This window comes from Taudactylus pleione, unplaced genomic scaffold (genome assembly GCF_031769625.1).
Source record: "Taudactylus pleione unplaced genomic scaffold, aTauple2 ptg000573l, whole genome shotgun sequence".
NCBI lineage: Eukaryota > Metazoa > Chordata > Amphibia > Anura > Myobatrachidae > Taudactylus > Taudactylus pleione.
Genome location: NW_028284975.1, coordinates 4239345 through 4527702, shown reverse-complemented (window position 1 = coordinate 4527702; position 288358 = coordinate 4239345). Strand labels below are relative to the sequence as shown.

Below are 288358 nucleotides of genomic sequence, written 5' to 3'. Positions count from 1 at the left end.
TATATCAGCATGGTCGTGGCCGCAGCGCCCTTCACTATGTGGCACTCTACGCGGCCGCGTAACATGCGTAATTGTAGAACCGGCCCTGGTACACATGGGATGATTTCCTCCCCAAACAAAATCGGCCTGTGTGTCACCGGCAGGGGTGTCGTCAGTGTTGTTAACGACACTGAGCACAAATACTGAACGAAATCAAGAACGATTTCATTCAGTGCCGGGCTCCCTCCCTCATCCCCGAACATGTTCAATCTGACAATTTCGTCAGGTTGGACAGGAGGTTTGGGCGATGAAAGGCAACTGCCAACTACAAACGGGAGCGCGCATTGGTAGTTATCGTTCATCGATTTGGGGCTAAGACTGGATGATTTTTTGGACGGGGGTGCCTAAATGTAACCCTCCCCCCATGGCTAACAGCTCACGACGCCCGGCTTACCTACCTTTGGTATGCCGGGCGTCGGGACTTCAGCATGGGGCTGATAGGCATCAGTATTTAGACACCTATCTTTAGTCCCATGCCGGGCTTTCAGTGTCGGGATTCTGCCATGCCGGGCTTTCTGTTTTGGGATTCTGGCGGTCGGCATTTCGATCACTGGCATCCTGACTACATCCCCTTTACACATGTCTGTTCCACCTCTATTCATAGACTATAACTGCCAAGAAATGCGAGTGCACAAATACAGTGTGGATTGGCATTCCATGGGACGGTGCAGCAAAGGCTGAACATGGAGATTGTATGAGTGGAATGTTACACCTTTATGAAACATTCCGTACCACTGTGAAATTCACTTAACTTTCACTCACCTATATTTTGAAGCGAGTCACTCTCTATGCGGCTGAAATTGTTTTTGTAAAAATGTGTTCTTTATTCAGGACTTCCCCCATCTCTATTTTCTCTTTTCTCTTTAAATTTCAACATTAATGAGAAGTTAAAGGGGGATGTGGGTTAAGAGGGGGTAGATTCTTAGGTTTTGCTCTTTAGGATAATTTTTTACCATGCGTTCTGTGATCTATTTACAGATCTAAAGCACTGCTAGTTCTCCATTTAGAGACTTTCATAATGAGTCATTAGGTATCACATCTTATCTCTGCAATGTGTGATTTTTTGTTTTATTTTTATAGAAACAAGTTTAATTTGTAAATAACATCAGATTATTTGAGAAATTCACATTTTCATAGGGGAGCTTTGAAAATTAGATTTTTTTCAATTAATCTGATGTTATTTACAAATTAAACTTGTTTCTATAAAAATAAAACAAAAAATCAGAGATTCATATACCTTAGTGCAAGTGATGAACAAGTGATTTTAGAGTAAATAATATTTCTAATCAAAAATGTTTGACAATTTGACTTTCCTTTTGTAGTTCGATTTAGCTCACCTCAAACCAGGGACGAAACTAGGATATCTGTCACCCGGTTCAAGGTAGCAATTTTGCGCCCCCTCCCTTCCTTTACCTGGATTTTGTTCTTGCTCCTCCATAAGGCAGTGCACTAGTCAAACGTCCCTGGTATAGTGACTTACATTATTCCACACACAATAATGCTCATTACACATAATGCCACACACTATAATGCCTATTACCAAAGTGCCACTTACATATTTGCCCAACACCATTTTATGCCCCACAGTAAGGCTTCTAATTACTTTAAAATTACCTGCTCGTTGTCAGGGCTTTTATGCTCGTTGCCAGGGGGTTCCATGCTCGTTGCCAGGGGATTTCATGCTCGTTGCCAGGAGGTTTCATGCTCGTTGCCAGGGGGATTCATGCTCGTTGCTATGGGGTTTATGCTCGTTGCTATGGGGTTTATGCTCGTTTCCAGTTGTTACATGCTCATTGCCATGGGGTTTATGCTCATTGCCATGGGGTTTCCATACCTCCCAACATGACCCTCTCCAGGAGGGACACAATGCTCTGGTCCTGGACTTCCCTGGTAAGAGGAGGGGCTGCAGCGCAGTTCAAAATTCAAATAGGGGAGTCACACCAACTGTCATTCCACACACTGCCAAACATCACTGGCTGGGACTCACTGGCTGTTGGTGTGACTCCTCTATTTGAATTTTGGACTGTGCTGCAGCCCCACCTCTGGAGCCGCCACCAATCATAAATTACCAGGGAAGTCCTGGAGCAGAGCATTGTGTCCCACCTGGAGAGGGTCATGTTGGGAGGTATGGGTTTCATGCTCATTGCTAGGGGGATTCATGCTCGTTGCTATGGGGTTTATGCTCGTTGCAATGGGGTTTATGCTCATTGCCAGGGGGGTTTCATGGGAGAACATGCAGCTTTCAGCATCTGCATCCCGGCACTTGCGCTGGCCTAACAGACACTAGAGGTCCCTTTTTCACCCCCTGCATTCCGACACCCGGTGCACGTGCACCTCTAGCCCCCCCCTAGTTGCGGCCCTGCCTCAAACCAACTCAAATCGAAAGTTGAAATCCCTCTTCATTCCCTCATTTACTAATATTCGATTTGAGAAGCATTTCCCAAATCGAATTCGATTTGGTTCAGTTTGGAACAGTGATTTGCTGTGCGATTTGACATGTTCATGTACAAATCGAGCAGCAAATCCCGCTTCAAACCAAACTGCAAATCCCCGTCTGATTTGAACTGCTACATGCTTTCACTTTTAGCATAAGCAGTTGGTTTTCACACAGATACATGCATACATCAGTGAGATGCATGCATGTATTCATGCGCGCACGCAGGGAGGGGGGGTTTCTGAGTACTCAGAAACCCCCCTGACGGACTAAATTTGTTTCATGGAGACGGAGACAGCCTTGTCTCCATCTCTGAATGCTGCCATGTATTGGCTGGGGGTCACCCGCGGCCCTGGGTGCGACGGAGCTATCGCTCCTTAGATAGAGAGCTTTGATTGGCAGAGCTCTCTGCAGAGGATTTGGCCGAGGCGGGAGCAGCTACACTTGCTGAGTAGCAGCAGCAGCTCCGCTGGACCTCGGCAGCGGCCCTCCTCCTGCCTCCTCAGCCCTCGGTTTTGTAAGTATGCTTGCTTTCGTGTGTGCTTGTGTGTATATATGCTGTGTGTAATCATGTTTGTGTTTATTTGTGTATGTATGTAAGTATGCTGTAAGTGTGCTCATCTGTGTGTATGTGTGCTGTGGGTAAATATGCTGACATGTGTATGTGTGCATGCTTGTGTGTGTGTAATATATATATAGCAAGCACAAATGATCCGGCAGTCACTGTACGAAAATCCTGAATATATGCTCTGGTGTCCTCCTTAAGGGGAACGGCGTCCCCAAATCCAACATCACACAGAGGCGGCACTCAGAGAACTTTGTAGATGCAAAAAAGATGGCGAAGATTTAATGCAGAAGCATCAACGTTTCGGGACTACACGTCCGTTCCTCAGGATGCACAATAAATTATTCTTATTCTGTATTGTGCATCCTGAGGAAGGGACGTGTAGTCTCTGAGCGCCGAATCTGTGTGATGTATATATACATATATATATATATATATATATATATATATATTTATATTATGTATGGAAACCCCCTCTTAAAAATCCTGCATTTGCCCCTGGTATCTTACTGTAAAAAGCTAATAAAGAGTTAAATGTAAAAAAAAAATTACGTGGGGTCCCCCTCTAAAACAGAACCAGCCCCGGACTTTTCATAGCCAGCCCTGGTTGTCTAAGTAAAGGGAGAAAAATACGTAGGTTTCCTCTGTGCTCTGGGAACCAGTCCTGGTTCTGGACTTACAGGGAAAAAATTGCATAGGGTTCCCCTGTAAGCTCCAGATCCAGCACCAGACCCTTTCTAGCGGGGGACTGTTGCCACAGCTAGGGGAGCCCTATCACTGGGCCCCCATGCCACAGCATCAGTCCTGACCACTAGAAAGCCCAGGCCTTGGAAGTTGGGGACCGTCCCAATGAAGGGGTCCCCCTCTGCAGGGCAGCCCTAGCCTAAGCTGATAGCCCTGGGCTATTGCCGCCATCCCTGGGTGGTGGATGGTGGGTTGATAGTGTAAGTGTAGTGCATTTTATATAGTTTTAAATATTGTCTTTTGCTGTGGAACTGCAGGTCCCAGCAAGCCTCCCCTGCATGCTGGTACTTAGAGAACCACAAGTACCAGCATTTGGGGCATTATGGGCCAGCTGGTACTTGTAGTTCCACTGCAAAAGCAATATTAAAAAAACACTGGACACACACACCGCACACAGTATAATTTTATTAAACATACATGCACTCACATACTCATCTATGTATCCCTGTAGCATCGGTCCCCTTGTCCAGTAGAATTTCCATACGGTACCTGTGGAAAAAAAACATACCTTCTCCTATACATGGTTCTGTCCTCTTCATTCCAAAGTAGGCATCCATGGTCTTCTTAAAATAAAAAAATGATTAAACGCAAACCACGCAACAGATAACAACCAGGATGGTTGTTATGTCCCAAATGAAGTGCTCAGAGATGGCTGTAGCCTTTGTAGAGCCGTATTTGAGTATTCATTGTCTGAGAGAGTTCAGCCCCGCCTCTCTCAGCCAATGAATGGCTCCTCCATTGAAGTCAATGGTGGGAACCACAAACTAAACTTTAGTTACCCTGCGGCTCTCCATTGACTACGATGGAGGAGCCATTCATTGGCCCAGTGATAGGGCTCCCCTGGCTATGGCATCAGTTCTCCACTAGAAAGGGTCCGGTGCTGGTTCTGGAGCTTAAAGTGGAACCCTACGCAATTTTTTCCTTGTAAGTCCAGAACCAGGACTGGTTCCCAGAGCCCAGTGCTGGTTGACTAAGTACAGTGGAACCCTACATATTTTTTTCCCTGTACTTAGACAACAAGGACTGGCTATGAAAAGTCTGGGGCTAGTTCTGTTTTAGGGGGGATATTTTTTTATATTTAACTAATTATGAGCTATTTATATTAAGATACATGCATGCATCTCACTGATGTATGCATGCATCTGTGTCAATCCGACCTGCTCAAGCTCAAATCGAAAGCATGAAGCAGGTCTATTCATTTGGGGATTTGAAGTTTGATTTGAAGTTCAATTTGGTGTTCGATTTCAAATTGAATGACAGTAATTAAGGGATTTGTGCGTTGGTCTGTGTAAAAGTACCAATGTTTTTCCGATGTTTGATTTGAATTCGATTTGGCCTTTAGTAAATACCCAAATGCAAAATCTAATGCAATGCAAAATCTAATGCAATGCAAATCGAATGCAAGTCGAATGCCAAATCTCTCAAAATGGAAAATCGAATGTTAGTAAATATACCCCTAATATTGGATTTTTTTTGCCACGAAAGATAGAAATGTTTTAATTAACTAATAATCGTAATGCATTTATATGATCACTGAACTTCTTGGGGACTGACTTTTTACTTTTTATTCTACAGTAATGTTAGAGTATTTTATGCAATATATAATTATTAGTATTATTTTTGCTAGTGTAATGCCCCCAGAGACATAGTAGTGTGTCACAACCCTTATATTCTGTAAGCAATGTGTACCATAATACAGGAAAATACCACAGTTCTATTTATAAGATGACCTTTCACCCATTTTTTGTCACTCACAAGTACTGTACTACTTTTTCACCATACCACTTTGAAGTTTATGTACATTGTCATAGCCTAGGTGTCCCAGCCTGCTGTACCATAATTCCATTGATTGGTTGGATTCAGCAGCATGACATTCCACTGTGTCTAGGGTATATAGTTGTTGGTACCGGGTTGCTGCAGAGTTCCTTATTGGTTATATACAGTACACCAGTGGTTCCCAAACTGTGCACTGTGTCACCCTGGTGTGACTCGGGACACTTGCAGGGGTGCCTCAGGTTGGTGGTCCAGCACCAAATCAAATTATTTATGGTCAATGTAATGTAAATAAGTGTACAAACAGAAGCTCAAACCTGTCCACCACTAAATTACTGAACCGAAAGATGACAGATAAGCACAATTTTCTTCACTTTACTACTTTACTACATTTTTTTCTGAATTTCTCAATAACAAAGTTTGGCTTACGCGTGCCATGAAAACAATGCTGGTACTCTAGGGCACCATGATTCAAAAAAGTTTGGGAACCTCTGCAGTACACCAACCATTTGCAAATTGGACTCTGTCTCCTCTCCTTTCATGAACACTTATGGGAATTACATTAGTTCCTAGGTAAGGTACAAATTATACATCTTCAATATCTGTGACAATTTTCTTGCCTTTCATATTAAGCATAGAGTAATTGTCCCAACTTTAGTGGCATTTAGTACCTTGCCCTCTAGCCCTATGACTTTAATTGACTCACATGCTTTAATGATTTGAACCATCTTTCATTACAGCTGAAATGCCTTATGGCTTCTGAGGCCATGTACCAGCAGTCCTTATGGTGGCTATTTGCTACATTTAAGGCTGACTCATTCCTGCTGTCACATGTAGGTGACAAGGTGCCACTTGATACATTTGATCTGCATTCTGAGGCCTTATGCTTGAACTTGTGACATTTGAAACATCTGTTGTTTATGCTTTGAACCCCTAGACAGTAGGACAAAATTTTCAGCTTTTATTTCTGTAGTTATGTGCTCTTGAAACTGTAATAATTTAGCACATACAGTATCTATGGCTAGCTTCATAGTACTTATCTTTAATGCTACTTCCAAGAAGTCATACTCTTGCGTAAAGTTTTGCAGCATAGCCATTGCAACCTCCTCATCATCTATTATGATGCCCACTGAAGTCAATTGCTGAGAGAAGGATAAAATGTTGTCTATGTATTCATTAACTCTCTTACATGCACTAAGCTTTGTTGCACATAATGTGCACCTCAAATTAATTCTCATTTTATCTTCATGAGACATTGGCAGAGTTACCCACAGATAATGGAATAAATATGTGATTCCACTGCTAGAGCCTATAGCTCTATCTACAGTACTTCTCAGAGTTTGGATTATAACTAGTAGTGCTAGTAACCTTTCATAACTTCTCCCACTTCAACTGCATCTCCATGGAACATTTCCAGAGAGTATAATAATAATAATAATAATAATAATTTTATTTATATAGCGCTTTTCTCCTAAAGGACTCAAAGTGCTTTACATTTACAGTACAAAATACAAAATAAGCTTAAGCAACGGACATTAGTGAAATGCTTGGGTGAATAGGTGAGTCTTGAGTCTATTTTTGAAGGATTCTAGAGTGGAGGCCTCTCGAACTGTGCGGGGAGTGAGTTCCAAAAGGTTGGGTATAGTTTTCTACACCTGTCAGCTTCTCAAAACTCATGCTGATCCCTGCACTTTACATTTGTCTCAAGGTGGATGAGTCTGTCTTTAGTCACTCAGATGCTCTACATGTCATTTGAGGCAGTTAGCAGCTTCCAAATGAAGGAACTTATAGCGGAGTAAGGCACATAACGCCTGCTTTGTAAATAATCAGCTTGTATCTGCTGGTGGATTCAGGTTAATCTGTAGAATCTCTAATGCATTTCTTCCCAATAGGGATTGCTTCAGATGGGTGTGACAAGGAGATCTTACCTCCTTATATACCTCTGAGGAAATCCCTATTGGGAAGAAACGCGTTAAGGATTACTCTGCTATAAGTGCCTTCATTTGGATTCTGTTCACCTGCTGCCCCCTGTGTGGTTGAAAGGAGAAATAGAGGACAGCACAATTGATGGTTACTACACTCCAGCTTTCACATCGGAAATTACTCTTGTCTGCCATGAAGCAGTGAGCAGTGGTGGAGAATTGCTAAGTCGGCAACATAAGCAGGTCCAATGTCCACATAGGATATGTTGCACTTCATCAATAAGGCAGAGAGCAGCAGTGGAGGATTGAAAAGCGGTGGCAGAGGTTTGTAAACAGCTGATCCATTGCATTATAAAAGCTGGATGGTACATGATCTTTCGGCTTTAGTGGTTATTTATAACGTTTAGTCACCATTGGGTTTATAGAATAAAAATGTTTTCACAAGTGATAATTTATAGGTGACTACAAACCTACAGCTAGACGTGGCTGTAAGGTAACTCAATATTTAGCGTTCATCTCTGCTACCCATACAAACTTACAGCTGGAGCTTAGGCTGCAGAATATTGCACATATGTTTTTATGGTTCATTCTTACATATATATCTATCTATTGACACCTTATATCATCTGCATTGGTGCATCAAATTGATATTGATTATAGCTGATATGTCACAGCTATAGTTACATTTTTATGTATTTATTATTATATATGTTATACTGTTTAACTTAAATATTGGCTGTACAGTACTGTGTAAAAGTTTTAGGCACTTGTGGAAAAAATGCTGCAAAGTAAGAATGCTTTCAAAAATAGAAGTGTTAATAGTTTATTTGTATCAATTAACAAAATGCAAAGTGAATGAACAGAAATCTAAATCAAATAAATATTTGGTGTGACCACCCTTTGCCTTCAAAACAACATCAATTCCAAGACTCCTTGTTCTTCTTTACGCTAAAGATAGTTCTTAATGACATTGGCTATGTTTGGGGTCGTTGTCCTGCAGCAGAATAAATTTGGAGCCAATCAGAGACGCTTCCCTGATGGTATTGCATGATGGATATGTACCTTCATGTGTTTCTCAGCATTGAGGACACAATTAATCCTGACCAAATCCCAACTCCATTTGCTGAAATGCAGCCCCAAACACAGAGCCGGCCCTAGCCAATTTGGTGCCCTAGGCAACATTTTGACTGGTGCCCCCTAGCAGATAATCCCACCACCATTGTTATGGCCAGTACACACTAGACGATGACTAGAGTGTACCGACCATGTTAGTGACTGGACCTGGTGGGGTGCTCGCATCGGCAAGCACATACACACTGGCCGATGCTGGCAGCGATGTAGTGATGGTGGGGTAGTGTTCACTCTAGCTCCAGTGGCAGGCAGGGCGCCGGAGCTAGAGAGGGTGGGGCCATGCTGCATTCAGCAGCAAAGCCCTCGCTAAGAATGTCACCATTCAGACCTGCATGTAGGTCCGAGGAGCAACGTCGCTGACCACGAGCAGGTTATTGCGTATAATGCACTCCCATCATCAATCTTCACAGAAGTGGTGTGCACAGCAGCTAGAAAATACTCATACATATCTATATAAATATACATATATAAACATGTACATTGCACTGGCCGCCAGAGTAAGTATAGGAGTGGTGGGGTGAAAAGGGGTGTTAAGATGGAGTCACTATGGGGTGGAGGTCAAGAGGTGGCTGTTATGGGTGTTGGGGTGGAGGAGGAGGACAGCAGAGAGGGGGTGGGATCAGCCATAGAGAAGGTAGAGCAGAGCAGGAAAGGGGTGGTGTGTAATATGTATAATAACCCCCAGGAAGAGTCCGTTTTACAAACAGATCTGATGTCGGCTTTAGGTAAAAGCCGGAGGTTGGGGCCTGGGGGTGTGGATGTGAGAGAGAAGGGAGGGATCCATCCAAAGGCCCATTTCAGGTGTTTGACCTTCCAGCCTGTGAGCAGGATAATTAAGGGATACACCTGGAAGTGGCTCAATATAGCTGTGTAAGAGTTTTCATGCAGTGTCTCACACCTGCGGAAGCAGGCCTGAAGGCTAGCATGTCCAGAGACACTGTGTGATATTGCTGTGAGTACTGTGCACGTGATGTTTTTGATGGTGAGGGCAGTAGGCCCTACCGTTCTGGTAGTGAGGTTACCTAATGTTTAGTTAGTGCCCAGATGGACTAGAACTTTTGTTTATGTTTTGTTATATTTATCTGGCACAATAAAGACTGTCGCCGACCAGTTTGTACGAGAACCCCAGACTTGTGTCCTGTTTCTACGGCTGCTGTGTGTATAAAGAGGGAGTCCATCTACCCCAGGAGAGGGACCCTTATCCCGACTGTGCCACAATATATATATATATATATATATATATACATATATATATATATACATATATATATAATATATATATATATTCCACAGACAAAAAAAATTACGGTTTCACATGTCCCTTTGGGGTTGCTTAGACATGATCTGAAAATTCACAAAACCTATTGATTTTCTGCCACTCAAACTTCAAAAAGTAATGAAATTATGATCATTAAGGCTGACACCTTAATGGATGTGTTCCTTACACAATACAGATATGGTATGCCATCACACCCTGTGGGTAGCGGCAGATTCGGCACTCTCACAGAATGAGATTGCTGTTACTCACAAAATGGTGGAGCTGCTAATTCACAGAATTGTGTGCTCATTGGAATACACACATGCAGTCTATGCAACTGAGGTTTGAGCAGTTATGTGGCTCCCACATCCCACTCATTGCCCACAATCTTCCCATTTGACCACCAAAACAATCTCACTGGCTTCCAACATTCTTCTCACTGCATACATTTATCTCATTTAGAATACACGTTCAGCTCCCTTATTTTTAACCTGCCAGGGCTTCGGAGTCTTCACTTGGCGGGTGCCAACCCACCAGGGCTTTGACGTCTTTACCTAGTGTGTGGCAGCTTGTGTCAGCTCTTTTTCGTGGCTGCCTCCCTTTAGGACTTCAAGCGTCTTCGCCTGGCAGGCGCCAACCCACCAGGGCTTAAGTGTCTTCGCCTGGTGGGCACCAACCCGCTAGGGCTTCGGCATCTTTGCCTGGAGGGTGCTAACCCGCCAGGGTTTTGATGTCTTCACCTAGTGGGCAGCAGCCTGTGTCAGCTCTTTTTCATGGCGGCCTCCCACTAGGACTTCCGGCATTTTCGCCTGGCAGATGCCAACCTGCCAGGGCTTCGGCATATTCGCCTGGTGGGTGCCAACCCGCCAGGGCTTTGGCATCTTCACCTAGTGGGTGGCAGCCTGTGTCAGCTCTCTTACTTGGTTGCTGCCTTCTAGGACTTCTGCGTCTGTGCCTGGTGGACGCCAACCCGCCAGGGCTTTGGCATCTTTGCCTGGCAGGCATCAACCCACTAGGGCTTCAGCATCTTCGCCTGGTGGGTGCCAACCTGCCAGGGCTTCGACATCTTCACCTAATGGGCGGCACCCTGTTTCAGCTCTTTTTCGTGGCTGCTGCCCACTAGGGCTTCCGGCATCTTCACCTGGCGGGCGCCAACCCACCAGGGCTTCGGTGTCTTCACCTAGTGGGTGGCAGCCTGTGTTAGCTCTTTTTCATGGCTGCCTCCAACTAAGATTTCTGGTGTCTTCGCCTGGTGGGCGCCAACCCACCAGGGCTTCGGTGTCTTCACCTGGCGGGTGCCGACCCACCAAGGTTTCGATGTCTTCACCTAGTGGGTGACAGCCTGTGTCAGCTCTTTTTCATGGCTGCCGCCCCTAAGACTTATGGAATCTTCGCCCTGGCGAGCGCCAAACCTCCTGGGCTTCGGTGTCTTCGCCTGGCAGGCACCCACCAGGGCTTCTGGCATCTTCACCTGGGGGGGTGGCTGCCACCTCCCCAGGGCTTCTGTGGTCCTCTTCAGGTGCCACCACCTCCAATGACATCACAAGTCATGTTTGGCTTGCGCGGCCATCTTTGAAAATCAAAGATGGCCACCGTGAGCCAATCACGGCTCGTAATGTTATCATCGGTGGCACCCAGCAGCTGTGGGACTGGCGCGTGTTCAGGTGTCGGGCATGGATCCGAGAGATCCTGCCAGCAATTCTGCCGAGTACAGCAGCGGTGCCCATTTCAAAAACGGTGCCTTAGCGCTATTTTTGAAATTCAAAGATGGCCGCCATGAGCCGTGATTGGCTCGCGGCGGCCGTATTTGAATTTCAAAAATGGCGCTGTGGCGCCATTTTTTAAATGGGCGCCGCTGCCGTTTTCAGCAGAATGGCTGGCGGGGACTGGATCCTCTCGAACTCAGGCCTGCTGCCAATGCTCTCTGCTGCCGCCGGACCCTCCGCCACCTATGCCGACACCCGCGCGCCACCGACACCTGCAACTTGCCGCCTGCCGCCGACACTGCCGCCGCTGGTATCCCCACCACCGCATCCGTGTCCCCGCCGCTGCTACCATTGCCCGCTTTTCCAGCGCCCGCTATCACCCGCAAACGATGGCCATCTTGCTGCACCCAAGCGCTGCCACTATGACTACACCTGGTGGAGACTCCTATTGAGGCTGCGCAACAAGTTGAAAAGTCCTATCTTTATAATGGTGCATTCTTGAGGTAATAGTTTAAAAACTGTAACTTTCTAATTTACCTGAACCCCAAAACACGTACCCTGGCACAATAGCTACCTAATAAAACAAACCTCAAGTCTAAATTCCACCCCTACCCTGAGTTTTGCCTTCCCAAAAATCCCCCTTAGACTATAGCAGAAAAGGGTTCTTAATTGAGAATGTCAGAAAAATGACAGTTGGAGCATTTAGATTACTCCCATGTCCTAATTTTTTTGCCCTGAAATTTGGCATGCAGCACCCAGTGATAGTTCTACCTGGCCATGCCAAATTTCAGATCAGTACCTCCTATAGCTTTCGAGGTGTAGCCCCTTAAACACCGTTTCCCCCCCTTCGGAATTCTCTATGAAGAAATCTGTTTCTTTAGATACAGCTTTAATATAAGGGCACAACTGTGCCCTTATAATAAAAACACACATACACACACATTTCCTGCACAATACAGCAATCGGCAATACCAGAAGTGGGGTGCACAGCAGCTATAGCACACGCTAAGTAAGGAGCAAAGTAAGCCTTGGGGCCGGTGGTCATTCATACTGATTCCCTTCCCTGAGCGCATGGCCGGCGGTTCAAATCCGGGCAGCGGAAGCCCGACAGAGGTGAAGATCCTGAACGTCTAAAGGTAAGTATTAACTAACCTAATTCCTCCCCCCCTAACACTCCCTTAGGGGTGCATAACCCTAACATCCCCCCCAAGTGCCTAACCCTAAGTCTAACCTCCCCCCGAGGGTGCCTAACCCTAACCCACCCCTTACCCTAGCCTAACCCTAACCTCCTGGGTGGGTGCCTAACCCTAAATCCCCATGGGAGCCCCTAACCTAACCCTCCTCCCACTGGAGCTGTCCGTGCCCTGCTTACCTTCGATCGGTAAGCTGGGTGTCAGGCTCCCAGCACAGGTCTAATGACAGGCGTCAGGATTTCAACACCTGTCATTAGTGCCTTGCCGGGATTAGACACTTGGGATTACATCCGTCGGCTTGCCGACTGCTTCCCTACAGGAAGAAGACAAGGGGAACAACATGGAAAGATATAAGGTACACAGGTGGAGATGGGAGGATCATGGGGGGGGCAGAACACATATACAGTATATATATATATATATATATACACAAACACAAAATACATACATATATACACACATAAATATCTATACCGACATGTATATACACACACACATCTATATATACTGTAGATGCACCTGATTTAATTAGTCCTGGAATCTGGATCTCTCCTTTACTGAAGATCATTGTGTAGAAGTAAGAAGGGAGGGAGTCAGGAGTTGAAATCTCCCGCATTGCCCATGTTCATCCACCATTAGTTAGTTGCATGCTGTGCACACTACTATAGTGCACATTCAACATGGGGGAGGGGCAGAGTGGAATAGAGCGAGGAGCTCCTGGAAGTGGAGTTGTGCTGACGCTGCTGTGACTGGTCCCCTCCAGCCAGTAATACTGTAAAATACTGGCTGTCACTAGTTGCTGGGGTCCATTCAGTTAAGTCCCTGATGGGGAAGGGAGTGGGGGTCATGGGCGGTGAAAGGGAGTGGGGCCTTGACAAGGGGGTGGGACCTAGGCGGTCACTGGAAGGCTGCTGTAGCAGGAAAAAAAAATCCTGTCTGCAGCAACAGTGGAGGGAAGGTGACAGGAAGGCGTCGCTTTTTTTAAAGTGGGCGGGGCTTTGGGTGGCGGATCATCGGAAGCAGGCTGTGATGTGTAGCAGGAAAAAAACATATTCCTAACTACAGCAGCACAGGCAGCTTTAACGGAAGGGGGATAGCGACAGAGCCCTGGAATGCCCCTAGGAATTCCAGTCGCCCTACTATTATTATTATTATTATCCTTTATTTATATGGCGCCACAAGTGTTCCGCAGCACCTTACATAGTACATAGCATAGAACTAATAAGTGAACAAGAAACAAGTAACTTACAGTACATTACAGTGCAGGACAAGGACACAACTTATATACATTGCTGAAATAGTGATTAAAGCACTCACAATAAGCTGCCGGGAGTTGGCGGTCCCGTGTTAGGTGCCCTAATGGGGAGTAGAGAGTAGAAGAAAATGTAAAGAGAAGCACATGAGGGAAGAGGTCCCTGCTCATGAGAGCTTACATTCTAAGGGGAGGGGCAGACAGACAGGCGTGACACAGAAGGGGAAGATAGGAAGGAAAGAGCATGAGGTGGGTTAGGATGAGTGCTGGAAGGCCTTGATGAAGTAGTGGGTCTTGAGAGCCCGTTTGAAGATTTGTAGAGAGGTGGAGAGTCTGATAGGGAGAGGTAGGGAGCAGCACGGGCAAAATCTCGGATGCGGGAGTGGGAGGAAGTAATCAGTTGGCAAGAGAGGCGGCATGCATTAGTTGAGCGAAGTGGGCGGGCGGGAGTGTGAAGGGAGAGAAGGTCAGAAATGTATGCGGGAGAGGATTTGGTGAGGGCTTTGTAGGTGAATGTAAGAACCTTGAATTGGCATCTGAATGGGAAGGGGAGCCAGTGTAGGGCTTGAAGGAGAGGGGAAGCAGATATAGAACGTCTGGAGAGGAAGATGAGCCGAGCAGCAGCATTGAGAACAGATTGTAGTGGAGAGAGGTGAGAGACTGGGAGGCCAGCTAGGAGAAGGTTACAGTAGTCCAATCTGGATATGACCAGTGAGTGGATGAGGGTTTTAGTGGCATCCTGGGTGAGGAAGGGTCTAATCCTGGAGATATTTTTTAGGTGAAAACGGCAGGACTGCGAGAGGTACTGAATGTGCGGTTTAAAGGAGAGGGAGGAGCCTAGGATAACTCCAAGACAGCGCACTTTGGGGCTAGAGGAGATAGTTGTGCCATCAATAGATAACGAAATTGTGGAAAGTGATGTAGTGGAAGAGGGTGGGAAGATGATCAGCTCAGTCTTAGACATGTTAAGTTTAAGAAAGCGCTGGGACATCCACGAAGAGACAGCAGAGAATAGTTGGAGATACGGGTAAGGAGCTCAGGGGTGAGCTCAGGGGTGGAAAGGTAAATTTGAGTATCATCTGCATAGAGATGATATTGGAGGTCAAAGGAGTTAATGAGTTCACCTAAAGAGGATGTATATAGGGAGAAAAGGAGAGGTCCAAGAACAGAACCTTGGGGAACTCCTACCTTTAGTGGAAGTGGAGGGGAAGAGGAGTCATGAGAGGACACAGCGAAGGAACGATCAGAGAGGTAGGAGGAAAGCCAGGAGAGGGCAGTGTCACGTAAACCAAGAGAGTAAAGGATTTGCAGGAGGAGAGGGTGGTCTACAGTGTCAAATGCAGCAGAGAGGTCAAGGAGAATGAGCAGAGAGTAGTGGCCCTTGGATTTGGCAGCAAGGAGGTCGTTGCTGACTTTCGTGAGGGCAGTTTCCGTGGAGTGGAGAGATCGGAAGCCAGATTGAAATGAGTCAAGGAGGGAGTGGGAGGAAAGAAAGGTGGTAAGGCGGTTGTAGACAATACGCTCAAGGAGTTTGGAAGCAAAAGGGAGAAGAGAGATGGGTCGATAGTTTGAAAGTATGTTAGGATCAAGGGTAGGTTTTTTAAGAATGGGGGAGACAAGAGCATGTTTGAATGCAGAAGGGACAGTGCCAGATGATAGGGAAAGATTAAGGAGGTGAGCCAGATGGGAACAGGCAGAAGGAGACAGGTGGGAGAGGAGACGGGAAGGGATAGGGTCAAGAGGGGAGGTGGAAGGAGGGGAGGACCGGATGAGGGCCAAGACTTCCTCTCCAGAAGCAGGGGAGAAGGATGTCAGAGTTGGTGAGACAGAAGGGGAGGGGTGGTAAGGGCAAGGAGGGAGAGGAGTGCTGAGGGTCTGATGGGATATGATGTCCTCACGTATGGAGTCAATTTTAGATGTAAAGTAGGTGGCAAAGTCGAGGGCAGAGAGCGAGGAGGGAAGGCGAGGAGGGGAAGGGCAGAGTAGGGAGTTGAAAGTGGCAAAGAGACGCCGGGGGTTTGAGGACTGGGAGGAGATGAGGTTCTTGAAATATGTTTGTTTGGAGAGAGACAGGGCAGCACTGTAGGAAGAGAGAATAAATTTGAAATGGAGGAAGTCAGCCTTAGAGCGTGACTTTCTCCACTGACGCTCTGCAATTCTTGAACACTTTTGTAGGTATCTGGTGCATTTGGAATGCCAGGGTTGTGGTGTGGATCTGCGAGGGTGAGTGGTTATTGCTGGAGCAACAGAATCAAGAGCAGAAGCAAGGGAGGAATTGTACAGGGAAGTGGCTTGTTCAGGACAGGAGAGAGAAATGATAGGGGAGAGAAGAGAGTCCAGCAGGGAGGAAAAAGCAACAGTGTCAATAGCCTCAATATTACGCTTAGTAATGGTAGCCTTAGGAGTTAGAGGAGGGGAAGGAGAGAGGGATAGGTTAAAAGAGAGAAGGTGATGGTCAGAGAGGGGGAATGGGCAATTGGAGTAATCAGAAATATCACAACGGTGCGTAAAGACCAGGACAAGTGAGTGCCCACTCACATGGGAGGGTGAGGAGGTCCATTGGGCGAGACCAAATGAAGAGGTGAGGGTAAGGAGTTTAGCTGCAGAGGATTCTGTGGGAATGTCAATAGGAATATTAAAATCACCTAGGATAATGGAGGGAAGATCTGAGGAGAGAAAGTGAGGGAGTCAGGAAGCGAAGTTGTCAAGGAATTTGGAGGGAGAGCCAGGGGGACGGTAAATGACAGCTACTCTGAGGTTTACTGGTTGGAAGAGGTGTATAGCATGAACCTCAAATGTGGGGAATGTAAGGGATGGTTCAGAGGGTATTAGCTGGTATGAGTAACTGGTGGATAGAAGGACCCCAACACCACCACCATGGCGACCCCCAGGCCGGGGGGTGTGGGAGAAGGCGAAGCCCCCAGAGGATAGAGCAGCAGGAGAAGTGGTGTCAGAGGGTGAGATCCAAATTTCAGTGATGGCTAGGAGATTCAGAGAGTTGGAGATAAAATGGTCATGGGTGGGGACCAGTTTATTACAGACTGACCTGGCATTCCAGAGGGCACAGGATAGAGAGATAGCATTTGTGGGGGAGATGTGAATAAGATTGTCCGGGTTGCTGTAATGTGGAGGTGAGATTAATTTGGGGGACCGATATGAATAGAGTTTAGTGATGGTGCGGGCACCTGAGCTAGAAAGGGAACCAATAGGAGGTGGTCAGGGAGGGCGATGTGGATGGCAGTGGGGTGAAGTGACAGGGAGAGGAGTGTAGGAGGAGGGTTTGGTGGTGGGGTAGTAGGACAGAGGGGGGGTAGAACAGGAAGAAAGTGGAGTAATGGGTGAGGAGTGAAGAGTAGGCAGACAGAGGAGGGGGGAGAAGGGGAGGAGGAGGAAAGGATAAAGGTGGAAGCAGGGGGCAGAACAGAGGATTAGGTAGAGACTGAGTGAAGGAGGGAGTTAACGAAAACCTTGTCATGGTGTTTATAAGTAAACAAGAGGAATGAAATTTGGAAATGTAAATGAGATATGAGTGCAAGAGATTTGTAGGAATGCTAGTGAGAAAACAGTGACGTATCAAAGAACAGTGTATCAATATGTATGCAGATTAACAAGATTGTTATAGGGAGGAATAAAAGTGGGGTTCTAATGTGTGCAGAATGTGAAAAATAACGCAGATTGTAAGCAGATAGAGGATGTGAGGCTAGGCAAGAGAGCTGAGATAAAGGACAGTGTTTCAAAGTTGATAGATGTAAGCTGACATGGGAAAAAGTACGATAAGCATTGAATTGTATGCGAGAATCAGAAGGCCAGCATTATTAATAGCAATAGAAGTGTTCTTGCCGTGATTGTACAGGGAGTCCAGTTGTAGTCTGAGTCTTTAGATTTTTGAGGTTTGTTGCGTGATGGACCTTTTTCTCCTTCTGTTTTTCCTCGGTTTAACGCAGGTCTAACGCTAGTTATGCACTTAAAAACACTGCACTTAGAAAAAATGCTGCACCCAGCCAAGGCTTCCCCAGCCACACTACTGACACTTATACAGGGATGCAGGCAAGTGTGGACACTAATTAATGAAAACCCCCAATTGGCCAGCCAGAGAAAGCTAGCAATAAAAATGGCATAAGTCAACAATGACCACATACCATACATCTCAGGCTACAAATAAATCAAGCATTCACTTTAGTCAATAAACTGAGAGAATCCTTAAAACAATGTAACTATTACATATCATAAGGCATTAGAAACAAAAGCATAAGGATTCAGTAAAGAATAAGCTAGTTACCTATGATTATAATTAATAAAGGAGGCACAGGAGGTGAAACACTTTGCAGTCACAGTCAACTTCAGTTACCTATGATTATAATTAATAAAGGAGGCACAGGAGGTGAAACACTTTGCAGTCACAGTCAACTTCAGTTACCTATGGCATTTGCCCTAGGCATTTGCTTAGAATGCCTATGGCTAGGGTCGCCTCTGCCCAAACATGCAAAGAACTCCCACCATGTTTCACTGTTCCCTGCAGATACTCATTATTGTACTACTCTCCAGCCCTTCGGTGAACAAACTGCCTTCTGTTACAGCCAAATATTTCTGCCAGTTCTGAGCTGATGGCACTGCTGGACATCTTCCGATTTTGAAGGGAAGTAAGCATGATGTGTTGTCGTCTGATGCACTATGTTTCCTTGGCCGACCACTATGTCAACAGACTTCAATGTTGCCCGTTTCTTTGAGCTTCTTCAAAAGAGCTTGAATCTTTGCCTAGGAGAGACCTTGCTGATGCAGTATAACTACCTTGTGTCTTGTTGCTGTGCTCAGTCTTGCCATGGTGTATGACCTGTGACATGAAACTGTCTTCCACAACCTTACCTTTGTAGCAGAGTTTGGCTATTCCTCACCCAGTTTTAAGCCTCCTACACAGCTGTTTCAGTTAATGACTGTGTTTCAACGGAATCAGTATGTAATGCCAGCTGTCGGGATGCCTCCTGTCAAAATACCGACAGCGGCATCTCGATAGTTGGTATCCTGACAGGGATTGGGTAATTATAATTACCCTCCCCCTTTCTCCCCCTAACCCTCCCTTTTTGTAGCCTAACCCTAACCATCCCGCACCCTAACCCTCCACATTAGTACCTAAACCTTAGTTTCCTCCCTTCGTGCATAAACCTAACCCTCCCCCTTAGTGCCTAACCCTACCCCCCAGTGATGCCTGACCCTAACCCTCCCCCCTAGGGCTGCCTAACCCTAACTTCCCCCAAAAAACCTAATGCTAACCCCACTATGCTACCTTGATAAAGCTGCAAGGCGGCAGTGAAATGCATTAGGTGGCTATTCCTAGACACTGGGTTACTATATGGGAAGCTTCCCCTACTTCACTTGGAACATTATCCGGATTTGGAATACCAGCACCTTTTTCAATGGGACTGCAGGCCAAGGATTCCACTACTTGCGTTAGACTCTTAAGCAGACCAGAACCATCGCTAATTAGGATCCTCATCATTGTTGCCATAAGCCGGTAATGACATTTTAATTAGCAGGAAATTCATATTCCACCGGACCCCATTGATTTCCCAGAACTGTACAGATTATTCTAGTACCCAAGTGTCCATTCAGACATACCAATACTAGCTTTATATATTCATATAGCTATGTCCATTATTGCTTGTTTTGCACATGCCAGCTGCTTTTTTATCTTTTAATTTATACTTTGTTTCTCATATGATATTAAATGACGTTTAATACTTTTTACTATTATCACTGTTTCTAATGCTATTTCTATTATATTGTTCCTCTATATCCAGGAGACTGACCATCTCCTAATAACAGCAGCTTGGAGAAACAGCCTTAGCATCGCCCTATTTACTACCTTTAGTAATTTCCTTCTAACCCCACTATGCTACCTAAACCTAACCCTCCCCCACCGCGGCTAACACAAAGGGCGTCCCAGTTTACCTTCGTTCGGGCTGTCGTCCTCCTGGATTCCGGTTCAGGATTAAGATAGGCATCGGTATTTTGACGCCTATCTAAAATCCCTTGTCGGGGCTTCCAGTGTCGGGATTGAGACCGGCGGCATCGCGGACGCCGGCCTCATAAATACATCCTGTTTCAGCCTAAATATAAAAATGATGGTCATTATCACCTGTTTGGTATGATTGGTTAATCATACACCTGCCTATAATCCTATAAAATCCCTGACTTTGTGCAAGTAGTGATGCTGTTTTGAAGGCAAAGGGTGGGCACACCAAATATTTGCATTTTGTTAATTGATAAAAATAAACTATTAATACTTCTTACTTTGCAGCATTTTTTCCACACCTGCCTAAAACTTTTGCACAGTCATGTGTATATGTATGTGTACAATACATTGCATGAATTTATTTTTACATGGGCACATTTGTAGTCTTTAATTGGTTTTACATATCCACAGCGCTGTTCATTTACTTATTTTCTTCTTTTTGGTTAGCAACCATTCAAAACAGCAGTGTGGAGCTGTAAACCTATAAGGAGATATCTTGTGTTTTATTTATTTTCCATCAAGCTCCCGGGGCTATTTATATTCTTATTTTTTTTAAATGTGTTCATGCAGTTATTTTGTGCTGGTGGGTGGTCCACACAAGGTACAGCTGAGTCAGTCAAATTTATTGATCTAGGTAGAACAATAAGAAGTATAAGTCAAAGGAATATAACAGGTATAGCAGCAGTGTACAAGCAGATTGGAGCTTATGGGTATTGCTGGGCATTGTAGTGCACTTGGTATCTGGGTGGTCAAAGCACTGGTGGATGTTTAGCACTATGCTATATCATGAAAGGGCTAGTGGTGTAGTATACTTGCAGCAGCTTTACAGGCTCTGCACACAGCAAACAGATTGAGGGTCTCCGGGTTGTGTCAATCCATGAGGAACGACAGGGTGATAGATGTGAGGAGAGTTTGGACCTCTTGCTGAGCTCTGGCTGACCTTAGAGACCCGGGCTCTGTTATCTGTCTGCAGCATGGATGGAGGCAACACCAAAGTGCTCCTGCTCCAACAATGCCAACTTTCAGCATCTCTGCACGCTGTAATACTGCTGGTGATTCTTGACACGTCACCATCGGTGCATCATCACATGCACCATCAACACTGGCATCAGCCCTATTGCAGGTCCAATTTCTCCAACTGGACATGGCCTCTAAGGCTGTGCACCTGGGAAGGCAGCCGCTTTCACTGACACGCCAGTGACATTCCTATAACACACTCATGAGACAGATATTTATGAGTTCACTTCAGTCCATCTCCCTGTCATCACCCAGGAATGCCCAGCACTTTGCCATTTCTGACACCATCTGTCCCGATTGCTACTGCTTCTTTGAGCATACACTCAGGGTAACGCATGCATTGTAGGGGTACCCAGAGCTTTTTGCGCATGTGCAGTTGCTACGTGAACATTCAAATTGGATGCACCACTGAATCAGGCCCAAAGGCTCATAAGTATAGGAGTGCTGCTGTACAATACAGAGAGCCACCCATGCATAGAAACAAGTGCCCATACAAATGCTTAATGAGACAACAAGGTATTATTGTGTGGGAGTACTTTTTAAATGCCCAGATTTAATCCATTCTACCTCTGACAAAGCAGAATGATACAGTGAAATGTGTTCTCTGGGCCATTTTATTGAGAGCTACATCCTTCTCCTGGTGGATAATACTTGTCACAATTCCCAACCTTTGAGAGATGTGTTTTTCTGGCTAAAATGCTAATTCACAAGTTCTAACCAGTACTTACACGGAGGTCCTAAAGATGGCCATACCAATACGGGCTCTGGACAGAGGACCTCATTCAGAGTTGGTCGTTGTGGCCGCACGGTCGTACGCCACCGATGTTCGCTAAACTGCGCATGCGTAAAATTCGCAATGCGCGTGCGCAAACTAGCTATTACGATCAGAAATTGCTCTCTCCTTCAACTTGGCCAGGTCGTTAGTTTGAGTGACAGGATGAGGCGTTTGTGGGTGGTAACAGAGGAAGGTGCTTGTGAACGGGGGAGTGGAGATCCGAATGCAGGCGTGCCTGACTATGCAAACGGCGTTTTATGGGAGTGCATAATTAACTAAGTAGTGTCATGGCACATGTGACATGGGAGGTTTTTACACTGACTTTATCGTGGCGCTTAAGAGAGGGTATGGTCAACCTTAAGGTCTACGACCAGCTCCGATGGTTCCCGATGGTCTCGATTAATCCTTATATGCCCGGAGATGACGTGTTATGGGAACGAGAAGGGGGTGTATTTTTAGTCTTACGGCCGCATCCTCCCCTCGCTCGTCCAGCTAACGATCCCATCTTAACAACGCAACTTGCCAGCGCTTCATTTGCATATCTGGCCCCTTTTACCTTACGACCGTGCGGCCGCAATGACCGACTCTGAATGAGGTCCAGAGTTCCTACATATCCCAAACGGAACTGCACAGAGCTGCAGGATTAGCCTACATTTCAATTATTATTAGCACAAGTGTCCATTCTATTGCTTTCTATTGGACCACTATTGATGAATCTGACACCACCCATGAACTAGTAACATCACCAGCCCATTCTAAACAGGAACAGTTTATTTTATAATTTAATGAAAGTCTCTTAACTAAATTGCAGCCTAGTGAAGTAGCCCAGTGAACCCCTTGTGTGCTCCTGTCACAGCATTTCACCCCTGTGGTGAAATAATATTGACTGACCCACATCACTTCCTAGTCAATTGTCAGATTGTGTAGTACATGAGAAAATGTCAATTATGTGTACTCAAGGGCCTTTATAATTAGAAATGAGCCTTTTATTGGTTTAATAAATCTGAGCATTTTTAAATTGTCCCCGCACAATATTTGGATTGCTATGCTTTATTCTAAAGTACTGCCACATCCACTGTAGCAACATTTTGTGTTCATTGGTAACATTATTATTACTGTCTTATTATGTATGGATGGATTGACTCTTTGTATTGCACATTGAGAATGTTCTTATGTTGGGTACAGGGGCATTGCCAGAACTTTGTGGGTCCCATAACAACATTTTGAAGGGGCTTCTCCCCCATGCTTCTAGAGAGACACCTCTCTCCAAAGTGGTTGTTCATTTTATGCCCCGTAATATTGTCCTAGTTCATTTCATGCACCATATAATAATAGATCCCTAATTAATTTTATGCTCCATCAAAGTGCCCTAGTTCACTTTACACCACACAGTGCCACCAGTTCATATTATGCCACATTGTATTCCCCCAGTTCACAATATGCCACCTATTTTATTACATATTTTATGCCACATAGAAGTTCTCTAGTTCACATTATACCACACAGTGCCACCAATTCATATTATGCAACATTGTATACCCTCAGTTCACAATATACTACATTGTAGTGTTACTAGTACACATTATGCCACATAGTGCTTCCAGTTCACCGTATGCCACACAGAGGGAGGAGATCAACCTGCTCCTACTTGAGGTGGATACTTCCTATTGCATGACATTCCATTTTGAGTAGAGAGCTTCTTAATGCAGACACACTGTCCATTTCTGGGACAGTCCTAACCTCAAACCTCAATCTCCATCCTCCCAGCTTCACATATGCTGTAAAAAAGTGAAGCCTACTCTCTAACAGAGCTGGGCTTACTGATTAGCTCGGCTGTGTCTGTGAGTGTGAGACAAGAATGTGGGAGATGGATCATATCAGTGTGGAGCTTTACTGAGAGGGGGAGACAGAGATTGCCACTGACGAGTCCCTATTTTCAGTGCCGGAATATGGACCAGACTCAATTACTTTATAGGCAACTATATGAGCTGGATCCATGGCACCCCCTGCACCCACTGTAGCTATGCCCATTGTTGGGTAAATGTATTATGTACATGTATTGTGTACTGTCCCTAAACCACTGATTTCATTAGCTTAATTAGCAGAAATTCATCAAATGTATGTTCAATGAAATGTTCAATGAAACAAGAAAATTTAAACTATGTAAATTTTCTATAAGTGGTACTTATTTTTCAAACTTTAAAAAAATGTAGAATTTACTTACATTATTAATTAAATTGATTGATTTACCTATTTATTTAAGACTTTAAGCTACATAATACAAAATACCAACAGTACAAGTAAAGGAGTTTACTTACAAGGTCTCAAATATTTAGGTAACATCATAGTGATAAGGCAAATAATTCTCTTCAATCGCTGAAGTGAAATAGACTTCTTTATCTTTCACATTGATGTTTGCTTTTCTACTTACAAGAAAGTAAAAACACATAGACATTTTTACTGAATATATATTTCTGCAAGTCATTCTTACATATTTACTGTAGTTAATAACCTTTGCTCTACATTCTAACATTGTTCAAATCTTTCTATATATTGTTATATCAGTTACACCATGTTTTTTTCTGAATAGGTCATTTTAAGATAAGACCTGGCGGTATATGATCATAATGTCAATATTAGAATATCAACATTTACAGAAAATTGATAGTCAACATATCTACATTCAAAATCTGACAATAATATGATGTAAACATGACATAGTGTCGACACTGTGCAAGTTGACAATAGAATGTCAACAGCCATTTTTTTCACGATTTTAGGGTTAGGGATAGGCTGTGGTTAGAATTATGGTTAGGGATACTCACTGTTGACATTCATTCTGGCTATGTCAACATTATGTCCGTGTCGAAATTGTAAATGTTGACATTTGACATGTTGCCCTCCCGTCCATGTCGACATTCTACGGGGCATATTTAATTCCAGGCAAAAGTCCCTTACTTTTCACATGCAGGACTTTTTGCAGACATCGCTGGTTTTCAATGTGAAAAAGTATCGCGTGCGTGCCCGCTTTTCCCCGTATTCATTTACAAATCGGTGAAAACAGGACCCGGCGAAACTCTAACATGCGAAAAGTGCTGTCAGATTTGGGGAAATCAGCCTGACACCCCCCAAAAGATGCACTGATATTGGGGATGACTATAATTGGGATGCAATCGGGAAACCGGCTGTCTTAATCCCGACAGCCAGCTTCCCGACTGCATTATCCCGGCGGGGGTTAAATAACAGGCGTCTATTTGTAGACGCCTGTCATTTTCCCGATGCCGGGACACCGGCACCCGGCATCCCAATCGAAGGGATGCCGGGCGCTACGAGCGGACAGCCGTGGGGGGGGAGGGTTAGGTTTAGGGCACCCGGGGGGGAGTTAGGGTAGGCACCCACCCGGGAGGGTTAGGGTTAAGCTAGGGGGAAGGAGGGTTAGGGTTAGGCACTCCCGGGGGGACTTAGGCTTAGGCAGCGGGGAAGGGGGAGTTTAGGGTTAGGCACTTACAGGGGGGATTAGGTTTAAGCACTTGGGGGGGAGGTTAGGGTTAGGCAGCCTAAGGAGGGTTCGGTTAGTTTGTACTTACATTAACGACGATCTGGATTTCCAGCACTGTCGGGCTTCCGCTGCCGGGAACTCTGCTTTTGTCGGCCAGGCGCTGCCGGGAATCGAACTACCGGCCAGAGGGCCGGCAGTATTTCATACCGATCCCCTATAATTACCCCCGAATATGCCTGCTGAAGGTAATTGGCTTTAATTAAATGCTCTCAATAGCTGCTATTTAGCATATTTGCTTAAGTGGTGAAGAATAGCATTTAGGAGCTTTTTAAGCATAAAATAACTAGTCCCAGCAATTTGGGTTACCTGAAAATGGGTGCTAACATATTTTAAAGTTGCTAAAGTGAAGTTTTAAAAATCATAAAAAATCCACCTGCTGCAAGCACCTGCAAACTTCACACCCAAATCAAAAGTACTATTAGTGATCTAAAGTGTTTTTTAAACTGTTTTTGATGCAGTTTACCTTTGTGGGACTGTCCAAGGGTGTAGGGGGGTTCCTGCAGCTTTGCACCCCAAACCCGAATTCTGCACTTTTTTCGACTGCTATTCATAGGCGAATCTTTTTCGCAAATTCCAATGCATTGAGTTTCCGCACCAGCGTGAATACGGAGGAAATTTTTCACATGACGAAATTGAATACGGGCCTAAGTGTTGAAATTCAGACCATGTTGACATTCTGGTTTCAGCATTCTGAGTGTCAACATCTTGAACATTGATATTTTGTACCACACCTGGACTGACACATACATACTGTATAACTTAAATATTAGTGTGTTGTGAATTGTATATTGCGAACACTCTGTAGGCAATGACTAATGCTGGGCATACACGGCCAGATAAAATATCTGTCAGACCGACAGACATTTTATCTGGCAGCCTGCCAGCCGCAGATGTCGCCGGCATACACTGTGAGATTTCTCTCACAGTGTATCAGCCCGACATCCGCGCTCCGCCCCCGGGGGAGGAGACATTTCCCTGTTCCTTCCATAGGAAGGAACACAGGATATGTCTGTCTTTCGGCCACGGCTGGGCATACACTGCCCGATGCGGCCGACAGTTTACCGGTAAATATAGCATCGGACGGGCATGTTGGACAATCCAGCATGCCCGACCAAGCAATATTTAACCCTCGGTCGCCCTCCCAGATGCTACAATTATCGGGGCAATCCGCCGATATCAGGCGGATCGCCCCGATAATTGTAGCGTGTATGGCCAGCTTAAGAAATCTGTTGAGGTCTATTCAGTTATCACAAAACAAATTACTTTATAATAATAATAATTATTATTTTATTTATATAGCGCTTTTCTCCTGTAGGACTCGAAGTTGTTTTACAGACATCAGAAAACATGGTACATTGTACAAGGGTTTAATATTGCAGAAAATAGAAAACCACACAGAGATAATTAAAAACAACCGAAACCTAGAGAGCACAATAAGCATATTGCAGGGTTGGTGCAGATATTTTTGGAAATAAATTGCACATGTTATATATTCCACCCACAAAAAGTACCAGATTGTCACGACCACGGTTTCTCGGCATGGTGGTCGGCGGGTGTTACCTGTGAGGATGCTGTGGCGTGGGGCATCTGGCGGTGGTGCCTGGCGGGGACAATATGCCCAAACAGTGGACCTGTTTGGGCATATTGTCACTCTGTGCTTGGTGGGCCTGGTGGTGCTTCTGTTCCACTCCGGCATGGGCGCCGCCATCTTACTTTTAGCCATGTGACCTAGTCGGCCAATCCTGGCGTGTTACATGCTCACTCTCTGACCAGTCACGGCTTAGCATTGGGTATTTAGGGGAGTTCAGAGCTCCCTTGCATTGCCAGTGCAACGTGTTTCTCAGCGCAAGCTGAGAGTTCCTGAGCTTGTCCGCCTGCCTGTTGAATCTACGCCTAAGCCTGCTTTACCTGACCTGCTCCACACCCTGCTGGAATCCTCTACCTCCTCCTATTGCCTCTCCCTTGCCTGAGTACCTGTGTCAGCTGTACTCTGCACCCTGCCTCCTCTTACATTTCCTCTGGACATTATTCACTTCAGCCTGCAATAAAACCTCAGCCTTCAATTCACCTCAGCCTGCAATTCACTTCAGCCTCACAAAACCTGGAATACAGGACTGCCTTCTGTTATCACTACCTGAACTTTTTCCCATTGCATCACTACAGTTCCCAAGTGCACTTTAGAGCTAAACCCGGACTTTCTGTTTTGCCACATTCATGTCTGTTAAGGCACTCATTAAAAGCTCCATGTTTATTTTTAAATCTGCTTCAGTGTCTGCTCCTATTACCACCCCGGGTCCACAACAAAACCAGAACCTCACACAGATGAGGCAGCCATCTTGGGCACACTACGTAGGATTACCCTGGGTGGCACAGGTTACACCTGACACAAAATGGGTGGTTGCAGAATCCTAATGATAGCAGTAGGGTCTGCCATAATCATCAGGTCCATGTATTTTTCATTCCATCACTCAAGTGTGTGGTCTTGTCGCATCCAGCAGTTTGTTGAGTGCGATTTGGCTTCAGCATGAGACAGTCCCTGAACCCAGTCTCAGGGGAGTAGAATTGAAGGTGGAGTGGTAGCATTCCCGAGCTGTAGTGTTTGAGAAATTGTTTCATTTTGAAAGTAGTCCAAATCCAGTTCAAACTCCAGTTCTAACTCCAGGCTTCAGATGACATGCTTACGATGCAGGCTATTGTGGCCATTTCATCTTTTACTTTAAGCAGACAGTATGAAACATGCTTTTCTTTCTACATCATAAGCATAATGTACTGCTCAATAAATTATTATCTTTTACTTATAAAGTGTCAAACAATAGATCAAACAGGACAGTTACAGCTGTGGTAGATTCACAACCTTACACAACATTAAAGATATACAGGTCTATTTACTAAGATGGCACTTTTCACTGAGAAACAGCCCTTCCTGCTTCGCATGCTACCGCTGCGAAGCAGGAGGCGGCTACCACAATAGTTACTATTGCAGCCCCTGCCGTAGAGGGTGATCGTAAAGTCACCCTCTCTCAGGTGAGAGCTAAAGCACACAGCACATTCCTGAACAGTTACTTGTCTTGTGTGAAGAGAGATAAGATGCCCTGGTCAGCTGGGAGCCAACTCCACTGCATGGAGAAGTCACACACTGACCACCTGATCAGCTTCAACAGAGGTTTTTTTTGAAACAACAGAATAACTTTATTTATAATGAACAAAATTAACATCATGGAACCGACCTCGGCTCTGCAGTCTGCACTGCAGAAAGGGCAGATAACGGCAGCTCTCAGAGGCGAAGCCGTCGCTGGAGGTAAGTGCTAGCAGTGACTCATATCACACTTTAGTAACAGCTGAGGGACATATCGCCTCCATAGAAGCCTGCATGTCAGAACTTAGTGCAGGCAGAGAAAAATAAGTGAAAATCTTTTAGTACATGTTGAGAAGTGATATGTACAGGGATTTTCACTGTCTTTTTTGGTTTTTACCCTTTTCACCTGTTAGTAAATAGACCCCGTAGAAATATACATAATAACATAATTTTAGTTTGCAGATTTCATAATTAAAAATGGGGGATGGGCTGCACATCCTAATTTCAACATAATAGGAGGTGCTACCATGCTGAGACCTGTAGTTCTCCTGGGCTAGCACTCCTCCTACCTGCCCCAGGTGATTTTTGTTAGTATTGGTCTTGTGCACTGCAGTACACACATGTAATGGGCACTATTACAGGTAAGTCCTAGATAAATGTATACAATGTGTCAGTATTAGGGATGTTAGGGACCCACCTGATGAGGTCACCGTGACGTGGTAGGTGGGCAAACATCTTTGGCCAAACATGTACTAAGAACCTCTATAGAAGACCATGTTGATAGTTTATTATATATATTTTTGATATTTATTATTCTTAGTACTTTGAGTGTGCATCTGCTTCTCTCCTTCTTTCTGCATTAGATTTCATAATTACGTAGGAACCACAGAGAGAGAGAGCCATGCTTACAAGAGTTTACCTTCTAAAGGAACTATGGGTAGGCATACAAGGAATTGGAGCAGAGTTGGGGACTGCTGAGGCATCATAAGAAAGGGGGGCATGCTCAAGTGAAGAGATTCATTTTGAGGGTATACATTTAAGAGGGGTATTCAATATGAAACGTAAACTTCGCTGTCGAAGGTTACGTTTCATATCGGAGCTTTTACCTGGGATAAAGTATCGGGCGCGCGCCCGCTTATTCCCGTATTCAATATGAAACTAACGAAAACGGGACCTGGCGAAGTGGGATTTGCGTAAAGTTTCAAAATTTTCCTTAAAAAAATTGTAGGACCCCCCTAAAGTTGTAAAAACATGGGGGATCACTATGGGTACCCCCGTTTTAGCCTGTAAATGAAAGTTGGGGATTTAAATAGCCGCAGCAGGTGTTTTTTCCCGACATTGAAGAAGTGTTGCAGAAGAGCACTTAGGTTATTTTTTTTGTTTTTTTAAGTGGTCCCATCAAATTTGGGGTACATGAAAATGGGTACTAGCATATTTTGATGTCCCTAAAGTAGGTTTTTAAAAATTCTGCATTTGTGCACCTGCCGCTATAAATCTATTCTAGAAAACACCTGCCGCATCCTTGCAGAATAGCCCTGAACCTATTTCCCTATTGTTAAACAATTTTTTCCCAATTTTTTTTTTTCACCCCAATTTTTAAAATAATTTTTTGGGGTGTCCCTATTTTTTGTTTGAACTTTTTTTGACACAGTTGTCTTTTAAATGTCATTCCCAGGGGTGCAGGCTATTTTTTTTAAGCCTGCACCCCTAAACCCCAATTCTGCACTTTTTTTCGCCACCTATCCAGTGGTGAAAAGTTATCCCCGTTTTTTTTCAAAGACTTTTCGAACCTGCGAAAAGTCTTTGAAATTGAATACAGTGTAAAAGGAAAACCTGCGATAATGACATCATAGGTGCGAAAACATCGCAAAAACAATGTTTTCGCTCCCATATTGAATTCCCCTATAAATCTTGAAAGCTAGTATTTGTTAGAGTGTGGGAGGGTATTCCAGAAGATAGAATCAGCACAGGAGAAGTTCTGGAGTATGAGAGGAGGTGATCAGGGAGTAAAGGTGTCAACCATTGGCAGAGCAAAGTGGGTGTGAGGGAGTGTGTGTCGGAATGAGGCTGGTGATGAAGGGAGAAGAAGAGTGATTGAGGCTTTGTATGATAGAAGAGTTTGTTTGTAAGTGGGACAGTGGATGTTAAAGGAGAGAAGGTGGTAGTCAGAGAGAGGGAGGAGAAAGTTGTTAAAGTCAGAGACAGTACAAAGGAGAGAGAAGACCAAATCGAGGGAATGATTACTGTTGTGGGAAGGATAAAAAGCCACTGAAAGGCAGCTGGGATTGTTAGTTCAGACATTAAAGTTACCCAAGATAAGGTATAGGAGGTTAGAATAGAGGTGGTGGAGCATGGACGTGGACGAGGTGGCAGAGGATGGCAGAGGGGTATATATTATTGTGGGCTGCATGTAAAAGCAGCCAGTATTTACCCTGCATGCAAATATAAATATGGATCTGATTCAGAGACTGATGCAATATCATTGTTGCATGCAGTGGAGCGATTTTTTTTGCCACTGCGCATGCGTTGATGGACTAGTGACGGCAGTAGCAGAGAGGATTTATTAAGTGAGTGACGGGTAGTCAGTGTTTGGGGGAGGTAACTAATGGGGGGGGTGATGATAAAATGCAGGTGTGTCGGCACTCTTTTCTGGGTGTGCCACTCTAGTGAGCCTCTATGATTTCAGGTGCAGATGGAGAAGCCCCGGTGTCTTAGGTGAGCCGCTCTGTCTGAGACAGCATAGGCTTTCTCAGAAGTTCCATGTGCGACTGATGTTCCCGTTATTTTATGTAATTGGCGGATGTGAGACATCGGAGGTGGGCGTCTCAGTGCACAAGACATCAGCTAAGTCATTAGCATATTTTCGCAAGTCCGCTGTAGAATCACAGTCATGATGGGATTTGCGTCCATCTAAGAATTAGGCCCTATATTTGTATCCCTTGCATTGCAACATGATTTGTTCTAGATTCAATATCAGCTCCAAAGTTTGATATCGCTTTTCAAGATTTTTTTTTGATACAGTCCAATATAATGATTCTACTCTACATTTCTTTTGCAAACCCCTCCCTCCTTAACCACTCTTAAGACTAGCAGGGTCTAATAATGAAGGAAGAATTTTCTTCTGTATAAAATCCTCCATATACTCACAATCTAACAAAAATGGGAAACAGAATTACAAATTTGATTAACAGAAGAGGATTTGGAGCCGACATTTCAAAATATTTTAAACATGTATTACTCATTCTGAAATGCTAATTAAGATCGTCCATAGATTGCATAAGATATGGTTGGACAGCTGGATGCTTGTTGAAGAAACTGTGGCTAGGATGGAGGTCTCATCTATATATTTTGGAGTTGTATGAAATAAGTACCTTTGGAGGGAGGACTTTAAACTCACTTACCAAGAAGTGCAATCTCCTGTCCCACTGTCTACAAAGCCAGCCTTCTTACATCATTATTCCCCACACTTCCAGTCCTGTAATACATACATGCTGTACACTTATAGCTATACTTGCCAACTCACCCTCATTGTCAGGGAGACTGCCTGAAATAGTAACAATCTCCTTATTTATTTATTATATATTACCAGTTATTTATATAGCGCACACATATTCCACAGCACTGTACAGGGAATATTCGGCCATTCACATCAAACCCTGCCCCAGTAGACCTTACAATCTATATTGTAGGATTTTGCTTGGGCCAGTGCTCACTACTATACCAGGGTGTAAGATATAGCTGCAGGACCCTATATAGAGAGTAACCAGTCCCTATAGAGGTTTGATCAAAATATGAGGACAGGGTCCGCGCTACTAGTGTTGTTTAACTGTAGTAATAGATAGCTTATACCTTGTACGTTTAACCAGTAGATATATTTATTCCAAATATCAAATATAGATAGAATATATATATGTATGTATGAGTTCACAGTACTCCTGTAGATGTAATATACCTCGCAGGAGGTTAGCGTTCTTATAATAGTTCACACTACTGGAGTGTTAAGCAGAGTTTGTGTGGATGATTGGGATTGCGCTGATAGTGCGCGGATGTGAGGGGGGTGGTAGGGGGGGAATGGGGGTTATGATACTTGATGTTGTATGGATACAGTCTCGATTGTCCTGTGCAGGGCCAGATTAACAATGGGCCGGATGGAGCTACAGCTCCAGGCCTCCACATAAAAATAGGCCCATTGTAATGACAAAATGATGTTGACTGGCCATCTGCTGTCCACGCGGTCAGCCATAAATCATAAGTAGTAAAATTGTTAAAATTGTATTTCTATTTACCTCACAAAATAAAGAATTTTTTTTCTTTTACATATTAAGGAGACATTTGGGCTGAGAGTATAGGGGGTACACGCCCATATGGCACTGGCCACACCCACACAGCACTGGTCACACCTCCTCTGCTTTTCATAAAAGGCCCTTGATCATTTTCAGCTCCAGGCCCATGTGGCCCTCAATCCGGCCCTGGTCCTGTGTTAAGTTGGGGTGTATCGTTGTGTCTGGTGGGGCGGCGTCCCAGATCCCCCAGGTGCACAACTTACCCTTGCTGACTTTCTTCACTCTCCTCCAGGAGAGTGTTCCACTTTGGTCCTCCTCTTCTTACTCGCTTCCGTCTGCTGTGCCTCTAGATAGCAGCGCGTGTACGGCAACACATGCTGTGGGAACAGCTGGTCGCCGACTGCCGCGAGACTTCCGGGATGCCCGCGATCACGTGAGGTCACGCGGTCCCCGGGTGTCAGGCTCATCAGGCTGCTCACTCGGCTCCAGCCAAGGAGACTTAGATAATAAGCGCTGTGGTAGTAAGCGCTGTGTGTGATGGGATATGTACTTCCAACGCGTATCGACCTCTGGCCTTCCTCAAGGAATAAAGTGATTACATATGTTGGTGCAGTGACTTATTTATAGGCTGAGTGTAGTGGGCGCCATCTTGGTTGTGATACAGTTCACATAGGGCTGTGGGCAATGTTATAGTCGCTATCTTTGATATGGTATCAAATGTGCTCTTGAGGTATCTGCGGCCCTCTTGATTAAGGGATCCACTAAAAATACTAAAATGTCTTACTTGTGTCCATATTCGCTGGTGATTGTACCTCATCTGCCAGCTGATAATGGTCTTGATATAATATTAGGGGGAAGTGGATACTGGCTTCTTAGTATTGTGGGGTGGGTTATTCATATTGAATACGTTAATCAATATGTGAAATGGTCATTCATTCAATATTACTGCCTTGATTTCGTTATCTAGATTCAGTCCATATGGTTTAAGGGTTTTCATATTAAAAATCCATTTCAATTCTTCCCTATTCAGTCTTTTTTCAAAATCTCCTCCTCTCCAATTCCTCTCTATCCTGGATATTCCTAAAAATTTAAAACCTAATGGATTTTGGTTGTGTTTCTTTTTGTAGTGGAGTGACAGATTGTGTGTTTCCAACCCTTTCTTTATGTTTCGGCTATGTTCCGATATTCTTACACTTAGTTTGCATTTGGTCCTCCCTATGTATTGTAGGCCACATGGGCACTCAATCAGGTAGATCACCCCTGTGCTGTGGCAGCTGATATGTTGTTTAATCTTATAAGTAGTATTTGTATAATTGGACTTGAACTCCCCTACCCGTTTCGTAGTAATTTGCGCATTTCTGCAGTTAAGGCAGGTCCCACACTGGTAAAAACCCTCCCTAATCGCAGTCTGGTGTAAAGTTGTTTGTATTGTTTTGATGTGTTTAATGTGATTCCGGATCAGTTTATTTTTGATGTCTTGGGCCTTTCTGTAGATAATCCTTGGTTTCTTTGGTAACACATCTGATAGAATCTCATCTTCTAACAGTACATGCCAGTGTCTGTCTAGAATTTGTTTGAGTTTCCTTGTGTCCTGATTGTATTGTGTGATGAATGCAGTTTTATATGGGTTAATCTCTCCTTCTTTTTCCTTCTCCTTGTATACCAGCAATGAGTCCCTATCCATCCCTGCAACCCTTTTGCGTGCTTTGTCTACCATATGTTCATCATATTCTTTCTCAAATAGTTGTTCCTTAAGTCCCTGACTCTGAACATTATAACTCTCTATCTTGGTACAGTTCCTCCTAATCCTTGTGAATTGGCTAGTCGGTATACTTGTAAGCCAGTTTTATGGTGGCCGCTACTCGACAAGATGTAGCTGTTGACATCTATAGGCTTCATATATGTCTTAGTATGTAATTCATTGTTTTCAATGTACAATGTAATGTCCAGGAAGTTCACATTAGTTCTGCTGTATTCTGTGGTGAATACCAAGTTACGTCCATTGTTATTGATGTGACCCATAAACTCCAGAAGTGTCTGTTCACTACCCTTCCAGATAAAGAACACATCATCAATAAATCTGCACCAGAGGACATTCCCGGACCAGATGTTCTCGTCCTCCCATTGGCTCATAAAGAGATTAGCATAGCCCAGCGCAAATCTAGTCCCCATCGCAGTACCTGTGGTTTGTCAATAGAACTTGTCCCCATACCAAAAATAATTGTGATTCAGGATGTAATGTATGGCTTGCAAAATAAATTGAATCTGTTCCTCCTTTAGGGTGTTATCACTGTTTAAATAGTGATTGATGGCCTCCAGGCCTTGATCATGACCTATGATTGTGTACAGGGATGTGACATCACTCGTACACAGCCATAGGTCCTCCTCCCAATTAATATTAGCAATGGTTCGTAATATGTCCATCGTGTCTCTTATATAGGACCTCTGTTTTTTAACATAGGGCTGCAAAAATGTGTCAATATATCTGGATAAATTAGATGAAATCGAGTCAATGCCTGATATGATTGGGCATCCTGGTGGTTGCGTGATGTTCTTATGTACCTTCGGTAAATGATAAAATACCGGGATCACCGGGTGTTGTATGTTAAGATAGTCATGTTCTTTCTGTGTCAAAATTCCTTGTGTTAGTCCTTCTAGAAGTAGTTGTACTAAAGTTTTTCTATATTTGTCTGTAGGATCTGAGATTAGTTGTTCATAGGTGGTAGTATCTTTCAAAATTCTCTCAACCTCTGAGTTGTAATTTGTGGTGTTCTGCACAACAATGCTTCCCCCTTTATCGGCCGGTTTGATTGTTATTTCTTTGTTATTACTGAGTTCCCTTAATGCTTGTTGCTCTGCTCTGGTGATATTCATGGTTTTACCCTTATTATTGTTTCTCATCTTATCTACGTCCCTTGTAACTAGTTTCTCAAAAGTGTCCACTAGGTGTCCTCTGAAGTGCTGGGGGTAGAATTTGGATCTGGGTTTCAAATTTGTATGTTGATATTCAGAACTATTCATTTGTTTTACACTTGGTTGATTATGATAATATTTTGCTAATGTCAAACTTATGTACATCTAGATAGGTTTAAAATGTATCTATTTTGACTGTGGGTGCAAACTTCAAACCTTTGTTAAGCAATTGTTCTTGTGTTTTGGTCAATATTACATAACTTATATTGATTATGCCACTGTTAATGTTGTTATATTTGTTTTTTTCTTTGGTTTTTCTAATGTGCTTTCTTCCTCCTCTCATTCCCCTTCTCAAGTATCCAGCTTTCTTTTTTGTGTACTGTTTGTTGTGCAGGGGACCTGCCTCCTGTTCTAAAAAAATGTTTCCCCATTTTCGGTCACAGTTTTTGGGTACTTCTGTGATCTGAGAACCTCTCCCTAGGGATTGTCGAGCTAATATTTCATAAGTGTCTTCTTCTTCCTCTAAACTATAAGTGGAGAATGAGGTGTTGGTAGAAATATCTCCTTCCGTTTCTAGTGGGGATCTATCTAAATATACCTCTGTTCTTGTATTTATGGGGAATTTGGTAGGTGTTTTCACTACCTGTGTGTGTAGTTTCCTCATGTACTCCTGGTAAGTCAGTTTGAGTCTTTTGTATACCGGAGTTCTCTTATTCGTTAATTGGTATGTGTTGGTTGTTCCACTACTAGTTCTTACAATCTATATTCCCTACCACATGCACACAAACTAGGGGTAATTTTGTGAGGAGCCAATTAACCTACCAGTATATTTTTGGAGTGTGGGAAGAAACCAGAGCACCCGGAGGAAACCATCAAAGCACAGGGAGAATATACAAACTCCACACAGTTAGAGCCGTAGTGGGTATTGAACCAACGACCTCAGTGCTGTGAGGCAGTAATGCTAACCATTATACCATCTGTGCTGCCCTGATGAGTCTAGCAATCTCCCTGATTTCACCTTACCCCCATGATGAAGCTGTTATATTTAAAGACGAAAAATATATACATCATTCGTATCATTTCCCTTCATTGGTTATAAGGCACAATGATCCCTATGCATTTTCTGAAAAGTATCAGTGTGTTTTCATCAATAGATCTTACTAACTGCTTTGGGGCTCATTTACATTTGGATGTAAGTAATTTTATGACACGCTTCTCAGATGTAGCAGTACACACCCACATTACCACCATGCTCATAGGTGTTGCTTTAACAATCTCCCTGAAATGTTTTTACAAAAGCATGCAAGTATGCTTATAGCTACAAGAGCAGTTATTGCTCAATACTGAAAATCCACCCTCTCCTGTCACTATAATGATAGCGCTATTTTAAAGAAGACATGGTCTTTATGCTAATGTCCCAGCCAATAGGATGTGCCGCAGAGCAACTGCTTATTTATGCTAATGTTGCAGGCAATAGGATTTGTACAGAGACACACACCAGCTGCTGTTCTAATCTGCCACTGTGCGTATTAAGATGCATCATTGGCCGCACATCAGTCGCACCATCAAAGATTGCACCAGCCCTATGGAGGTGCAGAATCTCCATCTGAACATGGCTGGTATAATCAGTGCAACTGCGGCAAAGGACAGTCGCTGACTGTGACACACCTACATCTGGCTAGCCAGGCCCCTGTTACCATCCAGAAACACCCATTGAAATTGTCTCTCTGTATCCAAAAACATTCTGCATGCGCAGTATGACTCAGATGCATGAGCAAACTGAAATCATCGGCCGCTAGTATGAGGCATCGACTCTGCATCCACCTCTGAATCAGGCCCATGATATTGACACCATTGGTTACTAGAATACATCCCCTCCCACTCTGATATAATGGTTCATATGGAGCTCCTATTATATGGAACATCTAGCCTCGCCATAGTTCCTTTCATTACCAAATTGGTACAATTTGTGCAATAATCCTACATTTCCTCTTTTTATAGTTATATATTCTCTGTGTAGGCTGAGGTTTGGATCTTTGCTATTATTTGTTTGTTGAGTACCCTTCCGGGGCTATTCAGCTTCGCTTTCAATTGAATTGTGGCCTATATTTATTAAAATATACAGATATATATTTATAATATACACACACATAGCACACAGCATCACTTTGAATTGAATAGTGGCCATATAGAGGATATGTATGATTTTTAATATATTTTTCTCTCCCTCTCTATCACCCCTCTTCTTTCTCTCCCTCTCTCTCCTCCGTATGACAGAAAATCCAAAGATTGCAGGTGCACTTCAGAGCTGACAACCAAACTCGGAGGTCAATGTATAGTATAAAGGGGCCTATCCATTAGGCGACCTGAAAAACGGAACGTCTAGTGTTCAGTCCTTCAGGTCGCCGGGTGGGGTGCCTGCACTGAACAGCGGTCACTGAACGTCATTCAGTGCAGGAGACCAACCTCCTATCTGCGAACATGTGGAACCTGATGATTGTCGTCAGATTGACAAGCATGTTACACAGATAGTCGGAGTCGGCAAGGACCCAGTGCACACGCATCACTGGTCTTTGCTGGCTATCCATTAGACAACTTTCTGAACGTCGGTTTTGGTAGGCTCATTCAAAAAGTTGTCTAATGGATGGGCCCCTTGAGCGTTAATGGCGGCACTCAATGTAGAAAAATCAAGCTGTGGCTTTTGTGAACCAATGTTTCAATGTGTATAAAACATAATCTTGAGGTTGATTACAAACATAAGTTACCAAGCTAAATACCCACACCAGACCATCCATGGTGCCGCTTCAACCACAAGATCCCAATCACAATCTTTGTTTACAGCTCATTTGTGGTGTGGGTGACGCCGAATCTTGTGAGACCTGTGATGTAATCAAGCCGCATGGGATCCTGCAGTGAAGCAGCGCCATGGACGGTCTGGTGTGGGTATTTTGCTTGGTAAAGTATTATGTTAGCCTTTTTTTTTGCGTTGAGTGCTGCTGTGATTGCCCATACTCTCTCACACACACACTCACACTCTCTCTCTCTCTGTCTCTCTCTGTCTCTGTCTCTCTCATTTCACGGGTGGTATGTTTTCTGATTTACTTCCCAGAATTTAAGTATGTGGCTCCATGTTTATTTGCTATTATAGATGTAAGTTGTAAATTATCGCAGGCAATGGCTCTGTTCACGTAGTTAAATTATTTTTTTGCTCTGTGTGCACGAAATTCCCTATAAATTTGTACGTTGTATGTGTTACATTCTGTGTATGCACAAAAGCGTTGTGTGATTGAGAAACACACTATCAGAAATGACATGAATAAGTCATTAGCATCATAGGCAGAGAAAGAGAGATGGTTATTAATGCGTGCAAAAATGGCCCATTTCATGGGCGTGTTATGGGGCTGTCACTGGTGTTGCTAAAGTGTTTTTGTACTCAGATGTTGCAGCATTCATGCTTCAACTTGCACATATACTGTATGTATATATATATATATATGTGTGTGTGTGTATATATATATATACATATATATATATTTTTTTATTCAGTGGTCAATAATATAACAAGTGGTATATGTTACCTATAAGCAAAGATGGAGGTTGAAGTTGTCAAAGGTAGGCGGTAGCTATGCCCTCCAAGTTGCTATCCACACCATAGTTGCCTACCTTTAATACTCTCTTCCCGGGAGAAGCCCGGGTAAGAGAAGCAGCAGGGGGCCGACGGGGGCGGGGCTTGATGATTAACGTCATTAAGCCCCGCCCCCTCACGGTAAAATTGCCGCAATTGGGTACAATTTACATAGGGGGCGGGGCCAAATGCTGTGATTCATGCAGAATCACGGTTTAAGCCCCCCCTTCACGGAGACCCGTGATCGCCGCGGGTATTCTCCTCATTCTGCCCACTTCACTAGGAAGTGGGCAGAATGCGGGAGAAATGCCTACCCTGCGGGGGTGCGGGGGGTTACCCGAAAAATCGGGAGCCTCCCGCGAAAACCGGGAGGGTAGGCATGTATGATCCACACCCACTGTACAGACCACACCCCCACAGCATTGGCCCCCACATTTATTTATTTATTAACAGTTTCTTATATAGCGCAGCAAATTCCGTTGCGCTTTACAATTACTAGTCACACCCCCGCCGTGCTGGTAACCCCTCCTATGGCAGCACACATTAGGCCCTCCTTAAATGTCAGCTCCAGGCCCATGTGGATCTTAATGTTGTACAGCCTGGGGGTAGGGGGACACTACCCGGCAAGGTGCTGCCAGCGTGCAACTAGAGGGGGAGAGAGGCTGGGGCACCAAGGTGAGTCCTCTATTCATTCTACTTGTGTTGCACGACTACTTGCACTTGCAATGGGTGCTGGGAGGGTGGGGTGCAGACCCTGGCTGCTGGCAGAGCTGCAAATAGTATTGGGACCGCAGGCTGACTGTGTGAGGGGAGGAGGGCTGTCTGTGGCCATTACCATGGGCACTTTGTTTTTTTAAGGAGTTTGGGGATTATCTGGTTTTGTTACTGTATATTGGTTAGCTGATCAGAAAAACATATGTGGCTCTAAGAAGAATTGTGTGTGTGTGTGTATTTCTGTGTGTGTATAACATATTAATGATGTTGTATTTGCTTGTAAAGGCCTCCCTTTTGTAGTTGTTAGAGTTTGCTTACTCTCGGGCAAAAGTCAGAGGGGGAATTCAATTCTGAGCAGTATGCCGTGCCCAACTGGGCACATAAGCTAGTTAAGGTAGTACCGACATGGCAAGTTTTCGCTCACACCTCTATGGGGGGGCAAGGAGAAACTTGCAATGCCAGCAGATGCAATGCACCAGATAAGACCCGATAACTATAATTTCTCATTGCTATTTGCGGCAATAAGAAATTAAGATCTGCCGGGATTTACTAATATACAGATGCAAGGACGGCGGTTCAGAAAGGAGCTCATCCCTGCGAAATGTAAAAGTAAAGTGATTGCTAATGCGATCACTTCACTTCTAGGTTTGGGACCCAGTGGTGTTACATCAGACTGTGCGTGTGGCTGTTTTCGGTGAGGGATCCTATGGATCTCTCTCCAGGTAAGTTTTTCAAAGTGTAGCCCATAGGTTGCAATGGCTTACAACATCTGATGTTGGCATTAGCTGCCAGTGTCAATCTCTGGAATGCTTTGCATTCTGGAGCTTGGTAACATCAGCATTTCATAAGCCCCATAGAAACCTATGGGAGTTAGTTTTGCAGTAGAAAACGGGGCACATACTGTTTGTCTGATGTTGCTAATCCCCCCCTCCTCTGAAAAGGATATCCTACATATATTTTTTGATACATATGTTCCATAATGTGGAGGTATACAAAGATGCTTTCAGAATATTTAACGGGGACACTCTAAATTCCCAATCCTCTTCTGTACGTTGATCACTTGAATGGTGCCTGTATTTTATTTTGGTGTTTTTCGATGCTTACTGTGCATCAGTAACTAGAATCCTTTCTGTATTGTATACAGTTCAAGGAATGCTCTGTTTTAGTAGTGGTCACTACAATAGTCTGTTTGTCAGATGAGAATCCTAGGTATTATATTTGTTTATAGCTTTTTGACAGAACAATATGTCATTGCCTACTTAACCACAACCACATTAGATAAACCATACCTAGAGGGTTTTTGCCACACCCATTTTTTATATTGCAATGCGCCAGGGCCACTTACTTGTGTTTGCCCCCCAGACTGAAAGTTGCCAGCCAGCCCCTGGCACCGGGCCCGCAAATGATGTTATATATATATATCAAAATGGCCCTTGGCAGAAAAAAGGTTCCCCACCCTTGTTCTAGGGAATAAAATTTCCCATCAATATTTTAAATAAACTTTGAATAAAGGTATAATGATTAATTAAATTCACATAACACCTTACATTTCCATACATACATATAAAAGTGTGCCCTCAATAAGAGTGCTTACTGTTTTTTTGCCCCTTACAAAAATCCCACTTTATATACTATACTGTAGGTCTTATACCAAAGCAGCTAATAAACTGTATTGGAAGGTGCAATTATTGCTAATGAGCAAGTACATGTACGCAATTAAAACTACTGACAGATGAAGTGAATAATATTGATTATTTGTTTATAATGGCCCTATCAAGGGGTGTGATATATGTTATTCAGCAAATAAACAGTTTCTGAAGTTGATGTATTGGATGCAGGAAAAATGGCAAACATAAGGATCTGAGCAAGTTTGACAGTGACCAAATTGTGATGACTAGATGACTGGGTCAGAGCATCTCCAAAACAGCATGTCTTGTGGGGTGTTCTTGGTATGCAGTGATTAGTACTTACCAAAAATGGTCCAAGGAAGGACAACTAGTGAAATGGTAACAGGGTCATGGGCACCCAAGGCTCCTTAATATGCTTGGGGAGTAAAGGCTAGCCCGTTTGGTCTGAGCCCACAGAAGAGCTACTGTAGCACTGTAGCTACTGTAGCACAAATTGCTAATAAGTTAATACTGGCTATGATAAAAGGGTGTCAGAATACACAGTGCATCGCAGCTTCCTGCTGTGTATGCGCTGCGTAACTGCAGACTGGTCAGATGCCCATGCTAACCCCTGCCCACCGCCAAAAGCACCTACAATGGGCGAGCGAGTCTCAGAACTGGACAACAGAGCAATGGAAGAAGGTGGCCTGTCCTGATGAATCTATTACATCATGTGGCCAGACAGGTGCATGTGCATCATTTACCTGCACTAAAGATGGCACCAGAATGCAGTATGGGAAGACAAGCTGGCAGAGGAAGAGTGATGCTCTGGGCAATGTTCTGCTGGGAAACCTTGGGTCCCGGCATTCATGTGGATGTCATGGTGCATACACGCTTAGTGAACAGCCATCAATGCGATATCGCTGGCTGATCGTCCTGCACCCTACCCGGTGCACACCACCTACTGTACTCACCGATGACTATAGCGACCCATGATCAACGATCACAGGTCCCTATAGTAACTTGCTTGATATCGAGCAAGTTAACTTGCATGCACGGCCGATGAACGATATCGCTATTGTCCATACGTGGCCGTGCATCGCTGGTCGTTGGTGAGTTTGTAGGGACCTAAAAATTAACAATTTAAACAATAACGATATTATCGTTGAAATCGCTAATTTATATCACTACGTGTGTACGCACCTTTACACGTACCACCTACATAAACATTGTTGCAGGAATGGTTTAAGGAACATGATAAAGAGTTAAAAGTTTTGAGTTGGATTCCAAATTCCCCATATCTCAGTCTGATCGAGCATCTGTGAGATGTGCTGGAAAAATAAGTCTCAGCCATGGAGGCCACTTACAAAACTTAATATCTGCTGCTAGCGTCTTAAGCTGGCTACATACCTGAAAGATATATCGGCAGATCGACTGATCTGCAGATGATGGCTGTTCACACACTGAACAACCATCATCTGTCATCTGGCCCCGGGTCCCGCTGGCTGAAGATCGCTTAGCGCCCCCCTCCCTGCGGCCTCTGTAGCAAGTGTACAGGCGGTCTGTTGTGGATGACGTAGTTCACAGACATATCGCTGGTACACACTGGCCGATCAATTGGTCGGCCAATATATCTGCCAGTGTGTACCCAGCATTAGTGCCAGATACCACTGGACACCTTCTGAGGTCTTATGCAGTCCATGCCTCGACGGTTCAGAGCTATTTTGGGGGCACGAGGGGAACCTGCACAATACTATTTAAATCACCTGGGGCAAATAGGAGGCGTGCTAGCCCAAGAGAAGGGGTCTCGCACTTTTAAGTGTACCCTAAATGTGTATTTAAGATACACTTGAAGGTGCGAGACCCCTTCTCTTGGGCTAGCACACCTCCTACATGCCCCAGGTGAGTTTAATTAGTATTGGTCCTTGCATTGCAGTACACACATGTAATGGGCACTATTACAGGTAAGGCCAGGGTTGCCTACCTTTAATATTCTCTTCCCGGGAGAAGCCCGGGTAAGAGAAGCAGCAGGGGGCCGACGGGGGCGGGGCTTGACGATTCGCGTCATTAAGACCTGCCCCCTCACGGTAAAATTGCCGCGATTGGGCACAATTTACATAGGGGGGCGGGGCCAAATGCTGTGATTCATGCAGAATCACAGCTTAAGCCCCGCCCCCTTCACGGAGACCCGCGATTGCCGCGGGTATTCTCCTAATTCTGCCCACTTCACTAGGAAGTGGGCAGAATGCGGGAGAAATGCCCACCCTTCCGGGGGTGCGGGGGGTTACCCGAAAAATCGTGAGCCTCCCGCGAAAACCGGGAGGGTAGGCATGTATGGGTAAGGTCTAGATAAATTTATACAATGTGTCAGTATTAGGGATGTTAGGGACGCACCTGATGAGGTCCTCTCTGACGTGGTAGGTGGGCAAACATCTTTTGCCAAACATGTACTAAGAACCTCTATATAACACCATGTTAATTGATAGTTTATTATATATTTTTTATATTTATTATTCTTAGTACTTAAGAGTGTGCATCAGCTTCCCCCCTTTTTTCATACCAATACAGTACTTACCCCACCGGCGAGGTCCCGTGAAGTCTTCATCCTCAGCGAGGACCTTCGCTGGGCTGCTGGCAGCCTAATGCTGCCAGCGACGGGGCTGCGGTGTTATGCCAATGCACAATGGTCCATCTGTGAATGTGCATGACACGGGGACCCAGCAGGGCCTGGAAGCAGGGTCGGTGCAACCCGCTCAGCAAGTCCTGCACTGCAGGGAGGCGCCAGCCTGGAGAGGTGCTCTCCCTGCAGCAGCTGCTGAGACACTTCTTGCTTCTGCTGGCTGCTGCTGCGCCTGTCACACTGAGACAGGCAGCAGCAGCTTACTGTCGAGAAGAGTGCCGCTGAGCTCTTCATATGGGGGGGTGAGCGCTAGAGGCAGGGGGCTGATTAACAAGACGATCAGCCACTGAACTGAAGGCAAAGCCATCGGGGTGGATGGCAACTGGGCTTCTGCTCCTCCTCTCTTCAGTGAGTAGTTCGCTCCCTCTCTGAAAGATCGTCACGCTGGGAGCAAGCAGGGGCAGTCTGCAAAACATTTGCCAGTTTACAAGTGTATTCAATTTCAAACACTGTTGATTGCACTTGAATAGTGACATGTAGTTTGTACACTGTCCCTGCTTGTTCCCAGCGTGACTACTGACCAGGGCCAGTTCTATGATTACGCATGGTACGCGGCCGCATAAGGCGCCACATAGTGAAGGGCGCCGCGGCCGCAACCATGCAGATTTATTAATTTACTGAGCCAGCAGTGGAGAGGCTTACCACGGTGCAGACTGTGTCTCTGTGACACAGCTGCACCGCGTGTGTAGCACTAAGCGGACGGAGTTCGGTCAGCGCTACACAGTGCCAACCACACAGCCGCCGGTGCCGGCAGCTGTGTGTTTGTTTCAGCAGCTGATGAGAGTCTGTCAGACTCTCATCGGCTGCTGCTGCTCCCACTGCAGGAGCCATCTACCGGCTCCCGCAGTGAGTAATGGGAGAGAAATCGTGACGTCTCTCCCATAATGCAAAGCGGCTTCGGGAGGACGGACAGAGGAGCTGATAGCGGCAGCGGGAGCAGGAGCGGGGATTCAGGTGTTTTTTTTTTTTATTACGTGTGTCTCTACTGGGGGGGGGGGGCTACAAGGGGGGGCTACTACTGGGGACACTAGAAGGGGGGATTACTACTGGGGGCACTACAAGGGGGGCTTACTACTGGGAGCACTACAAGAGGGGGCTACTACTGGGGGCACTACAAGGGGAGACTACTACTGGGGGCACTACAGGGGGGGTTTACTAATGGGGCACTACAAGAGGGGATTACTACTGGGGCACTACAAGGGGGTACTACTACTGGGGGCACTACAAGGGGGATTACTACTGAGGCACTACAAGGGGGATTACTACTGGGGCACTACAAGGGGGGACTACTACTGGGGGCACTACAAGAGGGGATTACTACTGGGGGCATTACAAGGGGGCATTACTACTGGGGCACTACAAGGGGGGACTACTACTGGGGGAACTACAAGGGGGTAAACCTCCACTGGTGGCACAACAATGGGGGGACTACTACAAGGGGGGACTACTAGGGGCACTACAAGAGGGGGGACTACTACTAGGGGGGACCACTACTGGGGGCACTATATGAAGGGCAAAACTGGGGGTACTGCATAGGGGGGGAACTACAACTGGGGCCACTGTTTAAAGGGCACTGCATAAGGGGTACCACTATTAGGGGCACTGCATAGGGGGACTACTACTAGGGGCACTATATAAGGGGCATACTACTGGGGGCACAAGGGGCACTGCACAGGGGGGACCACTACCGGGGGCACTGCATAGGGGGGTGCCAAAAAATATACTCACTTACCAAAGAATTTGGGCTAGGGCCGGCCCTGCTCCTGACCTCCCAGTCAGAGAGGATGTAGAGAAGGGACTGGGAGACAGCACTGCAGCAGCCAGCACAGTAACTATATTCTATTATGAATGTACAATATGGGTGTAATGGTAAGTAAATAGTTCAGTGAGGAGGAGGGGGGAGTATTACCTGTCATCTTGTGTGTGTGTCCATTATACCTGTGGCCGCAGGGGCCAGGGGCAGAACTAGCGGCGGTGAAGCCAGTGCCTTGCACCGGGGCCCGCTGTGGTGCAGGGGCCCATGGCCGCCTGCATCCGACAGCACCGCTGCCCACCGATCTGGTCCCCATTACCTAAATGTTTGGAGCTGGAGCGGCCCGCTTCGGCCGCTCCGGCTCCAACATGAGAGATACCCACCACGGCCCCGCCCCTTGATCCAGCAGCCCGGCCTGTGGTTATGACACGGCACGCGTGACATCATGAAGTCACATGCGCCGTGTCATAATAAGGGGCCGGGCTACTGGAGTAAGAAGATCGAGAGGAGCCGCGGATCAAGAGGAGCAGAAGAGGAAGAAATAAGGTAAGTGGCGGTGGTATGGAGGGGGGGAGGGTGAAAGAGGCTGACACGCTGGCACTGGGGGGGGACAGGCTGACACACACGCTGGCGCTGGGGGGGGGGATGAAGAGGCTGACACACATGCTGGTGCTGGGGGGGGGACAGGCTGACACACACACTGGGGCTGGGGGGGGTGAAGAGGCTGACACATGCTGTCGCTGGGGGGGGGACAGGCTGGTGCTGGGGGGGATGAAGAGGCTGACACGCGCTGGGAGGGACAGGCTGACACACACACTGGGGCTGGGGGGGATGAAGAGGCTGACACATGCTGGCGCTGGGGGGGGGACAGGCTGGCGCTGGGGGGGATGAAGAGGCTGACACACGCTGGGGGGGGACAGGCTGACACACACGCTGGTGCTGGGGGGGCAGGCTGACACAGACACTGGGGCTGGGGGGGATGAAGAGGCTGACACATGCTTGCGCTGGCGGGGGGACAGGCTGACACACACACGGGCTGTGGGGTTAAAAGGCTGACACACACACTGGGGCTGGAGGGGGGCTGACACATATGCTGGGGCTGGGGGGAGGCTGACACACACGCTGGGGCTGGGGAAGAGGCTGACACACAGACTGAGGCTGGGGGGAAAGAGGCTGACACATGCTGGGGCTGGGGAGGAAAGAGGCTGACACATGCTGGGGCTGGGGGGGAAAGAGGCTGACACATGCTGGGGGGAAAGAGGCTGACACATGCTGGGGGTGAAAGAGGCTGACATGCTGGGGCTGGGGGGGAAAGAGGCTGACATACATTGGGGCTGGGGGGGAAAGAGGCTGACACATGCTGGGGCTGGGGGGAAAGAGGCTGACACACATGCTGGGGGGAAGAGGCTTACACACACACACTGGGGCTGGGGGGGAAAGAGGCTGGCATGCTGGGGCTGGGGGGAAAGAGGCTGACACACGCTGGGGCTGGGGGGGAAAGAGGCTGACACATGCTGGGGCTGGGGTGGAAAGAGGCTGACACACGCTGGGGGTGAAAGAGGCTGACACACGCTGGGGCTGGGGGGGGGACAGACTGACACACACACTGGCACTGGGGGGGGATGAAGAGGCTGACACACACGCTGGCGCTGGGGGGGGACAGGCTGACACACACACTGGGGCTGGGGGGGGATGAAGAGGCTGACACATGCTGGCGCTGGGGGGGATGAAGAGGCTGACACACGCTGGGGGGGACAGGCTGACACACACTGGCGCTGGGGGGGATGAAGAGGCTGACACATGCTGGCACTGGGGGGGGGACAGGCTGACACACACACTGGGGCTGGGGGATTAAAAGGCTGACACACACACTGGAGCTGGGGGGTTAAAAGGCTGACACACACACTGGGGCTGGATGGGGGGAAGGCTGACACATATGCTGGGGCTGGGGGGGGAGGCTGACACACACGCTGGGGCTGGGGAAGAGGCTGACACACACACTGAGGCTGGGGGGGAAAGAGGCTCACACACACGCTGGGGCTGGGGGGGAAGAGACTGACACATGCTGGGGCTGGGGTGGAAAAAGGCTGACACATGCTGGGGCTGGGGGGGAAAGAGGCTGACACGCTGGGGGTTAAAGAGGCAGACACATGCTGGGGCTGGGGGGGAAAGAGGCTGACACAATCTGAGGCTGGGGGGAAAGAGGCTGACAGACGCTGGGGCTGGGGGGGAAAGAGGCTGACACACGCTTTGGGCTGGGGGGAAAGAGGCTGACACACGCTGGGGGGGAAAGAGGCTGACACACACACACTGGGGCTGGACAGACTGAATTTACTGACTGGGGGGCAGTGAGGGGTGGTGAGAAAACAAGGCTGGGCAGCAGGACAGACACTATATTTAATTACTGGGGAGGGGTGAGGGGTGGTGAAAAAATGTTGGGGTGCCAGAAATGGGTGGGGTGGGAGTGAGATGGGGGGGGCAAAGCATATTCTTGCACCTGGGCCCACCACTCTCTAGTTCCGCCACTGGCAGGGGCTGTGTTCTCCCTATGCTTTATCTCGCGGGTGGCTATAAAATTTCAGTCACAGGGTCGCCCTATTTAGTGGTGCAATGTTTGACCAAATTAACTAAACAAACTCTTTAATTGCTTCTGGAGGAGAAATATTGTTAGTTTTTTTTTTATATAAACTTCGTTGCTTATTCACATTGACTTTACTGCCTGGTCTGTGCGGAGTTCTGTTTTCATTCCCTTTCCCCATTACTAAGTCTTGCTTACCTAACCTAGCATTTCCTTTGGGATGGGTACGGGACGCTCTACATTATCTGGCGGTCACTGCGACACTCTCTGCATTATCTGGCGGTCACTGCGACGCTCTGCATTATCTGGAAATCACTGCAACTCTCTACATTATCTGGTGGTCACTGCAATGCTCTCTGCATTATCTGTCGGTCACTATTACACTCTAAGCATTATTTGGCAGTCACTGTTACGCTCTAAGCATTATTTGGCAGTCACTGTTACGCTCTAAGCATTATTTGGCAGTCACTGTTACGCTCTAAGCATTATCTGCTGGTCACTGTTACGCTCTAAGCTTTATTTGGCGGTCACTGTTACGCTGTAAGCATTATCTGGCGGTCACTGTTACGCTCTAAGCATTATCTGGCTGTCACTGTTACCCTCTAAGCATTATCTGGCGGTCACTGTTACGCTGTAAGCATTAGCTGGCGGTCACTGTTACGCTGTAAGCATTAGCTGGCGGTCACTGTTACGCTGTAAGCATTATCTGGCGGTCACTGTTACGCTGTAAGCATTATCTGGCTGTCACTGTTACGCTCTAAGCATTATCTGGCGGTCACTGTTACGCTCTAAGCATTATCTGGCGGTCACTGTTACGCTCTAAGCATTATCTGGCGGTCACTGTTGTGCTTTAAGCATTATCTGGCGGTCACTGTTACAAGCATTATCTGGCGGTCACTGTTACACTCTAAGCATTATCTGGCGGTCACTGTTACACTCTAAGCATTATGTGGCTGTCACTGTTACGCTCTAAGCATTATCTGGCGGTCAGTGTTACGCTCTAAGCATTATCTGGCGGTCACTGTTGCGCTCTAAACATTATTTGGCGGTCACTGTTACGCTCTAAGCATTATGTGGCTGTCACTGTTACGCTGTAAGCATTATCTGGCAGTCACTGTTACACTCTAAGCATTATCTGGCTGTCAGTGTTACGCTCTAAGCATTATCTATCAGTCACTGTTACGCTCTAAGCATTACTTGGCAGTCACTGTTATGCCCTATGCATTATTTGACAGTCACTGTAACGCTCTAAGCATTATGTGGCTGTCACTGTTATGCTCTAAGCATTATCTAGCAGTCACTGTTATGCTGTATGCTTTATCTGGTGGTCACTGTTGCTGTCTACTTTATCTGGAGGCCACTGCGATGTTCCCTGCATTATATGGTGGTCACTGGGATGTTCCCTCTATTATCTGACGATCACTTCACTCAAAAATGCTACTTTATTTGCTGCAAAATGCTAAATGGTTTCTGCCATGTTGGTAGATGGCATAATAATGCAGCTATATTATGTTATATTTTTTGCATGTGTTACTGATACAAATGTTCCTGGTAGTTTGTGTTACTCTAGGTACAGTAGCAGCCATCCCACCAGGCGCAGAGTAAGTGGAGGTCATGTTCTTATAGAAGATCCAAATGGAGACTATCCCCCCCATTACCAATTCGCAACCTATTTTACTGATAACACTGTACAACAAATTAATACTTTTAATTTGTTTCCTTTCTACAAATAGTCATACATTACTAATTTGAGGTCAAGAAAAACTAAAATGATTACAGAATGTTTTTACTAGCTCTATTTTTTGAGCTACACTACTTGCACTATACTGTATGTACATTAGTAATATAGTCATAGTGAAAAGCTATTTTAAAATAATCTAATATTTTCTTGATTGAAAATAAATAACAGTTGTTTTAATTCAATCAATCAGAAATAAGAACACAAAACGAAACAAACATACAGCATACGAAACAAACATACAGCATACGAAAGTACTATCTAATATAGTGGCCTATTCATGGGGGTGCTTTCTCTTTGCTTGTCGCTTGTACTCCTCTTCTGGGGCATCTCTTCTCACTGTCCAACAGTAGTGATTCACCTACCCTGATATCTTTGTTCCATTGCTGAAATGTCTTGGTGGAATCGCTCTCTATGCTTGTCACTCAGTGCACCACAGTTATCTTGTGTGGGTAATCCCGTGAATCGCATATATTTGAATAGGAGAGGGGACAAATAACTGATTAATTTAATTGGGTCACTAGGCCCCGCCCCTTCTGCGCGGAACGCAGATTGCTGGTAAGATTCTCACCATTCTGCCCACTTCACTAGGAATACCCCTACATCGTCATAAATGGGCTATATCTCGGAACTCAGAGCTGAGAGTTTTAAATGTCATATTCATTCTTTGCATGCTGAAATCAATTAGAAGTAACTATTTTCATTGCTGTGCAGTGTAATGGAAGAAGCTTCCTAGGGGTGTAAGTGGAGCTCTATGAGCCCCAGTAAAATTCTACTAGACAGACCACCAAACACCCTGATCCCTCTACAATTACTTGGATGCAGATGGGGGTCTGGTTTCCTATCAGTACTACTGTGACGTGTATAAGGGGCATTGCTACTGTGAAATTATGTGTATAAGGGGCACTACTGTGTAGCGTAACGTGAATAAGGGACACTACTAGGTGTCATAACATGAATAAGGGACACTACTATGTGTCATAACGTGAATAAGGGAAACTACTATGTGGCGTAATGTGAATCAGGCACTACGTGGAGTAATGTGAATAAGATTGTGCTGCGTGTGGCGTAATTTAAATTGGGGATTGGAATGCATTGTCAAGCTCCTTGCTTGTGAGACCACAGCTCTTTGGGACACGCTGTGCATTTATAGAATATGGGTGGGAGGGCGCAAATAGCACCGACCCTAGCCTGGTAGGCTTCGCTGAAGTCGGAAAGGCACCGCTGGGTCTCCATTGCCGGTAATAGGGACAGCATCGCTCTTGCCATCTTTTAGATGGCGAAAGTGATACTGTGACAAACAGCTGTAAATTTAGATTACCGCTGTTTGTTAAATGCAGTAACAAGGACATATCCCCTTTAGCGAGCGCTAAAGGGGTTATGCTTCATTGGTAAATGGGGGCCTCTGTAGCCAGGCTCGGACTGGGCTGCCGGGGATTCGGGGGATTCCCCGGTGGGCCCCGATGTTTAATATCCATGCCCTCTACTGAGGGAGGGCGGGGTCTAGCTAATGCACCTGCGACATACTGTCTGCATATACTTGCGGGGCTGGACATTTATTAGCTGTTGAGTGACCCGGCAGCTGAAGATGTGCAGCAAGGAACTGGTTAAAACTACAAGTCCCAGCAGCCCCTGCTGTCCGGGACCATACTGTACTGTAGTATGAAGGAGAAGGACCCATGCTGTAGCTCTCACGAGACCAGGTGATCTGGGCGGGAGAAGAAGAGCTCTGCTGGGAGGTGACACGTTGCCTGTGAGGAGAGGAGAAGGAGGGCAGGCCCTGCAAGTGGAACTCTGGGAGTTAAGAATGGATACAGGGAGAACAGAAAACAGTGCTGCTGCTTGCGATCAGTCAGTCTACACTCCTTCCAGCAAACAGTGCAATGGGGACCACCCTCTCAGCTCCTCAAAAGGTATCATTCTACTGTATTCTGGTATTTCTAAATAAATAGAGCAATTGAATGCTGTCACTTGCCCCTCTCTGTCTGTGCCCTCCCTGCTGTATGTAACTGCCGCAGTGCCTGGTGTCCATTGCTGCTTCTTACAGTTTGTTTGTTGCTATGTACTTATACTTTGTTGTTTATAATTATCAGTAGCCCACTAATATATAATTAACAGGTCACTGACTGATGGGTGCAATAATAAATATAAGGGATCAGGAACCTGCTACAATCACTGGCGGGGGAGGGGGGACCGGGGGGGGCTACTGCCACTGACATTCATAAAAAAATGTACTATATGAAAATGTATGTACTATATGAAAATAAATGTATGTACTACAGTATATGAAAATAAATGTATTTACTATATGAAAAAAATGCACTGCTGAACGCAGATTCACAATTATCGGGAATCTGCGCATGTGCAGGACCCATTCTGTGAGTGTGCAGAATGGGTCCTGCTTAATCGCACGCAGACCCTTGAATGCTGCTGTTCCCGGAAACAGGGTGTGTCCGCCTCGTTTTCTGGGAGTGGGCAGCCCAGAGACTGCATGGATGTATGCAGTTTTCGGGACTCGCATGCCGGCCAAGCAGAATAAGCTGAGGCTTACTCAGCTGACTGGCCGCCCAGCGCCATTCACTATCGCAACCATTGACCACCGATGGTCGCGATGGTGATCCGAGCCTGCGACCTCGGTCACAGTGCTGGGATTGCAAATGCAGCAGGGGGTGTCATACAGGGGGTGTCATATACCTCCTGCTGCATTTGCATTATTGCAAGGATCGCCTGCGTTCAGCTTTGCAATTGAGATCCTTGGTAAATCAGGCCCTCTGTGACCAATTTAGGATTTTAAAATATGTTTTATTTTCAGATGTAACATGTCCCCACATGTTGGCCACGCCCCCAATTCAGTACAGGGGATGGGGGGGCGCCGAAACATACCCTTGCTCCGGGCACCATGGCACCTAGCTACTCCTCTGTATCTATCTATCTAATATCTATCTATCTATCTCATATCTATCTATCTATCATATATATGTAAAATTTCTTGCATCAATTTTATTTTTGCTTAGAAGAACCAGCTCCCCGTCTCCAGGCCACTTTTGGCAATACAGCGGCAGCCTCAGGCTGAAAAAAAGCCTCAGCAAAACAGAGGACGCAGGTGGCAAGAGCAACAGGTGTCATAGGGAGGTAGGGTAATTTAATTTAAGAAATAAAAACGTTATGCATTTTTTGTGGGTGTGATCTTTTTTTGTTAGATTTTGGAAAGGGTATTTTTGCAGGCGAGCTATGGTGCCTGGGAATGGTGGTGGGTGAGGAGTAATTATATGGATGGGATATATGTGTATATTTACAAAGCACCAATGGTTTTCAGCAGGGTAAAGCTCATAATTAAAAGCAGCACTAATATTAAAATTAAATGAAAAATGCAATAGGTTTTTCACTTACTATTAATACTGTTTTAATTTTTGGGCTCACTGAGAAATATCTGCTTGCTTCATAAAAATGCCTCATGGTGTCAAGGAGTGTTGGTAAAGGGAATTACAGTGAGTAAAGTATGGAGTTAAGGAGAACTGGTAAGTGAGGGGTATGTCAATGGGTAAGGTATTATGCTAGAGATTGGTAGTGGGTGAGGGAGAGATTGTAAGTGATGGGAATGTAGTGTGTGTGTGCTATGGTGCCAGGGAGTGATGGTGAGTGTGGAGTACGGCTGTAAGTGATGGGAATATAGTGTGTGTGTGCTATGGTTCCAGGGAGTGGTGGTGAGTGTGGAGTATGGCTGTAAGTGATGGGAATTTAGTGTGTGTGTGTGCTATGGTGCCAGGAAATGGTGGTGAGTGTGGAGTACGGCTGTAAGTGATGGGAATGTAGTGTGTGTGTGTGCTATGGTGCCAGGGAGTGGTGGTGAGTGTGGAGTATGGCTGTAAGTGATGGGAATGTAGTGGGTGTGTGTGCTATGGTGCCAGGAGATGGTGGTGAGTGTGGAGTACGGCTGTAAGTGATGGGATTGTAGTGTGTGTTTGTGCTATGGTGCCAGGGAGTGGTGGTGAGTGTGGAGTACGGCTGTAAGTGATGGGAATTTAGTGTGTGTGCTATGGTGCCAGGAAATGGTGGTGAGTGTGGAGTACGGCTGTAAGTGATGGGAATATAGTGTGTGTGTGCTATGGTGCCAGGAAATGGTGGTGAGTGTGGAGTACGGCTGTAAGTGAAGTATGTTTTTGTCCAATGCTCTTCAAAACCTGGGGCTGCCTCTGCAACCACCCCACTCCACTGTCCCTATAGAGCATTCTAGGTAACAGTGTGTTTAATATATATGTACTTCACTTTATTTATTTTCATTCTTTATATGCAGCTGCAGCTGCTCTTAACTATCTCTTTACACTACACTTTTCTTACTATGGTGGTGCCCTGGGGCAGCTTGGCTGGGACAGTTTTGGGGGGTCCTGTGCTCTGGATTTGAACCCTAGTATGTTAGGGACCTACCCTAAAGAGGTTACCTGGATATGGTGGGTAGGCCCATAACCCTGGCCATGATTATGCTAAAAACCTCTATTGATTGAAATTTTTTATTGCATTTATATATTATCAGTAATTTGGAGTTGTGCACCAGAGATTTGTCTGTTTCTGTGCCTGCAATTAGTCTCATCAGGTAGCACCTCCCATTATATAGTCAGGTTGTGCAGTCCAGAAATCTTTCCCATACAGACAGAGGAGCCTGGAAAACAACAAGGAGCACCCAGCATACTGAATGGCCTTAAGATAACCCAACAAGGTTAGTAGTTGTTGCAATAAAGAGTGGTCTAATGAGGAAATGTTTAATTTTAAATTTACTGTACATGGCAGGTTAGGTTACTGTCCGATAAAGATACATTAGATCACACTGTGCTTGTCTACATAAACTATTTAATTAAATTGCTGTTTTGTTAATTCTGTCAGTGTATCTCCCCAAAATAAATGGATTAACAAAACAATTTAATAGTTTGTGTCAGCCAGCATAGTAAATGGTCCCTAACCTGAACCATTTTTAACGTGTATTTGATTTTCTTGCACTCCCCAGAGTACCAGTTTTATTAATAGTACTTTTGCTACTGTTAGACAGGTACCCTCTACCAGGGCTGTATTAAAGGCACACATCCACTAGACGATTAAATTGAGCGATTGAACGATATCGGTATCATTCAATAATCGTTTGAAAATCATTTGCAGATTGTTAACAAAAATGTCTAAAATGACCAGTGATGCGCGCTCCCGTTGGTCATTTAGACATCATCGTACAAATATGTTGTACAACCTGACAATAACGTCAGGTTCAACATGTTTGCAGATGATTGATGTGCCTACACTGAATGACTGCTCGTCACATCACACACTGACAAACGACTGCACGATTACAATGTCGTAATTGTGCAGTTGTTTTCATGTCTTTTTGTGGATGTGTGGTTAAGGCTTGTGGGTGCCCCAGACCAACTAGGTTATGTCGCTCCTCTAATGGCTGGTCACTCCTCTCTGGTCAGGTGGCCACACCCCTTTTAGCAACTGGCCATGCCCCTTAGTGGGCCTCTGTGGTAGCATTCCCCTGGTGGGCCCTTCATGCCCCAGTCCGTCCCGGTCTGTTGCTTTTGTTCTGGACTGGTGGTGCCATTGTTACTCTCTCAGTAGCTGTAGCTGCAGGCAGCCACACAGGGAATTCCCCAGACAGTGCGTCACCCAGCCTGACATGTATGCTGCAACAAAGTCACTATCAGGCTCATACAGCAACAGACGGAAACAACACAGCGAGTCACAGGCGGTCACATGTCCCTGTCCCACAAAAAGAAAGTTTTCTTCCATCCTGTGTAACTTTAGGAAACAAACACAGAAGAGCTGAGGGGAAAACATGCCGTATGTGTGTGACAGAGCCAGCAGCACATGTATGCAACACACACTCTCACAGGGTGACACCAGCCATTAGGGAAACTAACTGCGCATGTACCCCGTGCCCGGCAGTGACGGCTTATTATACCGGTGGGACGCAGCATAAACATCACTCGTTGAAATTCGGTTAGCAGGTGACACCCGGATTCACGAAGACAGGTGCCCCTGCCTGCCGCCCAGCACTCCCATTGTCTGCCTGGCAGTACCTCCCTGCAGCAGCAGAGGGAGGTGGCGCTGGGGGTGTCCGGGGACAGTCACCGGGAAATGTCAGCCCTGGTAACTTGCAAACTCCCGCGGTGAGCCGGGAAACCGAGATGAAGAGCCAGCACCGGGGAGACACGACACGGCGATGAGTAGCTCCCGCACTACCGCACACTACATGGCCGGGGAGCCAGGGGCGGCTGCTGTGCTGGACAGCTGGCAGGATAAGAGGTAGGCGGCACAGAGAGCGCAGGATGTATGCGTGTATGATCAGATTTATATGTCACTAAAGTTGTATTTTGCAGAGTGTATAACTATATACAGAAAATATGCCATCCTGGCTGCATTTGCTGGGTTGGTTACGTGATATATATATATATATATATATATATATATATATATATATATATATATATATATATGGTGTATTGCTCTGTTTTCTGTATGTACAGGCTGCTGCTTTTGTTACCAGATTTCACAAAGAAAGTTAAAGGCTATGATCTGCAATACATTTTTGGAGATTAGAGATTGCAGGCACTACAGTGGATTTTGATAGCGGAGCAAACGCAGGAACACACACACACACACACACCCACACCCACCCATAATGCCCCTAGTAGTAGTCTCCCCTTTGCAGTGCCCACCAGCAGTGCCAGAGCTCCCAGTAGTGGTGCCCCTTATATTGTGCTCCCAGTAGTAGTCCCCCTATGCAGTGCCCCTTATATAGTGCCCCTAGTAGTAGTCCCCCCTATGCAGTGCCAGTTCCCCCAGTAGTGGCCCCCCTTGCAGTGCCCCTTATATAGTGCCCCAGTAGTGCCTCCCCTCAGTAGTGCCACCCCCCAGCAGTGCCAGTGCCCCCAGTAGTGGTCCCCCCTTGCAGTGCCCCCAATATAGTGCTCCCCAGTAGTGCCTCCCCCCAGCAGTGCCACTTACATATACAACGAAAAATACACGCAAAAAACAAAAAAATCCCACACTTACCTGAATCCCCGCTCTTGTGCCCACCGCGTTCGCGAGGCAGTGCCTTCCTCTGTCTAGCTCCCTCTGGAAGGGATGTGAGCATGGCGCACTGCCCGTCCACTGCCGATTCAGCTGCCAGCGCTTCCTCGTCAGTTGGTATGAAAGCCACCTGACGTGGAAGCGCTGACATCTGAACTGGCTGGGGCCTGGCCGGGCAGCGCAGATCGTGGGTGGTCCAGGGATGGTGCAGAGATGGAGACAAGGCTGTCTCAATCTCTGAAGAAAAAAAAAATTGGTTGGTCAGAGGGGGGTTTCTGACCAACCACTAATGCATGTGTAGGCCGACGGCCGCACATGTGCTGTACACTGAACCCAGAAGCACAGTGATAGCGTAAGCTATAACTCTACTTACAGCGTTTCTGCGGGATGGGATTTTATGGGAGGTGTGTCCCGGCAAGAGTATTATACTAAATTAGCATGAAAATGTGAATTTTGGTTGTTATTAAAATATACCATTCGCAATTAATTAATGTGAGAGATATGATAGATGGGCCCCATACAGATAAATTGAATGGGAAAGCTATATATACCTAGTGGCTAGCACTAGGTATATGTGTATATATATATATATATATAAAACAGAAGATACGGGATGGCACTCAATGAGACTTCAATAAAGTGTAGAATAATCACAGCACTACTTTGCTCACTTGTCAATGTTTCAGTGTATTAACACTTTTATCAAGACATACAGAACATAACAAAACACATACCTTAAATACACTTCACCCTGTGCTCCATCACCATGTTGCTGCATACCAGCGGGGGTCCGATGAAGTCACAGATGGCGCCATAGCGCCCGTGCCACCGTCATCCCAGGGGGCGTGCTCACCCTGTGGTTTATCCATCACCATGGCAACCCGTTGTAAGGAGAAGCTAGAACTGAGAAGACAAACTGTATCATGAAATGTTGCCAACACAAAATCTAATGACTAGAAATACGTAGTTCTAACATACTGTAGTATGACTAAACCAAAATGATATCAAAACAAAAACTAGTATATCTCAGAGCTCATATATTAGAAAAAATATAACGCTGAACAGTACATACTGATGTACATATTGATGTACATATTATAAGTAAAAATGTACTGAAATCCAAAAATATCACATTCAATCTATAAGAAGCCCTCTGGAATGCCAGGTCAGTCTGTAATAAACTGGTCCCCACCCACGACCTTTTTATCTCCAACTCTCTGAATCTCCTAGCCATCACTGAAACTTGGATCTCACCCTCTGACACCACTTCTCCTGCTGCTCTATCCTCTGGGGGCTTTGCCTTCTCCCACACCCCCCGGCCTGGGGGTCGCCATGGTGGTGGAGTTGGGGTCCTTCTATCCACCAGTTACTCATACCAGCTAATACCCTCTGAACCATCCCTTACATTCCCCACATTTGAGGTTCATGCTATACGACTCTTCCAACCAGTAAACCTCAGAGTAGCTGTCATTTACCGTCCCCCTGGCTCTCCCTCCAAATTCCTTGACAACTTCGCTTCCTGGCTCCCTCACTTTCTCTCCTCAGATCTTCCCTCCATTATCCTAGGTGATTTTAATATTCCTATTGACATTCCCACAGAATCCTCTGCAGCTAAACTCCTTACCCTCACCTCTTCATTTGGTCTCGCCCAATGGACCTCCTCACCCTCCCATGTGAGTGGGCACTCACTTGACCTGGTCTTTACGCACCGTTGTGATATTTCTGATTACTCCAATTGCCCATTCCCCCTCTCTGACCATCACCTTCTCTCTTTTAACCTATCCCTCTCTCCTTGCCCTCCTCTAACTCCTAAGGCTACCATTACTAAGCGTAATATTGAGGCTATTGACACTGTTGCTTTTTCCTCCCTGCTGGACTCTCTTCTCTCCCCTATCATTTCTCTCTCCTGTCCTGAACAAGCTACTTCCCTGTACAATTCCTCCCTTGCTTCTGCTCTTGATTCTGTTGCTCCAGCAATAACCACTCACCCTCGCAGATCCACACCACAACCCTGGCATTCCAAATGCACCAGATACCTACAAAAGTGTTCAAGAATTGCGGAGCGTCAGTGGAGAAAGTCACGCTCTAAGGCTGACTTCCTCCATTTCAAATTTATTCTCTCCTCCTACAGTGCTTCCCTGTCTCTCTCCAAACAAACATATTTCAAGAACCTCATCTCCTCCCAGTCCTCAAACCCCCGGCGTCTCTTTGCCACTTTCAACTCCCTACTCTGCCCTTCCCCTCCTCGCCTTCCCTTCTCGCTCTCTGCCCTCGACTTTGCCACCTACTTTACATCTAAAATTGACTCCATACGTGAGGACATCATATCCCATCAGACTCTTAGCACTCCTCTCCCTCCTTGCCCTTACCACCCCTCCCCTTCTGTCTCACCAACTCTGACATCCTTCTCCCCTGCTTCTGGAGAGGAAGTCTTGGCCCTCATCCGGTCCTCCCCTCCTTCCACCTCCCCTCTTGACCCTATCCCTTCCCGTCTCCTCTCCCACTTGTCTCCTTCTGCCTGTTCCCATCTGGCTCACCTCCTTACTCTTTCCCTATCATCTGGCACTGTCCCTTCTGCATTCAAACATGCTCTTGTCTCCCCCATTCTTAAAAAACCTACCCTTGATCCTAACATACTTTCAAACTATCGACCCATCTCTCTTCTCCCTTTTGCTTCCAAACTCCTTGAGCGTATTGTCTACAACCGCCTTACCACCTTTCTTTCCTCCCACTCCCTCCTTGACTCATTTCAATCTGGCTTCCGATCTCTCCACTCCACGGAAACTGCCCTCACGAAAGTCAGCAACGACCTCCTTGCTGCCAAATCCAAGGGCCACTACTCTCTGCTCATTCTCCTTGACCTCTCTGCTGCATTTGACACTGTAGACCACCCTCTCCTCCTGCAAATCCTTTACTCTCTCGGTTTACGTGAAACTGCCCTCTCCTGGCTTTCCTCCTACCTCTCTGATCGTTCCTTCGCTGTGTCCTCTCATGACTCCTCTTCCCCTCCACTTCCACTAAAGGTAGGAGTTCCCCAAGGTTCTGTTCTTGGACCTCTCCTTTTCTCCCTATATACATCCTCTTTAGGTGAACTCATTAACTCCTTTGACCTCCAATATCATCTCTATGCAGATGATACTCAAATTTACCTTTCCACCCCTGAGCTCACCCCTGAGCTCCTTACCCGTATCTCCAACTGTCTCTCTGCTGTCTCTTCGTGGATGTCCCAGCGCTTTCTTAAACTTAACATGTCTAAGACTGAGCTGATCATCTTCCCACCCTCTTCCACTACATCACTTTCCACAATTTCGTTATCTATTGATGGCACAACTATCTCCTCTAGCCCCAAAGTGCGCTGTCTTGGAGTTATCCTAGACTCCTCCCTCTCCTTTAAACCGCACATTCAGCACATCTCGCAGTCCTGCCGTTTTCACCTAAAAAATATCTCCAGGATTAGACCCTTCCTCACCCAGGATGCCACTAAAACCCTCATCCACTCACTGGTCATATCCAGATTGGACTACTGTAACCTTCTCCTAGCTGGCCTCCCAGTCTCTCACCTCTCTCCACTACAATCTGTTCTCAATGCTGCTGCTCGGCTCATCTTCCTCTCCAGACGTTCTATATCTGCTTCCCCTCTCCTTCAAGCCCTACACTGGCTCCCCTTCCCCTTCAGATGCCAATTCAAGGTTCTTACATTCACCTACAAAGCCCTCACCAAATCCTCTCCCGCATACATTTCTGACCTTCTCTCCCTTCACACTCCCACCCGCCCACTTCGCTCAACTAATGCATGCCGCCTCTCTTGCCAACTGATTACTTCCTCCCACTCCCGCATCCGAGATTTTGCCCGTGCTGCTCCCTACCTTTGGAATGCTCTCCCTCTCCCTATCAGACTCTCCACCTCTCTACAAATCTTCAAACGGGCTCTCAAGACCCACTACTTCATCAAGGCCTTCCAGCACTCCTCCTAACCCACCTCATGCTCTTTCCTTCCTATCTTCCCCTTCTGTGTCACGCCTGTCTGTCTGCCCCTCCCCTTAGAATGTAAGCTCTTATGAGCAGGGACCTCTTCCCTCATGTGCTTCTCTTTACATTTTCTTCTACTCTCTACTCCCCATTAGGGCACCTAACACGGGACCGCCAACTCCCGGCAGCTTATTGTGAGTGCTTTAATCACTATTTCAGCAATGTATATAAGTTGTGTCCTTGTCCTGCACTGTAATGTACTGTAAGTTACTTGTTTCTTGTTCACTTATTAGTTCTATGTACTATGTAAGGCGCTGCGGAACACTTGTGGCGCCATATAAATAAAGGATAATAATAATAATAATAAAAAAGAATTCATTTCATTCAAAGGTTTGAGTGTCCGTAAATTATGTATCCATCTCGCCTCATGCTGAAGCAAGATACGTCCTCTATCTCCACCTCTGCTACTGGGAGGGATCCAGTCTATCATTTTATACCGTAACGTAGCTAATCCATGTTTTAGGTCCCGAAAGTGTTTAGCTACCGGCTGATCCACTGTTTTTCCATCCAGAGCAGCCCTAATGCTGGAACGATGAAGCGCCATGCGTTCTTTGAGTTGGCGTGTTGTTTTGCCTATATATATGAGTCCGCAAGGACATCTAATATAGTACACTACAAAACGACTGGAACAAGTTAAGGGGTGCTTAATGTAGAATTTTTTACCCGAGCGGGGATGTAGAAATGTTTCACCAGTCTCTAGGTGGCTGCAGGTACAGCCAGTGCATCTGTAATTCCCCGGTTTCTTAGTCAAGAAGTGTGTAGGGACCTGTTTTTTATGTAGTGACACATCGTTGTGCACTGCCAGATCCTTGATATTGCGGCCCCTTTTGTAAGCAGGTGTTATTCTGGTATCTTTGAGCATTTGTAAAGCTTGGTCACTAGCAACAATAGGCCATAGTTGTTTAGCCTTCTTGACAATGTCCTTTGATCTATCAGAAAATTCCAGTGTCCATAGTAATTTATTATCTCTGTCATTTTTGTTCCTTGGATTAAGGGCTGCCTCTCTGGATACCCTGAGCACCTTAACTTTAGCTTCTTTAAGTGTCCTGGGATTGTACCCCCTAGTCAAAAGTGTCAAGATCATGTTGTCTATCTGTAGGATGGCATTCTCAGGATCACTACAGATGCGTATAATCCTGAGGAACTGTGAATATGGCAAGCCTTTAGTAAGAGCCGGCGGATGATAACTCTCAGCTCGCAAAAGTGTGTTCCTGTCAGTGGCTTTGAAAAAAATTGAAGTATTAATTTGTAACTGTTCATTGATACTTAAGGCTACATCCAAGAAGTGGATCGAATTGTAGTTGCACTCAAAGGTGAATTTGATGGCTTGATCCGTGGAATTGATCTCTAACATAGTGTTAATAAACGATTGCTCAGTATCCGTCCAGAGAATGAATATATTATCTATGTATCGAAAATAAGCTGCAATGGGGCCCTGTGTTGCTGTTTTGGTGAAAAACAAATCCTTCTCAACCTCACACATAAACAGATTAGCAAAACTCTGAGCCACACAGGACCGCACACCCTGCCTTCTGTATGTAGAATTTATTGTCAAAGAAAAAATAATTCATTGACAACGTCAACTCCAGAAGTGTCATAAAAAACTTGATCTCTGGTCCAGAGTATGCAGGATGACTAGTGAGGATGCGCCGGATGGCTTCAAGTCCCCTCTGATGGGGTATAGAGGTGTATAGACTCACCACATCAACTACACACATCAGTTGTTTGGCAGGTAGTGGGGAATGTTGCTGTAATTGTAGGATAAAAGAAGTGGTGTCTCTCAAAATGGTAGGTTGTGCTTGTACTACCGGCTGTAATATATCATCCAAATACTGTGACACTGTAGAGACTCTCTGGCGGCAATGATAAGTCTGCTTGGGGGTTTGACCATGTCTTTATGCATTTTAGGGATGGTATACAATACTGGAACTTTAGGCCAGTCCTGTGTCAAGCTATCAAAGGTTTTTCTTGAAATCACATTGTTACCGAGTGCCTCAATAAGAATGTCGTCCAACTCTTTTTTGAATATGTGCGTCGGGTCCCCATTTAAGTGTTGGTATACCTGGGGGTCTGATAATTGGTTATAGATTTCCTGTTTGTAGTCATCAATACTTTGCACCACGACTCCACTGCCCTTATCCACAGGGCGTATTACAATGTCCTTATAGTCACTAAGGTTTTTAAGGGCTGATCTTTCAGCACCAGATAAATTAGAGGTGCCGTTCCTTCGTAAGGTATTACAGTCCGTGTCTATACTTTCTTCTATATGATGTTTAATCCTATTGTGAAAATATTTAATTGCTTGATTATTCAACACTGGTTTAAATTTGGATTTTTTTAGATAGGCAGGTATTGTTGTCGGTAATTGATCTTTATCCCCAGAATATTCTCTAAGCTTCACTTTTCTAGTGAATTTGTAAAGGTCAACTTTACTTTTAAACATGTCAGGCCCATGGGATGGCACAAAGGATAAACCCTTGTTAAGAATCGAGATCTCATCTTCAGTGAGGACTCGTTTTCCTTTTGTAGGTTTTTCTTGATTGCCCTCGCCCACTGATCTCCCTGACGGTCTGGCCCGAGTACGAAGCCCTAAAGGGGGTCTCTGTGCAGACTTGTTTCCTGATGCCGAGATACATTCTGTCTCGCTTGATGAGATAGCACCACTTGAGGATTCGGTATCCCATTGAAATATACGTGGTCTAAATCTTGGTCTTCTATCTGAAGTGGATCCCCGATTGTTGATCCAACTATATACTTTAAATTCCGTGTAATCGCGGTTGACTGTTTGCAGTTTAGATTTTTATTATTTAATCAATTCCGCTATATATTGATCTATTTGTACTGATAATTTTGATAATAGTTCTGTTGAAATTTCAGCTGGCAGATGTTTAATATGTGCAGTCTCAAACTTTGATGTTTTCTTTTGCCGCGGACAGCTCCCTTGCAGACTCCTCAATGACTAGGAGGATCAGGTCAAATGTACATCTGTTCAAGATCGCAGCCCACGGCCTACAAAAGGTTGGATTGAAACGTCCTATGGTGGGGATATTGTTTATTCTGAATCCTCTCTGAATTTTTTTCTCACGATAGTAATCCGAGAGAATGACCTTGTGAAGATGGAAATCAACTTCGCGATTCTTAAGACGCAATAATTGAACTGTCAACTGTTCAAGGCTTTCCTCACCAGCAGTAGTTTCCAAGTTATCCTTAAAGAGTATATTACTAGCCTCTACGTCAGAAAAGCTTAGTATTTCACCTAATGGCAGGGTAATATTAGACAGTCCCGCAATGTCCGTTTGTTCGGGAGCCACAGACATCACCACATGCAATTATAGCAAACAATAGGCTCATACACAGCCTCAGTGGTACAAACAATCACACAGTTCTAGTATGCGAAGAGAAATTTTAAGGTACTTGATAATTTGAGTGAGGGGTGCCTTGACCAGTTAATCCTGTATTAGGGCATCCAAGTCCAAAACAGAATAGAAATATCCAGAGACCAAAATGAGTCCGGCACTCCCTGTACAGCGTGACTGCTCCGGTGCACTTCCCCAGGATGGCACTCAATGAGACTCCAATAAAGTGTAGAATAATCACAGCACTACTTTGCTCACTTGTCAGTGTTTCAGTGTATTAACACAAGACATACAGAACATAACAAAACACATACCTTTTTACTTATAATATGTACATCAGTATGTACTGTTCAGCGTTATATTTTTTCTAATATATGAGCTCTAATGGTGCATACACACGGTCAGATTTTTCTTCAGATCTGAACGATAACGATTTAAAAAATCGTTCAATCGTTCATATCTGAAGGAAAATCTGACATATCTGTCAGATCTGTCAGATGAACGATGCGCGTCTGTTTGCAGTCAGACTTGGACGATTCCATTCATTTTAATGCAGTCAAAAATCGTTCAAATTGTTCAAATCTTTGGTAAAATCGTTCAAATCGTTCATCTGACAGATCTGACAAATCTGACAAATCTGACCGTGTCTATGCTCCATATGATATACTAGTTTTTGTTTTGATATCATTTTGGTTCAGTCATACTACAGTATGTTTAGAACTACGTATTTCTAGTCATTAGATTTTGTCCTGGCAACATTTCATGATACAGTTTGTCTTCTCAGTTCTAGCTTTATCCTTACAACAGGTTGCCATGATGATGGATAAACCACAGGGTGAGCACGCCCCCTGGGATGACGGTGACGCTGGCGCTATGGCGCCATCTGTGACGTCATCGGACCCCCGCTGGGATGCAGCAACATGGTGATGGAGCACAGGGTGAAGTGTATTTAAGGTATGTGTTTTGTTATGTTCTGTATGTCTTGATAAAAGTGTTAATACACTGAAACGTTGACAAGTGAACAAAGTAGTGCTGTGATTATTCTACACTTTATTGAAGTCTCATTGAGTGCTATCCCGTAACACTTCTGTTATCTACATCTCTCCTGGGGAAGTGCACCGGAGCAGTCACGTTGTACAGGGAGTGCCGGACTCATTTTGGTGTATATGTTTGTGTATGTGTATATATATAAAAAAAAATATAATATATATATATATATATATTAGGGATGTGCGCCGGAACATTTTTTTGGGATTTGGTTCTAATTCGTTGTCTGGATTTGGATTTGCCAAACAGCGGTCACTGGCTTTGGATTTGGATTTTTGTACAAAAAAAGCTAAAATCACATAAATTGGTCTTTTTTTTTCTTCCTAGACTATTATTGACCTCAATAACATTAATTTCCAGTCAATTTAGAACACCTCACAGCTTATAATATTGTTTTCAACATTATTGGCCAAAGGTTGCAGTGAGCTGACTGGTTACTAAGCGACAAAGCAGCGTCACGACACAGACACCACAGTATAAAGCACATCTATGACACATTGCCACACAGCAGTGGCAGAAATGAAAAGTAGTGCACCCACCCAGTGGGGTACGGCCAGCATAATCACAGTACTTGTTTACAAAGTGGGCTACGGCCCTAGGAGTCAGTGCACAGTCTTATTCACATTACACCGCACATAGTGCCCCTGATTCACATTACACCATAAAGTAGTGTCTCTTATTTATGTTACGACACACAGTAGTGCCCCTTTTACACAATGCCCACAGTAGTGACCCCTTTTACACAATGCCCACAGTAGTGACCCTTATACACAAAGCCCACAGTGGTAATGCCCCTTATACAATGCCTACAGCAATAGTGTCCCTTACACAATGCCCCCATCAGGACTGTTCCTTACACAATGCCCCCAGCAGTGGTGCCCCCTATGCAGTCCCCTTAGTAGTAGGGCCCCCTATGCAGTGCCCCCAGTATGCCCCCCAGTAGTATGGCCCCCAGTAGTATGCCCCCCCAGTAGTATACCCCCAGTAGTGTGCCCCCCAGTAGCATCCCCCCAGTAGTATGCCCCCCCACTAGCAGGCCCCCAGTAGTATGCCCCCCCAGTAGTAGGCCCCCCAGTAGTAGGCCCCCTGTAGTATGCCCCCCAGTATCAGGCCCCCTGTAGTATGCCCCCCATGTAGTATACCCCCCAGTAGTAGGCCCCCCAGTAGCAGGCCCCCTGTAGTATGTTCCCCACGTAGTAGGCCCCCAGTAGCAGGCCACCTGTAGTATGCCCCCCCAGTAGTAGGCCCCCCAGTAGCAGGCCCCCTGTAGTATTCTCCCCCAGTAGTAGGCCACCCAGTAGCAGGCCCCCTGTAGTATCCCCCCCCAGTAGTATGCCCCCCAGTAGCAGGCCCCCTGTAGTATGCCTCCCCAGTAGTAGGCCCTCCTGTAGTATGCCCCCCATGTAGCATGCCCCCTCAGTAGTAGGCCCCCCAGTAGCAGGCCCCCTGTAGTATGCTCCCCCAGTAGCAGGCCCCCTGTAGTATGCTCCCCCAGTAGCAGGCCCCCTGTAGTATGCCCCCCCCAGTAGTAGGCCCCTCCATTAGCAGGCCCCCATACACACATAAAAAAAAAACTTACCTGTATCCCCGGTCCAGCCGCCGTCCACTCTGCTGCCACACGACGAGGAGGGAGCTGGAAGACGGAGTTCATGAGTGAGCTCCAGCTGGCTCCCTCCGTGCAGCAGCCAATGAGAGTCTGTGTGACTCTCATTGGCTGCTGTAACAAACACACAGCTGCCGCTGGCGGCTGTGTGTTCTGTGTAGGGCAGAGCGCTATCACAGCGGTCTGCCCTACACTCGAGGAGCCCTGATGTCGGATTCTCTAGTGAGAATCCGACATCAGGCGGCCGCCGTTCAGCCCCGAGCGGGGATCCGAGTTCGGATCCCCTATGTTTGGAGCGGTTCGGATTCCACAGAATCCGAACCGCTCATCTCTAATATATATATATATAATACACACACAGTGCCAGTCAAAAGTTTGGACACACCTTCTCATTCAATGGTTTTCGCAGAATGCTGTGGTAGCCATGCTGGTTAAGTGTGCCTTGAATTTTGAATAAATCACCAACAGTGTCACCAGCAGGCACCGCCACATCATCACACCTCCTCCTCCATGCTTCACAGTGGGAACCACACATGCAGAAACCATCCACACACCTTCTCTGCGTCTCACAAAAACACATGGCTGTTGGAACCAAAAATCTCAAATTTGGACTCATCAGACCAAAGAACAGATTTCCACTGGTCTATTGTCCATTCCTTTTGTTTCTTGGCCGGAACAATTCTCTTCTTCTTGTTGTTCATCCTCAGTAGTGGCGTCTTCGCAGCAATACGACCATGAAGGCCTGATTCACGCAGTCTCCTCTGAACAGTTGCTGTTGAGCTTTGTCTGCTACTTGAACTCTGTGAAGACTTTATGTGGTCTATAATCTTAGGTGCTGTTAAGTAGCGGTTTCTGAGGCTGGTAACTCTAATGAACTTATCCTCTGCAGCAGAGGTAACTCTTGGTCTTCCTTTCCTGGGGCGGTCCTCGTGAGAGCTAGTTTCATCATAGAGTTTGATGGTTTTAGCAACTGTACTTGAGGATACATTCAAAGTTCTTTCAATTTTCCGTATCGACTGACTTTCATGTCTTAAAGTAATGATGGACTGTCGTTTCTCTTTACTGAGTTGAGTGGTTGGTGCCATAATATGGATTACAACAGTAGTCAAATAGTGGTGTCCACTGTGTACTAACCCTACCTCTGCACAACACAATGGGCTCAAAGAACACCTGTTAATTCAAAACGATTCCAGGAGACTATAGTTTTGATGTCTTCAGTATTAATCTACTATGTTGAAAATAATTTAAATAAACAAAAACCATTGAATGAGAAGGTGTGTCCAAACTTTTGTCTGGTACTGTATATATAATTACGTTACAAAGTGACATAGCATGTATATGCATGGCTATCAACAGCAAAAGGGAATTTTACGTGAAATTAACTTTATTTACTGAGAAAATAAGACAGGTCATTCTTTAAAAAACTGTATACAGGAATTGGTCATTTGTTATTATCTAACCAAAAAACACTAATTTTATTACTGTTAACTCACATTGGGCGGGATTTACTAAACACAAAAATGTGGTAAAATGTGGTAAAACCCCCGAAAATGCAGTTGGTTACTCGCATTACAGTATGTGGTAACTCACATTACATAATCACATTTCACGATCAAACTTAGGGCCATATGTATCAAAGCTTGATGTGAGATAAAATTGTGAGATATATATCACCAACCAATAAGCTTCTAACTTACATTTTGCAGGCTGTGTTTAAGAAATGATAGTTTGGAGCTGATTGGTTGGTGATATATATATTCACAATTTTATCTCACGTCAAGCTTTGATACATATGCCCCTTAAAGTAACATCGGAAATTCACTACACTTGGAGGATTGATATTTCTAATTATCTTATCTTTGATATATAATACAATATTTCATATTTATGTAGGCCACTTCCATAACGTTCCATCATTCTCAATAACATTAACCTTATCTCCACCATTTATAATAGTTTTAATTTCTAGCTTCATTGAATAATATCTTCCTCATTCTTGAGCATAGCTGTCACCTTGGAAGTTGGACGTATTGCAATTGCAAAGTTCATTGCATTGTTTACGGTACATTTTTACTTTTACCAAGAGACCAAACGTGACGTTTGATGGCACCATGTGATGTTGCAAAGTACTTACATGTTATTCTCCTGTTTTGTGATTAGAATTTTCAAAGCCTCTGCAACATACTGTACCTGTTTTTGAATTGAGAAGCAGGACCATCAGACCAAATTATAACTATTATAATGTCTGTTGGCAGTTCTCCACGAAGTCTGTCTATATATGGGATGACAGTATTTTTGGAGGGCTCAAGAACATCAGATGCCAAAATAAAAGTATGCATATTTCCTGAATGCCAAATCACGGCACTAAAGATACTCACTTGACTCTGGTTCCAGTGAGCACTCTGAATTTTATCCTGACTAACAAAGGTATAATTTAAAAAAAACTCCACCTGCATCGTTGCTGTTTGTGGACCTAATGCCAATGATGCTTTGTCGTCTTGGTAGCTCCTTGACTGTTCCCTCTTGGTATAACAATGCTACATGAACTTAATTCCTACTGTAAGGATGTGATCTTGGACATCTTGTAGGCTTCCCTTTGCCTGTACTTTCACAAGCCTTCCATTACTTTCTTGCCATGCACATCATTTCACACTATATTTTATTAAATCAGAACATACCTTTTCCAGTCTAGCTGCCATCAAACCTTGCCATTTTGCACATTTTCCAAACCAGCTGATTTATTACGGATCGCTATTGCGATTACAGCTGCAATTACGCACACAGACCCACTGCGAAAATATGCTAATATTTGCAATTGCAATGCTATCACAGCCTAACATAAGAACGCCCACTTCCCCCTACTCACATCCGTAATACCTTGCAAGTCTGCAATACCATCGGTAACATCGAGTACAACAGGTCTGACCTTACTCAGAATTTGCTAACCTCATTGCAGTTAAAGCTCAAGCTGAGTATGCCATTGCAGTGGCTAATTTATGCACACCCCTGTAACGGCGTTCAAACGCACTGGCACATCTGCGTTTCGCCGAACCCCCCATCACCACCCCCACATGGTCAGTTCCTGCCAATCACTCTGCGATGGGTCTGCGTGGACACTGCAATCGCAGCTGAGCCTTCGCGCACTGTGATGCATACTTATGCAATCGGTAATGAATAAGGCCCTTGGTCTCTTGCATACAAAAGATGCGGGCAAGTCATTCATGTATTCTGGCATTTATGGGGCTACTTTGTGAAAATAATTTATTGCATTGATGAAGTCCTTGTGATATCAGCACAACAAAGTTGTGCTGAACCTTGTTGTTCAGAAAAACATGCTTAGGCCTCAATTCAGCAAACGTTCTTTTCCCAATGACCTTGCCATTTTCTTCACAAAAGATTCCATGTGCTTCTTTGAGTGAAAACAGCAAATGCCTTACTTGCAATTTTGTCTTCCTACCACCATCTTTCACAGTTAAAATGTCTTTGCGCTCAGGAGCTAGGCGACTGATGACATCTCTTTGGCGAGGCAGTGCTACTTGTTAGGGTAACTGCATTGTTGCAGTCTGAAGATTTTCTTTCAGTTGTTTCCTGCATTTTGCTTTCCTTTCTATTCCTTTTATACCCCTTTAACACTTCCAGCAATAACCCGGGTTATTTCTCATGAACGCACAGCAAGCCAAGTTATAGTTCAGTGTGAAATGGCTAGGTTGAAATAACCTGGGTCAATCAACCCGGGATTTCAACCCGGGTTACAAGCAGGGATGAACATGGGTTCAACCTGGCTTGTGACGCAGTGTTAACGGGTAATCCGGGTCAATGTGACCCAGGTCCTGTTCACAGCATAACAAGAGACGGCCCTTGGCGATGATCTCATCTCCAAGCGCCAGCTCAGCAAGTGATGGTAGTGACGTCATCGACCCGGCAATAAGCTGGGTCGGGTCGCCAGTCTGAAATGGGTCTCACCCGGGTCGCACCTGGGATGGACCTGTGTACAAAATCCTGGGTGTGACCCGGGTTAGCGATGTGAAAGGGGTATAAGTTCCTCTCTGCATCAATTATTTTTTCTTTCACTTTTACCTTAATGTTTTTGTTTCCTTTTTATATTTTCTCATGTCTCCCTGTCTTTTATTTTATATACTTCATGTCTCCCTTCTTCTTTCAGTTTCTCTCTTCTCATTTTCTCAGCTGCAGTTAGTAGAATTTGAAAGTGTCAGAATATTAACAGCAACAAGTACAATTAATTGAAATGAGTAGCTAGCTGTTCTCTCAGAAATACATATAAAATAAATCAAGCTGGCTGCATTATATTATCACAGCAAACTTTTGAAATGTGGTAGTCATTTGTGAAAAAATGGTAACTCATGAAATGAAACTACCATTACTAATATGAGAGCACAAGATGGAAAACAATTATATATCTCTAATAAATATCCACACACATTATGGAGAAAGTACAAGATGATTTTCTCTGACCAGTGTTCGCAAATACGCGCTATAGCGCGTATTTTACCCGCTATCGGGCACCGGGGACCCACTTTTCTAAAGTATCCGGGTCCCCGGGGACGCGCTATGCTGTGGCCAATCTCTGACAGCTGGCTGCAGCATAGCGCGTCCCCCTGCACTAACAGACACAACGCTGTCTGTTAGAGCAGCCAATGAGAGTTAGATAGACTCTCATTGGCTGCTGCTGTGTAAAGCCGTGCTGGGATCAAGTGTCTGATCCCAGCATCGGCACAGCATCCGTGCCCGGCGCTGGGACAGTGTGTTTGTTCCCAGCGCCGGGTAAACTACTGCGGCGGGTACCTGGTGAAGGGACCGCCTGGTCCCTTCCACCAGCGTAGGCGGGAGTAGCTTGGCTCCAGGCGCAAGCTAAGCGGAGCTCGCTGGCGGTCGGCGGCGGTTGTTTGGCACTGGCCGCGAGCCAAACACGGCTCGCGGTCCAGCAGCAAATAGGAGGCAGACGTGACGAGCCAATTGCGGCTCGCCGCGTCATAGCCCCGCCCACTCGCAGCGTTTTGAATAGACGCTGCTGAGCGGGAACGCGTTCAGTCCGTCGGCGGAGGGGAGAAGTGAAGACCTCCCGAAGAGAAGAGCGGCGCGGCAACAGTTCCGGCGGCCGTGCAAGCGGCCAGAAGACGGCGTGATCAAGAAGGAAGAGGCGGTGCCGCTGGCCAGGACGGGCCAGCGGCAGAAGACTGAAGCTGAAGACCGAAGAGGACTGCGGGGGAGGAAAGCAAAAGAGCTAACAAAGCTCCCCCCCCCGCAGCCTCTTCCACCGTACCGGTAGGCGGCCTTGGGCCACCGGTATTTTACTCCTTCCTAGACCACCAGGGTTGTCGGGCACTAGGTCCGTGGGATAAATTCAGGCAATAGGCCTGTGGGTCTCTAGGCGGGCACAAGGCCCGGCAACATAGGGGGCATTAGGCCCAATTGAAGGTATATGCCCCCCAAATAGGTGTGTGACTTGGGCAATAGGCCTAGGTCACTAGAGGGCCCACCTATTTTCCCTTTAGTGGCCTAATACCCAGGTCACTCACACCTATTAGGGGTGCAGATACCTTCATTGGACTGCATAGGTGGTCTGACAGGCATACGAGGGGCACTGCACAGGGGAATTGCTCCTGGGGGCACTGCACAGGGGGACTGCTCCTCGGGGCACTACACACGGGGAAAGTCATATTACCTGAAAGATCATGGAGGCATTAAAACATGCATTTAAGGGGCTTGTGGGGATATCTGATGCTGTAGTGGCATGTGGGGAGGTCTGAGGCATATGGGGAGCTCTAAAGCATAAATTATGATGGGACCCAGAAATGGTCAGATAGGACCCCATTTTTTTAAAGTGGTGGGTCCCTGGGACCCACAAATTTTGTCGCTCACCGCGATCACTGCTGACCATCGTGTAAGAAAATATATTTAAAAAGAATGGTGTTGAGTAACTCACATTACACGTTTTAGGTTAGGCACAACAGATATGTCCTCCTTAACACTTTCAGAATTTACTTGAAAAACTATAATGAAAAGAAGAATTCATGTTCATTTAATGGCATTATAAGGCATATATATAAATATTACCTTGAAGTTGTTAAAATTTCCACCTTGAACAAATTCAGCATGTGCTCTGCTGCCAGTGATGGGCTGCTGTGTCATGCACATCCGCAACAGCCAGTTTGCACATGCGCATGACACTTTCACCCGACGGGGACACAATGAAGCTTGGAAGGGTACATTGAATCCGGAAAGACTGAGACACTGCAACAGCAATGGGGACCGTATCTCTCGCCATCTATGGATGGCGCAAGCAATACAGTGACAAACAGGTGTAATCTGTTACTAGGCAAAGCAAACATGTGGCGGGATGCATGATACATGATACACTCTACGAATGCATGCTTGCATTAATTACTGATTGGCTGATAGGTAACTCAACCTAATTGGGTAATGTCTTGTCCCCTGCTATCAAACCACCTATTACATAGTTGTGGAAGTTGCTCTGCAGGGTATACGGTCAGGAGGCCGACACTCCCCATGTCACCAGGGTTTCGGATTAATATATCTACTGTAAAAAGGTCGACAATGTCTAGGTAGACACCAGATGTCAATAGGTCGACAGGAACAAAAGGTCGACACACTAAAGGTCAACATGTAAGAAGGTTGACAGGTACAAATGGTCGACATGGTCAAAATGTCAACATGAAAAAGGTAGAAACAAAATGGTCGACACATTTTTTTTTGTTTTCTAAACCTAATCTTCACCCTAACCCTCCCCTTGGTGCCTAACCCTAACTGTCGGGTAGGTGCCTGACCCTAACCGTCCCTTCTAGTGCCTAACCCTAACCCTCCGGTAAGTGCCTAACCCTCCCTCCTGGTCCCTAACCGTCGGGGTAAGTGCCTAACCCTAACCGTCGGGGTAAGTGCCTAAGCCTAATCCCCCGGTAAGTGCCTAACCCTAAAAAATTTAAATAAAAAGTGTTGACCATTTTTGTGTCTGCCCTTTTCATGTTGACATTTTGACACTGTCGACCATTTGTAGATGTCGACCTTCTTACATGTCGACCTTTAGTGTGTCGACCTATTAACAGTCTAACATCTGGTGTCTGCCTAGACATTGTTGACATTTTTACTGTAGATCTATCAACCGCTTACCGTCACCAGTGAGTATGTCGACCTCACAGTGGTAAAAATTCCTGTTTGCGTCCGTGAGAAGAGATCCATCCAATTTAGAATCAGGTCCCTGTAGCTGAATTTTCACTGCAAAATGAAGCTTCATGTTGTCTCCATAGTCACACTGGTCTGAGGCCTCTTCTAATCTCATTCTGTGACTGAGAGAACACAAAGTCAATATTAGTTGAGTGTTTAACCTGAGGAACCAAGAAACCAAGTAGTATGTATAGGTATAGGGTGAGTAAGGTGGTAGTTTTTGAAAGTTGCCAATACTTCATCCCTAGAGTAGAGCACATTTGGAGGTCATAGATTCCTGCAAACTTAACTTGTATTTTTTCATTTGGGAGAACTTGTATTTTTTCACTTGGGAGACTTGTCTCCTAGCACTTGATGGTGTGCAGATTACCACATACATGGTGGTTGCTCTGAGACTCGATATATCAGATGGTCTCTAGTAACGTTTTACAAAAGTCAAGCCAAAGGCCAATGAGCAGCATGCATAATTGATTGTAAAGGGATTCCCTTAGCTGTTGTCTTAGTAGTAACTGCACTATGTTTAGTAAGTGACCCTTTTTCTGCATAGTTGCAAGAGTCATACCCTAACAATGCAAGCAGAAGGGTTTTCTACAGGTCTGACTTTAAGGACTAGTTTGAAAGAGCTCTCCTGCTTTTCGGCAGGGACCAGGTCACTGATCCAACTTTTGCAATATGTATCGACCAGCTCTATTTTTCTTCGATCTAGAACTAACATTTGGTATTTGTTGAGCAGAGGACTGCAATTCATTGAGAAAACTGTTTTAATGCTGGAAGGTTTTAAGGCTGATCGAGTGATTGATAGCAATCACTTGTCTGTAATACTCTGCTGCCACACAGGTAGGGTAACACTGGGGGAGATGTATTAAGTGCCGAAGCGGTATCAGCGCATGTTATGTGCGCTGATACCGCTTCTCCCCGATGTATGATCAGGGGGTTTGGCGGTAAATGACAGGTGCGCTATGCGCCCCTGTCATTATCGGTGCTGCTATCTACAAGATAGCAGCGCCGATAGCCAGGGCAATGTATGAATGGTCAGTTTGCCTGCAGCTGTCGCTATCGACAGCTACATACTGGCAATGCCCTAACCCCACAGCAGGGACAGGCCAGGACTGGAACTGGCCGGCCAGGACTGAAACACTGCACATCAGCACTAGGCTGATGCGCTGTGTACTCAGGCAGGGATCGCCAGATGGGGGAGTTATCACTCCCCCGCTCTGACCGATGAGATGTTCATACATCTCATCGTTAGTGCTTCCTGCTTCGCCTCGGTAAAGAGATGAAGCAGGAAGCGATATAGCGGAACTTAATGTGGTAAAAGCAGGATTTCTAGAGGGGGGTTTCCAAATGCTTGATTTTAAAGTGAGTGTGGCCAGTCCATGAAGCGGGCATAATTATAACGTAACCAGCATTAATATGCATCATACAAAGTGTAATGTGTGTTATAATTCCAGCATATACAGGATCAGCGATCACAGTAAGTCATTAGATGCGGCAGTAGGGCCATCCTGCCTGAGCTGAATGTTTTTATTTTAGATGTGGGCACTATTCCAGATCATTGGAGCAAGTTCGGGAGTCTGGGGGAGCAGCAGAAGAACCTAGCACTGCCCTGGACATATATGTACATATTGGTCTCCTTATACACTGTATAGTTTAGTATTATGCAGTATTAATAATTAACCCTATTGATGGTCTATAGCAGTGCACCACTAAAAGTGCATGTTTTCCAGATCTCCTAGTTTGTGTACAGATGTATTTTTTACTGGCTGTTATATGTTGTGACCATCGCCAGGGGTTACGGCGATTCATCAAAGCCCCATGTTATGATGACTGTACATATTTTGTGTGCTCTGTATAAAGTGTGTGTATTATCATAACTCCCTAAAGTATATATTTCAGAAATGGCTGTTTGCGTAAACTGGATTGCATAAGCTAACCAGGGCAAATGGTCAAGTGACACCTGGTCTTTGAAGACAAAGCTTCCTGACTGTAACGTCTGCGCTGATTCAAGTCCAGTACGCAGTCACACTGGCTGCTAGAAGGGTCATTTGTAATACTTCATGCTAGCAGTATTCCTATCATAAATTACCTTAAAGGTCCAGGGAGGGTATACGTTTAGGAAGCCGGCGGACGGAATGCCGAGTGACGGCTTCCAGACAATTTAATCCCGACGAGGGACGAATGACAGGCGTCTAAATCTAGACGCCTGTCATTTTACCGACGCTGGGAGACCGGCGCCCGGCATCCTGATCGAGCGGATGTCGGGTGCCACAGCGGGGGGGGGGGGAGATCAGGGTTAGGCACTGCCCCGGGGGGACTTAGGTTTAGGAGGCGGGGAAGGTTTAGGCACTTAGAGGGGGGATTAGGGTTAGGCACGGGGGGGTTAGGGTTAGGCACCCTAAAGGAGGGTTAGGGGGAAAAATAAGTTAGTTTATACTTACCTAGGGACAATCAGGATTTCCTCCTCTGTCGGCCAGCCGCTGTTGGGATTTGAACCGCCGGCCAGGGGTCCAGCGGTAATTCATACCAATTTCCCAGGGAGTTATGAGTGTCAGGTCTGGTAGTTGTGCTAATTTGCATCTACACAGACCTTGGGAGAATAAAGGAAAGCATTTTTGAGCCTGGGAAGGGTGGGGGGCTGCTGAGGGAAAGGGGGGATGTGGAACCATAAGAATCAGCTCTCTTACCTGTCTGTGTACACTCTCAGGGAGTAGCTGCCAGCTAAGGGTGCATCATCCTCATGTTTCCTGGTGGTCTCCCTCCACCCAGATTCTCTTAAGACCTCAGCGTAATACACCTTAGAATTCTGATTCTTTATACTTTTTATTTAACTTTAAATTATCCTGTACAATTGTATGTATGTCTTGTTTATTTAACTATTTTTGTAATTTAACCCTGGAGATATTTCTCAATAAATCCTAAAACTTTATCAGCGTTACCTCTGTGCTCTAATGAATTCACGTGCCTGGAGAGGCCTATGCTGTATTTGTGTATAGCTGTGAGTTTAAGTGTCTGGCGAACGTAAGAGCGCTATTTTAATGCTCTTCATGGTGGCAGCTTAGGTAAAACCCACGTCACAACCACCCAGTGACGTCAGGCTGGCGTATCTGAGCGTAGGCTGGGCACGGTGTCGTGACACATGTTAAAAGATCAACAGGTGCTAATTATTTCATTTGTGATAATGAGAATAACATGCAGCACTAATAAAATTCTATTATAGTACTAATTCTATTGTGGTTATGGTGTAGGCTGGGATGGGGGTTTCCAGCCCTCCCCCCTGTGTTTGTCTATGGAAGATATACCTTATTTTTTTTTTACTTTTCCATGAAAGGCTAGGCACCCGACTTAATGAACCTTGGTGATCTTAGATCTGATCTCCAGCTTTGGAAATCTTATCGCATTGTTTTAAGGGACTTCTAATTTGGTCTTGACACTTTCTGGGGATAACGTTTGCTGGTGTTATGGCTGGCTTTCACTATCTCAATGATTTGAGCGCAGAACAATATTTGTATCTGCCAATTCATTGAAATCCACTGATTTAGGTGCCAAGTCTGGCAGCCACAGAGAAGACCAGATATTAGTGATATAATTAAAGTTTTGACCTATAATGAGGGTAGCTTTGCTAATGGATTTGAGTTGGGCAAATGTATAACGTACCATAGATTTGAGAGAACACACAGATTCACAGACTTTTCTTCCTCATGAGAAAAACAAACAAGCAAACATTTAATGGGAGACAGCTACAAAGACAGACACATCACCCATGACTGACTAATTGAAAAACTAGAAAATATATCTGCGGGACAGAGAAAAAAGTGAGAGAAGTGAACGTTTCTTTCCATTTTCCATCACTGGTGTGTTGGTACTGAACCCATTACTGCGCATCTGAACCCATTACTGCGTATAATTAAAAGTATGTGCTCTCGACTGGTACCAAGAACCCACATCAGAGCAATGGTGTATTGAAACATAATATTGGTGCAGTATGACTATTATATGGGATTTGTCTCATGAGCAGATCCCAGAGAGAGTACTAGAAGTTTACAATGGGGGCACACTGCCATTTTGATTGAGTCCTTGGTCCAGAATGGAAAATAAAAATGTAATTGGTAACAGTGGAAGATGTTTTTTTTTATGTGGAAACAGTTAAATAGAAAAGGCATAGGAAGATTGACGAAAAGGCAAACTTGTTAAAACAGAAAGAGAGAAAGAAATAGATCATTTTATGAGAGGAGCAGAGGTAACAGAAAAAAATGAAAGAATGTATTATGTGAAATGTAGCAGAGAGGTGAGGGAGAAGAAAGCAGAGATAAAGCGAGTGACGCATCAGGAAATTACACATATTTTGTGTGGTTCATGCAGATGCTATACTTCTAAAATAATTTACCCATTTCTTCTGTTTTCTTAACATGCATATGTGACAACACAGTATGTTTTCCTCTGCCTCTACCCAAATGCTTATGAAAAATGATGTAAACAATGTTAACAAAGAGGGTATATTCACAACACATTCCCATTGAGAAAAATATACTTTTTTTTCAAGTGCATTTGCACATATTGGGCACACTTGCCTACTTTTGAAAATGTATTTCAGGGAGATTGTGATAACAACACCTATGAGCGTGGCCATAAAGTAGGTGTGTACTGATACATCTTAGTGGCGATAGCACCAAAGCAGTTAGCAGGAGCTACTTGTTGATAAAAAGTTAAAAACACACTGATACTACTCAGAAAACGCATTTAGGGGCATATGTATCAAAGCTTGATGTGAGATAAAATTGTGAAATATATATCACCAACCAATCAGCTCCAAACTCATTTCTTAAACACAGCCTGCAAAATGTAAGTTAGAAGCTGATTGGTTGGTGATATATATCTCACTATTTTATCTCCCATCAAGCTTTGATACATATGCCCCTTAGGGCTCTATTTATTAACATTATTTTTACTAAAATAAAGTGAAAAAGGGTGTTTTCACACCCTTTTCACATTATTTTAGTTTCACCTGTAGTTATTACAGGGCAATTGGAGTAGAATTAGTAAAATTCTACTCCAACCCCCAGTATCACTTATTTTTAGTAAAGCAGATCGCATTTCCCATAATTGTAATGGGAAATGTGATCCGACCTAAGTTACTAAAAATAAATTGTAAAAAAATACCGGGGGAATCCCTGTGATGATAACGCCACCTGGAGGTGGCGTTATCCAGGGTCTCCCCCGGTTACCGGGCTCCCACTCTGCTCTAACGGGGAGAGCAGAGGCGGGAGCCGGTACCTGTAATCAGCTATGTGGTCTAAGCAGACCGCAAGCTGATTACTGTAAAAAAAAGAAAAAAAAAATTAAACATTTTTTTTTTACTTACTAGAATCCAGGGACCGGTGATCGGGCCTCCGGTGATGGCTCCTCTCCGGTCAGCTGGTCTCCCATAGTACACTGGGGCCCGGTCATCAGGTGATCGGGCCCCAGTGCAGTATGGGAGATCACCTGATCGGGAAGCCCGGAGAAGATCACCGGAGGCCAGGAGGATGCATGTAAGTGTAATGAAGGGAGGGGGGGTCGCGGGAGGGGAGGGGGGGTCGCGGGGGTCCGCGATCGCGGGGGGCGGGGCTTAGCATCGGTGGGGGGGTAGTAGCGGTGGTCGGTCGGCGCATGCGCGGGCTCTTAGTCGCGGTATTTTTTCCGAAAATACCGCGACTAGTGTGCGGATGGGATTCGCAGGGACAGAGCTTTATCGCAAGCTCTGTCCCTGCAAGGGATTTATAAGTAAATCCCTGTGATATTGCCTGAATTCGCAATGCGAATTCACTCGGTAATATCACACTACAATCTGCATTCAATATGCGGATTGTAGTAAATAGAGCCCTTAGTCATAGGAATAATTGTGCCTTAAACCCAATGCAGGGAAATTATATTAATAATTCAATTTTAATGTATAAATCTCTGGGATTTGTTCTAATATAACAGCTTCATAATAAGGGTAAGGTGCAATCAGGGAGATTGCTAGACTCTTCAGTGAGTCAGGGAGATTGCTACTATTTCAGTCTCGCTGACAATCAGGGAGAGTTGGCAAGTATGATATTGGGCCTGATTCTGAATTGGGTACAAAGCAAAAAGAGCAAATAACTTTGTATCTGGAACATCCATGTTGCACTGCAAGGGTTGCAAATACTTTTATTGTTTTTGAATGCAAATACTGGCTGCTTTTGCATGCAGCGCACAAATGCTGGGTTCTAGATTTATTTTTACGCTGTAATATAGATTTGAGTTAGGACACACCCCTCCCAAATCTAAATCTCTCTGGACATTTTACATCTACAGTATCCCCACCTGCAGTGCAGCAAGGTTTTACCAAGGTGTGAAGTTTTTTTTTTTTTCTGCTTTGCTCACAACTCAGAATCGGGCCCATTGAATGCACTGAAATGGTACTAGATGCATAAGAAAAAAAATGACCAGAAAGGTTAAATGCTGATTGAAACAAAAATGGGTATCATGTGATTGGTTTGAATAGATTTTATTTTCAAATCCATTTACATGTTTTGAACTGGTGTTAAAAACCTTACTCAACCTCAGAATTTTAATGCCAGTTTCACTTTAAGGTTGTCGCCCAATTCAAGTAAAGTTAACACTTGATAATCCTCCATAGGATTTAACACACATTTTCTTCACCACCTCCTGAGCATGTGGAAAGTGTTGGAAAATCTTTATTTTAAGGTAAAAATGTTGGGACTTGGTTCAGAACCACTTAGACACCCACCTTAATCATTAATTGACCACTTAGAATTTCTAATTACCGTATATACTCGAGTATAAGCCGAGTTTTTCAGCACAAAAAATGTGCTGAAAAAGTACCCTCTCGGCTTATACTCAAGTCAAGTGTAGCGCTGACCGGACGGAGTTTGGTCAGTGCTACACACTGCCAAACACACAGCCGCCGGAGCTGGCAGCTGCGTGTTTGGTGTAATCAGCAGCCGCTGAGAGTCTGTCAGACTCTCAGCGGCTGCTGCTGCTCCCACTGCGGGAGCCATCTTCCGGCTCCCGCAGTGGGTGATGGGAGACACGTCGTCATGACGACGTCTCTCCCATGCAAAGCGGCCGGAGGAGCGGACAGCTGCGGGACCAGGAGCGGGAGTTCAGGTAAGTGATTTTTTTTTTTTATCTTTTCACGTCTCTCTCTACTAGGGGGTGGGGACTACAGGGGGCACAACCAGGGGGCGATGACTACAGGGGGCACTACCAGGGGGCGATTACTACAGGGGGCACTACAAAGGGGCATTATCAGGGGGCGATTACTACAGGGGGCACTAAAAGGGGGGATTACCACTGGGGGAACTACAAGGGGGGGATTACTACAAGGGGCACTACCAGGGGGGATTACTACAGGGGGGGATTACTACAGGGGGCACTAAAAGGGGGGATTACTACAGGGGGCACTAAAAGGGGGGATTACCACTGGGGGAACTACCAGGGGAGGATTACTACAGAGGGCACTACCAGTGGGGGATTACTACAGGGGGCACTAAAAGGGGGGATTACTACTGGGGGTACTACCAGGGGGGGATTACTACTGGAGGCACTGAAAGGGGGGATTACCACTGGGGGCACTACCAGGAGGGATTACTACTGGGGGCACAACCAGGGGGAATTACTACTGGGGGGCACTACCAGCTGCTGCCATTTTCCACACTAGGCTTATACTCGAGTCAGTAAGTTTTCCCAGTTTTTTTGGGTAAAAGTATGTACCTCGGCTTATATTCTGGTCGAGTTATACTCGAGTATATACGGTATCTTAATTTGGACAATATTGACATGTGAAAATTTGCAAAGTGATGTGGGACAGGTATATGGGGGAGCTGTATGAATGGGACAGGTGTTTTTAAGGGAATGGCTTCCCGTCCCTGTAAGTCTGACATATGAAGATCCCGACGGAGGGTGGTAATTACCCTATCCCTCCCCTCTCATCCCCATAACCCTAACCTCCCCAGGGGGTGCCTAACCCTAATCTCCCCCCGGTGGTATCTAACCCTACCCCCCATTCACGCACCCTAAACCTAGCTGTCCCAGGGCGGTGCCTAACCCTAACCTCCCCCCAGTGGTCCCTAACCCCCCCTCCCCACAGCCTAACCCTCCAGGGGGATGCCTAACCCTAATTTCCCTAATTCCCCCCCCGGGGTGCCTAAATCTAACCCTCCCTTCCCCGGAGACATGGACAATACTTACCTGTCTGGACTATCGGGATTGCGGCGGTTCGGGATGCCGACACCGGTATCCTGTCTTCCTTCGGGATATCGGCATCTGCATTATGCCGGTATATTGAAGCTTAGTATCTCGTCCACCAGCAATATAACTACATGCCGTATTTATGATTGCAGGTGTGTGTTAGAGGTGTGTTTTGAAGGTTTATTAAAAGTGGCTTAAAATTACAAAAATCTTTCTATCTTTTTTCACTGTTTTTGAACAATGCTTAATAACAGCCATTTGACACAATTTAAGAACCCCAAATACTTTTATTATGGCCACTAATAGACTCCTATACTGTTATCCAATATTCGTTTGTCTTTTTTTGGAAGATAGGCAGATATCACAATTTTCACCTATACTTAACATGTGAAAAACCAACAAGAATAATCAGGTGAAACACTTTATTATTATTATTATACTTTTTTTATATGGCGTCACAAGGGTTCCGCAGCGCCTCACAACGTACATAAACAAATGAGCAAACATAACAACAGCAATTTACAGTACAAAACAATGCAGGACAAGGACAGTTTATGAACATTGCTGCAATAGCGATCACAACACTCTACAGAAATGAAAGAAACGACCCCCATACCTGCTGTGACATAAAAAGGTTATGTTTCGGGGCTGCTCTGCTGCACCTGGCACACGGTGCCTCGAATCTGTACAGGGCACAATGAAATCTCAAAGACTATCAAGGCATTCTGGGATGAAACATGCTGCCTAGAGTCAGTAAGCTCAGTCGCAGGCCATGGGTTCTCCAACAGCATAATGACTCAAAACACAGCTAAAAGCACCCAAAAATGCATAAGAACAAAGCATTGGACTATGCTGAAGTGGCTTCTTTGAGGAGGAAGAGTTGGTCAAACTACCTGTTGACGGGTGCAGAAATCTGATTGAGAGGTACAGAAATTGCTTGATTGCAGTAATTGCCCAGCTTTAACCTAATATTTTGTTGCACAATCTATAGAGGCACACACTGTATAATATGTGTGTACCTAGCGATTAAATAATGGAATGGAGTTATGGACTGTATCACGCTGGCTGTACACACTACACAATCCGGTGTACGACCACAAGATGTCGTTCCACACTGCATTTACAAATACGGCGTTGTTGATTGCATTGTCCCAATTTGCTGCACAGCACATGGGATGATGTGATGAATGACCGCCATGGAACAATATATCGTAAGACGGTTCGCATAGTGCGCACCCCGCTTAAGGTCCCATAATTTTTGCCCATGCATTTTTAATTTGTTTTATTATTTTAAATATTACAATGAAATAGAGATCAAATGTAAAGTCTGATTCCTGTTACATATAGAATAAACAACGATGAGTGCCAATTAATTTAGTCCCTTTCAAGTTACTGCCGGTAATAATATAGATACTTAATTTTTTGTGGAAGGCTCCAACAAATATGTCTGTAAATGTAATATTGTATATCATAGTCACAGCCATTTTCCAATTGGATTGCTGCACGATAAGTTAACACCCCCTATAACAGACAACAACTGAAATTAATGGGCAATATGTGCGATAAGTTAATACCCGTGAAAACGTATCACTTTCGCCTGCAATTGAATTCCCCCCTTATCTTGAAACAAAACCAGACACAAGGGGCAAAATGTAATAGGGTATGAGTTTTTGTGTGGACATTTACTCGCAGTGACTTTGGTGCGAGTTTGGTCCAAAACTGGCACCATGTAATAGAGTGCGAGTTTCAAGGTGCAGACCTAACTCGCATGGAACATCACGTGAAATTTCTGTTGGCGGAGTCCACAAAAATCACGCAAATCAGAATGCAAGTTACATTACATGTGAGTTGTTATTTTAAAGCTAAGTGATCCATTGGTCCCCAAAAGTCACCTGAGTTATACCTCACTGGCCCTATATAAGTAGCACCTCTGCCATTTTGTCCTTTGATAGGTTTTGGAAGGAGACTGTGTAGGTGTGGAGAATTATTGTGAGTTTTGTTTGGTTTGTGTTTAGCAGCTGGCAGGATGGCATTTAGGTGAGAGTTGGGTGTTAGCTGAGTCAGTGGGAGGTGGTGAGAGGGTCCCAGCCTGAGTTTGGAGAGGAGGGTGATGAGAAGGAGGAGGTTGAGGAGAAGGAAGAGCCTGCTGTTTGTGCCCCATGGTTCAATTACGAAGAGAACTGTGTACTGGCACATGCAATTGTGCCAGTCCATGGTAGAATCCTTGAACTAGAGACACATTGCACAACCCTGGCCCGCAAGAGCATCTGCTGTAAATGCAATTAATTCTTTCAGACATTTAGTTGAGAACTGCAAGAAGTGATTCAATTATGTGAAGAAGGTCCTGAAGGATAAATTGGTAGATGAGCTGAAGGAGTCTCGCAGGACGAGATTGTCGAGCAGCCCAGATCCACTATACATCCTTCAAGGAGGAGCTCAAGCAGGTTATACCACCTGAAATCCTTTTTTGGACCCATATAGAGGACACCGTCTACCATCACAAGCCTGACCTGGTGAGTAACCAAACTAATTTTTACATTTTAACTGTACCATACTATAATTCAGTCTAAACTTCGCCAGCATCCAATTAGCAGTGAAAAATTTTCAGAAGCAAAAAACAGTGTGTTTTTTCGACAATTTGTTTTGTGGTATCCAATTAAACCCTGTTTTTTACGTCTGAAAATTTTCACTTTTTGTCACGAAAACACATAGGGTCCGCAAAAAGTGCAAAAAAACTGCTAAATGCTATTCTTCACCACTTCTGCAAAGACGCTAATTAGCAGCTATTGAGATCAGCAGGCCTATTCGGGGGTATCTATAGTCATCCCCAATGTCAGTGCATCTTTTGGGGGGGGTGTCAGGCTGATTTCCCCAAATCTGACAGGACTTTTCGCTGGATTCAAATTCGCCGGGTTCCGTTTTTTCGCTGATTTGGAATTGAATACGGGGATAAGCGGGGACGAGCGCGATGCTTTTCCGCATGGAAAACCAGCGATGTGGGCGAAAAGTCCGGCTTGCGAAAAGTATGGGACTTTACGCGGCTAATTGAATATGCCCCTTAGTGTTAGACCCTTTTTTTTACTTAAATAAACTGTTACTGATTAAATACCACAAATATATTCCCAAGCTCCTGATGAGTATGTGGAACCCTAGCAGAGGAACTGCCATTTGCATATGTGTACAATATTCACCCTTTTTAAATTTCTTTCCTTAGCTGCACAAATAGTGCTTATTTTTTAAACAGATAGGAGGGATATATGTGTATATGAGCCTCCTCACGTTTCCTTAAGAGTTCTGTACACCTTTCTATTCACTCCTTGGAAACTTTGTTTGTGGTTTCCTCAAAACAGAAGGAAATTACAGCACATAGTATAATATTGTCTAATGACAAAAAGGGGTGAACCAATATATCTCACTCACATGTGAACGAAGAAATTCAAGCACATCACAACCAAGGGGGAGAGATGTTGAATTTTCACTTCCCAGAATTATTTCTTTTTATGGATAGTGTCCACTCCTATTTCTTGGCCCTTAACGTTATATGGGGATGGACTGTATTTTCCCTCATGACAAAAAGACCAGGAAAATACGTAGTGCAATATTGTCAAGTAAATAATCACAAAGCTTTTATTACAATATCTCACTCACATGTAAAACAGAAATATAAAGCATATCACACCCCACTGGTGTATCACCGTGATCCCATACAACACTATTACCCTCCTTGAGATGGTGCAGGGAATAGGAAGTCCAGAGCTCCGGATCAAAGGTCCTCTGTATCCCCACTGATAGGTCTGGTTAGAAGGTTGCACAGAATCGGTCCCAAATTGGTGTCACTGGCTTAACGTGTTTCGGATCTTATCCTTCCTCAGAAGCCTATGTGACACTCCTAGTGTAGCTCCATATATACCCCCCTTAATCAGCCTATTTCATCAATTGCAGGGCTGGATTTCCCGCACAAACGGCTCCCATCACCTAACCAGTAGTGACAGAACCAGAAATGTTGCTACCGGAAGTCCTTCTGCGTTCCACATCGGCTACCTGACGGGAAGTGACGTCACCGGAACTGCATGTGCGTTCCACATGGTCACATGGCAGGAAGTGTAATGCCTGTAGTTTTTTTCTATGCCAGAGACCTTCCTGTGTAAAGTAAAGTGCTTCTTGTGCAGCCATTTTGTCCATATTGTCAATAGGAATAGTATATAAAATAGAAGCAGAAATAAATAGGTATTTAAAAGACAAGTAATAGAAATGGACATAATAAAAGAAATTGACCACAAAAATTACAATAGCATAAGACAAAATGGCTGCACAAGAAGCACTTTACTTTACACAGGAAGGTCTCTGGCATAGAGGAGCCTTGTGAGTCCTAAAAAAACACAAAAATAAGAAAAATACAATCAGCCCATGCAACTGCAATACATATACAGTATGTTGTCACATAACATTAACACCATTGCCATCATGGCATTTAGCTTTACATCCATTTAACAATGTAATGAGGCCAAAAACATATTAAAGTAACCTAAATACAAACCGAATGATTAGAAATCACTCATATGTAAACTACAACTTATATGCAGACTTTCTATACAGAAATAGGTACCTTAAAAACCATGCTTGTATTGTGGTGAATTCAATAGCTTAATGGAGTCACTATTGAAACCACCTTTGCATAAGAATGGATATCCGTAAGACATGCATTGTTAGTAGTGCCAAATTACTAGGCACAGTGTATTTTGTTTTTTACAATCTTTCTCATGCGATTCCACCAAGACCGGTCGTCATCGAACAGTTTTCCAATCAGGAGGTGATCATCCTGACACCAATGGATCCAGTTGAGCCTGCAGATGACACAGCAACAGGCAACATTGTGAAAACACAAGAATGGTCACACCACAGGCCAAACCCACACCTCACCCAATCCCCAACTGTTCAAGAAATTGCAAGGTCTTTGGAGAATTTTTGACAGGTTAATTTCATTAATACCCAAATAACACAAATGAATGCCATCAGCAGTCAGTCAGCTCTGTCAATTTGCTAAGGTAACCAGAGTTGCACAGGGTACGAGAACCAGAATGGCCCATAACATAGATATGCAGTTGTTGGAGTTTAGCCAGGCTATTAGGGGGCAAACAGAGGCACTTAACGAGCCTACAAAGAAAGCATGTGGGCCAAAGAGAGACATTGGCAGCTCCTACCACATCGACTGCTAGCAGACAAACAACCACCTCAACAACCTTTATCACCAACCAGTCCCACAAAGTGCTGTGTGCGAACACGTTCTGGTCTGGCTAAAGACCTAGGTAGGTTGCACACACCCTAAAAAATAATGTGTTTTTCACTATGTTACAATTTACATATTATTGATCACGTATCTGTGTTCATTAAATTTGGATTGCGAATTCAATTGTGTCTGTATTTTTTTTAAAGTAAGATAATTTATATGTGTGTGTATATAGGGCTTTAATTAGTGATAATGACCTTTTTCTGAGTTAAATGATGTTTTACAGTTATGTGCCACATTGTACTTACCAGTCTTAAGCAGGTCTTTTAGTTTGCGTTTTTTTTTTTTACTTTTCAAACTTGCAGCCTATTACATCCGGCGAATTTTATGTTTTTAATGGGAAACATTTGGATTGGGAGTTTGGAAGATGCAAGAAGTGGAAATGCGACTTTAGTGCAAGTTTGCATGCTCGCGCAGCCTATTACAAACTCGCACCTTTTAAAGACTCGCACCCTATTACATTTTGCCCAAGGGCTGTATTGACCACAGTCTGAAATTGTAAATTTTAAGACCTTTGACAAGAACTGAACAGACAAATCATCAGCATAAACCATGATTTTACACATTACCAGCCCACTGTCAATTAATCAGTTGATAATAGAAGTGGTGTAATAAAGTCACTATCAATCTTTCCGAAACACTGAGTTAATAACTGCATAACTGCAACATGAGTGCATGGTTCTGCAAGGGATACATTTAGGAAGCCGGCGGCCGCAATCCTGCCCGCCGGCTTCCCGAATCCTCTATCCCGCCTAGGGTTAAATGACAGGCGTCTAAATTCTAGACAAGAAGTACAGTACTTGCAGTTCCCGCGCTCCTCTGGAGTACAAGTCAAACTCAGGAAAAGTTAATAAATGAGAAAGTATCTTCGGAATAGATTCCTATGCTGTTCCTTTTCAAACGATTCAACCAGTAAATATGCCAAAATTCTTCAAAAATGTGTAAATGCTCCGATTCCCAATCTCCACACTCTCTGTTACGTCTTCCTCAACGGGATGCATATGGCCATCTGTGATTGCAGGTATGCGGGTGTCCTTACAGTACCTGGCAAATTGATAGAAGTCGGAGGGGTGCGCTGAGTATAGGGACACCCACTGCTGCCTTCTCATATCCATCCAACGATATGCAACATCAGGAACATTGATGCAGATCTTTCAGCCAGGCAGCTTCTGAGTCAAGTCTGACCTATCTCAAACACTGCGTCTCCGTATGAAGTGACCAATGACCAGATTGACCAGATGCAAGAACCAATGAAAACATGCCAACTTGTCCCTTTGTTATCCTTGTAACTTGTACTGTATATATGCTGTGTGCTGGGCTCAGTGTTCAGTCATTCTCCAGTTTGGGTGACCGCAGGATTCAGGATTGAAGGACTGCATACTGGGACCAGTAGTGCATGCGTATGTATCGGCTTGTACTTATATATCTCTTATTGCTTTTTATTCTAATTGTTAAATCTTTTCCTGTTTACATAAATAACTTTTTGTGCTTTGGAACCACACGATTGGACTGGAAAGCAATTCTTAAGCGACTTGCAGCGCTAAATAGCGACTAGTAGGAATTAATAAGCAATACTGACTGGTGCCATATTTAACAATAATAGTTATAGAGTTTGTTATTAAAAGCTAAAGTAAAAGGTTAGTTATTTTGGTGTGCAGAAATTCCCAGCCACTTATATATGTATATATAGATAGGGGAAGGGGGAGGTAGTGAAGGACTGATTGCACAGGAATATTGGTGGGTAAGAAAGATCGTTATAAAGCAATAAAGATAGAAGGTGCACCCTAGGAGTAAATTGTATATATCAGAGAGGAGAGAAGAAGGACTCCGTATGTGGGGCACACTCCTATAAAATTAACAAGCTATAAAAAATTAATTTTATTGATATTCATTAAAACAAATTATATGTATACAGTATATGTATTATAATGTATGGGCTCCAGTTATGTACTTCCCATTTTCTGTTACATTCCCCTACATTTATAAAAATTTTACAGCCCATAAATCATTCTAAACATTGTTTACAAGATAAAGTTGCACTATTTGTGAATTGATTTTTCCTTACACGCAGATCAGTACCTGCTTATAATGAGCAAACAGTAAATATGTGTAGAGATTATAGGCATGTATAGAGGAAAATATCTTCCATAAATAATAATTAATCTAATTCATCTATTGCTCAAATGATAACTGTATATATGAACTTTTTTTGTAAAAGTTTTTTGTTATGTTATTTTTTTTTTTTTCAATTCTTTATTTAGAAAGCTCACAGAAAGAAAAACATGGAAGAACACAAGTATGATAAACATTACAAATGAGCCATTTTTTAAAATGAAGTAATTAGCAATAAGCATATGAGGGGGGTCAGTAAAGGGGGGGTGGGAGGGTGTTGGGGGGGGGGAGAACAGGACTACCATGGGAGGCAAGATACCATAGAGAACACCAAATGCTAGACAAGAAGCATTATAAGGGAAGAAAAACGTGCCATTTGGAGAACAGCAGAGAAAAGTGTTCAGTTAATTAGGGGGATTTGTCACAAAGGAGTCGGATTGGGGGTAGAAGACTCAGCCACCCCTCATGCGTCAGATATGGGTAGTGAGCGTTGGGGGGCAGGTGTCGCGAAGTGTTATCGTATGAGAGCCATGGAGCCTAAACCTGAGAAAACATGACCTCTATCATGAAGATAGTAGGTAATATTTTCCATTTCCGCTATATGTCGGATTTGTGACTTTAGGGCAGAGAGAGTTGGCAGAAGAGGGTTTTTCCAATTACGGGCAATTAAACTTCTAAAAGCAACTAAAATGTGGGATAACAATTTAACAGAGCGGTTGCTAAGATCAGGAGGGGGGTAACTTAAAAGGAAGGTCCATGGGTCTTTCGGAATCGGATTTCCAAAGACAGTGTTCAGAAGAGCATGAACCGAGGTCCAGAAAGGCTCAAGAGTTGGGCAGGTCCACCAGATATGACTGAGGGTCATATCTGGGTCAAAATTATAGAAAGATACCCGAAGTCTATACGCTGGATTGGTGTAATTCTAGGGCATCTGGGATGTGCGCATGGATTGGGAGAAATAAGGTATCTAACCGATCACACATCCCAGGACATTCATTTTATAGCTTAAATAACAGAGTTATGTGAACATAACCCTATTTCATATAGATATTACACAGAGGAAATTGTGTACAGTTATATGTACTTTGGTTACAAGTTATATGGGCAGTGCTGGTATAGCTCCTGGGTTAATTCACAAGCCAGGAAGTTATCAGGGACTTGTTCATGAACTCACTATGGGGGTGAGGAAAGCTGATAAAAGGTGGGGGTGCATGTTGCTCTGTGTCAGACTTGGGGGATCAATTCTGAGGTGAAGCCTGAACCCACCGGCCAGGATAAGCAGAGTGTAATTCTGTGTAAATTTCCACATTTTCTTTTGAAATTGCAACACACATTTGTCTATGTAATCTGTAACCCTTTGTTTAGTAAATAAATTGTTCCTTTATATGTCTGTTTTCATATATGCTCAGAACCCAGACTTTGGGGAAGCTATTAGGTCGCTAATGTTACGCTATAACTATTATGTATTGCTAGAATCAGGGGAAACCAACTAACTTGAGTGCTAGTTTGTGTCGCAGAGTCTGCACAATTGTGATACACTTACTATAATAAAACATTGGGATTTAGGAACCAGATGGGGGCCCTTGACGGCTGCTGCAAGCTTCAATGTTTTGATCAAAATATGAACTAAATCCCCATACTTTATTATGATGAGGGCAGGGCTTCTGTGATTTTTGTTTAAACAATATGGTTACATACCACATTCTCCCCCATGGGCATGCTGGGCCGGGGGGCAGGGTACCAGTGTTTTAAATTCACCAGCTCTTTAAGGTTGAATGTTGTGCTGACATTTATGTTAACAGCTTATATATATTATATATGTCATTTCATCTATTTCAAAATATTCCATGGTTGCCGGTTATTTTAATTTCATATGTTTATATGTATTCATTATATTTTACCTTTATGTGGATTGTTATTTTTTCCCCTCCCCCTCTCTCTCACTATTTGTGGATTTTCACTTTTGTATTGTTCTGTTTAATGGATTTACATCCACTTCTCTTATGTATTTATGCTTTTGAAGATAGGATTCCCCAGGATTGACTGGGGACTCCTACAAAAGAGACCACAGTGCATTTATAGATGTACACCCAATATCAGTAACAGATTAATTAGGAGTACTCTGTTCACTATACAGCCAACAATGAGAATAAAATCTAAAGGATTCTTTTGCTGTGGCTTGTACATATGCTGTAGAGAAATTATACAAAGGAGAACAAAATCAGTGAAATAGGCAGATAAATGGCTATTAGAGACTTCTGTAATAATACAAAAAAATTTATTTACAGTGTTGAATGTGCCTGTGGTTTACATTACATCGGACAAACATCTAGACCCCTAAAAGTACGAATGAGTGAACAGCTAAGAAACATTAGAAAAGGATTGGAGAGCTATTCTCTCTCCAACCATTTTAAAATACACCATAAGTGTTCAACTTCTGATATCAAATGCTTTGCAGGTATCCAGTGGATCCAGTGGCCACTGGCGACAGAGAGCTTTGGCTAGTCAACTTCCTAATACAGGAATGAAAAAAAAATTATGAGTTTGGGACTTTGCAAGCAGGGGGTTTAAATCTAGATTTTGAGTGAAGTGGTTTTTATAAAAATGCTTCTCTGTTGTTTTTATTGTATTCTATTTAGTACTACATACCCGTGGCGAACATTTCGCCAATTTGTACCAGCGCCTCTTCCAGCTCCTAGAATGTCAGCTCGGGCAGGCCCAGCATGACACCACTCCAGGAAAGAACACACCATGGCAAAGTCCGATCATGCTCCCGCCAAGCTGGGGACCACCACCAGGGCGACCACTGAGGGCACCAGAGCCTCCGCACCATCCTCCACCATCTTGGAGCTCGGGGAGGGCAGGAGCTGTAACTGGGATGGGGGTAGGAATGTGCGCGTCCCGCTGTCCTCTCCGGCGCGAGCTGGGTCAGTTAGTCAGGGTGGCCGATGACAGTGCTGTGACAGCTCGTGTCTGTCCCTCACTTTTGTTGATTGTAATAACAAAAGCTGCAATTATAGGAAATTGGTATTTAATTATAGGAATTGGTATTTAAATGTAAAAGGATGTATCAAGACATTCACTGACAAGGTTTACCTTGAGAAAGACCCAAAGAGGGTTGGGACGCATTGGTGTCGGGAAGGAGTCCTGGGAGTGACTGTTTCCTGACAAACGGAGCCACTTTGGAGCTGTAATCATCGGGTGACCCATGTCTGGAGCGGGGATAACCTGCCCATATACATGCTTCTAACATCTGCTGGTAATTGCCTCGCATTCAGCCACTTCTGGGACATATGCAGTTATGAATGTGTTTTACTGGATATTTCACTATTTAAAATGGCGTGTCTTAAGAGATGTTTTGTGTAAATTAATTATTAAAACTGTACTACACTAATTAATATATATATATATATATATATATATATCGATATAGATCCTGCACTCACATCAAAGGAAAGTTCACATCAGTGGGGTGCTATCCAAGATCAGATTTTTGGACTGATCCATAAATATCTACACAATCTCCAGTCACCTGGATAGGAGCACTCTCCAGTAAGTCAATAAAAGTCTTTGTTCAATTCATAGTTTAATAAAAAATGAGTTGCCACATAAATAGTTGTCGACGTTTCGATTCCGATGGGAACCCTTTTCAAGACCAACAAACAATGCATAAATGCACCATGTGTATAAAATTCAAATTACATCTAGAGATGAAAATACAAAAAGAACAAACAAACATAATCAGTACACATACTAAAAGGTATCATAATACCAATAGAGCAGAAAAAAAATTATACACAGTGACACAGTCTCTCAGGCTCCATGTTCAATCCACAGAAAATCAAATATGTACTAGAGATATAAAGTAATTTAATGTATATATACATCCATACATACCAAGTAATTTTTCAACGGAGGAGGCTATAGGTGATCTAGAACTTCACAAGTTTCAACCACCTGCACACTGGGGCTATACTCCACAATGGTCCCAATATATATGCACCACAGATACCTATGTAATGACATTAGTGAAATGAGAACCTTCCAATATCAGAAATTGTGCTATAGAAAATACATGTCATATAAGTCAAAAGGTCACCCAGATGATTCCGCACGGCGAAGGTCTGGATACGTTAAGAAAGACACTGATTGATCAAGGTCCAAGTGGTGATACTCCCTCTTCAGAATTTGTGTTAGAACTGGCTGCCCTGGTTCTTTATAACAATCACTTCCATTATAAAGATGCGTTTTATATCCAATTAACAGGAACCACAATGGGTTCGAATCTGGCACCAGCTTACGCCAATTTATATATGGCTAGATATGAAGAAACGCATATTTTTCCTAATTATGGTCAATGGATAGTTTTCTATCGGCGTTTTATAGATGACATCTTTTTAATGTAGAAAGGGACCCCAGAGATGTTTGAGGATATGGTGATTCAGCTGAATGCACTAGAGTCCAATTAAATTCACTCATCAGGTCAACAATAGAGTTATAAATTTCCTTGATGTGACGATAACAAACAATGAGGGGACCATCAATACATTGTTGTATCGAAAAGATACTGATCGGAATATGGCCTTATTGACGACCAGCCACCATCCACCAGCACTCAAGGACAACTTACCAATTTCACAATTTTTACGTGTTTAATGCGGATTAACTCCAACTTAAACATCAGGGAAGATCAATTAGATGAAATGTCTGTCAGATTTCTTGAAAGGGGATATAGTCGGATGAAGTTGAATAAATGTCTTGCTAAAGCACGGTGTATTTACCAAAAGCAAATGGATAAGGAACCTCCGCAACATAAAAACAAACAACGCCTTATTTTTACAACGAAATTTGATAAGGGTGCCTATAAAACATCAAAAGCTTTAAAAGACCATTGGCACATTGTCGCATCTGATAACACGCTTCCATTCAAGAATTATGATCCACCTATGATGGCTTATAAACGTGGACCAAACCTTAAACAATTATTAATGAGACCTACTGTGTATCCTAGAGACGGTAAACCTATACCTGAGCTTATGAAACAGAAACCTGGCTGTTATTCCTGTGGGAACTGCATTACGTGTGCGTCTATGCTAACTGGATCGATGTTCCCCCATCCCCACACTGGTAAAAAGATCCACATTAAATATAAATTACATTGTATGATGGACTTCATAATTTATTATTTTACATGTCCTTGTGGATTATATTATGTGGGCTTTACATCAAGAAACTTCCGAGATAGAATGGCCAACCATAGGGCATCCATCCGCTCGGCCCTGTCTACTGGACACAGATAAACCGGTTGCCAGACATTTCTTGTTGCAAGGCCACCAAGTGGCGAGTCTCAAGTGTCGGCTAATTGACTGGATACCACCATCTACCATTGGGGGTGATAGGATCTCAGCCCTCAAGAAGCGAGAGAGCTTTTGGATCCATACGTTGGATACGGTAGCTCCACGTGGACTTAATGAGAATAATCCTCTTAATGTGTTTCTTTAAATCTAAACGCTGATGTGGGGTGGTTCACATTCAGTGGTTGGTGGTTATTATCTTGGCCATGTGGCTTGAATCTTATGGTGACAGATGAAATATACTATCATCTTTCGAGTTTTGGTGGTTTTTGAATAATTATTGGGTTTCACATTTCCTGTATATGCCCATTTTTATATGGCACTGTTGGAATGTCTGACCTTTTTCTGTTCAAACTATGTTTAGTCGGTGTCCTTTATTATTTTTTTCACATTTGGATATAGCACTTATACTAGCACTGTATATATGGTATTCCTACCACCTATTCTTTGCATGGGTATCACTTTTAATTAGCATCTCACTATTAGGTTCTGTTAGCACAGGTATCTTTGACTTATACTTTTGGGAACACACTGAGCTGCACAAATGGGTATGCACACTTTTTATTGGATAGATTTCTAACACCTTATCTATCTGCATGTAACCTATGGTAATTATCTATTATTGAATATTCTCACTATTGATTTGTGTCTACTATTTCTTTATATTAGTGTCCATTTTGTTCATACTGTGCTTTTCCATATGGTTGTCTATCTGTAATGTTGGTTTGTATTTATCACTGCATCTATACAGGCTCCAACAATCCAATTTTACAGTGTTACATCTGATCGAGTTATATGTTAGAATTTATACAGAGCCACACTCCCAAGGTGCCCCACTATTTGGTTAACTTTGTTTATGAACAAGTTAACAATATCGCGTAGACTGCTTCAATTGTGTACCATGTTCCCATGGTAACCGGCCGAATGCAGTGAGTCTGACGGGGTTGTTTATGTTCCGGCCCGGCTGAGACCATGTGACTCGATGTTGCTCTGTGACCACTTCCGCTAGGACGGGTATTTGAGCAGCCGGCTGGAGAGTTAGCACGTGTACAGCCTGCTGTCCCGGAGCTCAGTCGTCTTCCGGAGCATTGAAAACTTAGTGTGGTGCATTCATGGACCTGGTAAGCGCTTATATAGTTTGTTTGTATATCCATGGCCAGTATAATATGGCTATCTAAGATTGACTTTTAGCCATCTTGTTAGCTAACAGTGACCGCTGAATGCTTTTATTATATGACATGTAGGAACATGGTTACAGCGCTGGTCCTGTGTATAGTGTGCTCATACCATCGATATTTTATTATATAGGTATCTGTGATGTATGCCAACTGGGACATGTGTGGAGTGTAGCTCTGCTCAGATGTGAGGCTATGATACATGAAGTTGTTTGCCATACCAACCTGGTAAGCGCTGCATGTTTTTTCTGTGTACCTTTAGTAGGATACTATTGTGTGAGGCTGATTATGAACCCATTGTAGGCTATTACATCTGGGTGACCTTTTGACTTATATGATATGTATTTTCTATAGCACAATTTCTGATATTGGAAGGTACTCATTTTACTGATATGTCATTGCATAGGTATCTGTGGTGCATATACTGTATATTGGGATCATTGTGGAGTATAGCCCCAGTGTGCAGGTGGTTGAAACTTGTGAAGTTCTAGATCACCTATAGCCTCCTCTGTTGAAAAATTACTTGGTATGTATGGATGTATATATACATTAAATGACTTTATATCTCTAGTACATATTTGATTTTCTATGGATTGAACATGGAGCCTGAGAGACTGTGTCACTGTGTATTATTTTTTTCTGCTCTATTGGTATTATGATACCTTTTAGTATGTGTACTGATTATGTTTGTTTGTTCTTTTTGTATTTTCATCTCTAGATGTAACTTGAATTTTATACACATGGTGCATTTATGCATTGTTTGCCGGTCTTGAAAAAGGTTCCCATCAGAATCGAAACGTCAACAACTATTTATGTGGCAACTCATTTTTGATTAAACTATATTACCTTTGAATTGAACAAATACTTTTATTGACTTACTGGAGAGTGCTCCTATCCAAGTGACTGGAGATTGTGTAGATATATATATATATATATATATATATATATATATATATATATATATATGTCAGGTGGGTAGGAAACTGCAGTCAAGTGGCAATTAAAGAAAAATAGCTGGCAGGAAGCAGAAATTAAAAAAATTATTGATCACTTCTGTAAATTTGGTTACCAGGAAAAGCGAATACTATCAGGGTCATCTGCTTACAGTTTGTGCCGACTATGCACCTGGAAACAGTTGTGACCTATGCTTACGACCAGCTATGTGCCCATAGTTGTCTACATACCCTCACTCAACTTTATCCATTTGAGATTGCCCATTACAGCCCAGTTATGCGCCTAAATTCATACGATTCTGCATCTTGTACTTGCGTATGCTTGGCTCACGCCCATTTATCCATTGCTGTGCGTGGGTAGTAAAGCCAAGGTCATTTGCATATGTTTGCCCCCCAGGTTAAAGTTTACAGCCAGCCCCTGTCTGACAGTGTGCCGCTGCCGGCTCCCTCCCGCCAGCGTGTGCTGGGTGTTTGCAATTATTCTGTCCGGGACTACAACTCCCAGAACCCCCACCCTGACACAGCAAAGGGAGCATTCCCGTCCCATTTACAGCATCCTCCTTACCACTGCATGCCTAATGACTGTGTGCCTCTATCAGATGTGTGCTCAGCAGCAGCTGCGGGAAGTTGGAGCTGTCCCATCATGTATACAGTGGCGTTGCCGGCCCTGTGCTGTATAATATAATGCTGCATTGCTGTCATTACATATGATAATGTGAACATGGTTTTTGCAAAGCCTGGGAGATCCCTCTTCTTCCAGCTGTTTCAGACATGCAGCTTGCAGTCACTCAGGAAATAGTACATATGTGCATATGTCCTATCTCTGGGCAGTGTAAGACCTGTCTATAGCTTTCAGTGACAGTCTATAGGGAGTGAGAGGTGCAGAGAGTGAGAGAGGAAAGGAGAGAGTAAGAGGTAGAGGGGATGAGAAAATGAAGCAGAGAATGGGTGGTGGAGGAGTTTACATAAAGAGGAGGGAGTGAGAGGTGCAGAAAAGAGAAAAGGAAGGAGGTAGTGAGAAAGGGTTAGAGATGAAAGGAAGGAATGAGAGATGGATGCATGACACGCAGCCATGCCCATTACAATGCATGCCCACGCCCATTTTTTCCAGCTCGCCTTCGGCACGTGCACACAGTATGTCTCCATACCCCCACTTCAAAATTCCCACTTCGACCACTGTACTGTATAGTATATACTCTCTTTTCTATTTTGAGACACTCCATATATGAAATACTGGACTTGAGATCCTCCCATCCTGCACAACTAGGTGCAGTGGGAACAGAAGATTTGTGTATAAATTGTAACGGAAGAAGCAATTCAGTTTCCATCCGATTTAGAAGCCCTGGCTAAGTGTTTTTTTTTTCATATCTTTTTTGGAGTATTAGCACAGTACTTACACCCAGTAATTACAGTGTCTCTCAACAGGCCTGCTGCCTGGTCCCCAGGTAGTGAGAGACAAACTAGCAACTAACACACCTTATAGCAGCCTCTAACAGGCCCCTTAAAAAGTGGGAGGCACATATAGAAACCGTTGTAATTCCTACACCGTTCACCTGATTTGGATGTAATTACCCTCAAATTAAACCTGAAAGTCTGCAGTTAAATCACATCTTGTTTGTTTCATTTCAAAGCCATTGTGGTAGTGAATAGAGGCCAAAATATGAAAATTCTGTCAATGTCCCAATATTTATGCCCCAGACTGTATAATATACAGCCATCAGCCTTAACATTAAAACCACCTGCCTAATATTGTGTAGGCCCCCTTCATGCCACAAAATCAGTTTGACTAATCAAGGCATGAACTTCACAAGTATCTGGCACCAAGACAGCAGCAGATCCTTTAAATCCTAAAAGTTGCGAGGTCCATTGCTGTGACTTGATTTTTCAGCACATCCCACAGATGCTTGTTCAGATTGAGATATTTGGAGGCTAAGTCTACACGTTGAAGTCATGTTCCTCAAACCATTCCTGAACAATTTTTGCAGTGTGGCAGAACACATTATCCTGCTGAAAGAGATCACTGCTATTAGGAATTACTGTTGCCATGAAGGGGTGTACTTGGTCTGTAATAATGTTTAGGTAGGAGTTACATGCCAAAGTAAGAGCCACATTAATACCAGGACCCAAGGTTTCCCAAAGCATCACACTGCTCCTGCTGGCTTGCCTTCTTTACATGTTGCATCCTGGTGCCATCACAGCAAGGGCCAAATGAAATAGGGTGAGAGTTTAGAAAATGTAAGAGTAAACTCTCACACTTTTTAATCTTGGCCAATGTAATAGAGTAGGAGAACATTTGCATGTTTTCAGACTAATAAAACTCACGATTTAAATTCTCATCCAGATGTTTTCCCATTTTGAAAATACAACTCGACCAATGTAATAGAGTGAGAGTTTACTGCTAAACTCTCACATTTTCTAAACTCTCACCCTATTACATTTGGCCCCAATTGTGAAATGGCTTTTCTTTATTGCAATGCACGTGCATAGGATGAGAGTCATAAAAGGCTTACAAGAACTCCCTTACAGTTCACATTTACAGAATGGGATGTAGTTCGGATACCATCGGGCACTATCCCGCCCGCTGACAGCCACATCCTAACATGGGACTAAAGATAGGCATCGAAATCCCGGCGCCTATCATTAGCCCCACTATTAAATCCCTACACCCGGCATACCTTATGAAGGTAAGCCGGGTGTCTTAGCGTGTCGCCAATGGAGGGGGAGGCTTAACGCTAGGGACCCCCGGGGGATGTATGGTTAGGCACTCCCCCTGGAGGCTTAGGGTAGGGAAAGGAGGGGTTAGTGTTCGGCACCATTAGGGGGGCTTAGGGTTAGGCACCCCCCCGGGAAGGTTAGGTTTAGGGTAGCGGGAAGGGGGGGATAGGTTTAGGCACTAACGGGGAGAGGTTTAGGGGGGAGAGGGGAGAGTTAGGGTACTTACCGGATGGTGTCAGAATTACGACCCGTCTAGCTGCCGCTGTCGGTATTTGATCCGGCGGCTAAACAGCCGCCGGCATTACATACCGATTCCTTACAGAATATATATACATTGCTTAAACACGTCATTAAAAATATAACAAATTACATGTCTTCAAGCATGAAAGTAAATAACACATTTAAATAGACAAGTAAGGAGTCTTAGCTCCTAAGGTCAAACTTGAGTATGTGACCTTTACCTCCTGAAAAGCCTATGTCAAGCTAAAAATAGCTAGCATCTAACACATACCAATACTAAAACCCATGCTATTTAGCTCAATACATGATCTCATATTAATCCCTTATATATCCCTAAACTACAAATTATTTAATCCAGCAAATAATTATATTTATATTATGCAACAAATATACTGTATCACCATTTTTTTGCCAAGATAAATGATAGACACACACCCAGTCGCCCACATGATGTAAAAAAACACATGATTCATCAGACGAAGCCACCTTCTTCCATTGCTTCATGGTCCAGTTCTGACACTCACATGCCCATTGTAGGTGCTGTTGTCGGTGGACAGGGGTCAGATTGGGTATACTACGCAGCCCCATATGCAGCAAGCTGTGAAGCAATGAGTATTCTAACACCTTTCTATCATAGCCAGCATTAACTTTTTCAGCAATTTGTGTTACAGTAGCTCTTCTGTGGGATAGGACCAAATGGGCTAGCCTTTGCACTTCAAGCATTAATGAGCCTTGAGCGCCCATGACCCTGTCGCCGGTTCACCCACTGTCTTTCCTCAGACCACTTTTGGTAGGTACTAACCAATGCATACTGGGAACAGTGCTATGACCCAGTCATCTAGCCAGTACAATTTGACCCTTGTCAGATCCTCACGCTTTCCATTTTTCCAACACATCAACTTCAGGAACTGACTCTTCCCACCCCTTGACAGTGGCCAGTTCTTAGAGATAATCAATGTTGTTACTTGATCTGTCAGTGATTTTAATGTTATGTGTGTTAATGTATGCATGTGTATGTATATATTATATATACAGTATATATATTAAAAAGGGGGACACAAGTATATAAATAGGGTGTGTGAGTGAGTGTAGGGAGAATCACTACCACTGTGGGATGGGCGGAGACAAACTTTGGTGGTCTATGTATAAGTCAAATACTGTTTAATCATTAATGTGACATCAAAATAACACCATTATCAACAAGTTTTTCAAGTCCTGCATTGATAAAAATCATGCATGGAATCATAGCTAAAGCCTCCTGGCATCCAGACATGCACTGAGACAGTCTGTTTAGTAGATAATTGGACTGATTCTTAGAGGTATATTTACTAAAATGAGAGTTTTTAGAAGTGGAGATGTTGCCCATAGCAACCAATCAGATTCTAGCTATTATCTTCTAGAAGGTTCTAGTTAAATGTTAAGTAGAATCTGATTGGTTGCTCTGGGCAACATCTCCACTTCTAAAAACTCTCACTTTATTAAATATACCTCTTAGTTGGGAGCAAAGCAAAAAAGCAAGTATATTTGTATATGGAACTAACCATGTTCCATCGCAAGAGGTGAAACTACATTTTTTATGTATGCATGCCAGATAAATACTGGCAGCTTTTGCATGTAGCCCACAAATGCTGGGCAGCTTTATTTTTACACTGCAATTTAGGTTTGAGCTAGGACATGCCTCTCTCATATCTAACACTCTCCCCACATTTTACATCCAGAGGTTAAAGTGGGCAGGAACGGGGTGGAACTGAGGGCCTGATTCAGAGCCGCTCGCAAGCGGGCGCTCGTTCGCTCCGAGCGATGTTCGCACATCTACGCATGCATATGGGTCATAATGCGCATGCGCCAACCAGTCATTGCGGTCGGAAATCGTGCGCTCGCAAAATAGTGAATGCCTGCTAATTTGAGTGACAGAATGAGGCGTTTGTGGGTGGTAACAGGGGAAGGTGCTTGAAAACGGGGAGTGGAGATCCGAACGCAGGCGTGCCAAACGGTCAAAACGGGCGTTTTAAGGGTGTGCATAATTAACAAAGCAGCGTCATCGACCACGTCACTTGGTTGTCTTTTAGCCTGAACTGCTCACATGATTGCTTTAGGAAAATGCTACCACAAGCACTGCGAGCAGTTCATACGCCTTTCGATGTACTCGATTAATCTAATAAATAGCGGAGATGACGTATGATGCGAGCGGCCAGGGGGCGTCTTTACAAAATAGCGAGCGCATGTTTCGTTCGCTCGCTCAGACATAGAGGCGTCAACAGACCGCAAAGAGCGAGCGCTCTATTTAAATATCCGGCCCCTTTTTCTGAACGAGCGAGCGCAAATAGCGTCCGGCTCTGAATCAGGCCCTGAGTTCCATCACCTCTAATGGCAGGTGGAACTAGTTCCACCTCCACCAAGTCCCTGCACAGAAGTCCCACAGACAGAGAGCCACTCTATGTCTGCCTAGGGAGGCTCAATTTCTTCAGAGGTCCCTTATTCCAGAGAAACCAGCATATAGGTAAGGAAAGAAAAAAACATCAGGCATCCAAGTGACAAAGACTAGTTTATGGGGACCTCATAAAAAAAACTCAGAGGCACAGCAGAAAAATAACACTGATGATAATTTTTTTTTTCTTTTTAAGTGATCTAACATTGTAGTCTCAGCTGATGGCAGGAGTGCTAAAATAAAGCATCTAAAATGTATTTCACACTGTCATAGCCCCAAAAGCTTCTGGGACCTAGGCGGCCCCATGCCTAGGCGGGGGGCCATTCACTTTACTGTTTCCTATACACAATAATATGTGTGTAAAGAACAGTTTTCACACTTGTTTTGGCCTGTCAGACTAGCATGGCAGGGGGGTCGGACTCCCCCGCTCCCCACCGCTGGATCCCTTTGCACCCTGCCACGGACCCCGCTGGACCCCCGAACCCTGCCATGGACGCCACTGAACCCTCGCAATGCAAGCCGGACCCCCATGCACCCCAGCCTACGCCGCCGGACCGTGTGTGTGTGTATATATAATATATATATACATATATATATATACACGTGTATATATATGCATGTATATGCAGTGATCGCGACATACAGGAGGGGGATCCGTGGGTGTAGAGTGACTAGCAAGTCCCTCTGATATAGGCGGCTGCAGTAAGATTAGCTTCCAGCAGTCGCCTAGTGGGCATTTCTGACAGGTCGCATCAGATGCGACCATGTCAGGGAAAGCCCAGACTGGCATGGTCACATCTGATATGACTGTGCCAAGCAAGTGGTTAAAGATCCTCTAATAAATGATAAATAAGATGTGCTGGGCCCTATACATGCAGTATTCACAAAGGAGCATATTTTATTAACAATTTCCAAGGTAAATTAGTTACATATATTTTCATAAAGGTTTACAGGTAGAAAGAGACATTTTTATTGAATTATGACAAAAATAGTTTAAAATATTAAATCATGAAAACTAAGGGACACAATAGAAGGAACACAACCAGGAAAAGAACGGAAAGCAAACAAGTCAATCTTTAATACCAGACCTGAGTTTTTGACTATGAGCACATTTTTGAATCTGTGACTAGAGTTACTAATATGAATATATGACCCTTTGTGGATTATCGAACACTTATGCGATTAGTAAGGTAAAATCCAAGCCACATTTATTTCTAAAAAAAACATGCATAATGCGATACAGGGCCGGATTAAGGGGGGTGGCGAAAGGGGCGGTCGCGCTGGGGCCCCCACACAAAGAGGGCCCCTCACACAGGGTCAATGTGACCCTGCTGAGAACAGGTGTCCATGGGCACCTGATCCCGAGTGGAGACTCAGAAGCTGTTCTACTGCATGCAGCGCAGAGTGGCTCCCGAGTCCCCTCATCAGTGTCACGTGACACATGTCCGTGATGCTGAGGAGTAGACTCGGGAGCAGCTCTGCCGGGACATCAGGTGAGTCAGCGGCGGGGATGGAACAGTAGGCCCCGTGTGGCTTGGTGGCGTGGTAGGCTCCATTCCAGTGCTTTCTAAGCGTTGGAGGGGGTAGGCTTCATGTGGTTTGGGGGGGGGGGAAACAAGCTGTGCGTGAGGCTTTCGGGGGTGGGGTAGGCTCCGTGTGGCTTGGAGGTGTCCGCCCGCAATTTAGTTGCCGTGGGGCCCCCACAAGCCTTAATCCGGCCCTGATGTCATAGATAAAAGCAAAAAAGGTGAAATGTTGCGGGGTAAATAACTTTTATAGTCTTTGTAAAAATAGGCAAATAAAAATTATTTAGCAATAATTCTTGATAGAGTGCTGAAAAGATCCAAAGATATATTCCAGTAACTGCCTGAATGACATGCACAAATATCATGTATGTGACAAATTAAACAGAATGTCTTTAGGTCCAAAGATCTGTATGTCCATTACATCTCCTAACCGGCATATAAAATAAATATATCATGAGAAGAATTTTTAAGTACCTAGATAAGTCCTGAAGACTGTATATCCACTTAATGTGTAGCTGATTCATATTTTCCACATTCCAATATAAGGATCGTGATGCAGTGAGATCCCATATCTTAAAGAGAAGAAAGAAAAAGCCTTTGTGGATATAAATATCCCTCTAGCCCACTTATGTCAAACTGACAGCGCAGGGTAAAGCTGGGGAAGTATCAACACTGAGGCAGTCCCCTAGAGAGATAATAGAATACCTGATGACCTGTATGTGCTCAGTGGCAGCGGTCTAGCTGGTGGATTGTAGCATGTGCACAATGATTACTCCAGAAATGAATGCCATAAACTACATATCGCCCGGGGCTATAGATATATACACTCTTTTCAGTAATGCCATATATAAATTGTGGAGACTTATCATTTACATACCTCTGAGAGAATATTTGCCCTGCAGCCGCTGCGTGAACTCCTGCGAGTCTTCCCATATTTTAAAGGCAAAACCTGTTTTATGACTCTCTTTGGCGTGTATTATAACTTTATGTTTAGTGGCTGACAATCTATTCTATGTGGTATATGCCTGAATGAACCATATATGGTATTATCTCTTTATTATTTACCGAAAATGTTCACCCTTTTAGACCACGATACACATGGGTATATGATGGTTTGGTATCTATGGCCTGCATCTACAGGTCAGATGTTATCAGGCAATATAATATTATACAGTTATTCATTTGCTCAGATAACCACATAAATTTACTATCACATATTATTTGCCTGTTTGTTTTTACTATCACATATTATTTGTCTGTTTGTTTTTAGTTTGTTGTTATATTTTGTATCTTTGTGTGTCTAAAATACCATGTCACATTTTAATACATATCAATAAATGTTATGTATTATATAATAGTAGGGTGTCGTGTGTGCTCCAACAAGCGAATACTGTTTTTCCCAGCATTCTATTAATTTTTGTGAGGATTGATGGACTAATTGTTTCATTGATTTATTTCACTTATAGCAAACTGTTTCTCAGCTAATAAATCACCTATTTTTTAAGGAAGTGAGTAAAACGGGCTGATCATATCGCAGAGAATTGTAGTTATTGCTAATGATTTACAGATTTTATAACCAGAATTATGGGCAATTGTAATGAAATGTAGGTAAATGAATAATTATTGACCACAAAGTGTCAATTTGTAAAATATTTAATGTGCAATGCTTTATTTTGGTCATCGTAATAACTGTTTTAACAGGTGAAGATGTTTTATTTTGTATCTTAAAGCAAAGCGAAATAACAGACCTTTAAAACAATTTGAGTTTCATGGAGCAGCAGGCTGCTTTGCAGTGGTATCTTGGACAGTTGGCAATACAATGAATGCCCTCCTCTCTCTTGCACTCCATTTTTATATTTCATTATAAAAGTAGGGTCCACAAAAATACAGATTAGAGATTTTTAACCATTTTATAAACATCAGTTTTGCTTTTGTAGCTGTTTCTGATAAATCTTGAGTCCCTCTTGAGCGCTGTGTCTAGAATAACAAAATAAATATCTGCCTAACTATGCCTGATAACATTTCCAAGACATTGTAGCAGCAAAGAAAAACATGTATTTGTTCATGGAACACTTGCCACCTAGCAACAGCCTAACCTCCCGATTTGACCAGAGCCTCACGAAAATCAGGTACCGCTTCCGGCTCCCCAGAAAGGCAGACAAGCCTCCCGGTGGCCGCCGACCCCTCAAGTTCCCCCCCGCAGTTATAAAAGAATCCCCCGCAGTGGGGGGGGAGGGGGAAGCCAGTGATGCAATTCATTTTGGGCCCCTTCCCCTGCTTCACAATCCCGGTAATCTCTGCATTGTGTAGCGGGGCGGGGCCAAAATTATGCAATCTTGTGGCAATGTCATCCAATGCCGACCTTGCCCCCTTGCTTTGCCGGTCTGGCTACCCTCAGGGCAGCCAGAATGTCCGCAACCCTGAGCTGGTGGGTAAGTAGATAACAATCCTTTTAAAATACTCTCAAACAACTCAAAGCCACTTGCCCAGGGCATCTGGCACTGGCCATCTGGCTGTTCTGGCAAATGCCAGCACGGCCGATGGTCAGATGGGCCAGTCCAGCTGGCAAGAGGCCCGGCCAACAAAACCTGCCAAGGGCTGTTCTGCTTGGGGGCAGAGTTTCTGTATGTTTCGGCTGTGTTGTGATGTCATGACACCACATAGTAATGTACCCATGGGCATAAATACAATAGGTGCATGGGGTGCAGTTGCTATGGGCCAGAGTTGAGGGGGGACCAACTTTCTTGTCAAAGTTACATGTGTTATATACATTTTTCATAATTGAGTGGCAGTGGTGTAACTAGGGTATTTGGGACCCAGGGCATTATGAAAAATGGAGCCCATCCCTATGTGTGCATGCTGAAAAAGTGGACATGGCACATGCCACAAGGGGCGTGCGTGGCCACGGAAAAAATTGGGACTTGACAACATGACAGACCACCATTTCTCGTCACTCTGGGAACATTCCTTTCCATTCCATGTGCACCTTAATGCCCCCTGTAGTAGTGGCGCTCTTGCAATGCCCACTGTAGTGCCCCTTATAGACATGTCCCCAGTAGCAGTGTCCCTTATGCAGTGCCTCATGTAGTAGTGCCCCAGTAGTGCCCCTTATACAGTGCCCCCAGTAGTGGTTCCCCCTATGCACTGGGGGAGTGGTGGTTCCCCCTTATACAGTGCCCCCAGTAGTGGTCCTCCTATGCTGTACCCCCAGTAGTGTGCTTAATACAGTGCACCCAGTAGTGGTCCCCCTATGCAGTGCCCCCAGTAGTGCCCCTTATACAGTGCCCCCAGTAGTGGTCCCCTCTATGCAGTGCCCCCAGTAGTGGTCCCCTCTATGCAGTGCCCCCAGCAGTGCCCCTTATACAGTGCTCCCAGTAGTGGTCCCCCCTATGCAATGCCCCCAGCAGTTACCCTTATACAGTGCCCCAAGTAGTGGTCTTTCCTATACAGTGCCCCCAGTAGTGCCCCTTACATATTTCACAAAGACACACAGAAAACACAATCCCTGCTCCTGCGACCGCCGCCATCCGCTCCTCCATCCTCCACTGCTGGAGCCAGAAGGCGGAGCTCATGAGTGAGCTACAGCCCAGCTCCTGCCGTGGGTGCAGCAGCCAATGAGAGTCTGTATGTTGAGTGGTACATAGAGGCCTTTACAATCTTTTGCTATGGTGCTTTTAAAGTACCTAGTTATGCTTCTGAATGTACCCCCTATAAAAAAAGACATATTTTACTGAGAGGAGTTTTGTGATAATTGTAATGTAAACTTTCACTGACACTGCTTAGCGGGGGGAAGCATGTGTGATAAAAAGTGATCCTTTATTTGTCTGTTTTCATATATGCTCCGGTACCCAGACTTTGGGGAAGCTATTAGATCGCTATAACTATTATGTATTGCTAGAAGCAGGGGAGACCAACTAACTGAGTTCTAGTTTGTGTCGCAGAGCCTGCACAACTGTGACACACTCACTATAATAAAGCATGGGGATTTAGGGACCAGATTGGGGTGCCTTGACAGCTGCTGCAAGCTTTAATGTTTTGATCAAAATATGAACTAAGGCCCTGATTCAGAGCCGGACGCTCTGAATCAGGGCGTTTTTATTTTTTTTTGGAGTGGCCAGGATGATGGGCTTGCAACGAGACCCTTGTGGTAGGGTCTCGTGGCCGCAAGCCCCAGAGAGCTTCTGGCTCTAATAGAGCCTGAAGCTCTCCCACTGACATCACTGGTGATGTCAGTGGGGCCGCCCACAAACGGCAGGTGTTCGCATGGGAACGCCTCCGTTTGTGAAGCCACACCAATGCCACGCCTCCAAAACGGTGTGAGCTGTTGATCAAAATCGACAGCCGCCCCCTTTTGGTGCAAGACCCGGAGCGACGGAGCGCCCGTCGCTAGCCGGGTCTCGCGCATGCACACGTCAGAGTCTGTTACGGCGTGCGCATGCGCAGTGGCCTAACATTGACCCGCTTGCGAGCGGGTCTGAATCAGGCCGTAAATCCCCATACTTTATTATGATTAGGGCAGGGCTATTGTGATTTTTGTTTAAACAATGTGGCATCATTTCAAAGATATCTTTCAGTGAAGTCATCCTGCCACATCTCTGAACAGGCAAAGTTGACAATATCGTCCAGATTGGTCTGCATGTACGGACGATCATAGATATCATTATCGTTCATGCGGGAACGAGCATTGTTGTTTGTTCACTGCATAAAAATGAACGATATGAACGATATATTGTTGAACAATATCGTTATCGTTCATAGATAGTGTACGTGTGTACGCACCTTAACACTTGAACTATTTGTTCCTGTGTAACAATCCTAGTAATTCTAGCTATGTGAAAACTGGTTGTAATTGTTAAGCTGCATACACGAGACGATATCTTTGAATGATATGAACGATAACGATATAGTTTAACGATATATCGTTCGTTTATATCGTTCCGTGTGTATGCAATTAACGACCAACGATGCTCGCTCCCGCTGTACGATAATGATATCGGCCAACGTCCATACATGCAGGCCAACCTGGACGATATCGTTCATTTTCCATATGGGAGAACGATCGTTAGTTGTTCATGAAATCTTTGGTGTGTGGATGAACCATATTGTTCATCCAGCACACCGGCAATTTCAAGGGAGATTATTCAGCGATATCGTTTGCTGAACAGATCATCCCGTGTGGACCCAGCATTAAGTTTAGACACCTGCAGCCAGGGCCCGCTCCAGGGGTCGGAGCACCCTGTGGCGGCCCCCTCCAGAGCGCCCAAAAATGGGGGCATGGCCTAATTACCATAGGTCACGCCCCCTACGTGACGTTATTTGGAGGCGTGTCCGCCTCCAAATAACTGGGGAGCCTCACTAGCTGGGCTTCCTCCAGGCCTCTCGCGTCACTGAATGGATGCCGCGCGCATGCGCGCAGCATCCATTCAGAGTCTCCGGGGTCCGGCACAGCCGCACAGCTGCGGCGGTGGGTGTCCCCAACCTCCCGATTTAACCATCTGCGGGCCATTTCGGCTCAGGTCGAACATCCCTAGAGCCGGCCCTGCCTGCAGCTAAGCAGATCTATGTAGATCACATTTAGTTAGAATTCAAATTCCCTGCATGACATGCTAAGCATTGTGTATTTCAAATACAGGGTGGGTGGGTAGGGGGGATTTATAAATTATTGACAAGCTGCACATATGTTACACTATTACTGATAGCTCACAAGTTAAGTGTCTGATTATGTGGTCCTCCTAACTGTCCTGATTTTGGTGGGATATTGCAATCCCCACCAAGGGCCACTCTCAGAGCATGTGGTGAATAGATGCCGTGCACATGTGCTCGGCATCTATTCACAGGAAAGAGAGAGACTGTGGGCATGCCTAGCAGAACCCGGAGCGATGGGCATGCCCCAACATGACAAAAACGGAGACATGGCTCACATATCCTGCATGGCCACCCCCTCCTAGCTGTGAGGCCACGTCCCCTAATTTTGTCTGCGCGCCTTTGGCACGCAGGAGTGTCCACCCTTTTGCAAGACAAAAGTTGGGAGGTATGGATTATGGTAAAGGAGGTTTGGTGTTCAAATCTCTTGCTTGGAGTGTTGTGTATTTTAATATAGTGGGATTAAGAAAAGTGATGGTTATCTTTATCATTGTGCAAAGCACATGCTACATAATTACAGATAGTTTGACAGTTAATTGTCTGACTATGGCATATGTGGTCTAGAGTTTGAATGCACTGCACGATGAGCTGTGATGTGTGTATTTTAATTATTTAATTAATTATGTACACTTGGAGGAGGAGTCAGGAATAGTAAGGGGAGGAGTCTATGCCAGGAGCCATATGCTGATGCCGAGATGGGCCTGTGTGCTTTAAATGCCAGGGACTATTTTTAGCCCCAGTCTGGCCCCTGCCTGCCGCATATGAAGTAACAGCGTCACTCAGTGCTTGCCTGTGCGCGTGCACTCCAACATTTGTAATGCATATTCTTGCAAGTTTTTCTGTGGGTAGACTGTTTGTCTTTGGCAGACTCCTTATGGTTGGCTATTTTCAATTAAAGTTTACAAATCTGAAATGAGAACCAACCTATAATGATCTATTCTTCAGTGCTCTACTCATCATTACATAATTATCACTTGTGATAATTATGTTTTAAACTTGCTGTGAGTTTAAAAAAACTGCTTGGAGGCATTCATCAAACTTCATTAACAAAGTATAATTTCTGAAAAGCTGCTCTTTTTGCAGACAAAGGATTGGTAGAGGGATTATTATTATCCTTTATTTTATGGTGCCACAAAGGTTCCGCAGCACCTTACACAGTACATACATTAATAGTAATACAAAACAATGCAGTTAATAGTAATTAACACTTAATAGTAATACAAAACAATGCAAGACAAGGACATGGTTTATAAACATAGCTGCATAACGCAAGCAGCAGGAGATCAGCAAACAAGTGTTAGGTGCCAATTGAGGCGTTAGGAGTAAATGATAATATAAGTAGGGGGAGGAGAAGCATGTTAGGGACGAGGGCCCTGCTCGTGAGAGCTTACAATCTAAAGGGGAGGGGCAGAGTGACAGGGGTGACACAGATGGGGTAGATACTGAGGAAGGAGCATGGAGCAGCGGGTTAGGATACAAGCGGCAGAATGTGTGTGTTTAAGATGACCTGATGTTATGTCAAAATTAAGTCCTTCATTCATCTATCTCTATAACGAAAAAGTTATATTGTTTATACATTATTTACATGAGAGATGTACAAAATAAAAAAGTTGCACCTTAATTTTTGTCTGTTACATTTTAGCATCTAAATACATCCAGCTGAAAATGCAGCTATTATGGGACTGCCCCGCCATCCTAATAGTGAATACTTTAGTCCCAGCTGCTATGTGCTATGCCATGCTCCTGTGAATGGGTGCTTCTCACATGCTAGACCCACCCACAAATGGGTGCAGCCATACCCAACAAGCTGTGGTCCCACAGGACGTTGCTGTACTTCTCTTGGCAGCTCTGGAGGAGACAGGCAGAACCAGGAAGAAATGGGGCTTAGTGGTGGGGTAGCAAGGCCATAGAGGGAGGGAGGTGGTTGAGAATGGAGGAACAGGAAAGGTGGGGGAAAGAAGCAAAGGGTTGGAAGGGAAACTGATGAGAGAAAAAAGGGGAAACAACAAGTAGAGGAGACAAGAGGGGGAAGTTAGGGATGGATAAAGTAGAGGATTATGTGGACACTGAATAAGGGGAATCAGTATGATTCGCATGGCCAGCGGTTCAAATCCCGACAGCGGCTGCCCGACACAGGAGGAAATCCCGATCGTCTACAGAGGTAAGTATAACTGATTTAATTCCCCCCCCCCAACCCTAACTCTCCTTTACGGTGCCTAACCCTAACCTCCCCCCCAGTGCCTAACCCTAATCCCACCTCTAAGTGCCTAAACCTAACCCCCCCTTCCCCACCGCCTAACCCTAAGTCCCCCGGGGGCTGCCTAACCGTAACTTCCCCCCGGGGGTGCCTAACCCTAACCCCCTTTCCCCTAGCCTAACCCTAACCTCCCGGGTGGTGCCTAACCCTAAGTCCCCCCCTGGGAGCCCTAAACCTAACCCTCCCCCCCCCCCGCGGCTGTCCGCGGCGGCGCCCAGCATCTCTTTGATCGGGATGCCGGGCGCCGGGCTCCCGGCATAGGTAAAATGACAGGCGTCGGGATTTCGATGCCTGTCATTTAACCCTTGCCGGGATTAAGCAGTTGGGAAGCCGACGGTCGGCATTGCGTCCGCCGGGTTCCCGAATAAGGGGGGTGTTTGAAGTAAGGATTGACACCACGCGGCCAATGAACAAAGCCCCCTATCATACTTAGTGTATATGCCAGATATATGTACATATATGTATACACTACACTCTATGTCATATGAATGTACACAGTACTGTACAGTACATGTCACATTCTGTCTTTTGGAGCTTTACATTGTCACATTTTTACAGCCAGAGAGAGGACCACACTTCCATTATTCAGCCAGAGATACCAATATTCCATTACATACATACAGGTCACATAGGATAGAGACTAGGAAGAGCCAGCACTGCAGTGTCCCAATGTCAGAAGGCCTCATTCACTGAAAAAACTTTACTTATCTACTGCAGCACTGGAGGATCGATGCTGAAGTGTCTTACTGCTACTGCTCTGCTGTTGCCTGTCATACAGTTTGACATGCGCAGTAACTAAAGAAAAATTTGATTTTGGTGTAATGTAATTATTGGACTAATGAAGCTAATTGGAAACTTCTAATTGCTTAATTAGTCATTAGGTGGGTGGCCTTAGGGTTCTTAAGCAAATCCCAACAATTTTTCATAAAAATAATGATTTTAGGAAAAATTAGACCATCAGGGGGAGGGTTAGGGATAGGGGTTAGCATTAGGGATAGCTGATTCAGAATGGATCACCTGACACCAGCAGACCCGGAAGGCACCACTGCACCACTGGAGCTGAACGGAAGTGATTGATCGCCGCACCATCGGGACTTATTGTTTTGTCAACATTCTGAGCATGTCAAAATGTTATCAGTCTCCACATGCTGAATGTCGAAAAAACATACTGAGTCTGCTTTTAAGAAACTTCGATTTGATATAGAACCTGCCTCACTGCATGTGGTTAGCAACATTACTGGCTTTATAATAGATTCAGGGCGGGAAGTATCGGGCATCGCCACTTACCACATGCTTAGTGGCAATTATTAACACCATATGTATATAAATTTATAATTAAATAAGCAAAGAACAGCTCTTCTGGGGCGGGATACAGCAAGGTGAAAAATGCGGTCAAACCCTGAAAATACAGGGCTTGGTTGCGGTGGATAACGCCATTTTCCTGTTGGCATTACCCATAGAAGACTATGGGCTTCTCTCCGCAGAGTGCTGTGAGAGGGATCCAATCGAATCCCTCCCAGCACCCCCCGCGGCGTGCGTGTCCTTCTGCGCATGCGCAGAAGTACACTGGAGGGGATTCTGGGTCATAGTCCCACCACCGGAAAGGGCCGCTCTTACCGGCAGAGCGATCCTTTGCGGGGATCGTCATGCATACTGACATTACTAATGCCGGTATGCATGCGATGACCGGTGGAATGCATCTCATCGTGAGTGCTATGCGTCATGTATCCCACCCCTGATAAGAGCTGTCCTTTGCGTTGTGAGGACTTCCACGTTTATGACATGGGAGTCCTTCAGCATGTGCCAATTATGCAAAAAGAAGCCCATAAGCTTCTATTAGGCCCATAGGCTTCAGATTTGAACCCATTTCCCATATACCCAATAGACAATGCATTGCCTATTGGGTATATGGGAAATGCGGTTATATATGAATAAACAGTGGTTTTTACTGCATTTTCAGTTAGTACATCCTGTCCTCAGTGTTTGCTTTGGCCACAAAGGCTATTGGGTTATTTAATAGGTTGTGATTTTGTAATAGAACGCAAGCATAGCCAAACTCCCCTGCATCTTGCCATCACCATATTCAGCGCAACGCAACCAGATGTTTCTAATGTTTAAAATATAACTTGCCGCCTGTAATGGTGTGTGAGCATTAATACTGCTGGAATCGTTCCAGAACAAATTGCAAAAGTACAGTATGGACAGCCATAAAGCATTTACCCCTGGGAGTACCTTAAGGCCCTTACTATGGCTATTTATGGGGCTGTTATTAGAGAATTTTATCTTTGGTGGTCTTGGATGCATCCCATTCACATTTTGTCTCTCCTGCATTTAGCTTTAGTCTTAGCTATTAAATCTGAGGCAGAGTTGGCATATATTATAATAAAATCATAAGTCTGTACTTTCCATGGTGTTTCCGAACATGCTGCACAGTATCTCCCTCTCAATCTATCTGTATACTCTGATATGTGGTCGTGGATTCTTGTCATTTTTGTCTTAACATTTTGTCAGCTGTTGTGTTAATTAGCTTTTCTGTGAAAGTTTGCTCCTGTGGCTAGAGGCACAAAACTGGTTCTCATTTACCTGACAGATCCCTGGTTAATGCTATTCGCCCAAGGGGGACAACATGACAGATCCCTGTTTAATTCAATCCCCCTAGGGGGAACCATTCCAAAATGCTGTGGAGCCTAGTCTGTGCGTGATGGCTTTCCTGTCAGCCTATCCCTATAATTTCATATTTGGACAAAACTCAGAACATTATGTTTAAGGAGATTTTATTTGAGAAGATAATCTCTTTAAGCAAGGTACAAATTTGATTTGTATTTCATGAAGTTATTTGAATACACATGACCTATGCTTTGTATATGTGTTGTCAAATATTCAGCTGACATGTTATATCTATAAATAATTTTTAATAGCTGCATGATTTTTCATTATGTACAGTAGGTCTATGTCCACATTTCAAAATGACATCATTCCTAAGCTGGGAATGATGTGCTGTTGGGCACAGACTGTCAATGTATTGACCTTAGGATGGTCTAATATCACGCAGCGATGTACTGAAATTATACTATATTTATATGCTGTGTATATTTTTACCTGAATTTTTATTCATAATAGAAAATATGCCAGCGCTCAGTTTTGCCTATATTGTACATGGTATCAGCAGCGTGGCAATATTAATGCCATAAATGTATTGTCAAACCTGTCTGACTTCATTGCTCCCTCCCCCAAAAAATGTTTGGCTTTCTTCTCTTCGATAATACCATCTTTTGTCTGTGTTGTTATACATCAGGTGATGTCTGTCCTTTATTCAACTTAAGCAATCCTCTGTCTGTGTTACCACTTGGAGACAGGGCCGGATTGAGGTCTGTGGGAGCCCCTGGGCAACAAACATGTGGGGGCCCCTATTAAATATGCACGAAATGGGGGTATGCGCAATGGGGACCATATCGCTCGTAAGCGGTACATTGACAAACAGCGATAAGCTAAGCTCAGTGCTGTTTGTTAAATACTGAAAGGAGGACATAACCCCTTTAGCGAGTGCTAAAGGGGTTATGTCTCATTGTGAAATGGGGCCCATTGGCTCCACATGAAAAATAACCATAGGCACACACACAAACAAAAACACACAATATACACCCACAGGAAAAAAAACACATATAAGCACCCACATGAAATATTACTCACCAGTTGCACAATCTTATCCACATTACACCGCACATACTGCCCCTGATTCACATTACATCAGTAGTAGTGTCCCTTATTCATGTTATGACACACAGTAGTGCCCCTTTTACACAATGCCCGCAGTAGTAGTGCCCCTAATACACATAGGGTCTCATTCAGGCCCGCTTGCAAGTGCCGATGCGCCCGCAAACGGGTCGATGTAGGCAGTGCTGCGCATGCGCTGGTTTTACAGATGTAACAGCGCATGCGCAGCACTGTTTCCAGATGCGATAAGGTAGTGTAGAGAGGGAAAAGTATCTATTTCCCGAAAAGCTGTCATCGCAAAAATGACAGCTTTTCGGAATAGATACTTATGGAGAGGTGGAATGATGAATTCCACCTATAATTAGATAGAACTCCATGAGAGTTCTAAAGCTAATTATCTCCATTGAATTTTTATGTTTAATGAATAGGCCCCTTAGTTAGAAAAGTATCACACTCCCTGATAGTTAATCTGCACTATAACATTGTAGCTGTTGTATGACAACCACACCAAATTGACTATACTGCTTCAAAGCACCGCAGCCTCTCAGCATTTTTACATATTGGAAAGTGATATCATCAAGGGCCTTTTATAGATCTAGTGCGCACTAGTATATATCGTACACAGTAATTATACAGTATATTACTATTAAATTGTCTCAAACAAACATGTATAACTACTTATGCTATAGTCTCATTTAGTACAGGTTGAGTCTTCCATATCCAAAATGCTTGGGACCAGGGGTATTTTGGATATCTGAATATTCTGTATTTTGGAATATTTGCATAATATAATGAAATATCTTGGGAAAGGGACCCAAATCCAAGTACAGTATGCTTTTATGTTCTATATACCCCTTATACACACAGCCTGCAGGTAATTTTATACAATATTTTCAATAATTTTGTGGCTCAAACAAAGTTTGTGTACATACATGAAATTCATTTATGTTTCATATACACCTTATACACAAAGCCTGAAGGTAATTGTATACAATATTTGTAAAATTTGTGCTTTAAGCGAGGTTAATGTACATTGAACCATCAAAAAGCAAAGGTTTCACTATCTCAGTCATGCTAAAAAAAATTCTGTATTTCGGAATATTCCGTATTTCTGAATATTTGGATATGGGAGACTCAACCTGTATTGTAATTTATTACATATAATCATTGTATATATTGACTTTCACTGCTATTATTCGTAATATAATTTATTGATTTTATTATATAAAATGTTGCCCGCAAAGTACAGGCCTTACCGTTCCCGCACTTAAATGACCATTCTGCAAGAGGTTTTTTTATGTTTGGAATGAGTAAAATGACTGTGGACCATTTTGTCTCTTAAATTAGGAGAACGTCTCCAACTGATCTGTGCTCTGCGTCCCAGACATCTCTGCAGATCTCGATCTTACGTCAATGTGGACCAATGTTTTTGAATGATTTTTTGAATTTCACAGCATTTTACACTGAAGTCTCCGACAAAATGAACAACACTATCCTTTTTTTTGTGTTAATTCTGTCGAGGTATAGGAGGGAATTCCTATCCTTCTGTAAGGCCTGATGTTTGCCCATCTTTATTGGTCTCTTACTATATCCCCTATTGATCAGTCTCTCTTTCAATTCCTCTGATCTAATATGGAATAATTCAAGGCTTGAACAAATTCTTCTTAGGCGTAAAAATTTGCCTTTAGCGATCCCACTCAGTACTGGTGGAAAATGTGCACTGGTTTTATTTAATACGCTATTAGTGGCTGTATCTTTCCGATAAAGATCAGTCTGAATTTTGCCTATTTCTACAGCTGCTGTTCTTTTTATACACCATAGTAAACCATAGTAGTGCCCTAATGTCATGACCCATTGTTAGTGACCTAATTCACATGGGTAATGCTACTAAAAAAGCCCATATAAAAGGTGCGTTGTGGCTGTATCAATCAATAATAGGCTTGTGGCTGTGTGTCTGTGAATGCAGCCGCTTGCAGTGACACACCTGTGACACTCCCATAATACTCCCACTGAATGGACCATTTTTGTGTGCACTAGCTTGCTCTCTAAAGATCCTGCAGGAGTCTATCAATTTTTCAGGTAGACCCCTTCACCCCTGGAAGAAAATGCACTTTTCTTGTATCCACCCCATTTCCTAGAGAAGTGGGCAGAATAGGGAGAACCTTACCTAGACTCCTCGGATCTGTGAGGAGGGGGCGGGTCCTAATGACGCGATTCTATGATAATTGTGTAATTTACCCCCCCTATTTAAAGATGCAAGATTTGCAACATTTACCACGAGGTAGCAGGGCCAAAAGATATGAATAGTCCAGCCCCATCTCCATCACGCCCACCTGCGTCTTCTCTCTGGGTTTCTTCCGGAGTGGAAATTATAAAAATAGGCAACTATGATTAGTATCCAGTCACCACCCTATCACGCCTATCACTTTTTCACCACACTTCAGATACCAGCTGAAGTGATCGCAGCAGCACCTTTGTGCATGCACTCAAAGTAACGCAGGCGTCATAAAAGTTTTCAAAATTTTTCATGCATGCGCTGTTTCAAATAATTACTCAGCTACCTGAACATCAGCATTTCCTGCGTCTCTGAATCAGGCTCATTATGCCACAGATTGCTCCAGTTTACATTATGCCACACAGTGACTCCCAGTTCACATTTTGCAACACAGTGTCACCAGTACAAATTATGCCACACTGTAATGCCCCAGTTTGTATTGTTTGACAATTATATGTCCAGGGTGCAAATGAACCGGGCCCCCTATGCCTCTGGGCCTCATAGCAGTGGCACCTACTATAGCTATGCACATGCCTATTTACAGTATGTCTATGGAAGTAAATTACAGAGTGTAAAATATTGGCTGCATTTTTCAAGAGCAGATTAGACCCACCATGTGCATCTAATAAAGTGCATCTAGATTTCCTCCCAGACCCATGGTTAAGGAAGAAGGTGCTTTTGCGGAAGATGAGAGGTTTGCACAAGCAGTGGGGAGGATTTGGGAAGTGTTCCTAGTAAAGTATGAAATAGGCACACTGGTGTGCTTTGTTGTGGAGCAGTGCAGAAACAAGATTTTAGGTGGAATCTGGAAAGGATTAGTAAAAGTGTGGACCAAAAGATGTATTGATTTTCTGGGGACAGTGTACAGACGCTTAGCAGTTCCTGGACACAGAGAGAGATGTGACTTGTACACTTGTCACTAAATTGGCCCAAGCTTTGTTCAGTTGATAACAGGTGCCCCCAGTGTTTGGAATGGGCATACTATATTGTAGTATGCATTTATTAATGTACTTATCTGCTTGGTTTGATCTCAAAGGATTCAGCAGTGCCAAGCTGTTCTATATTCACACAAGCACACCACCCAACATTAGAAGTATGGGGTTGGGGGCTTTGTCACACCAATTTTTATGCCATACACTGAGGAGACATCAGCCTCCAATAGCGTTCTGCAGGGGAAGTCGGGATGGACGTCTTTTTCACTGAACTGCACAACAGTATACCAAAATCTGGACTGTTGCACCAAAAGCAAGACGTTTGGGAGGTTTGCACATGATGATGCTTCTGCAGTTATTCCAGCTTTCCAGCTTCCTCTGAGGAAAAGGAAGCTCCCTTATGTTGTAGTAGATAAGCCTTCTAAGTGCTTCATAAATGTGTGCACAATAGTCCTAATTGGGATTCACATTGCATAAAACCACTGCACAATTGTGCTCTTTCCCTTGATTTACATTGCATAATCTATATTACAGTATGTTTGTGTGCTTTGCTAATATTTGTTTGTATTTTGTATTAGAAATTTTTACCAAGATTGCTCAGGTTAGTTTAAGTAGGGTTATTTGACCAGTGTAGTTGTTAGGCAGTATTCCTATGTGTAAGATTGAATGGCCTTTTAGATAAGATGCTTTTTCGTAACTTACACCCACTTTTCAACATCATACATATTCACTCTCATAACATTTAGAGCTGTCAAATTTGTCAATGCCTTATCTTTAAAATGCTAATTTACTTTATCGGCCAGTAGCATAATACGACTAACTACAAGTAGCATAATACTGTATACTTGAAGAATTGCTTATGTTTAAATTAAGTCATGATAAACCAGAATCACATAGAATTTTGCGATCACATTATAATGTATATTTTTTATGTTTTTCTAGACTGTCTTCACTTTCATTTTTGCAAACTTACCGAGTACAGCTGATAAATGAACTGGAAAATTATATCGACTCTATTCTTGATCATGCCCTAAAAAAGCAGATGCTATCAAAAGATGATCATGAGGATGTGGCATATGAACGGGGACCAAGAAAACAAGTCAGAAAATTATTAGATCTTATAGACTGTCTTGGAGAAAAAAATGCATCAATGTTTTGTGAACTCTTTCTTGATGTTAAGAAGTTTAAAAAGCAGATGTCGAAAGAAAATGGTGAGTAAAATTAAGAATATATATATACCTATTATTACCTTGATAAAATGGCTTAGATGCCCTGAAACATCGGTTGTCTAAGGAGTAAAATAATTTCTACTTTTCAAGACTTCCAGTGCCGCCATCTCTTTTGCCATCTCATCTTCATTCAACCCAATCTTTAGGGTCAGTTGGCAGAAATTTTTACCCAGACACATTTTACTCAAACCTTTCAAAATAGTGAATTCATGGTAAATAGATGGACATATGTTCCCGGAACCATTTAAAAATTGATTTTTGTGCACGACAAAAGGTTGGCGCCAAGATTACTACCTCTTCCCTTAGTCGTAAGATTAATATTGTCCTTTTCTTTTTGAACAACACTGCGCTGTCAATATATTGGCATTGTAAAAGGCTGTGATGAATTCCAGCACCAATCCAATTAGTTGGGTAGAGCTTTTGGTACATTCTAGTAGAACCACATCTCTTAAATGACAACAGTCCAATAGCAGGGATTCCCAACTATGTTAACAGTCCGGGGGACGGGATACATGTATATCCCGACACTCTTTGAATACATGCCAGTGTTAATTACGCCGGTATGCATGAAGGAAAATGCAAAGGTAAGACCAGTAGTCCATGCAAACAAAAAAATATAAACAAATGTGAGCCAAATTGAATGGTGCAGCACTGGAACTATGGTGATTATCACAGATCACCCCAAAATCGGCAAACAACAAGAAATGTTCCTATGCGCTCCAAATGGGAGTTACTTTTATAGAGTATTACAAATGTCCATAACGATAGAGTCCAAAAAGTGAAACACTGATAAATTAATGTCACTGTTCAAAAGATCCACTGATAAATGTGGATGGCTAAAATATCCAACTGTAAAAATATGTAAATCCAAAATCCTCAAAGGAAAAAGAATTATGAGTCACCCTAGATCTTTACTCCAGTTATTTTCATGTATATTCCTTAGAAGTGGCTTCTCTTTAACATAGTTGCATGTAAAATAAGAAGGAGAATTGCCACCATAGCATAAAATCATTTAAATTTTATTGGAATATAAAATAGACAAATGGAAGCTTACCTTTTACGACCTTTTGAGAAAGGTACACGTTTGACACATATAGGGGTATTATTGTGCTCCCCCTATAGAGCGTTACCGTCCTGGTCAGAGTGCGCTCCCAGAATATGATCACCAACGCGTTTCAACCACAGTATGGGTCTTTATCAAGGTGTAAATAAATCTGGAGTGACTAGGTATTTATAGGATAAGAAAGCCCGCCTTATATATTAATTGTTATTACTCACTTTACCTTAGCAGCATATGGAGCTGTCTATCATCTTGTGGGTGCTGACCAGCGGTAATCTCCGCTACGTGGAGCGTTCCACGTGACTTTCACTATTATGTGTAATCACCCTTGTTCCGGCGCTGGTATGTCACGTGATGCGTTCCACGCGTCTTCTCTTCCGCAGCATGTGGTGCGACTATGCGTTCCACACGTTAGAGAATGATGTTCAATCATATTAAGGAGCGTCTCAGCATTACATTTCCGCATCACGTACCGCTCTGCGTTTCACATATACAGCTGCAGTCTATAATTACTATACTGCTGGCAAATCAATTGGATCAATGAAAGACAATGGCCTGGGTTACATCAATATGCCAATAGGCCTCATTTAGTAGTATATAAGGTGTGTTATGATCAATATACAATGGGAACACAGTCATTTGAACCTACAACTACCTAATACTACATTTATCCACGTATAAAGTTTTATCCACATAAAAAGTTTTACACTTAAAAGTTTTGGCAATACACAAAAAATTAATTTTTTAAAATAACACCGGACAGTAAAACACTTAAAAATATAACGCTAAAATCGTTCAAAAAAGACATGATAACATTAAAATCCTGTAAAAACCATAAAAGAAATAGGTAGAATGTTAAAAGAAATTAAAGGAAACTGCGCATATATATTTTTCATAGGAACCACTTGAGCTCAAAATCTATGTTCAACCCATGTGGTTCTAATGTTTTTACATCATAAATATATTTCATTTCTGCTTTCGCTAAGAATGTTTCAATACCCTTAATACGCCAGTTCCCTTCTACTTTTTTAATGCCTATAATTAATCTTATTTCACTGACTGAATTGTTATGTTTTTCATGAAAGTGATTCGAGAGGGCATGGTTAGTCACCCCTCTCCTTATATTACGTAGGTGCTCACCCCATCTTTCCTCAAGTTTCCTTGAGGTTTTGCCTATGTATTGTAAACCACAACTACATTCGATCATGTAAATACAATTTTTACTGTTACAGGTCATAAATTCTTGTATACTAAATTTTTTAAGGTTAGATTTAGAGTCAAGCATTTCCAGCTTCGTGTCTTGTTTGGTGTGTTTGATACAGACTACACAAGAGCCACATCTATGGAAGCCTTTTGTTTTAATCCTTCCAGTTCTTTTTTCTGGTATAGCGCTTTTTACTAGCTTATTCCTAATATTAGGAACCCGTCTGTATGTTGACCAGAAGTCCCTCCGGCGTCCTTCTGCACAATATGCAAACAACTATATATGGACATATGCATACACATTTTGTTGCATACATGAAGTATAAAAATGTACCTCTTGTACAAGAAAAGCAAATATACTTCCAATTTTAAATGAGCCCACTAGGAGTTTATCAAATATTCATGGCACAATGAATTACATTTTTATGTTATTTTTGAAATGCCATGAATTAAAAATGATGTGTTCTTGCTAAGGTGTGACCATACCTACAGTGACCTCCTATTTCAAATACCTCCTTCTGTCCAGCAACCAACTATAGTATAAGCCACATAATGGTGTTATATGTATCTTGGAATGAGGAGACACACCAACAATTTTTTGTATAAATGTGACACACTGTTTGATAAGTAATATAACCTTAGGGCTTTGAAATTTTGATATTAGTATGGACTAAAGTTAAATTAAGTGAGCAATATATTGTTTCTTTCAGATTATTCAAAGACAATACAAAGACACAAAGCGGTTCTTCTAAGGAGAAGTGATTTCATCAAGTTTTACAACTGCAGACATGGGGAAAAATTTTACTTCTCTGATTATTTTGTGAATCTTCTGCTTGTCAATGGACACTACAGCCTGGAAATTAAGAAAAATGAGCTGCTGACATTCGGTCAACAACGTATATACCTTCAAGAAAAAAAAGAAGGAAAGAATAAGCTAAAACTAAATCAGCTGTTTGAGAAGCTAAAGGGGAGGAGGACTCCTAAGAAGATACTTGTAAGTGGTGTAGCAGGAATTGGAAAAACTGTTTTTGTTCAAAAAATCCTTTTTGACTTCTCTAATACAACAGAGTATCAAAACTTTGACTGTATATTAAATTTTACTTTCAGCGACCTGAACTTAATTAACAAGCCAACTACTTTGCGGGAAATAATATGTAAAAAACATGGGCACTTGTCAAAGACATTAGATAGTATTTTAAAAAACAGCAATAAACTTCTACTGATCTTGGATGGATTTGATGAATTTAAGAGCTACAGCCAACTGGACTGGGAGCAATATGTATTTGATCCAGACGAAAAAGCAGATCTGCCTCAATTAGTTGGCAGTTTAATCACGGGAGAACTTCTACCTGATGCCACAGTATTGCTCACTAGCAGACCAACAGTCATTAACCACATACCCGTTGACTGTATTGAGCGCTTTGTGATAATTACTGGATTTTCTGTTACTGAAATAGAAGATTACTTCCAAAAATTTTTTGAAGATAAAAAAGTGGGAAGTGAACAGTTTCTGGTGGTTAGGGAAAACCATTTTCTGTTTACATTGTGCTACATTCCAGCTTTTTGTTGGATTGTCTGCAGCGTCCTAAAAGGAAGTGCCACTCTTCATATTGAGCAGCCCAAAACAATGACTGATATTTATTGCCATTATCTAATTGTCTTACTGAAATATCATGCACATCAAGTCTGCTGCACTACGGACGACACAACATTGAGAGGGATTCTGGGCTTGGGTCAGATTGCATACAAGTCCCTTTTAAAGCATGAAACCTTGTTTTATGAGAAAGACTTTGAAATGTTTCACAAGCTCCCGAAAGACATTGTAAATAGCTTTCTTGATAAGACCTGTGTGCAGGAGCTGGAATGTACAGAGAATATCCTTTCGTTCACCCATTTTACCATCCAGGAATTTTTTGCAGCTTTTTATTATGCTCACGTGGAGAACATTTTGGAGGACCTCATGGATATGGACCTACAGAAAAGACTGGGCATTGATTCTGGATATTTGGATTTATTTTTAAGGTTTCTTTCTGGATTGCTGTCGGTGAGAAACCAAGATTTGTTCTTGAATCATCTAAACCTTCATGAAAGTCAGAAGTCTGAAATGTATACATCATGGCTGATTAAATCAATTATTGAACACTGTGAAAGTGGAGGGTACATCCTGAACCTACTGCACTGCTTGTTTGAGCAGCAAAGGAGCAGCTTGGTCAGTAGAATAACCCCATCTGTGTTACGTCTTAATTTGAGTGATAATGTGTTCTCACCCATTGACTTTGATGTGCTGGCATATTTCCTAGACCACGTTCTTATGGAAATTGCTGAACTTGACTTAACAGCTACCCATATAAATGCACATTATTTGGAGAAGTTGCAACCATACCTTCACAGGTGTAAGCAGCTATGGTTAGTAAGTAAATATCTCTCAGATATAGTCATACAGGTGACTCCCCAATTATTATCATTAAGTTGTATAACAATACACCTAACATTCTCAAGTTGAAATATTTCATTTATATTAAATGTTTTCTCCACCTACAACTAATTTTAGATTGTCCTGTGTTTGGACACCAAAAGTATGAGGTCACTTGCATTATGGTACAATGTGTGAGACTGTGGAATTTCATATTACACTGGTGTCACTCAATTGGGTGTGTATATGGTTGATATCAGGCATGTACATACGTGATTATATTTGTTTAAAAGGGCTCAGCTATACAGGCATCATCTAGATCAAGAAATCTGCATAAAGGGATTCAAAAGTTTGCATTTTCTGATTACTTGCGCTTGATGGATTAGGGAGTACTGATGCACCTGATATTGCTCCCAAATGCAAAAATTAGATTTTGTTCTTGGGGTCGTAATATATAAAAAAGTATTAAATAGTGGAGAGGGACCATTTGTAAAAATCGTAGGTAGTAGGTGACTGCAGGCTGGGTAGTGTGTACAGATGTGACTTCATACACTATTGCTGTAGTTGCACCAAATAGCCCTTCTCAACGTGCCAGGTCCCATGCGTGTCATCTGGTGCGGAGCGTTGTTTTCTCATCTTTTATGCTTGAATGTGCGTCTTAGGTCCGTATTCAATTAGAAGCGAAAAGTCGAGATCTGCGTAAAAGTATCGCCGACTGCAACTTTTCGCCTGCGGATACGTATCTCCGCATTCAATTCCATCCGCTTTTCGCATACGTGGAATGTCAATGCAATGTAATATGCGAAAAAGATTCACTTCTGAATAGCAGGAGAAAAGAAGTACAACATTTTTGTTTTGGGGTGCAAAGACCCCAAAGGACAACTGTGTCAAAAAATTCCAGGAAAAAAGTTAAGAACACCCCAAAAAAGTACTTTGAATTTGGGGGCGAAAAAGCACAAAGTAGCGAAATAAGGTTCTGGGGGTGCACTAAGAAGGGGCCAAGTGTTTTTGGGATTGCAGGTGCTTTTATGAGGGAGGAATTTCACTTTTTTTAAAACTTCACCTTAGAGACATTAAAAGATGCTAGCACCCATTTTCAGGTACCCCATATTTGACAGGACTACTTATTTTCTCCAAAAAATACTGCTTTATGCCATTCTTCACCACTTGTGCAAAGACGCTAATTAGAGGCAATTGTACCAACTTAAGTTCCCCAAACAGTTTTATTAGGGCTAATCGGGCACTACTACATTGATCCCCAATGTTTATGTATCTTTTTGGGGGGTTCAGGCTGATTTCCCCGATTCTGACACTACTTTACGCCTGTTCTGACTTTGCGTGTCACCGTCTTCGCGACTTTTGAATACGGCAAATAGCGGGTACGCGCACGATAAGTTTCCACTGCTAAAAGACGCGATGTAGGCGAAAAGTCCGGCATGCGAAACTTTATCGCGGGGGCAAAACTAATTGAATACCGCCCTTAGTTGCAATATGATGCGACAAAACTTCACAAGACTGCTTGGCTGTCGCTATGCGGGTCTCGCGCATGCGCACGACGGAGCATGCGCATTAGGGCACCATCGACCCGTTTGCGAGCGCTCGCGAGCGGGTCTGAATTAGGCCCTGAGTTCGATGTGTTTCGATTTTGACTAGTGATTTATTTTTCGATTTTGGATGCCATGTCCAAATCGAACACAAAATCAAACTTAAAATCCCCAAAACCTGCTTCATGCTGAAAATTTTAGCATGAGCAGGTGCCATTTACACAGAAACATGCACAGATCAGTGAGATCCGTGCATGTTTCTGTGTGAACAAACCTATAAAAAGAGTAAAATAAAATAAAAAAAACGCTAAATACACAACCAGCACTGAGCCGGTCCTGTTTGGGAAAATACGGGGGACAAAAGAAGTAGGAGTCCCCCGTATTTTGCACAACCAGCACTGAAATCTTTCCAGCGGGGGTGTAATACCACAGACGGGGTACCCATTCACTGAGTCCCCCGGCCAGAGCCATATACCTGACCACTAGTCAGCCCAGGCCAGGGAACCCTGGGGAGGTGGGGACCTACCCAATAAAGGGGTTTCCCCTCTCCAGGGCATCCAGGGCAGAGCTGATAGCCCGGGGCTATCCCCGGCAGCTCTGGCCGATGGGTGCCAGGTTTGTGTATAAAAGTAGAATAAATAACATTGTCTTTTACAGGAGAACTAGAGGTCCCAGCAAGCCTCCCCCGCATGCTGGTACTTGGAGAACCACAAGTACCAGAATGAGGGGCATTCAGGGCCTGCTGACACCTCTAGTTCACCGTGGCAGTGGAATTTTATTACACTCACACATACTCAGCTAAAAATCCCTCTACACGTCCTCTTCTCCATGTAGGCATCCACGACTTTAAAAAACAAAATAAACAGAAAAAACCAGAGCCCACGGACATAAGTACCGTCCTCTAAGGACAGTACTTTCCGAATGACAGCTCAGCCACGGCATTTCACTTAGAAATGCATAGGCTGAGCGTTCATTGGCTGAGAGAGGCAAGCCTCCGCCTTTCTCAGCCAATGAATGGTTCCCACCATTGACTTCATTGGTGAAAACTGCTAGGTTACTAAAAGTTACCTAGCGGATCTCACCATTGAAGTCAATAGTGGAAACCATTTATTGGCTGAGAAAGGCGGAAGCTTGCTTCTCTCAGCCAATGATCGCTCAGTCCATGCATTTCTAAGTGAAATGCCGCAGCTGATCTGTCATTCGGGAAGTACCGTCCCAATACACTGGACTCTGAACCTTTATTTATTCATTGGAACTTTAATGGTAGTGTACTGCCACATTGTATATAAATCCATATTGATTTTACTACCTGCACCACAGGAGTCGAAGTCAGGCATGTGGGAAGGTGAATAAATTAATTTTCACCCTTTCCTCCATGTTATGTGATAATTAATGTCAGGTCTTGCCAGACCGTAGTGTTTGCCCCTTACACCCACACACAGCAGACCACACGTAGTGAGGACATACTGTATGGTGGACCAGCAGTAGAGCTGCGAGACCTGGATAAGTCCATATATCTTACCTTATCATGCTGCATACTAGTGCCCACTAGTCCCTGATGCTGTGGTGTCTGTGTGGGCTTTGAGGTGGAGTGGCGGTACATCAGCGCAGATATCGAGTGGAAATGGGCGGAATTGTCTTGTATTGATACATGCCACCAGCGACTATCCATAATTACTCAGTATTATACCATATTGATACACAGATGAAAACCTAGCCTCAAGTTTTTACATACTTATTTAATATATTGGAAATTATCCCAGAATCCCCACCCCACAGTATCTTTAGGTCAGTGCCAGATTAAGGCCCTCGTGGGCCTGGAGCTGAAATTTATGAAGGGCCTATTGCGTGCTGCCGCAGAAGGTGTGAATACTGATATGGGAGTGTTACCAGTGATGTGTGGGGGTGTGGTCTGTACCATAGGGTGTGGCTAGCACCATGAAGCATAGCTACCCACCTACATTCAACCATCTCAATCCCCCCCCTCTTTGATTATATAAAGCATACACCACATGTTCTATAAAAAAAAAAAAAAAATATATAAACTATGGTTTATTAATAAAATGCAACAATTTTTATTAATAAGGTGCTTTAACAGAAATATAACTGAAAATTGCTAGTTTTCCAATATTTACCTTTGAACAAAGTAAAAGGTGCAGAGCATGAAAACATAATAAATAATACTAAATAAATATTAAATCAAACTAAAATATATGTGATCTGCATATTGCTTAATATGCACATTATTAAATATTAATATTAAATACAAATAATATATGTAAACTGTGACTGCAAAAATGGCTCCATAAGTATGGGGCCAAACTGTAAAAAGGTACGCTTTTTGGAATTTGGTACATAGGAGTCAGACCGTAGTCCCCCTGCGGACTTAGATAGATAGATAGACAGACAGATAGATAGATAAATTTTCGGCAGGATGCATACAGACATAATACTTAATACCCACACCAGACCTACCATGGTGCTACTTCATCGCACATGATGACGTCATAGGTCTAACGTGATTTAGGCCATATGGAGCATCCACACTACAAGTAAGGCCCGTATTCAATTATTTTTGTTTACATTGCGTATTTTGGCAGCGGAAACTTATCGCGCGTGTACCCGCGATTCGCCGTATTCAATTCCAAAAGAAGCAAAAACTGAGACACGCGAAGTCAGAGCAGGCGAAAAGTGGTTTCTGAATCGATTAGCCCTAATAAAACTGTTTGGGGTACTTAAGTTAGCACAATTGCCTCTAATTAGCGTCTTTGCACAAGTGGTGAAGAATAGTATAAAGCAGTATTTTTTGGTGAAAATAAGTAGTCCTGTCAAATTTGGGGTACTTGAAAATGGATGCAAGCATATTTAAAAGTTGCTAAAGTGAAGTTATAAGAAACTTAAAAAACGCACCTTCAGCAAACACCTGCAATCAAAAAAACACCTCCCCCATACTTGCAGACCCCCCAAAAGTCTATTTCGCTACTTTTTATGTTTGTACCCCCACTTTGCACTTTTTCGCCCCCTTTTTCAAAGTGCTTTTTTGGTGTGTTCCTCACTTTTTTTAGTTTTTTTTTTGATGCAGTTATCCTTTGGTGGGCTGTCCCAAGGGTACTGAGTGGTTTCCCCACCTTTGCACCACAAAATAGCAATTTTGCACTTTTTTTTCTCCACCTATACAGAGGCAAATCTTTTTCATATATTACAATGCATCACGTTTTCTCGTACGCGAAAAGTGTTTGCAATAAAATACGGAGATCATTTTCCGCCTGGTTCAAAAGTTGAAATCGGCGATATATATATATATATATATATATACCCTGCAACAGGCGGCACTCGGAGACTTAGAGATTAATGAAAAAGACTGTGGTTTAATCTATGTTTCGGGGAACGTATCCCCGTCCTCAGGATACACATATACATGTGTGTCCTGAGGACGGGGATACGCTCCCCGACACGTAGATTAAAGCACAGTCTTTTTCATTAATCTCCAAGTCTCCCGAGTGCCGCCTGATGCAGGGTGTATATTGTTGGGGGTGCTGTCCTCCTGGGAAAGCAAGGTACCCCGAGGCGGGCTGTGAGTGCCAGGTCACAGAGTGGCATATATATATATATATATATATATATATATATTGTGATAGGATCACTGGTAAAGGGTGTGGCAGGGACATTTGTCCCAGATTCCTGTCCTATGTGTTTTAAATCCCCAGGAGAAAGTCTTCAGTGTAGCAGGCTTGAGTCTCGGCTTTTTGAAAAGCCGGTTTGGGTCTTGGGAGTTGTGGGTGAGAGGAAGGGCTCCACCCACGGCCACTCCAGGTTTTGGGCCTTTCAGCTTGGTAACAGGCTCATTAGGGCTTTCAGCTGAAGATGGCCAACATATGCTTAGTTTGTTTAGGGCTGAGTGTCTCACCTGGGTGAGCAGACAGGGAGTTTGCTCAGAGACCCTGGGAAACCTAGCTATGAAGACTATGCTGGGCTTTTGCGGCTGGTGAGGGCATTAGGCCCTGCCAGGATCATGTAGTGAGGGAAATCACTTGTGAAGTTAGAGCCCAGACAGGGCTAGGATTTCTGTTTATGTTTTCTTTATGTCATTTCTGACATTGTACAATAAAGACTGGCGCCGACCAGCTTGTACTCGCATCCAGACTGGTGTGCTGCTTCCCGGCTGCTGTGTGTGTAAGAAAGGAGTCCTTCTACCCAGGAGAGAGACCCCCAACCCGACTGAAGGTCACAATATATATATATATATATATACACACACAATATATATATATATATATATATATATATGCACACACACAGAATAGTGTCTATATATACACAGTATATATATATATATATATATATGAGTCCAATCGGTCCGGCATTCCCGTGTCCCTTGTGTATAATGGCCTGCGTGCCCTCCTCGATATTGGATAGTACAGAGTACAAAGGATGGGCGGCACTGCAGGTCTTTTTCTTAATCAGGGTTTATTGTGCCAAGGTTTCAGGGCTTCACGCCCCTTTGTCAAGGTTACATGCATTTGTATATAACCTTGACAAAGGGGCGTGAAGTACAATAAATCCTGCTTAAGAAAAAGACCTGCAGTGCCGCCCATCCTTTGTACTCATATATATATATATTTATATATATATATATATATATACACACACATACAGACTATATGTGTGTGTGTGTATATATCTATATATATATATATATATACATACATATATACACACAGTATATATATATATATATATATATATATATATAAATATGTATGTGCACAGTGACTGTATATACATATATAGTATAAATGTCTGTATGTATTATAGATATTTGGAGTATACTCAAAATATGTATAATTCTTAAACTTTCATTACTGACTCTGCTTTATACAATTTGTATCAGACTGCGCTAATATAAAAAAAATCTATTGCGAGGTAGCAGAATTCACATGCATACAAGAACCAGTCATGGCTCCAAACTGGGAAATATAAACTCATTTATTTATTAAATGTTTAGTCTTTTATTATTAATAAATAATAATAAAATATACACATTAATATAAAAACAGAGATATCTCACAATAAATAAAATGTAAAATACATTGAAACAATAAACCTCTATTGATCATATAAATCTACACTAGAAACCACTAAACTACTTGTGCATAATATGACATCAATAGTTGAAATCAATATAAAGGTTGGATACCCAAAGCAATCCAATTGGAATGGTAATGATGTGTCCACCACAAAGACAAATAGATGTCATACAAAATGTTGCCAGCCGGATATTTGTATATCGCTGTAATTAAATTGTACCTGTACGTGGTAGAAAATCAGGCAGTACAGCACCGCAATGTGCAATAGGAGCTGGCCTCTCCAGTCGGGGTGAGCTGATGCTACAGCTGGGCTGGCTGAGAACAGACTACCATACAAACTCCCTTGGCTTCTGCTATGCTATTAGGAATGCTCGGCTGTCCATGATATAAGTCCAGCGATACAGCGCCACTGTGTGCAGTGAGAGACGGCTTCTCCAGTCAGGGTGAGCAGGTGTCAGAGCAGGGCTAACTTTGTATCAAAAGTCCTTCAGTCTCCCTTCGTTTCTGCTTACCCAATAGCGTTGCTCAGCTGGATTATTGAGGCCAGTATTTCCCTGTAGTGCCGCTGTGCGGAAAAATGTACGGTTGCCAATGGAGCAGCTGATGGATCCAATAAGGATTGTCCACAAGTAGGTGGTGCCGTGTAGTTAGGGGAAATCCACTGACGCGTTTCGCCCCTTTCAATGGGGGCTTTTTCAAAGAGGCCAGCTCCTATTGCACATTGCGGCGCTGTACTGCCTGATTTTCTACCACGTACAGGTACAATTTAATTACAGCGATATACAAATATCCGGCTGGCAAAATTTTGAATGATATCTATTTGTCTTTGTGGTGGACACATCATTACCATTCCAATTGGATTGCTTTGTGTATCCAAATTTTATATTGATTTCAACTATTGATGTCATATTATGCACAAGTAGTTTAGTGGTTTCTAGTGTAGATTTATATGATTAATAGACGTTTATTGTTTCAATGTATTTTACATTTTATTGTGAGATATCTCTGTTTTTATATTAATGTGTATATTTTATTATTATTTATTAATAATAAAAGACTAAAAATTTAATAAATAAATGAGTTTATATTTCCCAGTTTGGAGCCATGACTGGTTCTTGTATGCATGTGAATTCTGCTACCTCGCAATAGATTTTTTTTATATTAGCGCAGTCTGATACAAATTGTATTTTTGGTCTTTCTATGGGTGTTCACAAATCCCATCATTCAAGACTTGCTGCTTTCGATTAACTCATAATTTTTGCACAATTGTTTGATATCATTTGACTCTTTAGATTAGCGCCGGGATCATTGGTTTGTTGTGTGACTCTGCATTATGTCTAAAATGTACACTATAATACAGCAGCAGACAGGCCAGCAGTAATGACAAGCAGCACCTCACCTCAGGACTGCTGCTGCCAGGCCGTCTTCACGAGGAGCTGCTGTGCCTGCCCGTGCTGGTGGACATAGCTGGGCTGCTTGCCTCCTTCAGCCTGCCGGTGCGGTGGTGGCGGGCGGCACCTACATGTGACGTCACTCGCAGTGCATCACGTGGCGTGGCGGCGCCGCCGAGTGACTGAGGGTACGTAGTGGCGCTTGGAGGGCTACTAAAGCCCTCTATATGCCGCCATCATGTTTTTACTTCTGGCTTTTGAGCCACCAGTGCTGCGGGTGGGAGGGAGGTGGGTGCGCGGCCGGGGGGCGGGGCCTCGGACGGCAACTAGCAGGCTGCTGTGGAAGAGGAAAAAATATCTTTGCTATAGCAGCACACACAGAAGATCCTTCTGTGTGGGCCTATTGTGATGGTGGGCCTGGAGCTGTAGCTCCATCAGCCCCGTTATTAATCCGGCCCTGCTTTAGGTGGTTCACACCAGGACTTTCTACTTTAGACTCTGCCCGATGTAGCCTTACAAAATAGAACATCTAACACCAGAATAGATATTCACCCCTCAGAAATAATAACAGGACCTTAGAACGCGTGCACAACACCCATTTGTTTTTATACAGTAGGTATAATTCTCTGGCCATTCAGCGTTTGTATTGGCCTGAAAACAATAGACCTGCATGTGAGCTGCGTCTTCTGCCAAAGCACTGCGCAGATCAGTTTATTTTTGTTTGTTACAGTGTAACTAAAGTGTTAAAAATTAAGAAATAAAACAGTACAGGGTCCCCAGTAAAAGCATAACCAGCCCAGACCCTTGAGCCCATTCTGGTGCTGGAAAAATGGGTAAAAAGTGTTAAAGGACTATAATAGCATTTACATTTGTTCTTTACAATGGGACTACCAGTCCCAGCAAGCTGGCCAGGCATGCCAGCACTTGGTGAGTCACAAGTGTCAACATGCCCGGACACTGAGGGCCCGCTGGGAAGAAAATATAAAAAAATACATATTTTAACTCTTTATTTACACACCCGCACATACTCAGCCCACATACTTACCTTTACTCCACAGCGCTGGTCAATCATCTTCTCCAGTAGGAATCCAGAGGGCTTGTCAAAACAAAAAAAGGAAGACTTGATCCTATGGATACGGAATAACTGTATGTACAAACTGTACATACAGCGCTTCCCAGAGAATGACAGATCCCCCAAGTGGGTTCCTGCACCTTAGCACTGATTGGCTAAGAGTCAGACCTCTCTCAGCCAATCAGGGTCCCCTGTCATAGAAAGAGAGGAAAATACTTGCGTGTTGGTTCAGTGGTCTATTAACTTGTATTTGAGATTTTTTGCCGTCTATTTCAGTGCGGGATCATGTTTTTGCACTTGTGTTTGCCTTAGTAAATCGAATTATAAAAACAGGAAAAACTCGCACAAGAATGCAATCTAAGCCAAACACGATTTTTAGTAAAGTATACCTCTTGGTGTATGAGGACACATTTGTGTAATGAGATACTCTGAGGCAGCAAGTTTTGGGGCAGTAAAATAAAGGGAATTCAATTAAGAATGCTTATATATTTTTTTTAAATAAAATGGTATTTACCTTATTGTTAGAGCAAAGAAAATTCTGAGAAAAACAGTATTTATATTCAAAGTGCACACAACTCCTATACAAAGGTTTGCAGTAATCTGTTAAAGGGAGATAAAGGATGTAATTTCAGTAGCTACAGTACAGATGGGTCCACATACATCTAGTCTTCTAGCCCGTTAAACAGCCCTTCTATTCGCACCATGCCGTGGTGTGTCTCGGTAGCGTTGAGCGTCTTTTCATGCGTCTTTTTACCTTCAAATGCGTCCTATTCACACAACAATACGAATAGATAGCACAAGCAGCTTCTGCTGATTAAATGATATGCAGCATGCCTATGTTCTCAGAGCAACTGTGGGTTTATCTATGGGCCCTAATTCAAACCCACTCGCTAGGCTGCGTTCGCACATAGCCTGCCGATGTTTGCAATCTGCGCATGCGTATAAGACGCAGTGCGCGTGCGCAAACCAGCCCCTTGTACATAGACGCCTCGCTAGAATGAGTGACAGGATGAGCCGTTTATGGGTGGTGACGGGGTGGTCGATGGAAACGGGGGTGTGGTGGTGCGAACACAGGTGTGTCTGTGCATCTGAACGCCATTTCAGGGGCATGCATAATTAAGACGCAGTGTCAGCGTACATGTCACATTGCTGAATTACACACTGCAGCACTCGCAGTGCTTGCGGTAGGGTATGGTCAGCCACAAGTGCTGCGTATGGGTCCGATGTTACTCGATGTTACCGATTGTTTAATACACTTCCTGGAGATGACAGTTGTTACTAAGGGAAAGTGGGCGTCTTGTGTCAGGCTGGTGGGCATCTAAATACATACCTCGATCGCACGCCAAGACATAGTGGGCGTGCTAATGTCTTGACGTACGATCGCGGGATTTACATACTTTGGCAACTGACGGCTGTGTGCGAACGCATCTAGCGAGTGGGTCAGAATCGGTCCCTACATGCGAAATGCTACATTAGTGTCAGCGGCTGTAACACTGTAACGTAGTGTTTAGCATGTTGATACACACACAGTCACACACTGAATACAGACATGCTGCATATCATTTTTATCAGCAAAAGCTGTTTGTGCTATCGAATCACATCGGTGTGCAAATAAGATGCATTTGAAGGTAAAAAGACACTTGCATTACCGAATCACACTGGGCTCCCGCATTGCGTGTGGCACGACTTATAGCGCATGGATGATACATGTATGTGGGCACATCTGTACATCAATCACCAGAATGTGGTGCTTCCCTGGCCTCTAAATAGTGTAAATGCCATTTACTAACTGCAAACTACTATGCAAATATTTGTCTGACTAATGCTTGACGAGAGCTACACCCATGTCCTGTTATTGGGAGCTGACCGGCCTGTATACTGGGGTTATATTTAGTTTTGTGGCTGCGATTATTTGTACTTTGCTTGCGTCTGAGGCCATGAATGTGAACAGTTGTACCTTTGCGTATCTGCAGGGCTATTCAGAGTCACACAGAGGCCAGCCAGGTATACACAGCAGTGGACACTACCTCCCTCAGCATTATCACACTTATTGAAAAACTTTAAGCTGCTGGGAATAATCTGTGGAAATGGCTCTTAGTTGTGCTGCGTGTTTTTGCTTCCTGTATGTAGTATTTTGTTTGTTTTTAACAGATGCTGGAATTATAGTGATGCTGGAAGAAGTGGGGATTGTTGTAGGAAATAGATTGTTACAGGGGGAGAGCTGTATTTGAAAATGCAAAAACTTGCTCAAATTAACACATTTAAAGCAAGATATCTCAGAAATAACTGAAAAACCTATGTATTTTATTATCATTTTTATATTTTAGGCTTGGAGAAAACAATCTGGATTTAGAAGCAATAAAAATTATCAGCAATGTATTGATGTCACCAGACTGCAAGATGTATAACTTGGGGTAGGTTTATATTTTTTACCGGATACTTAGTTTACAGTATGCTTACAGTATGTCTCAGGCTGGAAGTATAATGACTGGTATAAATTGTGCATAACATTGATTCAGCTTTGCTGAATAGATCATTTGTGCCCTGTATTGTGACATTATAATGATGCCACCTATGTTTCTAAAGTGTAAAATATAGTTACTGTATAATACAAAAAAAGTTTTTATTTATGAACATTCAGAGGTGGACACAGACGCAAACGCATCTTTTAGCGATCGCCCATCACGACTTTATGCAAATCTATAAAGTTCTTCCATGGCGTGCATTCGCTCTGTAAGAACACCCGGTGTGTCTTTAGACACTCCATCAAATTTTGCATCAGCCTTATGGCAGGTACACATTTACTGTCTGATTACAGCCTCCAAAGTGAATTATTAAGTGTCAGTGACATGCCCACGACGCGCCCATAAGACGGATCATCTCCGTGTTTCTGGTTAGCCACCTCCCAGTTACCGGCCAGAAACGCCCAGCACTTTTCCAAGACATGTTTGATACTGTGCATCTCAATCGCTGCAGAGTCTTCGTGTTTGTTTAACGCATGCGCTGTAGGAGTTGTTAGGGATTGTCACGCACGCGTAGTAGCAAAAATATCGCTGAACCCCGTCAATATCGGCATTGTGTGTGACTGAATCAGGCCCAAACTGCTCAAACCTTATAAAAATGCTATGTTAATACGTTTACTGGTCTAAAACTCCAAGTAAGTTTGAAAAAGTAGTAATATGGATCTGTACTACTTTCACTCTCAGACCTTCACTGTGGTATATTGGGGGATCATATAAGAACTGTTCTACAGTGTGTACAATTCTAATTTTTTTAAGTAACAGAAAATAATGAACTTGATAACATCTTTTCTACACCATTCTTTGTTGACAATTTAGCATTGTCATGTGTCTGATTAACTCCAGATTTGTCCTCTTTCTCTTCAATGTCTAATGCAGCCTGGTTGGTATTTGTAAGTGGTTCAGGAGCTAGGAACAACCAGTCTGCATTGTGATTGGTTAAATGTGCAGTATGTCAACAGAGTATTATTAGCTCAGCGTTTGAAAGATTCAGTTGTAGTGGAAACAGGCATACAAGATAAAATTACAGAGACATTGGACCTCATTCAGAGTCGGTCGTAAGAGGCCGCTCGGTCGTACGCATCCGATGTTTCCAAACCATGCATGCGTATGGTTAGTTGTGCGCATGTGCGTACGAGACCTTGCGATCCAAAATGCTGTCGATCGTACGGCTTACGAGCAGGAAGTGGCTTCTGAGAGTTGATTGACATGAAAGGCTGTTTGTGGGTGTTGACGGGGGTGGTGGTCTGAAAACGCAGGCGTTCCTCACTGTTTTCAGGGCGTTTTAGGGGCGTACATAAATTACCTGCTACGACCGACATAGAAGGCCGGAAGTAGTAAAACGTCACTCTGCGAGCAGGTTAGAGGCCTGGCTAATCGTACAGCTTGAGGTTGGGTACGTGCTCTCTCAAGCCCCAGAGTACAATTAATACTATCAAATGTTACTGATGTTAGGATTGATGTTTCTATTTTGAGCCACACAATGCAAGCAGCTAATAATCGTTTGTTGTAGCTAATAACACTGCTAATTGGCATGTAATTGATTCAGCTGCGTTTGCATTAGCGAATAATAAAAATAAATATATTTCATGGGGATGGCTTATTCTATGCGTTTTTTTGTTAATTTTTGGTGGCATTTGCACACAACACAAGCGGCCACAACCATCAGAAGAAAATTAACATGCAGCGACTGACAGCGACTGACAACGATTGACTCGATCGCTAGCTGCTATCACTCACTAGCTAGAGGAGGTGCATTGTTCACGTATGGGCGTCACTTTGGTTGCGACCGACCGGCCGTGCGATTGCTTCCTTTTTCAGTTTCGCGGTCGTTAGGTGTACGCCCGAGCGGCTGCTTACGACCGACTCTGAATGAGGTCCATTGAGTAATGTGGGGCAACACAGATAGTTACAGTTGTGTCCACATACACCAATCCTCAAATTGTGCCTAATAGGTCCCAGAATGCAGGCACCAGCATGCCAACAAAGTTATCATGCTATTAACAGCTTATTAAACAGTATGACAACTGTAAAGATTCTGGTAACATTACATCTTTACAATTGTAATACCAATCCGGTTAACATGTTGTAAGTAGCATATAAACCTTGATGGAGTCACACTCATTTGAATGAAGGGGGTCCTGCTCTTTCAAACTGTGTTCCTCCCTAGACATTGTGTGATCACCAGCAAAACTCCCTGCAGTACAGAAAATCATGGAATCCAGGGGTGAGGGAAGATCTCCACCAACCTAACTTCATATAATTTAGGGGCATCCATTTTAAAGGTGGGGGGTCACCTGTGATCACCAGACTAAATTGCGCTACAGGAAATGTACATTTTCCATATATAAGGGGAGGGCACATAATTACATCTGTACGCATATGGGAACCCAAATTTGAAAGAGGGGAGTTTTCTGAAAACTCCCTCTGCGCATGCGTTACACAGAGTATAAGCACAAAGGTGCTGTTGTGATCAATTCAGATGGTAACAGGAATGTGGCAAAAAAGTGATGGAGGTGGCTAGTAGTGCACGCAATAATGGTACATTCAGTGTATATACGAGGGTGAGTCAAAAATTATCCGCACTCCAGTTATATGAAAACTTCTGTTGGCCGCATCAACGCTTTCCGTACTAGGTCGCTGTCTCCCCAGTCACTGCTGTGCAGGTTTGAATGTGTTACGTCTGTTCATACGTGACTGCAGTGCAAGAAAAAATGGCTGCTCCACTTGCGATTTGCACGAAAGAAGAGCAGCGTGCAGTAATTCGTTTTTTGCGGTCTGAGGGTGTCTGGTGCTGTTATCGAATACTTTGTGCACAGTATGGAGAAAGTGTTTTGTAGTGAAGAAGTGTGTATGAACACAGTCAATAGTAATCAATGTGCCATGACCAATTTTTTGGATAGTAAAAAGGAACGAGGAAAGGAGGGAGCTCAGAGAGAAAACGGTGTGGCAGACCGTAAAGAAAAGAGAGACAAAAATATAGAAAAAGAAAAAAAAAGAAGAAATAAAAAAAAGGATGAAAAACCAAAAACAATGGAAATCATTTAAAAGAATGAGGCAATTTAACTTAAACAAATGGGGAGGGAGCATTCTGCGAAGTAAGCAGAGGGCCCTAAATCTTGTCAAAGGATTTGGAAGAGTTATTAAGTATACTAGTCATATATTCCTTACGATGGGTATACCAGATCCTAGAAATGATTAAGTTAATTGAAGGAGGAGCCAATTGTTTCCAGTCAGCGGTTATCTGGCAAGTGGTAGCAGAAACTATGTGGCTCATTAACTTGTTTTGGTGTTTAGTAGCAGTTGGGAGACCCAAAGGGATAAGAGAATACTTAGGCTCGCACGGGACGGGAATCTGTAAAATATGGGATATGATAATAACTTCCCATCAGAGATTCAAAATTTTTGGACATGATCACCATATATAAAGAAAAGTACCTGTAGAGGTGCATCCCCTCCAACAACGGTCTGATGTATCTGGAAACATTTTGCTGAGGCAGGATGGTACATAATACTATATGTACAACAGCTTATAAACATTTTATTTTAACACAAATTGAGCTGGAGGTGGCATTTTCCCAAATCTCTGACCAATCATCCTCATCCAGAGCATCACCCAAGTCTTTCTCCCAAGCAATTTCATGGGGGACATACAACTGGGGTGATTCCTCAGACAACAGTGAGTATGAACCAGAAATCGTCTAAAGGGGCCAATCCAATACACGACTTTTAGAACGATACGACCAAAACCAGGAGGTTTTGATCGCATTGTTCACAAAGTCATGTAATGGATAACCGGCAAGGACCAGCGATGTGCCTGCGCGCTGGGTCCTTGCCGACCCCGACTATCTGCCGACCATGCTGGTCAACCTGACGACGCTCGTCAGGTTCCACATGTTAGCAGATAGGGAGGTCGGTCTCCTGCACTGAATGACATTCAGAGCAGGCACCGCACCCGACGACCTGAAGGACTGAACGGTAGACGTTCAGTTTTTCAGGTCGCGTAATGGATAGGCCCCTTAAGTTTTTGAGTTTCAAATGTCGTAAGGGGTCTTGAAGATAGCCACTGTTTAACATTAGAGTGGAAATGTCTAAGCTGAAGAAACTGATACAAATTCCTAGAGGGTATGGCCAGCTCAGATTGGAGGTCTGAGAAAGAAGGAAAGTCATCGTGCTGAACGATGTCATTTAAATATCTGATACTGTCCTCTCTAACTAAATGGATTTCTTGACATGCCTGGAGGACAATCTGGAGTATGAAAAATAAGAAAAATTGGAGAAGGACATGGGGCAAATTTCCAACTGGCACCATCCCACACGGTAAGCTATAATTGGGTGGGAGGGGATCATTCTAGGACGCTGTGGCCTGCAAAGCCAGAGGAGGGATGATACAGTAGACAGCCCCAAACTATTTGCCTCAATATCTGCCCACATTTTTTGAGCACTAGGATTGCACTATAAAACACATTGGGATAAATTTACTAAGATCTGTGTTGGTCCCGATTTGCATTTTCAGGTGATAATATCACTTTTTTGCAAATCGGGAATTTACTATCATTAAAGTCGGGTGATTTCTTCATTTTTTCAACTTGAAATCGGGTGGTTTAATGCTGCAAATTCAGCCATTTTGAACAATAGAAATGATATCATCATCGGCTCAATTTGGAAATACTTTTCACTTATTTCATACCATTATTCGTTTTGCTAATGTCGCCCGTTTTACACTCAAATCAGGGTCTCAATAGAAGTTTTCAATGCACCACCTCCTGAGCTGCGAGTTGTCATTCAACATACACAAATCAGTGTCATTTTTGTATGTTTCTAAATGGAACGTGTGTTGTAACGGTTAATTTTAAAAAAAAATTCTGTGGCCCCCCAACCACAGCATCAGTCCTGACCGCTAGTCAGCCTAGGCCAGGGATCGCTGGGGAGTTGGGAACCCCCCCCAATAAAGGGGACCCCCTCTCCAAGGCACCCCTGGCCTAGGCTGATAGCCCAGTGCTATCCCCGCCACCCTAGGGCGGTGGGTGGCGGGTTGATAGTGTATGTAGTGTTTAAAAAATAGATTTAACAACATTGTCTTTTCAGTGGAACTTCAGGTCCCAGCAAGCCTCCCCCACATGCTAGTACTTGGAGAACCACAAGTACCAGCATGCGGGGCATTAAAGGCCCGCTGTTACCTGTACTTCACCTGTAAAGAAATATGTAAAAAAACTCAAAACACACACACCGTGAAAGTACAGCTTCACTGATACGTGCAGCCTGCTTGTTCGGGAGAGAAATTCTACCGTTTAAATCGGGACTTCAAAACGGACAGGATCGACCAAATATACCATCAATCAAAACGATCCTGTCAAAACCTGGAGCTTGGTATATTCCCAATTGTTTTAGTGAAAAAAAAACGCCCATTTTTGATCGATCCGATCCGAGTTGAAAAACAGGAAAAATCGGGACCAAATCGAATTTTAGTAAATTTACCCCATTAAGTGAGTTGTGCAGTCATATAATATTTTTTGGATAGTTCTGAAATACCAAGCCTTCCGCTGCGGGAAGGGCGTTGGAAAATCTTTAGACGGACACGAGGACGCCTACTTGCCCAAATGAAACGGGAGGTGTGAGACAGCAGAAATTTAAAGACACGATGGGACAAAGATCGGGAGGGTTTGGAAAAGGTAAAGGAGCTGGGCGAGGACGTTCATTTTAACTGAGTGCATCCTACCTATCTCGGAAATAAAATGATTAGACCAGGAGTCTAAGACAGATTTGATTTTAGAGAGAACACGGGGGTAATTTGCTTGAAAAAGTTGGTGATATTGACGGGCGATAAAAGCACGGAGGTATTTTATTTTTTGTGTGTGTCAGCAAAGTGGATGTCTCTGCCAAGGAAGACCTAACTACTGTAAATTGGGGATGTAGAAGTCTAAAACCTCTTTTTTGGAAGTATTGATCTTATGCCCAGAATATTGAGAATATAAATCAATTGCAGCAAAAAGAGACTGCAGGGACTGGGTCGGGTTAGTCCGTGAAATGAGGACATCATCTGCATACAATGCGATCTTATGTTCAGAAAAAAACAACTTTTATACCAGTAATGTCATTATTACCACAATATAGAAATGTGAAAGATCTCTGCGCTTAATTAAACTGCAAGAGGATTGATATAAATGAACTGACAATCAACACAGTATTACATAAATATCTTTACTAATAATATTATTTCAAATTGACCGGTCAAATATATAACATTAAAAACATCAATGTATGAAAAACTATGCAATAGTTTAATTTGTTAAATGCAATATCCCGTTTGTAACGGAAATAAGTTGCTGAGAGAGGTGAATCCAAAAAATACAATAAAAACTGTATAAATGATGTCTAAATGTATATATCTCTCATAGGTAATTTCAATAAAATGAATACAACATCCAGTTCACAGGGGTAATGATCTATAAGAGTTCAAACTGAACGTGTGTTCCTGATGTGATATTCTCACCAATAATGATGCCCGTATATTAAAAAAAAAGCTGCTTCGTAGGGCTGAGTATCCTGGGGGACATCTTTGATAAAGCCCCAGAATTGTGGAGCGAAACGCATCAGAGGAACTTATCCAGGACATATCGGGATGTCTCCATTAATACATTCATGTCGTAGCAGCTGGGACGTGTCACCAAGCGACCCCGGTGGTCTTGCGCTGGAAGTTTTAGTGGAGGCTGGGATTGAGATGCGGCTGGATTATCATCACCGCACCGCAAGGTGAGCCGCTACAACACTGTCTCTCCGTGGATACAGCCTCCTCCGACCCTTACACGTTCTCAATTACCTGGATATGGACACAACTATATTTGTCCCAACGGAGCTTTATATCAAATGTCCCCCAGGATATGTGTGTGTATATATATATATATATATATATATATTAAACTTTTTTGTTTTATATAAACTTAAATTATTTTTTTTTCTTTTTTGCTATTACTTTAGGCATATTTATTGTATTTATTACACTCAATTAATAGCGCTTTCTAGTACCACACAAAACTTACGACAAAAACAGCACCATCAACAAAAAAATACTGTATCAGGTCAACATAAAACATTTGACAACAAAACTTATTAAGGAGACAGTGGTAATACCACTGAAACATAAGAACGTGTCCTTAAATACGAAAGAACATAAAGGGTCGCTGGACATGGGACCAGAAATAGTGAGGCCAGACATAACAGAAAAGCTTCCTGGAGAATCACAGTCCTTGTAATTGCGGCAGGTCACACGTGTCCATTCTGGTTGAGGAGGTCTGGAACGTTGGGGTTTTGGTGAGTCACTGTGGGGAGAAGTTGAAGAGGGTATTGCGAGAAGATCTAATTTTAGTTAACAGTTCTTGTCCTTGAATCAGAGTTTTCACATGATGAGATACATTAGAAACTTGCAGTAGGAAGGGGAATTCCCACCTATAGCGAATGTGGTGTTGTCAAAGAATTTTTGTAAATGGTTGCAGATCCCTACGTTTCTGGATTGTAGAAGGAGTTAAATCTTGAAAGATTTGGAGCTGCATGGAAAGAGGTAATGGGACTGTCTCGAGTGGCCAGGTTGATTTTTTCCTTAGATCTGTAGTAATGAAGGCAGACAATGATGTCCCAGGGAAATTGAAAGGATGTCGGTTTGGCTTTCAGGGCCCTGTGAGCTCTGTCTAGGAGGCAATCTTCCTCAGATAGATCCGGGGTGATATATTGAAAAAGATTTTTTAGAAAGGAAGGAAGTGCAGAGCTCAGGACTGATTCAAGACTGATCCGGGGACATTGTAGATCCGGAGATAATTGCATGGAGAGTGATTTTTTTGATCCTCTTGTTTTTTCTTTAGAGACTCAATTTCATCATGAAGTCGAGCTAATTCTTTATCAACTCGACCCTGGGATCCTCAGAGGTCATCCGTTTTTGTTTCAAGGGCGTCCATTCGAGAACCCAGAGAAGCAATTTCTGTTTTAATATCCGTGACAGCTTTGGAGAGTTCTTGATGAAAGGCTGATTGAACGCCCTCCAATAGACTGGTAATAACAGCTTGAATCTGTGGATCAATGCCCGTTTCTGAGACATGAGGTGAAGATGGAGATGCAGGTTGCGATGCAGATTCCGATTTAACCTTTTGATTTCGCCCCCCGAAGAAGTTAGCTGAGGGCAGCTGCGATTTCTTGGTGTTTTGAGACATTGCTGGAGTATTCAGGAGAATCGAGAAACAGGCCAATCAATGAGGGAGGTAAAAAAAAAGACTTAGGAATAGATGACACAGCAAAAAGAAGACTGCGGACCAAGATGGTTAGAAAACCTAGTAGAACATGAAAGATCAAAGTTTCATAAAAATATATGCAGTTGTGCCTGGAATTTGTGCCTAAAATATACGCAGGTTTGTGTGGGAGTTGTGCCTGAAAATATACGCAGTTGTGCCTGGAAGCCACTAGATGGCACTCTTAATCCACAGGAAAGTGCAACAGTTCACACTGTGAGGAGACTTGTAAAATGTACAGGTTCCCTAGAATAGTAATATCAGGCTTGTAACTCACCCTGATTTTACGACCTGATTTGAGAGGTAAAATAAACAAGTATAAAATGTGCAGGCTCAATTCTTGTGAGATGTGCAGACCTATAAGTTGAGCAGATGCCCCCGGACGAGTTATATGCAGGCTTGTAAGATTTGGAGTCTCACCCTGGTAACATACACAAGCTCTGTAAGATGTGCGGATTCACCCCTATGTCCTCAGCACAGTGACGGCAGTAGACAGGCTCTGCAGGACAGAGATATCAGGACCAGGGAGACACTTGCAGTAACCACAGGATCCAGGAGCAGGATGCCGGGGCTAGATGAAATAACTAGTACAGCGACAGTACAGTTCACGGTAATACAGCGCCGATGGAAACCCTTCAGGCGCTTGGACCGGGGAGGTAACTGGACCAGAGAACTGCCAGCCACCGCAGCCGAGGTCAGGTGCTGGGGCCGATGGGGAGACAGCGGGAGGTCTCACAGCAGCCGGTCAGCGGGGGCCGCACACCAGAGTCGGCCGCAGGACCGGATCCAGCAGGGTCAGAGTAGCGGCAAGCTGGGACCATCTGGTGGACAGCAGGTAAGGGAGTGAGGATTCCTTGGGGAAGCCACCAGATCAGGGGCACTGGAGCAGGCGGGTGTTGGCCCCAACCTGAGACAGGTTCCCTGGAGCCCTGAAGCATTTGGGTTAAGGATCCCGGGCAGGTAGCGACCCTACCAATGGGAAACTGCAGAAAAACTCAAAAAAAGGGCAGTAAAAGATCAGTGCTCCATTACAGCACAGCCACCTAAGATGGCCGTCAAACCACGTCCCTTTATTCTAAATATTTAATGGAATTTATTTTATATTTGTATGTAATTACATGTTATGTAAAATAAAAATATTTTATGTGATTTTGGTTACATTTTAATTGACAGAATGAGCAGAAAGACTGATTGTTTTTCCTGAAACTAAAACAATATATTTTGGGTATGTTAGAAAGCAGTGTACTCTTGCACTGTCTCCTCACTGTGCATACATGCTAGGCACAGGGACCCTGAAACTGCAGGGAGGTTCGACCTCCAACCTGATGTGTTACTGCACATGTGACTGCAGCCATTTTTACTGTATAGCGTCAAATGGTGGGAGACAAAAATCTCCCCCTTAGGGTCTGATTCAGAGATGAATGCAATGGTGATTCCGTATGCAGATTGAACATTTGTTTACCGCTGTGATCACATTGCGATTACGCATTGCTTTGCAATTACGGAAGCACATAGGAATACATCGCACAATGACTGACAGTTTGTCAGCATTTGGGGTTGTTAACCGGAGGCTATTCAGAAAACCGCAGTTGTGCCTGGACGTTTAAATGCCGTTTTTATGGGCGTGCATAATTTAGCCTCTGAGATTGCCTACGCAGCATGAGAGCCCTCTGCAAGAAGAGAGGTGCCAAGTCTGGGCAAGGGCAAGATGGACACTCGATGTGCGTCGATGTTACCGATATTTATGTAGGTATGTGGCGTCGCATGCAAGTAAGAAGACAACAGTGGGTGTGTTTATGCTCAGGTGATCTTTGCAAACATTAGCAGATTTTCGCAGCTGCGTTGCGTACGAAAACACAGCTGCGATAACATGAGCGTTCATCTCTGAACCAGGCCCTTAGTTCCTAAAGAAAACCTGTTTAATACCTGCATATAAAGATGTTCCAGCACCTTTGCACCACTACCATTTGCAGCATTCATTCACAAACTGGTGAGCTCTATAGAACCATGTTTCATTCAAGCTCTGCTCTATCCACCATTGTGCATGTAACAGTGAACACAGATGTACTTGCTATATTTCGATAAACCAACACCACTAGTTAAGTAACTGGGCTGTTGAAATTTTGAGTCATCCGCTGGTGTGTGCTTACAAAATACTAGGTCGACTAAACCTGTAAAGGAACCCCCTTAAAATAATAAATTTATTGGATATACTTTAGGAAGATCACAAACACGCTATCAGTAGGACATACTGCAAAATATATAAACGTGCTAAAAAAGTGATCCTCCACCTCTGGAGGGCTGGCAACAGGTGCTTAGTTTTATAATGCTTTAACAAATCTTTTGCTTCTATTAACTTGACTTCCTATTTTTATGGGATAACAAAATTGTTACATAGATATTGTTTCTCCAAAATTAAACATATACCTGTAATGGGTAAATAGAATATACTGTATTATTATTCCTGTTTACACCGCACTCTTTGAAAGACATGTAGCACATAGTATTCTAGGTATTCAATGCAAACCTACACAAAGCCTGGATCGACCAAGTATGAAATAATAATATAATATGGAAAATGGGAATGTTACATGGAAATTGATATCCACTGTATCATTTACCCTTATGTTTATGCTCTAAAATTCCATTTCCTTGCATTTGAGATCCTGTCCCTACCAACAGGCACCCTCAGTACTGTTAAGTGATAAGGGTGTCACATAGGTTAGTGTCAGGCAACCATTTAAAATGGGGTAGATTTGGAGCAGAGGGTACGATTATTAATTTTGTTAAAGTATTATATTAATATACCACTGGGTGGCGCCTAATCCCTGAACATAGTGCATAACATCAGTAGGCAGAAATAGTCAACCATTGAACTGAATTAACTTGGTAATGATTTTTTTTATATGGTGTACTTTTTTCCATTATTTTCCCCTTCCACTGACTAGCCAAGTTTCAGAGCAGTGACCCTTTCATTTCCAAGGTGCAGTTAACTTAATTAGTGTTCTTCCAACTTCTTTAAAAGTACTTCCTTCCCAACAATAGTCCCCTGTCTATCTTGGGCTCACAGAAGATTTTCATTTTGGTACTTTATGTACAAGAAAATAGTTTCAGTGTGTACAGTTCCTGGGGTTTGGAATGTAGGGCTGCACAAATGGAAAATGTCACTACTAAAGCACACTCAACTGTTATATCTTTCTTGCTCATTGTTAGGGCAGAGAGCTTCCCAGAGTGACTAACTGTTCCTATTTCTCTGTCCTGCTTGTTTTGTCAGACAGTAAACTGTACAAATAGTTTCCTGTCTGGAGCTATAAATAAACTTGTGCACCTGGAATTTTATGCCAGATGTTACTGACATATTGTAATTTTCTTGCTCCCTGGCAAAGGTCAAATGGCAAAGTCGGGGTCGAGGCAGATGGTAAAGCATTGGCACACCTCCTACCATTCAAATTTTGATCACATCAAGATGGGAGGAGTCTAGTGCTTCTGAAGTGCTAGGCTGTCCAACCCTCCTCCAACCAACCATGTTCACCCAAACACGGAGTAGGACACATAACTCCCTAAATTCTAAATGTAGGTATGGTGATAGTCTCCCAGAATGTCTTGTCTTATGAAAATTGGGACATATAGTATAAGTCACCATAATTATTATTATTTATATTACATTTTATTTATAGGGCACCGCAAGTGGTCCGCAGCGCCGTACATACAGTAAAGGGTACACAGAACATTACATTACAATACCGTAACCAAAATATAAACAGAACACAAGTAACAGTTAGCAACACAATTCTCCATACACAGTACAGCTCTGAAGGTGAAGGCTGTCATAGAAGTGCTAGAGAAGAAGGCTGAGAGACAGTGGAGAGGAGGACCCTGCTCCTAGGAGCTTGCAATCCATAATAGTACTAAACATACAGTGCTCATTTATAGCCGTTGGAAGTGGCAAATTGTGGTTAACATTTGTGTACTATCTTTTTCCATTAGAAGAAAATAGAGTGTGGGGCATAGGTATAAAAGCTATTTAACAAGGAGACGAGACATAACACCTTCTGCACTCGCTAAAGGGGTTATGTCCTCTGTTCGGTATTTAACAAACAGTAGTAAGTTTGGCTTACCGCCGTTTATAACTACCGCTTACACCATCTATAGTTGGCATTAGTATTACAGTCCACACGGCTGGCAATGGTTACCCAGCATAAAACGTTCCAGCTTCAGCAAAGCATTTCAGGATTTTCCAGGACAAAGTGCAGCACACATGCGCAGTACACAGCAGTCTGTCGCTGGCAAGCAGAGCAGAGGACACAGCCAATGAGGGGGATGTCGCTGAACCTCGTCGAAATAAACTAAATATAAAGTAATCCAAAAATAAAAAAATAACAGTAAAAACAAGAATATGTAATGTGTTAATCTAAAGAGATATCTTAGTATCATATAATTAAAATATCCCAGATCCAGGGCAAACCCATAAGGGACACCGTTGCTGTATGTTATTTCCAGTGTAGGCAATTGATAGAAACATTTTGACGGCATATAACAACCACTCTGCCCATCCAGTCTGCCGTTGGATCCTGATCCTGGGAGGTGCAGGTGTTAGAGGGCAGGAGGAAAGAGGCAACCCCCAACACACAAAGAAAACCATCTGGAGAAGGATTACGGGAGACACACAGCTTTTATTTCTTGGCATACCATCACTTGTGTACCTGTATACAGTTTTTCTTCCCTATAAAATAGCTACTGCTACTCAGAAAAAAAGTTATTAGAACTAACCTAAAGTTACAAATTGATACAATATTTATAGTATCTTCCATACTCTTGACAAGTCTTCAGATGCTTATTTTATTCATTTCTGTAATGATTTCATAGATTGTTTCTTGTTTCAGGAATTTTAAATTATACAGAAAAAAGGTGCTGCTACTGTGTACCTCTGAGTACCATCAGAAAAAAATATGGGGTAGTCAAGCATACAATGCATACCTCATTGTGTTTGGTAACCTACTGAAACTTAAATGCCCTTTGCAATTGTGAGCAAAGCCAGTACTTGACAGTCATAATCTGTTGTAGAGCTGTACACATTTGCGCTCCAACAAAACTTGCATATAGCTGCATAAGTTCTTCTTTTGATCAGTGTTTTTTTTATGGATCTTGCTGGGATTGTACAGTCGGGAAGCCGGCGGTCGGCATTCCGTCCATCGGCTTCCGACTGTTTCCTGGTACGGTGTATCGCCACAAGAAGTTCTTGTACTGTAATTGTTGGTACAGTATAATACACCTGTCTGGAACTTGTATCACCAGATTACTTTGTCCCAAATATTTTTAATAGACTAGATAGACACTTAACAGGCTAAAAGACCTTCAGCAAACTAGAAGTGAGTAAAGGGGAGTACCGTGTTTTTTAATAGTACCAATACCGTTTTTCATAGAAAAAAAACACTTATCACAACATATATGTCCAGATGTACAACACTAGCAATTCTGCTACATGTACCTCAGGAGTAAGAAATGTGAATATTTTTGCCCCATGATAACATACAGGAAGAGTAAAGAAAGCATAGAGATATGGCTGAGCAGTGTTAGCTGTAAGTGTGAAAGTCAGATGACCCTAATTATTCACAGTATACTACAGATGTGTCCTCATACACTATTGCTGCAGTTGCACCATAGATCCATTCTCGGCACACCAGGTCTCGCCCGTCTAGGCTTGCGTCTCGCGTCTTTTTCATATACAGATTCAGACTCAGTCGCGCACAGATATACAAGTGTTGTGTATTAAATTAATCAGTGCAGTTGCATGAAGCAGTTTTGTCACATCCTGTTAAGACTAAAATGCACAAGAGTGAGTGCAAAAGACGCTACACAGCTCAGCACGGATCACTTGTGCCAGACATCTTGCCCTGCGTGGCATATTGAGGCTATGTGTATGAGGACACATCTGTAATGTGATGAAGTATCATATACACAAGAGACAACATAGTCTTGACAGTTATTAATAAATGTACAAGTTGCACATATAATGTAATTACATACAAATCTAAAAGACATTCCATTAAATTTTCAGAATAAAGAGTTGTTGTTTTTTATGAAATATAACAACTGTTAATTTCTGATTAAAAAATTAAATGACAATTTCATGACATAGTCATATGGAAATAGAAATGAAATAATACTTCATATAGTTTTAACTCCATACATAATTTGGGTCATTGGATGAGTATTACCTTTTGGCCCAGTGATGCAAAATATTTTGTATCTGGCTTCAACTTAATAAAACAGAGTGGGACACTAGTGAAAACTGTTATAAAGCAAAAATGTTAATGTTTCCCATAGCAGCCAGGTATTTTTTTAGTGTAGTTTAGAAAATGACAAATTTGATTGGTTGCAATGTTTGCAGTACCTTTCTTCTGTGCACCAAATGTTCTTGATTATGGACCTTTTAACCATACTATGCTTACTTTATTTTTGTTATACACTATCTGATGTACTCAGTTTCACCCGGGTAGACCTTAGATATCTACTGTTTCCATTTCCATCTCACCACTCCCCTTCCACACTGCTTTAGTAAGACATTACCCTCCCTCACCTGTGTACTAACACACTCCACACCGACACCTCTGTAGTAACACATTATCCTCCCTTGCCCATGTTGTAAAATAGTCAACATTCCCCTCCTTCACCTATGTAGAAATACAAGCCCTCCCTCACACCTGTAGTAACACATTACCCTCACTCACCCCTGTAGTAACTTATTCCCCTCCATCACCTTTGGACTAACATATTCCCCTCTCTCACCTCTGTAGTAACACAATAATTAACACATTCCCCTCTCTCAACTCTGTAATAACATATTACTCCCGCTCACCCCTGTAGTAACACATTCCGCTCCCTCGCCCATTTTGTAATACATTCCCTTCTCCCTCATCTGTGTAGTAAGACATTCCCCTCCCTCACTATTCAAATAGAGGAACTACACCAAGTGCCAGTGATGTTTGGCAGCACTTGGGGTGACAATTGGTGTTTTAATATTCAACTGTGCTACAGCCATGATGAGACAATCAGGCAGGACACTGCGCAGGGGGAGGAAACAATTTTTCATCCCCTTAGTTGAATTTTGAGAAATCCCTGCTTAGTGGGTACCTACATCATGGAAGGAATATACTCCCCGATTTTCATGTTTCTTGGTCCAGGGGTTTGGGCTGGGCGTTGATGAGTCAGTCAGTCAGGACATTTGATTTTATATATATATATATATACAGTATATAGATTATGTGTTTTAGTCTGCTCAAGTTGCTATTATCAGTCATATTTTTATTGTTTTATACTGTTAAAAGAAAACTGAATTGTAAACTCTACAGGACACAGTAAATGTTTTTCAAGGATATTTTTATCCCATTCTTTATCCAATGCGTTTCTATGGTGACATAGCCTCTGTACAAATGTCTCTGCAAACAATTTTTCTCATGTTTTAATCTCACGCACATTATTTTTCTCACTTCCAAAAATAAGCAACTGATGTACATCGTATATTATATACAATTTATTATACAGACATATGCATCCTCTCTTTCTCCCACACATTTACAAATACACATTATGGCTGGAATCCAGAATGGCACATTCCATTATTTCATTATGTATTGCTATGGTATCAAATGTAAAGCCCAATGGGGAAATGTAATGAGCAGTAATTTTTCCCACTGGATGTAAAGGGTCAAATTTTAATCGACATGCCCGCCCATTACATTTCTCTGTAAGTCCAGTGCTAGGCAAACTATTGGATGCTTTTTGCCATTTTAAGGGGGTGTCAAAAGACAAATTGGATTCAATTTTTTTTTTTAAAACTAGCTTGAGACTGCCCAAAGGTCTATTAATGCTAATTGTTTTCACAGCTTTTAAAAGCCAACCATTAAATTATCTTAAAGGAACTAGCAGGCCTTTTGCCAAAATATTTTGTGCCATCGTGACCAGAACCATTTTTACAGTTATGCTTCAATCACATCAAGTGTAACGTTTCTATGACTTGCTTTAAGTTTTAGATTAAAGGTAGTCTTCATTGCGTGAAAAGTAGAGAGAAGGCTTCCGTAAATATTGCACAATGATGAACGAATATGGAGTCTATCATAGACCGCATTTTTGTAGTGGTACTTAACATTCAGTAGCGCTGCTTACCTGGGGTCTATGCAAAGTCATGAAACAGTCTTTGCCAGTAGCATATGAACAAGCCCGAAAAGGCTGCGCATGGCAGTGCAAACTTACCTTTCTCACCATACTGCACATGTGCGATTTGTAAAGTTTGTGCATGCACAGTATAACCAGGGTTGCCTACCCTCCCGATTCGGGCCGGAGCCTCCCGATAAACGGGTGCAGCTCCCGCCCCCCCGGAAAGGCAGGCAAGCCTCCCGCCTGCCGCCGATCCCCCAACCCCCCCTCCCCATTACCTGATAAACCCCCGCAGCGGGGGGGCCGCTGACGCGATTCGCGTAATTTTGGCCCCGTCCCCTGCTTCGCAATGCCTTTTTTTCTGCATTGTGTAGCGGGGGTGGGGCTAAAATGACGCGATCGCGTGGCCCCGCCCTGTCACCCCCGCAAACCGACCTCAGCTCATTTGGACCCGCCCCCTTTTGCCGGCCACGCCCCCTGTTCTGCCGATCTGGCTGCTCCCTCCCGGAAGGAGCAGCCAGATTGTCGGCAAGTATGAGTATAACTGAAGAGGGTACATTTACTAAAGTGCTGGTTTTTAGAAGTGAAGAAGTTGTCCATAGCAAGCAATAAGATTCTACTTAACATTTATCTAGCACCTTCCAGAAGATAATAGCTAGAATATGATTGGTTGCTATGGGCAACATCTCCACTTCTAAAAACCTACACTTTAGTAAATACAGATGTGTCAACATACATCTATCCTCCGTGTGCTATAAGTTGCGCCACACATAACGCGTGTGCTCCGTTTTACTTGGTAGCGCCAAGTGTCTTTTCGTGTGACTTTTTACCTTCAAAGGCATCTTATTCGCACAGCGATGCATATAGATGGCACAATCAGCTTCTGCTGATTAAAATAATATACATATATATTGTGTGTAGAATCATACAAGAGTGATTCCAAAGCAAAGAATTTCCCTTAGAGGTGCACTCATTTTTTGACAAAAAAATTGTCCAAAACATAACTCTTAATAAATACATAAGTTAATACATTCTATGGATTCCATAATACAAGGAACATACATTAATACAACACACAAATATGTACCCGCAGTCAGTTTAGAGACAATTATCCTGCTGCAGTATTTCTCAAAATAGAGACAATCTAACAAGGTTGTATTCTACAATAATAAAAAAGCTCTGTTGCGTGTATATATACCTGTTGGTTTGGCAAAATGCCAGATTTATATATACATTTTCTTAATTGTAAAGTTTTAAAATTGTGTCAGCCAATTATGCTTAATCAAGTATTGAATAGCACAACAGAGGTTATTTATCGCTCTCTAAACTGACTGCGGGTACATATTTGTGTGTTGTATTAATGTATGTTCTTTGTTTGTATTATGGAATCCATAGAATGTATTATCTTATTTATTTATTAAAAGTTATGTTTTAGACAATTTTTTTGTCAAAAAATGAGTGCACCTCTAAGGGAAATTCTTTGCTTTGGAATCACTCTTGTATGATTCTATACGCAATATATATGTATATTGACTTTTTCCCATGGTGCACCACCAGCCACAAGGAAATTAATTAGGGTGTCTTTAATTAGACAACGATTATATTTATAATGGGCTGGGAATAAATAATATACTTACTATTCTCTATATTCCTGTGCGGATTAAATAAAAATCCCCCCTTTTTTTAAAATGATATGCAGCATGCCTATGTTCTGTGTGCATCTGCGGGTGTATCTGCATGCAAAATGCTGTGTTACAGCCGCTGATACTGTAACGTAGCATTTCACAAGCAGATACACCCGCAGTCACTCACAGAACATAGGCATGCTGCATATCAGCACAAGCAGCTTCTGCGGAATAAAATATCTATAGGATGCATAAGACGCATTTGAAGGTAAAACGTTGCACAAAAGACGCTCAGCGCTACCAAGTCACACCACGGCATGGCACGACTAGATGTATGAGAACCCATCTGTATACCCTGCACAAGTTTTAGGTATGCATTATGCTATCCTGAGCTAGCATTATGCTTTTTTCTTGAACTTTGGAAAGTTGATCTTTTCACAATTGAATAAATTGCACCTCTTTGCAGCTTACTTAACAGGCTGTGGGAACTGTGGTACATGTTATAATGGAGGAAACGCAGGAGAAATTAGTAACTTCTCTGTAGTTGCCCTCTTGTTAAAAGTGGAGTGATACCCAATTGTCAGGTGTTTTGGTCCGAAAAAGGGATTAACTACTGATAAATAAATTGATAAATAGACCCCCAAAAAACTTTCAGGTTCGCATTGACAAGGTAAATATAAGGCCTCCTTCTAATAAAAAGTAGAAGCAAATTTGCAAATGCATATACAGTATACAGTATGCCAATCTGGTAAGAGAAAGTGTTACTAATAAGCTGGTAGGTAAAACTGCATTACAATGTATGAAAATATTTCCTTAGGTGGCCCCTCCCCTAGATGGAGACCCAGTGGGGCATAGAGGGAGGAATCTGTGTGAGCAGGAGGACTAATCACAAACCTCAATTGTGAGAATGCGGCTTGTGTCCTCCCACATTTCTTCCTTTAACCACTTAACTGGCTAATATTTTTTCCCAAAACCTGAAAACTGGCTTGTACACAATGATGTCTCTTCTCCTGCAATAGACAGTGGGGTACATTTCCTCACCAAAAAAACAGGGTGCTACAAATGCACAGGATGTACTGTATCACTTGCAGGTACAGTACTTGGAAGTCGGTCCTGATGTTGTACATCCACATTCAGGAAAACGGATTCCCATCAGACATGTCCTGAGTTGTACAAGCAAATTCATTATCTACATCATACGTTGTGCCTGTTTCTTAGCTTACATAGGGAAAATCTCCTGCACATTACGGTTGAGAACGGCTCAACATCGGACGGCAACCAGACACGTATTGGAGGAGAAAGATATTGATCAGCCGGTAGCCCAACACTTCAGGGATCAAAGACATCCACTGGCCACATTATCTTACAAAGTTATTGACCATGTGCCTATTTCCAGAAGGGGAGGTGACAGAGACAAACAACTACTTCAGCTTGAAGCTCGGTGGATACACAGAATGAACACCATTTCCCCCTTTGGCTAAATGAAACGTTATCATTTGCCTGTTTTCTATATTATTTTCTATAGATCAGGGATCTGCTCATCTTTTTCTTTTTTTATATAATTCCGTTTAACATTTTTGCTAAATTTTTCTTATTTTTTTCTCATTTTTTGAAACATCTTCATTCATATTTTTGGCCCTATTCATGTATATACTATATTTTTTGTTATTTGTTCATCATTATGATTAGATGGTGCAGTGATGGTTGTTGGGTGCAAGGAGATGGATGACTTGATTTAATTCAATATGTATTTGACTTCAGGGCCTAATTCAGACCCGCTCGCAAGCGCAGGACACTCGCAAGCGGGTCGATGGTGCCCTAATGCGCATGCGCACGACGGAAGGAGCTCCGTCGTGCGCATGTGCGAGACCCACATAGCGACAGCTAAGCTGTCGCTATTGGTCTCGCACCAAAGGGGGCGTGCTGTCGATGGTGATTGACAGCATGCCCCCTTTGGTGGGTGTGCCGGGGGTGTTGCTGCCCAGACGGAGGCGTTCCCATGGGAACGCCTTCCGTCTGGAGCCGGCCCCACTGACATCACTAGTGATGTCAGTGGGAGTGCTTTTGGCTCTGATAGAGCCAAAAGCACTCCTGGGCTTGCAGCAGCGAGACCCTACCGCAGGGTCTCGTCGCAAGCCCGATGGTCGCGATGGTCTTGACCATCGTGACCATCATCATGGACGCTCACATAAGCTGTGGGTGGTAACCCACAGCTATGCGAGCGTCCAAGAGGCCGCTCCATTTTTAGGTAGGAGGGCCCTGATTCAGAGCGTCCGGCTCTGAATCAGGCCCTCAGTACTTACAATCAAACAGCACTGGATGTGCTCGATCTCGTCTGGTCTTGGAAGCTAAATAGTGTCTGGCCTGGTTAGTAGTAGGAATGCAGACCACCTATGAATACCAGGTGCTGTAAGTGAAACCTCCGGTCTATCTTGTTGTCTGAACCATCTCACCCATAAGTGCAACAGCAACCATTGGTAATTGCACAATTTGTCAAACCTTTGTTGAGTGTCCTATTTGTAATATTTTTTTTATTTTTTTCTATGTTAGTGCCCCAACACCATTGTACTTTGGTGCTGTATATTCAATTGGATTATGGTGGCAGTTCTAGTTATATTGATATTGTGTCTTTATACAGCAGTTTTTTAACTCTAGCCTTTTTATGTGGTTAGGACAGGTGATTGCCTCTGGTTTTTGCATCTGTTTTTGCATGCCTCTGAGCTTGTATTTTTCTCCACATGAGTTATGGCATATGATTCAACATTCCGGCATGGATACCACAAGATTTACTTACATCATCCATTGATCAAACTTTTTTTTTTACATACATAAAAAAATTTTTATTGTTCATATATAGTTTTTTTTATTTCTTTCTGGTTATTATTATTTTTTGTATATGTGTCTTGTACTTACATTTTTTTATATTTTTTATTGTTTCACTTAATATATTGTTTCACTTATTTGTAAGGTGGTTTTCTATCCTGGGTCAGGGCCGACCAATACGTTGATCATGATCTATCGGTAGCTCACAGAGGCCCTGATTCAAAGCCGGACGCTCTGACAGAGCGCTCGCTCTGAATCAGGGCCGTCCATCCTACTTTTTGGAGCGGCCTCCTGGCCGCTCGCATAGCTGTGGGTGACCACCCACAGCTAGAGCGAGCGGCCAAAATGATGGTTGCGATGGTCAAAACCACCGCGACCATCGGGCTTGCGACGAGACCCTTGCGGTAGGGTCTCGCTGCCGCAAGCCCTGGAGAGCTTTTGGCTCTATCAGAGCCAAAAGCACTCCCACTGACATCACTAGTGATGTCAGTGGGGCCGGCCCCAAACGGTAGGCGTTCACATGGGAACGCCTCCGTCTGGGCAGCCACGCCCCCGGCACGCCCACCAAAGGGGGCGTGCTGTCAATCACCATCGACAGAACGCCCCTATTGGTGCGAGACCCTTAACGACGGCTTGGCTGTCATTATTCGGGTCTCGCGCATGCGCACGACGGAGCCGCCTCCGTTGTGTGCATGCGCACTTGGGCAACATCGACCCGCTTGCGAGCGCTCGCGAGCCGGTCTGAATCAGGCCCAGAGCTCCCACTGGTAGATCACGACCAACTTCCCACAGCAACTTGGAACGCTGGTCTCTGAAGCATTCAGAGACTAAAGAAGCCTCTGATCACTTCAGAGGCCAGCGTTCCCAGTGATGCAGTGCGTGGGTTGATGTTGTGACGTCACCCGCGTCTCCCAAGAGAAGAGCCTGCCCATCTGCTGGATCTAATTAAATCCAATCAGCGGCAGGCAGCGGACGTCTACGTTGGAGCGCTGACCAACGTGAAGAGAAGTACTGCACAGGGGAGGTGCCAGCAGTACTGGGGGCACAGCATAAGAGGCACTACTAGGGGCATTAGTGGAGTACAGCATAAGGGGAATTACTGGAAAACTGTATAAGGGGCACTACTGGGGGCACTGTATAAGGGGCACTACTGGGGCATTGTATTGGGGGCACTGCATAAATGGCACTACTGGGGGCACTGTATAAGGGGCACTACTGGGATACTGTATAAGGGGCACTGCATAAGGAGCACTACTGGGGGCACTGCATAAACCGCACCACTGGGAGGCACTGCATAAGGGGCACTACTGGAGGCATTGTATAAGGAGCACTAATGGGGGCACTACTGGGAGCACTGCATAAGGGGCTCTAATACAGGGCCATTGCATAATGGGCACAACTACAGGGGCATTGCATAAGGGGCTCTAATACAGAGGGCATTGCTTAATGGGCACAACTACAGGAGGCATTGCATAATTGGCACTACTACAGGGGACATTGCATAAAGGGCATTACTGGGGGCTTTGAATAAGGGGCACTACTACAGTGGGCATTGCATATGGGGCACTACTACAGTGGGCATTGTATAAGGGGTACTACTTTGGGCATTGTGTATAAGGGGCACTACTGTGTGTCATAATGTGAATAAGGGACAATACTATGTGGTGTAATGTGAATAAGATTGTGCTGTTGTGTTTGGAGTAATTTGAATTGGGGAAACTATGTGGGATGTCGGCAGGACAGACCCCATGACCCTTGCTGTGAGGTCACTCCCCCTTTTTTGCATACCACACCCCCTTTTTCGGGCTTAGTAGATCACAAAAGATTTTTAGTTTTAAAAGTAGATCACCGAGTCCAAAAGTCTGGCCACCCCTCTCCTCGGTGGTCCCGGTGATTGTTTATTATCCAGTTCTGTTTGGTGTACTTATTTTCAAATACTGTACCTTTACCTTGTATCATTGCTACATACTTCCACTGCTCAGCCGAGTGTCTGATGCCACATGCCGATGATGCGTGATGTCATGACGCACGCTGAGATGCATCGGCCGCACGCCAATGACGTAGCCTGCCCAGAGGCAACCGCTCGGTGACAGTCAGATGGAGGGGTGGAATTTTACATTGCAGTGATTATGTGTTCTGTAAAGGTATGTCTATTTTGTTTTATTGTGTTCTTGATAAAAGTCTCTATGTCTGAAACGTTGACTGAACTTACCCAGGTGTGGTGTGATTCTTGAGTTCAAGACCCGTGAGTGCCGCTGCTTTATGTGCATGTCTAGCATTTTTATACTTCAGAGGGCACCAGGGCAAGTTGTTTGTATTACTGTGGAGTGCTGGCTCTTTCTGTGTATATAAATATATATATAAAGGTCTGATTTTCATATTAATGCATACGATATATCGGAAATCAATATGTTTATATGTCCCCACCAGCTGCAGGGTATACACTCGGAGCAGGACGGTCCAGTATGTACATTTCCCCCGGCAGCTGCTCCTCTCTGCAACCATTATGTGTGGGGTGCCGTGCTGCCGGGCTGGCGATCACTGAGACCAGCAGGGATTGGCAAACACTGTGGGATGATCCAAGGGTGCAGAGGGGCCAGGAGATCGCTTTGAGATTGACGGCTGCTTATCGTACAACAACCACCCAGTGGGCGTTTCTGAGTGGGCGCATCAGATGCGACCATGTCAGGGAAAGCCCAGCCTGGTGTAGTTGTATCTGGAGTGATTAATGTTCATAAACCAAATGAAGTTAACGGTCCTATATCACAAAACAGCAGCACTTCTTTCTGGTCATTGGCTATTGAGATGTAATGTGGCTTTATCTCTGACAGTGATTGTCAAATAAGCTGATAGTTAACATAAAACTTTACTACTAAGAAGATTCAACTCCAAAAGGTGAATGGTATGAAAACTGCCAACTCGTACCCAATAGTCGTCAATTTTTGGAACCTCCCCTCTAGTGGAATTAGCAGGGTTTGTTGATGCCACCCCTCCCCTGAGCAATGCTATGATTCGCTGCATCAAACAGTGGGAAATGGGGCTATAGGAAAGTGATTTATGTTGTCACTTTTTGAAGTGTATGAAATCTACATTTGGATCTGTCAGGGTAACCTACACTCCAAAATGTGTGAGTCTCCTGGATATTTCAGGTGAGTAGGTAAGTATGCCATACCCTATACCTTGTGTATATGTAGAGACAAATAATGAGTTCTGGGCATAATTCCTAGTACCTGTTGTTGTTTTTTGCCCAGCCACAGGTACCGACAACTAAGGATATTATACTACAACTAAAAGGGGTGCATAGAAAGACACTGGGCACAGTAATAGGCTGCGCTATACTATCTTTTGAATCTTATCACCCGCTGGATGATAAGATTCAAGCATTTTTTTGGGTGCAAACAAGTGGTGCATGGACAAGTCCCCTATTCATGATAAATAGTTCACTGCAGTTGGCAAGCAAAAGAATGGGGACTGGGTGGGGGTGTTCCCACACTACTAAAGTATTTACAATGAATAACACCCATCACTTGCTTTTACAATAACAAAGACAGACACTTTGCTTTATTTTGTATCTGTAGGATGGACACAACACATAAAAAATGTGTACTAAAGTGACTGCGCTTAACTTTGTTAAAGGGGATTTTTCGTGTCACAAGATATAAATACGGTAAATGATTTGGCATTGACATATACTGTACTTGTATCTGCTTGCAATTCTCTCATTTTCCCTGTAATATTTGACTGAATGGCCCATCATTATCTGGAAGGGCCTACTGGCATTCTGCAAACACAGAACCAGATAATTACAGTACATTCATTTATTTTAAATAATGTTAGTAGAATACATAGATATACTGTAGTTTTATTTAAAAAAATATAAAGGACTTGACATTTTATTGTGCAAGAACAAACTGGATCAAAGTACTGGCCTGTTGTTTTGAGTGTTCTAAGTTTCAAACCATAATGACAAGATTCATATTAGAAGAGAGTCATTGTTCTGTCACCCTGACCAAGCCCAAACTACCACTGCACATGCGGTGTAAATGCAACAGTCAGTGAATTACTGAGACTGAAACACAATTAAGTATGTCAAAATCAGTCACTAAACATTTCTGGCTTTTTGAACTCAGTAAACACAATATTAAGTACTACAAGCTAACTTTGCACATCTTATATATATATGTTAGAGATGTTCGTGAAATATGTAGTCTTGCCTCGATCTGAGATCCGAAATTGGCGGGCTGATCTGAGCCAACTCATCTCTAAGATTTGTTGCAAAATGGCAATAATTGGTTTGTTTTATCTCAATGAAAACATCTTTATACACAATTGTATGCAGAAAACAAATACGGTAAGTTGGCACTCAACATTTCTAGTCAATTTCAAATGAATGTACTCGCTGCTTAGTTGATAATGAGCAACATTGTTGAAATTCGTTTTAAAGATGAGTTAAACAATTTGCCATTTTGTTTGGTTTGGTGATCCTTTGTTTGAAGGAGATACAGTTCTTTTGTAGGAAAGTATTTGACAAGTAGTATTGCAAAATTATTTGTTCAAGTGTTGTACATTATTTTTGTAGTGTTAGATTTCAGTCTCGTCCCTTACTAAGCTCTGATGTGACTTTGCCTAAAACAATTAGGAAATAGTGTTGTAAGTGCTGCCCCCCTTGCAGGGGCATTTCTAGAGAGGAAGGGGCCTGTGTGCAGTCTCCGACACGGGCCCCCTCCTCTCCGCCCGGCAGTGCACTGAGCTTTGTGCGGCCAGCGCTGGAGTTATAGGCTCTGGGCACAAGAGTGTGCCCAGAGTCTATAGTGTACAGATCACCGGGAAAATGGCTGTCGCTGCCATTTTCCAGTCGTTTTACAGCACCGGACGCCAGCGCCGATGTGGGACTCCGGAGAGGTAAGTAATATAATGGGTGCAGGGTGTGCGGGGCCCCCCTGGACCCAGAGGCCCGTGTTTCCCGCACACCATGCACCCATTATAGATACACCCCTGCCCCTTGTGTTTTCTAGTTTATGTCATCAAATAGGAATTTAAGTGAAAAGAATAGTGACAATGTTTCACATCATATATGATGTTACATTGAAAGTGACACTAACTATGCAATCTATTATATTTATAGCCTTGGCTGGTCCCAATTAGAAGATGAAGAATTTTTAGAACTTTATAAATGTCTCCCACACAATAGCTCTTTGAATGGATTATGGTAAGTAGGAGAACAGAAGCCTGTTTAAGTTGCTGCAATATGTTTCACATCAGATCATGGTCACCACTGAAGATATACTATGAATAAAACATCCCCCATGTATTATATAGGCGTGTGTTTAAAATGTGCCTATGCATATCAAACAGGCCATTTCTGATCATCCGACTTTTCGCACCTTCGGTAGAGATATTGCAGTTAAACAAATACATTCATTATTTATGAAATAGATTTGCAATATCCTTATTTAAAGAAATCCATTTACCGCAGTGATTCTTGCATAATGACATGTATTAGCCAGCCTTCTTTGTATGGACAGCATGCACCAAAACACTCATTCAATTCCACAGACTGGTTTGCTAAGTGTTTACATTATTTTTTTGCAAACTCAAAAATCACATAAACATGGCAATGTGTGTTTGTAGCTGTATGTGCAGACATGTCTTTCACACACTGGAGGTGATTTATTAAAGGATCAAAATGCTGATGTCTAGAGATGTGAAAGGGAAGATGATACCTTTATTTTATCATTGTGCCCAGTGCTGTAGAGGGATAAAACTTGAACTGTAGAAGTAAAGAGAGTGGTTGTATATATTAGGTGCACATTAAGTAAAACTTCACTTTTAATTGAATGTACTTAAAATTGTTGTCCCATTTCCACTGGGTAGGGTAAAGTCAATAGTGAAATACTAAGGTTAAACTCGAAGACAAAACAAAGATATACACTGTAGAAGAAAATGAAGAAATATGCATAGGCGCTCCCTAGTATAGCAGTCTAGGTGACCTCTGGGTTGCACCCCACCACCAAAACCAAATGCCTGAAGAAACAAGTCAGAAAAAACCTTCGGCGCTACTAGTGTTTCATGAATCCAGAGCAAAAACAATCTTGAGTTCCTTAATGGGATTCCCCATGTAATTATTCTTCCCAGATGAATTCCTCTATTCACTGTGAGGTGCTGTATTCAATTCGTGGATTTGACTCCCACATGGGATTTCATAGAAAGGAAAGACAGAGTTCATATAGTGTAGTATTTATGAGAATTGATTTATTTACATATACATATATATATAGAAAAACAGGTAAGTATGAAAACAAGCATACATTAATTTAAGTTTAGCAGATAAATATCCAAACAACCAACGCGTTTCGAATCCGTGGATTCTTCTTCAGGGCTGGAGATTCTCATACAAAGGCCAATCGAATGCTGACAGCTGTGACGAATCTGGCACCTGCTCTCACGTCACAGGGAGTGGTGGCTGCAAACTTTTGTCAGGACACCCAGTGGTAGCCCAGGCGATTTGCCACCAAGGGGAGAAGGAGGATTCCGGAAACTCCCCCATTTTATACTCATCTTGTTGATCCTCGCAAGGAGCTCCACACGGTACGGTTCTTCATATTATTAATATTTCGGGACAATTAATGTATGCTTGTTTTCATACTTACCTGTTTTTTACTATATATATGTAAATAAATCAATTCTCAAAAATACTACACTATATGAGCTCTTTCTTTCCTTTTTATGAAATCCCATGTGGGAGTCAAATCCACAAATTGAATACAGCACTTCACAGAGAATAGAGGAATTCAAGTATAGTTCAAACAGCCCATCTAGTGTTTTAATTTGACATATATATTTTTAGCATTAGGACAGATCAGTCCAAGTGTCTAAAGGTGCATACACACGGGACGAATCGCTCCATAAGCGACATCATCCCCTGTGTCCCCCGGCAGGGGTGTGCTCAGTGTTGTTAACGATACCGAGCACAAACACTGAAAGATATCAAGACCGATATCGTTTAGTGCCACCCACCCTCCCACATCCCCAAACATGTTCAACCTGACAATATCGTCAGGTTGGGCGGGAGGTTCGGGCGATGAATGATAACGACCAACTACAAACGGGAGCGTGCATTGGTCGTTATCGTTCATCATTTTGGTGCAAAAACTGAATGATATTTTGGACGACTGACCGATAACGATATCGTTATCATTCCATCGTCCAAAATATCGCTGCTTGTGTACACAGCATTATTCTCTTTAGGTTAAATAATGTTTTCTGAAATTATTTCAGACCTTCCCACCAGTGTATCCTAGTTCTAGATCTCAAAATAGTCTGCAAAATATCCGTCTATTTAACCTTGTTGAAACACTTTATGTACTTAAATGGATTAATCGTGTCTTTCCTTTCCCTTCTTTCCTAAAAATTCAACATTTTAAGCTGCACAAGCCTTTCATAATGCTGAGTTCTAGCCTTTCTTTCAGACTTTGGGCCTGATTCAGAGCCGTTCGCTATTTGTGGTCGTTCGTTCAAAAACAAGGGGTGGCTATTCAAATGATCCGTTCGCAAATTGCAGTCTGTTCCCACCTCTAAGTCTGAACAAGCGAGCAAAACATACGCTCGTTTATTTGATAAAAACGCCCCCTGGCCGCACGCACCATACGTCATGTCCGCTATTTATTAGATTAATCGAGTACATCGTACAGCGTATGAACTGCTCGCTATTCTGTGGTTGGTGTTTTCAACCGCTATTTTGCGAGCAGTTCTGAGTTAAAAAAAACCAAGTGACGTGGTCAATGACGCTGCTGTATTAATTATGCACTCCCTTAAAACGCCCGTTTTGACCTTTAAGCACGCCTGCGTTCGGCTCTCCACTCCCCGTTTTCAAGCACCTTCCCCTGTTACCACCCACATATGCCTCATTCTGTCACTCAAAATAGCAGGCCCTCGCTATATTGCGTACCAACGATTTTCGGCCGCACTGACTGGTTCGCGCATGCGTACTAAAAACCGTACGCATGCGCAGATGTGCGAACATCGCTCGGAACGAGCGTACTGCCGCTAGCGAGTGGCTCTGAATGAGGGCCTTTATCTTTTCTTAATATCCTTCTAAGGTAAAGGTCCTCAGAATTGATCGAATATTCTAAGCTTTGTAGGGCCGAAGGTAGGCAGTGAGTTTTTGAAACATATCACATTAAATCCCGAAGGCAATGCAAACAGAAATATACAAATGACTGTATTAATGCAGCAGTTATTTCCAGTAAACAAAGTGCCAGGTAAATTGCCATGGCCAGATGAGTGTTCATTTCCATGCCATATCCCCAACAACTGACTTGGTTTAATAAATAAATGGTCCATTAGCAGCAAAGCATTTTGAAACAGACATTTTTCCTGCATTTATTAATTTGCATATACACTTTAAAAAAATGTTACAGCCATTGCTTATTATTTATTTTCTGCTTTTTATGGATTGATTTACACTTAAAACATGTTATTTATTCTTCAATAATTGATTGGTGCACAGAATATTAATATTTATATTATACTGACGTGTTTCTCAGCATCTATTGGATAGTGCAGTACAATATATGTTATCAGGCTGTTTACTTGTATTATGATTAGCTGGAAAACATTGGTCTCACATATATAATATATTTCATTCCTATAGCTGGTTTGAATACTCTATGGAATTCCCTTCTGCATACAAAACTTTCCCCTTGCATCCAAATCTTCAAGCTTTCCCTCAGGGGCGAAACCAAGTATTTTAAGGACCCATAGCAAAAGTTTGTAAGGGCCCCTATGTACAACCCAATGGTGAAAAGTGTATAACCCATGTAGCTGTGCAAGGAAGATAGCCCCCCTTAGCTCTTGGCTCCATAGCAGGTGCACCCCTTGCACGCATGGTAGTTACGCCCACGCGTTCCCTGAAAACTCAGGTAAGCTTATCAAATCCTCCGACCACTTTCATAATCTACCTGGGCTATTCTACCCAATTACCACCACACAGTTCACTCAAAACGTATAATTATTCTCCTTTCATACGCAAACATCCCTCTGACCCAGAAAGAAGCATTGAATGGAATCATATAATTGAATAGATAATATTGCCCTCTAAGCACTTTTTAACATTGTAATCTGGCTGAATCAATATGCAATATATGCCACCTCCCTTATCAAACTCCTACTTTCCTATACATTGTAGCGTGTGAGCTGAGCCCACTTACCTCTTTACAGTGTTTGATTCTAATAGTAACATGCTGCGTTTAAATGTTAATAAACATATAATAATGTCAATAAAGGATAGCAATCATACAGTCACCCAATTGAATAAGAATACTAGCTGTACAGTAAATAAACTGCTTACAGAAGTGATGTCACTTGTGAAAGGTAGAAAAAACAGAAACATGATTTTTAAAACCGTGGACTTCCCCTTTAAGTATCAGTCCTTTTTTATACAAATTAGACATATGCAGAAATAGCTGCTGTTCATTATAGTGTAAATGTATAAAAGGATGAAAGTAATAATTATAGCAGCTCAGCATAGTTAGCACATTAACCACATGCAGACATGCCAACATAACCAATTTAATGAGAGAAACATTGACATATATGTTTTGACTAAATTAACCTGGGCTCACTTAATTAGCTGATATCAAGCATACGTTTTACATCCGTTAATTAAATAGGTCCAGGGAAATTCATTCAAAATGTAAGTGAGAAATCCAGACGTAACAAATATTTCCATCATGAAATGGGCACTATTGGCATGTCTGCAAGAACTGTCGCTTAAGGGTTTAGATAATGCTGGCCACACACACATATGAGGGTATATTTACTAAATTGCTGTGTTTTAGAAGTGGAGATGTTGCCCATAGTAACCAATCAAATTCTAGTTATTATCTTCTAGAAAGTGCTAAATTAATGTTAAGTAGTAACTGATTGGTTGCTATGGGCAACATCTCCACTTCTAAAAACCCACACTCTTGTAAATATATCCCATGGAGTTTTTTTATTTTTTTATTTCGAAAGAAAAAATGTAATTCATGTACACATATGTGAAATAATGGGATGCTCATAATTCAGGTGCATTGAAGATATCTGATGGGATTTATGAATCAGGCACCCATATTGCAGTTGGATCCAATTGTATTGTAAGACTCTGAGGTCTATTTACTAAGCTGTGTTAGGAGATAAAGTGAACGGTGCTAAGGTACCAGCCAATCAGCTCCTAATTGCCATTTCACAGGCTGTGTTGGAAAAATGGCTGTTAGGAGCTGATTGGCTGGTACCTTAGCACCGTTCACTTTATCTCCTAACACAAATAGACCCAACAGTATGTATCCTGCTTTGCAGATCATCATAAAATAGGTTTGCGTGAGAAGCATATGTCAACATCTCAATCACTTTTTTTTTTTAGGCTCGAAGGAAACAATGTCAGCTACAAAGCTGTTGAACAGTTTTCAGATATAACTTCGCTCAATTCAAGTTTAAAATATGTAGTGTGAGTATGTTTGTCACCATCAATCTTCTTATGAATATATCACTGTACCATTGTTATAAGTGAAGATGGGCAGATCTTTCATGATTCCATTCACAGAATTATTCAGGTAAAATACTTTTTGCAGATGGGTACAAAAGTATAAGTATTAATGCAATGCTTAAAGCGGTGACCCTGTGCATGGCCATCTCTTCCATTGAGCTTGTTGGGCAGTTGCCCAAGGGCCCGAAGCTTCTAGGGGCCCACCAACCCGCCCCCCTGCAGCTGCGGCCAGTTGGAAAATTTGTGATATTTTTATAAGACGGCCGCCGGTGCACTGTACTCTGATCTAACTTCCCCCACTCCATCCCCCCCGTGACGAGTACTCACCTCAGTCCCAGTTTCACTTCATCCGCCGGCTTCAGACCAGTCAGACAGAGTCTCTCGGCATGTGTGGGAGGTCTGATGGGCATGCAGGAGGGTTTAATTTTTTTGACCATTTAAATTTTTTTCACGTGAATGGGTGGGTAGGGGCCCCAGTGCATTGCTTTGCCCAGGGCGCACACTGCTGTTAAGACAACCCTGACCCTGTGTCTGGTTCATGCTAAGTGTAGGAGTTCCAGGAAGTGTTGAATACTGCAGACCAGGAAACTAATGCAGAGTTGAACGCAGTTGCTTAGACATTGCAAGCATCATGCATGGAACAAAAGTTGTAGGTACCTCTGAGGCCAGACTACCCCTATCTGTACACTACACTTGGTTCATAGCCGTCATCATTATTAGTGCATACTTGCACCAGCCCTATCTCTGGTGCAAAAGATCAGTCTAGAAGCAGGCGTATTCATGCATAGCCTGCAAATCCATCTTCATGCCCTCTGAACTTTGCCTACTGATAATGCCCTGTTATCACCCATTTTACACCCTTTTTAGCCGCAGAGGATAGGACTCAGGATATGCGCCACAAATGAACTTGCGTGCAACTCTGCATCAGCCCCAGGACCGAGTTCTGTGTGATAGTTTCTGAAAACAACTTGCATCTACTTCACAACACATATAAATAAATGCTTTATTCACCACAGACCTAAGTGACCCTTGTATAAATCACTGAAGTCACTGATTGCACCCTATATCGTTTACACACTTAGTGACCATGGAATTTTAGCCTTCTAATAATATTATTAATATAAATACTGCAGATGAGTGTTAAAAGGGCATATATCAAAGACCATGAGAACATAAATAGCAATCTGATAAATTGCTTCTCCTGTTGTAGCCATGACAGTCCAGTCCAGGCACCTAAATTGCAAATATTTTACTGTACTTGTCACACAGTGTACTGTACAAGCGCTATGCAATTCAGTCTAACCCAGTCGATAAAACTAAAACATTTATGTAGTGATTGCGAAATTTTAGATAGGTTATTGAACAGATTAATAACAAAATGTCCTCCAGTTAAGAAACAATTCACAACTGGACAATTGAAGGAATCTTTATGGTACTTACAGTGGTGTATCTGCATGTTACCATGGAGACCTGTCAGGTGCTGCTGGAAACGCATGTATCAAGACCATTTGTTCTCTATTTGCTACTCACTAGCTAACAGTCTTCATTTCTATTTTTTTTTCACAATACTTTTTATTTGAATTTAATGCAAATAAATGGGGGTACAGAAGCAAAACGAGAGAAGGGAGGGAAGCCAGGCATATTGCATATCCAAAGGGTCAAAACCCACAGAAATATTACATATATAAAAAAAATGAACAGACACAAGGTCTAGCATTGATCTAACACACAGGTTCTCAAACTTGGTCCACACACAGGTTCTCAAACTCGGTCCTCGGGACCCCAAACTGTGCATGTTTTCCAGGTCTCCTCACATAATCACAAGTGAAATCATTAGTTCCACCTGTGGATCTTTTAAAATGTGTCAGTGAGTAACAAATACACCTGTTCACCTGCTGGGTGACCTGGAACTGTGTTGGGTCCTGAGGACCGACTTTGAGAACCTCTGATCTAACATATCAAGAGTCAGAGGAGAACAGAGAACAGTAAGATCCACATGAGCACTATATATACAGATGTGTCCACATACATCTATCCTCCTTACAAGTTAAACAGCCCTTTTATGATATGCCGTGGCGTGACTCTGTAGCGCAAATCGTCTTTTTGTGTGACTTTTTACCTTCAAATGCTCCTTATTCACAAAGTGATGCAATTAGCTATCACAAGCAACTTCTGCTGATTAATATGATATGCAGCATGCCTATATTCTCTGTGCGTCTGCGGGTGTATCTGCATGCGAAACGCCACGTTACAGTGTTACAACCGCTGACACTGTAACGTAGCATTTGCTGATTAAAACGATATGCAGCATGCCTATATTCTATGTGCGTCCTGTGGGTGTATCTGCATGCGAAACGCCACGTTACAGTGTTACAGTCGCTGACACTGTAACGTAGTATTTCACATGCAGATACACCAGTAGACGCACAGAGAATATAGGTATGTTGCATATCATTTTAATCAGCAGAAGCTGCTTGTGCTAGCTATTCACATCACTGTGTGAATAAGACGCATTTGAAAGTAAAAAGTCGCACAAATTACGTTCTGCTCTACCGAGGCATACAGAGCTCCTGCGTTATGTGTGGCGCGACTTGTAGTGCATGGAGGATAGATGTATGTGGACACATCTGCAGTAGAGTGTCCCTGTTCTTCTTTATATTCTTTCCGTCTAAACCATTTCATATGTATGGAAGAAGCAGAGGAGGAATATTTACAATTCATTGTTTCAAATAGAAAATGTTTTTGGACTTTATTTTCAATAACTGCAATACTAGGTACAGAGGCGATCTTCCACAGCTGTGGCTACTAAAATGTAACCCATATCTAGATATCTATCTCCATATATATCCCACACAGCCACAATTCCTCCAGCAATACTGAGAGATGGAGGGCCAGATTTTGTGCTGCTGCTCCAGGGTAAAGTATGCTCTCTGAATGATTCATGCATTTAGAAATTGTAAAAGAGGAGCAAAATATGATATCCCACTCCTCAGAAAGAACCCTAGAGAGGTCCCTTTCCTACTTAATCTGGGAGGGCAATGTCCCATTTTTGCTATCCAATATTTCATATTGATAAGACCGAAAAATACGCCCTTTATGATTAGAGGATCGCAAATGGCATAGTAGTAACATAGGAAAGGACGGTTTCCTAAGAGGCGAGGGGAGGCAACTCTGCAATGTCACAGTTGTAGATATTTGTAAAAATATTGCTTCAAAAGACAATAATGTGTTTGGAGTTAAGAGAAGGATGCTAAGCAGTTTTCTAAGAAGATTCGCTCAGGGAGGAAAGGCCACCTCTGGCCCAGAGCTGGAGAGGGTAAGTATATCTCCTCACTAGAAGAAACCAATTTATGCCAAACTGATATAATGTAATTTGGGCTGCCTTGTTGATATAATGTAAAATACAAATCATGGAGAGGAAAAGGGCGCATAAATTCCCTTTCTATGACTACCCAAGGTTCAATTCAAATTGGAACCAATCTCTGGCTTGACTTAGGAGACAGGCAGAATGGTATTTTTCAAGATCTGGAAAGGCTACTCCACCAGCAAGCTTAGGAAGGGAAAGTGTACCCCTTGCTATTTTAGGTTTATTCTCCATTCAAATATAACGCATAAGGATCTGATAAACTTTGTTACACATAAGCTTAGGTAGGGGTCTAGGTATGGTACGGAAGAGATACATGAGTTTGGGGAGAAGTACCATTTTTCTGCAGCAATCCAGCCCAGCCAAGACACCTCATGCATCACTCCTTAGCCCCTCAAAAGCCTTCAAGAGAAGGCATAATTGCATTCAATAATATCACAATCTCTAGCCAAATTAGCACCTAAATATCTAAATGATCTAGATTTCCAGGCATACCTCTAAGGGGTATACTTACTAAAGTGTGGGTTTTTAGAATTGGAGATGTTGCCCATAGCAACCAATCAGATTCTAGCTATTATCTTCTAGAAGGTGCTAGATAAATAAGTAGAATCTGATTGGTTGCTGTGGGCAACATCTCCACTTCTGAAAACCTGCACTTTAGTAAATATACCCCTAAGACTCCTTCAATCTTCCCAAATCTCCCCTGATATATTAAAGGGAAGGGCCTCAGTCTTATTAGTATTTAACTTATAGAACAAGACTGCTGCATAAGTGTCCAAAGCAGATTGTAACTCAGGAAGGGACGTTTCTGGACGTCGAAAACATAATAAAATGTCATCAGCAAATAAACTGATCTTTTGCGAAATCCTTATAGACTCCAGGTACCTAATCTTTTCAGCCAGAGGCTTACTTGCTAGCGAAATAATAAATGGTGTAAGGGGACACCCCTGACACGTGCCATTGGTAATATCAAACCGTGAGGAAAGACAGCCGTTAATATACACCCTAACAGATGGAGAAGTGCATAGAGCATAATTGAGTCAAGTATTCCATCTCTAAAACCAAATCGCCGTAAAACAGTTTGCAAATACTCCCAATGCAGTCTCGTCATATATTATCTGGCGTCTGTCTGCCCAACACAAACTCCACCTGGTCAGGTTTAATAATAGCAGGTAGAAGACAGCACAGACAATTAGCTACTAATTTAGCAAATAATTTGACATCAGTATTCAACAAAGCAATAATTGTGCACAGATGTAGGATCTTTACCCGGTTTAGGGATAGCTACAATTTGCACCTCCTAACATCTCCTTCGGGAACTGTTTAGTCTCAGAGGCTTCATTATACAAAGACAGCAACACTGGAGCTAGATCAGTTTTAAAAGTCTTATAAAAATTTGAAGGATAACCATCTTGTCCAGGCACCTTGTCAAGCGGCAAAGAATTTATAGCTACTTCCACCTCTTCCAATAACCAAGGAGAGTTAAGGGACAGAGAGGTATCGGAGTTTAAGGAAGGAAGAGAGAGGTCATTTAAAAATGTATCAATATTAACCTTAGTCGGCTGAGGAGTGTTGGGGCATATTTAATGTTGTACAATTTTGAATAATACTTAGCAAACGTATTTGCAATCTCAACTGGGTCAGATACCTTTGCTCCTCTAGAGGTATAGACGGTCTCTACTCGCTCTCTTGCCCGCCATCCTCTCAATTTATTGCCCAGCAAACGGCTAGCCCTTTTACCGAAAACATAAAATTTCTGGTTAAGACGTGCTAACTTGCACTGAACCTCTTGAAGCAAGAAAACATTTACCTTCTCCTGAGCACTGAGAAGCTGTTTAAACTACGTTTTGTTAGCAGGATCAGCTTATTGAGCCTCCTCAAACCTAGCAGCTTCAATTTCGGCTTGTTCATAATGCTTTTTATAATCCCTCTTAAGTCTAGCTGCAGCCTGAATCGCCACACCTCTCACAACTGCTTTTAAGGAGCACGAAAATTAAATGTGGAGGTCTCCTCTGGGTTATTAGTACTTAGATACAAAGGGGTCCAGGGCCGTCTCTTCCATTGGGCTTGTTGGGCAGTTGCCCAAGGGCCCGGAGTTTCAAGGGGCCCGCCAGCCCCCCTGCAGCCTCGGGCAGTTGGCAAATGTTTTTTATTTTTTAAAGCATTGTGTTCCATTCCGATCCGCGAGGCCCCTCCCCCTCACTCCCTCCCTTGGTGGCGAGCGACTTCCCCCAGAGTAGCAGATCCGCTTAGGGCCTGGCGGGTCCCAGGGGGCCCACTGACAGGGCTGTAGACAGGAGGTTTGTTATATAGTTGAGTTCCGGCAGACTGTGAGCACATTGATTTGACAGCTGCCGGGTGCCGCCCTGACTCGCAGCCCTCCTCTCTCTCTGACTCACAGGCATAGCCACAGCCCTCCTCTCCCTGCTTGACTCACAGCCCTCCTTTTTACTGCCGCGTGTGACCATTAACACGTTACATGCAGAGAGAGGAGCCAGAAGAAGCTGAGGTGCTCTCCATGCAGAGGTCCGGAGAGAGCATAATAATAGAAGGCGAGTGCCATACTGTCAGGCCACATGGGGGGCTGGGAGGGGGTGTTTGATGTATCCATCACTCATCTGCTCTTGCTATAATCTACAGGGGATGGGGCAGGGGGGAGGGGGTGTTTGATGTTTTCATCACCCTCCTGCTATAGTATATGTGGGTGGGGGAGAGGGGGAGTTTGATGTTTCCATCACCCACCTGCTCCTGCTATAGTCTGGGGGTGGGGGGCCATGGAGGGGAGGGGGTTCTTGTGCTGTGTGAATGTATAATAAATTAATAAGTGTGTGTCAGTAACTGGTGTCAGTAAGTGTATCTGTCAGTAAGTGGCGTCATTGTCAGTAAGTGTGTCATTGTCAGTAAGTGTGTGTCATTGTCAGTAAGTGGTGTCATTTTCAGTAAGTGTGTGTTTCAGTAATTGGTGTCAGTGTCATTGAATGTATGTGTCAGTAAGTGGTGTCATTGAATGTATGTGTCAGTAAGTGTGTGTGTCAGTAAGTGGTGTCATTGAATCTATGTGTCAGTAAGTGGTGTCAGTAAGTGGTGTCAGTGTCATTGAATGTATGTGTCAGTAAGTGTGTGTCAGTAATTGGTGTCAGTGTCATTGAATGTATGTGTCAGTAAGTGTGTGTGTCAGTGTAATTGAATGTATGTGTCAGTAAGTGGTGTCAGTGTCATTGAATGTATGTGTCAGTAAGTGTGTGTGTCAGTAATTGGTGTCAGTGTCATTGAATCTATGTGTCAGTAAGTGGTGTCAGTGTCATTGAATGTGTGTGTCAGTAATTGGTGTCAGTGTCATTGAATGTACAGTTTGTGTCAGTAAGTGGTGTCAGTAAGTGTGTGTGCCAGTAAGGGTTGTCAGTCAGGAAGTGGTGTCTGTATCAGTAAGTGGTATCTGTGTCACTGCCACTGGTCAGACAATCAGACATAATTTCTGATTGTCTGACCAGTGGCAGTGACAGAGTAGCAGTGACTCTGACTGGGGCGGGACGGGGAAGAAGAGCCTGAGCAGCCAGCCATACTTATAGGCAGAGCCGTAACTAGACTTTTCGGTGCCCTGTGCCAAAAGAGCATTGCCCCCCCCATTTTTAAAATAGGGACATAATGCACCCAAAAAAAGGAATGGCTTCATGGGGAAGGGCCAGGGAAGAGATAGGGGAGGCCAGGAGATGCCGGGGATGAAATAAGAGGAATCTACAAGTGAGAATGACAATAAACTAAAAATTGACAAGCATTTTTTCCTGTGAATGGGTGGGTAGGGGCCCCAGTGCATTGCTTTGCCCAGGGCCCACGCTGCTGTTAAGACTGCCCTGAAGGGGTCAATCCTATTAGGTGCGAGATGCGATTTTCACTTTGAATTCGCATAGTGAATTCATTTTGCAATACAATTAGCAACTCGCACTGATCAGTCAGACTGAATTCGCAAGTTTCCACTCGTACCTCCCTGAGGGTGAGAGATGGAAAGGAAAATCTTTATTTTAAGGTTTAAATATGGGGACACTGTGCTGAATCCCTTGGACACCCACCCTAATGACCAATTAGGCAATTGGAAGTTTCTAATTTGCTTATTTAGTCCAATAATTACATGTCATTTTTTGAGGTAAAAAAAAAAATGTCCTCAAATTACCCCAAAATCAACTTTTTCGTTAGTTTAGGTACCAAAATTTAATTACATAAATTTTTGAGTTGAGAAATAATTGTTTTTATCATTTTTTTTCCCATTTTTCAAGGTGCCCTCAAAGTACCCCAAAATCACCCTTTTTCCTATTTTTTTTTGCATTTTTCGTTTAATTAGTTTCGTTTATTTTTTAACATTTTCTTGCATTTAAAAAAAAATTCACAAATCAGCCATTTGACACCATTTCAAAACATACAGTACCTTCCTACTGCCCACATGCAGTCCTGCTAACTAAATTATCCATTTTGAGGGGTACAGGATGGTCACCCCACATTTTCATGCATTTCTCGCAAATCTCATTTGGCATTCAATTCACACCCCTTCGCTGCGAGTAGTGCAAATAGGCATTTTTAATTGGATTAGAGAATTGTCGGGAGCGCGCTTTGCGGCGAAGTGTGTGAGTTTAAAGAAATAAACTCGCTACTTGCAATTCGCATCTAATTGGATCGAGCCCAAAGAAAGAGATTCCTGTATGGCTTGGTGAACCTCTGGCTGAGACAAGATATACTTACCTAACCTCTATGGGCCGGGAGCAACTCTCCTAGCGCCTATATTCCATATCAAAAAAAGAAGGGAGTGATCCGACCACGTCATAGGGAGTATATCAATTTTACGAATGGAGGACAACTTATCCAACAGTGCTACATCAATCCTAGAGTAGGATCTATGTACATGCGAATAAAAGGAAAAATCCCTCACTGTGGGGTGCTTAGTTCTCCACACATCAAATACCATATTCTGCTAATAATTGTCGAAAACCTTTAGCAAAGTCTTGGGGCTGACTGGAGTGAGAAACAGTCTGGCGAGATCTGTCCAACATAGGGTCCAAAACCATATTAAAGTCTCCAAGGATCAACACTGCTCCTCTAGTGTGTTTCTAAAGTGTTGAGCAAAATTTCCTACAGAAGGACAACTGCCTAGTATTGGGTGCATAACATGAGACTAAAGTGACTTCAACATTCTCCAGATGTCCCACTAAAATGAAGTACCTCCCACCAGGATCAGCATGTTGTGATATCAATGAAAATGGACAGTGCTGAGAGATAAGGATGGCCACACCAGCTTTCTTAGTAGGATCATTGGCTGTATAACAATGAGGAATTCTGGTGTTACTAAAAAGTGGTGGAGCCGACTGTTGAAAATTAGTTTCTTGAACAGCAAAAATATGGGCCTTAAGTCAATGAAAGCTTACTCATTGACCAACCTGCCACCCTCTAAAAATTGTCATTACAAAATTATTTAGTGTAAACAGAGTCGGTACGGGTTTGAATAGTTACAAATTTCAGTAAAAAGTTGCACAAGCCCCTGTAGTGGCTCCACGATGACATTAGATGTGATTGTGTCCCCTGTCCCTCAGCTGTATTTCCTGTACATGCTGATGCCTAAATTTCAAGATGTTTTAGTAGACTAAAGTAAGAATAAATGAAAGGTTGTTTGCTCATATGGACTCTGGATCTCCCTATTTGATCACATGAAACTATTTTTAAGTTTTTTAGAGAAATTCACCTGTAAAATACATAGCTCTATTGGCCAAATTATCCTATTTAAATTCCTCCAAGTGCATTATTATTTATTGGGAAGGCAGGTACCAGAGGTTCTGCACTGTGGGCCTGTTTCAAAGATGGACGGTAATGCATTCACTAGTACAACTGCTATTTCAACAGCGGTTGCGAAAATATGCAAATGCTAATCTCCACTTTCCCCTTGTGCCCCAGCATGCAACGGAGAAAAAAAGCGCTGAGACGCCCGCTTTCAGGCTCCGTGTATGATGCAACTGCGACGGTGATTATAGACACTCCACCATCAGCATTAGCACTTCTGCTACCCTAATGGTCACTCAGGCTATTCATATCAAATACTTCTTTTTCTTGCAAACATTTTAGCTTACCTCCTCCTAGTCTCCACTCGGAAATGCCCATGGATCGTAGGCGCCATCTCTAATCATAGCAATGTCGTATGCAGTTGCATAAGCCATCGCACACCTCGGTTAGCGCATGCGCAGTAAGGGTTTCCTAGACTTTTCGCAGCATGCGCTTTAGCAAACAAATGCTCAACCGTGTAAACATCAGCATTGCATCTGTCTATAAATCAGGCCCGGTGTCCCTACATTTTTACCTTAAAATAAAAAATGTCCCTACCTGTTCACCTGCTCTGAGGCACAAATAGTGATAGCCATTGAAGTCTGCCTGTACAGTCGAGGGTCGACGGTGTTAAAATATATAGATGTGTCCACATACATCTTACTTCCTTGTGTTTACTTTAAACAGCCCTTCTAATCACGCCATGCTGTGACATGACTCAGTAGCGACAAGCGTGTTTTGTGCAATGTTTTACCTTCAAATGCATCTTATTTGCACAGTGTCAGCGGCTGTGACACTGTAGCGTAGCATTTTGCATGCAGATACAGCCGGGGTCGCACACAAAATATAGGCCACATATAATTTTAATTAGCAGAAGCTGCTTGTGCATCCGATTCAAATCGCAGTGCGAATAAAACTCATTTGAAGTTGCACGAAAATATGCTCGGCGCTAACAAGTTGCACGGCACTCACGCGTTATGTTTAATGTGACTTGTAGCGCACAGAGGTAAGATGTATGTGGACACATCTGTAGGTAGAAAGCCTTTGATGGTTGACTATCAATGGCTGAGTGCTGTGCATACGCAGCCCTCGGACTGGTGGCACCAATATTTTCAACATTGGGCACCGCCATTGATGATGCGGCTTCAATGCTGTGCCATCAATCACAAAATTATTTATTTATTAACTAGTATTTTTATCTTATTGTACCGTGAGGTGGTGTTTTCATTGACGCTTAGGGCGGGATGTACTAAAAGCGATAATGCAGTAAAACCCCCGAAAATGTAATTTCCATTTCCCAAATGTACTAAGCACTGATGGGCTATGGGTTTCTTATCGGGACACTCCCCCTTGCATGCACAGAAGGACACCAGAGGGACTTTCTGGGTGTTAAACCTGGAAGTCCTTCTGTCTGCAGCCATCGCAGAGGACAGCTCTTATCGGTAGAGCTGTCCTTTGCGATATTCTTGGTATATACATTGGTAATGAATCGTGGTATGTACCCGAAGACGGGGGATGTACCGCATTGCGGATGTGATGCTTAGTACATCCCACCCTTAGAGACATATTTATCACACTAGGAAGTTTTACACCAATATTCACGTTTTCAACTTTATATCCTGTGAAATTAGCTATTTTCAGTATTCTGGTCGATGGATATACTATGAAAACTAGAACATGGAGAATACTGTACATCAGTAAAATTAATACAGATTATTTAAGAATATGATAAATGTACTCCTTATTGTCAAATAGTGGTATTAACTTTACCTTGTCATAACCAGCTAGCTTGACTGCTTAATGTACAAAACACAGATCAACAGTGTATGTATATATATTGTTTTTTTTTATTCTAGGCTGCTTGGAAATAACCTGGACCCTGATAATATCACAGATCTGAAGGCCAAATCAAGTAAAAGCATAATTGTTGCTCACATTGATGAAAATTTCGGACAGGATTTTTGGGAAGGCTGGTGGATCTGGATATTTCAACGATGCAAAATGTGCAATGATGAAAAAATTGTCTCTTTTTTGACTAAAGTGTACAGGGGGCTCGGTCTTTGCAGTGGAAAAGACATTGAGTGGATGAGAAACTGGTATAGGCAAGTGGATGATTTACTGCAGCAGAGAATAAAACAGTGCTCCGTTAAGAACATAACTAAGAGGATGGAGGCACTCCGACAGATGTTTCAGCAGCAGTCATCAAGTCACTGACACAAAAATCTATTGTGACCACTGATATGCTATATTTTTCCTTCAACAGTATATTACATTCTAAGTAGACAGTGAACCAACACGCAAGGACTGAAAATGATAAGGAAAATATATAGTGTGTATTGTTACACCATAATTCAGTAATAGGAAATATGTAATTCCTTGAATGTGTTAAATTATTTCAGAAAAATAGCGCACCTTGTTTGTGAAACCAATATGTATATAATGTGGCGATATACTCATCTAGTATAGATGACATTCATGATCTGTGATTTGTACGGTGTACTACTGTACTGCTCCTCAATACAACACGTTTCGCCATGTGGAAAGATGAAATATACAGCGCATAACTAGATAGCACTGTAAAGCATATTCCTCTCATTACCATACTAGCTACAAAATATGAGATATAACTATCATGTTTCTACAGCACTTTTACACATATTCAAAAATATAATCCTTTCAAGAGACTTTACTAGAACGTGGAAAGAGGTGCTACTGTCAGTTATCTGTCAGATCTGATAGGAATGTCCAGCAATAGTGATAAGAGAAACTATCTGCACTACCGCAAAATATGTGCTTAATTTTACATTTGGACGAAAAATTTAGCATGGCACAAATGCATTGTGGTGGGTTACTGTGTGTAACGGCGGAGGTCAAAGATTGTATCAGGAATCTTGGGCCATGCAGCAGGAACTCCTAAGCTGAGTACACACGTAAAGATTTTCTGTCCAACCATCCAACTAGTCGATTGGAAATCTGGTAACGTATGGGAGTAACTGATGATCAGCAATTTGCTCCTAAATGCCATAAAACAGATGAAAATGGTCGTCAGACAAGTTTGCTAAATGTTTAATCTAAACAATTTGTTCAAACAGTTTTTGTCCATTTTCCGGCGTTTGGAGGCAAATTGCTGATTGTCATTTGCTTTCATACCTTACCAGATTTTCATTCCAACCAATCAACTAGTTGGATGGTTGGACAGAAAATCTTTACGTGTGTATGCAGCTTTACAGTTTGACTGTGATCTGTTGCCTTGTTTGATAGCTGACTGCACACAAATGCCAGTAGTGGTCATCTTCTAACCACATTTATCAATATACCCAACAATGATACAGCTGATTTTTTTACTGGATTATTTTCAGGAGATCACACACCCTGCAGTATCAGGCCAGATGCTCACTGTTGCTGCAGATATCACAGCATGTATGGCAACATTACACTCAGACCCGATCTGACAGGCCAACAAGTTATACTCGCTTACTTTTGAAAAAGCATTTCAGGGAGAATGTGAAAGCAACACCTATGAGCGCACGTTAAAGTGGGCATGTACTGCTACGTCTGAGAGTGTCATAAAACTGATTTAAAACCATATGTAAATGAACCCCAAAAGCAGTTAATAAGATCTCGTTGAAAACACACTGATATTTTTCAGCTAATGCATGTAGCCATAGCGATCATTGTGCCTTATAATATAACCAATGCAAGGAAATTATACTAATGATCCCATTTAAATGTATATATCTTGTTTTTTTGTGTGTGTTTTTTTTTTAAATAACAGCTATATAATGGGGATAAGGTAAAATCAGGGAGATTGCTACTATATCAGGAGTCTCCCTGACAATCTGCAACAAGTGTATGTAATTAGCAGAGATCTATACTCATTTAGTGGGATGGCTTCCATACATGATATTATGAATTCAACCGCTGTAGTATATAATTAATATCTCTAGGTAATATGCAACCATGCCTACATGAAAATACTAAGAACATACATGTAAACCTAGCCTGGACTAATGCACTGCTTATGTGTACTAACCTGGCAGCTATGTAAGTATATTTATTGTATAACATGCATATACATGCCTAAACAGTGAATTGTTGTTTTCTTTTATTTTTTTTATAACATTTTCAGTTTTTAACACTATCATGAGTTTATTATGCTATTACTATTAGAGACATTGTTTTCTATAGTACACAGGTTTTCAAACTTGGTCCTCAGGACCCCAAACAGTGCATGTTTTCCAGGTCTCACAGAATCACAGGTGTAATAAATTATAATTAGCTCCACCTGTGGAACTTTTAAAATGTGTCAGTGAGTAATGAGTACACCTGTGCATCTGTTGGGTGACCTGGAAAACAGCAACTGTGGGCCTAATTCAGCAAGGATCGCAACTGCGATACGTGTACTATGCATGCGTATGCACGAACTAGCCACTGCGATCAGGACTATGCAGACCCATCGCACAGTGATTGACAGGAAGTGCAGATTGTGGGTGGTGACGGAGGGGTGGTCGGCAAAACGCAGGCATGTCAGTGCATTCAAACGCTGTTGCAGTGGCGTGCATAAATTATCCATGCAGCTCGAGTACACAGTGTGTGCGATGAGGTTAACAACTTCTGAGTAAGGTCTGACATTGTGCAAATGTTCGTGAGGCTCCGATTGTACTCGATGTTACCGATGGTTTCGCAGTCTTGCTAAGTATTATGGATGTGGCTCCCAGGCGCTGTCACCAGGGTGCAGCGGCTGGAGGGAAGCTGCTGTCATTTCTTTTTTCTTTAGTACAATGCTATTGGAGCTGGAGGCGGGGTGGGGCAGTGCGGGGGGCGGCGGTTAGATGCGATTGCACAGTAGCCAGGCAGTGGGCTGGGCTGCCTGTGTTGACGCTGCGGTTGGAGGAGCTGAGGGAACGGCCGCTGCGCTGGAGCTCTATAGTAAAGGTAAGTAAAGTTGGCTCCTGTGGAAACTATAGGAGGGGGGTGGGGGGGGACATATATCTATGAGTGGCACTGATACTGTCTGTATACTAACTATAGGGAAGAGACCCGCATAGGGAACTATAGGGGGGGAATGAATAGCTTTGAGTGGCACTAGTATTGTCTGTATACTAACTTTAGGGAGGGAGCCCACATAGGGAACTATAGGGGGGGCTTGCAATGAAAAGCATTGAGGGAGGGGGCTACACAGGGAGACACATGGAGGGGGCTGCACAGGGAGACACATGGAGGGGGCTGCACAGGGAGACACATGGAGGGGCTGCACAGGGAGACATGGAGGGGGCTACAAAGGAGACACAGGGAGAGGGGCAATGGGGGAGAGACGGAGGGGGCAATAGGAGAGAGATGGCGATACAAACAAGTTAATAAGTATTTCTGTTCTGACTTAAATACTAATTACGTAATTTTGACCCAACTACTTGAGACAAAAAGGGACCGCTCGGTAATTAATTTGGCTTAGGGGTGCCTTGAAAGAAATCAAGAAAACCCTAAAGCTGGCCACACCCTAGACCAACTTTCATCCAACCAGCCAACTAGTTGATTGGTTAGAATGAAAATCTGGTAATGTATGGGAGTAACTGATGATCAGCAATTTGTTCCTATATGCCAGAAAACAGATGAAAATGGCCGTCAGACAAGTTTGCTAAATGTTTGATCTAAACAATTTGTTCAAACAACAGTTTTTCTCCATTTTCCGGCGTTTGGGAGCAAATTGCTGATTGTCATTTGCTTTCATACCTTACCAGATTTTCATTCCAACCAATCAACTAGTTGGATGGTTGGATGTAAGTTGGTCTAGTGTGTGGCCAGCTTTAGGGTGCTTTGAACTGAAAAAGTTTGGGAACCACTGGTGTAAGGTAAGGTGGGTGTCCTTATGTAGTGCTGCGACGGCATAGCGATCGCAATGGATTATCATCGCAGTCAGACTGCCTGTGTAATCGCAGCCACGATCGCAGTTGCGATCCGTGGTGAATCATGCCCTATGTGGGGTCCTGAGAATCTAGTTTGAGAACCACTGCTATAGTATAATGGTAATATTACAGTTCTGTTGACTGTATTCCTAATACAGAGCAGTCTGTGTGGGTAATGTAAGGTTACAGACCAGCAAACATGAAAAAGAGCTTTAATATGTACTTTATTTGGAAGGTCAGTTGACAGAAAAATATAATATACAAATCATGTTTTCAATTTGGTAATAATTAAAGTGAGTGGTTCCGTTCAAAGTATAATGCTATTTTGAAACCTTTGTGGAGTAGGCAATTCTTGGTGTACTCCTTGCATTGCTATTTCTATAACTGTATGAACTTCTGAAAGGTATATGTGCCAATAAGTAAATTAGCCATGCAGATGCAAATATGTAATTTTAACATTTATTTAAGGTGGAACTGGCCTTATTATTTTGTAGGTTACAGAGCTTTTTAGAAACTAGTACATATAAACATCAGTGCTTCATTTTGTTATTCATTCGTTTAATTAGGTAAAATTTTTATGCAATTCTTGAAACTTGTAAATTCAAATAATGTGAATAAGGCAGTACACCCACTTAGTTTTTGTAGAATAAATAATTTCAAAGTAAAATCTGTTACACAGTGTGTCACATGGAAATAAATTTGTAAAATGTCTTTTAAGGACAAACACTCAACACTTAACTATATATGAAATATATCTTATTAAATGTAACAGATAGTCTTAAGCTGGCCACACACTAGACCAACTTACATCCAACCATCCAACTAGTTGATAGGTTGGAATGAAAACCTGGTAAGGGATGAAAGCAAATGACAATCAGCAATTTGCTCCCAAACGCCAGAAAATGGACAAAAACTGTTTGAACAAATAGTTTTGATCAAACATTTAACAAACTTGTCTGACGACCATTTTTATCTGTTTTCTGGCATTTAGGAGCAAATTGCTGATCATACATTACTCCCATACGTTACCAGATTTTCATTCCAACCAATCAACTAGTTGGCTGGTTGGATGAAAGTTGGTCTAGTGTGTGGCCAGCTTTAGTGTTGAAATAATTAAAGCAAAGTATTTCATATGTCCATAAGTTCCAATCATAATGGCTAGAACAGCTGCACCGCCATTTAAGATCAGTTTTCTGATATCCACTGCCATAATTGGGGTTGCTGACCATAAAAGTGAAGGCCTCTAATATATCGGGTACATTTATTAACCATACCATACCATAAAATTGCACTTATTATTTATGAACATTTATTTATATAGCGTCAGCATACAGTAATCTGTTTTGCGAGGAAGATAAGTATAGCTGCTGCATTCACAATAGATTGTAGGTGGGCAGAGCCATAACTAGACTTTTTGGTGCCCTGTGCCAGAGAGAGCATTGGCGCCCCCCATTTTTTTAAATAGGGACATAAGATGCACCTTACAAAAGGGTCATGGCCTCATGGGGAAGGGCCAGGGAAGAGATAGGGAAGGCCAGGAGATGCTGGGGATGAAAGAAGAAGCTACAAGTGAGAACGATAATAAACAGGAAAATTGACAGGCCCAAACAGCGTCCCCTGCCCTGCAATGCCCTGTGCCATGGCACAGGTCACACTACCCTAGTTACGACCCTGTAGGGGGGATAACTATTTACGGGAAAACCAATAAGAAGACTATTGCAATAATCAATGGAGGAGTTAATAAATGCAGGAATTTACAAGATAATAGTATAGAAGTGGCATTGGAATAATTTGAGGCTGTTCCTTCACGGTAAAATAAGGCTTCTGGTGTTCCAATCTACGTGTTTAATCAGCGTGTTCAAACAGCCAGGAAGCTATGCATTTATGGTGGAGAAATAGCTTAAAACTATTGCCATATGATTTCTATGCTTCATGATGAATAAATCTATTTGATCTACTGGAGGATTTATCTGTCATTATACAACATGAATTAGATTTATAAAATTTTAGGACTTAGGGGTCTATGTAATAATTATCTGCAGTTTCTGCATAATTTTATATAAAAATCAGCTTGATACATAGGCCCCTAAGTGAGGGCTAGATGATTGGTAATTATGACCTAATGTAAAAACACAGATTTAAAAGAGAATTCACTTCCTATTTCACATGATAGTATATTTTAGACACTGGTGCATTTGCTTTTAATTAAATTAAGCAGCTATTGGGTGTAGTGTGAATACAATTTAGAATGAAGTATCTTTCCCTACACCTTTGGTGGTGGTTGCATAACTTACTTGTCCTTGTCTAAATTGTGTTACAGTAGATACCATATTATGCCTAAGATGTGTGGCATACCATAAAATGTCTAAGCTGGTTTGCATACCATATTAAGGGGTCTATTTACTAAGCCTTGGATGGAGTTAAAGTTAACGGAGATAAAGTACCAGCCAATTAGCTCCTGACTGCCATGTCACAGGCTGTGTTTGAATAATGACAGGAGCTAGTTGGCTGGTACTTTTTCTCCATTTACTTTATATATATCCAGGGCTTAGTAAATAGACCCCTAAGTCTAAGTTGTGTTGCATACCATATTATATCTAAGTTGTGTTGCATACCATATTATGTCTAAGTTGTGTTGCATACCATATTATATCTAAGTTGTGTTGCATACCATATTATGTCTAAGTTGTGTTGCATACCATATTATGTCTAAGTTGTGTTGCATACCATATTATGTCTAAGTTGTGTTGCATACCATATTATGTCTAAGTTGTGTTGCATACCATATTATATCTAAGTTGTGTTGCATACCATATTATGTCTAAGTTGTGCTGCATACCATATTATATCTAAGTTGTGTTGCATACCATATTATGTCTAAGTTGTGTTGCATAACATATTATATCTAAGTTGTGTTGCATACCATATTATGTCTAAGTTGTGTTGCATACCCCATTAAGTCTAAGGCCCGTATTCAATTTGAGGCGAAAAGTCCGGACTTTTCACCTGCTGGACTTTTCACCTGTTTTGCAGGCGTAAAAGTATCGCGCATGTCCCCGCTTATCCCCGTATTCAATTTGTAAGGATGCGAAAACGGGACCCGGCGAAACTGGAACAGGCGAAAAGTCCTGTCAATTTTCGGGAAATTATCCTGGCACCCCCTAAAGATGTCCTGACATGGGGGGATCACTATGGGTACCCCCGATTTGGCCTGCTGAAGGGAAGTTGGGTTTTTAAATAGCTGCGGCAGGTGCATAAATGAAGAATAGCAGATGAAGAATAGCATTTAGCAATTTTTGGGGGGAATAATAACTAGCACATAGATCCTTATATCTAAGTTGTGTTGCATACCATAATATGTCTAAGTCAGTGGTTCCAAAACTTTCTTGGTTCATGGCACCTTTAGGGGTAAATTTTACAAGAATCATGTCTGGTCTGAGTTTAAACATTCACAGCATCGCTGAAATTCACGAGACTTTTGCCTGCTGAAACTCTTAAATTTACCAAGAATTGTGATTTGCTGAATTGAGTTTTTCGATGGTGTATGCGATCATGTCTATTCCCGAGTTCCCTGAGTCTGACAGCAGTCAAACTGACCCGAACCTGCACATATCAGTGAGATACGTGCAATCTGCTTCTGTGTGAAAAATATATAAAGGGTTAATTTGTTAAAAAAAATGACCTGCTCCTCAAGCTTCAGTGTTGGCCAATGGTGTCGCCTACCTTTCACATCTCCTATGGCACAAGACAAGGATGTTCCTTATCTCCTTTGATTTTTGTGCTAATTATTGAGCCTCTAGCAGCTAAAATCTGGTCTAATCCCAATATTAAAGGTATTAAGGTAAATGATGTAGAACATAAAATTGCATTATACGCAGACAATGTTCTCTTGACTATATCTGATCCGATTTCTTAACTCTCTTATCTATTTAAGGAGATTGAAGAATATGGCAACCACTTGGGTTATAAAGTCAATACAGAAAAAACAGAAGTTCTGGACTTTTAAATTTTAGAAGACCTAAAACATACGTTGGAACGTAGTTATCCATTCCATTGGCACCTACGACAAATTAGATATTTACTGTAGGTTTTAATCTTACTAGAAATTTTCATCAATTATTCCAAGCTAACCCAAGCTTTTAGCACAATTTAAGACTGATTTTGACAACTGTGGCTGCTATATTTCGTGGAACGGTTGGATCAATGCTGTTGAGGTGAACCTATTGCCACGTTTAATGCATTTATTTCAAACATTGCCGGTGCGGGTCCCTTCATATGTTTATAAATATCTACATCATATCACTTCCCAATTTATATAGTCCAAGAAGCGACCAAGGGTTAGACGTGACATTTTACAAAACACATCTAGAGGTGGCTTAGGTCTCCCAAACTTCAAACTTTTACATTGCAGCCAGGCTTTCTCAGTATGTCATGTGGAGCCAACCGAAATCGGAAATGATTGAAGTAAATGCTATCCAAGTAGACTCGCCTTCTACTTTACTATGGCTTTCTCGGTTGTCTAGACCTAAACTCGTATAAGCCCACCCAGACTTATAACTCTCTTTAGAAATATGGGATCTTGCTAATCAACGCTTTAATATTGCTCCACACCCGAGCCCCATAGGTCCCTTGTTTAACAACCCTGACTTTCGACCAGGCTGTCGTCCCCATTCTTTTGGGCATTGGCAGGCTGGGGGGGATTAGGGTCTTGAACGACATTACCCATGACCGATTTTTCCCACATTGGCAAACATTCAAGACAATTTAAATATACCACATAAGCACTTTACCAATACCTACAGCTAAGACACTTTTATTCCACTATGAAATATCATCTCACTAGTAGACTACTAACCATTTGTGAAACATTTTCTCTTCCTAGCACTAGTACTAAGGGTCTTATTTTAAAGTTATACTCAGAGCTATCACAATCTAGCACTGACTTAAAAGAACCACATGAGTTGGCTTGGGAGGTGGATATGAGGATTGGGCTGATTACTCTTATAATGTAGCTTCTAGCTCCATATGTGTACATATAAATGAAAATGCTTATAAACTCTTATACAAATGGTATTATGTTCCATCACGGCTGCAAAAAATGTTCCCAGATGCTTCGCATTCGTGTTGGAGATGTGGCACTGATATTAGTACTTTCTTGCACTATTGGGGGACCTGTGAAATTAAATCTCTCTTTCACACCTTGGTCGGTTTAAACATTCATTTCAATCCTAAATATTTCCTATTGCCTTTTGTATCCCAGATGCCACTCATCACCAACACAAACTTATTAGACATGTTACTTCAGCAGCTACATGTCATATCGCAACAGCTTGGAAAACAACCAAGATCCCTATGATAAGTGAGATCATAGCTAAAGTGTGGCACATACATTCTATGAAATACATGACAAGCATTTTACACAATTCTTCCAAAAGCTTTATTAAAACATGGGACCCTTGGACTTCAAGTTTTGAGAGGCCCCCAGCATTCCTATAAAACTCGGTCATGAATATTCTATACATTAGTTCTATTATGTCCAACCCTATGCATACATTAGGTTCTACAGATGTAGGTAGAGTTGTATAGGAGTACATTTGGGTAACAATCTTCTCTTTTTTCTCCTCTTACTCTTTTACGTGGTTTGCCACACCACACTTCTCTTTCATTTATTAATTTACTTTTCCCTTCTCTATTTTTATTGTTATAAAATTTAGATGAAAGCAGTTTATGCAACAACTACTTCTTATGTGAGATGTTAATTTATGTAACTTTTTGTCATCATTTAGCATATGTTTTGGTTTATTTTTCTCAGTTATTAAGTGCCTCTGCTTAGACTTCACTGTATATTTTTCATCTATAAAATAAAAAATACATGTAGGGCTTCCCCGTATGTTAGGAGCCAGCACTGGGCTCCCCGAGCCAGTCCTAGTTTTAAAATTGGGGAAAAAATGGCATGTGGTTCCCCCTATTTTTAAAACCAGCACCAGACTCAGGGTGTAACGCCACAACCAGGGGACCCTTCCACTGGGTCTCCCCGGCCAAAGCATTAACACCCCAAGCTAGTTAGCCCAAGCTGTTATTACATACAAAACACACTCACACACACTTACCTTCTGCCAAATGTTCTGTCCCCTTCTCCAGTAAAAATTCCATGGTTTTCCTGAAAAAGAAAAACAATACTCCTCTACTCACCGGATAGATTTGAGTCCGGTGGTGGTTGTAAAAATATGGGGAACCCCATGCCAATTTTTCCCCTATTTTTAAAACCAGGACTGGCTCAGGGAGTGTTTTTTACCTCGTATTTTTAGAACCAGGACTGGTTCAGGAGCCCCTTGGTAGGGTGGGGGGGGACCCTATGTCAATTTTTTTATAAACTTAAACCTTTTGAGAGTAATTATAGGCAGAAACATACACATATCACACTGATCTGTGTATGTTTCTTCCAAACATGCAGCTCAGGAGGTAGTCTATTTAAAACTTCTATTTAGGAACGAGTTTGCTAAACTTACACCTGTGATTATAATCACGATTCTTGGTAAATTCCCGAGTTGTATTCCTGGCAATAAAAAAATACCTGTGAGTTTGGTCGATGGTGTATTTATTTCTATTTGTGTTTTCACCCGAGTTTCTTGATTTCTCACCCAAGTTTGCTTTTAGTAAATTTGCAAGTTGTAAAAAATGGCCAAACACACCCAAGATTGCAATCTAGACCAAACAGGATTCGTAGTAAATTTATCCCTTAGTGTCTCAATTTTTTTCGCGCCAATGGGGTCAATCTATCAAAAAGCTTTGCATTTTGGAGTATGGTACACAGGGTTCAGACCATGGTCTCCTTTCATAATAATGGGCACTGCGGTCTGCAGTGATAATTGTCCTTCTGCAGGAGATTTCTGTGAACTCTCCTGCATCAGGCTGTTAACACATAGCAACAATTAATACAATTATGCAGAAACTGCTGCTTCTGCATAATTTTATTGAAAAAAATTGAAACTTTAAGAGCTGTTACTCTGATATGGAAGTTAAACCACAAGAAGATTGTACTTACCTGACATTCTCAGGTTTCTCTGTGTCATTTCTGATTGACCTAAGTGCCTTCAGCAGAAAAGATGGCAGAAGGTAATAGGTAAGAGAGCAGAAGTTAAGAAAAAAAGGGGGTGGCTGAGAAAGTGCAGGGCAAGCGTATCAGTGGTTTGTGTAGGGCACAGGGGAAAGGTTGGAGGTGTGGATAAATGGCAGAATTAGGTGGAGGCGCAAATAAAGTGGGAGGACCCTCAGAGATACGTGCAAAGGAGGAAAAGGAAAGACCAACACACATGAGACACACATGGGCCTAGGACAACATGGATACATACAGATGTGTCCACATTCATCTAGCCTCCTTGTGCAGTAAACAGCCCTTTTAGTCGCACCATGCAATGCTGCTTCTATAGTGCGACTTTTTTCCCTTAAAATGTGCAAGCGAATAGGATGCACAAGCAGCATATGCTGATTAAAATTATATTCGGCATGCCTATATTCTGTGTTAAACTGCGGCTGTATCTGCATGAGAAAGATGCTACATTACAGTGTCACAGCCGCTGAAAGGAAGAAAGTCACTCAAAAAGACGCTCAGTGCTACCAAGTTGCACGGTGCTCACGTGCTATGAGTAACACGATTTGTAGTGCATGGAGGATGTATGTGGACACATCTGTTAATTGGGGGCTAGACGGGCATGGTGATATACAGCAGGTAAAATAAGTATTGAACACATCAACATTTTTCTTAGTAAATATATTTGTAATGGGGCTATTGTAATGACATTTTCACCAAATGTCAGCAACAACCCATGCAGTCCACAATTGCAAAGAAATCAAACCAAAGATGTCCATAAATTGAGTTATGTGTAATAATGTGAAATGACACGGGGAAAAGTATTGATCACATGAAGAAAGGGAGCTGCCAAAAGGCATGGAAAGCCAAGACACCAGCTGAAATCTATCAGTAATTAGAAAGCAATCCTGCCCCTTGTCAGTTCAAATTAATATAAGCTGGTTCAGTCCCAACTGATGGCCTATAAAAAGGTGTCTCATTACCAAGGTGTCACACAAGAAACATCTCATGATGGGTAAAAGCAAAGAGCTTTGTCAAGACCTTTGCAACCAAATTGTTGCAAAACATGCTGATGGCATTGGTTACAGAAGGCTTTCTGAACTTCTGAATGTTCCAGTGAGCACTGTTGGGGCCATAATCCAGAAGTGGAAAGAACATCATTTCACAATAAACCGGCCACGAAAAGAAAAGAATTATCAGAAGAGTTGTCCAAGAGCCAAGGACCACTTGTGGAGAGCTTCAGAAAGACCTAAAACTAGTAGGTACAATTTTTCAAAGAAAACAATAAGTAATGCACTCAATTGCCATGGCCTGTATGCACGCTCACCAAGCAAGACTCCATTGCTAAAGAAAAAGCATGTTGAAGCTCATTTAAGTTTGCTGCACAACATTTGGACAAGCCTGTGAAATACTGGGAGAATATAGTCTAGTCAGATGAGACCAAAATGTTACTCTTTGAATGCCATAATACCATGTTTGGAGGAGAAATGGCACTGCACATCACTCCAAAAACACCATACCAACAGTGAAGTTTGAAGGTGGGAACATCATGGTGTGGGGATGTATTTCAGCATACTGTAGGGGCTTATCTATAATGGGTGCGGGGAACACGGGCCCATGGGTCCAGGGGGGCCCCGCACTGCACACCCTGCTCCCATAATATTACTTACCTCTCCGGAGTCCCACGTCGGTGCAGGGAACCGGCGCTGCCGCGGTGGCCATTTTCCCATCGTTTGCACATGCGCAGTACAGGGAAAATGGCCACCGCAGCCATTTTCCCGGTGACTTGTGCATACAGTATAGACTCTGGGCAAACTCTAATGCCCAGAGTCTATAACTCCGGTGCTGGCCACGCACAGCTCAGTGCGCTGCCGGGCGGGGAGGAGGGGGCCCGTGTCGGAGACTTCACACGGGCCCCCTCCTCTCTAGAAATGCCTCTGGCATATGGTACTGGCATATTTCATATGATTGAAGGAAGGATGAATGGAAAAAAGTACAGTGACATTCTTGATAAAAATCTGCTGCCATCTACCAGGATGCTGAAGATGAAATGAGGTTGGACATTTCAGCAAGACAATGATCCCAAACACACAGCCAAGGAAACTCTCAATTGGTTTCAGAGAAAGAAAATAAAGCTGCTAGAATGGCCCAGCCAATCACCTGACTCAAATCCAATTGATAATCAAGACTTGAAAACTGTGTGTGGAAGAATGGGCCAAAATCACACCTGAGCAATTAATGCGACTAGTTTCTCCATACAAGAGGCGTCTTGAAGCTGTCATTACCAACAAAGGCTTTTGTACGAAGTATTAAATACATTTCAGTAAGCGTGTTCAATACTTTTTCCCTGTGTCATTTCACATTATTACACATAGCTTCATTTAGGAACATATATGGTTTGATTTTGTTGCATGTGTGGATTGCATGGGTTGTTGCTGACAATTGGTGAAAATTTCATTACAATAGCCCCTTTACAAATATATTTACTGAGAATAATGTTGATGTGTTCAATACTTATTTTACCTGCTGTACATACTGGGGGACGGACGGACATATAAACATACACACTGGGGCTTGGGTGCGGGGGACATGGTAACATGCACACTAAGGCTTGGGGGGACATGTTGAAACTCACACACTGGGTCCACGGGGAGACATGGTGACACACACACTGGGGCCTGAGGGTACATGGTGACACACACACTGGGTCTTAAGGGAGGGGGCATGGTGACACACACACTGGGGCCTGAGAGGGGAGGGCATGGTGACACATATACTTTAGCCTGTGGAGGAAAGGGAGACAGCTGTACAGTGAGGTACTATAGGAAGCTGAGGAGCTTAGCATAAGAAGTGCAGCATTTGCGAAGGAAGTGCTGCACCCCTACTGAAACATATCAGGGTCATCGTAGTGCAAAATGCGGGCAGAGCAATCCATCACTGTTCGAGCCCACCCCCACTCTTCATCAGCACTCGCAGTTCCCGCTTCACCCTCACATGCATGCAGCGATTACTGAGCCCCCTACAGATTGGATTGGACCTTCCAGCTGCTGCACCCCGTAAGTGTTTCGCGGCACCCCAGGGTGCAGTGGCACACAGTTTGGGAAACACTGATCTAACTTGTGTTACATACCATATTATTTTCGCATGTGTCCAGCTCTTCTCTATAATAAGGGACTTTGCTCTGCCTTAGAAACTATGGCCAGAGGAGCTTTAAGAGAGGAGGGGGCTGTGTGCAGGCTCCACTCGTGCCCCTTCCTCTCCGGTGGTACAGTAGACTCTGGCATTGTGCCAGAGTCTGCTGTGCATGCGCAGGTCTCCGGGAACATGGCGCCCGTCCAGTATTTCCTGGACATATCTATTGTGCATGCGCAAATCACTGGCAAAAATGGCCGTGGTGGCCATTTTCCCAGTGATTTCTGTAGTTCTGCAGCCAATGCCAGGCCGATGGAGAGGTAAGTATATTTAATTGGGTGCAAGGTGTGCGGCGTGTGGGGTTCCCCTGGACCCAGGGGCCTGTGTGCACCTCACACCTTGCACCCATTATATGCCCTTGATTATGACTGCACTGTTGGCCTACTTCTATTTTATGTGATGAAGACTGCAACATCGTAAGAAACAAATTACCTCAAGAACTACATTACCTCAAGGACAGTGATGCATCTAAAATGGGTGCAGACGACACTGCCGTCAGAAGGTTAAATGGAGTTTGCCTACTGCACAGGGGAAATCTGCATACGGACATCCTACATTTCTTAAAAAGTCTGCTCACATTTTGTATTACCTTGCATGGTGCTTTGAATAGGATTATTATGGCCATTTCCTTGCTCAGTGGCATATCTTGTGGACCATTACACTGGTTTTCTTACTTAGCCAGGCAAGATGATGTCTAGACAATAGTCATTCTCTCCACACCTGGCAGGATTAGAGCATCCTGCCAGTGGCAGAAGGCAAGAACTATGCTCTTCCTCAATGGGATAGACCACGGATAGCCTCCTTGCTGGCAGAAAAGGGAGATGCCACTTCCTTAGATGCTGGCAAGTTCACAACTGTTTCCTGTAAAAGTGCTCTTCCTTGTTGCACTCTGGCAAAAGGGAACATTTATCTCCAGTTTGATACTTATTAAAGGACCACAAAACTAAAATGGAACTTTTCAGGTATGAAGGTAAAACACATTACTCAGCAGTACTTGGGCAACCCACTGCAGCTCTGTTATAATGTATTTCCTTCCCACGCTGATACAGACAGCTGAAGGTTCTCCCACATACTATCAGTGATCTGATAGGTTCTCTTAAAGGTCAAATAATCTGTCCCCAGTTATAAAGCCACAAACCCTCCCAAGTCTGCCAAACAGTCAGCCACTCTTTCATGTGTTGGAGAAGCACCCCCTAACTAACATGGTGCCCCCATTTAGATAAGTATAAACACTCCAGTTATTTCATGTAAATTATATATTACCGTACAACAGCTTTTCTTACGCGTTAGAGCCACTCTTACTTTTATTGAAACACTTTTTTTTTTCAGTATTGTATTAATAATAAATGAGGCCATTTATTAACTGATAGCATTGGAGTGTCCGGAGCGTGGAGGCAGCATCACTACTCTTAGGTAGTCATTATGAATGTCAGCTGAACATGGCAACCAGTTGGTGTTCATTTAAGACCTACTAAGCTGCATATATGGTCCAACATGACAGAGGTACCATTGTCCAGTTTCATTCATCCTAAATTTAGAGGGACAAGATCTTTCATTTATTGCACATATGTATGTATGTGTTTGGCCAACCCTTATATATCCCTCCATTTGTATGTATGGCCTGCTTTACACACACACGCATATGGATGCTGAGTCAGTATGAAATATAATAAAATAACTTGATAGTTTACTATTATAACATTGGTAGCATATATACTATATTTTAAAGTATATGAAACATCCAAAAACTTAACAATACTGTCCTTATAATTAGTACAACATAAGAGACACAATACTTCAAATGACATACAGTATATAGAAAGAGAGGTGGTATCTGTGCATTAGGTCAGTGCTGTAAGTGACAATTTGTTGCTTAATTTTTAATTAAATCCATTTTTTATTAACTATATTTTCATTGGAATGGGATTGTATTACCGGTGGCTGTTTAGCCGCCGGTTCAAATTCCGACAAGCAGAGACCGACAGGCTGAGGTAAGTACTCTAACCCTCCCCTCTCCCTCCCTAACCCGCCCTTTAGGGGTGCCTAACCCTAACCTCCCCCCTATGAATACATAATGATCTGTATACCTAAATGTCGCTATTTAGCATTGTAAGTCGCACAAGAAATAATTGCTTTCCAGACTTTGAGTGTGGTTCCAAAGCACAAAAAGTTATTATTCACATAAAAAGCATTTAGTTACATGCTGTGATCTAAATACAATTAGCGCAATAGATTATACATAAACAAGGTACAGTCGATACATACGCAGGTGCTCTGGATCCAGATTTCCGGCATCAAAGGTGAAGCCTCCGTCAAAAGAAAGAATATGATGACTAACTACTGGAAATAGAGCGCCTGAATATATACAGTACAGAGAGTGGGCAATACAATAGAAACGAGTTGGCATAATCCTACTGGTTCTTCTTCTTGGTTCTTCTGTCATAGGTCAGTTTGTACAATGGTAGTTCAGCCCTCCAATAGCTCTTTGTGTGTGTTTTGACTAATCAATAGACACTATATACAATGTACATTCTAACACCTAATTCTCTATAATCCATAACTTGCAGATGCATGTTGCAATCTCCTTGTCGATGGAATCAGATTTCTGCAAGTAGACAGTGGTTTAGAATGGTACCAAACATGGTTTGCTTATCATGTACTAAACCTTAGATATCAAATACATACATTTTACATCATAATTAATAACTTTAATATAAACCATAATGTGCAGGAACCTTTTATGAGTGCGTGTATATTTATGATTATATGTAAGTATGCGTTGTGTGTCTTCATGCAGCGTAAAAGGTGTGCTGTGTGTGTTTCTGTTTATAATTGCAACTGTATATATATGTGTGCACGCATTGTGGATACCCATGTGATCGTTTAAGTGTATATATATATATATATATATACACCAATATATTAATATATATGCTGTATATATATATATATATATATATATATAGCTTCAAACAGTAATATTACTTCTGTCTGAACTAAAATAATGACAGACAATGGAGTTTGTCCTGTTCACAGGTGGAGCAAGATTTGTCAAGAAGTCTGATAACTTTAACAAAAGGCTTTCCTATGTTTATTCAGAATACAATTGTCAGTCCCTCTTAACCACATCAGCATGGGACACAAGGCCTACAATTTCTAACGATAGCTAAACGTCTGACAATTGTTTTCTAAATCCACATTCAGAACACTCTCTCTGAGCATATCAGTGTCTGCGTTATACTTCAATTGCCACAGACATACTGTTTCTATATGCGAAGTAAACAGTATCATTGTGTATTCCAATTACTAGTCCCAGACATGTCCACAAGACTTGTTTGTCAGCACTGAATATATAAAGTATTTAAATATATGTGTATTCATGATTATGTAAAGACTTTAACAGTGTGCAGTAACACAGCAAAGGTACACAACTCTAAAATAGCGCAGTGCACAATAATATTATACTGACTACGCCAGATGGCTTCATGCAAATATTATTTTTACAATTTAGGTCTCAGCCAACCATCTGGCTTCGACACCCCCTAGTGCCTAACCTCCCCCCCTTTAGTGCCTAAACCTAATCCCCACTCCCTAAACCTAACCCTCCCAGGGGGGTGCCTAGTCTCCCCCCGTGGTTGCCTAACCCTAATCCCCTCTTCCCCTAGAATAACCCTCCCTGGGGGGTGCCTAACCCTAAGTCCCCCCCAGGGTGCCCTAAACCTAACCCTCCCCCCCCCCGTGGCTAACAGAATGGGCAGCTGTACTTACCACGATCTGGCCCATGGCATTCTGTATTCCGGCGTCTGTATTCTTAGCCGGCTTCTAGCATCGAGATTGTGACTACATCCCATTTTCATCCTCTTCTGTGGATATGAAAAACGTAGTTCTTATAAAGTTTAAACTTCTGGCATGTTGGTATTACAGCAATGTACCCTCTAGAATGTAATTTCTCGGGAGCAGTGACTGCTCTGCTATTATCTCCTCTATGTAACTACAGTATGTAACTTACAGTTATAATTATGCATAATGGTAATTTTTTAAACATGACTGTCTATGCATTTGTATTATGTATGTTATCCATGTCCCCTATATGCGATGCTGCAGAACCAGGATGCCGGCGCTTAGAATGCTGGTGCCGGAATCCTGTCATCTGTCAGAATCCCTGCGCCGGCATCCCAACATTAAGTCCTGGAGTTAAGGGGTGGGTTAGGGCTTAGGCACTAGGGGGAGGTTAGGTTTAGGCACCAGGAAGGGAGGGTTAGAATAGTGACCGACAAGTGTCGGTATCCTAACCCTGTCGGGATTCTGACCTTTGGGATCCTGAGCGCCGGCATCCCATACCCATCCCTCAAAATCCTGACAGTCAAGATGCCGGAACTTAAAATGCTGGTGCCGGAATCCCGACCGTTGTTATTCCAACAGTAAGTACTGAGTTTAGGGGGAGGGTTAGGGGTTAGGAACTAGAGGGAAGGTTAGGGTTAGGCACTAAGGGAGGAGGGTTAGGTTTAGGGTGCAGAGAGTGGGAGGTTAGGTTTAGGCACTAGGGGGCAGGTTATGTTTAGGCACCAGGGAGGGAGGGTTAGGATACTGACCGACAAGTAGCCTAACCATGTCGGAATGCCGGAGTCGCGATTCTGACTACCAGGATCCCGAGCACCGGCATCTCATACCAAACCTGGTGGGGTGGTCGGGTCAAAATCCCAACAGTCAGGATGCCGGCACTTAGAATGCCAGTGCCGGAATCCTGATATTTGTCAGAATCCCGGCGCTGGCATCCCAACCGCCGGCATCCCTATGGTAAGTACTGGTGTCAGGGGGAGGGTTAGGGGTTAGACACTAAGGGAGGATGGTTAGATTTATGGTGTGGGGAGGGGGAGGTCAGGTTTAGGCACTAGAGGGAAGTTAGGTTTAGGCACCAGGGAGAGAGGGTTAGGGAGAGGGTTAGTATACTGACCGACAAGTGTCGGTATCCTAACCTTGTCGGGATGCCGGCATCGAGATTCTGACCACCGGGATGCCGAGTGCCGGCATTCCATACCCAACCCCTTGGTAGCGCCTTGTAATTAAAACATAATAATAAATGACACACTATAATGTTAATAAAGAGTGCTTTTTGTATTTATTGTCTTTTGTTACAGTGAACTTTGATAGTTTATAAATTAATGATTCATCTGATGAATAAAATCTGTGTTTTTCTTTTAATGTTCTATATTTCTTGATATTACAGGAACAGTGTAATTTAGTATGCAGTGGTCACACTGAAATTGTTTTAATCTTGTGATGATCAAGTCAGAGGGGCAGTTATAAATTAAATATACCTGTATACATTAAATGTTTAAGAGATACAGCACAAAAAGTTCCCATCTGACTTGCAAATAGCATAGTGTGTAACCTTTTGGAAATTGATTTTCGGTTTTCATTATACATTTAAGGTGCTACTAGTAACAAACAGAATTTTAGGTTAGGTCATTTTTGTCTGACAGAGAGTACATAATTATATTTTAAACTGAGGTCTAAACTATATGATTTTCATATACTTTTTTCAATGCTTTGTCACTAAGTTCTACACACTGTATAATGAGCCAAGCAACTGAACAGATGGCACAATAAAACATTTATGATTCTATGATTTATACTTTAAAGATTTTGCAGAATGTACAATGCAATTTTGTAGGAATGTAATGTTACACTTGTGTTTCAGATACAATTCAAGGCTACATTTAGTGCCTTTAATTAGACTCATTTATCAAAGCAGTGTACTTTATTGCAAATGAACCTTATATAATAAATTTTATTTAAAAGATTGTAAGACCTTGAGCATTGATTGAAAGGTTAGGAATAAATAATTTCCTTCTCAGTGGTATAATAAGTTATGTACACTATGGGCCTGATTCAGACCCCCTCGCAAGTGCATAGCGCTTGCAAGCGGGTCGATGGTCGGGCAGTGTGCACGCGTGAGCACCAGAGCGAGTGAGAAATTCACTCGCTTCGGGGCTCGCTACAAATGGGGCGGCCGTCGATGTTGATCGACAGCTCGCCCCGTTTTGTAGGCAGGCCGGAGGGGTGGCTAGCCAAATGGAGGCGTTCCTGAAGGAACGCCTGCCATTTGGAGGCGGCCCTACTGACATCACGAGTGATGTCACTATTAGAGCCGGAAGCTCACTGGGGTTTGCGGCAGACGAGACCGTACCACAAGGATCTCGTCACAAGCCCAATGGTCGCGATGGTCGGGACCATTGCAACCATCACCTGGCCGCTCGCTAAAGCTGTGGGTGGTCACCCACAGCTTAGCGAGCGGCCAGAAGGCCGGTCCAAAAAAAAAAAAAAACGCCCTTCAGACCAGCGAGCGGGTCTGAATCATTGTGTATATGATAATATAAATCTATCTATCAGGGAAGTTCAGTCAGGGTAGGCAGGAGAGGCAGAGCCTCCCCTGTCACACTCCTGAGATTTGATATAAAAATTATTAAAATAATACAAAGAAGATATTTTTAACTTATAAACATTTTCTTTGTTTATTGAAACACTTTGTGGAGCTCCCTGAGACTGCAGAGAGATGAGGTAACAACAGCTCAGCTTTGCATCTGTCTAGTCAGACACTGCTTGCAGAGCTGGGGGCAGGGCCACACCACGGACAGTAAGCTGCACAGAAAGAGAGCTAGTAGAGGCATGCCTCTGAGTATGGGGGGGCGTGCCTTGAGCACTGATGGACACCTTGAATGTGTCATGTGACCAGGAAGTACACTGCAGTGTTTAAAGGTCGGAATTCAGTCAGCAGTAGCAAGAGAAGACACAGTGATGCAGGTAGGAGAAAGAATTGACACTGAAGCTTAGTGTAGTGATAGGAGAGTTACAGTGATGAGGGGGTGAAACAAGCTCCCAGCACTCAGACTAATCTCCATGTGTGCCTCCCCAGCCATTGCCATTGACATCACCGCATGACACGTCACTGCTATCTATCTATCTATCTATCTATCTATCTATCTATCTATCCATCCAAGCATATCTATAGAGTGACAATGATGATGCAAACTATAAACCCCCAATACCAAATCAAACACATAAATGTATTGGTATCTTCCAAAAAACGTATCCAACATTGGTAGGCTGCTTCTTCGACCAAGCACTGAACAAAACTTAGAAATCAATTGAAAAGATGACAAGAATACCATCAATGCTCTATTTCCTATCCCACAAGGAATGCATGTACAGTACATCAATAAAAAGATATAAAGCATATCAGAAATATTCATTAGTCCTTAAAGGGGTCCACTCAGTATTTCAGTATCATCAGGAAACCTCAGAAAAAGCAAAATATATGGCATACTGTAGAGCAGGGGTGTCCATACTTTTTTTGGACTTGGTCATCTACTTTAAAGCTAAAAACCTTTTGTGATCTACTGAGCTCAAAAAAAGAGGGTGGCATGCAAAAAGGGGGTGTTTCCTCGCAGCATCGGGCATGGGGTCTGTCCTGCCAAAATAATACATAGAATCCCCAATTCAAATAGCAGCACAATCTTATTCACATTACACCACATAGTAGTGTCCCTTATTCACTTTACGACACAGTAGTGCCCCTTATACACAATGCCCACAGTAGGGCCCCTTATACAATGTCTACTGTAGTAGTGCCCCTTATACAATGCCCCCAATAGTAGTTCCCCTTATGCAGTGCCCCTGTAGTTGTGTCCCTTATGCAGAGCCCCTGTAGTAGTGCTCCTTATGCAATGCCCCCAGTAGTAGTGCCCCTTATGCAATGCCCACTGTAGTAGTGCCCCTTATGCAGTGCCAACTGTAGTAGTTCCCCTTATGCAGTGCCCCTTATGCAATGCCCCCAGTAGTAGTGCCCCTTATGCAGTGCCCCCAGTAGTAGTTCCCCTTATGCAATGCTCCCTGTAGTTGTGCCCCTTATGCAGTTCCCCCAGTAGTAGTACCCCCATCCAGTGCAGAACAGCCCCCACACCCCTGTGCAGAACTTATCTGACTTCACGCTGTGCACCGCTCCACACTGTCAGGCTGCCGTTGCTGCTGACAGGATTAAACTGGATCCAGCAGATGCGCAAGCTCCTCACATCGTGGTCGTGACGTCATCCACACACTGCATCACTGGGAATGCTGGCCTCTAAAGCAATCAGGTTTTTATAGCCTCTGATCGCTTCAGAGGCTAGCTTTTCCAGTTGCTGTAGGCAAGTTAGTTGTGATCTACCGGCGGGAGCACTGCAGGCTACTGGTAGATCGCAATTGCCGTTTAGGCCAAGCCTGGCATTGCAGCTAGTCTGCCATAATACTATTGATAACACTAATAAAATATATTCAAACTTTATCTGATCACTGTCTCAAATCAAAATCCATAAGTCAATGAAATCAGGATCCCTTAACCAGGAATAAACATCCAAGAAATCCAAAAACTGCTAGTAACGTCACATTGGGGACACCCAACATGTTTCATCACTATGTTCAGCATATATACAGGAGCCAATTTCTTTTTCACCTACTAATGACTTACACCAATCAGTGCACATAAACAGCATGTGGCCTCAAACGTGATGCTGCTTGCTGTTTTTCCTCTTAGATGTTCTGGCCAGAATCCTGATTTAATCCACTTTTGGATATTAGCCTGTGATAAAATAAGCTTGCATTTATTTTATATTGTGAGCAGCCATTTTGTAAATTTGCTTCTAGTTTCTTCAGAAGAGCACTGATAAAACTGAACAGATGTGTCCACATACACCTTTCTGAAAATTGTGCCATGGCTCTCAATTTGGCATGACATCAATTCTCATATGTTGTTGTGCCGTGCTATCTGCGGTGAAGCAAAGGTGCAATTCATACTTTCACCACTGGGTGGCAGTGTATCCTGTAATGTAGCACTTAATAGTGTTCAACCTATGTAGCAAAGATACAGTACTGGTCTCCTTTGGATTTTAATAGAGGGCAAACAAGGAGTTTTGAGGAGTGTTTATGTTAAGGTGCAATATGCATTTGCAGCTAAATCACTGTACTAGCCACTGAAACACTGTACTAGCACCAAAAAAACTGTCACTATGAAACTGTCATCAGTTCCTCAAAAGCTGATTCTGTACTTCCCATCCACCGGTATTGTGGTAAAGTCACTGCACATCACACTTGGCAGTTAGCGTTTGAATCCCAGTGTAAACATTTTTTTTTTTGCTCCAAAAATAATTTGTATACTTCAATAATATAATAATATCAATAATATTATTGTAATAACAATAACACTTTTTAGAATAATATCATATTTCATGTAGAGGCTGTGAACACCGTGTACACTATGTGGGGATCTGAGCCAGTGAGGACGTCATGTGTGTGTAGTGATTTCCCTGAAAATATGGCTCGATATTTCATATACAGTACTGGTTATAGAAATACATTCAAAAACTGGCCATCAGTAATTTACAGTATGTTAATGTCCTTTTTCAGATTAAACCATTGCTTGTCTCAACACAGAGGGGGGAGGAGGAATTCATTTGTAAAGGCCGCACATTTTCCACAGACAACAAATCAAGTTTTCATTAGCCCTCCCCCTATGTTTTGTTACTACTCATTAATGTTGCCCTTTTTGTATTGAGACACTTTTGTACTTTTGGCCCATCCCTTCCTCCCAAAACAGTACTAATTTTCCATGGTTATATTGTACATTCATTGACCAGTAATGTAGCTAGAAGAAGTATGCACAGTATGTCAGTTTCTCTCTCTCTCTCTCTCTCTATATATATATATATATCTATATATATATATATATTAGAGATGTGCGCCGACCCTCGTGTTTTGGTTTTGGATCTGGATCTCCCATGGTTTTGGATCTGGATCCGATTTTGGATCTTTTTCCTTGGTGGTTTTTTTTTAGGTTTTGGATCTGGATTTTTTCTTAAAATAGCATAAAAACAGTTAAAATCACATAAAATGGGCCTGTTTTTGTTCCTACAGTATTATTAACCTCAATAACACTTATTTCCAATCAATTTTGACCACCTCACAATATTATTTTTTTCATCTAGTTAAGTGTATACAGTGTGGGTTGGATACACCAATAGTGCTCTTACTGTAACAGCAGTGTCGGCAGAGCAGGGTTGCCTCAGTACATGGAATGGCAGTGCTGTGGTGCTGGCAGTGTCCTCAGTGTAGGGTACTGGCGATGTTGGCAGTGCCAGTGGTGTTTTTAGTGCAGGTTTGCTGGCTGTGTTGGCAGTGCAGGGGTTGCTGATGGTGTCCTCAGTATGTGGAATGGCAGTGCAGCGGTGCTGGCAGTGTCCTCAGTGAAGGGTACTGGTGATGTCAGCAATGCGGGGGTGCCAGCAGTGTCTTCGGTGCAGGTTTGCTGGCTGTGTCGGCAGTGCGGGGGTTGCTGATGGTGTCCTCAGTACATGGAATGGCAGTGCTGCAGTACTGGCAGTATCCGAAGTGAAGGGTACCGGCGATGTTGGCAGTGCGTGGGTGCCAGCGGTGTTCTCAGTGCAGGTTTTCTGACTGTGTTGGCAGTGCAGGGGTGTTCTCAATGCAGGGTGCTGGCGATATTGGCAGAGCGGAGGTGCCAGCAGTGTCCTCAGTGCATGTGTGCTGACAGTGTTGGCAGTGCAGGGGTGCTTGTGGTGTCCTCAGTGTGGGAGTTCCAGCAGTGTCGGCAGTGTGGGGGTCGCTGACGGTGTCCTCAGTATGTGGGGCAGCAGTGCAGGGGTGCCAGCAGTGTCGGCAGTGGTGGTGTCGGCAGCAGGGGATGCTGCCAGTTGGGGTGCCGATGGTGTCAGCAGCGGGGGGTGCAGGAGGTGTCTGGCAGCAGGGGATGGTGGGTGCCATCTTCTTTTGCTTCCTGTGTGCATATTAAATGGTCTTAACACTGATTGGCTGAGAGCCGTGACAGACGGCTCTCTCAGCCAATCAACGTTAAGCCCGCTCAATACAAAACCTCACAACCCGACAGCGGGATCATGAGGTTTTGCCTCAGGTGAGGGAGATCCGAGCTTGGCTTGGATCACCCCGGATCTCCGAAATTATTTATTTATTATTTATTTATTAACAGTTTCTTATATAGTGCAGCATATTCCATTGCGCTTAATTGTAAACATTAATAGAACAAAACTGGGTAATAAACAGACAGATATATAGGTAGGAAGGCCCTGCTCGCAAGCTTACAATCTATAGGGAAATAGGCATTGATACACACGGTAGAAAACCGGCAACCAATGGAGGGACTGACAGAGCGGGGCAGGAGACGATGAACGTTTGGAAAGGAAGATAAGCCTTGCAGCTGCATTCATAATGGATTGTAATGGTGATAGCCTGTTTTTGGGAAGACCAGTAAGGAGGCTATTGCAATAGTCAATGCGGGAAATAATAAGTGCATGGATTAGTGTTTTTGTAGTGTCTTGTGTGAGATATGGTCGAATTTTGGATATGTTTTTTAGATGTATGTAACATGATTTTGAGACAGATTGCATGTGGGGAACAAAGGACATTTCAGAGTCAAGGATGACACCAAGGCAGCGAGCTTGTGGGGTGGATTGTCGAGTTATCAACAGTGATAGAGAGATCAGGTTGGCAACTGTTATTGGCTGGTGGAAATATAATTAATTCTGTTTTAGAAATATTAAGTTTCAGGTGGTGAGATGACATCCAAGATGAGATTGCAGAAAGACATTCAGTGACACAGACCAGTACAGATGGTGATAAATCTGGGGAAGATAGGTAGATTTGAGTATCATCTGCATACAGATGGTACTGAAATCCAAAAGAGATGATTAGTTTGCCAAGAGAGGTGGTATAGATTGAGAATAACAGAGGCCCTAAGACAGCCTTGTGGTACTCCAACTGACAGAGGTAGTGAAGAGGAGGCAGAATCAGAAATATGAACAGTAAAAGAGCGATCAGATAGGTAGGAAGAGAACCAAGAAAGAGCTGTGTCCTTAAGACCTAGAGATTGTAGTGTTTGTATGAGAAGAGAGTGGTCAACAGTGTCAAAAGCAGCAGAGAGATCTAGAAGAAATAGGAGTGAGTAATGGCTTTTAGCCTTGGCAGTGACCAGATCATTTACTACCTTAGCCAGTGCTGTCTCTGTGGAGTGTTGGGAATGGAAGCCGGACTGAAGTGGGTCCAATAAGTTATATGAGTTAAGAAAGTGTGTGAGGCGGGTGTAGACAAGTCTCTCAAATTCAGGTGGGTTCGGTTCTCTGAGAACCGAACCCACTCATCCCTAATATATATATATATATATATATATATCCAGTGGTGGGCTGGGCCGGGGGGCAGTGTGCCATGTGCCCCCGGGCTGCAGCGTCATGCGGGCCGCGGGCCGTGGGCAGTCTGTGTCACTGTGACACAGACTGCACCGCGTGTGTAGCGCTGACCGGACGGAGTTCAGTTAGCGCTACACAAGTGACAAACACACAGCCGCCGGCTCCAGCAGCTGTGTGTTTGTTGCAAGCAGCAGCCAATGAGAGTCTGTCAGACTCTCATTAGCTGCTGCTGCGCCCACTGCGGGAGCCGCTTCATCTTCCGGGCTCCCTCAGTGGGCAATGGGAGAGATGTCATGATGTCATATGACGTCTCTCCCATAATGCAGAGCGGCCCGGAAGGACAGACGGAGGAGCAGATGGCGGCAGCGGGAGCGGGGATTTAGGTAAGTGTTTTTCTTTTCTTTTGTTTTTTTATATTACATGTGTCCACTGGGGGGTCTGGCACTACAATGAGGAGACCACTACTGGGGGCACTACAAAGGAGGGGACTACTACTACTGGGGGCACTACAAGGGGGGTGGGGGACTACTACTACTACTACTGGGGACACTACAAAGGGGGTGACTACTACTGAGGGCACTACAAGGGGGGGACTACTACTACTGGGGGCACTAGAAAGGGGGGGACTACTAGTACTGGGGGCACTACAAAGGGGGGGACTACTACTACTGGGGGCACTACAAGGGGGGGCTACTACTACTGGGGGCACTACAAGGGGGGCTACTACTGGAGGCACTACAAGGGGGGAGGGGCTACTACAACTGGGGGCACTACAAGGGGGGGCTACTACTACTGGGGGCACTACAAGGGGGGCTACTACTGGGGGCACTACAAGGGGGTGACTACTACTAGGGGCACTACAAGGGGAGGGGACTACTACTAGGGGCACTGCATAGGGGGGAGGGGACTACTACTAGGGGCACTACATAGGGGGAGGGGACTACCACTGGGGGCACTGCATCGAGGGACCACTGCTGGGGGCTCTATATAAAGGGCAATACTGGGGGTACTGCATAGGGGGGAGACTACAACTGGGGCCACTATTTAAGGGGCATTGCATAAGGGTTACCACTATTGGGGGCACTGCATGGGGGGTGGACTGCTACTGGGGGCACTATATAAGGGGCACTGCATAGGGGGTACCACTATTGGGGGCACTATATAAGGGGCTTACTACTGGGTGCACAAGGGGCACTGCATAGGGGGGATCACTACTGGGGGCACTACTGGAGGCCTGCATAAGGGTGTTCTCTCCTGTGGCACACGGGGGCACTGCATATGGGCACTACGACAGGGGACTGCCCCATATCTTTATTTTTACCTTACATTAATCCCATATGGACCCGCCTCCTCCCTGAAACACTTGAGGGGGGGCGGCGCCATAGCACGCACGTTCTTCGGGCACCCTGGCTACACGCTACTCCTCTGCCAGGGCCGCCTGCATGCATTTACCCCCCAGGCTAAAAGTTGCCAGCCAGCCCCTGTATATATATGAATATAAAAACTTTTATTGATAGGGGCCCCCATACGTTTGTTGCTCAGGGGCCCCCACAGACCTAAATTTGGCCCTGGGTGAGGGTTGCACACTGACCCACCACTGCTGTGTTCATAGAAGGGAAAGGAGGAGGAGAAGGAGGAGGAGGTGAGCTGCTGCTGTTACACTGCTGTGGGTGGGGGAGGGGGGTACACAGAGCCAGTGATGCTGTTATCATGGATGGGGGGAGGGGGAGAGCTGCTTGGAGTGTGTGCGCTAAGGATAGGACATAAAAATACAACATTGAAAGTACTGTACCAATGTTTTTAACATTAATTACAAAACATTGGCCCTCATTCAGACCCACTCGCAAGCGGGCGCACGTACGTTAGGCGTACGTACAAAATTATTTAAATTCAATGGCTCGCTCGTATTTTCGTTCGCATCTAAAATTCCTCCCTAAACTCAGGCGACCCCTCCTCTAACTAACGAGCGTGCGAAATAGCGAGCGTACATCCCTGAAATGGCTTGAAGGGAACGCACGCACAAGTGAAACCGGAAGTGGCCTTGTCAGATGTCGATTACCTGCTCCTTTATTCTGCCTACCTCCCTCAATCGTATCATGCCAATCAATGTATCAATTAGCTTAATTGTTTTTTTTTTTCAACACAATGCAAGAAACTTTACTCTTGTCCGTGTTTGTGTTTACCCGCAGAATACGTACGGATGGAACATTCGCTTTTATTGTTCAAAAAACATGTGAACCACAATTAAACAATTGTTCTATTGCTGTGGATCCCCGCATATTTTCCGGGGTTCATTTCTTTATTTAAATTTGCAAATGCATGTCACTGCATCAAGCCTATCATAACTCTCCAGAGATTTCTGGCCCTGTTGAACACATGACTCATACACTAACCAATAAAATTGCTCCTGTTAATTTCCAAAATACATTAGCCAATCAGAAATTTTTTGCACACTTTATCAAAAATGTTTTGTATGAAAAACTCCATTGCCATCATGAGAGCCTCCGCATTCACCAGGCGTGAGCTGCTGGTGCTTACGGAGGTGATGGATCGCCGTATCACCAGCCAGCCTCCACCCATCACCAACCGGCAGAAGCGCTCCGCGTATGCGGAGGCACGGTTCCGCCTGCGGTCGTTGGGTTCACACCGCAACATCGGGCAGCTGGAGCGCAGGTGGTCAGACCTGCAACGGCGAACGCCCCGCTTGCTGGCATGCTTTCGCATGCAGATCCTTGAAAGTAAGTGTTATGTATTGTGGTTTTCATGTTTGTGTTTGTGGGGCAAACTGCGTGTGCATGTTTTCCTGTCTGTCCTATTTATTATTTGTCCTCATATCTGCGTGTGCATGTTTTCCTGTCTGTCCTATTAATTATTTGTCCTCATATCTGCGTGTGCATGTTTTCCTGTCTGTCCTATTAATTATTTGTCCTCATATCTGCGTGTGCATGTTTTCCTGTCTGTCCTATTAATTATTTGTCCTCATATCAGCGTGTGCTTGTTTTCCCTCTATTTCTGTTTTTTTCATTCTACTCCTATTTGCATGTTTTTTGTTGCTGGTTTTTTTTTTTTTATTTGGGCCCCGGATTTGCCCAGAAACTAACCTCAATTTGTTTGACATATTTTAGGAGGACAGCCAAGACTACGCCGTCACCGTCCGGCCAGACGGCGTTCCCGGCCACTATCTCCAACCCCCAGCCAACACTCCACCCCAAATATTTCCCCTATACCCCACTCCTCCCCAGCCTTCCCAGACCCTCTCCCGGAACTGTCGGGCCTCCTACCCCTCCGTCCCACTTCCCCCTCTCCTCCACCCACCCCTCTTCCAATTACCCCCTCCCCGGAGTCCATCATTACCCCTCCCCGTTCTTTGGGGAATGAAGGCTCCTCCGAGGAGGAACATGGAGGGACTTCCGGAGCTCCCGTTTTGGCTCCCGGTATGTTTTTCTTTCTCATTTTTTTTAACCACAAACTGTTTGTATGTAATCATGTGTCGTGCCTTTATTCGTGCTTGTTTGGTTTACTTTTGGTGATTTAGCAGTTTGCCTTTACCTCTTCCTGCTGATTTCAACATACACATATCACACCTGTGTGAATTTGTACATAGGCCTTGTATTTTTGGCAGCACCCCCTTTTTGTTTTGGTTTTTTTTTTTTCGGTTTAGGAGTGATTTTGTTGTGTTTTTGTTTTTTTAATGTGGATTCCCTATTGTTTTATTAATCCACACACTTTTCTCACCCACAGAGGAACAGAGGCGTCGACAAGAGGTGGACGATTGTGTTGGCCAGATGCGCCAACATGTCATTGGCATTCTTGTGGGCCTTGACCGGCTGTCTGGCATCCTTCGCCAGTAGTTTTTTTTGTTTATTTTCGTTTTGTAAATAAATTTTGTAGTTCTAATATACGTTCTGGCTCATTCTTTTTTTCAAAAACAAAAATAGTTTTCCCTGACATAAGTAGACTGTTCCTGCAAGGATTTCCCTTTTTTAAAAGTTAGATTGTATTTTGTATTTGTATGTTAAACAGCCACAAGAAACACATAACAGTAACAATGTCATTTCCCTTTTTGGGTGTAGTGTCAATTAGATATTTTGACATTTTACAGGTTCCTAGTTGGTGTGCAAGCTGCTTAGGCCAATCTTCAAAATCCAAAGGTTTGGACAGGCTTCCTTTTGGTGTGGGTTGGGAACCTGCAAACATATTTCAGTTTACATCAACTGGTGTCAGTACTGGATTACCCCTTAGTCAAATGTAAGGTGTGTTAACCTGGTTACACTTGCTGTTAACGTCCAAAAAAAGGAAGACCATTTCACTCTCCAAACATTTATTCACAACATAAATGAGAAATCAAAGTGGTCAGTCCCCCCCCAAAAAAACAGTGATAATCTCAAATACAACACATACAAATAAAATATTTAATTAAAAAAAACAATCAAGAACTGGTTGACGAAGGACCATGCCAACATGATTCCACAAACATGGCGTTGCGATATGGGTTCCAGAATATATGGCCAAAATCACCAGATCCAGGTTTGGTAAGGGTAGCAGGAAGTAGTGAGCGTTGGAGTGGCAAAGATTATGTGAACAAACAGAAGATGTTGAAAAATAAATAAATAAATTAGATGTTCGCAAACAAACACAAACACATTAGGTATAAACACTGTAGTTTGGGTCAAACTTACCTAAAAAATCTGGCCACCACATCATCGCGTATGGCCCCCCCACATACTGACCTCCGACCAACCTCGGGGGGGCCATCCTCAGGTAAGGCATCCTCTGGCTGCATTGGGACACCACTCCTTATGGCGATGTTGTGAAATATCCCACACAGGACCACAATTTTCGACACCATATCCGGCAAATACATGAGCTCGCCACCAGAGCGGTGGAGGCATCTGAATCGGCCTTTTAAAAGGCCGATACAGCGCTCCACCACTTGCCTGGTGGCTGTAAGTGCGGAATTATACTCACTTTGTGGGCCTGGTGTGGGAGCCAAATAAGGAGTGAGCAGCCAGGACATGCAAGGGTATCCACTGTCTCCTGTGAAAAATAAGAGACAACATCAGGAACACTGTGTATCAAGCTTAACATTGTTATGTACTAAAGGTCTCCACTTACCCAGAAGCCACGCATCACCAGCTTGTAGGTTGGTTAATTTCTGCCATATCCCTGATTGCCGGATGACGAAGGAGTCATGTGCACTTCCTGGTAACTTAGCATTCAGGGACAGGATCTGGAGGGAGGCATCACATACCACCATTACATTCAGGGAGTGATAGTGTTTCCTGTTTCTAAATATTGCCTCCAGCCGTGCTGGAGGCTGAAGTGGTATGTGAGTACCATCCACAACCCCTATGATGTGTGGGAAGCCAGCTATTTGGTAAAAATTGGCCTTGGCCACACTAAGGGCACCCATATCCAAAGGCATTTGAATAAAATGATGGAGGTGCTTGAAAAGTGCCTCCATCACTGCCCTCAGGATCCGGGAAAAGGAGGATTGGGAGATGCCCGCCACTATTCCCACCGTTGTTTGAAACGATCCTGAGGCACAGAAATGTAACACCACCATAAATTGCGTCAGTGGTGGTATTGCTGTTGGACTGTCAATTTTCCGCTCAAGATCACTTTCTATTAATGAGAGAGTGTCTATGATGATTTTGGGAGGTAGACGGTAGCGTCTTAAAACCTCATCATCGGGCATTCCAAAAAGGGTGACATGTGTTCGAAATATCTGGGGCCTTGCATGCCTACGATGCCTACGCCTGGGATGAGATTGAGGTTGGTCGGCTTCCGGGAGCATGGCCAGAACAATCCGCCCCAGATCAACCTGAAATTCAAAAATTTCAAAGTAAGGCTTTTGACCCACCCCAAAACTATATTAAAACAACTTAGCTTGATGATACCATCCATTGCTGCTTACATGCCGGGGTATTGTTATGATACGTCCAAACTGAAAATAAACAACAAAATTACTTGACACATTTCACTCTGTGCATTTTTGTTGATACATTTTGTGCTAGACCAAAGTTCAAATATGCCAAACACCCATTTAGCAAAACCGCAAAGCGACATTTAACACAGTACATCAAAACGGGTCGAAATGTTGGCTCAAAAAGCGAAAGCTAAACCACCAAAAAGTTAGAATGATTATTAAGCTGTTTAAAATGCGCTAATTAGTTCGCTAATACAAGTCACAAGAGTAACTACTAAAAATGTGCTAATTAGTTCGCTAATACAAGTCACAAGAGTAACTACTAAAAATGTGCTAATTAGTTCGCTAATACAAGTCACAAGAGTAACTACTAAAAATGTGCTAATTAGTTCGCTAATACAAGTCACAAGAGTAACTACTAAAAATGCGCTAATTAGTTCGCTAATACAAGATAAAAAATGGACTTACCAAGAGCAAATATCTAAGATGCAAAATCAAAAGGTCTTTGGGGTCGAAAATAAACAAAATCTAAAATAGAAGAAATTAGGGATCCAAAAATTACAAAATATACGAAACACAATGAAACAACAATTGAACAAAAGTTAGACTTCACAAAACTTACCAAATCAACAAACGAGGTCCCAAAAATATAAACCAACAAAGATAACGGAAAAAAAAACGCAAATCTAACCAACAAACGAATCTCCAACCTCCAACTCCTTTCTACGCAATCAATAAACTCCAGCCAAGATAACCTCCAACAATCCAAAAACGCCACCTCGACTTGAGACACACCAAGCCATAAATAGTGTTTCGTTTCCCGCACAAATTAAGGAGGGATCATAGGGCCGCACAATCAATGATGCGGCCGCAAAATAAGGACGCATGTATAAATACGTCACGAAAACACATTCAAATTCTGGTGTATTTCTTGTTTGGACCTCAGACATGGCGACAGACCAGGGAAAAAATGCACAAGAGTCAGGCGGTAAGTCTTTCATGCATTTTCTATCAACGATTAATTTGAAACATAAGATTAGGCAAGTTGTGATTTTGTGAATTCTGTAAATTTACACAAATAGGTGAGGAGGATGACATGGAAGAGGCTGCTGGGCCCAGTATTCCGGCCAAAGCGGGCAAAAAAAAAAGGCAGCCACATTTCACAAGAAAGGAGATGGAGGTTTTGATCCAGAAGTGTGTGGACATCCTGCCACAGGCAGACAGGAATATGAGTCTAAGCCAGAAGTGGAGAATGTGGGAAGAGGTAGCCGTTGCTGTCAATAGAGTGGGTGATTATGTCCGTCTAGCCCGGGATGTCAAACGGCGGTAAGTAAACCCTTGCCCCCCCTAAAAACAAACCCCATTTTAAACCAAAGGATAATGGCTTCCATTTTTCCCCACAGATGGGGCGACTTCAAATATCGCCTAAAGCAAAAACTTGCGGACAGGGCTAGGCATGCAAGGGGGACAGGTGGGGGTCCCACCCCTGTGTCATTGGAGTTGACGGATTTAGAAGAGCTGGCACAGGGGTGTGTGCAGCCTGTGGAGGTGTTTGGCGTGTCCAACATGGATACGGACATGCCAGACTTTGCGGCTCCTCATGTTGGCCCAGGTAAGTATTGTGATGTCACCAACTCTGAAATGCTATTGTGCCAATATGTAGATTCTAATGTGACTCTTTTCTCATTTTTCAAACAGAGACACAGGTGGATGAGTCTGCTCCAGAGGGAAGCCTTGGCCGCAGAATTTCTGCTGGCTCTGCAGGGGAGGAACCAGTACATCCGGCTGAGGACCCTGCAGAAGCCAGTCCAGGGCGTGCCCCCTCGCAGGCAGTGGGCCTCCTCACAGAACTCAATTTCAAATCGGATTTCCATACGGAGATTCTGCAGAGGATGGACGCCAGTCTGATACGGGTGGCTGAGGCCCTGGAGCAAAATGCTGCGGCCAACGTGACCATTGGTCAGGCCCTGGCGGAAAATACCAGGGCCAACATCCGCATCGCCGATGCCCTGGAGCAGCTCGTTCGCCAGCACATGGTGGAGCCGACCTCCCTTCCTGCCGGAACATCAGGATCCTCCACCTCTGGCACAACATCAGCCAATCCTCCAAATGTGCCTAGCCCTGTGCCTAGTCCAGAGGCCACAACATCTGCCTCTGGACAGGCCAGCCCGATGGCATCCCGGACCCGGTCTGGCGCCCACCCTCCCCCATCCAAACGGGCGAAAAAACGGTGACAGCAATGGTGACTTTTCCCACACTCCTTCTGTGCTTGGCTCATATTCCTTTCTGGTCAAAACTTCCCTCTCCTTTCTTGTGAAATGTTTTTAAGTTATTTTTGTACGTTTATGTTATCAGTTATTGATTATTTATTTTTGATAAAAAGTATCTTTGGCAGAAAAAAAAAAATAATAATATTATGCCAATTGGTTTGTGTTTAAACAATAAATTTATGAAAAAAATCTGACTTTGTATTGTGACATTATTGTACAAATGGGTTACATTTAATCCTGGCCCTAAAGGCAAAAAAGGACACAAAAAACCATTTCATTTGTATAAAAAAAAGGCCTCTTGAAGGAACGTTTAAAAAATCACATAACGATGCAAATTCCACATTAAAAAAAAAAAGGGGAGCTAATTAAAACATGATGACATTATTGTCACAATAGGCCATAAACAACAAATTGAGGCCAAAAAAACCCCCCAAAAATGTACGCCAATTGATTGTGTAATCCTGACATTAGCAGGTATGATTTCCACCTGCGTACGGTTTTGTGCTATCCCAATAAACTGCTTTCCAAACACATACCAAGCCGGTTTTCAATACAACACTAATTGCTTTTGTGACCACCCGCGATTAATCGCTGCAACATCATGGAGTCCCGGGACGGAGGAGAAGGCCATCGCCAATGTGGTCGAGTAATCCAGACCCTAAACTGTGCGAGCATTTTGAAGGGAAAGAGGATGTTCCAGTGACGTATGTGACGGTCCGAACACATTTGACGTTCGCATCTGCTAATGTATGTACGCCCCAAAAATGCCTCGCCACGCCTGCGTTTTTCCATCTCCACCCCCGTCAACACCCAAAAACGCCCTGTTCTGTCAATCACATTTGACATGTCACTTCCTGTACGCTATTTTAGGAACGAGAGAAAAAAAGCTCGCAATCTGCCGTACGCACATGCGCAGTGTAACACCGACGCATGCGTGGTTAGTCAACATCGGAACGCAACGAGCGTACTGCTGTTTGCGAGTGGCTCTGAATGAGGGCCATTGTTTAGACCTAAACATTGGTTCTGAAACATCGATGTTAACTGATGTTAACCAATGTTTCTATTTTTTAAATGAAACAACTGTACCTGTAGGTTCTTAAACAAAAAACACACTAATAAACTTCTGAAATCATACTTATTTTATATTAATTTATGGAGGCTTACAGTATGTATAGTCCCACATATATCACTCCCTCGGATTAGAGCTCTTTGGGCCTGATTCAGAGATGTACACTAACCCGATGGTTAGCGCACATCTCTGATGGTGGGAGGGAGGACTGAGCATGTGCAGGAGGTGTACTGAGCATGTGCAGCCCTCTGACTGCAAGTACGCTTGCAGTGTCTCCCAGCCACAGCCTGATTGATGTTCCCTGGCAGCGTTCCCGGAAACAGGGGGGTGTTGCCCCCATTTTCCGGGAGGGTTGAGGGCAGAGTCTGTAAGGATGCACGCAGACTTTCTGGCCTCACAAGCTGCCAGGACCCGGCCAGGCTGTGGGAAGCTTTAGCTCCCGCAGCCTGGCCTAAGGAACATTGGCAACCATCAGTCGCAATTGTGACCCCAGGCTGCGGCCTCAGTCTCAGAGCTGAAATCATGCAAATACAGCAAGGAAGTGTGCGATACCTCTTTCTGCATTAGCATTTTAAATGGATAGAATTGCACAGTCTCTTGTGTGCGCTTATGTGCAGTTCTGCAATTCCATCCAGGCCCTTTGTGTCCTTTATTTACCTCAAAATGATGAGAACAAAAGGAAACAAGTCAAAGGCACCCATTTATTAACTAGTTGTATCACCAAAATGAGTGATACATGTCACTGTGTATGATAAATGTTGCTCCAGCCAATCAGCTCCCAACTGTCACTTTTCTAACAGTTGACAGTTGGGAGCTGATTGGCTGGAGCACCATTTATCACACACAGTGAAATGTATCACTCGTTTTGGTGATACAACTAGTTAATAAATGTGTAGTATTTTAAAATGTTTGGGACACCGATGATGATAAAATGATGAGGACAGTGTTAGCAACCCCCGCACTTCTGATACAGCCAGCAAACCTGCACTAAAGACACCGCTGGCACTGCCGACATCACGGGTACCCTTCACTGAGGACACTGCCAGCACACAGCACTGCCATTCCATGTACTGAGAACATCATCAACAACCTCCGCACTGCCGACACAGCCAGTAAACCTGCACTAAAGACACCGCCAACTTCGCTGGTACCCTTCACTGAGGACACTGCCAGCACCGCAGCACTGCCATTCCATGTACAGAGGACACCAACAGCAACCCCCGCACTGCCGACATAGGCAGCAAACCTGCACTGAAGAAACTGCTGGCACTTCCGCTCTGCTGACACCACCTGTACCCTGCACTGATGACACTGCCAGCACCGCAGCACTGCCATTCCATGTACTGAGGACACTGTCAGCAACACCTGCACTGCCGACACAGCCAGCAAACCTGCACTGAAGAAATTGCCAGCACTGCCATCCCATGTACTGAGGATACCATCAGCAACCTCCACACTGCCAATACAGCCAGCAAGCCTGCACTAAAGACACCACTGGCACTGCCAACATCACCTCTACCCTTCACTGAGGACACTGCCAGCACCGCAGCACCACCATCCCATGTACTGAGGACACCGTCAGCAACCCCCGCACAGCCAACACAGCCAGCAAACCTGCACTAAAGACACCGCTGGCACCCACACACTGCCGACACTGCCAGTACCCTTCACTGAGGACACTGCCAGCACCACAGCCCTGCCATTTCATGTGCTGAGGACACCATCAGCAACCCCCGCACTGCCAACACAGCCAGCAAACCTGCACTGAAGACACCACTGGCACTGCTGACATCGCCGGTACCCTTCACTGAGGACACTGGCAGCACCTCAGCACTGCCATTCCATGTACTGAGGACACCATCAGCAACCCTGCACTGCTGACACAGCCAGCAAACCTGCACTAAAGACACCGCTGGCACTGTCGACATCAATGGTACCCTTAACTGAGGACACTGCCAGAACCTCAGCCCTACCATTACATGTACTGAGGACACCATCAGCAACACCCGCACTGCTGACACAGCCAGCAAACCTGCACTGAAAACTGCTGGCACTGCCGACATCGCCGGTACCCTTCACTGAGGACACTGCCAGCACCGCAGCACTGCCATTCTATGTGTTGGGGACACCATCAGCAACCCCTGCACTGCCGACACAGGCAGAAAATCTGCACTGAAGACACTGCCGTCACCCACATTCTGCTGACACCACCTGTACCCTGCACTGAGGACACTGCCAGCACTGCAACACTGCTATTCCATGTACTGAGGACACTGTTAGCAACCCCTGCACTGCCGACACAGCCAGCAAACTTGCACTGAAGACACCGCTGGCACTGCCGACATCGCCGGTACCTTTCACTGAGGACACTGCCAGCACTGTCAACCCATTGACTGAAGACACCATCAGCAACCCCCGCACTGCCAACACAGCCAGCAAACCTGCACTAATGACACCAGTGGCACTGCCGACATCACCTCTACCCTTCACTGTGGCCACTGCCAGCACCGCAGCACCACCATTGCATGTACTGAGTACACCATCAGCAACCCCTGCACTGCCAACACAGCCAGCAAACCTGCCCTGAAGACACTGCTGGCACCCCCACTCTGCTGACACCACCTGTACCCTGCACTGAAGACATTGCCAGCACTGCAGCTGGCAACTCCTTCCACTCTCGCATTGAGGACACTGCAGGCACCCCGCACTGCCGACACTGCTGTCACAGTAAGTGCACTATTGGTGTATCCATCCCACACTATATAACACACTGTATCTGTGTTAGAACTTGGAAGCTGAACTGCCACATGTTAGTGCCGTCCACTGTGTCGCTTAGCTTAGTCAGCCAGCTAGCTGGATGCTACATTTTGGCCTTAACTAAATGAAAAAAATATTGTGAGGTGGTCAAAATTGATTGGAAATTACTGGAAATAAATGTCATTGATGTTAATAATACTGTAGGAACAAAAACAGGCCCATTTTATGTGGTTATAGCTGTTTTTATGATATTTTAAGAAAAAATCCAGTTCATGATCCAAAACCAAAACAAAAACAAAACACCAAGGAAAAGATCCAAAAAAACCAGATCCAGATCCAATACCAGGAGAGATCCAGATCCAAAACCAAAACATAGGGGGTCGTCGCGCATCTCTAATGAAAACGTGATTTGTTGTCTGTGGAAAATGTGCAGCCTTTACAAATGAATTCCTCCTGCCCCCTCTGTTTTGAGACAAGCAATGGGTTAATCTGAAAAAGGACATTAACACACTGTAAATTAGTGATGACCATTTTTTGAATTATAATGCATATCTAGAACCAGTACTGTATATGAAATATGGAGCCATATTTACAAGCATTATTTTCTATGTTTATCTAAATGTGATTTAATGGCTCAGTATATGAAATATGGAACCATACTTTCAAGGGGAAATGTCTACACTAAGAAATCACTACACACACATGCCGTCCTCACTGACTCAGATCCCCACATAGTGTACACGGTGTTCACAGCCTCTAGATGATATATTGTACACGGTGTTCACAGCCTCTAGATGATATATGATTTTATTCTAAAAAGTTTTATTGTTATAACAATAGTACTATTGATATTATTGAATTATATAAATTTATTTTTGGAGCAAAAAAAAATATTATACACTGAGAATCAAACCCAAACTATAATGCCTGTTTGCTGTGAAATGCAGTAACATTACCACTACACCACAATAGTCACAGGTGGGAACCTTTAGTCTTTTAGCTGTACATACAGTATGCAGGGCATTTTGTAAGCCTGTCTGTCACTGCAATGGGAGGCAGCTTACTGTACAGGATCTTCCTCTCCAGCTTTCTACTTAAGCAGCCGCAGTATACTTTTCTAAAAATGCCACCTGCTGTCTGAAAAGTGGTACAACACTATATTTCAGCCTCCTTACACATATCCTGACATGTATATCTTGGCAGGGCTGGTTATCTGATGCCATGAATGGCAGGCCATGGCTCAATTTTCACAAAGGTGTATGTGGACACATCAATTTTAGGGCTGATGAGTATTTCTGAAATGGCTGATATGTTTAATTGATGTAAGTGCAATCATTGTAGTATAGGCATTGATGGTATTATGCTATGTGTGCCTTGCCATGTTTCCAATAGAAGCATATCTATCTATCTATCTATCTATCTATCTATCTATCTATCTATCTATCTATCTATCTATCTATCTATCTATCTATCTATCTATCTATCTATCATATATGTTTGTGTTTTTCAACCACTAACATAATTGCCTGTGCTTTACATCGTTATTGCTTTTATGCACTGTGATACTTCATTGAAACACACAATTCTGGTCAGTTTCCGCTTTAAATGGGAAGTACACTACTGTACCTCCAAATTACTCCCATGAAACAGCGATACACATACAGTAGCTTTGCCATATGAAAAAACATGGAGCGTGGCTTGCTGACATCACGACGCCGTCATGTGTGAAGTGAAGTCCATGCTAGGGAGCCAGAGCCGGGACGCTATTATTACTGTACGTGTTAAGGTGCCCACACACATACCGACTTTTCATCCAATTTGGCCGATTTCGACGAATCGTGACGACAGATCATGTAAAAAATGGCCAAATTGTGAGTTTCTACTCTTGATCACGATGCCGATGCGTATCCCCGCTCGTCGTACATTGCATCTTCAGATCTGCCGTGCTGTAGGGCAGATTAGCCAATCTGGGATACAATGCACCGGCTGCACAATAGATCTTAAGTCAGATTGGACATTTTTAACTCCAAATCGTGACCACACCGCCTGGGGAGAGTTCAGGGAGAGTTCAGGGGAAATCGTGTACATCGGCTGATTGGGAGCAAGTCAGTAAGTGTGTGGGCACCTTTACAGCTTTCTATTGCGGATATCATCCAAGCTGTTGTGGCTGTCACCGGGCTCTGTGAATCCCGCAATTGCCGTTGAAACCTGTATGCTGTATACTGCAAACTTAGATGTAAGTCTTTCATATGTGCTTTGATTAAAAAAAAATTACGATACTTACCGTGGTGCGCACCGTATGTCCTTCTTTGTCTATATATATATATATATATGTGTAAGAATAATAGTCCGGCACTCTCCTACAAAATATCAACAGCCCTGGTGCCACAGTCAACCAGGGGTTGAATAAGTAAAAAACAGAGAGAGGGCACTCAATGGGACTTATGCAGCAGATGTAAATAAATTAGGTCAAACCAGAAATGCTATCAACGTTTCAGCAACTTAATGCTTTTATCAAGACATATATATGTCTTGATAAAAGCATTAAGTTGCTTTAATGGTGTCATGAAGACGCCTGCATTCAACCCCTTTGATTTAATGTTTAATGTTTTTGTTTGTAGTTAATTAAGAAAAGCTTTAGAGTTGTTTTTATTGTTTCACCATAAAATATTTATATTACAGTTATATGTTTATTTAGGTAGATACCACTGTACAATGTCATATAAAGATTTTTATTGCAGAAACTGACTTATGGTTGTGTCTGGTACAAAAATGTGTCAAATAAGGTACAGTACATAATATTGCAGAGGTTGATGCATGAAGCTTATCTGCCTTCACTCAGCTTTCAGGAACAGCATGTCAAATGTGCCATATGCAGAACATAGTGGGCTTGGGTGAGAAGACATATTGTCATATTGTACTACATTGTATTATATTGACATGCTGATGACAGTTAGTGATGGCTGTACTTTAGATCATCTCTCTGCTCAACCTCCCACAAAATCATCTTCCCACACATATAAACTGCTTAAACCTTGTGAAGGCAGCCGGATATTACAGCGTAATGCCAAGGAGTATCATCACATCAAGGACAACGTTTTTTTTAGAAGATCCACTGAGTACCATCTAAGTGCCAAAGTGCCATCTAAGGGCCAAGTGACCTCATCAGTCATGACTGTCAACTGTCATTACTGTTACCATCTCTGTTCATTGTTTTGTGATCTCCATTGCCTTCTAAGTGAAAGCAGCTGCGGCTGACCATGCTGAACAAGTGTCCTAGCTCTGTTTCCAGCAGGGAGCAACAGAAACATCTGAAGCACAGTTACTCCAAGCTTGCAGATTACCCAAAAGTGCCAGTACAATACAAGAGCAAAAGATTAATTTCTAACTAGAACACCTTAAATTCCATTAAATTTGACAGCAAGTCTTAAGACTTCTGCAGTAAATGGTTCATGCTTCTAACTTCTACTGGCTTGCTCTTCCAAACCTGCTGTACACACCGATAGCTACACAAAAAATGCCAGTTGCCAGTGACTGCTTTATTATAGCTGACTAATAATAGTTCTGCTGCTTTGGCACTGGCATCTCGACTGCCGGGATGCCGAAGGTAAGTAGCGGGGAGGGCGGGAGGGTTAGGGTTAGGCACTAAGGGGGGAGGGTTAGGGTAGGGAGAGGGGGAGGGTTAGCATACCGTCCAACAAGTGTTAGGTTTAGGTTGCAGGGAGGGGGAGTTTAGGTTCTGGCACTAGGGGAGGTGGTTAGGGTTATGCACCAAAGAGGGAGGGTTAGGGTAGGGAGAGGGGATGGGTTAGCATACTGACCAACAAGCGTCGGTATTTTAACTCTGTCAGGATCCCGGCGTTGGGATTCTGACCACCGGTATCCCAACTGTAGGTAATTAATACCGATTCCTAAATAAATACCACAGAAATTTTGTATTTTACAATTTTATTTAAAAAATTCTTATTGGAAGAAAGCAAGTAAGAAACATCAAAAAATGCAAACTGCTCGCCAGGAATACTCAAACAGAATGAATGTAAATTGAATTGTCCTGGACAAGTCTTTAATGCTAAATCACAAGTTTTTTTTCCCAGACACAAACCATTTACAAACATCTACATTGTAAAATATGTTTACAATGTAAACAACAAAACAGCGCATTTAACCAGATCATAACTGATATATAAGCACAATAAGGTTTTAATACTTTATCCAAATGTGCCTGTGTATGTCTCCCATTTCCTAAACAGATTGTAAGTTTTAGCAGACAAATTTTCTTGCCATGTATGCTATGATGCAGCGCGTGGATCCATGATTTTTATATACAGTATTTTTTATATATATTACTGTGTTTACACACTATTACCTAACACAGTATAATAATAAACATAAATGTTTTCATGATCTAAATAAATATTTGCATATTTCACTCACAATGCTATAAATGTTATTTCTGATTTTCTGTATAAATGGCAGGAATAAGAGAAATGCTTTACTTTTCATTTTAAACTGTTTGTAAAGTGTGGATATTATTATTCTTTTTATTAGTGTGTGATGACCTTTCCAATTTGTTGCTTATGACTTTTTTTTGGATTGTTCAAAAAAGCCCGGCGTCACTTCGATCGGGATGCCGGGCGCCAGTCTCCCGGCATCGGTAAAATGACAGGCGTCTAGATTTAGATGCCTGTCATTTAACCCTCGCCGGGATAAAGCAGTCGGGAAGCCGGCTGTTAGGATTAGGTCCGCCGGCTTCCCAACTGCATACCTGTAATTCAACAAGATGAAAAAAAAACCCATATGTAAATAAAAAAGAAATAGTACCTACCACTGCATAAACAGCAGTTCAGTACACTACAGCATCATACATACGTAGCCGAGCAATAACTCTTGGGAAAGATGTTTCTGTATGGCCCCAACCATCACCATAAACGTAGGGCCATCCACAGCTCTTATGGTGCATAATATCTGCTAAAACACAGGCTACTCTGCACACACAAAAACCTCTCCAGTTCTTACTGCAATATATATTATATTTTTGCCATTTTGTTTTGACCACAAATGTATGCTTGTTTAACATATGCAGCCCACCCCAACACCAAAAAGGACAAAGGGCCTGATTCAGAGATGAACGCAGGAGCAGCATTTTTGGACGCAGTTATTGTGCTAAAATATGGTAATGCTGCAGGATGCATCTTGTGTAACTAGACTCCTCCTGCCGCCTCGGTGACCTGGTGCTGTGTCAAAAGATGCAGCATAGGATCACTTGCCTGAACATCGCCTATCGGAGTAACTTACAGATTACTCAAGATGGCCGGGCTGTTCACGCTTCTGGGGCCAGTAAATTTGAATTGGCCCCCATTTTTAGGAACATTGTTCAGAGCTGCCTGATCCCTTAACCAGTTGTCCACAGAATTATGTTGCAGCTTAGGGGTACTGCGACCGTAGTCACAGAAAGAGACATGCACTTCGGGGTTACGTACATCTCTGAATGAGGCCCCATGTTGTTATAAGTACAGGCATATCACTGAGTATATGTAGACAGATGGTACTGTATGTTAAGCATCACTGAATTCTGTAGAGCCTTGTCACCGGATCCTTCCGAAGATCATCTAAATTGTTGTCTTGTCCAAACCTGTAATGTGAAAGTCATCATTTAGTGGTGATTATCATCATCCTAATAAATGTATATTTATTGCTCGTGTCATATATCAGAGTGGGCAATGGGATGTCTCTCTTGTATGCCTCATCTACATCAGAACTCGAAGCACTTGTTACTGGTCTGAACAACACTACAAATGTAATGTATCTTAAATATAAATTAAAAAGGTAACGTATAAATATAGCATAAAAAGTCGGACTAATAAATGCGCAGGAAGACCCAAATAACTCAAATAATAAGTGAGACTATATTTTAATTTATAGTCTATTGAAAACATGACACTGTAGGTCATACACACAATGTACAATATTCCTCTGTATGTAGTCTGCACAGAAGAAGTGGATAATCCAAATCTGTAGATGTACGATCAGGCTGAGTTTCATATGACTCATAATGTGCAAATTCGCATCTGTGCATGCGCTGTATGCTAAAACACGCCATTTGTGCCCATGCACAAAGATCAGTCTCCCTCAGACTCAGACCCACAGTGTCAATAGATGGTTCAAACATTTTTTATTATCGGTTTACAGAGCACATACAGTAGAAGCAGCACTGTGAGAGACAGTGACACAATTAGGGGTCAAGCCAATTAGGTGCGAAGGGGATGAATTGTCGTTGAAACGACATAAAAACATTGTCAATGGAACGGCAATTCGCCCCCCTCGTGGTCCGATCTCACCCCGAATTCGCACATTTCTGCTTGCAGCCGAATGGGGCTGCGGACAGAAATGTGCGAGTCCGGAGGTACCATAAGTGTGGCATATAGCTGTTCTTACTCGCAAGTGGGAGGAACTTGCACCTATTTGGATCGAGCTCTCATTGTTGGGCTGGCCAACCAGATAAATCCTCTACTTACAGTACCTTAGGGAGGCTTACTGTGCAGCACACAGCTCCCTGCATCCTCAAGTGTGGCAGCTGTGTAGTAAAGATTGGGGGTAGGTTCTGTGTGGCAGATAAATATATATATATATATATATATATATATATACACTGACAAGCATAAGGAGGCCTGGGTAAGATCAGTGCTGCAGATAATTATACTCATGCCACAATCTGACACGGGACACACACCAATCTGTACAGACAAATTCATTTTCTCTCTCCTTTTAACACCTTCCTTAGTCACAAAGACTTGTTATAATAGTAAAGATAACAGATATTCACTGCTGTCTCCGTGCAATCTCAATTATTTAGTAAAAGCAATAAATACAAGAAGAGGGGCTGGCATTCATGTACCACATCCCTGACAACTCGGCACTAGTGCACAATGGGAAGGCTCAAACTAGCATTTGCATAATACTGCTGCTGTGACTTCTCAAAAAATTATAACCACACCTGCTACTTTATTCACCCCTGAATCAGGCCCTAATTGTTACACTTTGCATACTGATCCAGCCATACTGCAAGAGCAAAAAGTGCTTGGTGGGTTGTATCCAGTCATACAGCAATATTTGACCTGGGGTCATCGGGTTGTTTGAGTAAAGAAAGAACACAAGTAAATTTTGTTTGAACTGTGTAAAGGGTAGGCACGTAGGCAGAATATCTTAGGGAGGTTAAGGTGGTGGTTCTGAAATTTGATAAGCTTGCCTGAAGAGATACATTATCAGGGATTGCTTGAAGGTTTGGATTGGAAGCTAGAGAAATTCCTTTTTGTATGGTGATGTAGTGATGTTTACACCTCTGCCATAAAAGTATTTTTCTATAAGATTCTGTAAAATAAGCACTAAGCATGATCAACAGTAGAACTTTTTGCTAGGAAAAACAGTCTAGCTGCTGCATTCATAACAGATTGTAGACCTGAAATTTTGCTCTGGAAGACCAGTAATAAGGCTAATGCAATAGTCAATGCAGGAAATAATGAGTGCAGGTTGGTAACTTCGTTTACAGAATGTGAGAGATCCATAAAGCAGAAGTAAATTTGGGGATCATGAAGAAGATACTGTAATCCAAATAGTTTTCCTGAGAGAAGTGGTGTAGATAGAGAAAAGTAGAGGACTGAACCTTGTGGTACTCCAACTGATAAAGGAAGCGGACAGGAGGTAGATCCAGAGTCGTGAACACAAAGATGAGGATCAGGATACTGTTGTACAGTGCACCGAATACCTCCTGTGTGCTGAAGATTCATAGTACAGTGTCCAGCATTTGTATAAGAACAGAGTGGTCTACAGTGCAAATGCAGCAGAGAGATCCAGGAATATTAGAAGTGAGTAATGTGTTTCATTTATCTTTGATCAAATCATTCACCAACTTGGTCAGTACAGTCACAGTGTAAGATGGAAGAACAGGTTGTGTGAAGTAAGAAAGTAAATAAGGTGACTGTAGGCAAGATGCTTGGAGGGGCCAGGAAGCTGAGAGAAGGAACAGTAATTTGAGAGAGAATTTGTGTTAGAATTTAGATTTTTCAGAATAGGCATAATCACTACATGCATGAGTAAGGATGGGAAAATACCAGTAGAGAGATTACAGAATTTAGTTGAGTTGCAGGAGACAGGGTATGAGATGCTGGCGCTCGGTGTCCCGGCTGTTAGACTCCCGACACCGGCATCTCAAAAGGGTTAATAAACCAACACTTGTTGGTCGGTATGCTAACCCTTCCCCTCTCCTTACCATAACCCTAACCCCCCTCTTTGGTGCCTAACTGTAACCTCGCCCCTTAGTTCCTGAACCTAACCTCCCCCTTCCCGGTGCCTAACCCTCCCCCCTTAGTGCCTATCCTTCCCCCTAGTGCCTAACCCTGCACCCTAAACCCAACCCCCAACACCCCAATACTTACCTTTGGTACCCCGACAGTCAGGATGACGACGCAGGGCTTCTGACCCACGTTGGGATTTTGGCGCTGGTAATATGAGCGTCAGCATCCAGACCGCCGGGATGCTGAACCGTTTCTTATAGCTTTCTCATAGAGTACAATATACTCACCATTATTTTGAAAATGGCAGCTTCCCAGATGTTCCATCTTCTCTTTTCAATGGATACTGAGAAGAATGCTAAAAAACAAAACATTGAAATAAACAGTTTTGATATAATTGATAACCTAATATAATTTTATACGCTGATAAAGTTTAATGTCATTTTTACAATTATCCAAAAGGCTGGGGTGGGGTTTTCAGTTGCCTGGAAACCCCCCTTTCCCACAACACGGCCAGAGGACATAACAATGTAAAGGTGAAACTGAGTTGATGCACATGCCCAGGGGCAGCAAATTCTCCCACCAAGTCTGCTGTGTGAATGTGGATTTGAGCGTTCAACCTGTGCACAGGGCCAGAGAGACCAGAGAGCAGCTGTCAGATAGAAAATATAGGTGTCTTAAAATGAGATGTGTTTATGTGTGCTTAGAAACCTCAGTTTAGTCTCCTACTAGTTATACTAAGTACGTATTTAACCTTTTACTTACCACTTATGTTTTTTTTTTTTATAAGTGATACATGTTTGGTACAGAAAGTTCACTACCAGACTTGCTCCAAAAGCAGGAGATTGTGGGGCATATTTATAAACATTTGCGGTCTGCCGTCAATATTAAGGATTCCTTAGTGCCACAATCCATGGCAATAAGGAATACTTATTCGCTTGAATGTATTAATACCGAGGCGCCAGGACAGGGGCCCAGATTACTGACTCTTCATATTGAGTAGTAAGAGGTTTAGTCATTGCAACCACAGAACCCATCAGAGTCCCAGGAAAACGTTGCTAAAATCCCAATGGCACATGGAATGGTACATTTAGTGGTCTCGGCGACAGTTTTGAAATTCTTCTTCAGTTGCAGATCTTAGACTTCTGAAGAAGAATTTGGAAATGCATTTAGCGGGAGGCATCTGGATAATAATCCACCCCTGAGACCTCAAATGGAGAAACATTGAAAGGGATGGCACCATAATAGCAATGAGTTCTCAAGACTTATAAGCTTTGACCTTTTTGATTCTGTCTTTAGTATTATTCCAGTAGGTGCTCTAGTAGTAACAATTTTGTATTGCTTGCAAATTATTAATGTCTGGTAATCACAGGATACAAAGTTGATGCAGGCAGCATGGAATAAAGTAATTGTTAATTAGCTCAAATAAAATGTTCTCAAAAGGACTGTGGGCCTGATTCAGACCCGCTCGCGAGCGCTATGCGCTCGCAAGCGGGTCGATGGTGGCCCAGTGCGCATGCGCACGACGGAGCCGGCTCCGTTGTGTGCATGCGTGAGACCCGGATAGCGACGGGCAAACCGTTGCTCCGGGTCTCGTACCAAAGGGGGTGTGCTGTTGATGTTGAGTGACAGCACGCCCCCTTTGGTGGGTGGGCTGGGGGCGTGGCTGCCCAGACAGAGGCGTTCCCGTGGGAACGCCTACCATCTGGGGCTGGCCCCACTGACATCACAAGTGATGTCAGTGGGAGAGCTTTCCGCTCTGTTAGAGCCGAAAGCTCTCTGGGGCTTGCGGCAACGAGACCCTATCACAAGGGTCTCGTTGCAAACCCGATGGTCGCGATGGTCTTGACCATCGCGACCATCTTCCTGGCCGCTCGCTATAGCTGTGGGTGGTCACCCACAGCTATGCGAGCGGCCAGGAGGCCGCTCTAAAAAACAAGAAGGCCGGCCCTGATTCAGAGCGAGCGCTCTGTCAGAGCGTCTGGCTCTGAATCAGGGCCTGTATTCTATATTAAATAGATATCTTCAGAATTTCAGATAATATACACATCAAGATGTTAACGATTATATACATTTCATAGAGCTCATACAGCAATTATATACAGTTTTTACACACTATACAGTAGGGGTAATACAGCCCTGCCTCTTTAAACCAACCCATGTTGATTAAATAAGTGTTTATGTGCATCAGCCTGAATAGGGTTCAAGCCTGTATACTTTGTAGGCAGTGGCAGGGGGTGTGTACCTCCATACTGTCCATGAACTGTTAAAAGAGCTCAGCCCTTTTTTACTCTTTGGTATCGGTGAATCTAGGTGGGAAAATCATCTACTGCCTTAAGAATAGCTCCAGGAGGTCTGCTCTGGGGTCTGAGTCCCCCTCTGACTTAAAATCAGCTTCAGAATGTGGACAGCTAATTCATTAGACAGCAGCCTCTGCTCCTGCCACTGTAGCTCTTTGATCCTAGAGTAGCTTTATTTTGTTATATGTATATTTTATATACTGTAAATGCAATTCAATACCCGGCGCTCAGCTCTGGGACTTAACACATTAGACACTGCAGTGCCAGGTATTGCTCCACTGCTGCAGCTATTACAATATTATGTGGTAAAACTGGTTTTATCCCTGGTTTGCTACTAGTTCTGATTAGGATTTATTAGATAGGAAAGACATCAGCTGTACATTAAGCACGAATAAACATAGTACTAATGTAAACTTTAGTTTAAGAAATGGAGCAATGACTGCCAGAGGGAAACGGGTCTCACTATTTCTGATAGGCAATGGGCATTTTTTTTTCTTTATGCTCAAGTATCTTCTCATAGTATATCCGTGATTGAAGTGCAGTTTAAATTTCTCCCCAGATAGTATAGGTGTCCAAGTTTTTTGTGTAGAATGTTTCTGGGTCTTCCCAACTCCTGTTGGCACTGTGTAGATACACAAGGGTCCTCCTTTCATATTTGGTGGACTTGTCCTAAGCTTTGGGAGTTCTAGAATAGGATTATTCAGATCACTAGGGTGGTTGTTGGAGACTGGGCACCGGCTGACCCTGGTTCCTGGTTGCTTAACTTAATAGACTTGCCTATCTCTAGATATAAGAAGTCTGTATTTAAACATTTTGTCAATGCAGCAAAAGCGATCATCCCAGTTTATTGGAGGGACCCTCACCCTCCTCCGATAGCTGCTTGGTTTCAGAGAATAGATATGTACATGGATATGGAAGATCTATCTCTTTCTAGCCAGGATAGACAACAGGAGTTTACCACCACATGGTTTGCCTGGCTGGAATATAAAGACTCTACTGAATATCAGGATAATTTTTCCAGGTAGGCCAGGCAGATAAGAGTATACTACTTTTTTTTTCTATTTGGGTACTATATTTTGTGGCTAACAGTTTATATATATATATAGACTATCCAATCTGACCTTTTTACCATTCCCCCTTGACCTTCTTTACCTTGATGTGTTTTCCTACATCCCCTATATCCCTTTCCCCCTCTCAATTTTTTTTTATGTTAATTTTGAAAAATGTATTCACAGTGTGATTGATTTTACACTATTTCTTATATAATTATTATTTGGTTGTGTTTGTGATTGTTAATAAACATTGAATATACAAAAAAGAAACAATTTTTTGATGGTATTATATGATATTGTTATTTTGTTTTTTTCATATATCTGAATACATCAACACGATCAAATAAGTTCTTAAAGCAGATAATAGATAGTGGAACCACCCTGTATCTCCATAATTGTTTGCAGATGACCTGTTAGCCATTGTTTCCAATCCTATATAGACACTCCTGTGTTTAATATTTGAATTCAGTAGGTTTGGACACCTTTCTAATTTTATGATCAATTACACAAAATATGTATTTGAATATATTTGCCCTCATGGACATGGTGGAGTTGCTGAAACAATCGTTCCCCTTTAAATGGCATCTCTCTCATTTTAAATATCTAGGGATTCTACTCACAATGTAACACTAATAAACTCTTTTCTCTAAACTAAACCCCTCTTTTAAAAAAGATTCGTAGAGAATTAGAGGTTTGGTCTCCACAAAAACTTTCATGGCTGGGTAGAATGAGTATCATTAAATTACTATTCTCCCACGGTTACTTTATTTGTTTGAAATACTGCCAGTGAGGATTCCCCCTGGGTTCCTTTTGGTTCTCCACTGTGACATCTGCCAATTTGTGTGGGGCAGGTCCTGCCCGGCAGGAGGAAACCCAGATTTATGGTAATCGGTTTAGCCAAATAAATAATGTCCTCCTCTCAAACTCTGATATTCAAGTGCCTTATATAAAAAGTATTTGTTAAAGCATATCATCAGTGCAGCAAGGAAGGTTCTACCTGTCCACTGGGATCCTGTCTAGTAGCGAAAGGTGTCAGAGGGTGGACTTTTACATGTCCATGGATGATATTATGCTCTCCTGAATGGATATGCAGGCTGAATTTATACAGAAAGCACCAAAAGAAAGAGCACTATCCTTATATATTATCACAGTTTTATAATATCAATTAATAACACTATATAAAAAATTATAATAAAAGTAAAAATAAGAATAAAATGTCAGCTAATCACAGTTTACAATACAGACATGAAAAATTAAAAAATCAATTGAACAAAATATAGAACAATTTTTAAAGGAATCATGTAATGTTCAAGTGTACAATGACTGCACAGAGAAACAAGTAATTGATGGTAATCTACTGGTGTTAGTTCTCCAATCCAAAAGATAATAATTGTAAACGGAACAGATCTGGACTATGCTGTATTTTTATAAACCTGATTAAACAGCCTCAATCACCTGGTATCATAAAGAATCCCTTTAGATTAAGGTAGGTTGCACGCACATAATAATATTCTGTAAATGGCAATTGAAAGCTCTTGTAACAAACAATGTTCTTGTAACAAAGAAACCACAGTGTCTCAATCTATTAATAACTGTAGGCTGATAAGATCGCTTGACCACCCTTAACAATTAATGGAGTGCTGAATACCTTTTAAGACATATCCACTATTAAGAGTATCTACTAACAGATTGGACTGTCTGAATCTCCGTACAGCTGGCTCATTGGAGCTTTTCATTGTTACTACCAGATTGAAACACTGTGGATTGTTTGTTACTAATCTACCTCAAAATGATTTCATTCTGCAACTAATTAACTGCTGCTGGATAGAGAAAAGAAAGATTACATAAGTACTGTATATACACCTGGCTTACAAGAACTTTCAATTGCCATTTACAGAATAATATTATGTGCGTGCAACCTACCTTTTTCTAAAGGGATTCTTTACGATACCAGGTGATTGAGGCTGTTTAATCAACCTAAGGTATATAAAAATACAGCATAGTCCAGATCTGTTCCGTTTACATTTATTATCCTTTGTATTGGAGAACTACAGTAACACCAGCAGATTACCGTCAATTACTTGTTTTTCTGTGCAGTCAATGTACATTTGAACATTACATGATTCCTTTATAAATTGTTCTATATTTTGTTCAATTGATTTTTTAATTTTTCATGTCTGAATTGTAAACTGTGATCAGCTGATATATTTTATTCTTATTTTTAATTATTATTATTTTTTTTATATATATATATAGTGTTATTAATTGATATTATTAAACTGTGATAATATATATGGTTAGCGCTCTTTCTTTTGGTGTTTTCTGTTGAGATTATGGTAGGCCCAGCTCCTTATCCATTAGTAGCTGCAACCTTATTAAGTTTTCACAGAAATTCATGCGGGATCACATCTTTATTATCAATTGATTGTTGAGAGCTGTGAGGATTTAGAGTTACACTAGCGCCATTGTGGGGTTTGCCCTTGTTGTGTTCTTGGCTGAATTTATGTCCATCTGGTTCAGTTGTCTTGACTTTAAAGATTCCAGTGCACATGCTACCCTCCTTACCCCTTAACATCATTTTTGCCCTTTTCTGGACAGGGGTTCACTTCCTTGGTTTTATGGTTGGAATCATTTATTTTCTGATCCTATACTGGGGTCGGGATTCAGGCGTTTCTGGCTTGTCATATCTGTGTTATATAGTACTGGGTTTCCCATACCGCCCTCCCCCAGCTCTCTTTGCTCAATTTCCTTACGTTTTCCATTTTACTCTTCATTCTTTTTTTTTTCTTAGCTCTAATTTTAGCTCATAAGCTCATCAGTATTTTGTATTCTATTATATGATTTCTGATAACACATTAGAACTTCTATGCTTTGTTGTTATCTATTCTGTGGTATGTTTGTGATACCTCAAAACCTTTAAATAAAGTATATATATAGTGCAGCAGACCGGCACTCTTGTATCCAAATTACCCCGCTCTGGTGCCTTCCTTTAGGGACCAGCTGGTTTCCCAATAATACATATATAACGAGGGCGGCACTCATAGACTTTTAAATCAGGGTGAATCAATGTGAAATTTATTTGGTCATCATCGACGTTTCGGAGGCAGAACCTCCTTCCTCAGGACACTTACAGACACTGATCTGAAAGTCTCTCAGTGCCGCCCTCATTGTATATATATATATATATATATATATATATTGATTCAGAGGAGCACGCTATTGCAGCTGTGATTGCGACTTTATGTGAAGTTTCAGTGGCAATAATATGCATATGCTAGTTTCAGCCTTCTTCTTGTGTAGTAGCATGTGCCAGACTGTGCAAGCCCTGAGACGCCCACTTTCAATGACTGTGGATGGTGCAACTCCTCTGGTGGTTCTCAGCACTCCACCATCATGTGCACCATCGACCCTTGCACTGGCCTAAGGCAGACACAATGTCTCCTTCTGAAAATTCATAGGAACATAGGACTTCATTCAGAGGCAGTCTCTGTGGCTGTGGCTCTGCATCTGAGAACACAGTCGCGTTCACTGACAACCCCCTGACACTCCCACAACACGCCCCTTTTTTGCATTCACTTCAGGCTACCTCCCAGTCACCACCCAAGAATGCCCATGGTCTTGCTTCACCATTCCAAATGCCATCCCTCACGTACGCAACATCACACACATATGCCGTAGGGGCGTTCAGTATTTTTCGTCCATGTGCAGAAGCGAAAAATCACTTAACAGCGCAAAGATCGGCATTATATTCACCTCTGAATCAGGCCCAAAGAGGGGTTGCCAACTCTATTTAAGAAAGCACCAGTAACACAGCAAGTTAAACACATCTGACATGGCTGAGAGTAACCAGCACATACACCTGCAGTCGGGGGTGATGGGTTACTGGAGTTTTGCGTGTAAATGTGATTTAATAGAGCAGACAAGTCTCCAAAAAATTCTGCTACACTGTGCTTCGTACTGCAAAACGGAAGTTGGTATTTTGCCATTGGGACCAATATGTTCCCTCTCCATACCCCTACCAGATGCTCACACTTGCGCTACAAAATTATGGTAAAATAAGGATTTTTAATTATTCACAACATTTTGCAAAAGACTGTCTACAAGTTAAGTCATGATTTACAATTTCATTATTCTCCATTATGTATGAATTGATATTCTTCCCCTAAGGCTCCAATCTGTGATTTGTATGTTATGATTTATTTTCCTGAAAACGTACCTTTCAGTTTAAAAAGATAGGTCCTGATTCAGAGGCGCTCGCTATTTGCGAGCGCTCGCTCTGAATCAGGGCGGATTTTTAAATAAAAAAAAATCTGCATCCAGGCCACTCGCATAGTTGTGGGTGACCACCCACAGCTTGTGCGTGCTGCCTGGTGATAGTCGCGATTATCGTGACCATCGGGCTTGCAACGAGACCCTTGTGGTAGGGTTTCGTCCACCGCAAGCCCCAGTGAACTTCCTGCTCTAATAGAGCAGGAAGTTCACTACTGACATCACGTGTGATGTCAGTAGGGCCGCCCACAAACGGCAGGCATTCCTTCGGGAACGCCTCCATTTGTGCAGCCACCCTCCCGACCCACCTACAAAACGGGGCGAGCTGTCAATCAACATTGACAGCTGCCCCGTTTTGCTGCGAGCCCCGAACGAGTGAAGTTTTCACTCACTCCGGGGCTCACGCACGCGCATTGTGCACGCCCCGCGTGCGCACTGCCCGACCATCGACCCGCTTGCGAGCGCTATGCGCTCGTGTGTGGGTCTGAATCAGGACCATAGTTCTTTAGCACAAGTAGTGTTGAAGGCTACTACAAATAAATAGCTTTTTTGAGGATTAGAATGTTACACGAAGGCAGCAGGAATTCCACATTTGCGGGTATATGAACATTCTGCATTGCTTTCACCAACACTTGACATATTCTGTGGCAATTTACATGCTGCGCTTTTGTGTGCTAAAATATTTAAGGTATAACAATTAAAAAAATAAATAGATTAGAATAAATTTACAATTGTAGCCTAAAATAAAGTATCATATTTTTACATGATAAAGTCACCATCTAAAGACATATGGATATTCCACTTATGCATGTTATACTATGTAAGCATAATCAGACCATTTTCAGAGGATGCAGTCAGGAAGCCGACGGTCGAAATGCCGACCGCTGGCTTCCCGACTGTCTAATCCCGGCAGGGGTCTAATGACAGGTGTCAAGATCCCGATGCCTGTCATTTTACCTACACCGGGAGCCCGACGCCCAGCATACCAATTGAAGGTAAGCAGGGCGCCGGGCGCGGACAGCTGCGCGGGGGGGTGAGGGTTAGGTAAGGGGCTCCCGGGGGGGACTTAGGGTTAGGCTCTCCCCCAGGAGGGTTAGGCTAGGGAAAGGGGCGGTTAGGGTTAGGCACCCCTGGGGGGAGGTTAGGGTTAGGCACCTTCCCCCGGGAGAGTTAGGTTTAGGCTGTGGGGAAGGGTGGGTTAGGTTTAGGCACTTACAAGGGTGGTTAGGGTTAGGCACTTGGGGGGAGGTTAGGGTTAAGCACCCCCAAGGGAGGGTTAGGGTTATGGGGGGGTTAGTAAATAGTTAAATACTTACCTGACGGGATCTTCACTGCCGGTCTTCCAGCGTCGGGATTTGAACTGTCCGGCGGTATTCCATACCGATCCCATTTTCAGTGTGTGTGTTAAATGTTAGATATGGGGTATTTACATTAGATAATAGAAACCAAATGACTGAGTGATTGTTATGAGCTACAGTACATATGGGGTGTTGCCATGGCAGCAGAGATTCAGGCCAGGATAGTGTTAGTGACCCAATCTAAACTTCCCTACTGGTGTTCTGCAAGGCTTTAAACCATGTTCATGTGCCCTGTAGCTACAATTGTGAATGTGGTGAGCTTGGTAGTAGAAACAGAACTTGGATTTTGTGAGGTTAACAACACCTCATCATATTATTTTATATTATTACATGACCCATCTACAACTAATTTTTACATTCAGACATGTGACAGTTAAACTATAAACAACTTAGTGTATCTGTGTAAGTTTTACATGTTTTTTTAGGCCATATTTTGCTAGAACCTTAAAAAATTATAATTTATCTATTGCTATCAAAATGTATACTTAACAGCACAAGTCTGGCTGATGTTTAAGTTCCTAAATAATCCTACTCAGGATGGTTCTTCCCAGTCTTGCAACAGTGTAAAGCTGGGTACACACTGACAGATACATTAGCCGATCAATTGATCGGCCAATATATCTGCAGGCCGTCGGCTAGTTTGTACCCGCGATATGTCGGTGAACATCGGCATTCACCGACATATCGCATTGGCTGTGCTGCACAGCCGATGGATAGACATGTCTGCAGACATATCTGTCCATCTGCAAGTATGTACGGGCGGTCTGCAGACAGACCGCCGTACACACACAGCGGCAACCACGATCTGCAGATATATCTGTATAGTGTGTACCTACCATAACTTTTAAAAGAGCTGCAGGGAATGACTAGGTAGGAACCACCAGTGATATCATAGTGTATAAGGATAAACAACTTACTGCTGGTTTCTGTGGCTTTTGGTAGATGCTGCTGTCAAACATCGCTGTGCCTCTGTGTTTTGCAGGGAATGCTGAAATGTGGAAACATAATTTGATTGTTAGTTTTGTAATATTTCTTTTTTTTTTTACATTATGGAAAATTAAAATATTACTCAGAAAAATGTACAGGTTTGATTTTTAAACATTGTTTTTGCAATGATAGTCTAGTCATAAAAATCTTACCCTCTTTTCACTAAAAGGTAAGTATTAACCTTACAGTAAATAATTTCAAATTTCAAGCATGAATCCAGTGTTCCTATCTTAAAAAAAACAAACAATATCTTGATAATCTTTCCTTTCAATTTGCTGCATACACTGTAATGTGCTGTTCCTCCACCAGCTCCCTTTTTGGACCTAATTCAATCTGTGTTATGTGCATCATCTGCAATTGAAAGTGCTCTCCCAAAAATCTAGCTCTAAACACTGGCTGCCTTTATTACTGGATATATGTTAGTCTAAATGAAATTAAATTTCCATGCTTGGGTTCCCATCATGCATCTTCAACCATACCTGAGGCATCACATGTGAAAATCTATACCTCTTATCTAATCAGCTTAGGGTACCATCTCTATAAAGAAGATACTCAACAACTTTACAACAAAGATGAAGGAAATTTTCAGAATATCTCATTCAACATTTGGTCATAAAATTTGTGCACATTTTGTTTGCAGAATGTGTTCCCAATTATACCCCAACCACACTGCACCTCAAAATTAAATTACCATAATTGTCCTAGTCCTATTTAGCCTGAGAAAAGTGAAGTTGCAAATAAAGAGCAGAATTGTCAAACAAAATAGGAACTCAAAGATTAAGATTTGCTGCAAAAATGTAATTCATGTAAGAGTTTGATTAAAAACTATAACTAATACCAATGCCTATATCTCCTCTTTCGCCATGGAGGTCTGTTCCAATGCTGCAGTTGGGGCCGTTGGGGGGATCTCACTGCTCATAACAGAGATGGAACAGACAGACCTTGATAGATTTTTAACTTGTCTTGATTTTTCACTCGTATTGGGAGATACAGCGTTTCTAAGAATGTGTGAAATACTTTTATAACATTATTTTAAGATGGCATCAGATTGCCTATTTTAGCAAATATTATAAATTAAACTACAGTGAATTATTTCTTAGCCAATTTTTAAGAGGCAGACTGTATTTTAATAACCACTTGCCTGGCTTCTTTGTGTGGGATTATGACCACAGGCGGACGGGCTTGGCTTTCCCTGCCATAGTTGGCCGAGTCCTATGCAGGAACAATTTAACTTTATCACCAGCTCCCCCGGGACACAGATAAGGGTCTATAAATTTGTCAATCTATGACTGTCGACATCACGTGTCTTTTGCATATCACAGAATGCCATGCTATTGGCATTCTGGGACAGATGCTCCCTTCGGCTACAATACTAAGGGGCATATTCAATTGCGGGTGAAATTGAAAAAGACCTTGCAGTACAAGGTTTTTCTCACAACCGCGAGGTTTGACCTATATAATTGCCTGCGGAAAATTAGGCATTAGTAATTTCTATAGAAAGTAATGTGATTTTTTTTCTGGCTGCTTCAGAGCAAGTTCAATTTTTCATAAAAATGCTATTTTAAAGAAAAATGTTCAGGATTTGCTTCATGACCCCTAAGACCCCTGCCCTAGTGACTAATTAAGCAATTGTAAGTTTCCAATTAGCTAAATTAGTTCAAAAATTAAATGTTATTATTGGTTGTTAAAACCAATAATGGCCTCAAATTAGATCCACTGGCTTTCTAATTGTAAGACCTCTGTTTCCACCCTTGATACATGGGGGAACATGATCTATCATACGATAGCATAGTGATGATAAGGGATGTGGTGCAAACCCAAAGTGGAGGGTGACCGGCTGCTCGCTATGGACACTAATTATTGCAGCTTGTATGGCTGATCGATGAGCGGCCATATGCTCCTTAAAGGTGAGTTCAGTCTATCATACACACATATATATATATATATATATATATATATATATGTGTGTGTGTGTAAACCCCCCTGTAAAAATCCTGTGTTTGCCTGTGAATTCTGTATTGTTGCTAACTGTATTGCATTTCAAGCCCTTCATATGAAATTGGTATGAATTACCGCTGGACCTAATCCCGGCGGATGAAATACTGACAGCCGGAAGGCCGGCACATGAAGATCCCAACTGAGGTGAGTAAGACCCCTAACCCTCCCCTCTCCACCCTAACCCTCCTTTAGGGGTGCCTAACCCTAACCTCCCCCCAGGGGTGCCTAAACCTAACCACCCCTCTTCGCGCCATAAACCTAACCCTCTGGGGTGTGCCTAAACCTAACCTCCCCCCGATGGTGCCTGACGCTAACCCCCACTTCCCCATGCCTAACCCTAGACCTCCTGGGGAGGTGTGTAACCCTAAGTGCCCCTCGGGGTCCCTAAACAAAACCCTCCCTGCACGGCTATCAGCTCCCGACGCCCGGCTTACCTACTTTTGTTATGCCGGGCATTGGGATTTCAGCATGGGGCTGATGATAGTCATTGGTATTTAGACACCTATCATTAGTCCCATGCTGGGATTTCACTGTTACTACTACTACCACCACCACTACTACTAGTAGTAGAATTATGTAGTAGTAGTATGGTGGTAGTAGTACTACTATTACTACTACTACTACTACTACCACCACTACTACTACTACCACCATCACTTCTACTACCACCACTACTACTACTACCACTATCGCTTCTACTACCACCACTACTACTACTACCACTACCACTATCACCACTACTACTAGTGCTACTACTACTACCACCACTACTACTACTATTACTACTACTACTACCACCACAACTACTACTACTAGTACTACTATTACTACTACCACTACCGCTACTACTACTACTACCACTACTACTGCTACTACCACCACCACTACTACTACTATTACTACTACCACCACCACTACTACTAGTAGTAGTATTATGTAGTAGTAGTATGGTGGTAGTAGTACTACTATTACTACTACTACTACTACTACCACCACTACTACTACTACCACCATCACTTCTACTACCACCACTACTACTACTACCACCATCACTTCTACTACCACCACTACTACTACTACCACTACCACTATCACCACTACTACTAGTGCTACTACTACTACTACCACCACCACCACTACTACTACTATTACTACTACTACTACCACCACAACTACTACTACTAGTACTACTATTACTACTACCACTACCGCTACTACTATTACTACCACTACTACTGCTACTACCACCACCACTACTACTACTATTACTACTACCACCACCACTACTAGTAGTAGTAGTATTATGTAGTAGTAGTATGGTGGTAGTAGTAGTAGTAGTGGTGGTAGTACTACTACTACCACCACTACTACTACCACCACTACTACTACTACTACCACCATCACTTCTACTACCACCACTACTACTACTACCACCATCACTTCTACTACCACCACTAACACTACTGCTACCACCACTACTACTAGTATTACTACCACTACTACCACTATCACCACTACTACTACTGCTACTACTATTACTACTGCCACTACTACTACTACCACCACTACCACTATCACCTACTATTACTACTACCACTACCACTACTGCTACTACTACCACTACTACTGCTACTACCACCACCACTACTAGTAGTAGTAGTATTATGTAGTAGTAGTATGGTGGTAGTAGTAGTAGTAGTGGTGGTAGTACTACTACTACCACCACTACTACTACCACCACTACTACTACTACTACCACCATCACTTCTACTACCACCACTACTACTACTACCACCATCACTTCTACTACCACCACTAACACTACTGCTACCACCACTACTACTAGTATTACTACCACCACTACCACTATCACCACTACTACTACTGCTACTACTATTACTACTGCCACTACTACTACTACCACCACTACCACTATCACCTACTATTACTACTACCACTACCACTACTGCTACTACTACCACTACTACTGCTACTACCACCACCACTACTACTACTATTACTACTACCACCACCACTACTACTAGTAGTAGTATTATGTAGTAGTAGTATGGTGGTAGTAGTAGTAGTGGTGGTAGTAGTATTACTACTACTACCACCACTACTACTACTACCACCACTACTACTACTACTACCACCATCACTTCTACTACCACCACTACTACTACTACCACCATCACTTCTACTACCACCACTAACACTACTGCTACCAACACTACTACTACTACTACCACCATCACTTCTACTACCACCACTACTACTACTACCACCATCACTTCTACTACCACCACTAACACTACTGCTACCACCACTACTACTAGTATTACTACCACCACTACCACTATCACCACTACTACTACTGCTACTACTATTACTACTGCCACTACTACTACTACCACCACTACCACTATCACCTACTATTACTACTACCACTACCACTACTGCTACTACTACCACTACTACTGCTACTACCACCACCACTACTACTACTATTACTACTACCACCACCACTACTACTAGTAGTAGTATTATGTAGTAGTAGTATGGTGGTAGTAGTAGTAGTGGTGGTAGTAGTATTACTACTACTACCACCACTACTACTACTACCACCACTACTACTACTACTACCACCATCACTTCTACTACCACCACTACTACTACTACCACCATCACTTCTACTACCACCACTAACACTACTGCTACCAACACTACTACTAGTATTACTACCACTACCACTATCACCACTACTACTGCTACTACTACTACTATTACTACTGCCTCTACTACTACTACCACCACTACCACTATCACCACTACTACTACTTCTGCTACTACTACTATTACTACTACTACCACAACCACTATCACCACCACTACTACTATTACTACTAATACTATCACTGCCACCACTACTACTACTACTACTACTACCACCACTATTCCTACTATTACTACTACTATTGCTACTACTACCACTACTGTTACTACTACTACTACTACTACTACTACTGATACTACTACTACTAATACTACTGCCACTACTACTACTACTACTACCACCACTATCACCACTACTACTGCTACTATTACTACTACCCCTACTACTACTATTACTACCACTATCACTACTACTACCACTACTACCACCGCCACTACCATTACTACTATTACTACTACTACTACTACTACTATTACTACTACTACCACCACCACTATTACTACTACTACTACTACTAATGCTACTACTGTTACTACTACTACCACTACTACTACTACTACTATCACCACTACTACTACTGCTACTACTATTACTACTACCCCTACTACTACTATTACTACCACTATCACTACTACTACTACCACTACTACCACCACCACTGCCATTACTACTATTACTACTACTGCTACTACTATTACTACTACTATTACTACTACTACCACCACCACTATTACTACTACTACTACTACTAATGCTACTACTGTTACTACTACTACCACTACTACTACTACTACTAATTATTATTATTAGATTAACAGTGTGCATGTACTTACCATTTGGTTGATGAACAATGGTAATTTTATCTGTAAAAGAAAGAAAATCTATATAGGCATTACTTTTATAATGTAAACATGTATCATGGAAATCTAGATACTTCCAGGCACGGCTGGTGGTCCCATTTCTTTCTGCCTCTCCTCTTAGGGCAAATACAACATATTGGGCCTGGGGTGGTCACTGTGTCCATGTTGCATGCAAATGGCTGATGTTTTAAGTCTATGCATGCATCTGAGTCACATGGTGCATGTGTCCAAATTGTCTGCACACATGCTGCGTCTTGCAGCATAGAATTGGCACAGGGTCTGAGAATTTTAGTGGGCCTCCTGAGAGGTGACAGGGGCTGCACATCTGATGTGGGCATGTTGCTGAAAGCGGCTGCATTCAAAGACGCACAGCCACTCACACAGGAGGCCATACTCAGATGGAATCTCTGCATCTGCCATACTGTAAGTCTGGTGCAGGTTTCGATGGTGTGACCGATGGTGCGGCTAGCTATACACAGTGACAGAAATGCACTGCTTTAAGACACCACAAGTCTCAGTTGTTCAAAAAACAGACACGGCATTCGCATAAAGTTGCATCTCTGAATCACATCCATTGAATGATTTATCTGAATATATGGGGCCTGATTAGAGTTGCATGCAACTCAATGTGAACAGTCCCACAGTTATTAGCAAACTGCATATAAGTCACTGCCTACATTCACAACTTAGAGTAATTATGAGTGAATCAGAGTTGTGTGTGTCTCAGTTGCATCTTACTTGCGGCTGAATTGCCATTACTCGGTGGCAATGGGGTGGTAACATGAATAAGTGTCCTATGGGCGTATCGTATGCAGAGTGAGTATATGCAAAGATTTGCCCAACATGGGACAATCACCTGCCACACGGATAGGCCTGGTGGCAATGCAGATAACACGGTAGTGATGATGGCTGCTCTCACAAGCAGAGGGCTGACTCAGAATACAGGTGGTTGGCTGCAACTGTGACCACATTACATGCTGCCCTGAATCAGGCACATGATGTCTGCCAAAGTTAACTTAAACTTGCTCAAGGTTTAATAAACAGCAGCATGATTTCATAACACGTGATTCTTTATAACTCTAGGCATTTGTGAAATGCAAAACCTGCGGTCACACAGTCAGGGCTGTAACAATGGGTGCATGACCATCGCACAGGGCCCTGGGGGTGGCACTATCGCTGGCCCACGACACCTGCATGTGGCTGGCTTGGAGGGAGCCTGGAACCCAGTAGCACTGCTGCAGAGTCTCCCGGAGTGTCAGAGAGAAGCTCCAGGAAGGCACCCTGCAGTCTGTGGAGCTGTCCGTGGTTTGATACATTTTGGATGGTGATTTTGAAAGTAGTGCTTTGTAAAATGGCAAATTCCAGCTATTTTACACCAGTCTGACCTGCTAAACTGAAGGAAAAAAATTACAAAAAACTGTGGTTTTACAAAACTGCAGTTTAGTTAATCTCCCCCCTTAGTCTGTTTGATATGAAACAGGGATGAGCCGTTCAGTTTTACTAAAAAAACGAAGACACTCAAACTTTAGGCTTCCGAGTCGAACTCGAGACGTCTCGCAAGGTCGGAACTCGGATCTAAAACTGGATCTCATGTTCTTTGGATTGCATTTAAGTCCCTTCCTCATGACTTCAGGTGATGTGAGGTGGTCAAACGTGACTGGAAATTGATGTTATTTATGTTAATAAAAACAGGTCCAAGTTACTTGATTTGGTTTTGCCAAAAACAAAATACGATGATGATTTAGGGAATTATTTACTAAGCAGTGTTAGGGGACAGAGTGAAAAGTAATAAGAAAGTGATAAGGTGCCAGCCAATCAGCTCCCAACTGTCATTTTTCAAACACAGCCTGTGAGATGATAGTTGGGAGCTGATTGGCTGGCACCTTATCACTTTCTTATCACTTTTCACTCTGTCTCCTAACACTGCTTAGAAAATAGACCCCTTAGAACCAAAACCAAAATACGATGATGATTAAGAACCAAAACCAAAACACGGGGGTCTGCATACATCTCTAATATGAATATGTATAAGCTCTTAAAATCAGAGGGAGCAAAGTTCACAGCGGTCATGAAGGCACTCTGAAATCATTTATCTGCACACTTCATAGAGATTTGCAGAAAAATTTGTGAAAACTCCTTATTAAATGTGCTCAGATGGACGTCACAGGTGCACATCGTAGAGAATTGATTTGCCCCAAGAATAAATACAATGGTTTTCAGGCCTTACCATATACTTTATCGTCGTCTGGTTTATCTCCAATAATATTATCACGCAGCTGCTGCAGCTTTTTCTAATAGAAGAAAATGCATTATAATTGAAATAACTATTTCAATACATGTTTCTCATTACAATCAATACATTACATTACATCATATCAAAGTAATGCTTTTCTTCAGTCATTATATAATATGTGTTTGTAAAAGTATTAAATCATGGGAGCCATGATACTGATTGGATTCTTGCAGCTGGGTTTCCCTGGTATCAGATGCCATCTTGGCAATGCATCTTCCATTCTGGGTTTATTAGCAATAGAAAATCTGTTAATGCACAGGGTGCTCATATACTGTAAACCTGCTTTTTAAAGTGCATTGTAATATGTAACCCTACCTAATAAAGTTTGTTGAATAAAAAAAAAGAAAACTTTTGCAAACATCTTGGATACTTGGGATTTAGGATTTTCCAGAAAATAAGTTTTATGTCATTTCTAGCACAAAGCCTAAAATGTATTAAATTAAATTTAAAGATGATGCCTGCTTCTGACATGCTTCCAGAGAATTCATTCCCTTATTAATTGTTTAGCAATGCACCTTGGAAATAATATAGTTGAAAATGCTTAGCATCATGTCACATGTATGACATCATTACCAACCTGCAGCAATTATTATCTTCTTTGTCTTTTAGGAATCTTCAGGATAATCGGTTTCTAGATAATGCTTATAATACTTGCAATTTCCTTACATTGATTTGCAAGTGAAATTAAATTGGCAACTTTGCCAAAGCAATATTAAAGGGTAACTCCACTCAAAAATAATGTTGCTTAATTAGAATTACTATGTTGGGTACTACAACTGCAATAACTACTGACTCTTTCACTGACAAATGTCTTCAGGGATGTTTGAAGATATTCCATTACAGAGATCTTGCCTTACAATAAAGTGAAATGTATTTTGTAAAGTTAGGAGAACTGTCTACGCCAACTGAGTAGGCCCTGACTAAATGAATTAGTGAATTCTGGACTTTGGGGGTCATTCAGACCCACTCGCGAGCGGCAGTCCGCTCGCAAGTGGGTCGATGTTCCCCACTGCGCATGCGCATGACGGAGGGAGCTCCGTCGTGCGCATGCGCGAGACCCGGCGAGCGACGGGCTTTCCATCGCTCGGGGCCTCGCAGCAAAGGGGGCGTGCTGTCGATGTTGATTGACAGCACGTCCCCTTTGGTGGGCGTGCCTGCCAGACGGAGGCGTTCCCATGGGAACGCCTACCGTCTGAAGCCGGCCCCAGTGACATCACTAGTGATGTCAGTGGGAGTGATTTTGGCTCTGATAGAGCCAAAATCACTCCTGGCCTTGCGGCTGGGAAACCCGACCGTAGGGTTTCCCTCGCAAGTCCGATGGTCGCGATGGTCAAGACCATCGCGACCATCTTTTTGCACGCTCGTATATGCTGTGGGTGGTGACCCACAGCTATATGAGCGTCCAGGAGGACGCTCCATTTTAATGGAGGAGGGCCCTGATTCAGAGCGAGCGCTCTGGTCAGAGCGTCCGGCTCTGAATCAGGGCCTTTGTCTCATTTTGACAAGCAATATTGTCATTCTATCTGTGCAAAGCTATAAGCTACTGGCAAAATGCTTTGGTACCTGCTGAAGGAGGTCTAGTCCACTTTTTTCATTCTGCCACTGGTGGAATTTTTGAAGTGCTTCATCCACACTGATAATTCCCAATTTCACCTGTTCTTGCAGCATTATGAGCTCATCTTGGCCACTAGGCACGCACTGCTGAGGCGGAATATAAGCCTCTGGTTTAGCCATGTGCACTTTGTCTGCAAACAGTAGATTGATAGTGTTATTAATAAGCACTCTATGGTCTCAGTCAGTTTTATAATATTACAACTGCTAAAATAGGTAATAAATGTGGTTCAAGTGTAATGGTACAGTTATTGTACAATACCGTAGGTCATTGGTCATCGTCCATTCATGACACTATATGGACAATTTTCTAATAAACAGAACTTTTCACTGCTTTATGAATAGACCTCGAAGTACTAACCAAATCAGCTTCCAATTGTAATTTATTTAAAAACAGCCTTTAAAATGACAGTTAGAAGCTGATTAGTTGGTACTTTATCTCTCTCCACTGATTCGCTCTCAAAGATTTAATACATCTCCCCCTTACATAGGTCTCTATTGATATTCTCTTTTTGTCTCTCACGTAAATGTAAAGATCCATAAACACCACATGTAATATATGAACAAACTACTGACAAATACTGTATAAAAATAGTAGTATTTCATAAACTGGCTGATACATCTCCTTATAAAACTGTAAGCCCATTGTAATAAACATTGTCATACATGAATGTATGACTTCCATGGAAGTCATAATTCACTGCACAGACAATTGTCCAATGTACCTTCAAACTGTTGTAACCTTCAAACAGTAGTTATTCCTAAATTATTTTTGAACAGTTAATAACTAAAATAAAGCAACAAAGTATTAATAATAACTATGTCTAAAATTTATATTTGTAGACACAAACAGAAGTAAAACTTTTAATGTATAATGTGTGATAGTAATTATCATCAGTAAGCAAAGTGGAAGCAAGCCTATTGGATGCACAAAGATGAGTATGCTATAGTTACATCAGGCAAAACGGAATGCATAATAAAAGGTTAAATTAGGAACAAATGATTTTAGAATATAGTTTGATTTGCAACACAGAAATTTGCTAGAAATAGCAAGTGGCTGCAATAGTAGCTCTCCAAGGTGCTGCCCGTACTGCAAACACTAAAGCAAATAGAATTGGAGGTTAATGTAACTGTTCTACTAAAAATTGTTAAATGCTTAAGAACTCCCCTCACAACTACAGCATTAATAATATCCACAAACCAATCCTTACATTTTTTTTAGTTTTTCATGGCATGCATTTTTAAAAAAAAATAATATTATTTTATGGAACAGTTTTTAGCAAAACCACTGGTCAAATAATACCACATGTTTAACGTGGCAGTTATAAAACCAATGAAATGGGCAAAATCTTTTTCTGAAAATTAACTAATCGTTCATCTCTAATACTGACAAGTTATATTTATTTTAATCCAAAGATTACATAGCAGTGCTTTTTGTTTGTTTACCTATGTGTTTGGCTATTTGAGTTGTTGTATCTTTTTAGTTTGTATGGTACTATACTCTTTACAGAAGTTGTTCTCCTCTTGCTATGAGTGCTACATCCCTTTTCTTTGTGACCATCATCTATGTGAAGTTATAGGAGGTAAAACCCTGTAATTCTTATGTCCTTGATTACCCAACATGACATACCCTGAAACGTGTGTGGAATCAGTCAGAGCAGATACACATTTACAAGGTTCCCAACAATCGGAATTTTTAAGCTTTACATTTTCTAAAAGTTTGTTTGAAGCTTTGCAAAATCCCACATATCAGATTCTAAGTGACATCTTTTGCCACTAACTGTCTGTTGGTTGTGAGATATTCCTACAGTCTGTCTTTGCATTTACATTCTAATGAAGTACAAGATATTCTCATGGGAAATGTCGGTGTCAAAGTGCTTCAGGGAAACATGAAAATGCCTTCTTAGTCAAGAGACCAGCAGGTTATTCTTAAAATCTTGAATTTTAATTTCACAATAGGAATTACCTGGATTGAACTGAAGGTTCCATAGCAACAAAAAGATCACCTAAACACAGTACATTCTTAAGGGTCACATAAGAACCACTGGTGAAGCATAAGTATCCTGCAACTGCTATTGTGATGAATAGGCTCCAAATGGATCACCTACATTTTACATGGACTGGGTAACAACTACAAAAATTAGATTTCTTGTGAATGACACGATATTTAAATGAGCTAACAACCTTATCTCCTGGAACGTCCGGGAAACTCCAGAATCTCAGGGACTTCTCCCAGACACCGAAGAGAGTAAGCCACTGTCCTATATCCACTCACTTCCATAGTGAATTGGGTAGTCTACTGGGATAGTCCACTGGCTTGATGACACAACTGTCTGTGACCTGACCAGCGATGCAACGAATCATGGCATTGAGAATCACGGGGTGGGGAAATGTTGACACAATTAATCTCCCTTCATTTCACTAAAATGCTGTTTTATAGAGTGTTTACAAGAATATGCTTTATACTGAATATTAAATTGGTTTTATAAGGATACCATAAATTGTAAGGAAATTATAACCCACCAAGGACATTCGTGACAATGTAAAAACCAAAATGCTCTATACAGGTCACGGAACTCCAAGGTATCTTTTGGTTTCAATAAAATAATAAACTAAGAGGTACATTACTACTACTACTACTACTACTACTACTACTACTACTACTACTACTAATAATAATAATAAGTATTAATTAATAACAAACAAGTTACTTAACACTCTGATCGCATTGTCAAACTGTAGATGAATACATAGACTAACATTTCCAAATATGCTGACAAGAAAAAGACTCACTGACATTCAGAGGGAGATTTATCAAATCTTGGAGCGAGAAAGTGGAGAGAGATAAAGTACCAACCACCCAGCTTCCAACTGTCATTTTACAGGCTGTGCTAGAAAAATGACAGAATCAGATTGGTTGCTATGACCAATTTCTTCACTTTCTTTCTCTCTCCGCGATTTTCTAAATCTCCCCCTCAATGATTGTGACTGGCATACAGGATAATAATGAAACACAAACAGACACTGACAGTTTGATAAAAGCCATCTCCACCACCTCCTCTCACTGTTATTGTTGCTCAGGATGGGACCAAAGCACCCATCACCTATGCTGCTGGTAGGTTTGCTACCCAATGCGGCCTACAAGAAGTTGCAATAGCATAATTTCCTGATCACTGTTGGAAGTGAAGCAATTTTAGTGAATAAATACTGTAGCATAGTCTGGCATCAAAATATGCTGTTTATACTTTATACAGCTATTTACAGTGGTAGATTAAAGTGGGAGCACTAAGGCACATGCCCCCTATCAATGGCTTTAAAAACTGGGAGTTCTAGACTTCCACACTCCCCTGCAGTGCCAGGACTCAGGAGCCCCCTCCCTCTCGAAATGACAGAGGATTCCATGCCAGAGCCAACTCCCGCACTCTGGTTCTACACCTGTATGACAGTGGGCAGTGGCTTGTCTGAGCGAGCAAGGTGCCACTGCCTCCTCTCAGAAGATTTGCACAGTCGGCCGGGACAGTGATTGAATTGAGGCTGCAGCTATGACACAGACAGATGCTACAGTCAGATAGTGATGACAAAGTATCAGGAAACTAAGAGGGGCAATGGGGGGACTTGTGGGAAGAGGGGTATGTTATGTGAGGAAAAATGTGATGGGCAGTGGGGACATGTGAGGAAAAAGAGTGATAGGGTATGTGATGAAAAATGTGATGTGAAAGGGGTATGGGATAAAAACTAAAATGGGCAGGGGTGTCATGTTATGGAAAATGTGATGGGCAGAGGGGAGGGGGGGAGCCATGTGAGGAAAAATGTGATGAGAAGAAGGGAATGTAAGGAAAACTGCAGTGGGCAGAGGGGCATGTCAGCAAAGAAATGGAGGGAGGAGAGATATTGGAGGGAAAAGTTGGAGGGCAGAGGGATATTGGAGAGAAAGTTGGAGGGCAGAGGGATATTGGAGAGAAAGGTGGAGGGCAGAGGGATATTGGAGGGAAAAGGTGGAGGGCTGAGAGACTTGTGAGGGAAAAGCTGGTGGAGATATTTAGTTACATCTTCATTATTTTGTTTCCCTTATTTAGAACAGACAATTTGGCAGCCAGGTTTGTTATTTTTATTGCTATTTTTATTTTACAAAAGTACTGGGCAGCACCCAGTAAAACAACAGGCTACCAAGTACCCGTACAGCCTTAAGTAATGCTCCGCAGCTTCACACATCAACTGTAGATGTATCCTATATTCACACTGAGCCTGACCAATTATGGTACACAATCTGTCATTTTTTTTGGATCCGCTACTGGGTAATGTACAGGTGAGTCTCTACTGAACTATAGCGATTTGAAATTACAATTTTCCATATATACCATTAGCTATGACTGCTGTCAAGGCCTGATTCAGCATGGATTGCAAGTGCGATTGCAGCTGCATAATCACACACAATGAAGCTGCGAAAATATGCTAATGCCTGCGACCGCTCAGCCTGCATAGAGACGCCCACTGCTATTTTCTCACATCCGTAATACCTCGCAGTCCTGCGTATATATTGGTAACATCCATGGGTGCCGAGAGGGGGGGGAGCGGGTACAGTTTACCGAGGCCCGGGCTTGCTAGAGAGGCGTCGCCCCCCCCCCTCCCTCACAGCAGCTCAGCACACAGCTTGTGCTGGGCTGCAGTGCGAGACTGCTCGCGGCTGCTGCAGCTGCCAGAGCAGTCTCCTATGGCTGTGAGGGGGAGTGATCACACTGATTGCGCCCCCCCTGCTTAGCGCCGGACTGGGGGGGCTTACAGCGCCCCCCTCCCCAGCACACAGCGGCACTGCAAAAGTGATTTGTTTATTTATTTTTAACAAGGGGGCATGGCCACGCTTCCTGTAAATAGGCCATGCCCCCCTCCTTTACCGGGGCCCGGCCGGGCTCTCTGCGGCCCTGGTAACATCAAAGGACATCAGCGCATCACTCACAATTACAGTAGGTCTGATCTATCACTGAGATTGCAAGTCTCGTCGCAAGCTGTGTAAGCAATTGCAGTGGCTAATTTATACACGCCCATGCAACAGTGTTCAAACTGACAGGCACGCCTGAGCTTCTGCAACCACTACCCCATCACCACCACCAAACGCTCATGACCTGTCACTCACTCTGTGATGGATTCCTATCTGCGTGCTTAATCACAGTACGATTGCCACGCACACGCAGTGCAGTGTATACGCATGTGCAATGGATAATAAATAACAATTGCTTGATCGGAATCAGTATGTTTGACCGCCGGACGTGAGCTCGGCAGTTCAAATCACAACGCCGGCAGCCCGATAGAAGAGATCCTGACAGCAGAGGTAAGTTTACTATTCCTAACCCTTCCCCCCCAACCCTAACCCGCCTTTAGGGGTGCATAACCCTAATCTCCCCCCATTAGTGCCTAAAACTAACCCGCCCTTCCCGCACCCTAAGCCTAACCCTCGCGGGGGGGTGCCTAGCCCTATCCTCCCCCTTTAGTGCCTAAACTTAATCCCCCTTCCGCTAGCCTAACCCTACCCCTCCCAGGTGGGGTTCCTAACCCTAAGTCTCCACGGGGGGTCCCTAAACCTAACCCCCCATCCCCAGCTACGTGGATACTTACCCCCGGCATTGGACGATCGGCCCGGCATCCTGTCGGAGTTCCAGCGTCGGGTTTAACATAGGCATCTGTATTTCAACGCCTATGTTAGATCCCTTGCTGGAATTACACTGTCAGCATTGAGACCAGTGGCCATGCGTCCGCCAGTCTCATAACTACATACCACTCGATCTGCGTATGTAGTTGCAATTGCGATCGCTGCTGAATCAGGCCCTCAGTCAGCTACCCACATGGCTCCATATTCTAATCCATTTCCATTCTTCTATAGGCAGTCTGCATGAGGAAGAGTCTCCAAAAGCCTCCCAGCTTCATCTATTCTCCTATCAATGAAGCCATTCCTAGACATCCTGACCTGAATCAACAAAATCCCAGAAGTGTGACAGTAAAGTCATGTCCCCATTAGACAAACCATACCTGGATGGTTTTAGAAGCATTTCTTTTTACTACTACTACTACTACTAGAGCATACTGCTGGAAGAGCCCAGGCCACTCCAGCAGGCCAAAAGCTTCCAGCCATCCCTTGAACCTCGGGTTCTACAACATAAGGCAAACTAATAGGTGTTTTGTCACAAATGGAACAAAGGACAAACAAAAACATCAAAACTCACCTTGATAGAGACCAGTTCCATATATGTTCTTCTCTTTCTCTTTCTGACGAAACACTGTAGGAATTAAAAACACACTAAAGTAAAAAAATAATCTCATTATTAATTGCAAACTTTTTTAATATTTTTTTTTTTATTACTAAGCTACTTTTTGTTTTTTGCCCAAACAATATAGTGGCAAAATGCAAATACACAACTTTCTTTAAAAAAAAAATCACTTTTGGGAAATGCTTCTTTCTGTATATTGCAGTCCTTATTGGGGCCCATCAGTGCAGTACTGCATACTAGCATATACAGGTTAGGTGCTAGAGCCAGGGGTGGGCAACAACCAGCCCTCTAGCTGTTGTTGAACTACAAATACCAGCATGCCTTGCAACAGTTTTAGCATGGCCAAATAGGAAAAATGTGGATGTGTAGTTCTACAAAAGCTGTGGGGCGGCTTATTGCCCACCCCTAGACACGTATTATTAAACACAAAAAAAATAGTCTTTCTATAAGTGAGATTTCCGGATTGGCCTGTGTCGTGCTGTGAATGCTCAGTGGGCAAATCATATACTGTAATAGAACTGTCACAAAAAACAACAATTCCCAGAAAGTTCTCTACAGAAAAAAAAACTATTGAAGGCCATATAGCCAAATTCCCATATTTAACAAAGGTTCATTCCATTTTATAGATGACTTTGCCCACTTTTACTAATTCTTATGGGTAATGGCACAAACTGTGGGCTAGTGATATGAATGGGCAGGACTGGGGTGTAATGATGTGATTATCAACAATTTGCATCCTATTCACAGCTCTGCACCAGAGGAGTGGGGCCCAAATTACGCATTTTGTTTTGTACCCCACAGTGGCCAACTACATCTCTTGGGAAAAAATGGAGACAAGCATGACTCCTCCATGGTTGGTAATAGGGAGCATATGGAAAATGGTGCTACAGGCAATGCCAGTCAGGCAAAAGAAGGAGATGATGATTCTCACACAGGGAGCGTTCTGGGCAACCCCCCTTAGAGCTTTCCTGACAGCTCCTGTCATATAAATCAGTATGAAGCAGGTTGCAATACTGCACTGTGATTGGTTAACAGCACAAGCTGCTTCTTTATGTATACTGTATCAGTAATGCACACAAAATAATCTTCATGTAAAGCCACCTGTCATAGAAACCACTATGAAAACGTCTATAATGTTAGCAAATTACAATGTATGCTACTTATGGTTTAATATGACAGCAGACATAGCAGGATTTCAAGTTTTTTTTTTTTTAAAAAGAAGAGAAAAAGTATTAAAGAATAAATATTTTCAACAAATACAAAGGGGCTGATGCTGAGTTTGACACATTTGTTCCCAAATTTACAGATAAAAATGTGTTTACTAATATCCACAATGACATCCATATGCAAAGTTACAAAAATCGCAAGAAGTGTGTGGATCTGCATGTAGTCTAAACAAAAAGAAAAAAGATATGTCGTTGAGTGATGCACTAAAATTAAAACATAACCTTTATTACACATATGTAAAATACATTGATATTAAATGTTGAAACAGTGAATATAAAAGATAGATAAGTGTTAGTAAGAAGGAAATTAATGTGAATGAAAAATCTGACAGCTAGAAGCTCTCCTAATGACCTAATTGGTTATATTACAATAATTTATGCAAACCCATGTTGTGACATAGAAGCAGAAGCAAACAGTAATCACTTATTATCACATATTGATGTATCTGTTATCGAAAAGTTCTAATTATCACAATGGATACTATTTAATATGTTTAAAGAATGAATGTTGTTATGGAATAAATATTCCTCTCTCCATAATATTCATTTGTGTCAAAACAAACAAACAAAGTATCCAAAGGAAAGAAATGATTATACTTAGTATCTGTTGTTAGAAGACATCAGAATGATTGGTGTCTGGCCTGTTATTATCAATTATATTTCAATGTGTGGTTCTCTTGTGTCAGACATATTAATTAGTTTGTTTTAGAAAAATGCTATGCTCCCTTTTCTTATCACTGCGATACTAAAGTTTCAGCAATATATTAGTGGATTAATCAAAAAGCCTTCTTAAATGCATTGTTGTTATACATGTGAGAAAAATGCAAGAGAAATGCATGTGTATGTGTACAGTATGTACAGTATATATGTATGTACATGGGTATGCATATATGTATGCTTTTGATGCTTATACACATGATTCAGCTACCATCTACTTGATTTCAATATAGGACTGTATCATATTATGTTACACCAAGGTGTTTGAAGTAATGAGTTGAGACTGAATACATGAGATTAATTGATATAGCATAGTACATACTTTTACTAATATTGGGATACATATTATCATATTAAAACCTAGGGTGAGAGAATTATGTCATATATACTTTTAATTTCTTGTGACATTTTATTATTAAAACCTAATAGACCATCTTGGAAAATAATAGACCATCTCTTTGGAAATACCTTTGACAACCTCTTATCCATATAGAGAGATATATTCATTTCTCTAATATGTGTGAGAGGCGTACCAATATCCTTTATTAGATACCTTATATATAAATATAACAATTTCAAATATGAACACTCAATTATTCTTTTTCTATTTTGGATGACATTAGTCATCATACACTGTATAATTATATATATAAGATAGAAATATCCATAATTTTTCTATATCACTATTTTATTGTTGTATGCCATCACTTTATCCCAATTTAAACGTCAACTTTTGTGTATATATATATATATATATATATATATGTAGATGTGTATATGCATATACATCCATTTTTATCCACACTCCTCCATCCAAGCTGGTTTAAGTATCTTGGGAGGCCCATGGAGTTGAAAACAAGCAGCCCCTGTGGTCTATAATGTTTTAGTTACATGTACACAGACCAGCCATAGAGTACTTAAAACCACTTGCAGGTGAAATGAATAACATTTATCTCGTTACAATGGCACTTATTAAGGGGTGGTATATATAAGGCAGCAAGTGAACAGTCAGGTTTTTAAAGTTTATACGTTGGAAATAGGAAAATGTAGTAAACTTAAGGATCTGAGTGGCCAAATTGTGATGGCTAGACGACTGGGTCAGCGCATCTGCAAAACGACAGGTCTTCCCAGTATGCAGTGGTTAGTACCTACCAAAAGTGAGTTATAGCATGTATAGTGAAAGTAGAGAGGGAAACATTTACAATAGACAATAATTATATAGATACAAATACAAGATATTAAAATTGGTTACATTAGAGAAATTCTTGGATACTGTAGTATATTTTTCAATTGCACATATAAATATCAATCATATATTGAAATGCAGTATCCACAATTTGCACAAATACTCTGATAGTTTTAAGTTCTGAACCCAAATGGGTTAAATGTTCCTATCTGGTAGATGCTTTATAATAATGCTTTGCAGGTATAAAATGTGTTAGAATCATATGGCCTACTAACACATTTTATACCTGCAAAGTATTATTATAATTATTGTCTATTGTATATTTTTCCTCTCTACTTTCACTATACATGCTTTTGAACTGCAATCATTAAACCCAGCCATTATATCCAATGATTATCAGGATAGCATCCTATCCAAATATTGGAAATCACTCTGCAACTGGCTGATACATTTATTGCTTTTTGCTTTTTACATTTATCTGTTTGCAGCTCTCGCACTCTTATCGATATGCCATTTGATCTGTATATATTGTGAGCACCCCCCCTTCTCTTCAATCAAAAGAGTGCCCCAACAAAGAGTCTTTCTTTCTTTCTTTCTTTCTTTCTTTCTTTCTTTCTTTCTTTCTTTCTTTCCGACTTTTTAATACATTTAAACTGCTTCTTACCCCTCCATCACCCAAACCACCTGCTACTATCTGTGCACAAGATCTTGCTTCCTATTTTAGGCAGATGGGGGACTCCGCACAGGCTTAAAGCATAAATTATACATTTTATATAGTAGCCAACGTCTTGATATTTACTTAGAGAGGGAACTCTCTATGTTAGTGACTCTGTTGGCGGTGCTCCCCAGGAGTAACAGTAGAGTATATTAGATAGCTATGGTCATCCTGTATAGCTGTCTTCCTGCTATACAGGATGACCATAGCTTCCTATTTTAGGGACAAGATTGATAAGATCCGAAATGAAATGGTAGGCTCTTCCTCAGCTAGTGACCTGCTCAACTCCCTACCTGAACCCTCTGGCACATTCTCTTCATTTGATCTCACAAACGAAGATGAAGTATCTACACTCTTCTCATCCTCCTACTCTATTACCTCTCCTCTAGATCCCATACCCTCACAAATCAGTAAAGTTCTGTCTCCTGTGCTTATCCCAACCCTAACTAAAATCTGTAATCTTTCTCTCTCTACTGGCAACTTTCCATCACTTTCAAGCACGCAGTGATTACTCCCATTCTGAAAAAACAAAATTCTGACCTTAACATGCTCTCAAATTACCATCCTATCTCCCAGCTCCCATGCCCCTCCAAGCTACTTGAGAGACTTGTCTACATCCGCCTCACACACTTTCTTAACTCACACACCACTTCAGTCCGGCTTTCATTCCCAACACTCCACAGAGACAGCACTGACAAAGGTAGTAAATGATCTTGTCACTGCCAAGGCTAAAGGCCATTACTCACTCCTAATTCTTCTAGATCTGGCTCCTGCTTTTGACACTGTTGACCAATCTCTTCTCATACAAACACTGCAATTCCTAGGTCTTAAGGACACAGCTCTTTCTTGGTTGTCTTCCTACCTATCTGATTGCTTTTACTGTTCATTTTTCTGATTCTGCCTCCTCTTCACTACCTCTGTCAGTTGGAGTACCACAAGGCTCTGTCTTAGGTCCTCTGCTATTCTCTATCTATACCACCTCTCTTGGCAAACTAATCTCCTCTTTTGGATTTCAGTACCATCTGTATGCGGATAATACTCAAATCTACCTATCTTCCCCAGATTTATCACCATCTGTATTGGTCCGTGTCACTGAATGTCTTTCTGCCATTTCATCTTGGATGTCATCTCACCACCTGAAACTTAATATTTCTAAAACAGAATTAATTATATTATCACTGGCCAAAAACAGTTATCAACCTGATTTCTTTATCACTGTTGATAACACGACCATCCACCCTGCCCCACAAGCTAGCTGCCTTGGTGTCATCCTTGACTCTGAACTGTCCTTTGTTCCCCACATTCAATCTGTTTCAAAATCATGTTACGTATATCTAAAAAACATTAAAAATTCGACCATATCTCACACAAGACACTGCAAAAATCCATGCACTTATTATTTCCCGCATTGGCTATTGTAATAGCCTCCTTACTGGTCTACCCAAAAATAGGCTACTGCAATTACAATCCAATATGAATGCAGCTGCGAGGCTTATCTTCCTTATGAAATGTTCATCGTCTGCTGCACCGCTTTGTCAGTCCCTCCATTGGTTGCTGGTTTTCTACCGTATTCAATACAAAATACTTTCACTTACACATAAGGCTATTAACCAAACAACACCAACATACATCACTTCACTCATCTCAAAATATCACCCTCCCCAACCCCTCCGCTCAGCACAAGATCTTCGTCTCTCATCCCCATGCATTACTTGCTCCCATTCACGGTTACAGGACTTTCTTCGGGCTGCACCCACTCTATGGCATGCCCTACCTCGCACAATAAGTCTTTCCTCTAGTCTCCAATCCTTCAAGCGTTCCCTGAAAACTCACCTCTTAAGGCAAGCTTATCAGATTCCAGAACCTCCCACATAACCTTCATAGCTTTCATATCTAATTACATCCCCTTTCACAGTCCACACACAACCTCACACATCGTCTTTCTCTCACATCCTCATGACATTTGGTCGACATTCCTGTGTGACTGGATGATGCAGCCAACCAAGAAACTGCGCATTCTGGCTGGACCAAAATGCAATATATAGCACCTATCCTTGTGTATCAATGCCTATATCACTATAGATTGTAAGCTTGCGAGCAGGGCCTTCCTACCTATATATCTGTCTGTTATTACCCAGTTTTGTTCTATTAATGTCTACAATTATAAAGCACAACGGAATATGCTGTGCTATATAAGAAACTGTTAATAAATGTCTTTCTTTCTTTCCTCTTTCTTTCTTTCTTTCTTTCTTTCTTTCTTTCTTTCTTTCTTTCTTTCTTTCGTTTATACATGATATACCTGACTCTAGGGAGCACCACCAACCTTATGATTTAGTAGGATTATACCATACTATTTATACCCTATAGGTTTGTTCTTTAACTCTATACACACATCTATTTTGATCCTATTTGGATCAGGTCAGTGCGGATTCCCACCTTCCCTTTTGTTCAATAATAGAAAGGTGTCAGAACACACAGTGCATTACAGCTTGCGGAATATGGGGCTGCATAGCTGCAGACCGGTCAGAGTGCCCGGTCAAAGTGCCCATGCTGACCCCTGTCTACCGCCGAAAGTGCCTACAATGGGCACGGGAGCAATGGAAGAAGGAGGCCTGGTCTGTTGAATTACGTTTTTTTTACATCATGTGAACAGCTGGGTCTGTGTGGGTCATTTACCTGGGGAAAAGATGGCAACAGGATGGACTATGGAAAGAAGGCAAGACGGTGGAGGCAGTGTGATGCTCTGGTCAATGTTCTGCTAGGAAATCCTGGCATTCAAGTGAATGTTATGTTGACATGTATCAACTATCTAAACATTATTGCAGTACACCGCTTCATGACAACGATATTCCTTGATGGCAGTGGCCTCTTTCAGCAGGATAAGGCACCCTACCCCACTGCAAAAATTGTTCAGAAATGGTTTGAGGAACATGATAAAGAGTTCAAGGTGTTGACTTCCAAATTCCCCAGATACCAATCCATTTGAGAATCTGTGGGATGTGCTGGTAAAACAAGTCCTAGCCACGGAGGCCTCACCTCATAACTTACAGGACTTACAGGATCTGCCGCTAACGTCTTGGTGCCAGATACCACAGGACACCTTCAGAGGTCTTGTGGAGGCCATGCATTGAAGGGTTAGCACAAATTGAAGAAGCGCTGCTACTGGACCATTTATCACACCATCAATATAATAAAATAATTCATCAATTTATTAATATAAATGCAATGGCAATAAAATAGAACAATATTAAATGACATATATAACAAATCATCCACTGGTTATCCACTTATTGCACAATAAATCAGATTCTGCATATCTCACCACTGTTTAATAGTTTATTATCTCCAAACAGATTGTTGTTAGTTGTTTTTTTTTCAAACAATTTTTATTGACAGATTGACATACATATCAGTATCAGGTACAAAATTTTCTACAATAATATCTTGTAGTATATAAACAACAGCATTTATTTTAATAACAAAAAACAGAGACAAGGTATAGATACAAACACTTCTCATTTAAAGAGTGATCAATAACACAGCCAATTGTACCAATTAAAATGGTATTCCTCATAAGACTTCTAAATTATACCAAGATGTTAAACTAAAATATTTTCTCAGGGCTTCTTTTATAACATCAGAAACCGTATGTACATAAGGAAGCCAAGTATCAAAACATTTTTCTGTCCTCTTTTCCTTACATAGAGAAACTTCAGTCCAATCCATAAAAAATAGAAAGGAAAGTTTGGTATGAAAAAAACATATCTGTATGCGGTCAGTTGAAATCCATTGCGAGAGGATAACTGCTGCTAATTTAATAAGCAAGATCAGTCTACAACCATTGTCACTTGGGTAAATACCCCCAAAAGCCCATTCTTCATTGATTATAAACTCCAACTTTAAAACACTAGTGAAATAAGTTTGGAGGGATTTCCAAAATACCTGAACATGAGGACAAGACCACAAACAGTGCACAATGTCTGCTTCAGGTGCTCCACACTTGTAGCAATTGGAATTGAAAGCCTCCCCTATTATTTTAGCTTTGGTGTAAAATATGCCCTATGTAAGATTTTTTGATGCATTTCTGTACACGATGCCGAGATTAGAAGTTTATTAAGCTTCATATAGGCCTCTAAAATACTTTTCATGGTTAGATTAATGAAACTCTGCCCGCCACTTCAACATTCCCACCAAACCTGTTTCATTTTTTTGTATTTCTTAATTGTTTCCATCTTTTCTGTTAATTCCTTATGTCCATTTACAACATATTTCAGTCAGCTGATTATTGATGTTCTTTTTTACTACTATGTATATAGTTTATAATGGAGCTGCAAATACAAAACTAATTATATTATATAGAATTTGCTTATTTTTTCTAGATACTTGTTTTACCAATGTAATTAGCAGATTTTTTTAATATTAATTATGAATATTTTTTCTTTCTTACTGTCAGAATTCAAATTATCGACATTTGGATTAATTATGAAAGTACAATGGCAAATAACACGTCAATAGTCCCCAATGATATTGAACTACATTTATTGCTGTCTTATGAATTCAAATTAAATTATGTATATATACAAATATAATTTTTTTGAAACGTTTATGCAGATGAAGTTTTAAGGATCTTTTTTATTGTGATAATGACAAGACAAAATCATAAATAGAAATAAACAAAATGTGTTTAGCAGAAATAACACTCTTAACTCTGTAAAGTTCTAAGAGAAGATAGAGTGCTTATATGGTTCTCATTCTCCACTTTTTGCTATAAGCTGTGACAGATTCCACAGCTGAACATGGTCCCAATCATGCAAATTGAAAAGGACCTCATAAAAAGGCTCAATCTCTTTTTCCGATATTCTCCTGATGAAGGTGTGTAAGCACACAGAAACACGTTGAGCAACTTGCTAAGACCTGTGACACATCTAATACAATAAGCAGCAGCATCAATCTTGGGCCGTCCAGCTGGAAAAGACCACAACCCTAACCGCATTTACTTTTAGTTGTGGGACCTTAATAGAGCTAGCCAGTGCTCTTAAACAACTAAGACCCCTCTGCCATCTACGGAGCTGTGCGACTTCAAATGGGAGATCCCACTGTGAGAACAAACAGAGTCTCAGCACAGTGGCACATAAACCCACTGCACAGCCTGGGGCGCTCTGCAGACAAAGGGAGATAACGGCACTTCCCATCCACATACTGGTGTCTCCACCTCCGATCGATCTGCAGGCTGACACAGAACATAGCCTAACGAGAGAACAACACAGAGACGTGGCTATAACAATGACTGGTGAGCTCATTCCAATTAGTCAAACCAATTGTATCTATATCAGCAAGATGCTAGATCTGTAGCCTCTGTTTTGCCACACAAACATCAATATGAAACAAAGTTATTTCATCAAATGGACACAATTTTAATTAATCAGGCTTGTTTACTAAACAGCCAGGAACAACTGACATTCACTACACTGAACCATCTTCTATATCCAGAACAAGATGCGGGATGAAGTAGAAAGGGCTGGTTTATGAAGTAACATCCTATCCAAGGAACAAAGTTGATCTAAATTGAGATCCTTTAGTATATTCTGTGCATAGCTGACAACATGTAAAAATGGGAATTGTGGTATTGACAGAGAAGAAAATAGTTTTTGTAACTGTGATCGAGTAATAGGGGACAAATCATCAATATTCAGAAATTGATAAACATAACATAGCCCAGCAGTATGCCATGTCTTAAAAATGAGTAGAGTTCTATTGGGAGGAAAGTTTGTGTGACCCCACAAAGGTAAGAATATAGAATTGGTTTTAGATACCTTTAAACTAGAGTGGACTAATCTCCACACCATACACATGGAGTGTAGCAGAGTATTACCCTTGATCAGAGCAGGGAGATATAGTGAAGGGGTATGTAATAAGGAAACCAGGTTCCAGTCAGGGATAAAGGCCTGTTCAATATGTCGCTTCATGTAAGCATCAGAACCTACAATCCAATCAAGTGCCACTCTGTAGTTTGCGGCCAGAGCATAGGAACGAAGACAGGGTAAGTTAACGCTTCCCTTAACCTTCCTCTGCTGCAATTTAAATAAGGACACTCTCGAACGCTTGCCTGCCCAGATAAATGTTGTCAATGCTTTGTTTAGTGTTGCTAGGTCTTTATTAAGTGGGATTATCGGAAGCATCTGTAAAACATAAGTAAATCTAAGGAAACATAATTTTATATAGTTGGCATCTACCTAGATATGTTAAGGGAAGATGCGACCACATGCTAAAATCTGAGATGGTCTGCAACAGAAGAGGGGAATAGTTAATATCATATAGTTTGCCAGGATTTGTTGGTATATTAATTCCCAAATAAGTGATGCAGTCATGAGCAGCCTATCTAAAGGGGAATAAATTGCCCCAACCCAATTTAGCCTCAGGGAAGAAAACCAGAGCAACAGTTTTGGTATAATTGATTTTAAATCCTGATACCCGCTCAAAGGTGTCAACTATATCTGTCAAATAGGGCATCGCTAGTTTTGGGTCAGTGAAATCTAGTAATAAATCGTCAGCAAAAGCAGTACATTTGATTTCCATTTGCGCCAACATGATGCCACACCATCTAGTCTCTTTAACCACTTAACTGATGATTTTTTTTCCCCAAAAACCGCTCCAAAATTGTCATTTTTTATGAGTGAATTAGGTGAGGAACATCCATTTTAACTTATCCAAAATGGTTTCATAAAATTATTATTTTTTTTTTTAAAGATTTGTAAAAAAAATAATAATTTTTTTAAATAACTGAACACCGGAACCACCATCAGAACATCGGAAACATTGCAACTATCGTAACGTTCAATTAGAGATTGGATACAGGAACCAGGTATGTCAGGGGTGTTAGGGGGAGGTTAAGCTCACTTTTCCCCAGTGGCTGCTCAGTTTTGCAGGCACTGGGTTTGGGGGGTCCTGCTTTGCTGACCGTTCAGCAGTGATTGGCAGCACAGCAGACAGAGGGGGAGAGGGTGCTCAGAGTGGGAGAAGGTCCCTCTGAGAGCAGCAGCTGCGGGAAGATTCTCTTCCTGCAGCCGCCCTCATGTTTATCTGTCTGGATGAAAGTTTATGTCCAGTACAGATAAAGAACTGCCTGGTGTGGACAGAAAATTACGTCCATGCCAGACAAGTGGTTAAAGAAAAGTTTAATAAGAGGATCTAAATTAAATAATAGCGGAGAGAGTGGGGAGCCCGGTCTCGTACCACGGAAGAGGTTAAATAATCTTGTGTTTAGAGCATTAACTGACAGGAAAGCCTTTGGTGGCTGATATAAGGTATTAAAGACATGGGTAAACTCCTGGCCAAATCCCTGATAAGAAAGTATTCTGTTCAAGTGTGCCCAGGACACTCTATTGAAAACTTTATCTGCATCACAACTGATGACTATGTTGCCCTTGTCCCTTGCCTGATGGGTTTTAATCATGGCTGCAATGAGCATTCTTATTTTATGAACTGAGTGAGGAATTCTAAGAAAACCTGTTTGAGCAGGGTGGAGAATTTTAGGTAGAATCAGCTGTAACCACATAGACAATTATTTTGTAAATATTTTTATATCCTGATTTAAAAGAGAGATCGGTCTGTAAGAGGTAACCAATGTAGGATCTTTATTTGGTTTTAGTAACAAAATAACTCGGGCAATATTAAATTCATGTGGTTTACCTTGAAGAATAGAATGAAACAAACTAGAAAGATGGGCGACAAGTTGCGAAGAGGGGAGTTTATAATAGGCTGCTGACAAGCCATCTGGGCCCGGTGTTTTACCAGTAGGCAAAGTATTTATAATCGCTGTAATCTCTAACTCAGTAATTGGGGCTGCCAGGAGTATCCCTATCTTCTACCATGAGCATTGGGAGACCGGCCTTCTTGAGGAATGCCATACCTTGTGCAGGTTGATCAGGAGATTCCAAATAAAAGGATTCAAAGTATCTAAGGAAAGCCTCACTAATCTGGTCTGGAGTGGAACTAAGTGTACCCAGTTCTGATTGAATGGAAGAAATATGTTTAGCTGTAGCCATTAGTTCACCAAATGTGCTAACAGTTTACCAAGGCGATTGCCCCATCGGACATATTTGTTATTGCGATAAGTAAGGTCCATTCGGGCCTGTTCTTCACAGAGAGTATTACAGCTTTGGCAACTTTGTAAGATATTCTATTGGATTCTGATGGGTCTACTAAAAGGGCAGAGTATTTTGCAGATACTATGCTAGCGGCCTGGGAAATTCTCTGGAGCAATGCTTTCTGGTTGTTAGTTTTTATATATACTGTATATTAGTACTGCAGTCTTTGTATTTAATGCAACAACTTCCCAAGTTCTCCATTTTTATTAATAGGGTTAGGTTAGTAGGGTTAATAATTCAGTCCCAATCTGTGTTTACTAGTACATATCCACACTTGATTTTGTACACATTATATTAGTAGTACAGCCTTTATACTTAATCCAGCTACTTCCCAAGTTCTCCAATTTTGTTATTAGAGTTAGTAGGGTCAATAATGCAGTCCCAATATATGTTTAGTAGTGCATATCCACATTAATTTCATACATGCCCCTTTAATTAGTTGTCTTAGTACCTTTATAATTTTTACCATGGTCGAGCTCTCGCTTCTCAGCCTTTCTTGACCCTCCACTTTATGGAGTCTTTGGAGTAAATTTACTAAAGTGTGAGAGTATTTAGAGTGGAGATGTTGCCCATAGCAACCAATTTAGTAAATTTGCTGCTGGAATTTCCACAGTGCAGTTAATCTAGAGGCATTCCAGTAAGCAGTGAGCTAGGTCCATGGCTTCAGCTTCCAGAGACGCCACTCACCACATGGTCCCAACATGGTACTCAGAGCTAGTATTGGGAGATAGAGTCTTTGCGTGACGCTGTTCCCCGCCTCTCAATTTTGAGTGATCAGCGGCTTCCTCAGACGATGTATCACCCATAATGCCCGTCTCCTTTTTAAATGCCCCTAATTGGCTTAGGAGGTAATGACATCATAGACCTGCATATCAATTACTAAATGCAAGCCTCATTCTAAAATACATGGCTTGAGTTCCATACCCAGAGTTAAGGATATTATTAACCTGGACTTCTGGTATTTGTGTTTCAACTTCGGGTTTGTTTGTATTCCAGTGGCCATCTTTTCTGAATGACCCCTGATCTTTCTAATAGTATCTTCAATATATACAATGTCTAAACTCTATAAATATATCCCCACAGGTATGGTTCTACCCATTGATAATCAGCAAGAATTAATACATTTAGTAGATATAACACGTAATAAACCAATAACAATACACAATATAATATAATAATATTATTGAAGTGATAAAATCATTTGTTGCCAATCTATAAATTTCATAATCTCAGCTAAAATGCTTACTACAATCTCATAACACTCCCTAAATGTTATTTAATTCAATAGTATCATTAAGACACCCTGGGACTAAGGTTTTTAAACCATAGATCCAAAATGCCTCAAGTTTGCACAATAAGTTAAATCTATTGCCACCTCTTTCTGTGTTTTTTATATGTTCTATCACTATTATTTTAATCTTATTCATATATCCTTTTTGACATTCAGTGACATGTTTATAAAGAAAATTTGTTCTAATATTCATTAATATATTTATTTTGTTCTCCATAAAGCGTACATGTAAAGGTCTAATGGTGTGACCCACATATTGGAGCCCGCACCCACAATTGATTACATACACTACAAAATCAGATCTACAGTTCATAAACCTTTTTATACTAAATTCTTCTTTAGATCCAAATGATCAAAATTCTGTAGATTTCCTATTCATACATCTACATGTAAAACATTCTGTTTTCCCACAATGGTGGAATCCAATCGGTCTTTGTGGAATGCATATGTCAGTCATACCGACTTCTTTTGTATTTTTCGTCTTTCTAAGAGACTTGGAGCTAACTTTGATTTCAAATTGTCTGATTTTCTAAAAATCACTTTATCATCTAGTATTCCTGTTTTGACTAAGACATTATCTAATCTAAGGAGATGGATTTTTTTCTTAATCATTTTCCTAATCTCATTTGCTTTTTAATTAAACTGGGTCACAAATACTGTTGTCCTATCTTGTCTTGTTCCAGATTCCTCATCATTAGTACAATGTATAGGTTTTTTTTGGAGATTTTTTTTAGAAGAGTGATCCTTTTTATCTTACTTACTCTACATCCTCTAATGCTTGGTCTAATATATCTTTTGGGTAGCATTGTTCCTTAAATGAATCATATGAATCATATATACTTTTTGCTTGTTTCTGGAATGTCTTAAATGATGAACAACTCCGTCTTATCCTCAGGAATTGTCATTTAGGGACATTGGACCTCATTCAGAGTCGGTCGTTGCGGCCGCACGGTCATAAGGTAAAAGGGGCCGGATATGCAAATGAAGTGCTCGCAAGTTTCGTCGTTAAGATGGAATTGTTAGCTGGATGACCAAGGGGAGGATGCGGCCGTAAGACTAAAAATATGCCCCCTTCTCGTTCCCATTACATGTCATCTCCGGCCATATAAGGATTAATCGAGACCATCGGGAACCATCAGAGCTGCTCGTAGACCTTAAGGTTGACCATACCCTCTCTTAAGCACTACGATCAAGTCAGTGTAAAAACCTCCCATGTCACATGTGCCATGACACTACTTAGTTAATTATGCACTCCCATAAAACGCCGTTTGCATAGTCAGGCACGCCTGCGTTCGGATCTCCACTCCCCCGTTCACAAGCACCTTCTCTTGTTACCACCCACAAACGCCTCATCCTGTCACTTTCAAACTAACGACCTGGCCAAGTTGAAGGAGAGAGCAATTTCTGATCATAATAGCTAGTTTGCGCATGCGCATTGTGAATTTTACGCATGTGCAGTTTAGCGAACATCGGTGGCGTACGACCGTGCGGCTGCAACGACCGACTCTGAATGAGGTCCATTATCTTTCCACCTCTTATGGTGGCAACTTGTATATTTTAGGTATCTATTTTGGTCTACTTTTTTTATATATGTTTCTGTATTTAATTAATTGCCTACACAAAATTAATTGTATCACACAAATAAAGCCACAGTACTTTGCATCCTTCTTAATATCAACCCCAAAGTTTGCATTGAAATGTTCCGCACTGTATAAGACTGGTTGCATGCAGTGACGTGTATCATATTGAGAGCTCAGTAGATCAGTTTTGGCAAAGATGGGTAAGGAGAAGATAGTCCATATTTTCAGGAAAAACAAGCTAGAGATTCCCACATCAGCAGCATGTTTTTCCAAATTTACTGTTTTTACTGTAGGCATTAGGTTACAGCGTTGTTAAATTGCGATTACCATAAAACACTTACACTGTAAGCAGCCTGGTAATGTGTAAGTGCTATGTGAAAGCTTACATTCGTAGGACTATACACAATTATTGTTTGAATGTAATATTGAATTCAAAAGAGTGTAGAAATAAGTTCAGTAGTTCCAGCAATTGTAAACATAAAGGAAAGGATTACATTTGTTAGCTTATTCTCAGTTTACTGGCCAGGTCAAGAAAGCATAAAAATTGGAATTGAATTGATTGAGTTTTATATGAATACAAATCCCTATTTGCAGACTTGTTTGGCAAAGATTCTTTGTTGTGGCTTTATGCTTCCTGCGAGAGAGTAATACTGAATAATACATGCTCTTTCAACACAAGGGAAAGTGAATTTACTTATAAATTATACATTGCTTTTTTTTGCATCAAAAGTTATACTTATTGTTTCTTCTAGTTAAGGAAACAGTATTTCCCCTAGACAGAAAAGTCACTGGATATTTAAATTGTAACATAATGTAACCACGCTGTTTCTAACACTTTGTTATAATGCAGTATGAATGAATGAATCTTGCATTTACACTTGACTGTTATATTGAAGGTTATGAGAGCTGACATGTACAAACATCTGCTGGGGTGGAATATGGAAGATGCATGAAGTAATTTGAAAAGTATGATAAAAAATAAAACAAAGAATAAAACCTAACATGACAGTATTTTACACTAGCAGCATATGCTATTACTTTAGTGATTAGCTTATTGGAACCTAAGTCCAGGCATCTCCCATTTGATACATAGGCCTTAAAAGTATTCCAAATCACTGTAATATGCGGCGATCAAGAATGATATGCAAAATTTGATAAGTAGGCTGTTAATTCTTTAGTGGTTGTTTTAATTTACTTTTTTAAATAAGCAGTCCCTGCATGTTATAATCTATTTGCATATAGATTTGGAATAAACTGATAATTTGAAAATTGGAATACTCTAAAAATACTGAAAAATAATGTGTGATGAGAATATTTATACTTAAATGTGTTCGCAATATATGTGGAGAGATTTGGGCAGCTACTATGTTGTCCTGTTCTATATTTGTTCTTAAATAAACATATCATCGAGCTAAATATGAGTGCTGGTCTGTGCTTTATCCAATATATAAAGGGGAGAGGGGATGGTGGAAAAAGGGGTGTGCAGCACAGGTAAATGGGAAAGATGTTCTCAAATATAGAAATATGAGGTATAAATAAATGAATGAAAACCTATCAATAAATATGCCATAGTGAAAAAGGTGCTCCCAAGGAGTAAGTTAAGTAGTTTTAAAGGTAATACCCCTTTTCCACCAAAATTCCGGGTCTGACCCAGAGTTGGAACAGGGTTCCAATCCGGATCAGACCCAGAATTTAGCCGGCGCCGAATAGGGATTTTCCCGAGTCGGCGCCGCTCACACCTCAGTCGGGTCTGCATAGACCCGGCTTTTACGGCGTGAAAGTGGACGCTTGGAGATGACGGCCGCTTGGAGATTGACGGCCGGCTTGCGGCGCACTGCAGGTCATCAAGACCCGGAGTGCGCCGTACACACAGCAAGGTTTCACGGGCTAAGCCCGTGTTAAACCCTGCTAGTTACCTGGGTTGGATTGCCGGGTCACTCGACTTGGCGATCCAACCCTCACCCCTTTTACACCAAGGTAAACCCTGCAATAACCTGGGTTTTAGCTCCGGTGTAAAAGGGGTATAAGAGAGAAAGGGAACTTCTATGTTTGAGGCACACTTATGTCACATGTGGTTAAAAATTTACTTTTATTAATATATTAAAATGGAATGAAACGAATGATATCAGAGAAGATTACTGTTATAATTATATAATCCTTAGAAAAAAGAAGCATATAACACACTGGGGGAGATGTATGAAGCCCTGAAGCGGTATAAGCGCACGTTATGTGAGCTGATACCACTTCTCCCCGATGTATGATCGGGGGTCTGGGCGGTGAAGATAGCAGCGCCGACGGCAGGGCCATGTATGAACGGTCATAACGCATGACCATTCGGCCGGCTGTAGCTGTCGTTATCGACAGCTACAACCTGGCGCTGCCCTATCTCCACAGCAGGGACAGCGCTGTCCCTGCTGCGGTGGCTGCCGGCTCCATGGCTCCACACGGTATACTTGCGAGATCCCGCGCATGCGCAGTGGAGCCGGCCGGGACAGAGACACAGCGCATCAGCACTAGGCTGATGTGCTGCTGTCTCTAGCGTGTAGCGCCGGAGGGAGGAGTTAACGCTCCCCCTCTTCGGCCGATGAGATGTTTATACATCTCATCGGTAGTGCTTCCTGCTTCGCCTCGGTAAAGAGACGAAGCGGGAAGCGTTTTTAGCGGCACGGTAAGTGCCGCTATAATACATCTACCCCAAGGAAACATGCTTTATATAGCCCTCATTGGGTATAATATCCAAAAACAGAGAAAAGAAAATCTCTTCACAGAAAATGATGGCAAGAATTATTGCCCTCTAGTTGCACCAAGTGAAATTGTCATAAGAATTAATAATAGAAGGATGCAGAAAGTGCTAGTGCAATTAAAAAATATCCATTGAGTATGCTTATCAGCTGATACTAAATGGATATAAAGCAGCAACCAATATAAATCAAAGTGCTAGTGCTATTAATTATACCAATTAATTATATACACAATAGTGTCACTCAAAAGAGAGAGAGTGCAAACATACATGAGTCACATGAATATAAGAAAAATAAAGCCCTCTATCGGCTAACAAGTTCACAAGGACGAACAACAAAGTTAATTGACATGCTATACTAAATCATTATATTTATTTAAGAAACATGAAAAAGTAATGAGGCGAAAATGAAATAAATATGGACAAAAAATTTCATCAATTGATAAATAAGTCACTGCATGTGTCACCAATTAATGCAGTAATAACACGGACCTCACAGTTCTGCAATTATGGAATATGAATAAAATCTGAGGCGTCCCTCAATGTACAATAATTACATATGTTGATTCCCCATTAGAAAGTGCTGATATAGAAAGATAGTGCCTATGTACTTACACGGACCAGGGATCTACTGTTGCCAGTCTTACATAAGTATTGGACTGGAAATGAGAGTCCCTGACCAAAGACATAGTGAAGAAACAAAAGGTACTTTCTCTGCTGTCAGTGCGGGCAGTGTATTCTCCCTGTTACCACGGCATTGCAGGGTAAGAAATACATAGGCGGCATCTGATGAGAGTCTCGTGAGAAGAGATAAGAAGGGTACCTGACAGCACTACAGCGGGGAGAGGGTGAGTGTGCCTGCAACTGCAGTCCATGCGTCACTTGGTGCAACTAGTGGGCAATAATTCTTGCCATCATTTTCTATGAAGAGATTTTCTTTTCTCTCTTTTTGAATATTATACCCAATGAGGATAGCTCTCATTGGGTATAATATCCAAAAAGAGAGAAAAGAAAATCTCTTCATAGAAAATAAAGCATGTTTCATTGTGTTATATGCTTCTTTTTTCTAATGATTTTATCATTATAACAGTACTCTTCTCTGATATCATCCATTTCATTCAATTTTAATATATTATTAAAAGTTAATTTTTAACCACATGTGACATAAGTGTGCCTCAAACACAGGAGTTCCCTTTCTCTCTTACCTTTAAAACTGTGCTTTATCCAGACAGATGGGGTAAAGTCTGCTGATATTGTCTAACCATTTGGACCCTGATCCGTATCTTTTGTGTTTAGTGCTTCATACTCAACCCGTATATGCTGCATATACAATATATATATATATATATATATATATATATATATATACATATATACATACAATCAGCCATAACATTATTACCACCTGCCTAATATTGTGTAGGTCTCCCTCATGCTGCCAAAACAGCTTTGACCCAACGAGGCATAGACTTCACAAGACCTCTGAAAGTGTCCTGTGGTATTTGGCACCAAGATGTTAGCAGCAGATCCTTTAAATCCTGTAAGTTGCGATGTGGGGCCTCCATGGTTCCAATTTATTTTTCCAGCCGGGTGTCGGGATTCTGTAGTGGGGCTAATGATAGGCGTCCAGATTTCGATGCCTATCTTTAGTCCCTTGTCAGGATGTAAGTGTCGAGATAGCGCCCTCCGGTATACTGACTGCATCCCAGGTAGTTGGTACGTGTCAAAGTAACATCCACATGAATGGCAGGAACCAAGATTTACTTTGCAAGATAAAGATATAGAGGTATATTCAATTGGCGTCGAGGTTTAGGGAGGCTAAAACATTGCGCACCTTGTGCCCAATTTCGGAATCCCATGGGTATGCATACTCCCAATACCCGCAGGATTCAATTAAAAAAACAGTGGATGCTGGGTTTTCGTCACTGAAAACCACGAGCCGCATAAATAATTTAAAAAAAAGGTCACTTACCTCTATGGGGTCCCTGGCGGTCTCCACGGCTCCTGGTGGCTTCCCCTCTCTCTTCTTTCTGGAGAGGGATCTGCTGGGAGTCCCAGGGGCTCCTGGGAGGCTCCAGGGGCTGGTGGGTGGGTGCAAGGGCTGCTGGGAGATGTAGTTCTCCCAGCACCCATTACAGGGGGCCACAGTGACACTGGGGGGGGGGCACACTGCCACCGGGACACACACATACTCATGCACACACACACACTCATACACACACTCACACACACTTACAAACACCACACACACTCACATACTCACCCCTGCTGCAGAAGAGCTGGCTCTCGACGCAGGATGAAGAAGACAGTGCTGCAAATAATTTAGGACTAATTAAGCTAATTGGATACTCACAATTGCTTAATTAGTTCTCGGGGGGGGGGGGGTGCCGCGGGGGTGTCAGAGCAAGTCTTGGTGATTTTACCTTAAATCGTCGATTTTAGGAAAAATAACGCTTTCTCAGGAGGTGCGAGAATAAAAACTTCCCGCCGCATGTTTGAAAAAATACATGCACCTAATAGAATAGCAAAAAACCCGCACCTGCAGGAGAAACCTTGCAGCTGCGGGTTTTTTGCTATTCTCGTAGCCTATTGAATATGCCCCATAGTATAATGGTGCACTAGGTCACAATAGTTTAAGAATATATAACTTTAATTATCTAATTTACAAATACAAATATAACATCCAAAGATACTGATTTCATATCCATATGACCCTACATACAGTCAGGTGCATAAATATTGGGACATTGACATAATTTTCATATTTTGGCCTCTATTCACCACCACAATGGCTTTGAAATGAAACAAACAAGATGTGCTTTAACTGCAGACTTTCAGATTTAATTTGAGGGTAATTACATCCAAATCAGGTGAACGGTGTAGGAATTACAACGGTTTCTATATGTGCCTCCCACTTTTTAAGGGGCCAAAAGTAATGGGACAAACTAAACAATCCTAAATCTAGCTTTCACTTTGTAATACTTTGCTGCAAATCCTTTGCAGGCAATTACAGCCTGAAGTCTGGAACGCATAGACATCACCAGACGGTGGGTTTCATCCCTGGTGATGCTATGCCAGGCCTCTACTGCAAATGTCTTCAGTTCCTGCTTGTTCTTGGGGCATTTTCCCTTCAGTTTTGTCTTCATCAAGTGAAATGCATGCTCAATCAGATTCAGGTCAGGGAATTGACTTGGCCATTGCATAACATTCCACTTTTTAGCCTTAAAAAACTCTTTGGTTGCTTTTGCAGTATGCTTCGGGTCATTGTCCATCTGCACTGTGAAGTGCCGTCCAATGAGTTCTGAAGCATTTGACTGAATATGAGCATATAATATTGCCCAAAACACTTCAGAATTCATTCTGCTGCTTTTGTCAGCAGTCACATCATCAATAAATACAAGGGAACCAGTTCCATTGGCAGCCATACATGCCCACGCCATGACACTACCACCACCATGCTTCACTGAGAGGTGTTATGTTTTAGATCATAAGCAGTTCCTTTCCTTCTCCATACTCTCCTCTTCCCATCACTCTGGTACAAGTTGATCTTTGTATCATCTGTCCAAAGGATGTTGCTCCAGAACTGTAATGGCTTTTTTAGATGTTGTTTGGCAAACTCTAATCTGGTCTTCCTGTTTTTGTGGCTCACCAATGGTTTACATCTTGTGGTGAAAGCTCTATATTCACTCTTGTGAAGTCTTCTCTTGATTGTTGACTTTGACACATATTCACCTACCTCCTGGAGAGTGTTCTTGATTTGGCCAACTGTTGTGAAGGGGTTTTTCTTCACCAGGGAAATAATTCTTCTGTCATCCACCACAGTCGTTTTCCATGGTCTTCCGGTTCTTTTGGTGTTGCTGAGCTCTCCGGTGCATTCTTTCTTTTTAAGAATGTTCCAAACAGTTGATTTGGCCACACCTAATGTTTTTGCTATCTCTGTGATGGGTTTGTTTTGATTTTTCAACCTAATGATGGCTTGCTTCACTGATAGTGACAGCTCTTTGGATCTCATATTGAGAGTCGACAGCAACTGATTCCAAATGCAAATGTCACACCTAGAATCAACTCCAGACCTTTTACCTGCTTAATTGATAATGAAATAACAAGGGAATAGCCCACACCTGTCCATAAAATAACTTTTGGGTTGATAGTCCCATTACTTTTGGCCCCTTAAAAAGTGGGAGGCACATACGTTGTAATTCCTACACCGTTCACCTGATTTGGATGTAATTACCCTCAAATTAAATCTGAAAGTCTGCAGTTAAAGCACATCTTGTTTGTTTCATTTCAAAGCCATTGTGGTGGTGAATAGAGATCAAAATATGAAAATTCTGTCAATGTCCCAATATTTATGCACCTGACTGTATATTACAATATATTAGATGAGATAGGGTGAGAAAATATTCCTAGAATGTGTGACAGAATTTCCTAAAAAACACACACTAGTATACAATTATATTTATGAGAATTGATAGTACTCCAGCTTATGTTATTGTCTCCAAATACTATGTATCATTCAATCCCAGTAACTAGCTAATATTTCAACATTAGTGGCAACCTGCTGTAGATAATGTTACATATCTCTCACAGCGTAAATGCATCTATTAAAATTGCAATGGATATGAACACTGTGAATTTTGTGTGTTCATTAGTCTGCTTTGTTTATTGCATTTTATTTCCTGAACCAAGTTACTACTAGATTCCTGAGAACAGTGCCTCTGATTGTTTACAAACTGTGATTACAGACAGAGTATATATATAAATGCCAATGGGGACTTGCGCATGAGTGAAATAATCCTTCCTATAAACCGACTGATGTCCAAGATCCGTGATTTCAATACATGATTTAGCTTAGGTGCGAAACGTACGTCGGAACGTGGCAGTGATTTAGTACAAAGCAATATAAAATTGCCTTTGATCCATTCCTGCTTACAACTGTGATTAAATGACTGTTTTATTCATAAAACCTTCCATGTGTAATACTATATATATGGCTGAATGTATGCCAGAGGCTTGATTAGAAGAGATTACAGCCTCCTGTCTATTATACCTGAACAGAGTGATCATAGGTTTTTTTTATGTCTAATATCCGCATAAACTGACTGAATGTACTGTATGTCAGCAGATCTCCATGATATTACTTTACACAAGGTTGTGGGACCAAGTGAGATGATAACAGTCTCATCTAAACCTATTTGCTGGGTACGATTGAATGATACTGATACTATAGGGTTGAATCCTGCAGCATATCGTTTGTTAAGCAACCACGTGAATAGTGATGAGTGGCTGGGAGAAGTGAGCTGTACAAGCGTCATTGAATAAAGTGTGATGGAACCACAGTATAATAGTTGCCGCTGAGCACTGATAAGCACAGCCACGTTATTAGTGTTAGTGCTAACCCTTGTCATACACAGCTGATGTATCCAGCAGCTGCTTAATAAAGATAATTGGCTGCCAGTAGCCACAATGCAATGAAATTACATTATTAAAACCTTAGGACACCCAGCTGAAAAACAATTGTATGATAATTCTTTATGACTGGAAACAGCCGCACACTTCATGAACTCAGGGTATACTGCACAATATATATACTGTATATACATGCCGGCAGTGACTTAGATTTACTGGTTACTAAATACAATTTGACACCAATCCATATTACACTATTTATGTAATGTCTAGTGATTGAAATAAGCTACTAAATATATAGTTCAGTACGTGTGATATATATGATAAACCCAGCATCAGAGAACTGATTATGTGTAAATGGTGTAGTGTCTGAATGCAGTACAGAACCAAAATAGCAGGGATCAGAAGACTGTGTACACATGAGCTAGACTTGTATTGTGTAATCATTGAAAGTTTGTATGAACTATCCATGCACCGCATCATTGAGCTATTAGCCAGTGCGATCTCCTTCATATAACACCATAGTATGGAGTCATAAAGAAACCAGTGGTGAATGTTATCGTATATTGCCTGACACTTGAATAACAACTGGAAGAACGGCAGAATATGATACACCAGTAACAAAGTTCATCAATTATCACCCAGTGATTACACGTTATAGACTAAATCTGACCACACACTAGACCAACTTACATCCAACCATCCAACTAGTTGATTGGTTGGAATGAAAATCTGGTAAGGTATGAAAGCAAATGACAATCAGCAATTTGCTCCCAAATGCTGAAAAATGGACAAAAACTGTTGTTTGAACAAATTGTTTAGATCAAACAGTTAACAAACTTGTCTGACGACCATTTTCATCTGTTTTCTGGCATTTAGGAGCAAATTGCTGATCATCAGTTACTCCCATTCCTTACCAAATTTTCATTCCAACCAATCAGCTAGTTGGATGGTTGGATGTAAGTTGGTCTAGTGTATGGCCAGCTTAATACGGGACTACATAGGTTTGTCTGTCATTCATACTGCTTTCATACCTAAATTCCGGGTCTGACCCAGAGGTTGGAACAGGGTTCCAAACCAGATCAGACCTGGAATTTAGCCGGTGCCGACCGAGGATATTCCCGAGTTGGCGCCGTTCATACCGGAGCAGGGTCTGCAGTGACCCTGCTCTTCCGGTGTGGACAGTGGATGCTTGGAGATGACATCATCTCCAAGTGCCAATGAACCCGGCCAATCAGCCAGGATTCGGCGCGCTCCAGATCATCGTGACCTGGATCACGACGTTTACCCTGCAGGGTTTCACGGGTCATACCTGTGTTAAACTCTGCAAGTTACCTGGTTTGGATTGCCGGGTCACTCCACCTGGGAATCCAACCCTGTCCCCTTTTACACCAAGGAGCTACCCGGGCTAACCCTGCAATAACCCAGGTTTTAGCTCTGGTGTAAAAGGGGTATCAGTGACAATTTGATTGCTTGTCAGGATTCAGCACAATCCCCTATACAATCTTTAAAATTACCAAAAATCACAGATCTTGGACATCAGTCAGTTTATAGGACAGGATTATTTCACTTATGGGCGATGTCCCCATTGGCATTTAACTATATACTCTGTCTATAATCACAGTTTTCAGACAATCAGATACACTGTTCTCAGGTATCTAATAGTAACTCGGTTCAGAAAAGTGCAATAAACAAAACAGACTATTGAACACACAAAATTCACCATGTTCATATCCATTGACATTTTAATAGATGTAGTTACACTGTGAGAGATTTGTAACATAATCTACAGCAAGTTGCCACTAATGTTGCAATATTAGCTAGTTACTGAGATTGAACGATACATAGTATTTAGAGACAATAATATAACCTAGGTCCTAGAGTACTATCAAATCCCCTCAATATAATTGTATACTAGTGTGTGTGTGTTTTTAGGAAATTCTGTCACGCATTATAGGAATATTTTCTCACCCTACCTCACCTAATACTGTATATTGTAATACATGTAGGGTCATATAGATATGAAATTAATATCTTTAGATGTTATATTTGTATTTTCAATTAAATAATAAAAGTTATATTTTCTTAAACTATTGTGACCTAGTGCACCATTATACTATATCTGTTTCTTGCAAAGTTTATCCAGTTCATATACTTGGTTGCACCTCCTCATGTGAAAATCGACATTAAGTATAATGTAATCATAAGGAGATGGTTACACACTGTTGCGGTTTCTTCCAAGATTTCCCAGCAGAATATCGTCCACTGCCTCTGCTGGCTTGCCTTCTTCTCATAGTGCATCCATTTCAATCTCTTCCCCAGGTAAAGAACTCACACACACCTGGCAATCCACAAGTCATAAAAGAAAATGTGAATTAGACCAGGCCACATTCTTCCATTGCTCCATATTCCAGTTCTGCCACTAAAATGCCCATTGTAGGCACCTTCAGTGGTGGACAGGGGTAAGCATGGGCACTCTGACCAGTTTGCGTTTGTGCAGCCCCAAACATAGCAAGCTGCTATGTACTGTGTGATCTGACATCTTTCTATCATAGCCAGCCTAAACTCATTCAGCAAATTGGGCTACAGTAACTCTTCTGTGGGATAGTACCAGCCATCTAGCCTTCGCTCCCACGTGTCCATGACCCTGTTGTCAGTTCACTGGTTGTTCTTCCTTGGACCACTTTTGGTAGGTACTAACCACTACATACCGGGAACACCCACAAGACCTGCCATTTTGGAGATGCTCTGACCCAGTCATCTAGCCATCATAATTTTGTTCTTGTCAAAAGTCGCTCAGAAACTTAGGCTTGCTATATATTTTTTTTTTGCTTCCAACACATCAACTTCAACAACTGAGTGTTCACTTGCTGCCTAATATATCCCTCCCCTTGACAGGTGCCGTTGTAACAAGATAACCAATGCTATTCACTTTATCTATCAGTAGTTTTAATGTTACGGCTGATTAGTGTATATATTATAAATATTATTTTTCTTACTTTTACATGCATTTCATTACATCGGTTGTACAATAGAAGGTTTGCAGTGGTACTGGATGACTGTGACTGGCATGAACTCAGCCCTTGGGGGTATGACTTGTAATACTGTACTTGCATTTAAAAATTGACATAAGTAATGGCCTCATCTCATCTTCTATTCTGCTCAAAAGAGCCAAGTTTCTCAAAGCAGTGCTTTGTGATTACAGTGAGCATTGCAAGATTCAGTGACTCTAATGCAATGTAGGTCATGAATATTTATGCATCTAGCTCCTATGACATTAATATGTAAGCATGCACCAGGGGCAGAGTTCATAACTCAACATATTTTACTGCAGATGACATTATTTGCATAGTGTTAGATTGGGGGGAACATGTACTTTAATTAAGGGCCTAACAAGTCCTCTTTAGGCATACAATAAAAATCCATATTTTAGCTGTGCTCACTGAAGCAGTTTCACCATGTACCTTGTAATATGTTATAGTATGACATATTCCATCTTCAGGAAACCAACTTAACATATGTTAGCTTGGAATTCTAACAGGCAGCTTTGCAATTAATGTCATCTCAATATATTTTTTTAATGGCATATATTTTCTCTATATGTGGCAGTGCTTACTTTATTCAAATATTATCCTACATGTTAAGGAATCACCTAACCATATGGTGCCGTGTTTTACATGCACTGAATTATTGGGATGATTTGCTTAGCGCTTGAGATCTGTTAACATGTAGTTAGAGGGGTAAAACTGATAGACCTACAGGTCTATTTAATAAAGTTTATTATTTGTTGTAGACAATATTTTACTATTTTTAAAATCACAATTACAGAAACCTTCACACAAAAAACATCAATCTATTATTCACGTTTGTACTTTAGGGTTGGCTTCACTAATGTTGCATAATTAGGTAGGACCTTTGTAAGATACAATATGTTTTCTTTTGAATGAAGAAAGCCATACACCTATAGAGCTCTTTGCATAGTATATAGACAGAGGGACAGTGCACAACAAATGGGACTGTCTCACTGAAGTAGAGACTGTTGCGAGGTATGGTATAAAATAGAGAGTAGGGGTTGTCACAGGCTATCAGTAATTAACATTCTAACACGTCGCGGGCACTGGAGCAATTCATCATTGCTCCAACACTGAGACAGCTGATCCAAAAAGCCTTTTGGAACAATGAAACTCAGCACTGCCGAGTCTGACTCAGCAGTGCTAATGTGCCTGTGTGAATTAGAGTTCACGTGGGCGCACAAAGCCCTGGTGTCTGGCGGAAGGAGCTGGACAGAGGTGGAGGGATCCAAAATTATTCTTCTTTACAACCCGGGAGGAGCAGGGTGTGTGTTGCGAGTGGGAGCAAATGCCATCTGAAGGTGGCGAATGCTCCCGCAGTCAAACTTCGAAAATGTAATTTCGGAGCTTAATGAATTTAGGTCCCCATACTAATGTATGGGAACAGCAGGCCAAATCGTGAGAGAAAAGTAAGTAAGAGATATCTTTTTGATTATTGACCCCAAAACTTATTTCTACAAAAGAAGGTAAAAATGTGCATTTTCATCTGCCTTTATAGAAATAATAAATAGACCCGTGAGAGTGTCTATTTTAATATAATAATGTATTAAATCTACACATATACTATAGAGGTATCAAACACAACTTTGACAGAGGAAAAAAGAAACGGTCATTGAAAAAAAGTGATGCTTCCTTTAATCACTTGTAGGTTTAACAGCAATATGGGAAGACTATTTCCTTATTGCATTTGTCTATTATAAAAATAGAAGAAGAGGCAATAAATTAAATAGGTAATTCATACTGTATTAAATACAGTTATTTCATACAGTATGAATAGAAATAACTGTATCCAATCCAAATGTTTGTTTTGTACTATTTACGACTTAGTTTCATCAACATAACTTTGATTAAGCTATTTATTTAATACCTTCACATTAATTGTATTCGTTTATCTTCTGGTTATTGAGAGCTGAATACAGCAGTAATCTGATGGTTTTCAGATTATCTATTGATTTGAACATCTATATCTCATCATATTAGATAGCTTTTTACTAACCGATGTAGATTATTTGACAATTTGACAAACAATTAGATTGATTGATCAGATTGTAATGTGTTGCTAGCTAAAGAGACAGTTTGAAAGCCTGTAGCTATTAATTATTTACGGTGTGGAGTAGCTGGTGTCTATTTAGTATGCAAACTGCACTAATTGCTATATTGATGTAACAGATCTATACAGAATTGTGCTTGGCTTGCAGGAGGTAATCTACAATAGCTGTCAATGAACACTAGTGATCTATCATTTATAAGCATGCATACATAGAGTAAGTAGGTTAAGAGCAAATATCTCCAGTAAGACATATTTTTACTTGTGGTACTGTCTTGGATCTTTTTGGAGTCTGTTCATTATTTCTGCATAGTCAGTCAAATCAAGTGTACAAAGGTTGTAGCAGTTTGTGCATGACCACATTTCAAGCCCAATTACCCACTTACAAAAAAAATGTTTCTATGTTTTAGAGTGTTGCCTGCTGTATATTTTAATGTTGTTATTCCCAAACTGCAATTCAAATTCTGGTTATCACTGCAAGGAAATAGTAACTAGATAACAAGCCTTAAGAGGAAATATTTTGTATAGACTATCAAAATTTCATAAAGGGAACAAGTGCACATAATGAAATTACAAAACCCCAGATAAAAAAAGTGTAACTTGAAAGAAAGGCATCCCAGTATCTCCCTACTGCTCTGATATATATATATAATATAATAAGTGGTGGTTATATTACTGTTCTGAGTACTATAATATGTAATATATACACAGTGGAACTGCTAGAGACTCATGGAGTAGCACAGTGGTCGAGATGCTAAATGTAGTAACAAAAACAAACACAGTTTTACATGTAACAGGGAGTAACAGGTACAGTACTTGGTTTTAGTATTGCTGGAATACAGAGCAGGCAAACACAAATGCTGATATAAGTCTAGAAGCTGGAGCATGGGCAAGTCAGACAAGTCAAGGGACTGGTACAGAATCTATGGAGGTTGAGTCAGCAGAATGGTAAGGTAACAGCCAGGAGATCACTTGTTCAATCAGAATACAAAGGGAGGTCCAGATAAGCCCAAGTCAAACACAGGAAATTGATCAGAAATGAAAAGTATCAGGAAACTAGCAAACTAGAGCACTGCATTAACTTAATAATCTGACAACAGGTGGAGCTGATCAGCACGTTAAAGTAATGTGCCATAGTCACATGGGCAGCTCATTAGTTGCTAGAGCTAGTCATTTTCTTAAACAAATGGTGCAGCACCTCTAGGATATTCATATACCGCAGGCACATTCCACAAGGAGTACAGCACGCTGGTGAGCAGGGCCGGACTGGCCATCGGGCACTTCTGGCAAATGCCAGAAGGACCGATGGCCAAATGGGCCGCTTTGGCTGAGCCAGGCTTACCCGGCAGTACACCCTCCTGGGCGGCGCCTTGCTCATCAAGCAGACGTCACAAATGCTCGGCTGCGTCGTGACACAGTGCGTCATGACGCGGCCGTGACCAAGCGCCATGGCAAGGTTGCTGCTATTTCGTAGTTGGAGAAAGGACCTCTGTGACGTATCCACCACGTGACCGCTGCAGGAGGCTGGACCGCTCCTGCATTACCATCCACTAGGGCATAGATGGGGAATAAATATTTGTGGCGAGTGCAGCGAGCCACCGTGCCCGAAGCGTGGCGAGTGTAGCTGAATAGCGCCGGGAATGAGCTCCCAGAGCTATTAAATTCTGCGCGTTGTTAGGTCGGAGAATGCCCTTCTCTCACCCCTCACGCATTAAACAGGGTGTTTAGTCACGAGAACGGGCAATCTCCAAATAAACTTCTTGGCGTGATGCTGTTTTCGCCGCGCTTAGGGCAGAAAACAGCTTTGCGCCTGGACTTTTGTCGGATTTTTGCTTGCATCCCAGGAGAGATGCAAGAAGAAATCCTTAGTCGGGCTTAGCAGCGTTCTGAATTAAATAGCTCCGGGAGCTCATTACTGGCGCTATTCAATTCCCATAGAATAGAATCGAGCCCAATGTCTCTCTTGGCTTGCCCTATTCCTTCTCTCTCTCTCTCCCAGCTTCCCCTCTTTCTCCTATGACTCTCCTGTCTCCCCCTATTTCTCCTCTCTCTCCCATCTCCCCCTATTCCTTCTCTCTTTCCCAGATTCCCCTCTTTCTCCTATGACTCTCCCATCTCCCCCTATTCCTCGTTTGTCTCCCAGCTTCCCCTCTTTCTCCTATGTCTCTCCCATCTCCCCCTATTCCTATCCTCTATCTCCCAGATTCCCCTCTTTCTCCTATGTCTCTCCCGGCTTCCCCTATTCCTCCTCTCTCTCTCCCAGGTTCCCCTCTTTCTCCTATGTCTCTCCTGTCTCCCCCTATTCCTCCTCTCTCTCCCAGCTTCCCCTCTTTCTCCTATGTCTCTCCCGTCTCCCCCTATTTCTCCTCTCTCTCCCATCTTCCCCTATTCCTTCTCTCTCTTTCCCAGGTTCCTCTCTTTCTCCTATGTCTCTCTCGGCTTCCCCTATTCCTCCTCTCTCTATTCTTTCCCAGTTCCTTCCTACTCTCTCCCAGCTCCCTTCTCCTATGTCTTTTCCAGCCTCCCAAATTCCTTCTCTCTCTCCGAGCTTATTTCTCCTATGTCTCTCTAGCTTCCACAATTCCTCCTCTCTTTCTCTCGGCTCAACCTGTTCATTCACTCTCTCGCGGCTCTCCCTATTTGTGCTCTTTCCCAGTTTAACCTAAACCTTCTCATTCTCTCCTGGCTCTCCCTATTTCTTCTCTCTTCCCACTCCCCATATTTCTCCTATGTCTCTCCTGGCTCTCCATATTCTCTCTCTCTCTCTACCCCAGTTCCTCCTATTCCTCCTCTCTCTCTCCTGGCTCTCCCTAGTTCTCCTATGTTGGGTCCCCTCTTTCCTTCTCTCTCCCCAGCTGCCCAAATTCCTCCTCTCTTTTTCTCCTAGCTCCCCATTTCCTCCTTTTTCCTGTCTCTCTCTATTCCTTTTTAGTATGTTGCTATTTCAAACCAGCAGATCCAAATAGTATTAATATTAATTGTATTCAATATATTGTTTATAATATTTCTATTTTATAATATTTGTTATGGGCAAATATTCATGTTTGTGTGTCGTACCATGAAAAAGGGACACTACTGTCTGACGAAAGGTGAGAAAGGGCACTACTGTGTGATGTAACATGAATAAGGGACACTACTGTGCAGTGTAGTATGATGAAGGGATACTACCATGTGGTGTAATGTGACTAAGGGACACTACTGTGTGACGTAACGTGACTATGGGGCACTACTGTGTGATGTAATGTGAAAAAGGGACACTACCATGTGGTATAATGTGACTATGGGGCACTACTGTGTGACGGAATGTGAAAGAGACCTACTGTGTGGCGTACCGTGAAAAATTAGATGGCTACGCCCCTTCCCAGCAAGACCACACCTGAATTTTTTTCCGCGTGCCGAAGGCACGCGCTCTCCATTCTGTCCCTATGGATGGCGGCACACATGCTCTTTTGTCAAAATGTGTAGTTGCGGCTCTGCTTTGGTGTGCACAGATGTTTCCTCTGCGTTCAGCACCCCTTCCCTAAAAAGTCCTACAGTGAACACTATCTAATTTTCTACAGCTGCTAAACTAGGGCTTGGGGAAAATGCCCTCCCCTTTCTTTGTGTATGACCTACACCAGTGAAGTGCCAGCTTTACCAATAGATATCTGTCCAATCTGTCTGGTGGGAAAGAAAATCTGGTCCATTTTCCAGCATCTGGGAGAAAATTTCTATTGTTATTTGCTCCCATACATTCCCAGATTTTCTGTCCCACCACACGAATTGGACAGATATAGCTATAGGTGTGTACACAGCTTAACAGAACCAACACAATACCAAATGTTTGACTCCCAGCAGGATGTGCTCTGTTGTATGTATTTTAATAGAGAATGATGTGTACTTGTCTGTTGTTCTGATATTAATTATATATGTAAGAGCATAGACTAAGAAGTGGGAGGGATCAGGAATAGTAAGGGGAGGTGTCTATGCCAGGAGCATGATGATGATGCAAGGTGGGCCTGTGTGCTCTTTAAATGCCAGGGCCTATTTTTAGTCCCAGTCCGGCCTAGCTAGTGAGCAGTGGTAATGCTGTAGATTCCAACAAATGTAGTAGCACAACTGATGGACAGTAGTACTGGATGTAGACTGTGACACTTGGAAATACTGCAGACTGATCAATCTGTTAGGGAAACAGCCACAGGGGTCTGTTTACTAATCAGTGTTAGGAGACTGTGTGAAAAGTGATAAGAAAGTGATAAGGTGCCAGCCAATCAGCTTCCAACTGTCATTTTTCAAACACAGCCTGTGAGTTGACAGTTGGAAGCTAATTGGCTGGCACCTTATCACTTTTCACTCTTTCTCCTAACACTGCTTAGTAAATAGACCACAGAGAGAGGTGATAAGTTCTTTGAATTGCTATGTGAGGTCTATACACCCTTCACAGCCACCTTGCCCATAAAGCTTAATACATTTACCAGCACTTGAATGCCCGTAGTACTTCACCTACAGATAGTAAGGACTTAAAGTATCATGGTTTTGCTGGTGGTATTATAAAAGGACAGAACCCTGAAGGTTTACATGGTGTTAAAGAGAATGCACCTGGTGCAGGATATTGGCAGACAAAGAACAATATATTACAAAGGTTGATAAAAAAGGCCAAGTTCAGGGCTGGCAGCAAACAAGTAAAGATCTGTACACACTCTAAGGGGTCTATTTACTAAGCTTTGTTAGGAGATAAAGGGAAAAGAGGTAAAGTACAAGCCAGTCAGCTCCTAAATGTCATGTCACAGGGTGTGTTTAAACAATGATAGTTAGGAGCTGATTGGCTTGTACCCTATCTCCGTTCCCTTTATCTTCTAACAAAGCTTAGTAAATAGACCCCTAAGCCTTAAGCTGGCGGCAGGCAAAGCAATGTTAATTCACAATCTGGGGTCAGGGCTGACAGTAAACAAATGAGAGTCCAAAGAATAAGCCAAAGACTGGACAGAAGAATGTACTGATTTTTTAAAAAACATCTGGGACAGCAACAAGAAAAAACACTCAGATACAATCAGCAACTGGGTCAACATGAGCTATTTAAATATTAAGTGGCAAATACAGTGAGTTCTGTAAAACCAGTAGCAGTATCTTTGGGAATATTAGCAAAAGCATCCTGGTTGCCTAGCAACTGGGATTTCTGAGTAGAAGAGCATCAAAGGTGAGAGGTGGTTCATTTTAAACTTCTGCTCTGTTTTTCCAATATTAACATTTAATGCCCAGTCTGGGATTTTACAGCATATTAGAAGAATTACTCTGACCTACAGTAACAATTGCATTTTTGCAGTTATTTATTACATCGCTTTATGAAATGTCTGTGGGTTACTGTGGGGGCCTGGGCTAGGTGTGGATGAGGAGAAATACCAAACTTCACAGCGGAGTACATAGTATTTTCTATTTACTTTTTTCAACTCAGGTGTGGCCATGCCTCCTAGATGTATGTCTTGGCAGCACTGTCTGGGAGATATACTAAGCTCTGGAAAGTGATAAATTGGAAAGTGATAAACTACCAGCCACTTAGCTCCAGTCATGTTACAGGCTGTGTTTGAAAAATGACAGGAGCTGATTGGTTGGTACTTTATCGCTCTCCAATTTATCACTTTCCAGAGCTTAGTATATCTGCCCCTGTATGTGGCTATACTGATGCCACAATTATTTCTGTTAATTAACAGCAACTGGCATTGCTTAAGCACTTTAAGAACATTATTGTAGGATTTGATTCCTCTATTACACTATATATATAATTCTTTATATTTTATTACATGAATGTATTATTATGCAATTCGTTTGATTGTTCGTTATTAAACAAAATACTCAGTTCGACCTATCTGGAATATATATTTAATATAAATCTGCAGCACAGTTTTATAATAGTATGTGCTTGGTTCCAATAAGTTTTGCCCTTTCTCTAGAAACTGATGGCTACAGTTGAATTTGTTTATTGTATTTATTCACTCAAGGGAATTTCAATGATTTGTGCCAAGGATAACATTTGATTGCAGCCTATAAAGACCTTTGTGAATAAAAGTCCAAGTAGTATAGATACTCAGAGGGGTATTTTAAAGTTTAAACTTACTCAAGAAAGCTGATGATTAAACTGGTGTATTGGTTCAGGGGTCGTGAATCATGTGGCCAGTGACAAAGGTCTTTTTCAACTAAATAGACTGTTATACAAATGAGGAATTTGACAAGGGAACCTGAGCTGTGTCATAGATTCTATACAAAAATGCCAAATTCTAGGTTTTAGCTTTAGTGGGAAGCTACTGTATCTGTTGTTTTGGGCTGATGGATATTGTATCTTGGCTTGTAAACAATTGTTTTCCTTCTCAGGGCCTGATTCATTACAGATTGCAAGCAATTGCTGTACCGTTGCAATACAACAGAAGGACGACCACTTTCCCTTACATCCTTAATACATTGCAAGTCTGCAAAACTATTGGTAACATCGAGTACCATCGGAGCCTCACGTACAATTACTCAAAATTTGCCAACCTAATCGCACGCAGTGAAAGCCCAGCTGCATATGCCATCACAGTGGTTAATTTATGCATGCCCCGTTAACGGTGTTCAAATGCACAGACACACCTGCGTTTCGCAGACCACCCCCGTCAATACCCCCAAATGGTCACTTCCTATCAATCACTCTGTGATGAGTCTGCGTAGTGTGATCGCAGTGAAGCCTTCGCGCACTACGATGCATGTGCATGCGCAGTACACAACAATCGGCCGTCTGCATGCGTAATCGCAATAGTGATCCATAATGAATTAAGCACTCGGGCCTTTAGAAATTATTGTTATTTATCTGGTTCCATAAGTCTAGTTTCATCATCTGCTGCTTCTACTTACGTACACTGTCTTTCTGCTTCCCTCAGCTGCACACTCATCAGTTTGTCCTACAGTTCATTGGCTGTATTTATTTATTTCGGATGAGTCTTTCTGCAGCCTGATTTATGCACTACAAGTTGCTATCAGTGGTCCTCCAAAACTTTTATATACTGCTTCAGCTCCTTACGAGCTGCTATGGCTTCTCTTTCCATTATCTTGAGAGTAATGAGCTATTTTGAAGTCTTGCAGAATTTCCACATAGAATTCTCTGGGCCTGATTCAGACCCGGTCGCAAGCGCTAAGCGCTCGCAACCGGGTCGATGGTGGCTCACAGCGCATGCGCATGACGGAGCCGGCTCCGTCGTGCGCATGCACGAGACCCGGCTAGCGACGGGCAATCCGTCGCTCCGGGTCTCGCACCAAAGGGGGCGAGCTGTCGATGTTGAGTGATGTCAGTGGAGAACTTCCAGCTCTGTTAGAGCCGAAAGCTCTCTGGGGCTTGCGGCCACGAGACCCTACCACAAGGGTCTCGTCGCAAGCCTGATGGTTGCGATGGTCTTGACCATCGCGACCATCATTATGGCCGCTCGCTATAGCTGTGGGTGGTCACCCACAGCTATGCGAGCGGCCGAGAGGCCGCTCCAAAAATAAAAATGCCCGGCCCAGATTCAGAGCGAGCGCTCTGTCAGAGCGAGCGGCTCTAAATCAGGCCCTATGCTCTAAATTTCCACAATCTTGTTCTGCATTTCGTACACTACACATTGGGACTCTTTTAGTCATGCTTGATCATTTTGATTGTCCTGCTGTAGGCACACTTCACTTTTAGAACATGCTCCAGTGGTTCAATATGCTATTTTAAAAAACATTGGGGGTGGTTCTAAGGGCCTCATTCAGAGATGGATGGTATTGAAAAGATGCACCCAAGAGACTGTGCAATACTATCCATCTAAAATGCTAATTCTGCAGGAGGCGTCTGAAGAGAAGAGACGCCTCCTGTCAGCATCTGCGATCCCAGCACTGCAACCGACCTGGTTGCTTGCAGCTCCTGGATGGCCGGCTACTGGCTTCTTGCAAGGCCAGGAAGTTTATGTCTATTTATGCAGACCCTGGCCTCATCACTCCCAGAAAACGGGGGCAACACAACCCTGTTTCCAGGAACGGAGGCCATTCCCGTCCCCACACCTCCTGCCAAATGTTTCTGCCTGTCAATCAGGCAGAGGCTTGAGGGAACTGTGTGTGAGATTGCAGGACCTGTTCTGCACATGAATAGAACAGGTCCTGTGCAAACGCAGACTCCCAGACATCAGAGATGTGCGATAATCATTGTATTTGTGTACATCTCTGAATCAGCCCCTAAGTCAGACACA

At 42.7% G+C, this 288358-nt stretch overlaps 2 protein-coding genes across 5 annotated transcripts in view; one reads left to right on the top strand and one right to left on the bottom strand.

Annotated features, from left to right (window-relative positions):
• The first annotated feature begins 56320 nt into the window (after positions 1 to 56320).
• Positions 56321 to 182498, top strand: LOC148481576 (NACHT, LRR and PYD domains-containing protein 3-like). 4 transcript variants are annotated; one of them, XM_088453230.1, is made up of 8 exons: positions 56546 to 56633; positions 85146 to 85363; positions 120404 to 120672; positions 123664 to 125359; positions 136788 to 136874; positions 162986 to 163069; positions 168263 to 168346; positions 179405 to 182498. In XM_088453230.1, exons 3-8 carry the CDS (start codon positions 120504 to 120506, stop codon positions 179760 to 179762), a joined length of 2478 nt encoding a protein of 825 aa, XP_088309356.1. In that variant the 5' UTR covers positions 56546 to 56633; positions 85146 to 85363; positions 120404 to 120503; the 3' UTR covers positions 179763 to 182498. The 4 variants fall into 4 exon arrangements, with proteins under 4 accessions (XP_088309354.1, XP_088309355.1, XP_088309357.1 ...); XM_088453228.1 differs by lacking the exon at positions 85146 to 85363 and having other exon boundaries at positions 56321 to 56633; XM_088453229.1 differs by lacking the exons at positions 85146 to 85363; positions 162986 to 163069; positions 168263 to 168346 and having other exon boundaries at positions 56321 to 56633.
• Positions 182499 to 223484: 40986 nt separating this feature from the next.
• Positions 223485 to 288358, bottom strand: part of BANK1 (B cell scaffold protein with ankyrin repeats 1) — a 533405-nt gene continuing 468531 nt past the window's right edge. Inside the window, exons 14-20 of the mRNA XM_088453252.1 lie at positions 251978 to 252031; positions 245715 to 245896; positions 244086 to 244149; positions 241832 to 241861; positions 236194 to 236264; positions 226588 to 226655; positions 223485 to 223641 (exon numbers count right to left, since the gene is read on the bottom strand). Coding sequence (XP_088309378.1) covers positions 226590 to 226655; positions 236194 to 236264; positions 241832 to 241861; positions 244086 to 244149; positions 245715 to 245896; positions 251978 to 252031 — 467 coding nt within the window. The 3' untranslated portion in view covers positions 223485 to 223641; positions 226588 to 226589. The remainder of the gene's footprint in view (positions 223642 to 226587; positions 226656 to 236193; positions 236265 to 241831; positions 241862 to 244085; positions 244150 to 245714; positions 245897 to 251977; positions 252032 to 288358) is intronic.

Coding starts and splice junctions, on each gene's coding strand:
- LOC148481576 (XM_088453228.1), top strand. CDS start 56,551: ATGAGTAGCTCCCGCACTACCGCACACTACATGGCCGGGGAGCCAGGG. Junction 120,673..123,663: donor GCAGATGTCGAAAGAAAATG/GTGAGTAAAATT, acceptor TGTTTCTTTCAG/ATTATTCAAAGACAATACAA. Junction 136,875..162,985: donor TGCAAGATGTATAACTTGGG/GTAGGTTTATAT, acceptor TTATATTTATAG/CCTTGGCTGGTCCCAATTAG.